The sequence below is a fragment of the Xenopus laevis genome, chromosome 1L (assembly GCF_017654675.1).
Source record: "Xenopus laevis strain J_2021 chromosome 1L, Xenopus_laevis_v10.1, whole genome shotgun sequence".
Lineage (NCBI taxonomy): Eukaryota > Metazoa > Chordata > Amphibia > Anura > Pipidae > Xenopus > Xenopus laevis.
In genome coordinates, this window is record NC_054371.1 from 44,350,671 (window position 1) to 44,608,587 (window position 257,917).

At 39.6% G+C, this 257,917-nt stretch overlaps 4 protein-coding genes across 10 annotated transcripts; 3 read left to right on the plus strand and 1 right to left on the minus strand.

Moving 5' to 3' along the window:
• Window positions 1-4,989: 4,989 nt before the first annotated feature.
• Window positions 4,990-60,852, plus strand: slc7a2.1.L (solute carrier family 7 (cationic amino acid transporter, y+ system), member 2, gene 1 L homeolog). Of its 7 annotated transcripts, none has more exons than XM_041589035.1 (13): window positions 5,014-5,089; window positions 28,746-28,798; window positions 35,484-35,874; window positions 36,195-36,350; window positions 42,299-42,464; window positions 42,998-43,134; window positions 44,160-44,382; window positions 48,014-48,153; window positions 54,721-54,823; window positions 55,527-55,732; window positions 56,589-56,755; window positions 58,285-58,393; window positions 59,713-60,852. In XM_041589035.1, the coding sequence occupies exons 3-13, from the start codon at window positions 35,499-35,501 to the stop codon at window positions 59,901-59,903; spliced, it is 1,974 nt and encodes a 657-aa protein (XP_041444969.1). In that variant the 5' UTR covers window positions 5,014-5,089; window positions 28,746-28,798; window positions 35,484-35,498; the 3' UTR covers window positions 59,904-60,852. The 7 variants fall into 7 exon arrangements, with proteins under 7 accessions (XP_041444973.1, XP_018085753.1, XP_041444969.1 ...); XM_018230256.2 differs by lacking the exon at window positions 48,014-48,153 and adding an exon at window positions 48,825-48,961; XM_041589037.1 differs by lacking the exon at window positions 5,014-5,089 and adding an exon at window positions 24,602-24,827.
• Window positions 60,853-67,926: 7,074 nt separating this feature from the next.
• On the plus strand, window positions 67,927-110,033 carry pdgfrl.L (platelet derived growth factor receptor like L homeolog). Its single transcript, NM_001091616.1, is given in 6 exon segments — window positions 67,927-68,051; window positions 76,829-77,120; window positions 100,886-101,037; window positions 105,579-105,872; window positions 106,069-106,208; window positions 109,485-110,033. Coding segments are annotated over 6 exon segments (1,122 nt in total). The 5' UTR covers window positions 67,927-67,996; the 3' UTR covers window positions 109,674-110,033.
• A 5,060-nt stretch (window positions 110,034-115,093) lies between these two features.
• On the minus strand, window positions 115,094-202,470 carry mtus1.L (microtubule associated scaffold protein 1 L homeolog; the record flags this gene model as incomplete). The annotated part of the gene is given in 14 exon segments (NM_001089273.1): window positions 115,094-115,491; window positions 117,409-117,506; window positions 118,343-118,459; window positions 119,823-119,921; window positions 120,003-120,076; window positions 120,460-120,565; window positions 120,960-121,174; window positions 133,312-133,378; window positions 146,912-147,120; window positions 170,612-170,716; window positions 171,320-171,460; window positions 178,837-179,013; window positions 189,392-189,587; window positions 200,211-202,470. Coding segments are annotated over 14 exon segments (4,017 nt in total). The 3' UTR covers window positions 115,094-115,274.
• Window positions 202,471-238,748: 36,278 nt separating this feature from the next.
• Window positions 238,749-242,812, plus strand: LOC108719598 (protein kinase C delta type). Its single transcript, XM_018268583.1, has 10 exons — window positions 238,749-238,767; window positions 239,484-239,557; window positions 239,851-240,009; window positions 240,098-240,189; window positions 240,313-240,375; window positions 240,514-240,652; window positions 240,748-240,939; window positions 241,794-241,922; window positions 242,158-242,163; window positions 242,672-242,812. The coding sequence occupies exons 1-10, from the start codon at window positions 238,749-238,751 to the stop codon at window positions 242,810-242,812; spliced, it is 1,014 nt and encodes a 337-aa protein (XP_018124072.1).
• Window positions 242,813-257,917: the final 15,105 nt, after the last annotated feature.

The following is a 257,917-nucleotide window of genomic DNA, read 5'->3' on the forward strand; positions in this document are numbered from 1 at the left end:
AGAATAATGTGTTTAATACACCATGTTTTTAGTTTATTCAGGATTTTATGAACCATGAGGGATTGAAAACTGGTGCTGAAAACAGCTTTTGGGTTGATGTGCAGGTGTTAGGGAAGAGGTTGAGTGGGTGAATGGAACTTTATCTATTTCCAGGTCAATGTACCAGAAACCTGATTGGCCAAGTTACTTAATAATCAATTATTTGGTGATCAGGTTGCTGCCAAGCAGGGACCTGGACACTTCATGGGTAGGCCTGTAGCCTCTAATAGCAAGACAGGACTGGTGTAAAACCCATCAGGTTTTAGTAGTATATAGCAGGGGTCTCCAACCTTTTTGACCCATGAGCCACATTCAGAAGTAAAAAAGTTTGGAAAGCAACATAATCATGCAAAAAAATGTTTCTGGGGATGCCAAAAAAGGGCTGTGATTGGCTATTGGTAGTCTTTATGTGGACTGGCAGCCTAAAAGAGACTGTTCGGTAGTACAAATGGTTTATATGCCCTTAAAACTTGCCTCCAAGCCAGGAATAAAAAAATAAGCATCTGCTTTGAGGCCACTGAGAGCAACATCCAAGGCATTGGTGAGCAACATGTTGCTTTGAGCCACAGGTTGGTGACCATTGGTCTTTAGGCTGAACTCATCCATTATAACCCAAAACCTAACAATTTTTTGTGCTTTGTAGCACTGAGGTCCAAGATTAGATTCCAGCCAAGATACTACTATCTGCAAAATTTTTTACATTTTCCCTATGAAAGTTCAGCAGAATGTTAGTACTATAAATATATATAGCGATGCGGCTCCTTAACAGTTCCTTACAAACAAAATTATACACACATATATATATATACATACAGTATATAAATACAAGAGGTCCTCTGCACTGCCATTGTCATTATATTTAAGACATTGAGACATTTTGTGCATCCAGGCCCTAATGTGGCCTGAAACGTTGGATGCACAAGTTTGAAAAATTAATATAAATGGTTCACTAACCTGGGAGTGAGGGTCCTTGTAAAACGTTATATATATATATAAATATATATATATATATATATATATATATATATATATATATATATATATATATATATATATATATTCCAATAAACAAAAGCACTCACAGCTCTTTCCAATAATTTACACTCACATCTATGCGTTTCAACCTGCGTTTAGTTTGTACATTTACCCCATCCCATTTTCACAGTTTCATTTGTTCTATTCTATGTGCTTTGGACTGAATAATAGAACAATAAGGGTAAGGTCACACTGGGCGATTTGGGGAGATTTAGTCACTTGTCGACTAATCACCTTGTCTTTGCAAGGCGACTTTGTAATACGAAGCAATGCGTGTGCAATTTTTTATTTTAGCCGGCGCAAGACAGCGGTAAGGCATTCGAGGAGATTGGTCGCCACAAAGACGAGGTGATTAGTTGTCAGGCAACTAAATCTCCCCAAATCGCCCAGTGCGACCTTACCCTTAAGGTGTCCATATATGCGCACTTTGTAAATCATCAAAGAATGATTTACACACCCAATGTTTCTGCTGTATGATGGTGCAATTTAGCTGTCTATGCACAAGTCTTTATCTCTGTCTTGTGAAACAAAGGATTGGATATACGGTAACTCGCTACATATGGGGCCAGCATTAGATAGCTAAGAGGGCAATTATAACAGACACAGCACAAACAATAGGTCACCAAGTAAGATAAACCTGTTAATTGTATCAACTAGAAGAAATGCTATTATAATAAAACTACCTTGAAGCATTGTAAATGGTCAGCATTAAAACAAAGCAGAGGCTTAACAGCCCAGACAAGCAGCAGCCAGTCCCATTCAGTCCCCTAAGTACAGAACCACTAGAAGGGATTGCTTAGTTAGCAAACCCACAATCAGTAATCAGAGTGAACAAAAGTAAATACTGAGGGGTGGTTTCTCAAGTGATGGTGGTGGCAGCAGCTGTCCCCTACCCACTTTATCAGTGCTTTGGCCTTCCAGAGCACCTTGCCTCACAGAATCTGATTTACTTACACTTGCCCACCTGGGTACTAGTGTCATAATGTATAACATGGTTAATGCCAGAAAAACAGTGAAAAAATCTGTGCAAAATAATTGGTAAATTTAACAAGTGTGTGTTTTCATTTATGTCATTTATTTATGGTTGTCTAGTCCGACCCTATTATTTTATACCACTACATACCTTGCGTAATCCATTCACATCAATGGGAGAAATTCAAGTGTCCCGTAAGTTCCCGGTGTGGAAAAAACACACAAAAAAAGAGAGGGCTGAAAGCTGTTTTTTCTCCTAGTATTTTCAAGCTGCCACTTGCTTTAACACTGGTTTTTTTTACAGAGGTACTCAATCAATGAATATCAATTTGCAGACATTTTTTATACGCTGTCATGCCTGGTGTTGTGTAGTAATAATGTGTGGGTTAGAAAAAACTCCCCCCACCCCATCCTAACCCACAAAACCTTAACCCACAAAATGTTGCCATTGCAGGACCCGCACTCAACCCGTAACCACATCTTCTCACTCTGGTTTTGCTTCCAATAAGGATTAATTATATCTTAGTTGGGATCAAGTACAAGGTACTGCTTTATTATTACAGAGAAAAGGGAACTCATTTTATTAAAATGTGGATTATTTGGATAAAATAGAGTCTATGGGAGATGGACTTTCCATAATTCCGATCTTTCAGATCCCAATCCTGTATATTTCAATGGGGCAACAGCATAATTAGCACTAGCAGTGATTAGGCACCCACTGGTACAGCGGAGCACTAGCATATGTCCAGTAACTATAGCACTAGCTTCCCCTAGGCATGTACTGGTAATAAGAACCTCAGTTAACTACCAATATTACAGTTACTGCCCATGGCTAGTGCTTCACAGTACCAATGGGTTCTTAAGCCCTTTTTTTTTTTTTTGAAAGCCCAATGTTGTGCTTTCTTAAAGTGATACTGACACTAAAAAATGAATTTTAGCATATGAATGTGCATTGATTGTTACCTATAGGTCATGTTGATCATTTTTTGCCGAGAGGTTTGTTTTTGTATATAATTGTTAGTTGAAGTTCCTAAGCCTGACTCTCTAACACTCTGACTTTGCCAACCTGACTGTCCCATCTCAGCCTGTTAGTTACAGTTTCTAATGCTAACGGACTCCTGCTGCACAAATATGGCAGCCCCCTCATACAGGAACATGGGGGATCAGACAGGTAATGTAAAAGCATCATGCAAATACTTTATGGCAAAGTTAGAAGTAGCTTGCAAAGCCAATATTATAATAGATGTAAAAAAAAGTTTAATTTCAGGTGTCAGTATCTCTTTAAGGCCCCCATACACGGGGCAATAAAAGCTGCAGACAGACCAAGTCAGCAGCTTATCGGCCTGTGTGTAGAGCCCCCCAACATGCTTTCCCGATCGATATCTGGCCGAAAGTCAGGCAGATGCCGATCGGGCAGGTTAGAAAATCCCATCTTTTGGATCTGACTGTTCGTTTGGCCTCTGTTTTGATCCAAATGTCGGGCCCTGGGCACACGATTGGATCAGCCCACTATCACCCACTTCAATGTGGGCATATTTAGGAGAGATCTGCTTGTTTGGCGACATTGCCAAACGAGTGGATCTCTACGTCTATGGCCAACAGTGCTTAAAAGTGCAACGTGTGGGTGCCCAAGTGAGTCCTACCAAAAGGCATGGGCTCCAAAATCCAGAATCCCCAGGCCAAAATACAACTAAAGGCAACAGAAACAACGATGGGCCATCTTCACCCGAAGGATAGTGTGAGCCCCAAGTCCCGACCCCCCCCCCCCCGGAAAAAAAGGCACAGGCAGGGGGCAAGGAACTTCAGACTTTCCTTAGACTTTTAGCTAGGGAGAGTCCCTATGTCCCTGGATTCCGCCGAAGCCTCCCCCAGGGCACCAAAAGCCTGGGGCAGAGCCCAAAAAGGACTACTACACCCCTGCAAAAGACTAAATGTATATCACACATAAAAAGACAAATAAGTGCTATAAATAAGTGCATACAAAAGTGGATACTTCAGCAGCGCTACACCTTACAGCTGGTTCTGGAACACTAGTATACAGCCGGTATATGTAACTGGAGCATTAACAACCCTTTACTTCTCATGTGAGACTGAGCCAGACTAATGAGTGAATTCTGGGAAATAGCCTGACCAGGATTAGTCCAGGATACTAGTCCAGGATACTAAGGCACACCTACACAAATTCTATGAAAGTTATAAAAGTCACCTTTAGTTATACATACATGGTGTCTATCAGCAATTGGCAAGGAGTTAACTGTGCATACTCGGATTAGAAGATGACAGTTTTTGCCTGTTAACTATGCATGCTGGGATTTGTGGTTCAACATTTTTCCATGTTGAGTTCACTGTTTATGCTAGGATTAGGATCACCATTTTTGTCTGTTGAGTTAACTATGCATGCTGGGATTTGAAGTTCACGATTTTATCGGTTTAGTTAACTGCGTTCTGGAATTAGTAGTTCACTATGTTTGTTGGTTTAGTTAACTATGCATGCTGGGATTTGAAGTTATCAATTCTATTGGTTTAGTTAACTGTGCATTCTGGAATTATTAGTTCACTGTTTTTGTCGGTTCAGTTAACGGTGCATGCTGGGGTTTGTTCACTCACTATACTTGTTAGTTGATGTGAATATGCATACTTGTCTGCTGAGTCACAATTTTTTGCTGAGAAAACTGTGAATGCTGAAGTTTATAATTCACAATTATGTCATTGACTGGATTTGCTGGGCATGCTGGGATTTATAGTTCTAAATTTTCAGCTGAGATATGAGTGCTACATCTGTGCCAAAAAAACCCGACACATAATGAAGTATATGGGCATTGGGAAGGCGTCTTCTTCTGGTGTGCTGATCACTGCCTCTTATTGGCTACTCTCAGTGTGACATTCCCCCTCCCAAAATGCTCCCACCCCAAAGTGTGCTGTCAGACACCCAATAGCCTGTGCTTGCCCAGAGCCTTATCTGCCTGCAAGTCTCCCCACTGCTCCCAGCACAGAGGGCAATACAGCACCAAGTCCCTGCACAGACTGGAACACAAGGCAAACAGTAAGTGGCATTACCCCCCTTTCCCCTCTGTTTTGTGGCTTCCTGACCCTCTGAAGCAGCACAAGGCGGCAGAGAAGGAGTGAGCTTACACTTTTGGAGGAGGTGTGTGCAAGTGAATGTCTGCAAACTCCTGCTTCCTCCCATTCGCTGAATTGCACGGTGTGAACCTGGTCTGTACACTTGTGGGGCGTGCCAAACCCCCTTGAGCTAATTTAGGGAGCACTAGGGTGCATTGCTTATTTTGGGGAAATTTCATTGTGTGCCAGTCTCACTTACATCTACTGAAAGCACATAGCTGAAAATATTATGTTCTTTTATATACCTGTATATGTGCAAACTGCAGCTGCGGCTCTCATGCTTGAGCTCTGAGGGCATGCTGGGAGTTGTAGGACAGTAACAGCTAAAGGGCCACTGATGCTCTTTGTAGCATCATGCTTGCTGGCATTTTTATCTGATTCATGGCAAACGGTTTATGTTTGCAACAAATTTGTGTGCAACAGTTGCAAGTTTAAAGAGGTGGAATGTGCAATTTCAAGCCTATCTTAGGGGTGTAAGGCTCTAGCGACCCTGCAGCTAGTTGGATTGCCTGCAATCATATATTAAACACCAGTATGTATTAGACCACTTTTGTAAGAGATGGAAGAAAACACAGTGGGGCTCATTTATAAACTTCGCACAGGGCAGAATGAAAATATTTGCCCTGCGCATGGTTATATTTATAAAGCTGGATAAGTGTGTGCAAACAGATTTGCAAATTTTTTTTCGCAAATGTCCATAAGAGCTTTTTAAATATTGCAAAAAATGCAAATTGCGAATAATCTCCATTTGAGTTACGCCACAAATTTGGTGGTGGAGAAAATATTCGCATAACAATTTCGCAAATTGCGAACTTAAGTTACTGTCAATGATATTTTCCTGCACAGCAACCTCGCAAACTTGCCGCACTCATGTAAACACCCTTCATATTTGCGAAAATGTATCCACAGTGTGAATTCACAAAAAAAATTGAAAGACGGGCACAGCAGTGCAATATTTCAGAAAAAAAAAGCATGGGCAATACAACCATTTGCGAATATATATGCGCAGCGTGAACTTTTTAATTGACCCCCAGTGATGGTACTTATACGTAGTTTAGCAAGAGCTGGAGGTCCACAGCTTGTGCATCTCTGTTCTACATGTATCTTATATAATAATGGGCTGCACCTAGCTACATCGTATACAGAATTGTTATGTATTATATATGGTGTGTGTGGTACTAAAACTCTCATGGATGGATCTTGTAAGTGGCAGGAATAGTAATGATTATTATGACTGTATGTTGCTCTCCCAGTTTTAATAACAATGGCTAAATATGATTTGGTTGCATGTATATGTAAAAAAGATACATAATTGCCAGATATAGGCAACAAATCATGATGCATCAGTATCGGATGTAGGTACCCAAGGCAACATTCAGGTAACAAAACAAATTTACCAAAGTAAAGTTGACTGCACTTTAATGTGTCTTTATTGCAGTAGGTGCATAAGTGGCCCAAATGAAGTTTGGCCAGGCCTTGCTTATAGCGCATCAATGCCTTGTAGCTACACATGACAAAACTAATCAGTACAGACATATTTAATGTATCATACTGACCAAGTACAACCCAATGATTCAGTGGGGCAGCAAACTGACACTAAGGGGCAGATTTATTAAGGGTCGAAGTGAAAATTCGAGTTTTCAAAATTTTTTTGGTCAAAACTCTCAAATTCGAATTGTGAATTATCCAAACTCGATTTGAGTTTCATTTTGAATTCAAATTCGAGATTCATCATACTCTAGCCCTAAAAGAACTCAAATTCGACTATTCGCCACTTAAAACCTGCCGAATAACTGTATAAGTCAATGGGAGAGGTAAGGGATCAAGTTTTTTCGGAGAAAAAAACCCGAATTGAGTTTTTAAGTTCGAATCGAGTTCAAATCGAATTTGATTCGAGTTTTCGGGTCGATTCAATTTGTCCTAGTTGAGAAAATTTGATTTTATTAATACATTTAGAGTTTATGGGAGTTTTAAAAAATTCGACCCTTGATAAATGTGCCTCTAAATATCAAGAAAGCAAAGATTAGCCCTGCAACAATGTGACTTCAATGCAAAGATTGTAATGATACATTCTGAAAACAATGAATTTTAAAACGTTTAGTGCTCTAAAGCAGCATAAAGAAGGTAGCAGCACAAAATAAGGAATTGGTTCCTTGCCTTGCAAAGACTAATCCCAAAATGAGTTTTAACTACATCAGGTTGAGAGTGTGTATATCCTATACACCATCCTAAATGGTTCAGGGGTAAATAAATATATGATTTATTTTCCTCAGTATTTAAAATAGATAAAGAAGCCAGAGTTACATGACTCTCTGTGTACTAGTAGTAGTAGTAGAAGTAGTAGTAGTAGTAGTAGTACAGTACGCTGAGCTCAAGCAGCTTATCAGTGGCTGACCCGGGGCATGGTACTCAAGTCAATGTGAACAAGACCCCAGGACTTGTGGAATACACTCATGACTACTTACAGAGCTTATTTAATTCTTAAAGAGGCCTATTTCTTCTTTTGTCTTCTTCTTTTGTCGGACTCTCATCTGGTTTGGTACCGGTGAATTGGAGGAAAGATTATAAAATTCTACTTTTTTCAAATGTTTTACCTGACAGTTATAGGATTCAAGTTTGACACATGTATTGTGGAACCTGTTGAAAGGTTTGAAAGGATAACTAAAGTTATAATCACTGGGAGGTGGAAAAATGATTTGCAACTCCCAGTGATTATAATTGCTTACCTGGTACCCCAATCCAGTGCTCCTGTTTGCTAAAAACTGCACCAAAACAGGGTATTTCTATAAAAGCTCCTCATCATGATCTACTTTGGTTTTTTCTTTTTCGCTTCATTCTGGGCTGGGCAGACGTGCACAGTAGAACAAAAGCCAAACTTAGATACAAAAAGCTGGTTTTAATTCCGCTTTGCTTGTGCCTGCCCGGGCTGGGGAAAAGAAGATAGAAGAGGAAGGAAGATCAGGTTGATTATCTTCTACAGAAGTAACACAGGCTGGCGTCATATTCGGCCCAGGGTATCAGGTAAGTGACTACAATCACTGGGGTTGCCTAACATTTGGCACCCCACACTGATTTTACTGTCCTGGAAAATGGTATTATAACTAGGAATCAGCTGGTTTTATTAAGTCAAACAAATATACTTGCTTTTTTATGATGTAGTTAGTAGGAAGTTGGACAATGCTATTGCAGAAGATTTTGCCAAGGCTTTTGATCCATTGCCAAATAAATAATTGGCTTTCTTTAATGTTGGTCTTGGTGGTGCTGTTGTATATGAATAAAGAACTGGCTAATAGATCTTATTCAGTGTGTAGTTGTCAATTGCACATTCTCTAACTGGACAGAGTTCTGCATTGGTTCCACTATTATTATTTAATCTGTTCATTAATTGATGAGGTCAAGAAAGCAATGAGTTCTGTAAATGCTGTCGACACTGCATCTATCTAGAATATGTCGTCCTTGTAAGGGGATATAGACTGACTGGCAATGTGGGCAGCTAAGTGGCTCATACAAGTTAAATAATAGATGGCTAGCAGTTGTCTAAGATACTGTTAAAGGGGGGAGAAGTTCCATGCCAAAAGTTAGGCACCCCTCAAGTGATCGCATTTACTTACTGGAATCCCGGACCAATGCACCTATCAGGAGAAAGTAAATGCGATCACTTGGGGGTGCCTAACTTTTGGCACCCCAAGTATAACAGGACTTTCCTTTTCCTTTAAAGAGAGAATGGGCACTATAAACATCTATATTGATGGAGTAGAATTCACTTTGCAATGTCCCAATAGCTGGTGTCAGATCATTTGACTTTTTGTTAATGAAGTATAATCCAATAGCGGGCTGTGGTAGATAATAGGGAATGTTGTCACCAGCTAGCCTGAGAGAGAATTAGGCTAGGGCCACATGACATGGATCTCAGCCTGCAAGACTTATACTTTGCATGCTTTCTATACAGCTTGTGGTGTTAGAGTTGTTACTGTTGTGTAATGGCTGCTGAACCTGCTAATAAAGCACTGTTATACTCTACTCATCCTCGGCTACCAAAACATAACACCGGCCAAGAATACACTGCCTTGCCTGCTGTGCTGCCTGCACCTGGAATTATTACCACTGTTTGGGTGTAGGCAGACGCAGCAGATTTTGGTGCTGAAATGCAACATTTTGTGGAGCAGTGGGGCAGACGATTCTCTGCCTGGGGAGAATCTGTGTTGTGTGGCTGTATCCTTACAGCTTAGACAATGATTAGATGCAAGCTGAGCCTATTGCAGGTGATAAGTACAGGGTTTCCTTGTGCCCAACATTGTAGCCTACTTTATCTTGCTCTGTTTTTTAAAATTTGTTACAGATTGCTGAGTGTAGCCATTTTCCCAGAAGCAATTGCTCTGTGCATGGGTGCAATTTATGATCCCTTAGCTGTAGGGATGGGCAAGATCAGACAGTCAAAAAAGTGACAGATGAGGCCCTGAGTATTGCATTTACAAGGTGGCAGTTGTGTAGAGTGTATCATAAAGGAATGCCTGAAGAGGAAACTTCAAGCAATTTTGGGAGACTGAAGAGACACATGAGTTTTACCACCAGTGATTCACATTATTCCTGGTGGGAATCAGATTTTATTTTAAATGTCAGGTTAGAGCGATGGAACACAAAGGAAAATCATTCAAAAAAAATTCAAAAGATGAACCACTGCAATGTTTCTCAGTTTTGTTTGAATTAAACACCCCAACTAGTCCTAATTCTGTCTATTTAATTCCTAAATATATGTAGCATGTAAAACAGAACTGTGTGTTTGTATTTATGTATCTGGAGGCTGAAGTACTGAAGTTTTGCCAAACAGCCAATAGCTCTCTTCCCACTATAGGTATTGCTGATAAATTTAGAAACATATTCATGCTGAAGATTTTTACTGGTGATGGGAATTTTGTGCACTTGCTATATGGAAAGTAAACAGCTAACACATATACATACTTCTTTCCCTACATTCCGTTGTGGAGGGATAAGGTATTTTACAAGTAAATCACGTTTTTCAGCTCATCCCTTTGGTAGCACGATGACAGCTTTAAGGATCTTATAGCAGAAAACAGGACACATGCTGGTGTTGTTTTTCGGATATGGATGTTCATTTGTTCTAAATGGTACTGGGCCTATTATCCAGAATACTCGGGACCTGGGGTTTTCTGCATAACAGATCGTTCTGTGATTTGGATCTTCATACCCTTACTCTACTAGAAATTAATTAAACATTAAATAAACCCAATAGGTTGGTTTTGCCTCCAATAAGGATTAATTATATTGTAGTTTAGATCAAGTGCTAGGTACTATTTTATTATTACAGATCATTCTTAAAAATTGGAATTATTTGTTTAAATGGAGTCAATGGGAGATGGCCTTCCCAAAATTTGGAGCTTTGTGGATAATGGGCTTCCCCACACAGACCTTACATTGCAGCCCAAATAAAGTAGTGTAAATATAGGCTTAGGGCAGGCAATGGCACACAGTGCGCTCGCTGGAGATTAAGCAGCAATTACTATTTCCAAGTGATAGACATTTAACCCACCAATGCACTGGCAGGGTCCAGGCGACTAACATTTTTTAATCTAAGTTTGAAGGAATGTTGCTAATACGATAATTGATCTGCAAAGCTGCTTAAACAATAGCACATGACAATCCCAGTTGGAATATCCTGAAAAGGCGATTGCTGGTTTCACACCGACCTCTTGAAATGAGGTTAGGAGGGCAGTTTCTGTTTAATGGCTTTTATTCCTGTGTAGAACCAACCTGTGAGGGACCACAACAACCTGTGAGGGACCACTGGTGAATGGGCAGCTGGACTTCAAAAGTGTTGTTTGATTCTGTGGAGATGTCACATTCATGGATATTGTTAGCTCTTCATCTTTACAGGATAGTTACTCTGTGTAAGGACCATCAAATGTATACTGACAGCAAACTCTGTATGTCATTCTTTTCTGCAGTGCAAACTAGAATATTGTATCGTTCATTATGTTTGACAAAGGGCTGCAGTTAGGGCAGACATGTTGCCTTTTATATTGGATTGGCTGTTTTTTTCAGATTTGGGTGCTCAATGAGACCCTTTAAGGACCCAAACAGAAGGTCCTTTAAAACCATATGTCTGCTTTGTAGCACACCTTAACTTAAGTTGCCTGAATCTTACATTGAAATTCAGGACACACAGGGAGCATTGCTTGGCACTCTGCAAAATGAATAAATATAGGTCATGCTCACATTCACTGCTTCCCATTCCCACACCCACTCAAGATCATAATATCGTAAATTTAAATGTGCTTTGCCCATATTTTGCCAGTGAGGTTTAATGGCTGTTAGGGGCCCAACGAACACATTTTCCTGCTCATTTGGTGTATATACCCAGGGAAATCCACCAGAAATATCAGCCAAACTCCACTGCTCCACTGTTCACATCCCGTGAACCTACAAAAAGTTGAGAGCAGTAGAGCATGTGCTCCATGTGCCCTTGCCCTAAATAGCTGGATATGTGAGTGGTTACTGAGAGCCTTATTTGACCCTACTTTTACATACCTCCCAACATTTTGGAAAGAAAGAGCGACAAAAATATTTGCTGCGCGAATCACGGTGAAGATTTCTTGACCAAACTCATTTTTGTGGCCACAACCCAAATTACCATGTTCATTTTAAAAAATTTGTCAGGTTATGAAAGTTTGTTAAATTGTTACAATTGTTTCTTTGCTTATCTTACATTGTTAAAAAAAGTATCTAAGTGCACCTGCCATGTATTCTGACTGGGCTCTCTCAGCCAAAAACCAATTGAGTTTTAGAAACATCGTATCTTTTTCTGGCTGTTCAGTGCAGGAGATTAAAGAGAAAGTCGGGACATTTCAGTAACAATCTGGAACTGCAGGTTGAACTGTCAAAATCAGGACTGTCCTGCGAAAAACAGGACAGTTGGGAGGTATGCTTTTAATGATATTATCTGACTCTACATTGATTTAAGGTTCAAATGAATGAAAATAGGCAAAGGATACAGGTGATCTCAGTATGTATGCAATATTGCATGGTATTGCAGCAGTCCCATATTAGCACACTATGCAGAAATGTTTAGTGGAGGTTGCTTGCTTTAACTACAGTGCAATCTGACATGACTTGCTATTGATTTATGCTGTGCAGCTGCAGCCTCTGGTCATAAATAGAGAGATATTATAAACTATGGCTGTTGAGGATTCACCCTGCCTTCACCCTTATCCAAATTGTTAAAAGCAATGAGTCAAAATATTGATGGTTATTTAGGATTTAAAGTCTTACCCAGATTATGATAATTATATTGGTATGTTGTAAAACAATAAACTTTTAAATACTGTCCATAGTGTGCTGATTATACAAGTCTGTGTTCTTTTGCCAAACTCCCTAGAATTTCTAAAATCCCCGAAATCTAGAAATTTTTTTTAAACAAAAAAGGACCATACCATTTTATCCCCTGAAATTAAAGGTAGACGTCCTAGGAAATCTACAAATTAAACTGGCTTCCTTAAAATCTAATTACGCATTAAGGGCAGAGACACATGCTCAGATTCAGGGAGATTAGTTGCTCAGCGACAAATCTCTTCTTCGGGGTGACTAATCTCCCCGTGGGGTGGCAATTGGTGCGCTTCATTTTCCGAAGTCGCCTGAAGTTGCCTCATCAGGAAAATCGGGCGGCTTTGGAAAACGAAGCGCTCCGAGTGCCACCATTCCGGCAATTTAAATTCTTGCCAGCGGGAGGCAGTCTGGGCAGATTAGTCGCCCCCGGAAGAAGAGGCATTTTATCGCCGGGCGACTAAATCTCCCTGAATCTGAGCGTGTGTCTCTGCCCTAACAACAATCTCCAGCTGCAATTAAATCATTATAATGCATCCTCTATGAGGAGAAGACTTTAGCCTTTCATAGAAAAGATGCTCTTCTTACAAGAGTCTGTGTTGTCTTTGCAGTGACAGTATAAATTATGCCCAATCAGCTCATTTGTATAGTTTTGCAATAAGTTTAGAAGCATAAAACTAATTTGTTTTTTTGTAGTTCACCTTTTTTCCTGTGGGCTGGGTTATAATCGTGTTTGTAAAACCATTTACACAGCTTCGCCTTGGAAGAATCAGCCAAGCATTGATTGTAAGGTTGGTTTAACATGTCAATTTACATGTGTTTGTTTTGGTGCCTTGTACCAGATGGCTTGCACTTAGTCTAGTGAAGCAAGTGGGAAACAGGCTGTATCTCTACTTAATATCAGCCAATGCAGCAATATTTTCCACACCATTGTGAGTAGGAGAGTCACCATTCGTTTTTTTTAAGCCTACTCCGGTGTTTTAGATTTAATCTACTGGGGGTCAGAAAATGCTGAAACTGCTGTGTTTGCATGCTTTTCTTATGTGCTTCATTTTTTCTATTTAATTTTACCCTCTCAAAAATTGGATTGTACCTATTTAGAATTTTTTTTTATTAGTCTTCACCAATAGTGACCACTTTCTTACTGAATTTGATCAAAAATGTGATTATAAATTCTCTTTCTTGTCCCGTACATAAACAGCAATATGATTATGTGCCAGCTGAGATGTACATGTCTAAACGATCTGTGGACAGTTTCCAATTGCAACACTTGCTTATCCCAAGGGAAATTCTGGGCATCAGATCCGCATTCTCAATTTTAGATTAGGAATGGGATTAGTCAGAGAGCAAATGGTGGAAGGGCATAAGCGAATGCTAGACTTGCAGTGTAGGCCTAAACTCAGGGGAGGTGGGCTTAGCTGAAACTAGCAGCAGGCTACATCTGAGTAGGTCACGTTGACGTTGGATGACTAAATTGATTCCAAGTAAAGCTGGCCATAGACGTAAAGATCCGAAGGATTCGTACAATTTTCGAGTCCCAATATTTTTCATCCCATGGAGATCGGTTGTTTGGTCGATCGGCCAGGTTAAAAGATTTCTGTCGGCTGCTGATTATATCTCTGCATGTATTGCCGATCGGACAATTTTCAGTAGGAGACTGTCACTAGTTTTTGTCGGACATAACATTTGTACGATTGCTGTAGGGGCAGAACATTGACTGATCTGTTCTTTTACTACTTTATTTGATTTGAACGATTGGATCTTTGCGTCTATGGCCATCTTAAGTCTATTCGTACAAGAACAAGCAGTGTTGGCCTATCTGAGCTTAACCTCATAACAACAAGAATGTAGGCCAACTCAACTTCACAGGAGCAAGCTGTGTGGTCCTACCAAAGTCTAACCTAACAGCAGCAGGTAACATAACAACTGGATGATTTAGTTGGGCCTAACTAAGCCTAATCTCTCATGAACGAGCAATGTGGGTCTAGCAGCCTAACTTATAACATATGGTGTATATATAATTGTAAACATAAATTAAGTGAATAATGACATACCTTATTCTTTTCTAAAGAACTCATCTGCGATTCATATTTACACTAATGTATGTGACTGCTGACATATATCTTACCCTATCTGAGGCATTTCCCACAGTTATTCAGAGTGTAGGAAGAGCATATGCTGATTTTCTCAAAAGCCTGTGTGTCATGAAATTCCCAAAGATTTCTATGGCTAGCAACAGAGTTTGAGACAGAAAATTGTTTTAGAATTAGAGCTGAAGAAGAATGCATTAGCCATAATTAAAAACCCCTCTCTTGTTAATGTGCTCAGAGCACTCTTCTAAGAACATTTGAAATGTATGTTTTTTTTCTACTTTTAAGGATATTAGCAGTTTTTAAATTTAAAAACTTAATGCAATTGAATCAACAGCACCACCTGCTGTTTATTTTGGCCAACTGGCATCAGTCAGCCTCAAATGCATTTCCTGAGAAAGAAATTTCAGAAGGCAAATTTTTAATCCCATATGGCATGGTTGTGCATGTGACCCCATAATGTAACATTAATGCTGCAATGCTTAACCCTTGTCATTAACACAGTAAGACTCCAGTGCTTATATCTTTTGAGTACATGAAAAACAAGTTGCTTTAACACATTTCCCTAATTTTAAATTCTCCCGAATTTTCTCCTGATCCCTTGAAAAAATGTAAATGGGGGTTCTGATGTATGTTTTAATAGCATCCATACTACAGACGTCGGACAAAACATTCTATAATTATCAGACCAGGGTTGTGTTCCATTTGTATATGCTGCAATTTTATCTGCTTTCCTCTAGTTTGCTGGCTTGATGCCCAATCAGAGAGTTTGTAAAGAACCTGGTTATGGACTGACAAGAACCTATAGTCAAATCTGTGTATCTGTTGCTGCAATTAATGAATAATGTTAAAGGAGACAAGAAGTCACCCCAGTAAGTTTTGGTATTTTGTTAAAATCAGTCAAAAGAAGCTATTTTGCAACATAGATTTCTTTTTTTCGCTACTATCCAAAATATATAGCAGCCAGTGCTTCTGGTACTGTGGTTGGCAGCTGATCTGTCTTTTCTGTGTATCGGAAGCCAATTAGAAGTAAGTACCATTATGGGACCAATTATCTAGAATGCTGAGGTTTTCCAGATAAGGGATTTTTTTTAAGGGCAGGTTCATTAAAAACTCTAAAAGCCCAAAATCCAAAAATACACCAACTAAAACCTGTTGAGGTCATGTAGAAGTCAATGGCAGAAGTCCCTTGAACCATTTCAAGATGTTTTTAGCCTTCATGATATTCTGCATTCTTTCCTCTGGTCTGCGCTCAAAAACTCGATCACTTTATTTCAGTTTTTACAGTTTTTTACATTTGGATTTTTTCATAAATAAGCAAATGTTTGCATTGTGAGTTTATTTGAGGTAGTAAATACCTCACAAACCTCACAAACTCGAAATTTGATAAATAACCCCCTACATGAACTAAAAAATTATTTAAACATATTTAAACAAACCCAATAGGATTGCATTGCCTCCAGTAAGGATTAATTATATCTTAGTTAGCATCAAGTACAAGGTACTGTTTTTATTATTACAAAGAAAAAGGAAATCATTTTTTTTCAAAATTATAATTACTTGTTTAAAATAGAGTCTATGGGGCAGATTCACCAAAGGACGAAGCAGCTAACGTTAGCGACAATTCACCAGCGTTGCTACCCACAGGGACATCGCCAATTTACTAACAGGAGCAGATGCCAGTTCGCACTTTATCGCAAGGTGACTTTACGCTCTGGCGAAAGGCCGTTACTCCACAAATTCAGTAAAGTGCGGATTTTACTGAATGCCTCAGATCAGGCGAAGTGCTAAAAAAAAGATAGATCTTCCTCAATCTACTGTCACTTACATCATATCCTGTGAGCCGATACTGCATTAAAGTTCCAAAAATGCTGGCGACTTTTCCTTTTTTTGAAGCGGGATTGCCTGCAAAAGTCCTAACAAACTTTTTGTGGGTAATCGGTTTTCTCCAGACATTTCATAACATATGGAACATTTTACAGTGGGCTCATTATATTAACTCTCTTGTCTTTATTAAGGTTCCCTGGACATTTGTAATAAAAAGTGGTAACTTCAAGCATTTGCACCAACATTTATAATAAAGACGTCCATACAACTTTAAATTACCCGCCCTATGCAAATCGACCTAAGCGCAAGATCACTAGTGAATTTTCGTTAGGCACAAACGAACGCTAGCGCATCTTCGCTAAGAAATGCTTGCACTGCCGAAGTAACACAAGCACCCAGGACAAAACTCTGCATATTAGTGAATTGGCGTAGTCGTAGCTAGCGAACTGGAGCGAGCTGTGCGAAGCTGACGCTGGCGAAAATTTGCCCGTTAGTGAATCTATCCCCAGGGGAGATGGCAGTACTGTAATAAAGAGTTTTCTGGATAAAGGATTTAGTATAACCAACCCATGTTTTGCTTTGTATGGCCATCTGGGCAGTGTCAGACTGGCCCACCGGGATATCAGGAAAACTCCCGGTGGGCCCTCTTGCTTCTAAACATCTGGCCTATTTCATGGTCATTCCCTATTTCTTTATGGGGAAACATGCTTAATAATGGGAGAATATTGTAATAAAGAGGTTGAGTGAGTAGAGGATGAATAATAGTTTGGAAAGGTCCACTGTCTGGTTTTCTGGTGGGCTCATGGTTTTAGGTTTTCTGGTGGGCCCAAGGTCTAAGGCTTTCTAGTGGGCCCCTGGCATTCCAGCCCGACACTGCATCTGAGTGCATAGGAAATCTCATGTACATTGCAATCAGTCACATTTATTGGAACCCTGAGTAGTATATTTTCATGTATTAGAAGTCTTTGAAAATTAGAATCATTTCAAATTCCTGGAATTTATTTTACTGGGTAATTTATAAATACGTTTGTGTGAGGTTCCGATTGCTATCTTGGATTCGGAAGCCCCCGTGTCGTGTTATAAGAACGTGTAATTATAAACATTTTCCTTTGTTTGAACTGTACTATTTCAGATTGGGAAGAACACACAGCACTTCCACTTCTGCCCCATTCATCCCTGTCCTATTGTACCTTGACTGGGATTCAAACAAAAATTCCTGAATAAATAAACACCCAGAATTTTGCATCTGAGGTGTCCCCGCTGTGTTGTATTTTTGGCCTGTTTAATGTTTTACAAATGAGTATATCCTTTTTGATGTTGGTCTTATCGGCACATTCAGCTATCTGTTTAACAAGTACTTGGAAGAACCTTTTTTTTCAGTACTTGGAAAACAAGAAGGATGCTCAGCAGTCTATCAGGCTAATAATGTCCACTATATTCTCTCATATATAGGAGATTACAGCTGTTATTGTTCCCCATTCTTTAGCCTCGGCCCTAATTAACAGCTTCCGAGGAGAAGAAAAACATTGCAGGAATTAATTTCAAGAAGGATGTCGGGAGTTCGAAGAAGTAGAGGAAATGGTCAATATAGACCATTGTTCTGGTTAATATTTTTGGCACTTTGTAGTTCACGCTACAATGCTGGTTCACGTGTCCTTATCTTAGTTTTCCTCCTAACCACTACTTGTCTTTTACTTCACCCAGAATGTTCCTTACAAGGGAAGCTATTTTCTCTCCAGCATTTGTAAGACCTTTGATTTATATCATGTCTGGGTTTCAGTCTGGCAGATAGTGAAGACTATTTAATAGCACTTAAATAGTTTGGACTTCTACACCTTATTCTTAATAATGGGATACTGACAAACCCATCTTTTCATTATGTATAATAACCTACATTATTGGGTTCCATTTTGTATATCACAGGTTGAATAGAGGTATGCACTAAATAAATATAAAGCTGGCCATAGATGTTGAGATTTTTAAAAGATCCGATCGTCATCGTGAGACCACGATTATCTTGGAACGATCGTACGATTGTACGAATTGTCCGTCAACTAAAAAGACCAATTTGCCAGGAAAACAAAGGGGAGCTGCCTGCTTGGCCCTGCAAACATAGATAGATTGCACTGGGACCGACGAAGATGTTCGATCGTTTGAATCCCACTAAACGCACGATAATTTCAAAGGATTGGTCGGACTTTGCTAAAATTGGTCGTTCGGCAAGAGAAATTTTTGCGTTTATGGGGATCTTAATGCGCAGGATTAGGAGGCATCATATAGTATTGCAGGTAGTTTAGTGCTGCCAGTCTGCTTTGCACAAGGATTTTCCTCCTCACAAGAGATAAGTGGCATCTATGATGAACAAATTTGTGCCTCAGTTTCAGAGGTAGAAAGTCAACCCACAATGCATTAGCAAAACCCTTCCATGTTTGACTGTATGGATGATGTGTATTTCTTTGTAGCCTTTTCAAATATTGTGCTTTATTTGATGTTTCTCTATATGCAGTCATATAGACTTCCTTGTTCTCCTACCATAGAGCCCACTTTCACTGAGTTTGCATTGAATGGCACGGGTTGTAAATGTTGAACCTTTTTTTCTGAAACGCAGCATATATTTTTGTGGCTGTTGGTTGGATTTCCTTTGACCAGGGCCGGACTGGGCTGGTGGGAACAAAAAACTCAATGGACCCTGGTCTTCATGGGTCCTGCCAACCCAGCCCTGCTCCCTGTGGCACTGCGGACATACCATGACCCCTCTCACTCTATTGCAAGTTAATGTAAAAGGTATGCAATGCGGCAGAGGTGAGCAACATGTAGCTGAGGTTGGAGCCCGGTCCATCCCAGTCCACCGCTGCCTTCGACCAATCCTTCTTTGGACTGTTCCATTATTATTTCTGTTGCCTCAACAATCACAGAGATTAGTTCCAGTACCATGGGCCTGAAACATCATTACAATGTGTGGTGGACACAGGAACATTAAGGTCCCTGGAGATTCATTTGTACCCTTGAGGTAGCCCATGCTTTCTTCCAATTTTTTTGTCTTCCCTCCTCAGTCAGTTTTCTACTTTTCCAACTTTTCTTCATATTCATCATGATGCACTCAGACAAAACAAGACAATTAAAGACAACTATTCCCAATTCCGAATGGCCAAATGCATGCTTCTTGCACACATTCAGGTAACTTACAATGTCTAAAATGTCCAGTCCATTTGGCCATTTCTGTGGTCAACTTGAATTTTTGCATTATAATAATTCTATTAAATACACCTGTGGTACCCATAGAGCCTTCTTACAACTGGATATCATAATGTGTGCTAGTTTTTTATTTTATTTTACAAGTAAACCTATTGAAATATTGTTCTTGATACATTTTTATGAAATCTTTGATTAATATGTACTTCATTCAGAATATGGCTGAATTATTTTGCTCAAAGAGATACAATGAGTCATCAATTGCTTCAATGAGCTGCACTGTGTGGCAGGCTGTCGGCAGGTGGCAGTTGGCCTGCTGTCTTTATGGGAGGAGTCACAGGGTAGTGGTTAGGGTTAGCTACCCTAAGCAGAGCCTGTCCCTTTTCTGAAAATTTGCTGCCGGTACTTAATAATCAGAAATACAGAATGAGCTCTCTTCATCTTCCCAGAAAGATGAGTGAGTTAGTTGGAAAATGCTATAGCACTTACTTGGGTGCTTTACTGTTAAGCTGTGTTATTCGTAATAGAATAAGTGATGCTCGACAGACTATTAATAGCATTGTGACGTGATATTAGCCTTGATGAATGTATACTAAGAATTGGTGATACTTAAGAACAAACTAGACAACTGAAAACATATTGTGGAAAATAGGGAGGAAAGGGAAAGGAATAGACATAGTGATACACCATATCCATCTCCTGCATAGGTGCAATTTTCTGGATCTAGCAAATTTCACCATGATTCTTCTTTTAACTCAGTCTGTTATCTCATTAGCTGATTACTAACAAACCACACTTCAGTCATTTCACAGCCAACAACATTGGCTAGTTATAAAGTGATGTGTATACCTTTCCCATACCATGTCTAGACTAGCCTGGACTTACTAAAGCTGATGGAAAGCTAACATCCAGACAAATTACTTCCATGATCATGAGTCAAACCATTCTAAAGATTTATCCAAATAATGCCAGTAGCCAGCTTATTTCCAGTTTAATACACCTCTTTAATCTCTCCGTCAACTCTCCTTTGAACTACTTTTGTACAGAATTGATCATCCTCTGAAGAGCGGCCACTTTATTGTTTTATAGTTTTAGGAAAGGCACAATATGTACACAATAGTATGTTCTGGTCAGTTCTTCCCAGCAATAATTAGGTTCAAGTCAATGCATCTCCACCATGTTAAATCCATCAGGCAGTGCAATTTCTCTTGCCTGTGGTCTCCAAGGCCTTAATATTATTATTAATTGTATTTATATACCGGAATACTAATACTAGACCTAACAATTTAAATATACAGACAAACATTTCAGAATCAATTCATATGTGTAGTTACAACTTGATCTTGTTATGCAACAATAGGTGGAGGACCCTGCTCAAAAGAGCTCTCAATCTAAGATAATTGGATGGTAAATAGATGTAATGCCAATAAAATTGTCTGTTTTAAGGAACCAGAAATATACATATATTTTAGCTAATCCATGCTTCCATTTATTCATAGGCACCTAAGGATAACAACACACGTATCAAAGCATATTACACATATTAATACATATTCTGGAAAAGTTTTTTTCATAGTGGTCAGCTGTTCCTAATTTTCTTGGGCAGCCCCTCTCCCCACTCTCCATCACTATTTCAGAGCTGACAAATGCTTTCTTTTACTTATTTCCCAATAGTCTTATTTTGATTATCATATGATAGGTGTTATTTCTTTCAGTACAGTTCTCATATGGGGTGATAAGTGTCCCTGCAAATGTTTTGTACTAGGGATGCCCCGAATCCAGGATTCGGTTCGGGATACGGCCAGGATTCGGCCTTTTTCACCAGGATTTGGATTCAGCTGAATCCTTCTGCCCGGCCGAACCGAATATATGCAAATTAGGGGTGGGGAGGGAAATCGCGTGACTTTTTGTCACAAAACAAGGACGTAAAAAATGTTTTCCCCTTCCCACCCCTAATTTGCATATGCAAATTAGGGCTTGGATTCGGTTCGGTATTCGGCCAAATCTTTCGCAAAGGATTCGGGGGTTCAGCCGAATCCAAAATAGTGGATTCGGTGCATCCCTATTTTGTACTCTATTTGTACTTTTTAAATAAAATATATGAATAAACTTGAGTGGATTCTATGCACACACTGTCTTATGTCTACACTTTGCCAGCCTGTAAAAATTAAGCTGAATTACAAAACCAACCATCTACCAAAAACTAAGGCTGGGCTCAGTAATAGAATAGGGTCACATGACCATGATTTTGAGGCAGTATTAATATTCTTTAAATTTAGAAAAAATTCAGATGCAGTTGCCTTCCTGTGAAGATAGAAAAGTTAAAATTGTAAATAAAAATGACTAACTTTATTCTAATTTTGCCAAATCAATTTCAGTACTGTATATGCCGATAGAAAATCTAGGCTATGGTGTTTGCACTCTGTGAGCCATAAATGTCTTTTGCATCATGGGTCTCTAAAACCAACCAAACGTTCACAGAAATGATGTATTAATGCAAGCATGCTTTGTTTTTAGAGATATGTGTTTAGGGAACATACGTCCCTTTTCCACTAGGTCACTCTGTACTTGCCTTGCTGCCAAATTCCAGTTGATCAAATAGGTTTTGACTGAGATTTTTAACCCCATAACTATAATTGAGAAGTAGGCTTGTCAAGTTTTTGTTGACTTGTAAGACCCACCCATTTATTAAAAAAATGCAAAAAATAGTCTTTTTACACTATATCATTGCCAACACACTATTGTGTGCAGTTCCCTGCAAGCTACCGCCATTTGAAGAATCCGTGGAAATAAGGCAGGTGTAAGGGCCGGCCAGGTGAGTTGGGAAAGAATGTTTTCTTGGGGACCATCCCTTTAGTTTCTATGAAGCTACCACTCTGGACAGAACATACAAGAACTAGTCAAGTTATATAGCAAGGAACAGTAAGGGCTAGGTAGGTTTCCAAAGGTTCTGCTCCACTAGGTTCAGAACTAACTAGAATAAGCCAGGCTGAATACATATGAATGCAAGAAAAGTGGATATGCAGAATGGGAAAAGGGAAAAAAAACAATTTCTGTTCTTTTGCTGACAAGAGCACGTCTCTGTTGCTAGTACATTTTAAATTGCGAACTTTTTTATTTTGTAATGCATTTTGTGCGTAACCAGATAAGAATGTTAAGTAAATGGCTCCTTGTTTGCTGTTGGAACATATTTATTGCCCAGATGTTGCAACCATCTGAATTTGTGACAAGAGGCACGGTTGGAGGAGCCAATCACATGAAGCCTAGTGGCTAGGGGAAAAAGTAATTTTTAAAGCAAATGTTGTGAAATTTGAATAAAAAAATGCCCCTTGCGTTATATGGCAAACACATCTGCCGGTAATTGCTATTAGTCTTTTGAATTGGAATAGCTGGGCAAGCAAGGCACAATATGCTGACTATATCTTTTCAGCAGGTGGGGGCGGTTGTGGGATATTGTTTAAATCTTGATTAAAAATCTTGATTTAAAAGAGTCTTTTCTGACTCATTTATTGACCTATAGAAATATATATATTTTATATGTTGGTGGTCCACTAGCAATTTAAATTTGTAGTTGTTTAGTCAAAAATGCATTTTGTTTCTTAATACAGGTATGGGACCTGTTATGCAGAACAGGACCTGGGGCTTTCCTGATAACGGATCTTTATGTAATTTGGATCTTCACATCTTAAGCCTACTAGAAAATCATGTAAACATTAAATAAACCCAATAGGCTGGTTCTGCTTCCAATAAGGATTAATTATATCTTAGTTTGGATCAAGTACAAGGAACTGTTTTATTATTAGAGAGAAAAAAAAGGAAATCATTTTAAAAAAATTGGATTATTGGAATAAAATGGAGTCTATGGAAGATGGCCTTTCCATAATTCGGATATTTCTGGATAATGGGTTTCCGGATAACGGGTTTCCGGATAACAGGTTCCCATACCTTTACAAAAAATTGTCTGCATTTTTTTCTTAATACAAAACATTGTAAGCAAGTTTCCATTACAAACATTCATTAATTATTTTAGTGGTTTTAACATTGTTTGCAAATGTAATTGCTATTGAAATCAGTCTCTGTACGTTTCTTGCTGGTGCTAAAAGAAACAACAAATACTCTGTTTGGTTGTAGTTACATTTTTTTAATAATTCAACCATTGCAAATATTAGGGGTCATTTTCAAAGCAGAAGGCCGTGTGCAAAGTGCAAAAGAAGGCATGCATTTGTATATTTACATCTTCACTTTTGTTTTTGTTTTTTTCTTTGGAAGGGCACTTGGGGCCCCTCCTTTCCTATGCATGTTCTTATATTACCCAGAGCCTCCCAGAGACGTGTATATTTATGGCTTGCTGATGCAGCTATGCAACTGATTCGGCTGCTGCTGTGTCCAAGCCCCCAATGTCTTTGGGCCCAAGGCAAATGCCTAGAAAATGTAGTACATTTCCTTGTTCTTTTCTTCTTCAGTGGATGTTGGTGACATTTTTTAATTAGCACTTGAGTCAAGCAGCTTCATCCATGGAAAAGCAGTCACAAGTGTGTTGAGTGTGCATAGGAATGTGTACCTTGTCTCGGCAACTCAGGCATGAAGTTACTAAGCACAAATGTGTGGTGAGGACCCCCCATCAATTGACTATGTGGGGGTACACCACATGCCTAAATGAATTTACAGTATTTACTTCTGTACCAATAAGAATAGCTATGAATTGTGAGAACGTGCCCTTATAGGTCTAACTTGTGACATACCGTACATATATATGTAAGGAATAACAAACTTTGTTGTTTAATATGAGGTTCTTGGAAGTCACCTAGGAATTCTGTTTTTGAAGATGCCTTAATCTATAAATCCATGTATAAAAAAATGCCAATCTGAATTACAAAGACGTGTGGACTGAAACACAGGAAATTATTGTCCCTATAGAGATACCAAGATAGATAAATGGAGCCACTGTGTAATATTGAATTGAAGTCATGTTTCCTGAGTCCCTCCCACTGGAGCACTGCAATAGTGGGAGTAGGGGGTTATATTCTGGAGAGTGAGCTGTGTCAGAGAAGCAGTGTGTCCAGTGGGCAGGACATTTGACTTTGGGAAAGGTCCCACAAGTAACTGTAGTAGATATTAATTTGCTTGCTAGTGCTTGAAGGCTGCTTGCTCACCAGACAAGTGAAGCCTGGACGAGTTTAGCCCTGCATAGGAAAAGACAAAGTAGATTTTTTGGTAAGTAATTTAGAATCTTTTAATTTTTTTTTTTAAAATGCATTTTTTTTTGGTAAGTAATATGTTCCTGGTAATGGACATAAAGTATCTGCTTTCTGACCTAGAGTGGTAGGATGTTACTAAACCTCTCATTTAAGTTATAAGCTTTAGCCTAGTTTTTGTGCATTATTCTCTTTGTGTAGTAAAGTGTTGTCAATATGTAATTACAATTTAATTGCAATAATAATAGGCTCCACTAATACCTTCTCGAAATTCTCAGTTTAATTCCACCAGGAGACTTATTACTCTGACTGATCTATCTATCTATCTATCTATCTATCTATCTATCTATCTATCTATCTATCTATCTATCTATCTATCTATCATCATCTTTCTTTCTTTCTTTCTTTCTTTCTTTCTTTCTTTCTTTCTTTCTTTCTTTCTTTCTTTCTTTCTTTCTAGATGTATGTACATATATACTGCACACTCTTTTATCCACTGAGTAATTAACATGGAAAAGGCATTTACAACAGTAATGGTACTTACAAGTCAGTCTGGCAGGAGACGTTTTTACCGGCAGGTATATCACTCATACAGAAGTTCCTGGAGCTTGCTTAGACCAAAGTCCATTCAAATGGATACTGGCTCTGCAGTTTTCCATAAAGAGATGCTTTAATTACAAATAATGTATTGTATTTGTACCTGGAAGCAATGTCTAATGTTTCATAAGATATGGCAGTAGTATATTGTATGTGAAACTGCAACCCTGTCCTGCTTTATGGCTAAGTGTCTAGCCATCTTCATAACAGCGCATTCAGACCACATATTCTATCTTAAACCCACTGTTTGCATCACTTCAGGATTCAGAGCCTGACTCAGCTCTGTGCCATTAACATAGTGCTGCTGTTGTCATTCACAACCAAAAGAGCCTCTCTCTGCAATGGGTAATGAAGATCAGAGATGATGCAGAGGGAAAAAAACTTCACATCTGTTTCAAAGTAATATTATTAAACCTATCATTTTTAGTAACAGGGTATTACTAAGTTATAGTGAAAAAAATGAAGGGCATATATAACTTTAAACATTACTAATCTTGATATATTGACATATCTCGAATAGTTGTACTATATTTTTAGTATTGTACTATATTTTACTGACTGTGCTCATTTATCTAATAGTACATTTTCTAAAGTAGCCATTTTTTTCTCATTGTGATTATCATATATAACTTATATTAAAAATTTACTCATGTTTTGGATAATTTCCCGGCATCTCACTAGTGAAAAAGGTTGAAGGACAAGTTTAGTTTACTTAATTTTAACATGTGCTGTCCTCCTCTTTGATTGCAGCATAGGTAATTGTTAACTAGAACCTGCTCTCTGCTTTTCTAACTTTCATGTGATTTTATCACAACCCATGACATACACTCGTGCTAGTACTATCAGGTGATTTCACTGGGGATGGAGGGTGATTTAAGGTGGACTCCCCCCACTTGTTTGGGACAAATACCAGAAAAAGTCTGGAAATTTAACAACCATTTCTCTTAGTTGTCTCTGTCATAAGCAGTCTGATCCCTATTGTCTTTGTTAGATAAAATTCCAAGACACAAGTTAATTAAAGGTAAAATATATTCTGTTCTGTTATGGGTGTAATCATTGCACTTGTGTAGGAAATATATTATCCCTGAAATTTCAGTTTCACAATTTGTTTAGCTTTTCTGTACATCTCTACTCTTTTCCTGGAAGTCCTTCCAATCTTTCTCCCCCCCCCATGCATCTGTCCCCATTTCCCACCCTAAGTGTATTTACCCTCATCATTAAGTCCTTCCTGAGGTGCATCTGTCTCCATGTCCCGACCTCATCTGTGTTCCTTTGCCCCATATCTCTCCCCATTCTGAGCTTCATTTGTGCCACATTCTATGCACTGAATATGGCCTATCTCCCTTTTTCCTAGGTGCATTGGTCCCTCCCCAAATCATCCCATAGACATATTTGTCTCCATCTCCATTCTCCTTTCTTTAAATGCATTTTACCATCTTCCCCTTCCTAATTACATTTGTCCTTTCTCCCTTCCCTCCTTAGATACATTTGTCCCAACCAACTTCTTCCCTAGATGCATTCATTCCATATTTCTCTCCTCACTTGGGTACATTTGTCCCATCTCTGTGCATTTGAAAACCACAGACGAATGCATTTACAGATATTTTGAAGACCACTAAATTTGTTTAATGTTTATTGGAATGTTACTTAGATGTACAGTTTCTTTCATTACATAGTAACATAGTAAATTAGGTTGATAAAAAGACACACGTCCATCAAGTTCAACCTTTTAACTTTTTTTTAACCTGCCTAACTGCCAGTTGATCCAGAGTAAGGCAAAAAAAAACTCCATCTGAAGCCTCTCTAATTTGCCTCAGAGGGGAAAAATATCCTTCCTGACTCCAAAATGGCAATCGGACCAGTCCCTGGATCAACTTGAACTATGAGCTATCTCCCATAATCCTGTATTCCCTCACTTGCTAAAAAGCCATCCAACATCTTCTTAAAGCTATCTAATGTATCAGCCTGTACAACTGATTCAGGGAGAGAATTCCACATCTTCACAGCTCTCACTGTAAAAAAGAAACCAGAAGGTTTAGCATTAACTGCCAATGACATGAGTCTAAATTATTGACAAGACAATTTACATAGTGCTGATGTCAATTCTACAGTACTGGCCTTCATTTAAAGAAACAGGTACCAGGTGTTTATAGGAAACGCACTTTCCCAAGCAAAGTAATTCATCTTTACCAGAACAACATCAGATCTGCTACTCAGTAGGCACTGAGTTCTTTCCATTGGGTGCAGGAGGGAGATGCCATCACACTGAACAAGTTATCAATAGTTTTTAGTCAGCTTGCATCTCTATCCTTGACATAAGAATTACATGACAGATAGAAGGAGACCATCAGCACCAAACTTGTTCAACAGAAGGCTCTTTCTTTCAACTTTGGCCCTACACCTCTAAGGTACATGTGGGCACAGAAAACATATAACCAGTTGTATTATATTGCTGTAACAATATGGTTCCAAAGAATCTGATTCTTAAAAAGTGGAATCACTTTAAATGGAGACATTACAGAAATGGCAAACCCCACCTTTAATAAGCTGAAGCTGATGCCACATCCCTGGAGTAATGCCAGCATCACATCACTTCATCATGGCACAACTTTCTGCCAATACAATGGATATATTTTACACTTTCATTGTTATGAAATATAGAATATATCTTGCCCATAATGCCATTGCCCTAGATTCTATGTTTGATCTCTGCAGTATATTTGGCACTGCAAAGCAGAGAGCTGGCTGCCCACACAGAACAAGTTCAAAGTGTTTTTTTTATGTACTTTAAACTGGATAGGTCCATTGGTGTTTAATTCTCATGATTAGCCTATTAATTTAGGATTGCAGAACAGATTTTACGTTTTACATTAGCTTGTTTTTAATGATCAGCAGAAAATGATGTATTTCACTCTTCTGTTATGTTTCTTTTTCACATTTTACAATTTTCCTTCAAGAGCCACTCATTCTTTATATCACCCATTTTACAGGCAGGTATATTACAGCTGCCTCAACAGTAGGAGCAGCTTCAGAGGGAAACAGCATGGCTCACTGTCTTATCACTGTGACTGTTCGGTAGGGCAGACAGGACATTTGTCGTGACCCACAGAATTAGAGGTGCCCCTTGTAACATTTTGATGATAATGCATTTTCCTGTGATTATATTGCCTAATCAGAACTTTAAAAATCATAAATCTTTGTCATTAAGAAAAGAAATTGATAAAAATATACCAGGTTGAGTATGTGAAATTCCGAGCACACTTTGGGAGATTTCCAGTAGGTGATATGGATTCCATTTTGGCAGATCTCCTGCGTTAATCTGTCCTGGTGTCACCCACAGATCACAGTCGGAGGAACTGGGAACAGAGTGATCTCTCTCTACCCAACACGAAGGTACTAGCATTATGTACATACTGGAAATGTCACTGGGCTTACTCAAAAGAGAGGGAATAGTGTTCTTAATAGATATACTTTGGAGTCAAGAACATGAAATTGTGAAATAAGGAGATTGGTCTTCTCTTAAGAGATATGATATGGGTAGAAATTAATATTAAAAATCTGCCCTGTTGTGCCCACACTGCCAGAGGCAAAACGGCTCATTCTTTCACATATTCTGGAATTCGCCAATGTATTTATTAAATATATTTTTGTAGCTAGCAAAGTCAAACATAAACTCCCTTCTATGCTGTCTATTACAGTACTGTGGATATTTATAATGTCAAGGATAAACGAGGCATTGCCATGCTAGAAAAGTGGCTACCAAGCCAAATTACAAATAGTATGGGGTTCTTGGTTGACTTTAGCAGTGGTGGCCAGATGTGTAAGTGTGCGGGGCATCATGGGCATCTGGTGGAAGAAAAGCACAAGTATTTTTTGCCAATAGTGCCTCAGATAATACTGTATATTTTGTTAAAGGATCCTGGAAAATAAGTCAGGGTTGCTTCGTAGGGCCTGGGGGTCATATATGTTTCAGTTTACCATTGCCCTAAATTCATTACAGCCCAGACAGATTCTACTTTATGTGATCAGTACAAATAACATAATTTAGATTCTCTGTGAGTTCAAGGCCAATTTGTTGTCATATTTCTGTGTCCATCTTGTCATTCTCAACAGTACAGCAGCTGCCAAATGACTAGTAATTCAATTTACAAATATACACCCTGTAGTGAAGGTTAGTATTTGGACCTGCCTTAATGAACTTCATAATATAGGCTCAGAATTGTATTCAGCTCCGACACTTATGTGGACAAATTTAATAGGAATGTTTTTCCAATCTTAGTAGATATTTCTAGTGGTATTGCCAGCAATAAAACTGGTTTCCCATTTGCTACAGACAACCAGAGGCAAGTTTGGCATAATTTGACTGACTTGTAACAACTGCCACATGAAGAAAATAGTAACACCCCACCAACAACAACAACACTGTATAAGCCAGAATGGAAAGTATACTGATAGCAGCATGCCATTTATTATAAGCACAACAGATATGGCATGTGATCTATGTTTATACTATCTCACATTGGAAAATGCAGAGTCATTGTGGCAGAAGAGGAGGGTAAGACTAAATCATACCAGTGATTGTTTAAAAAAACAAATTAATTGTTCATTTTTTCCCATAGTCAGATCACATTATGTCAGCATTGACTAGTTATTGGGCTTGCACTCGATGTCCAGTTAGTATTTATGTTAAACACCAAGGACAACTAAATGTGCTATTTAGGGCTTAATAAATTATTAACCTCCAGTGACACTACAGAGAAAAAATTCTGGGCCTCCATTTCCCAGAATAAAGTTGTCCTGTATTGATCGGCTAAAAGGCTTCACTTTTGCTCCACAAAGAGTCAGTCTGCTTTAATGGTGAATTACTAACCTTTTTATGTTTCGTTTCATTGCTCTGAGACTGCTAATGTTCTTGTTTTCCTTGAATGTATGTATATCTTGTAAAATATATTAATATAAAGTTCTGCGGCTGCTTTGTGTTTTATGAATGTTCACATTCACAAGACTGATTGATTGTGCCCTAAAAGTGAACAATTCTAAAAATGTCAATAGTTGCACTGGAACAGTGTTAAGGTAAAGGGTTATTTTTATTTACTAATGTTTATGTGAAAATATTTTATTATGTACCCTAATTCGTTTTTTTTCATATGCCATAATGAAATAATTCATTGTTCTTCCTCCAATTGTGCTGCCATAAAGCCTGTAGACTTGGTTAATCGAAATCTTCTTGGTGGCCGTTAATCTCATTGTGGCATAGAACTAGATAGTGATTTGTTCTCTAGGAAGAGTATGCTTTTGACCTGGAGATTCTGCTCTAATGAGTCGTATACCATGTGATACAGATGCCCTGTAAAACATGTCAGGTGGATGATGAAAATGAAGGGTTTCTGAAGACAGAGAAGGTTTGGATTTAAAACGTCTATACGTCGACAATATATTTTAGGAAAGAACAAACATAGTATAAAGAAGGATTGGTCCTTGAGTCTCTGATGTCAGTCAGCTATCAGAGAAGGTGACAAATTGACACTGCCTTTATAAGGAATGTGGATTCTCACTTCTTCCCTAAATATTGTACCTCAAACTTTTTTTTTTCCGCAAGGGTTTTGGATTAGGATCAGACACATCTCAGATTCTTTGTATATGAATGGGAAACCTGCAGGCTATTGAACATTTTGTTTTAGTAAAGGTGGAAGTCAGTGTTTTCTGCTTTTTGCATTTCCTGGTAGCTTTGTGCACAAAAAATGCCTGCTGGGCTAACATCCTTTTCAGAACCTTTGTATTTCCTATACAATTTTCTTTTGTATATAATGGTTAGTTGACTTTGTAACTGGAACATATGCTGTTAACTACTATTAACCACCCTCTTCAAGAACTATATTGATATTTATTTTTTCTGCGTAGTAAGTCTCCGTTACATTAGTCCTCCTGCAGAAATGGTGGATGCAATTAGTAACAATAACAAGAGCTTTTTAGCCTTTCCATTGGTTACCTGGGAATGCTCTTGGTTTAATATAAGTAGTAACAATATCCATGGCTCTGCTGACCTTATACATCCCATCCAGTTTGATCTCTATCATAATGCTCCTGCTTAACAGTATTATATTTGGTAATATGATTGATTTTGTATAGGCCTTAAAAACTCTGCAGGTGAAGCAGCAGTTACTGACATAGATAATGTTGGGACTGTAGGAGGGTGGCAGGTACAACCATATTGTTAACTATTTGTAACCGTGTTTTGAGTTAAGGGGGGCCTGAAGAATCTGAAAATCTGAGCATCTACAGTGTGATTTTGGTGGTTACTGGAATTGATTATACAACAATTGTATGATTATGATAAAACAAGAGGAGTATCTCTAAAATGACATGTGTTCTTTCTAAATCACAACCAAGAAATTGTAGCTCAATTTAGCTACGTCCTGGTCTTACATAAAGCTTTTCCCCTTTTCATTTCTGAGCTCTTCCTCTCTTGACTTCTCTTGACCGTGAAATGATCAAAGAGGTGCATGCTTCTGCACATGTCTGATTTCCATTGGAGCAGGAGGTAGCAAGCATGCATAGTAGACACCTCTGTGATTGTGATTTGAGTGGCCTTTATTATATCTTATAGGTGATGGCACTAGCTTCTTAGTATACATTTACTCTTTTACTTTTTATGTTTCCTAAGTGATAACACTTAGCTAGAACTTCATTTTTCTCGTTTCACCAGTATGTCAAGTGAATGCAATGATGTTTTAAATAGAACGAATACATAGTTGTATTATAAGCATTAACCATCAGTCATGTATTGCCACGCCGAACAAGTGCGATTCACATATATTTCAGAGTTTCTCAATATAGATTAAAGCTGAAGTGGTAGGACATTGCTAGCATAGTTCTTGATCAAGCAGGGCAACATGATTTTACCCAAATGTTTCCTTGACTCTGTTGCGATAAAAACCGTTCCATACATCTGATGGCAGAGGCAATAACAGAGAAACAAGGCTTCACTTAATATGAAGAAACAATGTCTGGTCTATAGATTCAGCTTTGGGACAGGTTGTTTATAGTGAGGCTGGCTGTGTGCCACTGACTTGCCCTTTGGCCTTTACAATAGAGCATATTATAACGAATCAAAGGGGCCTGCAATTGCAAAGACATTTTCAATAAGTTATTTATTCTTTCACAGTGAAATGTTGAAAATCACCATCAATGCTTTCTTTAAAAACCCAGAATCTGCCATTTGGGGCATAAGAGCAAAAAGAGAGCATTTATCAACATAATTTTAGAGTAGGGGTCCCCAACCTATTTTGCAAGTGAGCACCATTCAGATGTAAAAGGAGTTAGGGAGCAACACAAGCATAAAAATGTTCCTGGGGGTGCCAAATAAGTGCTGTGATTAGCCATTTAGTAGCCCCTATACAGACTGGCAGCCTACAGGAGGCTCTACTTGGCAGTAGACCGGGTTTTTATGAAACCAAAACTTACCTTTAAGCCAGGAAATCAAAAAAAAACACCTGCTTTGAGGCCAATGGGAGCAACATTCAACGGATTGGTGAGCAACATGTTGCTTACGAGCCACTGGTTGGGGACCACAGTTCTAGATGCACCAAATCCAGAATTCGGTTTGGGATTCAGCCAGGTTTCGGCCTTTTTCAGCGGGGTTCAGATTCGGCCGGGCAGAACCAAATCTGAATCCTAGTTTGCATAGGCAAATTAGGGGTAGGGAGGCAAATCGCGTGACTTTTTGTCACAAAACATGGAAGTAAAAAATGTTTTCCCCTTCCCATCATTAATTTGCATAATCAAATTAGGATTCGGTTTGGTATGCGGGCGAATCGTTTTCAAAGGATTCAGGGGTTTACCGAATCCAAAATAGTGGATTCAGTGCATGCCTAGTTCTAGAGCTAAACATCTGAAAAATTAGTTCCTTTTTCCTGCCATGTTGTATTACTAGAATCCATGTGTCTCTATATCAACAATATCTTTATATAGACCATTGGTAGGCATAACCACAACCATGGGCCTTGCTTGTGTTTGGTCCCTTTTCATGTCTTTTAAGCTGCTTATAAAAAGTGTACTGTCGATAAAATGGTTTCCCTCTGGATCTGTGTCTAGGGTCTGATGAAGGTGTATGTGTGCATGAACTGGAATTATCTGGGTATGCTTCTGTTCCTACTTTTTAGCTGCCTGATATATGACAAGCAAAAGCAGATGCATATGTAGATGCCCTATGGCTGCTTTTTACTTAATGCCAACTGTTTACAATAATTTTTCTGAGTAAGAATTGAGAACATTTAGTTTAAGATAAATCCCAGATCCACCATGATTTGTTAAGGTCATCTTTATGAAGTAAAGATGTGTGGTGCCCCATGATGTTGGTTTGTTATTAGAGCACACAAACTACTGACTGTTTTGTGTTGTGCAATAAGCACACAAAAAAACTGGAGATGATGAGGGAATTAGTGAAAATATTTGTGTTGCTCATATTGACCTGAAGAGGTATAGCTAATTGCCCAAACACTTCTTCTAAACAGCCTAGGCTTTCATGCTAGATTGCTGTTAGGTTTATGGCTTATTTTTCCATGCAAGCTGGCCAATAACAGAGTGGACACTGTGGGTGTAGTGTTGTCATGTGCCAAACACTGAGAAGTATAAACAAACAGTGCCCAAGATTGCAACCATACCGCAGAAGGACTATTGTTGGGCAGTAACTACATTAGATTATTTTCATGAGTTTGGGTAATTTTGCTGAGAAGGGATTTATTGATAAGTAAAAGAAAACACATATTTTGATGGTAGCTTTCCTTATAAAGACGCAGCTGGGAGTAGCCCTATTTTTTGGCAAGGTTTGTAGTTGTATTTTATAAGACACACAGAGCATTGTTATTTATGTGGTTATTTTAGCCCTATCCTTAGCCATTTCTTATGACTAAAATAGTAAGTAGATAATGTACTAGTGGATAACAGGTCATACCTGCCTATCTCTAATTCACTAGGAAAAGATTTTGATTTGATCCATACAAATCTCTTTTGGCAAAATGTACCATCATGTTTTTACATCAAGCAATGTATTTTATGTACATGAATAAACTGCTCTTTGTGTATGGCTAAGTAGGTAGAAAACTGCCCTAGGGGTGTGACACAAGCCTGCCTACCCATCTGTATTTTTGTACTACTTGCTTTTTTATGTTTTGGCTGTTACATTGCTTGGTGTAAAGCATATGGTTGTTGGCACAGAGTCATGCTTAAAAAGCAGCTAAACCCCTTGAAACTATCAGCTTATTTGTAAACTAGGGGTGGTGGTATATCAGTCCAGGAGCTAGACTGGAGCTAAGCACCATGTTTGACTATGCTCTGGAGAAGGGTCTGGCATACAGGAGAAGCGCTGAACCCATAATGAAGAAGGGCTCTGATCTGAAACCAGGGTTCTGAAATAGTGCCTCTTTCTGTTCCTTTAAGATGTTGAAATGTTTATATATATTTTAGTTTTAAGAAACAGGTGATTCTATGAAACCTTTTTTTTTTTGCATGAAGAAATATTACAAAATTCTTTCACTGTATTTTTCACTTTCACTATATTGTATGCCTTCCCCTTTTTTGTATTAAATGATTTCCATTTGAAGCCTTATTCACAGATTTTAGACAAAGAAATGAGCAGCTTTTTCTTTCACATTAATGTATGTATGAGAACAGGATGAGGGATTTTTTGTCATAAAGATGAAAAGGAAAAGGAACTTGTAGATGCAAGGTCCATATAAGAAAGTCCCCACAAAAAGAAAAGACACCATATTTATTAGACAGAGCTGTAGCTGTTTATTTACAGAAAATTATAGCATTTAAATTTTCACAACTTTTATTTATTGAAAATTCGGGTGACTTTGCACCACCTAGGTTTTACCAGTGACTACTTTGTTACTAAGCCTCGGTCATTTCTGGAAGAGTAGATGGTCCTACCAACTGATATTTACAGTATGTTCTTTTTCACTGCAAGGCTTGAGCAGCAGAAAAATAACATTGGGGAACATTTGTTGGGGAAAACCAAAACATTCACAAACAATAAATACTGTACTTACAGGTGAACTTGGTCTTATTTTTTTAGAGTGAAGACGCAACCATGGTTCCCTGCGGACCAGCTTTGACGTTTGCCCGATGTATACTTCGAAGGAAAATTGTAACTCTGGACAGTCTTGAGGACTCAAAGTTATGTCGCTGTCTTTCAACTGTAGATCTCGTTGCTCTGGGAGTAGGGAGCACCCTTGGAGCTGGAGTATATGTCCTTGCAGGAGAAGTGGCCAAAGGAAATTCCGGACCTAGTATTATAATTTCTTTTCTTATTGCTGCTTTAGCCTCTGTAATGGCTGGACTTTGCTATGCTGAATTTGGAGCCCGTGTGCCAAAGACTGGATCAGCATATTTGTATACATATGTCACTGTTGGAGAACTGTGGGCTTTTATAACTGGTTGGAACCTCATCTTGTCCTATGTAATAGGTAAAGTGCCAGTAAATAAATATATATACAGTATATATATATATATATAGTTCTTGAGAACAAAGAACTGGTTGATCCTTTTACAGTATTCATAAAGCTGTGGCTCATCCTAAATGCTTCTCATAATTTTAGGGAAATTTGATATGAATAGGAAATAACCCAATTAGCGGGCACTTGTAGCGACAAACCTCAGTGTTTCCCTTAGGGAAAAACCATCCTCCCAAGAATCCGCAAACACAGTCAAAACTATAATAATTGGCCTTTTTATTGTTTATGCTGTGCTTTTAAACATTTTATTTATTTTGATATTCCATTTTAAGGTACATCAAGTGTAGCAAGAGCCTGGAGTGGCACATTTGATGAACTTCTGGGGAAGCGAATTGGTCAGTTCTTCAGTACCTACTTCAGGATGAATTCACCGGGACTGGCTGAATATCCAGACATCTTTGCAGTTTTCTTAATTCTCCTTTTATCTGGTAAGGATACTAGCCCTACAGCTGTTGGCTCACAAATTCCTTAACAATTTGTTGCTGTCAATGGACTTTGGGTGTATAATAGCAACTACAAGTGCGAAATGTGTTCTCCTCCTGGATTGATGCAGATCATTTCATATATGTTTCTTTATTACTTTGCCTATTTGTTAGGAAGCAGGAATTGCCTTAGTGAGTACCAATTACTCATCAAGCAGGTCCATTAATAAAAGAAGATGTAACGATGATGTGTAAAATGGAATCAGTTACATTCATATCTGTTTTATTATACCAGGGCCAATGACTGATCATTAAATGCATACGTTTGGATCTCACTCACTAGTTTACACCTGGTTCTATTCTCCATTTCCTTCTATTTTCCTTACACTAAGGGTAATGGCAATTTATTATTCAAAAAAATTTGTTGACAAAATCGGCGACAATTCTAATTGCACGATTTTTTTGAATGTGGCGCTCAATCATACTTTTACTGATTATCGTATGAAAACCAGTTCAGATCTCGATGTCAAGAAACATCTTAAATTTTTGAAAGGACATCTGCCATTGACTTTGGGGTATAATAAATCTCTAAAAATGTGAGTTTTTTTTCCCTAAAAATATGAGTTTTTCCTCTCGACCAGACCATAATTCGACCGTAAAAATTTTAATAAATAGGCCCATAAAAGTCACAGCCCATGTGCATGTGGCCCTCAGAAGGACATTATTCTCTTATTGACTGTAATGTTGCAATTGCTGGGCCTGTACTACCTGTGGTTTCATTCATTTGCTTTGTGTTCAGTGATAATGGAGAGGTGTAACAGCAAATACTTGATCTTATGGAAAGTGAGTTCTCATACGAGCAATATCCTAGCAATTTCATCCTGGCCATAAACGTGAAAGGCAACCTTTAGCCTTGTAGTTGAAGCATGGTGTTTACTATAGAAGTCGGCATGTCACAAGCAAATTCTAAACAAACACTCAGTGCAGTGGGCGTGTAGACTTAACCTTTTACTCACATGACCTGCTGTACATGGCGCTTTATCTTTGAAGGAGAAACATTCCTGAATTGTACGGCATACCTGTGGGAGGGATTACAAATCACTCATGTTTAGCCTTCAAGCTTCGCTTTTGTATGACATGCTACAACATTTACTCATTTCTATGGTGTTAAGGAGGAGGAGGAGTCTGTAATATATAACTGCCTGTTCTGCTTTTTGCCTGAGCACCTCAGCCACTCCGTATATTGCTCAAGAGGTGGTGTAGTATCCTATAAATATTTATATATCCAAAGAGAGAGCAAAACTGCATTTCTGTTGTTGCCAGGCAAGCATAAAAATCAACAATAAGTAAGTGAAGTTTCCTAAACATACACTAACATGCCATTGGCTTAGTGCTAGTGCTTAGTGTTTTGGCAACAACCCAATGACTCAGGTCTTATGGCATTAAAGGAGATGTTCACCCTTTGCAAAGTACTACCATACTGGTACCACTTTGCTTGCAAAAGAAGCACTTTTCCAAGTACAGGTATGGCACCTCCGGAAACCGTTATCCAGAAAGCTCAGGATTACAAAAAGCCTGTCTACCATAGACTCTATTTTATCCAGATAATCCAAATTTTTTTTTAAATGATTTCCTTTTTCTCTGTAATAAAAAAAAGTACCTTGTACTTGTCCAAACTAAAGTACAGGTATGGGACCTGTTATCCTGCTCGGGAACAGGTCTTTTCTGGATAACAGATCGTTCTGTGATTTGGATCTTCATACACTAAGGGGCACATTTACTAAGGGTCGATTATCGAGGGTTAATTAACCCTCGAAGTTAAATCCTTCGAATATCGAATTCGAAGCATTTTGCACAAATACTTTGATCGATCGATCAACGTAAAAATCGTGGGATCGAACGATTAAATCCTTCGAATCGAACGATTCGAAGGATTTTAATCAATCGATCCAACGATTTTTCTTCGATCAGAAAAAGCTTAGAAAACTAGATTGTTTGATTATAAAGGAGTCTATGGGAGACATCCTTTCCGTAATTCGGGTTTGAGGATAACGGATCCCAATACCTGTATAATTAATGCTTAATGAAATCAAAACCAGCCTATTGGGTGTATATAATGTTTACATGATTTTTTAGTAGACTTAAGGTATGAAGATCCAAAAAATGGAAAGATCCATTATCCAGAAAACCCCAGGTCCTGAGCATTCTGGATAACAGGTCCCATACCTGTACAGTTGTTTATGAAAAAAATCGCTCATTCCCCTGATATTCAGATTTATAAGATTTTAGTTCAACTGATGTCAGGGATAAGCGCAGAGCAGAAATTGACAGCGGGTAGAATGTTTGACTGACTTGAAGGGGCAAATTTACTTAAGTTTGATATTCGACTGTCGAAGTTAAATCCTTCGATTTCGAATATCGAAGTCGAAGGATTTAGCACTATTCGTTCGATTGAAGGATTTTAATCCATCGATCGAACGATTTTTGTTCGACCAAAAAAAGCTACCAAAGCCTATGGGGACCTTCGACTATCGAATGGTTGGATAGTCGAACGATTTTTAGTTCGAAACGTTCGATTCGAAGTCGTAGTCGTAGGTCGATGTAGCCAATTCGATGGTCGAAATAGCCAAAAAAAACATTCGAAAATTCGAAGTTTTTTGTTATTCTATTCCTTCACTCAAGCTTAGTAAATGGGCACGAAGTGTCACTGTACACAACTGATTTTTTGGTAAACGATTGCAATTGGAAAATCGCTTTTTATGCAGAGCACTTTGCAAAATCAAACATCATCTTTAAGAGCTGCAGTCATGTCAACAGCTGGGACTAGTTTCCTGACACAAATCAGTGTGTATAAATTGATAAACAATACAATAAAAATACATTAAAAAGTAAATAATAAATACAAATAATGTATTTATTATTTTATTTATATATTTAAGCACCTGTAGTGTTAATAAAATAAGCACTGGAGATGCTTTCCTTTTGGCCTTTTGTGCACGATCTTCGAAACTATGAAACTGAATTTTTGTTCAGCCTAAGATTTTAATGCTTAGTATTGGTATAACTCCCTTGTGCCTTTTTAGCCATGTTAGTGTAGCTATGGGCTTGCAAAAGTTCTCTTCATATCATTTGATATGTATGTAGTTGTGCAGCAGTGGTTATTATTAAATACATACACACGTAACCTAGGCATGAAATATATAGTAAATAAATACCCCCTATTGTAAAATATAATGATATTATAAGTCACTAAGGAGTTCCATGACATGGAACTCCAAGGTTACTTCTAATATCCTCATATTTTCTTTATTTATTATAATACACAAGTTTTAGTAAGTCATGTGACAAACATGACATCACTACTCACTGTTTCTAACTGATGACATCACTAGATATTCATGGCTTTTGTGTATAATATAGTTATAAAATAACCCTTTGTGTGTATGCACTACATGTACAGGTATGGGATCCCTTATCCAGAAAGCTCCGGGAAGACAGTCTCCCGTAGACTCCATTTTAATCAAATAATTCCGATTTTTAAAATTGATTTCCATTTTCTCTGTAATACAGAAACAGTACCGTGTACTTGATCCAAACTTTAATAATGATTAATCATTATTGGAGGCAAACAAATCCTATTGGGTTTATTTCATGTTTTAATTTAATTTTAAGTAGACAATATATGGAGATCTAAATTACAGACAAATCCCTTATCTGGAAAAAAAACCCAGATACTGAGCATTCTGGATAACAGGTCCCATACCTGTATGCACCTGCTTACTCCAATTTTTTAATGGGAACAGCACAAATACTGGTTGCACTGACTTGGGCTTATGTCTGGGTAATGTCAGTGTAATGTCTTTCTGATGGGTAACTTAACAAGCCCGAGATTGTCTTTAAAGATTGTGCCTGGATGTAATAATCACATTATTATAATTATTTGCTGGATGAATTTCAGATCCAGCATGTGACTGCAGTGGGAATAAGAAGCGGTCTCATTTATATGATGGGCACTTTGATATCCAATGATCTTGTTAATTGAGCTTAATTGACATAACAGTAAAATAGTCACAAATCTTCTAATAATGAGCAACGTGATTATGCTGGGGTCATTACGTGGAATAGGAAGTTTGCATGATTATAATGGATGGCAAAATTAGTGTGACTTAAAATGACGGTCATTGTACTGTGCTAGACCTATAGGCATGTTATATTGGCACTGAAATGGAAGGTTTCCAGGAGTAGGAAAAAGTTACCCCAATATGAGTTACCCCAATTCTTCAAAATTGCCTTTTTAAGACAGACAAAGAGATCCACTCATTGCCGTTTAATAGAATGTGTGCCCGATGCAAGTGGGTCTTATTAACACGATTAGTATAGGTATCGGCTTTCTCATCTGGAAGCCTGATATCCAGAATATCCCAAATTATTAAAAAGCTAGTCCAATTTAAGCAAATCATTCTCTTGTTTAATTCTATCCCTTTTCTGTGTTATAAAAACAGTACATTGTACTTGATGGGAAGTAAGCTGCCTGAATCCATATTGATGACAATCTTCCTGGTTTTATTTCATTTTTAAATCTTTTTAAGTAGTTATGGAAATCCAAATTATGGGGAAAAACCTGTAGAACCCAGGTCCCAAGTATTCCAGATAATACATGCTATAACTATAGTAGAAAGCTGTGGCACCTGCACAGGGAGCCCTAATAGTGAGGAATGAAGCCTGTTTCTAACCAGATACAACTGCAGCTAATCTTCTTGTGTGACATTAGCCTAAGGGCAACAGCAAATAGCATTGTACGTTGCAGGGCGAGCCTCTGTTTTTCCAAGTTATGTTTATAGATAGCAATCTGCGGTGAGTAGAGGCGTATGCTTTGCTATTAAGGGGGTGGGATATCCCCTTATTTAACAAGATTGCAATGAATAGGGCTTGTGCTGAACATATTTTTTGCCTATTTTAATCAGCCAAAAAATGTTTTTATCAGGTCTTGAACAGGGCAAACATGGAAATTGAAGGTATACCATGTTTAACCAGGTTTGGTTCTTGTGAGCAGTGCAGTAACTACAATACAGCAGACCCCACTGGGAGGTCACAGTCCATGTTGTCTGCTGAATTGTAGTCACCCCTCCCTAGCCCCTCTCCTACCTTAACCTTCACCTCCTGACGAAAACTAGTACTGATGGGCAAGCAGCAAGCGGCCTATGGGAGATAGCTGTCAGGAGAGTCCAATCCCCTGAAGTTATTTTTTAGGGGTGCTGCCACTTTCAAGTTGCACCACTACTTGCAAAGTAGGTTAAAGCACTAATAAGTAAGTCATTATTCAGGGAGATTATGGGTCAGGGCACACAGGCAGATTCGGGGAGATTAGTCACCCGGCGACAAATCTCCTCATCTTCGGGGCGACTAATCTTCCCGAACTACCTCCCCTGCCTTCCCGCCAGCTAAAATGTAAATCGCCGGCGGGATGGCACTCGGAGCGAATCGTTTTCCGAAGTTTCCTCATCAGGCAACTTTGGGCAACTTCAATTAAAAAATGCTCCGAGTGCCATCCTGCTGGGTGACTAATCTCCCGAATCTGCCTGTGTGCCCTGACCCTGAAGGTATACCAGCAATCTAATCACTTACATCACCTTGTAAGTAGCTTCAATTTACCTTCAGTTTCCCTGTTTGTCCAGTTTAGCTCAAGATAACATTCACCTATATTTCTGATATGTAATGGAACAATGTTACAGCACTATTTATTTTCAAAAGTAATTGCAGCTGTAGAGCATTTATACAAATTCCCAGGTTTATATCAGCAAAGGCAAAAAATTTATTTAGGAAATATGATCCCTACTGTATATTTTTTAATTTTGGGACTCATTAGAAAGATTATGAAAATATAAAAAAATATAAAATACATTTGAATATCCAAGTTTTACTACATATAATGGTTTTCAATGATTTCTTTTTAGGCCTGCTCTCTTTCGGAGTAAAGGAATCGGCGTGGGTGAACAAAGTGTTCACAGCGGTGAATGTTCTGGTGCTCGTGTTCGTTATGATCGCTGGATTTGTGAAAGGCGACCTGCAAAACTGGAAGATCACAGAATCCTTCCTACAAAACATCTCTGCTACAGACGAGTAATATACCTACACATTTCATGTTTGTGGGTTACTGGCCATCATTCAGAATACGGGTGGGAGGCTAAAGAATCAAATGCAGAACAGGCCACTTATTCTATGTCTATAGATATCATGGATTAGTTACTGTATTGAAACTCTGCTTCCCAGCTTTGCCTATTGTTTTAATATGTATATAGGGGCCTGATTTATAAAAGTATTTAAAAAAAGCATTTAATTCTGAAAAAAAAACATTTGTCAGGAAATGTCCACATATTTGTAATTTTTTCCTAGTCATGTTTTCATAAGGGGTGCATTTGTAAATGGTGAGAATCTCCTCTAGCAGAGAATGATACCTATGGGAATTTTTCCAGACAATTCAAATATTTTCCCTGGTGATAAAATGTTGAATGAAAGTAATATTTTTTTTTTTTACAAACTTTTCACCTCTTATACATTACAAGAGATAGAATCAATAAAAAATGGTATGTATGGAGCGCATATAATATGGAAGATTAAAAGGACAATTCTGCCGTATGCCCTTTCACTTGTAGAAACGCTGTATCCTATGCTAATGTGACAAGCTTATATGGAGCTGGAGGCTTTATGCCATATGGGCTGACAGGGATGCTGGCTGGCGCTGCTACATGCTTCTACGCCTTTGTTGGATTCGATTGCATTGCTACAACCGGTAAGAACTAGTGAGCTGACTGCCTTATAAATAGAAGGGGAAGACCTGATAGGGCTATTGAATGAAGCAACTGAAATTCCAGCTCAGCTTAACGATTGGGCCAAGAGCTATGCTTGCCTTTTTTATGCAGCATGGGTTCAATTTAGTCTATAACTAAGAAAGTCAAATCCAGTATATTTGACTTCCCCTTTTCTTTACAAACTTTCTTTTTCTCTTATATTATATTATTTTGGAGCATTTAAATGCAAGTAGAAGGGCCATGATATATTATGTACATTTTTTATACCATATTCTTTCTCATAGCAATAAGAGAAAGGGAAAGCTAGACAAGGACATTAAAATGGAAGGAAGCAAGGACCAAACTCTTCCTTGGGGCCCAGACCCCCAAAACAGTGAAGGGTCAAATCTGTTTCCAAAGATACTCTTCTGGGTTTGGAACAGTCCTGTTGTCTTGGAATTCACCCTCCTGACACTTGCTTATGTAGAGTCCGTGTTGTTTCGTAGCTGCCGGAGGTCCATGTAGATAAAGGCTGTTTTTGCTGTGTAATGGTGTAATATTTTTGGTGAGTTTTTGAAAGGGGACCTGTCACCATAAGAAATGATTCCAAATTATTTTCTATTGGATTTAACAAGCAAACTAAATTTTACTTGTACTATATACATTTTTTAAATCTTGTTTTCTTCTGTCTTGGATATTCGCAATCACAGCAACAACCATTTTGAAAACTGTTATTCATGCAAGCTTTTAATTATCCCAAAATCGTGTTTATGTGCCCAGGGTTGGACTGGAGCAGTGGGGGCCCACCTGGGCTGCGACACCAACAGCCCTCCTAGCAGTCTCCGGAGGCCCCCTCCCGACTTCCAAAACTCTGTGCCCCCGTGCGAGCATGCTTAAACAGTTTACTTTGGGACACTTTGCACTTGCATTTGGCCTCTAACGTGTTAAACTTTTAAAGACTTATTAAGTTCTTTTTACAACTGGTCCTGTACATGGTCAAGCTGAAGACTGAGGTTCTCTTTTGCAGGGGAAGAAGTCCGAAATCCACAGAGAGCAATACCCATCGGGATCGTCGCCTCTCTATTAATATGTTTTATGGCATATTTTGGAGTGTCAGCTGCACTGACTCTTATGATGCCATACTACAAGTTAGATGAGAAAAGCCCGCTTCCCGTAGCATTTGAGTATGTTGGATGGGGCCCTGCAAAATACGTTGTGGCTGTAGGCTCTCTCTGTGCTCTCTCTACAAGGTAAAAGTCACATTCATAATGGTGTTAATGTGAATTCAGAATCCTTGGTTTAAAAGCAGGATGCAACATGGACAAACCTGGCTTATAACAAAATGAATTTAATTTTATTGTCTGTCTTTTTTTTTATTGTAAATGTTATGCTAAAATGACAGATTTCAACTGTGACTGATCGGAATTTTCTAAAATAGAATATTTTTGTGTGTTGTACTGGTGATGGTGCATTGGTTTTGGAGCTATCCTAACTCTGCTTTGTCAACTTTTCTTCTATATATATTGCCTAAATCCAATATTCAGTCTTTATTAACCCTGGTCCTGGAGATAACAAGGATATCTTATTGCCTTACTACCACTGCCCATTGTATGCACATGCTGTTATACCATGCCTTGGAACTATAAGGATTGTTAGTATATACTTGCTGTTATACCATGCCTTGGTACTTCAAGGATTGTGAGTATATACTTTCTATTTGTACATTGCTTTGCCCATACACAGTGTTGTGCTGTTGGCACACTGCCTTTGCTGCAAATACCCACAGCATGTTCATGTTACAATGGGGTTAATATTCCTTGGCATTACCCCCTAGCCACATATATAATAAATATAAATCCCTGTTTAGTTATTGTAGCTTAAATGGCTACTCCCATGGCTACATAGTAGCATATATATATATATATATATATATATATATATATATATATATATATATATATATACTGTATATATACTTTTCATGTTTTGTTTGTACTGGCCCTGTTCCAGCAGAGCATTAGCAGAATCTATTGCCATGAATCTCTTTTGAGTCCTACAGAAAAACACACTTTTGTGCTGTAGCTGGCGAGGAACAGCTTTTTCTGATTTCTGAGCGTAGGAGCCAGTTTCAAAACTGGGAAAAAAATCTGATTTTATGATGATTTGAGTCACAAGTCTTGGCTCCATAACCAGAAATCTTGGGTGTGATTATTATTTTCGGCCAAATAGCACAGAATGTCCAAATGGGACGCTCCCAGCACTCCCAGGCGTAGAATCGTGCTAGAGTAATGAGCCAGCCATTGCATTTCAGAAAAAACTAACATAATAGGACATTATTTTCTTGGGCCAAATAAAGAAAGAATTGTAGCTGTAATAGGCAATGGAGAAACTACTATTGATGTGTCCCCTTTAATTCGCTGCTTGTTGCTTCACCAGAATTGCTTTTGTTTATGGTTATGCATACACCTGGAGGAACATTTAAAGAAGAAGTCAACATGAAATCATATAGGGAGTGTAATCAACACGGAGTTAGGGCTCTTACACACGGCCATTTTTTCCTGCGCTCCCCTGCTTTGCGATTTATTCCGTTCAGCCGCAGGGGAGCGCAGGAGTAGACACACTCAATTATTGTGAGGGGGTTCTACTCACACAGACGCATGTATGCGCCGAACGCAGGTGAAATGCAACATGCCCCACTTGCGTTTGACGCTTACATGCGTCTGTGCACAGCCCCATTCGTCTACTCCTGCGCTCCCCTGCGGCTGAACAGAGGAAAGCTCAATGCAGGGGAGTGCAGGAAAAAACATGCTTGATAAAGAGCCCTAAGTCTTGTATTTTCAGTTATTGCTATTATTTTTATGGTTGCCAGGATAACTAATCATCCATCTGAGCACTAGTTTGAGTGTCCGACTGGAAAGATTTAAGTAGAAATACAGATAATAATAAACTAGCAACACTGGGAATTTGACGTCACAATTAACATGCTTTCTGGTTGTGTGAGTGACCTAGGCTAGCACTCAGCTAACATTTTAATTACTAAGATTTGAAAAAGGCAAAATAGGCACATTATTTTATAATACACATATTAACACACACACAAAAGGGAAGACCCGTTGTAGAGTTTGTAGGTTGCTGACAGGTACAAATTACTAATTCAAAAGTGAACTTTTCCTTTAACCACATGTTCCTGCCACGTGCTGTGGGTAAAACGTGTAACCTGTATACCTGTATTGAAACTGTAAAGAAAATGCCTGTACAACTGTTAAAGGTGTTGTTCACCTTTGAGTCAACTTTAGGTATGATGTAGAGAGTGATATTCTGAGACAAATTGCAGTTGGTTTTCATTTTTTATTATTTGTGTTTTTTAAGTTATTTAGCTTTTTATTCAGCAGCTCTCCAGTTTGCAATTTTAGCAATCTGGTTGCTAGGGTCCAAGCAATCATGCATTGATTTGAATAAGAGACTGGAATATAAACAGGGAATGGTTTGAAAAGAAAGATGAGTAATAAAAAGTAGCAATAAATACATTTGTAGCCTTACAGAGCATTGTTTTTTTTAGATGGGATCATTTTAGTGACCCCCATTTGAAAAAGTTGGAAAGAGTCAGAGGAGGAAGGCAAATAATATAAAAAAAACTATAAAATATTAAATAATAATGAAAAACATTTCAAATGTTGCTTAGAATCAGACTTTCTATAACATATTAAAAGTTTAATTTAATGTGACCCACACTACCATCAAAAGAAAGTGTGTTTGCTTTTGCCTGAAAACCCATGTACACGGTTTACCAAACAAAGCACGGAATTTGTTTAGGGTAAGGGCACATGCTAAGAAACAGGGAGATTTAGTCACCGGCGACAAATCGCCTCTTCTTCGGGCGACTAATCTCCCAGAAAAGCCTTCCTATCGGCTCGAATCTAAATTGCTGGCAGGGTGGCACTCGGAGCTCTTCATTTTCCGAAGTCGCCCGAAGTTTCCTCATAAGGCAACTTCGAGCAACTTTGGAAAATGAAGCGATCCAAGTGCCACCTTGCCGACGATTTAAATTCTAGCCAGTGGGAAGGCGCTTTCTGGGAGATTAGTCGCCCGAAGAAGAGGCGATTTGTCGCCAGTTGACTAATCTCCCCTAATTTTAGCGTTTGCCCTTACCCTTAAATTCTGAAAAAGTGATAGCCACGTGCCTCCATGTTTCCTGGTACAAATAGGCCTTATCCTACCACCATTCATGCCATTCTAGTTCAGTCTTAGTTCTCTTAACCTAAGAACTAAGATTTTTGTTTTAGACCCAAAAAGCTTCCCCAGTAGAATCTATTTGTTTCAATTGCATTGTGTATGCAGTATCTAATGAGAGTAATAAATATTGCTTCAAAAAGGCTAGCAAGTCTAATATCCTCTATTTTCTTTAATATTTATATTAACTAAAAGCAACAGTAACCCTTTATTGTCTTTTATCATCCCAGGCTGCACAAATAACTAGTCACTTAGAATGTTTTGACTTGTAAGGAGGAAGAATGGAATTCAATCCCTTATGCAACTAAATAAAGCAAACGTACTTGCTATATTTTTTCAGTACTAATCTTATTTAGTAAACAATTGTTTCCTGTGTGAATGTTTTCAGGTGTCATTATGTACCAAAATAAAAAACAAACACTCTATTCTTTACACAAAATTTCCTTCTGAACTGGGGGCTAATCCTAGGTTTTATTTCTCCTGCCAAATACTAGGCTACTAGCCCTTTTATGCCTTTTTTTATTTCTGTAATCCCAAGATTAATTTGCTGTGGTGGTGTTCTGTTTAATTGTCAGTAATTTCTGTCTTTCCCGTGACACAATCTTGCATGACCGGTGTTTGCCTTCTTGCATGTGTTTGATTTTTATTCAGTCTTCTCGGATCCATATTCCCAATGCCTCGTGTAATCTATGCAATGGCCGAAGATGGTTTGCTTTTCAAATCTCTAGCTAAGATCAGTCCCAGGACGAAGACTCCGGTTATTGCCACACTGTCGTCCGGTGCCGTGGCAGGTGAGATTGTTATGGAGGAACGCACGAGTAGGAACCTCTTATGTAGAACGTGTACCTTTACCATGAATCAGAATTTTTTTCCCCTTCCTTTTTCATCCTATCAAGGCAATTTATTTTAAGGAATCTGTCATTTTAATATCTTTATCACTGCACTGTTATTGACCCCCATCCCAGTGGTCACAACTTTTATAAAACATTGATTACTATTGTTTTCAGCTGTTTAAGCCAAGGGACTGCAACCTGGGTGTCCAGAACTGTTTCTAAAGAACTCAAACCATTCTCCAACAGTCACTGGCTCTTGAGGAGATGCTGAGATTTGTTACAGATCTTCCATTTAGTTTTCTCTTAAAAAGACATTCTTTAATCTCATATATTACATGTCTCTGCCATGTATTAATACAAAGTATGCAAAGAAGCAACGTTGAAAGCAATTAATTATATATATAAATGTCTTTTTAAAGGGAAATTAATGGAAGAAAAACCTTTAAAGGGGAATATTTTCCCATATAAAACGTGTAAATAATATTGAAATTTTGGGTAAGGGAGTTAATAACAATAATAATAATTCCATTACTTATTCAGCCTTTCTTTGCTAACTGTTCATCCTAGATCCATCCATAGATTTTTCATTTCAACTTTTCACCTGAACATCCCTAATTTTTCTATTCTAGCCTGCTGGGCTCTATGTTTCCTCTCCCCCGAATTCTGTTTGCCATGGCACGAGACGGTTTACTCTTTAGATTTCTTTCCAACGTGAGTGCACGGCAGTCACCAGTCGCTGCCACATTGACCGCAGGGGTGATATCTGGTAAGATGAGAAAAACAGAACTTCTTGCAATTACCATCCGGATACTTGCATGAACGTTTGGTCGTTGGTTCTGTTTGGTGGTGGCTTCCTCTGCATGTAAGACTGGCGACTACTGCTGCCTTCATGTATATGTTAAAAGAAAATGTACGAATTATAGGAATCAAATACTTAAGAGGCCTATATTCTTCAAAGCAAGGTGTACAACAGTATTTTTTTTGAGTTTATCTAAAGGCAAGGATAAATGGGAAAATAATATTTAATAGTCTTCTTTTGGGATACCAACATCGATATGCTGATGTTGAGTTTTATAGAGCAACGTTCTTACTAATATTCAGTGTCAGCTACAGGCTGCCTTTCTAATATCACTCACTCCCCTAAAGCACTGCATATGGTATAAGATACAAACAGTTCAATTTTGTTTATTAATCAGTATGTTCGGGGGGGGATTATGTAATGGAAGCCTTAATAGCAGAACATACATGGATATGCGGAACTTCACATCTGAACATCACCACTATGAGAGATTTTTGGAGAGTCGTTAAGTGGGACTTAGGTGGAGCTAGCATTTAAAAGAAAAATGCCATATTACGTTTATAATTTTAATATTTTTATAGAGAAGTGCACAGAGTGATCCTTTATCTTATAATGCATATAGTCTTTGGTCAGGAGAAACTGATCCCATTAATAATATCCCACTAAGTGATGCATTCTTCCATGGTTCATTTGTCCAAGACTTGGTTTGTGTCCAAGGTCTTCTGTTGTACATGAGCCTTAACAAGCCACTTGATCTTCTTAGACATATGGCATTAGATTGTACATACACATTTTCCAGAATCAGCATTCGCTTTTCTAAAAACCTGTGGTGCCAGACCCAAGGAAAGGGTGTGAAATCCCAGTAATACAAATGTTTGTATTCCCATGTAATATTGAGCAGTGCTGATGTAATTGGACCCCAACAGTGTAGCACAGATTTATTATTATTATTCTATTATTCTATATTATTTTTGTGCACTTTTCTGCAAAAACTTGCTGTCTAAAATGTACAAAATACAAGAAGATACAAAGATAATTTCCCCTAAATCAATATAAACTCAAGAAAAAATGTTAATATTCCACTTTGAAGAATTTAGGCATAATAATGTTTGAAATATGTTGCAACTGCAGCTTCAAGATATGCATTAACATTTACATAATATAGATATATATATTTTATATATATATGTTATAAAATAATATAATGTTTCTTTACACAGACATATGTGATTTCACAAAAAGCAAACAATGATACTTGTACAAACCATTACCCAACCCTCTTAGGCTCACAGTGTCATGCAACCCTTCCCTCACTTTGTTCCATTGTGTTATGATGGATTTTGGAACTTAAAGTACCTCTGCACAGCGGATCTGTTCACCACCCACTATGGAAAGCAGAGGGACTTCAAGCCCTAGAATTCATCATTTCACAGCGGAACATGTTTAGGGAGGGATGCATGTGAGCCTAAGTGGGTTGGGAAATGGTTTGTATGCTTATTATAGTTGTCTTTCTGTAAAACCAGGTATGTACTGTATGTGGAAGAAATATATACATTTATATATATTTATTTTTGGAAGTTCAGATAGTATTTATGCATTTTTTTTTACTTAAGCCAACTGAATGATCTCATGGCAAATAAGAATGTATATTTTCCCTTTAAGCTTAGTTTGTTTATTGCACCATGCCCTGGCAAACGCAAGCTTTAATGTAACCTTTGTATATACCCTGAGTAGAATGTTAGGAAATATTTGCCCTTCATACACAGCCAACAACAAACTGCCCAAGACTGGTCTATCACCAAGGTGTAACTTGACCAGCACAAGGCCATAAATTACTATCACTGGACATGAGCCTTCTGACCTATATTTTTGCACATTACAGAAATGCAGAGAATGCAGGTCAAAACAGCTTGTGGTTTTCCAAGAGCAGTCAAGTCCTGAATGAAGGAAAAATAAATGATCTTGGGAAACAGTGGTTTGGTCAGTTAAACCATCACCATGCCCTGGATCCCAGGTTATAAACTGAACTCTGTGTTAGCATAACAAAAGATGGGGTAGCTCCACCAGGAGGGAATTTGGTAAAGATGAACTCCCCCTTTAAAAATATAGGTAAAAAAGAAAGTCACCTATTAAGCCTGAGACCGGTGCAAGTAATAAGTATTTCTATATCTGATCTCAGGCTATTTTGTCATCATTAAATTAAAATAATGTTTCCTAAACTCACCCCTGCGCAATCTACAGAATATGTCCAAAAATTCTCAATACTGTCACTCATCATTCTGATGCCGATTCATGTAATATCATTTTCTCTTTAACCCACGTACCAGGCCATTTCTCATTGTCACTTTACAGACACAAATCAAATGCACAAGTTGAAGCTGTAATTGCAATATCTGTGAATCCACTGGACTTTTTCTCTTTTTCATTTTAATGAAGTGATTGTAAAAAGATATGTGCGGTGTCACACCAGGCTGTTTATCTGTCCACCAGGGGAGAAAATGTCCAAAAACCCTGTGCCAACTGTCAGTGGGTTTAATGGAAACTGTCTGGCACTACAGGTATAGGATCAGTTATCTGGAAACCCGTTATCCAGAAAGCTCTGAATTACAGAATGCCTGTCTCCCATAGACTCCATTTTATCCAAATAATCCAACATTTTTAAAAATGATTTCCTTTTTCTCTGTAATAATAAAACAGTACCTTGTACTTGATCCCAACTAAGATATAATTAATCCAGAAAACCCCAGGTCCAGAGCATTCTGGATAACAGGTCCCATACCTGTACAGGTATGGGACCTGTTATCCAGAATGCTTGGGACCTGGGGTTTTCCGGATAACAGATCTTTCTGTAATTTGGGTCTTCACGCCTTAAGTCTACTAGAAATTCATTTAAACATTAAATAAACCCAATAGGCTGGTTTTGCTTCCAATAAGGATTAATTATATCTTAGTTGGGATCAAGTACAAGCTACTGTTTTATTATTACAGAGAAAAAGGAAATCATTTTTAAAAATGTGGATTATTTGGATAAAATGGAGTCTATGGGAGACAGCCATTCCGTAATTCGGACCTTTCTGGATATTGGGTTTCCGAATAAGGGATCCTATACCTGTACTAGTAAAGATGTTTTTTGCCTTAAAAGGCACATTTTGGCTTCTGGTGGAGAACCCACCTTGTGTATAAATTTGATTGGAATAATTAATTCAGCATGCTAATTTGCTAATTGGTATTTTAAAACAATTTAAAGAGTCAGTATCTAGCACTGCATTTGAACTACCTAACGGTGGTATCAGAACAATCACTTGGAACAAATGACTGAGAGAGCCCAGTGTATTCTATCTACAAACACAAATGATCTGAAGATTGATTATATTCCCGTATCTGTTCTTTTTGTGCCTGTCTGATTTCCAAACCATTCCCAAAAACTTGTGGCTGGGAAGTTTGATAAGTTCAGGAGGCAGAACAGTTTCTGTGCATGTTGTTCTTTTGAACCTCAGCAACGGGTAAGAGAAAAATGCTATTGAAAAATAATTTTAATTAACTGTTGGGTTTCTTTCGAACCTGTTCTCCAGCCAGTGACAATTCTGTAGTTTTTATTTATGGCAGATTATTCCCAGTAAATAAAAAAAATAGATTTTTTTCTTATAGCACAATGGAGTTGGAGGCGCTGCGATCACCGATCTTAACTCTGGATTGAATTGAATTGATTTGTATTACAGTATACTGTGTGAATATATGTGAAAATTACATTTTAGATATTAAATGGGAAGTTTATGTTAGAATTCATTTTTAGTATGATTTAGTTGTGAGCCAATAAGCAGTTGGCCTTCATTTTTTGTCTATTGTGGGTTTGGAATTGTTTGCCTTTCTATTCTGCCTGTCTTTAACCTGATGTTGAAAATGCAAACCCAGGCAAGGTTACATGGGTCGGTGAGTTTAGCTGAGACTGATACACTGTGTGGTGCCAGGTTCATGACATGATGTCAGCGTGACACAACACAGGCTCTGTATGATTAGCACCGCAGCACATTATTCCTCTGCAGAGCACTTTCTGGGTAAAGGTATGGGCATTTTAAAAGGGACTCGGCTACAAAACCAAACTATTTGCTGGCCGTTGGGTCCACATCTACATAGAAGATAATAAATAATAGAAGATAATAAATAGATAATAGAAGATAATAAAAGCTGTTTAGAAATAAACCATAAAATCTTTTTAGTACATAAGTGCTTTGCACACACATACAATTCTGTAAATTTTTACAGCATTTCTATGATATTCTATCCATTGCCTAGTAGTTTAAGATTATCTTTGATTCAACCCTGTGTTATTCCTTGTATCACCTACAGAACATTTTTTAAAATATATCAGTTATTCATATACTCACCTAAACTCATCATGTATTGTCTCCTCTTGATTCTTCCTTTCCATGTACCACACAATTCACTCCTCCTGAAAATTCTTTTCCTGGCTTCCATTGCCCTACAATTTGGGGCACATTTACTTAGCTCGAGTGAAGGATTAGAATAAAAAATACTTTGAATTTCGAAGTATTTTTTGGCTAATTTGACCATCGAATAGGCTACTACGACCTTCGACTAAAACTTCGAATCGAACGATTTGAACTAAAAATTGTTCGACTATTCGACCATTCAATAGTCGAAGTACTGTCTCTTTAAAAAAAAACTTTGACCATCTACTTCACCACCTAAAACCTACCGAGCACCAATGTTAGCCTATGGGGAAGGTCCCCATAGGCTTTCCTAGCAATTTCTGATCGAAGGAAAATCGTTCGATCGATGGATTAAAATCCTTCGAATCGTTTGATTTGAAGGGTTTAATCGTTCGATCGAATGATTTTTCCTTCGATCGAACGAATTGCGGTAAATCCTTCGACTTCGATATTCGAAGTCGAAGGATTTAACTTCGATGGTCGAATATGGAGGGTTAATTAACCCTCGATATTCGACATATAATAAATGTGTCCCTAAGGGTTTTTATTTTCAAAGGTTAAAGTTGTGAGGTTCTTTATACCTCTAACAAACTCACATCTCAAATGTTTTCCAATTTATGAAAAAAACTTGAATGGGAAAAACTGGGATCTGTGAAAATACTCAAATTAATTGAGTTTTCACCTTGAAAAAAATTAATCAAGTTTTTGGGCTAAAACCACAGAAAAAACACCTGAACATCATGAAGGCTAGAAACATCTTCAAATGGTTCAAGGGACGTCTGCCATTGACTTCTACGTGACCTCGACAGGTTTTAGCTGAAGTATTTTCAGATTTAAGCTATTTCCAGCTTCTGGGTATAATAAATCTTGAAAAGTACTAGTCTTTTCTTGCCAGAAAATTCAAGTTTTTACTGAAAACTACCCTCGAAAACTCAAATTTTTTGGGTAAAACGCAACTCGATCTTTAATTAATAAACCCGTAAATTTGCAATTTACTCAACATATATATTAAAGCTAAGAATAGTGTATCCTCCACATATTTTTTCATAATAAAATGATACCCAACTCCATATGCTTAAGAATTGTTTATAGAGAAGGAAGTAACAAAGGGCAAACATGTTGCAGTGCCAAGTCATTTTAACACCAATTCTGTAGTTTAAATTTACTTGCAAATAAAAACAACTATAGAATGTCACTGACTGGAGAAACACCTTCCCTGATTTATTTCAGTTTAGTAAATGCCCTAATTGTATTTTATTCCTTTTTCTTTTCTAGCTGTCATGGCATTTCTCTTTGATCTCAAGGCCCTCGTTGACATGATGTCCATTGGTACTCTTCTTGCATATTCACTGGTGGCTGCTTGTGTTCTTATCCTCAGGTATAAACAGATTTTATGTTAGAAGCACCTTTTCCCTTCTAGAATATGAGAAATGCCATTTTTTGCAGAAGACTTTGAGGACCCATTGAAAATGTCCACATGTTAATCTATGTGCTCTTGGTCCTTCCTTATTTTTGTCCCAAATAAATTCTTCCATTATAGCTCTCCATGGGACAAGTTTAAATGCAATTCAGTTCCCAAGAAACATCTTTCTTTTACTGTTGTAAAATAGAGGAAAAGGGGAAAAAAGCCCTCTGTTAAAACAATCTCCTCCCTTCCCCAAGATGCAGCCTGTTAGGCTTTTAGATAAGCTCATTATACAGAGGCTTCTCAGTGGACTGCTAACTTGTTTTTTTTGTGCCCATATGATCCAGAAAATTGAATGCAACTTTTTCAAGAAATAACAAAAAACATAGATACCCTTTTGCCTATTGTTTTAAGAAATATGGTCAGCACAAGCCATATTGATTGAACTCATGTTAAGAAAGCAGGTTTAATGTCCTTTTAAATATGAATTCCTAATTCCAAATGAACATAATCTGACTTCCAGCCTCAGTTTACTTGGAGGGATTTAGGATTCAGGGTATCTAGAAATCTCTAATTGCAGCTCTGGTTAATAGGCGTAGCAGTAGCACTCATCAAAATGCATCTTATTATTATTGTGTAGCTATTCATTTAAACCTTTTTTTTTTCCTTTTAAAAGATACCAACCTGGTTTAGGTTATGAGGTGCCTAAAAACGATGCTGAGAAAGAAATGCTGTCCTCCTCTGAAAGAGAATCAATGATGAACGAATCACAGATCAGCATCCTGCAAGATAAGAGCTCCAGCTTCCACAGGCTGATGAATCCACCTAGCGTGCCAACGGAACAGTCTGCCTCCTTTGTTAGCAGCCTAGTAGGATTGCTAGGTAACTTCTTATTGCTTCCTTTCCATCTGACTAGAGAAATTGTGATGAAATGATAACATGGGTTAGCATTATGAAATGATATCTCTTTCTCCAACTAGAAATTAGCTTTTTTTTTAGGGATGCACCAAATCCAGGGTTTAGGTTCGGGATTCGGCCAGGGTTCTGCCTTTTTTAGTAGGATTTGGATTCGGCCAAATCTTTCTTTTTATCACAAAACAAGGAAGTAAAAAATTATGCATATGCAAATTAGAATTCGGATTCGGTTCGGTATTCGGCCAAATCTTTCACTAAGGATTCGGGGGTTCGGGCGAATCCAAAATAGTGGATTCGGCGCATCCCTATTTTTTTATTAGAAGGGACCTAGTAGTTGACAGACATGTAATTAGATACAAAACCAGTTGTTTGGATTACTAGGTGTGGCTAACTTTTAGTATGTTATAGAATGGCCTACTCTTAGCAACTTTTCAACTGGTCTTCATTTTAATTTTGTGTCGTTCTTGAATTATTTGCCTTCTTCTTCTGACTCTTTCCAGTTTTGAAATGGGGGTCACTGACCCCAGAAGCCATAAAAAAAATCGATTTGTCTATATCGTTTCTTGGCTGTTGGGGCACTTATTCACAGGGTCATAATGGCCTATGAGTCATTTGAAAAAACACTGTCAGGAAGAAGCAAAAAAATAATTTTAATCTACAGGAGAAAATGTTTTTTTCCCCCCATTTGGTTCCCAAAATTGGGTCTGGTTTCTTCCCATTTAAAATTCTATTATTCCAGAAACCACAGACAGTGCTGCACAAATGATAGCTTTCCCCGTTTTCCTATTGATGGTCTGACATTTATCTGTGTTCTCTCCTGTAGCTTTCATCATTTGTGCACTGAGTGTTCTTACAACATATGGTGTCCAGGCGATTGCTGATATGGAGGTGTGGAGTCTCGCCCTGCTGGTTTTGTTTATTGTATTGATCTGCTTGATTGTGGCGATTATTTGGCGACAGCCTCAAAACAAGCACAAAATTTCTTTCATGGTAAGTGTGTTACAGCTGATTCTGACTTTAACAGGTAATGGCCATTTGTGTGGCAAAGATACAACCACATACAAGTGCACACAAGTTACCATATATATTTCAGATTGTTTTCCAGAAAAAAATGCAAATGGGAAGCTCATCATTTTTTTAAATTCCAAGATATTAAAGGTTACATGTACTGTTAAAAAGAGAATAAGAAAGAGAAAGAACTGACCCATGTATTTGCACCCTCCCATCAAAGCATGTCCACAAGCTCGTGATACCACTTGACCCTGCACACCATCTTCTGTTTTTCTCATCCCCAACTTCTTTTCTACGTGTACTGTTAACATGAATGAATTTTGTTACAGCAGCGCCATTTACTGGTCAGAAAATGAGTAGTCAAGGAAGTTGTCAGGAGAAAAAAAGAGGCTGCTCTGTTGTTCTTCTGCTTAGGAAAAAAATTTGAAAACTTTCTCATATCTTTCCTAACCAGAAAAACATCAAAATAGCCCTCTTTCTTTTTCTTTGACTACTTGGTGGTCAGAATAGTCAGTAAAATGACCAGCAGATGGCGATGTTGTAACATAATTCATTCATATTAACAGTACATGTATCCTTTAATACCTTGCAATTAAAAAAAAATGTATACAGATTGGAAAAGTGCTTAGAGTACCACTCTCATCAATTTTATATTCACTTATTTTTAAAGTTTATTTATCCTTAAGGCAGATGCTGAGACTGCCGCAAGGGATTGCTCAGAAACCTGAAAGTGACAATTCCACTGTTTTCCACTCTGAATGAATTGGAAATAGCTCCCCCAGCCCATGCCTAGCTTTTCAGTCTTTGCTGAACTTTTTCGGGGGAATGTAATAGAAGTCGGTAACGGAAAATGTGAAAAGTTTTGCCTTTACGCCAACAAATTTTGCGAACCCAGAAACTGTTTAGCCACCACTTTCGACAGTGGGAGACCGTTTGCGAATTTTATCGTTTGCGCCAATGCACAATAAATGTAATAACACTTCTTACTGAAAAAGTTCTATGTTTGCTCCCAAAGATTAGACACCTTCAAACAGTGTTGGACTGGGATGCCAGGGGCCCACCAGAAAACCTTAGACCGTGTGCCCATTTTCCAAACTATTATTCCCCCTCTCCTCACTCAACCTCTTTATTCTCCTATTATCTTTACTTACTATACTATATTCTTCCATTATTAAGCCCCTTAAATAAATAAGGAAAGACCATGAAATAGGCCAAAAGTTTAGCAGCATGAGGGCCTACTGACACCTGGGCCCACCAGGAGTTTTCTTGGTATCCCGGTGGGCCAGTCCGACACTGCCTTCAAGCACTTCTTAAGAGTGCGAAATTAACATTTTCAATGCAATAACAGTTTAAGGAACAATATTACATTGTGAGATGTGGATTTTTATTCTTATTGGTGCACATTGTTTTTATCTTTGCAACTTTCATTACATTCCCCCCTTTGTGTTTTTTATAGTTACAAAACTATAAGACATTAATCCCCCTCATTTGTTGTATTTTTGCTTCAGGTACCATTTCTACCAGTTCTTCCAGTTTTCAGCGTCTTGGTCAATGTTTATTTGATGGTGCAGTTGAGTGGTGACACGTGGATAAGATTTAGTATATGGATGGTGATCGGTAAGCACAGCTCTCTCATCTCTCTCATGTACCATCATTTGAATTCTTGTGTTTAGTTAGGCTTCTAAGCATTGCGATGCAGCGCAGTTCAGTGGAGCAGGTTGTAAAAACACATATTCAGTGCTGTATATAGGTCCTGTATATAGGCTCCAGTTTGGGGAAGTGATATCACACACGGCCGTGTGTGACCTAATTTCTGGTGATGTCATTTCCACTGGCGACATGCAAAAATGCACTCCTAACTCCTCACCCCTTTTCCAGCTTACTCAGAAGACTCCAGTGGCAGATGGGTACATTCTTTTTTCAACAAAAAAATGTAATTTGTTATATGGCTGCCGCCCTATGCACAGGCATTTGTGTGTCTATATATAAATACTTCTCAGCTTATACTGAATTAGTGGCATCATGTTAGAATTCTACTTATACTACTACTCTACCAAATATACACCCACTATACTTTGCTTTTAAAGGCCAAGTAAATAAAACATATTACGGTGCATTCATTATGGATGACATTGTCCAATGTGCAGGATGTCCTTATGGGCTCAAGAATCACAGAAGAGGGCATTGGGCAATGACTGAGGTAGCTGGGCATCTGACCTGGAGGACAATACATACAGATAAAGCCATTGGGATTTCACATTTTGTCGCATCATGTCCAGTAGTGATATGTGGGTCGGGTTTTCCCCAACTCGCACTCGACCCTAACCTGCTGACCCTAACCTAAACTCCCCCCACCCGTGCTGCCCCGCCGATGACGTCACAAAAAGGGGCGGGCGATAAGGTGCGAGTCTATAAAAAAAGGAAGTCAGAAGCCATCAGACTGGCAGTGCAAGGTGGCGGGTGGGGAGAGCAGGAAGAAGAGCTTAACCTGGACCCACCCACCATCCTGCAACCCGTGGGTATCGGGCCAGCCCGCACATGACAAATGTCCAGACACCATTTTTTTTGTGCTAAATCCTGCCTCTTGATGGTGTTAGAGTAGTGATGGGCGAATTTGTGGCATTTCGATTTGCCAAAAAATTCGCGAATTTCCCGGGAAAATGGCAAAACGGCGAAAAATTCTCGAAACAGTGCCGTCATCCAAAAAAAATGGACGCCGGTGGCAAATTGCGGGAATTCGCCGCAAATAAATAAATTCGCCCATCACTATGTTAGAGTGCAAATTTTCAGTACATTGCTTCTGAGGGATTATGACAGTTGCAATCTAGCATCTAGAGGCAGAATTTATCACTAAAAAGGACACTGCAGCAAAATGTGAAATCCCAACTGTACATTACATATGTTCCAACACTGTCCCATCATTTTTGTTTTTGAAGGTTTCTTGATATACTTTGCGTACGGCATTAGAAACAGCATGGAAGGAAAACCCAAGGCAGTTGAGGATGAAGAAGACGACGAGGATTCAGATGCCAGCCCTACCGAGGAAAAAACAGGGAAAGAAAATGAAGAAGAAAATGCCAAGGAAAGCGACCATTTTATTTTGCATGAAAGGACAAGCGAATGCTAATCGGAACTGTCTTTGGAAGATGCTTTTATGGCACGTCATTGAAGCAACAAACTGTCCCCGCTGTAGGATACGTATCTCATGCAGTTATATGAGCTGCTCACAAAAAAAATATGCTGGAGCAACTTCAAAATAGCAAGAAATGCCATTGTATGACTGACTCTGTGGTCACCCTTTGTGCAACTACTACAGTGTGTCCATAGGGAGGCGCTACACAAGCTATTGCTGCTAACCAACTTAACTAGTTCTTATGTAATCCCTTTTAACAACTCTTCTTTCCCTGCCACTCTAACATTTTCTGCCAAATCCAGACTTAGAGCCTAGGGGGATATTATTACTATATTTTATTATTTAGTGGTGTCATTTTCCATAGAGAATGTTCAATTACATCTGTCCATGACCCAGTGCAGCTCACTATCGGTGTGTTCACTACTAGAGGCACAAGCACTCACACAAAGGTTCATTTGATCAGTAGCCAATCAACCTACATGAATGTTTTTTGGTCTGTGAGAGGAAAGTGGAACACTTGGAAGAATCCAAACAGAGACAATATGTAAACTCCATTCTGGTAGTGGAAATCAAGCAGTGATTTATGTCCCCTCTCCTCCCCAGTCCTCAAACTGCCATTTGCAAGTTCTTGTTCAAGGATAAATACTTTGTAATTGTTATTATTGTAAAATGTCACACAAACACGCTACTTTTTATTCATACACAGGGTTTATTTAAGAACATAGATGCTTAATTGCACCATTGCCGGGAGCAGTAGCAACCAAATAGTAGGTCATTTTTAAAAGGTGGGAAAATTGAGAAAAAATGTAAACAAAGGATTTATTATATATCTTATGGGAAGCTGCAATAGTGCACTTTTGCAGGTATGTTAATAAATTAGCCCCAATGTATTCTATAGGGCAATGATCCCCAACCAGTGGCTCGTGAGCAACACGTTACTCTCAGTTGACCTCAAAGCAGGTGCTTCTTTTTGAATTCCTTGCTTGGAGGCAAGTATTACATACATAAAAACAGTTGTCCTGCCAAACAGAGTCTCCTGTAGGCTACTAGTCCACATAGGGGCTAACAAATAGCCAAAAACAGCCCTTATTTGGCACTCCCAGGAATTTTTTTCATGCTTGTGTTGCTCCCCAACAACAATTTTTTTATTTGAATGTCGTTCACGGATAAAAAAGTTTGGGGATGGAACCCCTCCTGTAAATCTAAACGTTTAAGCTGAACGGGTGATCAGAATGCCGGCCACAAATTTGTAAGGTGCTGCTCTTCTTGTGATGGAAATAAGAAGGAAATCCTACAATGGAATAATAGTTTCAGTTGGATCTACAGAAACTATGCTGACACCTAATTAAAAAAGATCACAATAAATCACAATTTGGTGATTTGTTTGATTTGTTGTAGGTTATCAATAGCTGGAGAACTCACAGGTCCACACATCTCTGACTTAGGCAAACATTCCTCATATTGCCAGTTTGACTTACGAAGAACCTGACAGTTGACAGAAAGGAGCGATAATAACTGCCCTCGCCAGCCCTCTTCTACTTTTCATCAACCTTGTCCTCTCCAGAGTAGTTCTGATGATCACTGTATTTTATAGATTTCAACAGCTGTACTAAAAAGCTAGATGAGAACTAAACTATTTAGCAAACATTTGGAAAATATGTATTCTTGTGTATTTAAATATATGTATAATATAATCCACTTAATGTTTTCTTCCCTAACTTATCCTACATGTTATTGCCCGCCCTGTGTGTCCTCAGCTACGCATTTCTTTCTATTCATTGAAATGGAATGGGGAAATCTGAAAGGGTTTTTGCTAATAATGTAGATTCTGTGCCTGATACCAATTGATACGTTTAAATGTCTTTGGGTTTGTGTCAGGAAAATGTTCTGTTCAGTCCAGTTTGTATGTCCAGAATTTCATCTATTTCCAGGGTTCCCAATCTGCAGCCAGAAGAGATAAGAGAGAGATAACAGGGAATGACCTTATCAAGAAGATACTCCCTGTGCATTGTGCGGGAAATGTCCCATCATAGATGTTTGTAAATATTTATTTATTGGTTGATCTCTGGCGTCATCGTGTGAGTAATATCAGCTAATTCATTGCAGGGAGATTAGAAGAGAACTGAATGTGAATCCAAATTGTTATTGAACTAAATGTGTTTTCTTTACAAGTCTTTCTGCAAAGCCATTCAATATTTCTGATATTTGCCTGGTACAAACAGCTAATGTTACCCCTTGGGAGGTTAAAGGCAATCTTCCCCCAGGCAGTAAAGTTCAGTAAAATTATTTTATTATGTGATTATTAGCCTTACGCATTTTGTGTTATACACACTTTGGGGCAGATTTACATAGGGTGCGAATATCGAGGGTTAATTAACCCTCGATATTCGACTGCCGAATGTAAATCCTTCAACTTCGAATATCGAAGTTGAAGGATTTAGCGCAAATAGTTTGATCGAACAATCAAACGAAAAATTGTTCGATCGAGCGATTAAATCGTTCGATTTGAAGGATTTTAATCCATCGATCGAACGATTTTTCTTCGACCTAAAAATTAATAGAAAGCCTATGGGGACCTTCCCCATAGTCTAACATGGCACCTCGGTAGGTTTTAGGTAGCGAAGTAGGGGGTCGAAGTTTTTTTTAAAGAGACAGTACTTCGACTATCGAATGGTCGAATAGTCGAACGATTTTTAGTTCGAATCATTCGTTTCGAAGTCGTAGTGGAAGGTCGAGGTAGCCAATTCGATGGTCGAAGTAGCCAAAATATAACATTTGAAATTCAAAGTTTTTTTAATTCTATTCCTTCACTCGAACTAAGTAAATGGGCCCCTTAGTCATAGGCTAATGATAAGGCTAATAATGACTTCATAAAATAATTTTACTGAACCAAATCTGAACCCTGTATACCTGAAAACTGAAAAACATCTGTGTGCACGCATCGAGTATTTCTGACCGGATTTTCCAGTGCAGAAGAAAGATTTGGTTCAGTATGAGGCCAAAACCGTACCCCTGGATCCCTAATACAAACAACATTCATCCTCTGTTTTTTAACTGAAAGCATGGAGCTGTGAAATCTGATATGCAACCGCCATACTTCTACAGTATATCAATATATTTTAGAGCATATCATCCACGTTTTGCAGGTCTTTAATACAGGGATAGCCTGTGGCTTCTCCTCTATACTCCATCCACCAGCACTGGCATTCACCTGTAGCCACACAGCAGAAATACTGTAATCCAGAGGCAGCACAATGCCCACTGATCATCTCTGTGCTGATTTATGAATGACGTCCTTCAGTAAGTGTGAAATATAACCCCATCACCCCCAGAATTATTCATTATTATTTTTAATTTTAACATGTATTTATAAAGCACCACAGCGACTATACAACAGAATTATTACTTCACACCTTTATACTGTGATTAGCAAATTTACTAGGAAAATGTACTGAGAGCAAACAATTTATTGAGAAAGAAAAATCTGTATTAGACGTGGGGCCCTCCAGCCATTGAGAGCATCACAATAGGAGCCTTTGCGTTGAAGGTAAAACATATAGTGCCTTTTTCTTGACTATTACCCTTTTTTTTTTAGACAAGGCGTGTCTTACCTGTCTTTTATTTTTTCCAGTGTAATGTGTACAGTATATATATATATATATATATATATATATATATATATATATATACACAATTAATATATAATGTTTCATTTATGTGTCAATGTTGGTGTATACACTGCTCGTAACATTCATGTTTTCAACATGATTGAAGACTCACATGTATTTCTATTATATAATCCCTAGTGGGGTTTTTACCATGGTTCCCACTTAATTGTGCAAAGAGCAGAGAGCGGCAACCTTCCACCCTCCAGCTGTGGCTGAACATCAACTCCCAGTATCATTGGTTCAGTCTTTGAAACAATGTTTATGCTGCCAGAAGGTGATAACTCAGGCACATTTGCAAAATATTTTCTTATAGGCCCTTCTGCATTCCTGGCAAGGCAGAGAGACAACCCAAGCAAAAAGACTGGCATCTGTGTTTTGGACGGGATGTAGAGTGCCCATCCAAGGAGACCTCACAACTAGAAATCACCAAAGCTGTTATGTAGGAAAAGACATATTAACATAATATAGATTTTCACAGGTGCAAAAATGTATGTGTTTTGCAAAAACGCTTGAATTAGTAGGTGTAATTGTTTCAGCCTTGATTATGGACCGTTAAAGGAGCAGCACAATGTTTGGCTGTGTTCAGCTGGCCTGCTTCTATATTCTACAGTTGCCCTTTAACCCATGTGATAAAGAGCCATGTATTCATGTAAATGAAAGGATATACAGCCATAGCTGCAAGTCTTCTCCAACCCACTACCCTTTGAATAAATCTCAGACAGAATTATAGTGTAATCTATCAGCATTACAACAAAAGGGATTCAAACTCAGCAATTGAGGTTTCTGGTCCCTTCGATGAAATGCAGATAAACCCGGGAACCCCTCGGTGCTTCATGGTGGGAATAATTACTGTCACAGTTGTTGCCACAATCTGTACCATTCAGTTGTTTCTGGCCTCTAACATTATCTACTGCATTTTTTTTGTATTGTGTCTTTGTGATATATGCTTCTTCTGTATTTTTTACAATAAATCAGACTATAAAAATGGCCGTCCTGCCGGATCTTTTTATTTTCCTCTTAAAAGTTTATAAAAATGTTATTGTCCTAAATAGGAATAAACTAGACCTACAGTATATCTGGTCCAAAAGGGGTCTATTTATCATTCTGTGTAAAAAGTGGAATGAAGTTTAACCAGTGATGTTGCTCATAGCAACCGTCAGATCTTTAGTATAATAAATAGGCCCCTTAATGTCCTTTATCAAGTTGCTACGGTACAGATTTTCCTGGGCACACTTTTACTGCACCCCCATTGAAAAGTTTTATAAAAAAAAAGTATATTGAGGAGTGTTGGAATTGTATATGCAGAAATGATAAACACATAGGACTGGGCAGTCCAGGAATGATGTTGACACGGGACTGGCAAGCTTAAATATATTTCAGTATAACATACAGTCCCTGTTTGTCAAAGGGGAGAGCATATTGATTTTAAAGCAGCTTTATTATATTAAAAATTGCAGTATTATGTTAATTTCTCTTCTCAACACTACATCCCTTTATCTTGCATGTTGTAGCCGGCAAGCCCTGAATGGCAAGTACAGCCAGCACTGGCATCCACAGGTTACTTATTGCTCCTTTCATGACTTGTTTGTTTATTAGTAAGGCTCATTAATGCAGGGCTAGAGAACTGGATATTAACTGGCAACTCATCAAATGACTTACTGTACCTGAACTGCTCGAGAAAGTCCTCCAGCTGTTCCATTCCAGCAAGAAGACTGCTTGTCATGTGGTTGTGGAATTAGCATTTTGTTTAAATACTGCACAGATCCTTTTCTTTTTAAGAAGATGTGTTTTTTCCCCATTCATCCTGAATGATGTTTACCTCTTAAAGGAGAACTAAAGCTTAACTAAAAAAGTAGCCATTATGTTTCGTGGTTCTAGATCAGCCCAAGGCAACCACAGCCCTTTAGCAGTAAAGATCTGTGTCTCCAAAGATGCCACAGTAGCTCCCCATCTTCTTTTCTGCTGATTCACTACACATGCTCTGTGCTGAACTTAGGGACTGACTCACAATATACAGTACACATAGAATATAAATGTCACCGTATAAGGCATCATTAGCATCAGCATTTAATCATCAGCCCTGTAGCATTAGCTTATATGACAGGCCAGCCTTATTTTCCGTTTGATGATTTGTGACAACCCCTAAGCTTAGCTTCTCAACATTTGCTCAAAGTATGCGCTCAAACACTACTAACAAAATCCAAGATGGAAAACAAATTTGTAAGGCTTGAATCATTACTACTATAGAGATGCTGAACCTGTAGGTAGGTTCAATAAGTTGCATAAATAAAATATGGTATTTCTATCCATATAAATTGTTAAGGTTTAGTTCTCCTTAAAAGGTGTCTCTTCAGCCAAAATCTCCTATGCTGCCTGCTGTTGACTTGGCCACCATCAACCAACACATGTCTGGTGAGAAATAATAGACCTGATTCAAATCAATGAGAAAACTTTATTTCAGCAGGAAGCATTTACTGGTTATCTGTATCCAAGAGAAAATCCCTTATGGATTGGTTGCTGCATCTGGAAAAAACTTTGTGCCTTTTATTAAAGGCTATGGGCACAGAAAGTGTAGAAATGCAGACAGAGAATTTCTGTACTGAATGCTCTGACAGCTTCAGTTTTAGTCTTGCCCAAGGGACTATTGATCCATGGACTGGTCCATCTTGGAGTCAGGAAGGCATTTTTCCCCCTCTGAGGCAAAATGGAGACTCTAAATTGGGTTTTTTTGCCTTCCTCTGGATCAACTGGCAGTTAGGTAGATTATATATAGACTTAAAAGGTTGAACTTGATGGACTTTTCAATCTAATTTACTATGTTACTATGTTATGTCTGGCTGGCCACATTGTCTCTTATCACCTCCCATAGCCCTTCTAGTTATTAGCACTTATGCACACAGGGGCCATGGTTTGTGATCAAGGGAATGTAGTGTGAGAAGTCTAGGGATATTGTCCGGTTTAGAATAAACAAGAACAACCTCTAAGTCTGTACAGAGGACAATGGCAAAAGTATGGTAACTTGTGCATTCCAATGTTCTAAGTAATATATATATATATATATGGCACTTAACCTTTATGTCTGCCTTCTTCCCTTTCCCAGGACCATTCATTCTAACCTATGTCACTGATACACCAAACTCATTATATAAAACATTGCAAAAGGGTCTCATGGGGTTCATCTCCAATGAAACTCTGGATCTGCTTATTGGTAAAACCTGCTCCACTCCTAGTTAAAATAGGTATATCCAGGTATGGGACCTGCAGTGTCTGGGACACTGGGACACCAGGGGCCCACCAAAAAACCTTACACCCGGGGGCCCACTCTCAGTACTATTTTCTTCCTCTCCTCACTCAACCTCTATTCTCCTGGTCTTGTTTCTTTTTCTTTCCTTTTTGTTAAGGAAATAAGGAATGGCCATGAAATAGGTCAAATGTTTAGAAGCAGGAGGACCCACTGACACCTGGGCCCACCGGGAGTTTTCCGGGTATCCCAGTGGGCCAGTCTGACACTGGGGACCTATTACCCAGAATTCTTGGGACTGGGGTTTTTCAGATAAGTGGTCTTTCTGTAATTTGGATCTACTAAAAAATCATGTATACATTCAATAAACCGAATAGGCTGGTTTTGCATCCAATAAGGATTAATTATATCTTATTGGGATCAAGTATAAGGAACTGTTTTATTATTACAGAAAAAAGGAAATTATTTTTAAAAATGTGAATTATTTTCTAAAAGTGGAGATGGCCTTCCAGAAATTCTGAGCATTTTGGATAACGGGTTTCCGGATAAGGAATCCCATGGTGGTTGAAGAAAACTCAAAATAGGATGTAGAATTTTACTAGCATGGAACCTTATCACCAGAGGCGGGCCAGCCCTAGGCAGGCCAGCCAGCCAGATCGCCCCCATCCCCGTCGCGCATGTAGCTGCTTTCGTGCGCATGCGCGGTAGTGGCATCGGATGTGCTGGTTTGGTATAGGCGGCGCAGAGTCACGGAAGGCGTTTGGGGAGATTGGTCGCCGCGAAAACGAGGCGATTAATCACCAGGCGACCAAATCTCCCCAAAACGCCCGGTGTGGCCTGACCCTAATGGTGTGTGAAAGTCATAATCACTGCTGATAATAAATGAGGATCTGATCCGTGGAGTTCAGAGCAGATAAAAGTCCATTTTTCTTCTAACCAGCAGAGAGCAGACATGTTTCACATATTTTTAAGATTTTTTTTCTTTCCATGTATTTCTTGAAACCTGATCCGTTAGAAGCTTGTCTTCATGCTTTTGGAAAATACAAATCAGCCGTCCACATTCCTAACAGCCTTTTTACCTCATCTTTATACTGACAGCAGCCAGAGACTCTGCTTTTTTCCTCCCTCGCTTTGTTTGGGCTGCAGACTGCATTGGGGACCCCCAGCCTACTGACAACATGAAATTCTGGTTCATTTTCAGCTTGATCCTTGTTCACGAAGCTCTACAAAATGGTGAGTTATTTTACCGAGTCTCCTGAATGTTGACTGTTTGGACACTTGTGAATAGAGCAGCTTTTGGTAGTCACCAGACTCAGCTACTGGGATAATCATCTTTCTCAGCAACCAAAAATAAATCCATGAAATCATAGGCAGGGAATGTGCTATCAAGTGTACACTTTGCTGGCGCTTTGCTGAGACTTATTCTGCAGTGAATTCATTCTGACAGTGAAAATGTTCACACTTAAGGGTGAGATTTACTAAGGGTAAAGAAGTCATGAAAAATCTGAAGTCTGATAAATTCACATGGGGAGAATCATTTGACAAAGGACCTTTTATCACTATTTCCCCAGGGGCACACCTAAACAAATCAATGCAATATAAATATGAAAGTCTAGTTTACTTTTATTAATTGGACTTCTTGCATACCATTGGGATAAAGAGAATGTACATTAGTGGGGAAATAATATAAACAAGTGATAGCTGCTGTTACACCTGTGCCTCTGCATGAGAATGAGAAGTTACTGATTAATATATGGAAGAAATGTACTCCTGTATTTCACAGCAAAATTATTACACTGCAAGTCCCATCATCCCGCTAAGGGCGCACATAACTGTACCTAAGGTAATTTATATTTTATTTCTTATCCTTTAAAGAACAGGACACTTTTACTCAGCTCTTTCCAGAGAGTGTTAAAGTAACATCCAAAAAATGTAAAAAAAAAAAAAAAGTCGTTAGTTTAGAAGGAAAAAAAAACACCAAGACCAATTATACTTTAAAATCACAAAGTCTTTATTAAGAAATAACTTACCATTTTCATTGTGCAACATGGTACAAATGAGTAATTGGTAGTAAGATACTAAAGGGTGGATTTCTGTGTATTTTTCTAATGCTGCAGGGCGTATAAAGTTCCTTCGGAGAGTCCAGGCAACTCTGTACAAGTGGAACTTTATCAATCCAACCACAACAGACAAAGCAGCAAGTGCACATTCTTACATAACTTTTAAAGGGATAATACACTGACCATTTAATGTTTCTCATAGCCTTTCTTGCTGATGACTGAGATATTCTGTGAAAAGCCTACTTATAAATGGGGTGTATTTTACCTTTAATGCCAAACTTACCTAAAATTGTTAGGATATTTGCAGAATAACTGTAGGACTAAACATTTAAAGCAGTGATCCCTAACCAGTGGCTCATGAGCAACATGTTGTTCACCAACCCCTTGGATGTTGCTCCCAGTGGCCTCACAGCAGGTCCTTATATTTTTTTAATTCTTGCTTTGGAGGCCAGTTATATTTGCATAAAAACCAGTTGTAAGGCCAAGCAAAGCCTCCTGTATGCTACCAGTCCTTATAGGGGCTACCAAATAGCCAATAGCCACGGTGCCATGGGTGTCCACAGAAAATTTTACGGGTGGGGGCAAGGAATCGCATAAATTACAATATTTTGGTTTCAGAATCTACAAAGCTATTCTATAATATATATTATTATATATATATATATATATATATATATATATATATATATATATATATATATATATATATATAAAATAACAATATAATTTATAAAGTAGTACAAATTGCATAATATAGCATTATCGTGTTACTTACTTACTGTCTATAATTTCAAGAGTATTTTTTTTTTAAACCCCAGCCCAGTAAGGTCCACGGGTGTCTGCTCTCTGGATTTACATTTTGACGTTTTGCTTTTTCACAAAGCTAGCCAGCATTATACCTACACACACAAGTTATTCTGCGCTAATGCAGCCATCTTTATTAGTCAAATCAGTACGTTTGGCATGTACCTTTAGCAAGGTGAGACAGTCCATCAGATAAATAGGCAGCTTGCTAGTCTGTGTATAATCAAAGCAGTGCCTTACATTCATGAGAAATAAAAATGTTCTTGTGGACAAACTGATTATTAATCACTTTTTTAAAGTAAAGACAGCAGGAAGACGTTTATGACAAATGTCCTTTACATTGGCTGCCAACAACCTACTTTCTAGGTGGTTGGCAAAGGGGTTAACATAATGTGTAGAATTTATGTTTAAATGTTCTGTTAGCTAAGGGAAAGCTGCATTACTACCAGAGTGGTGTTGTGGTTTAGGGCAGAGACACATGCTCCGATTCGGGGAATTTTAAATCGCCTCTTCTTTGGGGTGACTAATCTCCCAAACTGCCTCCTGACGGCTAGAATCTCCTTGTGAGGAAACTTCGGGCGACTTCGCAAAATGAAGCGCTGCGAGTGCATTGCCACAGGCAATTTTTCATTGAAGCAGGCGGAAGACACGAGGAAGCAGTTCAGGGAGATTAGTCGCCCCAAAGAAAGGTGATTAGTCGCCGGGCGACTAAATCAGAAATCAGTTGGAATATTGCTTTTGAGTTCTGCCTCCCCATGTCAGTAATTGCAAAGCCATTCTGAAAGACCACCTTCATCCCATGATAAAAGGGAGCTCCAACCATACTGTTGGTGTTGAAGGCATGAATTACAAATGTAGCTACATTTGTAGATCGAGTCTTCAACACCAATAAAAGGTATATAATATATTTATACCCACCTTTCACATATACTGACATTTTCATATTCATAGGGGCCGATTCACTAAATTCGAGTGAAGGATTCGAAGTAAAAAAACTTTGAATTTCGAAGTATTTTTTGGGCTACTTCGACCATCGAATGGGCTACTTCGACCTTCAACTTCGAATCGAAGGATTCAAACTAAAAAAATCGTTCGACTATTCGACCATTCGATAGTTGAAGTACTGTCTCTTTAAAAAAAACTTTGACCCCCCTAGTTCGCCAGCTAAAAGCTACCGAAGTCAATGTTAGCCTATGGGGAAGGTCCCCATAGGCTTTCCTAAGTTTTTTTGATCGAAGGATATTCCTTCGATCGTTGGATTAAAATCCTTCGAATCGTTCGATTCGAAGGATTTAATCGTTCGATCGAAGGAATAATCCTTCGATCGTACGATCGCAGTATTTGCGCTAAATTCTTCAACTTCGATATTCGAAGTCGAAGGATTTCAATTCCCAGTCGAATATCGATGGTTAATTAACCCTTGATATTCGACCCTTAATGAATCAGCCCCTAAGGTCGAATAGTCGAACGATTTTTAGTTCGAATCCTTCGATTCGAAGTCGTAGTCGAAGGTCGAAGTAGCCCATTCGATGGTCGAAGTAGCCCACAAAATACTTCGAAATACGAAGTTTTTTTACTTCGAATCATTCACTCGAATTTAGTGAATCGGCCCCTAGTATGAATCAGCCCCATAGTATTGGCAATTATGAGTATGAGCTGTAATGTGATTGGTCTCAGGGGCAGCAGTAAACTCACTGACCCATTATGAAGGCTAATCAGTGTCTCCCATGTCTAGAGAACTCCAAAGTAAAGGACAAATACAGTATGTATACCACCATGGTTTTCCCCTAGCTCACAATTAGCACTAAAAGATCAGAGTTGCCCCTATATTTGAGGTTAGGCCAATAGTTCTAATCGTGTTTGTTAAAAGGAGAAAGGTACCTTGCATAGCTCTATTTCCACACAGTAGGACTATCTATGTTCTGAAGTACAGAGGGTTGTAGGACCACTCCTTTTGGTATGTAAGTGCACACACTCTCAAAAATAGGATTTTTTTTTTGTAAAAAGTTTATGATCAGAACAATATATTTATTAAATATATTTAACTATATTTACATTTAAAGTGCTCCAAAAACGCCTCTATTTTTTCTGTGGTTTGCTGCGTGGAGTGTACAACTATTTTTACAAAAGGTGTGGATTGTATTCCCAGCATATATGTCCCTCCTCACCCTGCCAGTGGCGCCTGGTCTGTATCCACCACCAACTCTGCAAGTCAGAGATCCAATGAGAACTATAAATATAGATTTGATAAAAAGATGTAAATTTCCAGAAGTTTTTAGATTCAGTTACATTTTCCTATTAGAACATAGAAACGCAGTTGTCACATAAAAATATGTTTTTCTGCGCCAGTATTTCCTATTCTGGTGGCATAATGCAAGTTAGGACATCAATTTTTAAAGTCTATACAAGACCACAGATGCTTTTTTCCCTCTATACGTCTCATTTTTGTTTGCCCTTGGGATTGCTGTGTTTTTTTTAACCACCACCATTCAGTGTTTAAATTGGAGGTAATGAACCTTGACTGTCAGACTGTGACCCAGCACTTTGACTCATGGGTTTTAAAGACACCAGTTGGTGTGAACATACACCATTCTCTAGTATATTTTTGATTTTCCAAAATTCTTGCAGATACTCAAATCTGGCCATTTAGTAATGTTGCCCTTTGCTTATTATAAATGGAGTAGATCACTTACAAAATTATTTTCTTTGTATGATATAGACAATTCTAAAACAGTTCACAATAGGTCTATTGTAAACTGTAATGTAAACTGCCATCTGGTTATTAGGGCTAAATTACCAAGCAGCAGTTTGAAAGTCAGAGTGGAGGATGAATATAATCCGTAAAACACAAGGATAATGATACCAGATAACATTTTCAGTTGCATGCCAAAAAGAAAGCTAACAAATAATTTTAAAAAACTATATTCAAACAAAATATTAAGGACTGTTAGAAAGTTGAGAAGAACAGGTCCAGCCATAAGATACTAAGAGTGTGCACAATATAGGAGAATGAATAAAAGTTTTTTAAATTAAAATAATAAACATTTTTGTAGGGGCCGGGATGTACAGCAAGAACCCCCCCCCACGCTCACAATATTCAAAATGTTTCTCATATACGTAGTGACAAACTGATGTCAGTTGACCAAGGTAAATAGTTGTGACAAGTTTTTGCCACTGTGGGGATTTGTATCGTAAGTCCGTGGGAAATCCAGTCTTATGGTATTTTTTACAGTGAGAGCTGTGAAGTTGTAAAATTCTCTCCCTGAAGAAGTTGTAGGATTCACTCCCTGAACTGGTTGTATTGGCAGATACATTAGTTTAAAAAAAAAGGTGGAACCCGTTGCAGCAAGTGGAAGAAACACAAGGTGATTGAAATTAACACTCGAAGTGGGGTGTTTACTAAAACTCGACTTTCTGTCATTTTTTTAATACAACAAAGTCAACCTAACTCCAAAGTGTAACTCATTTATCAAGTAATCAGCTTGAAAAAGTTCAGGAAGTCTAAAAAAAAAACATCTGCAAATTCTGAGTGTACAACTTTTCAGAATTTGGCGCCCAAGTCATACATTTATTAAAGGCCAAATTTATCTCAATATTTTCTGAAAAAAACTCAGACCAAATCCGCATGGATTTTTACTCCTTATTTATTGAAACACTTTTCAGAAAATTGTGTTTGCAGGAAAAAACATGAAAAACCGTGATAAAAAATGAATCATATGAATTTTTCGGATTTTCCACCCATAAATTCTGTTTTTTTTTCTGATTTTTGCTAGAAAACTCAAAATCTTTGGATTATTGCACGAAACCCAGTGCAGATCAAAACCTCTTTGGGACTTCTCCCATTGACTTATATGCAACATCGACAGGTCTGAGATGCTGGATTTTTTTTGGGGTATAATAAATTCCCGAATTTTTTTTGCACTAAAAATTTGGATTTTATGCCAAAAAAATATGTTTCAGGTTTCTGGCATTCAGAGTTTAGTAAATAACCCCCCTAATTGCTGCACCTAACTACATTTTAAAGGGTCCAATACTCAATTTTTAAACTTTTTGTCTACATTGCACATTGCAATTTCTTCCTTTTTATCTGTTTGGTATGTATCTTCTCTAACTTAATTACATTTTTACAAATCGTATTCCTTTATTTATAGTTACTAAATGATAACCAAGTAACAAGACTGTGGATTGGTTTAATACCACCCAATTCTGCTATTCATTAACATTTTTATCCATGTGACATATGGTTGTCACATATGGCAAACACAAACCCCAGGGGAGGTTGGATCGTTGTCTAGGCATGTTCTCCTGCCTATTACAATCACCTTTAGCTTTGGATCCGGCCCTCAGCTACTCAGGTGCCACCAGGATTTACTCCATGAGAATCCAGTAACTCCCACAGGGGCAGTTAAGTGAGCCAAACATATACTGCAGCAAAGAAGCCGGTAAGGACAGAGCTGGACTTAGCCAGACAGGTTGAGTCAGAACAGATAAAAGCCATAAAATCGTATGAAACAAGCCGGGGTCAAAACCCAGGAGTCAACACAAGGGACAGGACCAGTGAAGGAGGAAACAGGGAATAGCAGTAGCAGGAATCACCACCTGCCACCTGTCTGGTTTTCACCTGCCCGGTTTTTGGGAAGCTTGTCCAGGTTAAAAATTGTCTGGACAAGGTCGGACTGAACCAGGAAAAAAATTTGGTGGGCTCCGCTAACCCAGACCCCCTACCTATCTGAGACCTGACTGCCTACAGACCTCCCCCCTGACCCTGATCATGAGTGCAAGGAGAGAAGGTGGGAGGTTGCTGGATTGGTTGCCCCCAGTCCAGTATCTGGATTTCCAAATTAGGTTGCAAATTAAGTTTTGCTGATTGCCACATCATAACCTCATCCCTGACATTCTAGAGATGCCATAAAACATCACCTACTCTGCTCCAGACAACATCTGTTCCGCCCTGCCCAGAGTTCCCCACCACAAAAAGTGGCAAATCTAGGGAACTTGCTTGACCAACTGTACAACAAGCAGTGAGTGACTGGGGCTTTTATAGGCAGACTGATGGCTACCACTGAGCACCTGTGGCCAGATTAACAACAGCTGAACAAGCCAAGCCTACTTCAAAATGCAAGGATGCCAAAGATAGTGAACAAGGATGGAGTTGTCTGCTTATAAAGAGTAGAAGTATAACAAACTGCTTAGAACCTGCCCTCTAACAATATGATAATATAAAATAATTTTAAGCAACCTTTATGATAGTAAAGAGAAGTTTAATCTCCAGCTCGGTTGTACCACAGACATACATTTTACAGTTTTAGCCATGCTAGAAAATATGTGCTGGCTTGGTTAGTGCCAGATGTCTATGCTGAGCTATGGAGATCCAACAAAAATCTCAGAAACTCTAGTTTCCACAGTAAATCTGGTTTCTATTTCCTAGTGTCTTTGGTAGGGTTTGTGTTAGCAATTTAATAAGCATCACACCCATGCATGAGAATTCAGACAGTTGCTTGTCTGCAAAACTAGAAAGGACTGTTAATCGTGGATTCGATCTGTTTGTGCCTGGAAAAAATGTACGGAATACTTTAGAATGAAAAGAATTTTTGCTGCATTCCACAGGTTTTTTTCTTACTATACTTTTAATATGACTTACTGTATGTAGTGAACTGTTATGAATGTCCCATAATTGATCATTTTTGTTCAAGAGCTATAGGTATTTTGGGCTCACCTCTTTATATTTATTTTTCTGTATATTATTTTATCTTCTTTTTTGTAATAAATGTATTTAATTTTTCAAATCGGGTGTGCTATCCATTACTCTTAATATTTGTAAATTCAGTCTGGAGACCCTTATGGGGAGTCACCTATGGATTAGCACCCTGTAGTTGAATTTAAGGGTGTGCGACTTCTCTCCTTATTCTCTATAGGTGTTTTGATCTTAGGAAATGCAGCAAATATTAAATAGTATTATGAGTGACCTGTTACCATAAAGAACATTTTGTAAGGAAAGAGAATGCTCCCTGCTGATGTCATGTGTCATAATATTCATCCACTTGGAATTCAAAGTTTTTGCTGAAGTATGAGAGTCCTTCCACACAACATCAAGTCCACATCATCCACAGTGCAATGGCTTAGCAGAACGGAGCGTACAGACTGTCAAGACTTATTGAAGAGTGATTACTTAACTGTACTTTACTTAACTTGTTTTGTTTTATATGTATGTTTAAAAAAAATAAATAAAAAAGGAAGATGTCATAATATCACTCCACTAAGCACATGGATATGTTGTTTAATGTAGTTCCAGGACAAGGAAGTAAAGCAGACTAAACAGATCTGTGTCTCTGTGTGCTGATTGCAATACACATAAAAACAAAACAATATACCATGTAGCTGGAAATGAAAGCCTACCTGAGTTTCATTACACGGGCAGAGATTAGACAGACATAATGAGAGACTATTGTGTGTTTGTGTCGATTTGAGGAGTAGTCAGATAATCAGCCTTGTGCTCCACTACAGAGGTACAGCTCAGGTAACATGATAATTGTGCTCTACAATTAGCGTGTTGAGCTTGCTTAGTGTAGTGATACAGACTCATGCTTCTCTTTGAAAGGACTACTGTGTGTAGTTTTGGTTTTTAATTTTTTTTTCTGTCTACAGTATGTTAGTTTGCTTCTATTTCACAGCTGGTCATGGGACTGAATTAGATCATAACTCCCAACATTTTGGAAATAATAAGAGGGACAAAAAAGTTGCAGTGCGGCTAATTTTTGCCATTTTTTGTGGCCACACCCCCTAATTACCATGCTCATTTTACAAAATTTGTCAGGTTATGAAAGTTTGAACATATTTCTGTGTTTTTTTTCAGTTATTACAATTTTGCTAATGAAAGTGATTTGCCCTTTAAGCTGTGAGTCTAACTTCTCCCAAGAGACCTGTTATCTTACATTGTTACAATTACTTATTTGCTTATCTCAAAATTGTTACAAAAGTTGAAGTATGAATTAGATAGCGCATGAGTTGTAACAGGTTCCTATTTTCTTTGTGAATTTCATGTTTAAATGTTTATTATCGTAACCAAATATATAACATATTTATACATCTCTATGAAATGTTGTCATTTCATATGTGGTATTTATTTATATTGGATCTTTCTCTTAGTTTTGAGCCAACCAGCTGCCAAGGGTAAACATCCCAAAGAACCAGGGGAAAATAAAATCAAACCGGCCATAAAAAAAGTTAAACCTAAAGTTACCAAGCTGAAGGAGTCAACGGAAACAGTGGCAAAAGTGCACTCTATTCTGACTCAAGTAATGGACAAAGGACGATTCCAAAAGCCACCCGCCATGCTGAGTATGAGTGCTGGTCAGAGTATGGAATTGAGATGCAAAGGAGAGAAGATCTTGTGGAGTTATCCTGCATATCTGGATACATACAGGGACTCTAGGCTCAGGTATGATAATTATCATGATTTCATCTTTAATTCAACATAATGTATCGTTTATTCTCAAATGTTTCTACCGATTGTAATTTTGTACCATGAATGAGGACCTAATAATTCTCAAGGCAGAAATAATTTCTCTTTCTTTTAAGTCATTTGCTTTTATATTCTTTCTGTCTTCCATATGATATTTATTCTTTTCCTTTCCTATCATTTGCTCTTTCTATTGATTTTCCAGTTCGCCATTTAAGCCCCATGCGGGTGCCCAGTAACAGAGTCCTTAATAATGAAAAACAGATTTAAAGCCAAAATAAAAATAACATAATTAAAACAAACCAAAACAAATAAGTTATTGTTTGCAGTTATTTATAAAATAGCAGTAGGTAGAGATGGTGCCTATAGTAACAGTGGACAATAGCCTCTGAGAAGGAACTGTGACATAGCAGGTATAGTAGGGAGAGATGGTGCCTATAGTAACAGTGGGATAAGAGTTTCTGGGAAGGAACTGTACCACAGCAGGTATAGTAGGGAGAGATGGTGCCTATAGTAACAGTGGGATAATAGTCTCTGGGAAGGGACTGTGGCTGTGGGATAGCAGGTATAGTAGGGAGATGGTGTCTATAGTAACAGTGGGATAAGAGTTTCTGGGAAGGGACTGTAGCATAGCAGGTATAGTAGGGAGAGATGGTGCCTATAGTAACAGTGGGATAATAGTCTCTGGGAAAGGACTGTGGCTGTGGGATAGCAGGTATAGTAGGGAGAGATGGTCTCTATAGTAACAGTGGGATAATAGTCTCTGGGAAGGGACTGTGGCAGTGGGATAGCAGGTATAGTAGGGAGAGATGGTGCCTATAATAACAGTGGGATAATAGTCTCTGGGAAGGGAGTGTGACTGTGGAATATCAGGTATAGTAGGGAGAGATGGTGCATATAGTAACAGTGGAGATAATAGTCTCTGGGAAGGGAGTGTAACTGTGGGATAGCAGGTGTAAAAGGGCACATTGGTGCAAAAGGCAGTTGGGCAGAACCATCTACAGAAGGATTGTGTTGTGTAGATGGTACAGTACCTCTTGGTGACCATTGAAATGCAACTCCAATAACTATAATTTGATGAATCCCTGTCCTTTACTGTGGTTAGAAGTAGATAGAGAATGTAGCAACATAAAGAAAGGGATACTGTTAGTTGACACTTTGCAAAGAGAAGCAGAGTAACCTAAAGAGAACATGTAGATCTCCCACTGAGTCTCTGCTCGGGTCACAATATAATTTAGTTATATTCACAGAAACTGGAATGCTGGGTGGGGAATATATTTCTCTATTTTCAAATACTGTTCCTTAATGGATATGCGGAATAGTCTGGTTTTCCACATGCAATTTTAGATCTTCACATTTCTGACATTCCATTCGGTCACGGCGTTCCTCAGTCAATCTTTCCTTGTATTGAATGTAACTTTATTCTTAGGAAGCCTGTGTTTTCAAGGTGGTTTTCTATCTCCGGATCTAACACTGGGTCAGCATGTCAGTGCAAAAATGACATACACTGGCGACAGGGAATAGTTCCTTGCAGGTTCTGGTGCCTGAATTGCTCCAGAAATGGACCTCCACCCAAGAAAAACTTCAGTATATGTCTTTATTGTGCTCCTTGGCAGTTCACTAAAAGCCTCATGGCACAGAAGCATTGAGTCTCACTGAGTGTCCCTGCAGTATGTTCCTTTTCTTTCTCACCTGCATGATTACTGGATACAATTATATTCTTCTGGTGAGGGCAGGTCACTGTGAGTCAGGGCTGACTTATACAGCCTACCTGACTTTGCAACTGTTTAGGCATCTCCAGACACTTCTATTATGGTGTGAATTCCTCATACCTCCCAACATTTTGTAAATAGAAAGAGGAACAAAAAGATTTGCTGCGCAGAACGCATCGATTATATTTTGACCACGCCAATTTTTGTGGTCACACCCCCAAATTACCATGTTTATTTCCAACATTTGGCAGGTTCTGAAAGTTTACAAGCAAACGTACATCCAGCACTCAAAACTTGTTTCTCTTGTCCGTCTAACTCACTCCCACCAGTCCAAATACATTGTTAACGGTAAATTCTGTAACCGCTCACCATTCAGATCTCATGGTTCGGATGAACCCTGCCCTGAACCCAACGCTTATGGTCTCAACAGTGGTCTCTGAGTAAGTACGTAGTTACGAAACGCGTCAGACCTTGGACACTGTTTTAATCAGATGTGTTAATAAAGATGGGTGATTTATATGCTAAACTAAGTGATTCTTGAGTCCTGGAGAGGCTACATTGTATGATTTCTTGAAGGTTATGAAAGTTTGAACACATTTCTGTGGTTTTTATGTGTTTTACAATGAAGGCGAATTGCCCTTTAAGCTGCAAGTTGTAGTTTCCTCAAGAGACCTGCTTATCTTAAATTATTACAATTGTTTCTTTGTTTATCTTAAATTGTTACAAAAGTATCTAAGTGCACCTGCCATGTATTCTGGGTGTTTTGCCAAAAGCCAATTAAGTTAGAAACTTGTATCTTTTTCTGTGCTGTTCAGTGCAGGAGATCGAAGAGAAATTCGAGACATTTCAGTAACAATCAGGGACTGCGGGTTGTGATGTCAACATCAGGACTGTCCTATGAAAAACGGGCAGTTGGGAGGTATGATCCCTTTATAGACCTGTCAAGGAGGCACTAATATGTAAGTTTGGCCCTCTGTTGCAGCCTGTGGCTACCAGTGCTTTCTAGTGATGTGCGGGCCAGCCCTTATACCTGCGGGTCGGGTTGGGTTCGGGCAGACCTCACACCTCCGGCTCTGGTTGAGCTCTTCTTTCTGCTCTCCCCACCCGCCTCCTTACACTGCAGGCTTCTGACTTCCAGCTTCCTCTTTTATAGACACACCCTCCCCTTTTGTGATGTCATCAGCCAGGCTGGTCGTGTGGGTCTATAAATGGAACCCGGAAGTCGCGGGCAGGCGCAGTGGAGGGAGGGCGGTTTAGGGTTGGGTGTAGGTCTGGTAAACACCGACCCGCACATTACTAGTGCTTTCTAACTTGCTTCAGCCTCCTGCCCACCACTCATGAATAAGGTGCTGCTAAATGGAGGAAGTGCGGTATTCACAGCTCATGTGTAAGGTAAAGCAAAGAAGCCTGAGCAGGGTGTAAGTGTTCCAAAAACATGGCAGTTTGCAGTCCTTTTTGCTTTTTTTTGCTTTTTTTTGCTTTTTCCACCCTGCCCCACCCTTTAAAGGAGAAGGAAAGCTACGGAGGCATTTTATTGTCAATAGATTAGCTGCAATAGTGCAAGCTAGAATGTTTATTCTGTAGAATGTTTTACCATACCTGAGTAAAAAGCTCTAGAAACTCTGTTTGTTTAGGATAGGAGCTGCAGTATTAACATGGTGTGACATCACTTCCTGTCTGAGTCTCTCCCTGCTCTGGGCTCAGATTACAGTAGAGAAGGGAGGGGTGGGGGAGAGGAGCAAACTGAGCATGCTCTTGCCCAGGGCAATGAGGTTTAAGCTGAAGGCAGGAAGTCTGATACAGAAGCCCATGTATAAACAATAGAAGGAAAGAAATGTAGTGTTTCTTTTGACAGGGGACTCAGATCAGCACTACTTTTGGGGTTTACTGGTATATTTTGATGGACCTTTCTGATAAGGCTTACTTAGTTTTAACCTTTCCTTCTCCTTTAATTTTCATGGTACTGCCACATGGGTCAACTTTTTTTTGCCACAAATGAAACTTTTTCCTCTACAGAGTTGCTGTATATTTTGTCATTTGACGAAACCCTTTGCACTAAAAGTTTTACTTGTGGTCAGATGGGTTTTATTCATTGCACACTGCAAATCTCCAGCACAAAGATCTGCATCACGTAGAAGTGGAACCAGTGGCATGGTGGAATTGGTTAAAAAAACAAGGCATTTTATGCTATTTTAGAAAAAAAATATTTTAAACTAGTGCTCTTTTATTGGTGTGAATTTCAGAATGTAGCCAATGTATAGTATCAATAATTCTGTCAGTTTTCGCCCTTTAGTTTGTGGCTTTTTTTGATCTTTATTTTAATATTAAGTTCTGGGTTGAAGATTTGATTTTTTTACTATTCGGGCTGGCACTTTCCCAAGCATATATTTAAAAAAAGCCTCCAAAATATAAATAAAAGGAATAGACCTGCTCCGAATATAGAAAGGGCTTTGTGAAGGAATGTGCTTTTCTGCTGCCAGCACGTTCCAGAAAGCAGGCAGGCCAAGGTAGGAATCTGGGCAGTCTTTATTAGATTACACTGATTTATTTTTTGGAATACACTTTCCATTTACACAGTCTGTTAGGAATGCTTTTATAGTATTCGTCTGCTGGAGGCTCCACGGACACTTTGTAGAGGACAGGTGGACACAGAGCTATTTGCCCTGCATACAGAACCATTGTTTGAGAAGTACTAGATCTGCTCTACTGTCAGCGTTGTACATTATTCAGATGACAATGGCAAAATACATTGCATTGAAGTAACACACATATCACGCATGAATTAGCTTTTATTCATAGAAGTGCAGAAACTGCTCTTTGATTGGACAGAAGCTTTAACTTTAAATATTCTGAACCCTAACCACCTGGAGTGCAGTTTCTATGCAAAGAGAAGTTTGAATTCAAAAGCTTGCAGAACTGGACATTTGCAGTCTGGACAATTTGTGGCCACGAAATGAAGGCCCTTGTATCAGCCATGGGGTAGGTGCCTCAAACTTGGAAATCAGACCTATGCAGGGTAGATTAGAGGGTAGATTAGTACTAGTAGCAAGGTTATATTGGTTGGAGATTTGGATATTGCTTCTGCCTGCACCTCCTCTGTCAAAATTTCACCTCAAAACTACTGACTGCAAAATGACCAGTAGCCAGTACAGGTATGGGATCAGTTATCTGGAAACCCATTATCCAGAGAGATCCGAAAGGCTGTCTCCCATAATCCAAATTTTTAAAAATTATTTCCTTTTTTCTGTAATAATAAAACAGTACTTTGTACTTGATCCAAACTAATATATAATTAATCCTTACAAGAAACTAAACAGACCTGCTGGGTTTATTTAATGTTTACATGATTTTGTAGTAGACTTAGCTCATGAAGAACCAAATTACGGAAAGATCTGTCATCTGGAAAATCCCATGTTTTGAGCATTCTGGATAACAGGCACTGTAACTACCCACCTTCATTATATTCACAGAGTGGCCTTGAATGGTTTTAATGAGTTAAATGCCACCTATGATCTGCTTTAAAGTAATTTTTTTGTGAAAAAGCAGCTGTTGCAGAATATATATATATATATATATATATATATATATATATATATATATATATATATATATATATATATATATATATATATATATATATATATATATATATGCTGCACACCTTGACTGAGTAAAAGACATGGGTGCTCATGCAAAAAGTAGTAATAAATGGTTTGTCAGTAGTGATGGCACTTACACAATTTCACACAACTCCAAGTAAGTTTCAAAAAGGTTTATTGATCCGACGTTTTGGTCCCACACAAGGACCTTCGTTGAGAAAGCCACTCTTACATATATATATACATTATATATATATGTAATATATATATATATATATATCACGTTCCAATGAGTATCTGCACTCCAATGCACTCTGGTATAGCTTCTCCAGCTGGGGTGCACGGTTAAAATATATGCATTTAAATTCTCTGAAGAACCAGCACTCCCATATATATAAAAATATCAGTTTTTATTTCTGTTACGTAACAGAAATAAAAACTGATATTCTGTTACGTAACAGAAATAAAAACTGATATTTTTATATACGGGAGTGCTGGTTGTTCAGAGAATTTAAATATGTATATATATTCAGGTAAGGGACTTGTTGAGTCATACATTGCCTGTAAAAATTGAAGTTGTAATTCTTAAAATGGTATCCTTGAATATGAAGACCAAATCGAAATTGTCACATTTTTGTAGGGAAAATAATTTTAATTATATACATCCCACTTCCACAGTACTATCAAGTAATTGTAAACTTTTCTGTAGTAAAGGTGTCAAATAATTGGAATAAAATGTATAATCCTGATATAGACTTGACTCACAATGTTTCAGCTAGCTACATTTGCTACAATTTCCCCTTTGTGTGTAAAGGAAAAGACATCTTTGGAACATATGTATTGCATCTGCCAAAACAGCCTCTCTAGGTAACAAATTCCACATGTCCAGCTCCCAATTATTAAAAAAGTTCCAGGGTATTATCCAAACCTTTTTTCCTTTAAAGCCGCACTTTCTAATTTGCTCTTGAAATCAGATCATTAGGTAAGTATGGGTTGTCAAGAGGAGACTCTTCTTAAAGGAATTGTTCAGTGTAAAAATAAAAACTGTGTAAATAGATAGGCTGTGCAAAATAAAAAATGTTTCTTATATAGTTAGTTAGCCAAAAATGTAATGTATAAAGGCTGGAGTGACTGTATGTGTAACATAATAGCCAGAACACTACTTCCTGCTTTTCAGCTGTCTTGGTTCCCACTGATTGGTTACCAGGCAGTAACCAATCAGTGACTTGAGGAGGGTCACATGGGTCATATATGTTGCTTTTGAATCTGAGCTGAAAGCTGAGGATCAATTGCAAACGCACTGAGCAAGAGCTGACAAGCAGGAAGTTGTGTTCTGGCTATTATGTTAGACACCCAGTCACTCCAGCCTTTATACATTACATTGTTGGCTAACTTACTATATTACAAACATTTTTTAATTTGCACAGCCTATCTATTTTTACACTGAACTGAACCTTTAAGGGAAGAGCAGCCTGAGGCAAAATGGGTTTGGATTGACTCTCGTATTGATATAAATAGGATAGTCCAACATTTAGTCCTTCACATCTTGATGAACAACAACTCCAGGTTTTATTTCAACCCTCTACCCTTTGAGTAGAAAAAACACTCCTAGAAATATTTACTGTCACCATAGTGCCCACCTATTTCTGTCTTGCTCGTCTATAGTTGCTCTCCTTGACTCTTCCTATCCCTTTTGTACCTTATGATTTTGCCAAAATACATATCTAAATGGACAAGGTAAACTTGACATTTCTTAGCTTACTCTTTCCATTCTAAATAAGCATAATGGGAGGGGTGGCAGTCTGACGATCATTAAAATTGAGATTTGAGATTGAATGCTTATTTGCTGTCTTGGAAGTGCAGGGAACTACAATACAGTAAATTGGCAGACTTGAACTCAAAAAGTGTAAAGACTTCTTCCCTATACTTCTTTACAAAAGTCTGTACTTTATGGCTTTGACAAAAAGTAGATTCTACACAAGAGTTGCCTAGACAACAGCTTGAGAATGTTGACTTTATATGGCCCTTAACATTACTAAAGATTATATTTATATAAAGATTCTAGTTTCCAGGTTGAGCTTGTAGAAGTCATAACCATTGTCAGCCAATTGTACCTTATTTTGCTATTTGTCCTGTGAATGCTTTAAATTAAACCTTTAAAGTAAACCTGCTTAGGGATAAAATTAAAAACCTTTCTGAAATCTTTCCTAAGCAGAAGAACATTAGAGAAGCCTGTTTCTTTCTCCTGACAACTTCCTTGACTACTTGGTGGTCAGACTGGTGGGAAAATTACCAGCAGGTGGTGCTGTTGTCACCAAATTCATTCATATTAAAAGTACATGTATCCTTGGATATCTTGGAATAAAAACAAAATAAATAATGAATGTAAATTAAAACAGTGCTTAAAAAAGCACTCCCGTTACTTGTATAATTGCAATCAAGTGTCACTGTTTTACTTGCCCACCTGCTTTCACGACAGGAGGGGAAGAAATCATGCTAAAATTCAGGCTAAAATTCCTGTAGCCTGGCTATAAGCAGGAGCAGAAAGAGTCAAGGACATTGAGTAGTAAAAGGGATGTTAAGGCTTCAGAAAACATGTTTGATGCCTCCCAAAAATTTTGTGAAGGGGTAAAGTGTTCGGATTATATTGTCAGCCCATCTCTCATTTCCATTATTTTGTCATTTCATACAGGTATACTCTCACTACCCTAGGTCAACTAGAGTTTCCCATGTAGCTCTATCAAGCACTTCCTTATGGAGGATGTTTAGCTGTGAGACTATGGATGTATTAATATGTGGCCTTGCAGCTGATGCTGGACCCAACCCAGCTTTGCACACTTTTAAAGTTCCATGTCTGGATTCTGCTTCTACCCCGACATAGACGATTGCTTGTTATATCAAACACTGCACAACATTGGCCTCCCACCTGGTGCACATCTAGAACTATAGGTTACCTTGATCTGGGCATTGATCTTCCTCCAGTATCAGTTAGTATCTTATCATTTGCTTGGTTAATAAAGGAGCATCCAGAAATTACAACAAAAATAGCTAGCGTAGTCTAATGATCCACTGACTTTCCAACCTTTCTTACCAGTAAGCCACATTCAAATGGAAAAAGAGTTGGGGAGCAGCACAAATGTGAAAAAAAGTCCCTATGTGGACTGGCAGTTTACTAGAGGCATTCTTTGGTTTTTATGCAACCATAACTTGCCTCCAAGCCTGGAATTCAAAAATAATCACCTGATTTGAGGCCACTAGGAGGAACATCCAAGGGGCTGGTGAGCAACTGGTTGTGGATCTCTAGATTAAATGGATACTATCCCTAAAACAAACTAAAAAACTACAGTTTTCTTCCCAGAATTGCAGGACAATAATGGCTTCCAAAGAAGTAGTGGACATTCATTTGTTGCACAGCAGTGTTTTCTTATTCAATCTGTGTGAAAACTTCTAGTGCTGTGATATGTGAAACAGTGTCAGCATGTGATTTGTTAGGGGGTTGTGTGGCTGCAAGATGTATAGGAATCCCTGAAAGTATCGTCTACACAAGGAGGTGTTAATACCAGGACTTCCTTATGTCTTGCCCACCTTGTACATTGCAACATAAAATTATATTTTTACAGATCTATCTCAAACTCTATTCTGCTTCCACTTTGTATGTTCCTTTAACCCCAGTTTTACTTATTCTGGCATCTAATCAGCTTTTAAAAAGGTTACTGATGACTATTCCTTTTAATTGCTGCTGCTGCTCTGCAATCTGTCCTTTTCCATTTGTCCTGTTGTACTGTCAGTATCCCTTTATGTTTGGTGAGATGATAGTTTTGTTTTTTTTATGACAGAACTGCCCTTGCCCTGAGTATTTGCATTTGCGGAATACACAAAGTTCTGCTGCCACCTATTGCCAGATGTAGTTATTGCAGCATAGTATCTGTGGGGTTTATTTAACACCAACAATTAGCAAAGCCAATAATGGATTGTGAGCTGTCATTGAAAAAAAGAATAACCATAACATTATTTATTGCCTGTAATTAGTAAAACTACACATAGAATGTATTTTGTCAATGCCACCCAGTGCACTAGTGTAAGGCCTATAACTCTTGTCTAAATAAACCCTTGTTTTTGAAGTATTGGCCCTAGAACAAAGTGGCCACAGACTAGTGGTTGTGCTATCATTATTAGATGATTATTGCCTGGAGAATCATTTCCAAGCAGCTATTGTCTGACAAACCCCAGGGGGGTGAATTTTGGGTACAGACCTCCATACATAAGTAGTGCTATATAAATGCATACACCTTTTTTGGGGCTAATTAAAAAACAGTTTTCTTAAAACACCCAAGACAGATAATTGCCTTAAAGCAGTTGTGTAGACTCCTATACATTATGTTTTGCTAAAGGCCAACAAAAAGCATGGGCTTGAGGAACCCTAATATCATGAATGTCCTTGTCCTCTAATTTTGTTTAAGGCAGAATTCCAGTATATACTGTATCCCATCCAATATCTTACATCCCTTCTATTTGTTAGTGAATCATGGCCCCATGGAATACTCAGCACTGACTGGAAGTGCTCTACCTAGGCTCCAATTAAAAGGTTCCCATTTAGTTGGTAACAGTTGTGATATTTAGTCTTTATTGAAAAAAAACAATTAAATCTGCTAAAATAATAAGGGAGAATTGACATTATTTCCCCTGAATAAATCTAAAAGCCTCACATTTGAATGGCAATTAGGATGAATATGTATTTGCTGTCCCAAATACTCTTAAAACTATGACCAAATGACTGTTATATGTTCCTGTATCTGTATTATTTTCATGAGATTAGTGGGGCCCTGTCCAAAGGTTGGACCTAATGGAGTATTGGACAGAGGTCTGGCTAGTATTTTACCAGCCTGGCATGTAAAGATTATGTTTTATGTTGTTATTATTCCGGAAGAAATATAAAAATATAGGAAGGCTGTTATTTTTTTTACAGAAAATCTGCCAACCTCTCCACTCCAGGCTGAGTCGGCAGCTTATTGGCCTATGTCTGCACCCTTGTGATATTCTGCCCAATCAATATCATTGACAGGCCCCATTATTATTTATTGATTTTCCCAGGGGCCATTGGTGGCCAACTGGTCAATTCAGGTAAAGACTGTTCATTGGGTGACCTTGACATATGCATACATCTCACTGTCTGTACCAAGCTTTACAGTAATGAAATCAAAACATTTTTTTGGTTGCTATGGCTTACCCTGAGGGCCTCATGACAAAATCTAATTCATTTAGATGCATAATGCTTGGCTGCACATAAATCAGTTCAGTCTGCAGCATGCATCTAAATAAATTGCTAATTAGCCATGCTGGCATATGTGTTCAGTTTTAAAGGGGTGATGTGGCAGCCCTAATTTGGGCCTCTGTGCACTTGAAATGCCAGGGCCTATCTGGAATCCAAATCTGCCGAACACCAACATGATTTGGCATTCTAAGCTGGATCCGTTATCCAGAAACCTGTTATCCAGAAAGCTTCAACTTACGGAAAGAGAGCAGGTAAAGAATAGTGATACTTTGCTCTTGGGCAACTCTGCAAATCAGCCCATAATGAATGCACTAAACCAGCGGTCCCCAAGAATGGCTCGTGCTCCTCGTGGCCTAAAAATAGGTGCTTATTTTTTAATTACTGGCTTGTAGGCAAGTTTTGGTTGAATAAAAAACAGGTGTACTACCAAAATGAGCCTCCTGTAGACTGACAGTCCATATAGGGGCTACCAAATAACCAATCACAACCCTTATTCAGCACCCCACGAACATTTTTCATGCTTGCTTTGCTCCCCAATTCCTTTTAAAGGAGAAGGAAACCCTAAAAATGAATAGGACTAAAAATGCCATCTTTTATATACTGAACTTATTGCACCAGCCTAAAGCTGCACATAAATTAGTTAAAGCTGGCCATAGACATGCAGATATGATCTATGAATATTTGTTTCGTACAATCATATTTTCATGTTTCGGCCATGTGTGGAGTATCTACTGACGGCTACCAATAATATCTCTCGGCCATGTTTGGAGTGTTCAGACATTTTTCGTCCAATGACGATCGGTCGTTCAGTTGATCGGACAGGTTAGAAAATTTCTGTATTGCCGATCTGACGATATCAGAGGGAGACTGTCACCAGCTTTGTCGGACATAAACTTTCGTACGATTGCTGTCAGGGGCAGAACATCGGCTGATCTGTTCTTTTACTACTTTATTTCATCTGAAAGGTTAGTGGCAGGTCAGGAGTTTGGGACGTCCAATATTGCAGGTATATCTTCACGTCTATGGCCAGCTTAAGGGCTCTTACACACAAGCTGTTTTACCTGCGCTCCCCTGAGTTTCTTTCTCAGGGGCGTAGACGCACTCAATTATTGTGATGGAGCTTACATGTGTCTGTGTGAGTACAGCCCCTTCACAATAATTGACTGCGTCTACTCCTGTGCTCCCCTGCGGCTGAACAGAAGAAAGCACAATGCAGGGGAGTGCAGGAAAAACTGCCCGTGTGTAAGAGCCCTTAGGGCTCTTACTCACGAGCGTTTTTACCTGCGCTCCCCTGCGTTCTGTTTTTCTGCGTTCAGCCGCAGGGGAGCGCAGGAATAGACGCATTACATTTTTTCCAATAGGGCTGTACTCACACAGGCGCGTGTAGGCGCCGAACGCAGGAAAAATGCAGCATGTTGCGTCTAAACCTGCGTTTGTCGCCTACACGTGCCTGTGTGAGTACAGCCCCATTGGAAAAAATTAGAGCCCTTAGTCTGTATCATGCATCTAAATTAATTGCTAATTAGCAAGCAAGCTGTGGATTCCATATGTGTTTGGTTTTTAAGGGGTGAGGTGGCAACCATACTCCTGTCTCTCTTTCAAAGCACTGGTCGGTTGCTAGATTTGAATCAAACGAGAGAGAGAGATGCTCAACAAAATACTAATTACATTTAAATAATGCAAATAAAAAATGAAAACCAATTGCAAACTGTCTTTGAATATCACTCTTCATATTATACTAAAAGTTAATGTGAAGGTGAACAAGCAACCCGTTTAATCACTGTGTGGTTGCCACTTAACCACTATTTTACTGCAGATGTTATCATTAGGGAATAGAGATGTCGCGAACTGTTCGCCGGCGAACTTGTTCGCGCGAACATCGGGTGTTCGCGCTCGCCGGAAGTTCGCGAACGTCGCGCGACGTTCGCCATTTTGGGTTCGCCATTGTTGGCGCTTTTTTTTGCCCTCTCACCCCAGACCAGCAGGTACATGGCAGCCAATCAGGAAGCTCTCCCCTGGACCACTCCCCTTCCCTATAAAACCGAAGCCCTGCAGCGTTTTTTCACTCTGCCTGTGTGTGCTGAAGAGATAGTGTAGGGAGAGAGCTGCTGCCTGTTAGTGATTTCAGGGACAGTTGAAAGTTTGCTGGCTAGTAATCGTTTTGATACTGCTCTGTTATTGGAGGGACAGAAGTCTGCAGGGGTTTGAGGGACATTTAAGCTTAGGTAGCTTTGCTGGCTAGTAATCTACCTTCTACTGCAGTGCTCTGTATGTAGCTGCAGTGGGCAGCTGTCCTGCTTCTGATCTCATCTGCTGACTGCTGCAATAACAGTAGTCCTTGTAAGGACTGCTTTTATTTATTTTTTTGTTGTTTTACTACTACTACTACTACTACTACTATAAGAGCCCAGTGCTATTAGTCTAGCAGTGTTGGGGAGTGGGACTGGTGTGCTAATCTGCTGCTCCTAGTAGTTCAGCAGCACCAACTTTAATTTTTTTTTTTAATATTCATTTTTTTTTTATTTTACTTTTTTTTATTTTACTACCGCTGTAGTAGTGTATAAGTTGACCTTTTAGGCATTATTTGCCCTGTAGGCATTATTTGCACACTGTTTTCTTCAACCCGCCATCGAGCTGTGTGACCTTGTTCACATTCTGTCTAAATATCCATAATATTACCGTCTCCAGAAAAAACACCGGAGTCACTTTTTTCAAGCAGCCATAATATATTTTACGTAATCCGTATCCACCGCTGTAGTAGTGTATACGTTGGCCTTGTAGGCATTATTTGCACACTGTTTTCTTCAACCCGCCATCGAGCTGTGTGACCTTGTTCCCATTCTGTCTAAATATCCATAATATTACCGTCTCCAGAAAAAACACCGGAGTCACTTTTTTCAAGCAGCATTCATATATTTTACGTAATCCGTATCCACCGCTGTAGTAGTGTATACGTTGGCCTTGTAGGCATTATTTGCACACTGTTTTCTTCAACCCGCCATCGAGCTGTGTGACCTTGTTCCCATTCTGTCTAAATATCCATAATATTACCGTCTCCAGAAAAACACCGGAGTCACTTTTTTCAAGCAGCATTCATATATTTTACGTAATCCGTATCCACCGCTGTAGTAGTGTATACGTTGGCCTTGTAGGCATTATTTGCACACTGTTTTCTTCAACCCGCCATCGAGCTGTGTGACCTTGTTCCCATTCTTTCTAAATATCCATAATATTACCGTCTCCAGAAAAAACACCGGAGTCACTTTTTTCAAGCAGCATTCATATATTTTACGTAATCCGTATCCACCGCTGTAGTAGTGTATACGTTGGCCTTGTAGGCATTATTTGCACAGTGTTTTCTTCAACCCGCCATCGAGCTGTGTGAGCTTGTTCACATTTTGTCTAAATATTGATAATATTATCGTCTCTAGAAAAACCACTTGAGTTACTTTTTTTCAAGCAGCATTCATATATTTTACGTAATCCGTATCCACCGCTGTAGTAGTGTATACGTTGACCTTGTAGGCATTATTTGCACACTGTTTTCTTCAACCCGCCATCGAGCTGTGTGACCTTGTTCACATTTTGTCTAAATATTGATAATATTATCGTCTCTAGAAAAACCACTTGAGTTACTTTTTTTCAAGCAGCATTCATATATTTTACGTAATCCGTATCCACCGCTGTAGTAGTGTATACGTTGACCTTGTAGGCATTATTTGCACACTGTTTTCTTCAACCCGCCATCGAGCTGTGTGACCTTGTTCCCATTCTGTCTAAATATCCATAATATTACCGTCTCCAGAAAAAACACCGGAGTCACTTTTTTCAAGCAGCATTCATATATTTTACGTAATCCGTATCCACCGCTGTAGTAGTGTATACGTTGGCCTTGTAGGCATTATTTGCACACTGTTTTCTTCAACCCGCCATCGAGCTGTGTGACCTTGTTCCCATTCTGTCTAAATATCCATAATATTACCGTCTCCAGAAAAAACACCGGAGTCACTTTTTTCAAGCAGCATTCATATATTTTACGTAATCCGTATCCACCGCTGTAGTAGTGTATACGTTGGCCTTGTAGGCATTATTTGCACAGTGTTTTCTTCAACCCGCCATCGAGCTGTGTGAGCTTGTTCACATTTTGTCTAAATATTGATAATATTATCGTCTCTAGAAAAACCACTTGAGTTACTTTTTTTCAAGCAGCATTCATATATTTTACATAATCCGTATCCACCGCTGTAGTAGTGTATACGTTGACCTTGTAGGCATTATTTGCACACTGTTTTCTTCAACCCGCCATCGAGCTGTGTGACCTTGTTCACATTTTGTCTAAATATTGATAATATTATCGTCTCTAGAAAAACCACTTGAGTTACTTTTTTTCAAGCAGCATTCATATATTTTACGTAATCCGTATCCACCGCTGTAGTAGTGTATACGTTGACCTTGTAGGCATTATTTGCACACTGTTTTCTTCAACCCGCCATCGAGCTGTGTGACCTTGTTCACATTTTGTCTAAATATTGATAATATTATCGTCTCTAGAAAAACCACTTGAGTTACTTTTTTTCAAGCAGCATTCATATATTTTACGTAATCCGTATCCACCGCTGTAGTAGTGTATACGTTGACCTTGTAGGCATTATTTGCACACTGTTTTCTTCAACCCGCCATCGAGCTGTGTGACCTTGTTCACATTTTGTCTAAATATTGATAATATTATCGTCTCTAGAAAAACCACTTGAGTTACTTTTTTTCAAGCAGCATTCATATATTTTACGTAATCCGTATCCACCGCTGTAGTAGTGTATACGTTGACCTTGTAGGCATTATTTGCACACTGTTTTCTTCAACCCGCCATCGAGCTGTGTGACCTTGTTCACATTTTGTCTAAATATTGATAATATTATCGTCTCTAGAAAAACCACTTGAGTTACTTTTTTTCAAGCAGCATTCATATATTTTACGTAATCCGTATCCACCGCTGTAGTAGTGTATACGTTGACTTTGTAGGCATTATTTGCACAGTGTTTTCTTCAACCCGCCATCTAGCTGTGTGTATTATCGTTTCCAGAAAAACCAACTGAGTTTTTGTTGTTGTTGTTGTTTTTTTAAAAATAATGCCAGGCAAAGGCAGGCCGCCACGCAGAGGCCGTGCTAGGGGCCGTGCTGCTATGCAATCCTGTGGCCCTAGCAAATTGCCCAGTTTTAAAAAGCCAATGACCCTGAACTCCCAAAATGCTGAAGAGGTAGTTGACTGGCTTACACAGCACACCCCATCCTCTACCGTTTCTAACTTTACCACAACATCCTCCTCATCCTCCACTGCTATGGCCACCCCACGTAACACTTCCTCCACCACCGGTGCCCCTTCTTCACTGGGGTCAGAGGAGTTATTTTCCAATGAGTTTCTTGAACTGAGTAATGCGCAACCATTATTGCCAGAAGAAGATGAAGGAGATGAGGACCTTACACCAGATTTAATTCTGGCAGAGAACACGATAGAGATGGACATAATGAGTGATGAGGAGGAGGTCCCGCTGCTGCTTCCTTCTGTGATGTGTCAGAAGAAATTGATGCATCTGAGGAGAATGATGATGAGGAGATTGATGTTTTGTGGGTGCCTAGTAGAAGAGAGCAAGAGGAGGGTAGTTCAGATGGAGAGACGGAGAGTCAGAGAGGCAGTAGGAGAATAAGACTTAGAAGAAGCAGGGAGGACAGCCCGCAGGGATCAGCAGGGCAACAACATGTATCGGCACCTGTGTTCAGCCGGCCAACGCACCCGCCATTGCCGCCAATACCGCCAACTCCGCCAACTTCTACTGTTACCGCCAGATCGCACACTTCCAAAAAGTCAGCAGTGTGGGATTTTTTTAATGTGTGTGCCTCTGACAAAAGCATTGTAATTTGCAATGAGTGCAGTCAGAAACTGAGCCTTGGTAAGCCCAACAGCCACATAGGTACAACTTCTATGCGAAGGCACATGAGCGGCAAGCACAAAGCACTTTGGAGCAACACCTCAAAGGCAACAGGCAAACTAAAAGCCACACTCCTTCTGGTCCAGCATCTTACTGCTCTACCTCTGCTCTCCTTGACCCGTCTGAACCACCCTCCACTCCGCCTTCCACCTTGACCACCTGTTCCCATTCCCAGTCATCTGCCACCAGCCAAGTTTCTGTGAAGGCCATGTTTGAGCGTAAGAAGCCAATGTCTGACTGTCACCCCCTTGCCCGGCGTCTGACAGCTGGCTTGTCTGCACTCTTAGCCCGCCAGCTTTTACCATACCAGCTGGTGGACTCTGAGGCCTTCCGCAAATTTGTAGCAATTGGGACACCGCAGTGGAAGGTACCCAGCCGCAATTTTTTTTCTAAAAAGGGAATACCACACCTGTACCAACATGTGCAGAGCCAAGTTACCGCATCTCTGTCACTTAGTGTTGGGCCAAAGGTCCATATGACTACTGACGCATGGTCCTCCAAGCATGGTCAGGGCAGGTATGTCACCTACACTGCCCACTGGGTGAACTTGGTAATGGCTGGGAAGCAGGGAATGGGTAGCTCAACAACAACAGTGGAGTTGGTGTCACCGCCACGGATTGCACGCGGTTCTGCCACCACCTCTACTCCTCCATCGCTCTCTACCTCGTCTTCTTCTTCTTCTTACTCTGCTGCTGGGTCCTCCTTCTCCTCCTCCACACCTGTGCACCCCCAGCTCCCCCTAGGCTATTCGACGTGCCAGGTACGCCGTTGTCACGCTGTCTTGGGGATGACGTGCCTGGAAAGCAAAAACCATACCGGATCTGTACTCCTGTCATCTCTGCAGTCACAGGCCGATCGGTGGCTGACCCCACACCAACTGCAGATCGGAAAAGTGGTGTGTGACAATGGAAGCAATCTGTTGGCAGCGTTGAGACTAGGCAATTTAACACATGTGCCCTGCATGGCACATGTGTTAAATTTAATAGTCCAACGTTTTGTCTCCAAGTACCCAGGATTCCAGGACGTTCTCACCCAGTCCAGAAAGGTGTCGGCCCATTTCAGACGTTCCTACACAGCCATGGCACGCCTTGCTGACATTCAGCAGCGCTACAACATGCCAGTCAGGCGTTTGATTTCTGACAGCCAGACTCGCTGGAATTCAACGCTCCTTATGTTGGAACGTCTGCTGCAACAACAAAGGGCCGTCAACGAGTACCTTTTTGAACTGGGTGGTAGGACTGGATCTGCACAGCTGGGGATTTTTTTCCCCCGTTACTGGGTGCTTATGCGCGATGCCTGCAGGCTCATGCGACCTTTTGAAGAGGTGACAAATATGGTCAGTCGCACCGAAGGCACCATCAGCGACCTAATACCCTTCGCTTTCTTCCTGGAGCGTGCCGTGCGACGAGTGACAGATGAGGCTGTAGACCAGCGTGACGAGGAGCTGGAAGCGCACGATTTCTGGTCGGAATCACCAGAACGAACCCAGGCACCTGCTGCAACGCAGGGAGAGGTGCCAGAAGTGGAGTCAGAGGAGGAAGGTGGCTTTGTGGAGGAGGAGGAGGAGGACCAACAGGAGCAGGCTTCCCAGGGGGCTAGTGGTGACCTTTTGGGGACCCCTGGTCTTGTACGTGGCTGGGGGGAGGAGACCGTGGATGATGCAGTCCTTGATAATGAGGAAGCGGAGATGGATAGCTCTGCATCCAACCTTGTGAGAATGGGGTCTTTCATGCTGTCATGCCTGTTGAAGGACCCCCGTATCAAGAGGCTTAAGGAGAAGGACCTGTACTGGGTCGCAACGCTACTAGACCCTCGGTACAAGCATAAAGTGTCAGAAATGTTACCAACATACCACAAGTCCGAAAAGATGCGGCATTTACAAACCAGCCTGCAAAACATGTTGTACAATGCTTTTAAGGGTGATGTCACTTCAGGAACTCATCAACATTCCAGGGGCAGAGGTGCCAGTAATCCTGCCACGAGCACACCTGCAAGGACAAAGCCCTTTGGCCAGTCTGTAACGTCAGACATGCAAATGTTTTTCTGTCCAAGGCAGCGCCACAACCCTTCTGGATCCACCCTCAAAGAACGCCTCGACCGGCAGGTAGCGGACTACCTGGCATTAACTGCAGATATCGACACTCTGAGGAGCGATGAACCCCTGGACTACTGGGTGCGCAGGCTTGATCTGTGGCCAGAGCTGTCACAATTTGCCATGAACCTCTTGTCTTGCCCAGCCTCAAGTGTGCTCTCAGAAAGGACCTTCAGTGCAGCAGGAGGGATTGTAACTGAGAAGAGAACTCGCCTAGGTCACAAAAGTGTCGATTACCTGACCTTTATTAAAATGAATGAGGGGTGGATCTCGGAGGGTTACTGCACGCCGGAAGACTTGTTCTGACTTCTATGCAGCTGTCCTTCTCTTCAAGCCTCATGACTCCACACACAGCTGTCCTTTAGCGTCCTCCTCCTCCTCCGCCACCGTTACAAACTAGGGTGCAAACCCTACTGGTTTAATTTTTTCTGGCCTCTGTGCTTCAGTGGCTGCAACCCAAAAAAACTGGGCAAACAATGTCTACAAGGTCAACGTATGGCAAAAAATGACTATTTTCAGCATTTATATGGCATATTTTTCTGGCAACTGTGCTTCAGTGGCTGCATCCAAAAAATGCATATTTTCTGCATTTATATGGCATAATTTTTCTGGCCTCTGTGCTTCAGTGGCTGCAACCAAAAAAATGCATATTTTCTGCATTTATATGGCATAATTTTTCTGGCCTCTGTGCTTCAGTGGCTGCAACCAAAAAATTTATATTTTCAGCATTTATATGGCATAATTTTTCTGGCAACTGTGCTTCAGTGGCTGCGACCAAAAAAATGACTATTTTCAGCATTTATATGGCATATTTTTTCTGGCCTCTGTGCTTCAGTGGCTGCGGCCAAAAAAACTGGGCAAACAATGCCTACAAGGTCAACGACGTTGACCTTGTAGGCATTGTTTGCCCAGTTTTTTTGGCCGCAGCCACTGAAGCACAGAGGCCAGAAAAAATATACCATATAAATGCTGAAATAGTCATTTTTGCCATACGTTGACTCAACGTATATGGCAAAAAATGACTATTTTCAGCATTTATATGGCATATTTTTTCTGGCAACTGTGCTTCAGTGGCTGCGACCAAAAAAATGCATATTTTCTGCATTTATATGGCATAATTTTTCTGGCCTCTGTGCTTCAGTGGCTGCAACCAAAAAAATTTATATTTTCAGCATTTATATGGCATAATTTTTCTGTCAACTGTGCTTCAGTGGCTGCGACCAAAAAATGCATGTTTTCTGCATTTATATGGCATAATTTTTCTGGCCTCTGTGCTTCAGTGGCTGCAACCAAAAAAGTTTATATTTTCAGCATTTATATGGCATAATTTTTTCTGTCAACTGTGCTTCAGTGGCTGCGACCAAAAAAATGCATATTTTCTGCATTTATATGGCATAATTTTTCTGGCCTCTGTGCTTCAGTGGCTGCAACCAAAAAAATTTATATTTTCAGCATTTATATGGCATAATTTTTCTGGCAACTGTGCTTCAGTGGCTGCGTCCAAAAAAACTGGGCAAACAATGTCTACAAGGTCAACGTATGGCGAAAAATGACTATTTTCAGCATTTATATGGCATATTTTTTCTGGCAACTGTGCTTCAGTGGCTGCGTCCAAAAAAACTGGGCAAACAATGCCTACAAGGTCAACGTATGGCAGTTGTTTAAAGAGAACAGTAGATTACTAGCCAGCAAAGCTACCTAAGCTAAAATGTCCCCTCAAATCCCTGCAGACTTCTGTCCCTCCAATACAGAGCAGTATCAAGCAGATTACTAGCCAGCAAACTTACTATCATCTGTCCCCTGAAATCACTAACAGCTCTCCCCCCTACACTATCTCTTCCAAGCACACACAGGCAGATTTTTCAGATACATTTTTGCCCTTGATCCCCCTCTGGCATGCCACTGTCCAGGTCGTTGCACCCTTTAAACAACTTTAAAATCATTTTTCTGGCCAGAAATGTCTTTTCTAGATGTTAAAGTTCGCCTTCCCATTGAAGTCTATGGGGTTCGCGAACCGTTCGCGAACCGCTCGCGTTTTTGCGCAAGTTCGCGAATATGTTCGCGAACTTTTTTTCCGACGTTCGCTACATCCCTATTAGGGAAGAAAGAGCCAAATATAGGAAAGTCAGTATTTTTTTCCCAGAAAGGGGGCAGCCCTATGTGGTTGTGGCACATGAACAGATAATTCTAATGTTTTAAGCAAATACACAAATATATACTTACTAACTAACAAAAAGTACAACTGTAGCTTGTAATAATCTAACAGCCTGAAGTTGGGTAGTCCAAACCCTTTATTAGGGCTCTTACAAACGGCGGTTTTTCCTGCGCTCCCCTGGGTTGCGCCTGAGTTTTCAGCCGCAGGGGAGCGCAGTAGTAGACGCACTCAATTATTGTGAAGGGGGCTGTACTCACACAGACGCATGTAAGCACCAATTGCTGGTGGGACGCAGCATGTTGCATTTCACCTGCGTTCAGCGCATACATGCGTCTGTGTGAGTACAGCCCCCTTCACAATAACTGAATGCGTCTACAACTGCAGGGGAGCGCAGGAAAAACCGCCCGTATGTAAGAGCCCTTAGACAGCAATGAAATGTAATGCCGGTCTTTTGCTTTGTCACTACTGCAATGAGATCACTAGGTGGCAGAATGTGAAAGACAGTGATGACAGAATATACAGTAAATAGGCAATGACTACATTTTCATCATTCATCTGGGGGGGTTTGTGGGTAACATCAGTAAATGTCTCTGAGCAGAGCACACAAACTAATGAGATTAATATATGCTCTTTGTGTCCAACAGTCATTAATGCATTTATATCGTTTTGTTAAAAGACATGCAGTAAAACCACTACTGAGGACTCGTCATCTGCAGATAAAAGCCATTTACTAAATGACATCAGTTGTTTCTATTTAGTAATATGTAAAATTAATTTTGTTAATCTAATCTTTATTACAGTAAAATATCTGTTTTGCGGCAGTGATTCCTTAGCGCTCTAGAAATACTGTATTTTATGGAAATGTAATACTCACTGATAGAAAAGGGTGTCTCATTCTAGGCTTTCCTTTTAAACCCCTTCATTGTAGTTCTCAGAGTATTCCCTCATAAATGGCTCTGACAGCATTAACCTTCTATACTTTATTGGCAGACATACACTTTTGCAACTGATAATTTCCAAATCAAAAACATATGTACCCAGTCCAATAATGTAACTAATATTTAGGCCTAAAAATGCACCATATGCTCCTTTTAAACAAATGCACTGTATACTAAATGTGAGGCCTTACCAAGGATCTATAAAGAGGCAAAATGATACACGCTGATGCCCACCATTAGACTCTAATAGTGTCCCACTGTGTAGACACACGTCCGATTGTAATGATAAAACACAAGTGTATGTAAATCTGGACTCTTGCATTTCATAGCTAAAATAAATTGGACAGTAAGAAAAAAAGGAGATTAGGCCCTGTGTGTTCTTCTTAGTGTAGTTCCACTTTAGTATTCCAGGTGCTCAGCCATTAGCGTTCCCACTGAAATAATTTTAGCTCAAAGGACAGAAAGGCTAAAAGAAGGTGGTTTATTCCAACAACACCTGCTGCATTTCGGGAGTAACTCCCTTAATCATAGGCTATTATTAAGGGAGTTACTCCCCAAACCCCTCAAGTGTTGTTGGTCAGTGACCTGTTGGAATAAACCATTTTCTTTTAACCGGAGTGCCGCCTTTCTGTCCTTTGAGCTAAAATTAATTGGGTGTGCCTGCACCTGAACTGACAAAGTGGTTCTGGGCACATAGCTGGTGATTTACCAACTTCGCCTGCGTTTTTCTGCAGGTTCAGCCCTGTGTTACATTAGTAGGGTTCCCACCTGGCCGTTATTTGACAGCATACCTCACAACTGTCCGGTTTTCTGCTGAACAGTCTCAATTTTGACATCTCACCCGGCAGACCTGGGTTTCTTACTGAAATGTCCTAACTTTCTCTTTGATCTCCTGCACTAATGCCAGAAAAAGATACACATTTAAGATAAGCAAAGATACAATTGTAACAATTTAAGATAAGCAGGTATCTTGGAGGAACTGAGACTAACAGCTTAAAGGGCAATTCACTTTGATTAGCAAAACTGTTATAACACATAAAACATTGCACTAAAACTCCCAGAAATGTGTTCAAACTTTCCTAACCTGCCAAATTTTGTAAAATGCACATGGTAATTAGGGGGTGTGGTCATAAATGGGCGTGGTCAATTGTTTTCCCGCTGCTAACAACTTTTTGTCACTCTTTCCATTTTTTGAATGTTGGGAGGTATGCAGTAAAGCACCACCTAGAGCTGACACTGGAATCACTAACTCATCTCCCTTTTCTTTACACTCTTGGCTGTTGATCTCCCCTTCTAGCCACAGGCCTGCTCATTTCCTCTCCTAGTACACTCATTTCCCTACCCAGTTTCCCCTAACATATTCCTGCCCCTTCCACCTTTTTCCTGCTTAACTCACCTGTTTGTCCCCAACATGTCATAGCTCCTCCTCCAAGTGATATCACGGCCCATTCTGAAGACCGGTATTGGATAAGAGGAAAAGGGGGCAACCCTGTGCATTAGCCCAAGCCTTACTGTAATCAGTGGCATAAGTAGAAGTTAAAAAATAGAGATTTTGATTCAAATGTATTCAGTTAAAGTCCTAAGTGGCTATGGGTGTCTGTGTTACACCTTAAGCATAATAGCCAAACACAAAGTACAGGAGATCGACCAGCAGTAATGAATAAAGTGCAAGTGTTTTTATTGGCACATGTTTCAGGGAAAGCCCTTTATCTGTTACACAGTTTATTCATTTGTGTTTGGAGCTGCTTCACTTCCTGTAATTGGTTTTATGGCTTTTATAACTAGAAGTGACTGGTCCCCCCAAGGAAGTATTTAAGTACACCCCCAAATCCTGGGCAAGCTGATGTGCTCTATGTTAGGCTGCTGAGTGTATGTGATGCTGTGAGTGGAGTAGTCAGAGGGTCATTCCAGGACAGTCCTGCTCATAGTGTTGCACATGGAATCGTCCCTGCGGAAGTCTCACAACTGATCTGTGCTGTGTTTTCTCTCCAGCATTAAACAACATGACAGATACGGGCAGCTGATCCTTATGAACGTCTCTGCAGCCGACACTGGGGAGTTTGCTTGTTGGGCCCAGGTCTGTGACAGTCACGGCTGCAGGAAGGACCAGTCCAAGGCTGGATCCACTTATGTGTTTTTCACAGGTAATGTGCTGGCTACAATTCACTCACTCACATTATCTACTAAATGCAGCTTTATTTTATTATCAACACCCCTATGAGTTACATTTTCCAACAAGCAATCTGTACTTACACAGGCTACCTGTTAAACTCCGGCTGGGGGCTGCCACTAGAAACACTATCCAAGTCATGGGTTAATTGTAAAGCACAACTGGATCTAAATGGTAATGGGCAACTAGAACAGTGTTCTTCCAACATTGGCAACCAACTTTAACCAACCTCCCTTTGCCTAGGGCTGGACACGATTCTTCTTTACATTACTAAACATTTATATTCCTACAAACGATGACACCTACGGGTCAAATTAATAGTTATAGTGAGGAGATGACATACTGTATTTTATGTGGTTAAAACTATGTGGGCACCTATTCTAATTACTGGAATTAGCTATTTAATCCACACCCATTACTGCCAACACAACACAAGTCCTATTACAAGATATAATGAAATTCTTGACAATTCTATGCTTCCTACTTTGTAGCAACAGTTTGGGGAAGACCCATTCCTGTTTCAGTAGGATAATAACCCCATGCACAAAGCAAGGTCCATATAGAATGGAAGAACATGATTGGCCTGCACAGATCCCTGACCTCAACCCAACTGACACCTGTACTGGGATGTCACCTCAACCCCAACATCAGTGCCCAACCTCTTATACAGGGGTGTAACTACAGAGGAAGCAGGACCTGCATCTTAAGGGGGCCCAGGAGGACCTTATTCCTACATGTTTTCAATAAAAAAAACTGGTAAAACAAGTCAACCTCTACTCATTTTGGGAACCTGCAAAACTATTTTTTGTGGAGCCCAGTAAAATCTACTAATGCCACTGCTCATATATGGATAGAAGCAAATCTCACAAACATCTAGTGGAAAGTCTTTACATAATATTGCAATAAATCCCAATAGCATAGACGTAGAGGCACAGTTACTAAAACTCAAATTAATCACAGTCAATTCGTATCTTACGATTGATGCGCTGAAAACTCAATTTTATCGAGTGTTCACAGCGAAAACTCTACTTTTTCGGTTTATCAAATGAAAACCCCAAATTTTTCGGATTATGATGAAACAACTTCTCTCTGTTCTCCAAAGTGCCAGGTGACTGGTCAGAGAGCAGGACTAGCTCTTGTGCACTGCCCGTGGTTGTGCTCAGTTCTAACAGAAAGGAGATTTATGAATCCACTTAAATGATCCCATGAATGGTGCATGCTATCAGGGCCGGATTTACATAGTGGGCACCCCTAGGCCCACTACCGTTCGTCACCCCTGTCCCCTCCAGGGGGACTGGAGCAATGGGGATTGCGCATGGGAAATTAAAAAAATTATCGTATCTCCAGCGCATCCCCAGTGTTATAAAACCAATGTGGGTGTGGTTGGGCAGTATGCCGCCCCCCTAAAATCCTGCCGCCCTAGGCCCGGGCCTAGGTGGCCTTTCCACAAATCCGGGCCTGCATGCTATACTTAGCAACACTCACATTTCTTTTAAATAACTGTTGAGTGTGAACCTGTATGTGCAGTGAAGCCTTCGGGAATTCCCAGTGAGACCTTGTGCATTTTGAGCAGAGAAAGATCGGCTGACTTTGCACACGACATTCAGAGGTCAGAGAGAGAGAGACAGGCATTGAGTTTGGCTGACCTTTTCCTTTATCCATTACAAAAGAAAATACATGCACAAAGAGCAGTGTAGTACAAACATCCATAACTGTTTCTCAAGTGAATAGAAAGTAACAATGAAATGCAAATAATGCCACTTTTATTATAGAATAATACAGTATTATATGCCTTTGTCTGGGGCCCAGAGCCACAAGCTAGCCAGCACCACCCTTCTTGCAAGGGAATTTATTCAGGCACTTGTATTGACATAGTGTGGCTTATGTTAGTACCTGGCCTGGCATTACCCAAGCTTGGCACAGTGGCCACATTGTTTAGTACTAATGTCAGAAGTTATCACACACTGTCCCCTCCCATCCAGCACAGCAATAAATAGTTGTCAAATTATATCAGAAAGCATCAAGTTTCATAAAGACAGAAACTGTCATTATTTACCCCTGCTTTTTTATCATTCATTTTTATTTTGTATACAAGCAATAACAGAAAGATCCATTATCCAGAAACCCCCAGGTCCCAAGCAACCTGGATAACAGGTCCCATACCTGTACTGATTCTCCTACTGGAGCTACTCATCTGTAAAATACGCACTGACCTGGGAATTTAGCTTTCCGTGTCCTTTAACCATAGTTTTTTCATGCAAGTGAAAATGGTTCTTTTTTAGTACAGGTTTGGAACCTGTTATCCAGAATATTTGGATCTGGGGCTTCCTGGATAATGGATGTTTCTGTAATTTGGATCTTAATACCTTAAGTCTACTAGGAAACCATCCAAACATTAAATAAACCCAATAGGCTAATTTTGCTTCCAATAAGGAAGATCAAGTACAAAGTACTGTTTTATTATTACAGACGAAAAGGAAATTATTGTTGAAAATTTGGATTATTTGGATAAAATGGAGTCTATGGGAGATGGCCTTTCCATTATTCGGAGCTTTCTTGATAAAAGGTTCCAGATAATGCATCCTATACCTGTAATACATTGGTTAGACTCATACATTAGTCATACTGGTTCTACATTGTATTTATGCTTTCCAGAAATGCCATTTATAGAGTAATAAAACCCCACTGACATCAACACTGTGATTTCATTTTGTGTTATAGGACTGAGCCCTCTCTATAATGTATAGACTGGAGCTCTTATAGAACTGCTTGCTCTGTCTCAGCTGCTGTTTCTCACTATATTTATGGCTTATAAAAATAGCAGTCCCACTGCAGCAGGGTTTAGGTAATGCACTTACTGGAAATCACAGGGGCAGGAAAAGATTACACAGAACACATTTCCTGAACTTAGACTAGAGCTGTGGCCCTGCCATTGTTCAAACGTGGCCGGTATGGCTTACAGAAGCTCTAAACCTACTAATAATATAATGAGGATGATTTAGTATCAGGAAGGGCTATGAGCACATTAGAGGAGTCACACAATGTTCTTTAGTGTTTACAGGAAAACTCAGTTCTATCATGTAGAACAACCTATCATGCTCTTCTAAACCAAAATACTGTCATGGAAAAGCTTTGTCTTTTTTGAAAAGGAATGGCACCTCTTTCCCCACCCCAAATAAAGATCTTCCTTCATACGGACTCATTTACTTATGCCCTGGAGAACTAAGAGGTGCCCATTTCCCCCAATAGTCCAATGTTGGTATCTCTAGGTACAACTAGAAGCATTACTTGTGCAGCAGTGATCCCCAACCAGTGGATTATGAGCAACATGTTGCTCACAGCCCCTTTAGCCGCCATTAGAAATCACGGGGCCCCGTACAACAAAATTTTCTGGGCCTGCCCAATCCCAACCCCACCCCCATACCAGATCCCATCCAAGTTATAAAAAACTATTATAAGTTAGAAAAAAACTGTAATGCCCAAGGCCCCCCATAAAAGTTTAAACAAAAAACATTGTTGGTCAGGGCCCCCCTACAAGTTAAAAAAAACAATAGGCGACCAGAACCAGACCAAAAACATTGGTGGTCAGGGCCCCCCTACAAGTTAAAAAAATATCTTCAGCTCCCAGTGGTCCACCTTCTGCAACAATCACAGCTTCTTCTAACAAGGTCAGTAGTGGAGGCGACTTCAGTATCTTCTGCACTGTCCTTGGGGAACCAGACCAAAAACATTGATGGCCAGGGCTATCCTACAAATTAAAAAAAAAATAACTGGTGACCAGGGCCCCCATAAAAGTTTTTTTTAAAAAAAAAAAAAACATTGGCGCCAGGGCCCCCATAAAAGTTTTTAAAAAATCATTGGTGGTCAGGGCCCCCCATAAGTTAAAAAAAACGTTGGTGCCAGGACCCCCATAAAATTAAAAAAAAAACACATTGGCACCAGGCCCCCCATTACAAGTTAAAAAGAAACATTGGGACACCAGAGAATACTTTGGTGGCAGGGGCCTATAGAGTATTAAAATAATACATTGGTGGCCAGGGGTTTAATATAAAAAAAAACACATTGGTGTTCAGTAGAATTGAACTCGTGGCTTTAGGACTTCAACTTCAGCTCCTTTTATAGCTTCGGGTCTTTTTGCGACTACAGGACTTCAACTTCAGCTCCTTTTTCTTGCTTGCTTTGCTCCCCAACTCTTTTTACATCTCACAGGTAAAAAAAAGTTCGGGGACCCCTGGCATATTGCATGTAGATCAGATAATTACTGATAGATCCCCATTTATGATTATTTATACACTTCAACGTAAGTATCACTGAAATGAGGATCTCCATTAATCTCTTGAGCAGATCTTAAGTACAGGAAATACTTCTTGGCTCAGTGGGTGAAGGGCTGGCAAGAAGTAGGGTTTCTCCTGCCCATATCCAAGTCAGGTTTTCTAATCAATGCATAGAATGACAAAAACTGCCTCACAGATTTGTTTTTAGAAGTTTAAACGTTTTTCTTTTCATTTGTTGTAGATAAAGGAGAGCTATTTGTTCCCTCTTCCAGCTATTTTGAGATCATCTACCTTCATCCAGACAGACCTACAGTTATTCCTTGTAGGGTAACTGTCCCTTCAGCCAAAGTCACGCTCCATAGAGAGTTCCCGGCCGAGGAGCTCAAAGTTGATGGAACCAATGTCATTTATGATGTGAAAAAAGGCTTTGTCTACCAGCATCCCCATTCCAACCAGAGTGGTGTTGTATATTGCCGGGCAGAAGCCAGAGGAGCACCACAGATTTCCATCAAATACCAGTTACTCTATGTGGAAGGTAAGTGAAAAGGGTATTTTTGGCTCAGTACATAAAAACAAAGCAGCAATACATTCTTATATGCTGGTGGCCCTCCAATATAAAAAACAATATTACTTTATTAGTATACGTGACTTTGAGGTTAGCAATAAAGTAACAAATTTAGTTAGTAAAAACAGCAATGGCCTCCACAACTCATTTTGTTTCATATCTTCAGTTCCCAGTGGTCCACCTTCTGCAACAATCACAGCTTCTTCTAACAAGGTCAGAAGTGGAGGCGACTTCAGTATCTTCTGCACTGTCCTTGGGGAACCAGACGTAGAAGTAGAATTTACATGGATTTACCCAGGCCAAGAAGTAAGATTATCCTCAGAATGAATAAACTTTATGTTCCTCACTTCATGTTGTTTTCGGTGACTTGAGTGTTTATGTAGGTTGACCAGTGGTCTCTTCTCATTATAAAGGAGAATACTTTCAAGCGCAAAATCACATGATCTCATGAGGTTGAACCCCCCCCCCCCATATATACCTTTATCCCAGAGATCTGTAGGACTTTTCAGCATTTGGATATTCCTCGCCTGGCTCAACTTCAGGAATGAGGCCTTTCATTAGAACTTATTGTTTTACACAGCACTAGGCTTAAAAATGGGTGTAGAAATGTGCTAATTCTTCTTTCCAAAGAACGCCTTCTCTGAAAAACCCAATATTGGAATATGAATTCTAATATCAGGGGTTTTCTAGAGAAGTGTGCCCATTCTTTCCAAAGAACCCCTTCTCTGGAAACCCCAATATTAGAATATAAATTCAGACCAATTTGAATCCTGCAAAACACATTCAGCCAGATCCTGAAGCAATCCTATAGTATACAATACAATATATAGAGTATCTTTTTCCAAGGGTTCTGTCCCCTGGAAAAACCATAGTATATACATCATGTAAACATTATATTTACTTTACTGTTCAACGGTTATGGGATCTACTATCTGGAATGCTCATGGTTCATATGTTCAAACACAAATGTGTTTTCATAAAGCACTTAAATGTTAAATAAATCTAATCCTGCTTATTCATATTCTAATCCGGCACACCCAAAGGAGCCCTGGCATGAAAGAGAAACCTTTCCATTACTGGGCTTTCACCTATTGTGACACGTCTTCCTATTGAAAATGTTTTCAACGCAAGAGAAAGTTACGTTAAAAGACACGAGGAGCTTGAAGGGAAACGTGTACAATAAGCTTCACATTGTCTGTTTGTGTTGGCAAACAGAAAAATTATTATCGTTCTTTGCAGGCAACGGGGAGCTGAACTAACACTGAACTGCACGGCCTCCAGCGTCATTGTTCATTGAGAATTTGCAGCCTGTGGTCAGAACACTCTCGATAAGATATCAGAGTTTCAGATACTATTGAATAAAAGCAAATAACCAGCGCTCATTTGGTCTTCCCCCAAGATGAAAGCTTAACTTGATAGGGAAAAAGAATGGAAATGTACTCTATATTTCAGTTTTAGAACTTAAGTTATTTTCTAAAGAGAATATAAACCCTACCATAACTCAATGTAACATTATTCAGTGTTTTTCGGAGCACTTTTGCAAGTGATATTATTTTTAAATTTCATATTAGAGGATTTTACCCTGCCGATATCATGAAAGTGTAAAATATTGGGTGGAGAACCTCTTTAAAGTTTGTCCGATTGAAGATTTACAATCAGAAGTAAAGGCAGCTTTGTAATGTGGTTTGTTAAGGGCTGTAGAGAAGACCCTGCAGAACTCTTTCAACTCTCAGAGGCACATTCTGGTGTTGATTTCCGTGTACACTTTGATAGGGATTGTCTGGAAGTGCCAAGGAACCTTCATTAACAGGAAGCATTAGTCCTGCCTTTAATAGGAGGGAAATTACTCACTTGCCACTTGGGGATTAGATAGATATGTCAGGACAGCTGCTCCAGATGTAAGGGGGAAAGTCTGCCAAATGTTTCTTATAATTATCCCCTTTAACAGGAGGTTTTCGTGCAACTAAATGCCAGTCTACCAGTGAGTGCATGGGAGCAGATTAATCAGCATTCAAAAAATGTGGTTTGTTGCTTTGTTGTTAAGATAGGTATGTGGAGGGTGAGAATTTTGGCTGGAGCAACGGATGAAAACAACAGTAATAATTCATCTCTAGTAAGATGGAAATGTATGCTCCCTGCATTTCAAGGCTAATTTAAGTAGCTGAATGCAGGATTTGCACCAGGATTCGGCTAAATACTAGCACTTTTTGCAGGATTCAGAGAAGCCTAAATTCTAAAGGGGAGATGTAATAATTTTTGAGATTTTTGAGATTCAAGAGAAAAAAAATTGTGATTAAAGTCAACCAGAAGGGCCTTGTATAATGAGGATTATGTTCTTAAAGTAGAGAAGCTTACGTGGTTGCTGGGGTTATCATTTTAATCTAGGAGGCGAGGAAAAGCTTATATAAAGAGTTAGACTTTGCAAAGCCAAGATAGGAAAGTACATGGGTACCTATGACAAGGCTTGAAATAGGAGATGAGGTTTTTTTCAGGAAAAAAATCTTGGCATTGCAAAAGCTCTCTCTTCATCTAGAGAAACCCATGGTTATAGGGGTTCCCTTAGTTTTTATCTAGAAGGTGAGAAAGAGCTTTACTGTAGAGAGAGATCGTGCAAAACCAACAGATGAAGGGAAAGTAGAAGTGTGCCTGGGACAAGTCTTTCAACTCTAATTCAAATAGGAAGGGCAGACGATGAAGGCTCATTTATAGAAAATCATGACATTGCAGTTGGATGAAGGCCAGGAGAAGCCAGTGTTAGGCTAAGGCCACACTAGGCGATAGCGCCGCGATTTGACTCACGGCGACTTTTCGCCGCAACTTTTAAGCCGCAATCGCTGGGGAAACTTTTGCGCTGGCGTCTATGGGGAATCGCGAAAAATCGCCAGCGTAAAAACACACGCGGCGATCTTTTTTCTATTGTCGCTCGAAATCGCCTAGCGAGGCAATTTCGAGCGACAGTAGAGAAAAGATCGCCACGTGTGTTTTTACGCTGGCGATTTTTCGCGATTCCCCATAGACACCAGCGCAAAAGTTTCCCCAGCGATTGCGGCTTAAAAGTCGCGGCGAAAAGTCGCCGCGAGTCAAATCGCGGCGCTATCGCCTAGTGTGGCCTTAGCCTTATAGAGGCCAGAAATGGAGGAGGATGGGATGATTAGTTGTGTCAAAAAAGTATTGTTAATAGCTTTAGAAAAGAGAAATCGTGTTTATTTAATCCAGGCGCAGGCAACCTACGGTTATGGAGCTTCATCCTGCTTGCTGCAGCTCGGTATTTCGTTGTCTATACAGCCCTCACACCTGCTGGCGGCTTCTTGAGTGTGCGACCGACCACGGTAAGCTAATAGCTAATAGGTAGCTTACCGCAGTCACACACTCAGGAATTGTTGTATTCTGTTGTTGTAACAGTTACAATTAAAAAAAGGTTAAAACTTTTTAAAAGTTTATACGCTGTGTCATGTTTTGCGGCTCCAGACTATTTTTCTTTAGTGGAAGAGGGGCAAAATGGGTCTTTTGATAGTAAAGTTTGCTGACCCCTGATTTAATCAAACCCTTCGACTCATTTTTGCAATACGTGTCTTTACACAGTATGGAAGACCGGTTGGCATTCAAGACTCCTGGAGACTCGTGAACAGAGGCATTGGACACACCACCAGAATCTCAAAGAGTATCATTTCAGTGGAAGATTTTGAAACGATTGATGCTGGTTACTATATTTGCAAAGCTCAGAACCTGCGAGGACAGACAACACTAGCGACAAGAGTAGACAGAGGCTAAATAAACTTGTACCTACTATGCTTTCATGGCAAAGCTCAACAGACGGATTCCTAGCGGCCAAGCTCCACTGATCTCCCACACCTCCAATTCCCATAGCAGCAGCAGAACACCAGTGTTTTCCAAGCAGACCCACATGCACAGCGGATTACATAGAACTCTCCACATGGAAACATGTTGGGCTGAGAAGATAAGAGTGCTTCTTCACTGGAGTGCACTCAGTAGCCGCTTGCGTTTACGTTGGCAAGAATTTCCCATAATGGAATGCTTAAAATTAAGAAAAGTTTTACTTTTCTTGTCAAATACTTTATGATTAAAATGTATTTCATTTAACCATGTTACATATTAAAAAGGCAAAATGTAGGTTTTTTGTATAGTCTTATTTAATGACAAGTGAAGACCTGCCTGTGAGACTATTATTCTGGTTTTCTTTATAAAAGAGCAACATATTCTGCAGCATTATACTCACAATATATATGTATACAATACACTGAAGCAGAGGAACAATGCATTGATGAAAGCCTCTAACACTTCTCCTACTCAAGGAACATTAAAGGAGAAGCAAACTGAAAAGAAAAAAAAAACCATACCCTACATAGACCTCCCTCCCTCCTTCCCCCAGCCTAAGTGGTCCCCCGGGCAAATGCCCCTAACTCTTTACTTACCCCTTAGTACAGATTCAGGTATTGGAGTCACAGGAGCCATCTTTAGCCACTTTGGTAATGTTCAGAATGAGACTGGCGCATCAGCAATTTTCGTGAGTTTTGGCGCATGCGCAGTCGTGTCGCATAAAAATACTCCAACTGCGCATGCGCCGCTCCTCTGGTTCCGAAGAGAAGATGGCGCCAGTGAACTCCGCTGGACAGAATCTGCATGGAGGGGGTAAGTAAAGACTTAGGGGCATTTGCCCAGGGTAACACTTACACTGGGGGATGGGGGGTCTATGTAGGGTAGGGTTTTTTTAACTTCTGGGTTTGCTTCTCCTTTAAAGCGGTGGTTCACCTTTCAGTTAACTTTTAGTATGTTATAGAACGGCCAGTTCCAAGCAATTATTCAATAGGCCTTCGTCGTTTTTTTTATATAGTTTTTGAATTATTTACCTTCTTCTGACTCTTTCCAGCTTTTAAATGGGGTCACTGACCCCATCTAGCTACACATGTATTATTGCTTCTTTTTATTATTCGTCTTTCTATTCAAGCCTCTCCTATTCATATTCCTGTCTCTTATTCAAATCAATGCATGGTTGCTAGTGTAATTTGGGCCTTAGCAACCAGCAAAAAGCTAAATAACTCAAAACCACAAATAATAAAAATGAAAACCAATTGCAAATTGTTAGTCCTTATGGATTTACGTAAAACAAAATGTCATTTATCATACCAGCTAATTATGGAAGGTCATTGGTTAGTCAGACGTTTTATTTCTTTAAAAGGCAATCATACCATGAACAAAAAAAGCTGTTAGTCATAAGCAGGTACCGGGGCACCCACAGTGGCTTTTAGTTGAGGGTTACCATTAGAGGAAGGTACAGCACCAGAACTTGTTTATTCTTCTTTTCTCCACTACACCAGCAGAGACGCCAGTTCCCCAGATTAGTAACCCGAGAGTAGGCAGTTTGTATACCTCTTCTTTATTTGCAATGACTTAGTAGCCAGAGGGTAGGGGCACCACAAAAGGTTTTTTTTCTTTTTATAACCTCCCAATGCTATTTTTGGTTACAGGGGTTCTTAGCTGATGAGTTGTTGCTAAAAAGGTAAATTTGCTAATAAGAGAACATTCCAAATACTTGGGGGCAGATTTATCAAAAGTCGAGGTGAATATTCGAATTTAAAAAAAATTTAATTTAGTTATTTTTGTGTACTTCGAATAATCCAAATTCGATTCAAATAAAAATGAGAAAAATAGAATTTCGAAATTTATCATGTACTGTTTTTCAGCCATTCGCCATCTAAAAACCTGCCGATTTGCCATTTTAGCCTACGGGGGACCTCCTAGAACCTATTCGGAGTCAATTGGTGGACTTTGCAATATCTAAGTTTTTTTGTTGGGAAAAACTTAGATTCGAATTCGATCGAATGCACTATTACTTTGATCTGTTCGATTAGAATTGGAATGAATACAGACCTATTCATTCGAAAACAGACCTATTCGACCAAAAAAAAAAAAAAAAAAACTGACTTCATTTCGGTTGGTCTTTTTGAATTTCAACGTTTTTAAAATTCGACCCTTGATAAATCTGCCCCTTGGTATACAAGGTAATTTTAAGTGAAATTAAGTGCTTACATTTTACAGGAAAAAACAAAACTATGATGCAATGTGCACAAAAGCTTGATAAATAGGAGAATTTTGTCTTAAAGCTACAGTATATGGACCCCAAGTATCCTTTCTACAAGGTACAGGCGAAATGCCTTGCTCTTAAGCAAATTTGCAGCACCACTTCTACATATTTTATATCCCAGAAACACGTTTACAAGCCAAACTGTGCTCCAGAGGAGTAGTCCAGCCAAGAGGGAAGTGCACGGCTAATTTTGAGCACCTAGTATTTGTGAGTTTCATGATTAAAAAAGCAACTTATGTCCTAGTATTCTACAGAGACCCATCATAGAAATGAAGGCTAACCGCTCCTTTTGGAAAAACGCGCTGGTTAAATTAAGAATGAGGGATTTTCATTACCCAGAAGCAGTACTGCCAACACGCCTAATGGAAGCAGGTTTTGTTTTGTTTTTTGATTGTCCAGCACTTATTCCGTTCGTACTTTTTATATTCTGATTTTTTTTCACTTGTAATTTTCCAAAAAAACTCAGAATTTGGAAGTTTTAATTTTTTTTTTTTTTGGATTGTCAAGCACTTTTTTTCCCAAGTTCATAGTTTTTATATTCAGATCTTTAATAACCTACTGTATTAGTCAGTCCTGTTCGTGTTCTCCATTAATTCCCTTAGAAAATAAAAGGTATTAAAGAAGAAGATACTTGACATAATTTAGAAGTGTTAAGTGTTGTAAAGTGGCAATCCACAAGACAGAATTAGAAAAGGAGTAACTGATTGCTTCACATGCAAAGACTGACACATTTTTTAGTTAAAGGGATACTGTCATGGGAAAACATGTTTTTTTACCAAATGCAGCAGTTAATAGTGCTGCTCCAGCAGAATTCTGCACTGAAATCCATTTTTCAAAAGAGCAAACAGTTTTTTTTATATTTAATTTTGAAATCTGACATGAGGCTAGACATATTGTCAGTTTCCCAGCTGCCCCTGGTCATGTGACTTGTGCTCTGATAAACTTCAATCACTCTTTACTACAAGGTGGAGCGATATCATCCCCCCCCAGCAATCTAACAACAGAACAATGGGAAGGTAACCAGATAGCAGCTCCCTAACACAAGATAACAGCTGCCTGGTAGATCTAAGAACAACACTCAATAGTAAAAACCCATGTCTCACTGAGACTGATTCAGTTACATTAAGTAGGAGAAATAACAGCCTGCCATTCCTAAAGGGAAGTAGTAGTTCCATCCTAAAGGGCAGGCACAAGCCACATGACTGGGGGCAGCTGGGAAATTGACAAAATGTCTAGCCCCATGTCAGATTTCAAAATTGAATATAAAAAAATCTGTTTGCTCTTTTAAGAAATGGATTTCAGTGCAGAATTCTGCTGGAGCAGCACAATTAGCTGATCTGTTTTGAAAAAAAAACATGTTTTCCCATGACCGTATCCCTTTAAAGATTGGGTTGGATGCATTTTCAAACGAAAAAATTCAATGTTATTGACACTCAAGGAACTAATCCAATTGCCCTATTAGAATTAAACCCTGGTTAACCTAAGGTTGTGTAAAGGATTGGGAGGATTTAATTTGACAAAAGCATGAACATGATGGATGTGTATCTTTTTCATCCTTAATTACCATTGAAGTATAGATCTATATTAGGGTTTTACAACCCATGGCCTTCTAAGGGGCCACATAATTCTTTGTCTTAGACACTACCACTATAATGTATCATGGCCAATACTCTCCTATTAGGTTAAGTAAAGAACACACTGGCAATTGCCACTCACTGCATGAAGTAAATTATTGCACCAATAAATTTATTTTCTCATTACATGTCAGAATATATTTTCATCATTACAAACCAAGCAACTACAGCTTTATAATTTCTTTTATACATCCATATTTTTCTCTAAGCTACAAACATTTGAATGACTCAATTGAAAATGACAGGGAATAAAAAAAAAAAAAGAAAAAACCCACAACATTTGACTCTTCTGTGCCCACATTTACCATTTATACTTCAGTGCCTTAGATAATCTTATGATAAACAAGACAATGCAACGACAATGCCGGAAACGGGTTGATGAACTCAAGGCAATAAAATCTGTAACAATTTATGTTCAAACACAATTCTTTGGAAATATTTTTCTGAACGTGAAATTAACCAAGATGAAAAAAAAACAATCAAAAAAGAAAAAAAAAAAAAACACTCCATGGATTTTGCATCACTGGGTTCAAGAAGAGAACATTTAAATTAAAGGCAGTAAATATCTGTGCTGCCAAAGCTACAGAACTAATAGTTCTGCTAGAGGTGATGGGAGTCACAACTCCCTGACAGGTGCAGCACCAAATGCTGCATAATCCTGGCCTAAGAATGATCCGAGTATAGGCCTGACAGCACTGTGGGCTTCTGCTGCATCCAGGTTGCCTTTCTTGGCTTATGGAAGATGTACTTAAGTTTGTGTGGATTGTGTTCTGATCTCAAACTAACCACAGCACTGCAATAATTACTGGAATTCAGCTGCATTCATAGTACAGATAAAGAGCAAAATGAACGTAAAAACCCCCAAGTAAACAAGAGCGCCATTTTGCATAGTCCAAAATAATGGATCCTTGCTGGGAAAAAAAAGTCCTTGTTGTAGAAAGTATGAGAAGCGTTGGTTAGGAATTTGATGTAAGCAGGAACACTCTGCTTAATTCATTAAAGCAAAGAGAGAGAGCTTGAGTAAGGAAACCCTTGGAATATTGTTGTAGTGTTAAAACCAGTCATTCTGAGACCCTGAAGTGGCGACTAACAGGAACGGCAGTCTTACGTTTGTTCTACGTTTCAATTTAAAAAGGGAGTTCAATCTGAAATAACTTTATTGTCCTTTAGAAGAAAGAAGGCAGCATGAAGCACACATCATAAAACATCCGTTACATATACATCACACTCACCCTGTCATAAAGGAAGGGGGAGGGGGGGGACAATACTACAGGTGAAAATTTATATAAAGTTTGTGATCTTTTATCTACAAACCCTGAGCTTTTTCCCCTCTATTATACTTGCTGTAGGTGAAAAAAGGCAAAATGCAAGAACAGATAAGATGTATCTTGCTAGGTAAGTGCTTTGTGCAACAAAGTTTTTTTTTTTTTGTTTTTCATTTTAGTTTTTAAGAATAAATGTCTTTCTTTAAAGGAGGATCATCGCCCCTTTTATTTCCAGTAACCTTTACCCATATCCCAAATTCCAGTCATCGTTACGTAGCTAATATAGCCTTGACTTCAATGCTTAGTGTCCAGATAAATCCCAGAACTCTCCTGAAATGTCTGTCTGAAGTGTTTATCCGTTGGAAAAGTGTCATCTGGGAGACACCGTCGGACTTGAGAAAGATCCTGAATTCCGTGAAGGATGAAAGGGAATTCCAGGTGAGGATGGGGATAGCTTTTTGGGGCTGCATAGGTCGCCATTGTGAAGTTTCCACAGAAGCTCTTCATTTTCCATTGACAGTCGTTTGTTGGCTTTGGATTCTTTCTCCAGAGATCGCTGCAGCACCTCCTGCTCAGTAGAAAGTTGCCTGCAGGAACAATGAGTGCCTTGTATCAATATAATTCATTTAGTGCAATCTTTACCCTGTGTTCTACGCATACATAGGTAGTTAAAGAGATTCCCTTCAGTAGCATCAACTTTTTCCTACAGTTCTGCGTTGCTTAAAAAAAAAAAGAAAATAGTTATCCCACAGCAGGACTGAAAGTATGTTGTGCACTATCTGCAACTCCTTATAGAGCAATATTTAATGCTAAATAACGTTAACCTATGGAATTTGATAAGCAGGACTTCATGATAGTTGTGTCATCCCTTTTATTTGCCTCCAGGCCTTTTAAGATGTGTAGACCCCATTAAATGACTACTTTTTAAAGAAATTATATTTCAAAGCCCTTGTTCTAGCTGGCTGGACATGATCCCTTAAGATACAGTAAAGCAAAGATTCCATGCTGAAATGTGGAAAGATGCTCTTAGTCTGGTACCCAAACTGTGCATCTCAGTAAGAGACTCGTTTACCCAAATCAATAGGTCCTACATCAACTGGGCAGCCTGTAGAATAAAGGTGGTCTTGGTCTTGCACCCTTTTAACTCTTGCCAGTGTTTTCATATTGAGAACTTCTGGAGTGACATTGAATTTTGCAGAGGAGAAGCTTGCTCCCCCAAATATGAAATCACCCACACCTTGTCTTCTGGTTATAGAGGAATATCTTAAAGGGGGCCCGTCACCCAGACACAAAAAGCTGTATAATAAAAGTCCTTTTCAAATTAAACATTAAATCCAATTTCTATTTTTTATTAAAGTGTTCATAGCTGTTGTAAACTCAATTAAACATCTCAGCTGTCAATCATATATTGTCTGCCCCTCCTCTATGCCATGGGCATAGAGGCGGGGCAGACAATTACTTTCCATTCAGCACTTCCTAGAAATCGCTGCTCTCCCCACATTCCCCCGGTCTCTTCACCATTTAATTGTGTAACCAGTACATGGGGATGGACATCAGGTTGTCCATTCTGGTGCACAAACAACATTCTGAGATGATACAAGGCTTGTGTTAACAACAGTGTCCACAAAATGGCTCCTGCCTGCTTGTTATAATTATGAATTCCCAGACTGGAGCAAACAAGATTCAAATAATGTATACAGTGTAATTAAAGTTTATTTTGCTTGACTGATGTGATAAAATAGGATTATGAATAATTTTTTTTGGGCGACGGGTCCCCTTTAACAAGTAGTAATAATAATAATAATATCAATAATGCCCCTGCGCAAAAAGCAAGCTTCGTACAAGATGGAATTGCTAACATGCAAGTTAGAAAACTGGCCCGACCAAAGCCCTGACCTTAACTCATATGAACCTCTGTGGTATGAACTGGAACAGCTAAACATAATCCACACATGATCAGTTCCAACCTCATTAATACCAGTGGTGCAAGTAGATGTTACTGGGCCCCACAGCAAATTAAATTTTTAGGGCCCCCAACATATACAGAGGTTGTCCTGTTTTACAAATATATGTTGAAAAATACTCATTAATAAGAGCCTTCTGGGGCCGTTATACCTCCCCGCCTCCCCTAAATCTTCAGGGTCTGCTTCCTCTGTTGATGGCAACACCCATCAACACTGTTCCAGCATCTAGTGAAAATCCTTCCCAGAATAGTAGAAGCCAAGGGAGGGCCAACTTCACATGGGCAACTTTATTTTCAGAATAAGATGGACAGGTAGGTGTCTGGATACTTTTGGCCATATAGTGTACTGTAGGTATATCTGGTAAATTCTCATGAAGAGCAAACATTTTACTGCCAATAAATTTTTTTTTAATGCTAGTTTGTTTCAACGGTCACCAGACTACGTGCACTTCTCTTTAACGTGACCTATGAATTGTTGAAGGAATCCAGGATAACAAAAGAGGAACGGCAGCATTTGTTTATAATGGGAAAAGGAGTTTACCGTGACAAAGCTACATGATTCACCATACGCGCTTTCAGATCCTCATTCTCTTGCTGGCATTTGTTCAGTCTTTCCACAAGGGTTGTATTGGTTTCCACCTTAACAAAAGAATAGTCTATATTTAATGACCACATTGGAAACAACAAATAGCTAGGTTTCACTATAAAAAGAGAATGTTTGAGCCTCTCTACATCAGGAGAGAGAAAAGAAACAAAAACAGTTTTTTAAAGAACATTTGAACTTTCCAATACTGGCTACTGTAACTGGCCAAAAGAATGTTTACGCCAAGCTGTATTGCAAAAGAATCTTATAAGAGAATTCAAAACAGCATGTAGTAGAACTGGTTATTTGCCTGCTAAATCCTTATATTGGAATCAGATGGTTTATATACAACATGAAACCTATATCAGAAGCTCCCTGTGAGCCGAGACCAGCTAATAAGCATCAGCAGATCACATGCAGCCAATAACTGGGAGAATACAGAATAAAGATGTTGCAAAAACACACAGATCAACCATTGTCCTCCCAATAGAGCTCATTCCCATGACCATCTAACATGGTCACATAAACTGATGGTCACAAAAAGGCCAGTCGACTTCATGTATGTGATCCACCCAGGTCAGATGGCTAAGCCACAAAGAAGCCCAAGCTGCCTTTTACTAAAGAATGTGTTCTAGATCAGGAGTCCAACCTATTTTACCTGTAAACCACACTCAAATGTAAAGGTATTTGGGGAGCAACACAAGACGAAAAAGTTCCTGGCATGCCAAATAAAGACTGTGATTGGCTATGTATCCAGGAATTCGAAAATAAAACCTGCTTAGAGGTCAAGGAGAGCAACATCCATTGTGTTGCTTGTGAGCCACTGGTTGGGGTTCACTGTTGTAGATGACTAGAAGCTTGTACAGGCCTAGCAAAATGTAGGCAAACTTACCAGCTTCTCTACTTGCATGAGCTTCTTATCTTGTTGGTGTAACTTCTCATTTTTAATTTCTAACACTGCTTTTAGGCTCTCCAGCTCCTGCTCCAGATACATGACTTGAGGATTCTTCTGTAAAGGGAGGAAGAGTTCAGACACATCACGACAATGACAAACACATGAAGCAGACATTCAATGCAAAGCCTGTATTGCTCCCGGCAGTAGGGTGTATGCTGGAATGCCCTCACCGCTGCACTAATGTAATTAGATGATAGAGTGCCCCTGACAGCAATGTCTGAGCTCATACACTGTGCAGGCTGCAGACTGACATCAATACTATAATTCATCTAATTGCACAATAAAAGAAAATATAGAGGAAAAAAAGAACTTAAAATCTAAGAACTAGTCACAAAAAAAAAAGATAAAAAATAAGTTCAGTGTGCAAAATTAACACTACTGCTAATATAAATTATTTCTGCCCCCATCTTGGTACTGGAAAAAAGGTTCATGGGACAAGGGTAGAAAATGCATATCCCTAAGGGGTAAGAAGTAATTAGCCACTCTGCCATATATGCTTACCTTGCAGGGGTCATTAATTACATACAGACAAGGACACAGAGGGGGAACACTCATTGTTATTAATGAAAGAATAATTTGTTGCTAGTGTTCAATAGCCCGCTGGGCATAACACACACATATATATACAGAGAAATGCTGAAGCACACCACGCTTTCTGAAACAATAACTTATTTATTAGATCAACGTTTTGGTCCTCACAGGAACCCAAGGTGATAACGGTCCCCGTGAGGACTGAAACGTCGATCTAATAAATAAGTTGTTTCAGAAATCCTGGTGTGCTTCAGCATTTTTCCATTTTTCTATGGATATATAGCTATAGATATATATATATATATACACACACACATACACACACACGCACCATCGAAATATAGCATATAAACATAGACGGCAAACAAAATATTAGTGTTCTCTAGCGCTTATTCTGTTGCCAGTCAGAGGAGGTATTACTGCATCACTTAAAGGGGAACATTACACAAACAGATTTTTGCATAATGAAATAAGTCATAATTCAAAGCAATTTTCCATTATGCATTATTTATGCAGTCTTGTTCTGTTCTCTGGCTCTCCCTCTTGAAGCAACATAGTCAACAACGCTTTAAAGTTTCACGAATCAGATGTGCGGATAATGTAAACAGACAGATATTGCTTTCAATAGCACGGTTTAAAGAAAATCTAATTCAAGGAGAACTATAATAAGTGCTCTGAATAGACAATCAGGTGAATCATTTTAATTTCTTGGTGTCGCTGCCCCACACCAAACACTATAATAAATGTATTAACGCTGCCACCTAAGCCTCTGGCGCTGGGTAAAAGTAGTTCTGAAACTCTTGCCTTCCAAGTAAAAAAGTGATAATCTGCTCATGATTTCTTGTTGTGAATAGCCTTGGACTGGGTGCAATGAGGAGCTACTTGCCTGGACAGATTTTTCTTTGGTTAATTTTCTTTGTTCTTCCTCATACTTAAGCTTCTCCTTCAAAGATTCATTCACGTCTTTAAGCTCAAGTATCTTTTTCTGGAGGTGAGAAGAGTAGGTTGTTATTTTATTTGTCACGCTGAAGGTCAATGCTCTCATAAATAAAATGTCAACACTTGCCTCTACTTCTGCTTGCTTTTCTTTAAATGAATCCTCCAATATCTTATTTTCTTTATCCTTGGCATCTTTTAGTTCTAAGGAGCAAAAATATTAAAGGGTAATAGACAGTGAATTTATCTACATGCACCGGCGGTTTAAAGACTAGTGTTAAGCTTATCTTTGACTTTCAACATCTGGTCTGGGCCTCCCTTTGAGCTCCAGTATGTGGCCAATCCTCCCCTTTATCTCATAAGAAAGTTTTTTCAGCCATAGTTCACGAATGTCTAGGACAGCAAATTTGCGATCATCCCAATGCTCACATTTGACATTTTAACTGCTCTTTCAGAATTGTACCCAAAACTTAACTTGCAAGAGCTCGTTGCCTCTAGCCAATGCTAGGGGAAACAGTATCACAGTTTGAGAATCACAGTCCTTTGCTGATCACGATCATAAACTTCTAATTTGCTTCTGAACATACCTGTTAATGATTTTTCATAGTCTTCCTTGAGTGTATGTATTGTTTCTATTTGACTAGTCTCTGCCTGCAGCCTGTAGGCTTCATGTGTAGTATTTAGGTCATCAACCTAGGAGAGCAAGCAAGCAACAATGTTTTAATTTTTGTACATTGTTATGGCAGATAAAGCCCAAAATGTTTAATTCACTGGGTTGTAAGAGCTGTACCGGTGTCAATTACATAAAAGGAACTACCAAACCACCACAAAAAATAGCAGTCTACAGCCTTCCTGTGAGGTCTCAAATCTCCTTGGGTAAAGACAGTTGACCAGTTTTTGTCTGATTAAGGGGTATAAAACACCTCCGTTCCACATAAATCGATACATAAAGGTGTTTTACATTAAAATGTTCACCTGCAGCATGCAGAGTCATTTGTGGGAAGAGAGGTAGCTTAATCAGACACATTTCAGGTCCAGGCTATGTGTAATACCACAAGGGACGCAATTTTGTGTCATTAACACTCACCTTTTCTTGGAGTTCATTCTTGTATTTCTCCGCTTCCTCAATAAATATGCTCTGCAGTTTCTCACACTCTCCTGTGTAGAACTGTTTTAGCTTCTCCTCAAGATCGGAGAGCTCCGCATGGTGTTCTTCTTTTACTTTCTGTAGGATACCCTCATATGCTTTCAGCAGTTCATTCTTCTCTTTTTCCAATCTCTCACATGTACTGCTTGCACACACTGCAAAACAGCAAACAAACACTCAAGTAAATTGTTAACAACACAAATTAGTCACAACAAGTTACATTACCGACAAGCTTCAATAGCTTGTTCTACCTACAGAGTGATTAAGACCATCCAACAATGGGAGTTGACAATGCTTTGATCATTTCGGACTTCCCGAACTAATGCTGGGCAAAAAGAGTGAATATCCTACATAACTAGAAATTGACTCACTGGGGATGAAGTGATGACCACATGCAGTATATGCACCACATAAACGTGGTCATCAATTGGCGCAATTCTTTATTTAGGCTTATCACTTTACTGTGATTGTCCCACAGGGAGATTAGCCAAATTCTGGGGCCTATGCAGAGGACGAGTACAATTTGGTCTGTCTGAAAAATGTGTGTAGCATTTGATCATTAGCTTCTCAGTGGAACACGCCACATTAGCCAAGGATAAGGTCACTTGATTGGCCTGGGAGTCTTAAATATTTATTAAAGATTTCAGCTTAGACTGGATGCACTAACTGTAACTCTTGTTTGTTTTAACCTGTATATTCCACCCCAGAGGTTATTCTTCAATCACCTGCTCAGAGGCCAGGGAATCTTGCTTGCGAGGAAGTTCCCATGTTAGGTTGCAGTAGCAACAACTACATGAACCAACATGCAATGTTAATACCATGTATTCCCAACACTAGCAATGATGGCAACCAGGTACAGAACACGTCATGTGGCATTATACTCATTTCATACAGCAATGCTAATTTAATGGAATGAAGCAAACACATGAAACATTTTATATAATATTTAGTGAGAGCGGAGGGCTTGCAGTATATGCATGTCTGTACTTGTCAGGTTTAAATCAAATGTCTGTAATTAGAACACAACATACAATTGCACGGAATTAAAATGTATTTTATTTCCTGGTATTTTAAGGTAAAACCTACATATGTTCTATGACAAATGAAAAAATCAATTTCATCACACTACATAAATCTGTAATAAAAAAAATGAAGAAGAAGACCGTTGCTTTGAATAAAACTTAATCTATCCGAGATGGTACAGTATATGAGAAATAATATTTAAGGGGTCTGGTATTTAAAATAAGGTTTAAAAAATTCCTCTTTTCAGACGTTGGCATTAGATAATGGAAATACTGATGAACCTCAGCCCTGGGAAGCACAACTCATATAATATCATTGAATCAATATGTGCACTGTTTACGGATTGGTGCATAGATCAGTCTTGCGTCAAGAATATACAACGTGTCATGACCAATACCCATGAAATGAGCTGTGAATATCACACACTTGAAAAACAGATAATTAAAGCTAACTCTAAACCAGTTGGCAATAGTAGAAATATGTTTTCCAATACGTAATAACAAAAGAAATTAAATACCTACTACAAGTATTGCCAGGGTGTTAAAACGGTTTATTTATGTCTATATACACAGTGTAATGTGGTGAAATCTATTCGCTTTTGCGGGGGGACCTAATTTTGAAGAAGAAAAAACAAAACAAAACTTATGACTACTGCATTTTCTAATATTTTGTGGCTGCTGTTTAAGTTACAGCACTGTCAAGGCTGACTTTCTAGCTAACTTACAAGGCAGGACTTTCCAACTTTAAAAGTATCTGGGCCAAACAGTCACTCCAAACAATTCCTACGGCACACAGACTGCGCAAGAGCTCCACGGAGCTTTATGGATGATTTCTTACTATAATCAGGCCCCTGAACATGTAGTATTGTAAGTAATTGATCCACTATATGAAAACAGTTGGAAGAAAACGTGTCATAGGAAAACTGCCAAAACACTTATCTCCTCAAGAAAGATTCATCTTTGACATCCCACTGAAATCCTGTTGAGACAAGTCTCCTATATGAAAGTCACACGTAGGATTACATGAAGAGTCAGGCAACAGAGACCAAAGAAAGATTTACAGTGCACCAGGAGTGGCCAGCGGGTATAGCTTTTGTTAATCCCATGACATTACTCCAGGATATAACATTCAAAGAATCATTTTGGGGATTTCCTTTATAATTATATATATCTGTGAAAGTTGGGCGGAAATGTGTGTGTGTGTGTGTGTGTGTGTGTGTGTGTGTGTGTGTGTGTGTGTGTGTGTGTGTGTGTGTGTGTGTGTGTGTGTGTGTGTGTGTGTGTGTGTGTGTGTGTGTGTGTGTGTGTGTGTGTGTGTGTGTGTGTGTGTGTGTGTGTGTGTGTGTGTGTGTGTGTGTGTGTGTGTGTGTGTGTGTGTGTGTGTGTGTATATATATTTATTTTTTTATAGGAAACTACAAATAAGTAATTGTATTAGTATAGAGATGCATCATGATACTGATATGAGAGTGCAGCCACCTGCAAACCAATACAATGCTACTGTACAGGATTTGCAACCTTGAAAGCCGACCATTGCTAATATTGATTTCCAACTGATCATTTACAAATTGTGCTCCAAAACAGATCATTTAAATCCAGATGGCATATTAAAAGTTATTATACCTGAAAAGAACATAACCTCTAACATATGAAACTGAACAATGTTAAGATTTACGTGTTGGTCCAGTGATTTTTATTCCATTCCTGTAATAATACATTTTTTTAAAGAAGAAAGAAGGCCATACCCAGACTGATTGCCCAACACTTTGTTCACAAACAATGAAGCTAAGAATAGTGCCGTCTGTTAGAACTGCCTGCCAATGGGCCCCACATGGAGCAACAGCTTGCCGTGTATAGCAGTGACTTTACTATAAGTAACGGCACCTGCAAACAATTTGATTTGCTTAACAAGATCTGCATGGCCTACTGTTCCACCTCCATAGAACACACTGATAAACTGATTGCACCCAAATAAATGCCAGCTTCAACAACCTCTAGGGATTTAAAGCCTACCATCTCTGTGGTAGAAGGATCAGGTGTAAGGATGAAGCACCACTAAATTTTAAAAAAAGGAAACCAGAATGCTGTACCAGATCCATGATGATCTGCACATACATAACCAGCACACACTTGCTGTCCACCAAGCACTTGGTGTCACCTGTATGTACCAGACCTGCTGCAGTAGTATAGGGGAATATGTATTATAGTATGGGGGGGGGGTAAGTATTACGGATATTATGGAGAAATTACAGTAGACTAACCACATGGAATGTTCAGCTAGAGGAGAAATCCATAGATCACCGTTAGATAAAATAGGCTACTGCAGTACTACTCAATATATTGGGATCTTATACAGAGAACTGTACATGCAAAACCCTTAGGAAACATTTACAGAAACCCATTCAGTGGCAGCCCATGCAAATAATTAATGGTGCAGTTGTTCGGTCAGTCAAGGAAAGCAATAGATACCCTTATTTGCATTAGTCAGGCCTGATCTCATTCGACTCCACAGCCTGGACTTTGTCATGGAAAAATTCTCCTAATTATCTTGTTTGTCTATTAATCTTCATTAATGAATTTTACCCATTAGACAAATCAGAGGTAGTGCACTAATGGCACACGCATTTGGCAAAAGGATGCACTTTGCTTTTTAACACTTTCCCACTTTAATAAGCAGCACATCTGCCAATACAAAATGTGGATAAAAAAAAAAAAACCAAGGTAAAAAAATTTATAGACAGCAAACACAGCCTCATTATGGGCAGAGTTTAAATATAATGCAGTAAATAGAACCTTTAAAAATCTTAAACACTGGGAATTCTGTAGGGCACGAGTAGAGCAATTAAGTGGGCAATGTACTTAACTACAGCGTTTCTCACTAAATTATCTTTTGCTAGTAAAACTGTGCAGTAGGATGACAGGGGATCCAACAAATTAATTTTTTCACAGCTCAAAAGGTCACCAGAATACACCCTGTGTTATAAACGTTACCATTGGTATAAATATAGAACATGGTCTTGGAATCTGAGAGGACAGATTACAGTTTGTAAACTTGCCCAGGGTCTGCTTCACAACTCGACACGCACCAACACCTACACTGGAGGCAAGAACCAACTCCAACATTGCCTTGCAGTGGGGTTTGGCTCAATGCCCCCTTTCTAACACTCCATATCACTTACGGATCTCATTGCTACTGAACACTTGCCTACTATATCATTTCCAAGGCTTTACATAATATTCAGGCACATTTGCTACCATATTCCTTATTTGGGCAGGTATCCTCAAAGAAAGAATCAAATGTGCAGGAGGGAAATGATCCGAGAAGAAAGAAAACTGATGTTTATCTGTGTAGTTTATAGGGCCCTCTTTGACTCCTGTCATGATAAGTGTTTGCTATGGAATAAGTTTGCCTTTTCTAAACACGTAATGATAAAACTTAATGTGATTTAACAGTTAGGGTCAGAGCCCACAGGCAGAGTTGTCATCCGCCGCCTAATTTCCCCCGAAATGCCTTCCTCTGACTTACGTCAGCTTGCCAGCGGCAAGACACTGAGCGTATCGTTTTCCGAAGTCGCCCGAAGTTTCCTCGTGAGGCAACTTCAGAAAAGGAATTGCGCTTAGTGCCATCCCACCGGCGATTTACATTTTAACCAGTGGGAAGGCAGTTTGGGGAGATTAGTCGCCCCAAAGAAGAGGAGATTTATCGTTGGGAGACTAATCTCCCCGAATTTGCCTGTGTGCCCTGACCCTAAAACTTAAATTTATTTCACAGTGCAACTATTACAACGGAGGGTTCCCTTTATGGCAGAAGGCCAATAGCTTATGAACCCTTTTCCCCAGCCATAAAGCAAGCGTTGTAAATTAATGATCCCTGGACACCTTTAATTTTAAGGCATTACTAGTTATATCTGTGACTTGCCCTGGCTCTGAAAAGTTTCTGCATGCAAGAGCTAACATTTAGATGAAAGGTTTGGATGAAAGGTTACAATTATCACAATTCGGGCACTTTGCAGCAACCAACAATTACACAGCTGAAAAGTTTCCCATCAGTGCAATACAGACAAGCACTGTCCGTGCAACAGAGGTCTCACTACTGACTGGGCTTTTAGCAGTGTCTATCAGCATGTCTGTCCTGTGCTCAAAGCCCCGATCAGTACCCTTGTTTTGGTCTCCAATATAAGAGAAGTAAATTGGTTATTTTATTGATGTTTGTACAATGGAGAGATATTTCACTATACGTTCAAATGGGACCACATATTAAAGCAGACATATCAATTAGTCGGAGGCTGTGGAAGAGTTCTACTGGACCCCATAGCAAAATCATTTTAGGGCACATTTAAGCTCTAAAGACATTTTAACATACAAAAGAAGTGGACCTTTGCCTGATTTGAATGAGTCAAATGATTAGATCTTACTACAGGCATTTGGGGACCTGTGGTCCTTGTCCAATGGCATTACCTAGGTGGCCAGACAGGCCATCAGAAAAGTCTTAGAAACAAAACATGGGCCAGTAAAAGCTGCCGACTTAGCCCCTCATTTACTTTTATATTTGTGCTTGATAAAATAGGTTTGCAAAAGTGTATCCACACTGTAGCGTAAGCTGCACCACCACTCTCACTGACATATATAACTATATGTAGCAAGATGCACCTGTTAGATTGCAGCCCAACTGGTCTGAGTACACCTGAACCTACATTTGTGTTGGAAAGCTCCATCCCACCCTGTGCTGGGAGGCTCCATCCCACCCTGTGCTGGGAGGCTCCATCCCACCCTGTGCTGGGAGGCTCCATCCCACCCTGTGCTGGGAGGCTCCATCCCACCCTGTGCTTAGTGCACCAGTAATAATTTAGAATACTCACTGAAGTCAAAGATCCAAATCAGTACTAAAAGCATTAGAAGGCTAGAGGCCTCTCCTAGGAGACAAGGAATTTAAAACCAATCAATGGATACTAATGTGCTCTGCCCCCAAACGGGACCTAAAATTAAGGCTGAGAGCATAATCAATAGTTTAGCTATTCTTGGCCAAACCCATAATGATATGAAACATAAGCAAGAGAAGTATCATAATGTTAAACGGTTTCCATTACTTAAAAAGCATACTGTATTCCCACCCACGTCATCATTAGGTCTCCAAGCTTTGCTGTTAAGCATATCATTCTCACTGAGCCATGATGCCTCATTCACACATCTGGTGGGCCAGGTTAGTTAATTCCATACCTCTGCCCATTACCCATCAGCTGTTTGTGACACCTAAAACTGAAACGAGAGGCAGGGTTTTTTTTTTTTGAGAAGATGGTTAACCAGTATTTACTAGCACAGGTCTGGGAGTGTTCTACTGTGCAGAAAGAGGTTTGGGGATGGGCTGGGTCATCTTACAATAAATTTCATGCATAGACGTGTGTAACAATGGATCAGAACCAATTGCTTTGGCATAGTTCAGAGGAACAAACGCCCAGACAGAGAAAAGTATACTTATATCCAACAAAATGGTGGCAATGGTCCCTTCTCTAGTCTCATATGACACTTCTAGAGATTATCCATTCTACTAAGGATAGTAACTAAAATTGGGCACCCATGGATTGCTTTCTTCCCCGTTTAGACGGTGCTATTCACTTAATTTCCAGCAAGATCAGTAGCCCTGCATCTCTAGCCCTGACACCACTGTGGATTTCTTGTCCAAACCAGATTATACTTAATTTCTATATTCCTTACCTAATGCTTTACCCCTGCTGACCAGCAGCAGGAAAGGAAAGTCTAAATCTTAACAATAATGATGGATAACAAAGGCCCCAGGTTATAAAAAAAAACAAAAAAAAAAAAAAAACCTAGTCCCTTAGGGTAAGGGCACACTGGGTGATTCGGGGAGATTTAGTCGCCTGGTGACTAATCGCCTTGACTTTGCGTCAACCAATCCCCCCGCATGCCTTCGCTCACTCTGCGCTGAAAAATGAAAAATCGCCGGCGCTAATCACAGGCGGCGATTCGTTTTCCGAAATTGCTTCACGAGGAAACTTCGGGCGACTTTGGAAAACGAATTGCCGCGTGTGCCCTTAAAAATAGCTAAATGTTGACTGCAGATTCACATAGATACCCAAATAGATAAACCAAATTACATTAAAAAGGCAATTTATAAAAAAAAAATAGGCAATAAAGCCCAGATGATAATACACAACCTACAAAAAAAAGTTAATTTAAAGACAAGTTCCTATGTACTCTTACCAAGGTATATTAAGCAACATATACTTTTTTTTTTTTTTTAACATAGAATTATGTAGTGTATGTACATTATATGTTATACTAATGATCCTGGGCAAGAGCCTTTATTTGATACATGCAGTGTATATTGCTGCCCAGGCATGATCACGGATAGCAGCAAGGAATCCCAGACTTTGCTATGTCCTTGGCACATTTATATGGCACCACAAGGAGCCTGTAAAAGTTCCTTTGCAACTAAAATAATGGTGAATAAAGAAGTGTAATCTATTTAAGGAAGATCTGTGTTAATCTTGGCTACTTCTGTTCTTGAAGAAAGGCCAAACGCCTGATAGCCACATGACGGTGCCAACATCCAAGTGACCTGATGTAAGGTCAGGCATTGTGACCCAAGCTAACAGAGCAGATCCTAGAGAAGTCACAGGCTCCCTATTTACATGAACAGGGCTAGGCCAGAGATTTACCATCACAATTCCACTGCTGGAAAGATATAAATAGTGAATTAGGGTCTGGCCACACAGGCAGATTGGGGGAGGTTAGTTGCCAGGTGAAAAATCTCCTCTTCTTCGCGGCGACTAATCTCCCTGATCTGCCTTCCGCTGGATGAAATGTAAATCGCCTGGGGTAGGCACTCGGAGCACTTCCCTTTTCCATAGTCGCCCGAAGTTTCCTCATGAGGCTATTACGGGCAACTTCGGAAAACAAAGCGCTCTGTGTGTGCCTGCCCCCAGACGATTTTCATTTTAGCTGGCGGAAGGCAGGGGAAGGCAGATTGGGAGATTAGTCGCCAGGTGAAATGGCCAGTGTGGCCAGACCCTAAAGGAAACCGAGTACAGTGGTAGATAAAGCAGTTCAAATGAACTACCTTCGACCTAGACAAAGAGTATTTACAAAATATCATTAGAGATAGAGAACTACAGAACGGTGTAAGGAAGCCCAGACGTTTTTAATTTAAAGGCTATATAAACCTTCATAAAACCAGCCCTGCATATGAACCTACCATTTAAATTGAAATCTGTTTTAAATTCTATTTTAGACAAATGCAAGGCAGAACAGAAATATAGTGATACACGGTGACAAAAGCTTCTGTTGCAACTAGGGTAGCCACCTTTTCTGGAAATAAATACCGGCCTTCCTATATTCTTGCCGTAAAATACCGGCCAGGCGGCAACCCTAGTTGCAACACTTGGAGCTATAGAAAATTATTTAGAGGTCTGCATGTTGCTCAGTGTTGGACTGGCCCACAGGGACACCAGGAAAACTCCCTGTGGGCCCAGGTGCCAGTGGGCCCTTCTGCTTCAAAAAATTTGGCACATTTCATGGCCATTACCTATTTCTATGAGAACAAACAGACTAAATAGATTGAATAATAGATTATAGTATGTAAGGAAAAGAGACTAGCAGAACAGAGGTTGAGTGAGGAGAGGAATTATAATAATACTGAGAGTAGGCCCCTGATCTAAGGTCTTTTGGTGGGCCCCTGGCCTAGGGTTTTTAGGTGGGCCCCTGGTGTCCCAGTCCGACACTGCTTGTCACTCACCCCTGAGAGTCCTAAAAAAGGGAAATAGATAAATATTTGAAATATAGCGATAATGACTGGCAATGTGCGACACCGGGCAATTTCCATTCTGGTTAAAGAGAAGCTTACTGTGCAACTGATTCTATAACCCATATTCTCCAGCTGTAAAACACGTTACAGTCGAGATAATTCATATATTCACATTCCTGTTCAAAGTGAACATGAAATTCTTCTCTCAAACCAAGACCCCCCATGGAAGAGCAAACAGCCTATAACTGGAATGTGATTCTCTTGGAAAGCAAACTATTGTTCCTACATAACCAAGTGCTATGAAGCAAGGTCATTACAAGGCCAGCAGGCTCTAAAAGTAAATACCAACACTGTGATAAGGTAAGTGCTGAACCACTTGCATCCTTCAAATGTGTATTTAAAGCAGCTGGGACACTTCAAAAGCAGATAAAGTGCCCCTCCCCACCCGGTCTCCCAGGAATGAGGGCACTACATGATTTAGTGCAGGAACCTTCAACCTGCTGCAGCTCTAGCTATTGATGAGCAATAAGCGTTGCTCTATGATGAAAAACCTGGGGTCCCAGATTATGTGTCCACTCAAATATTCAGGTTACAATTGGGCACTTGCTTGCTCATAGTTGTAGTAATTAAAGGGGGTGTTCCTCTTCCAAAGACTTTTTTTCAGTTCGATTGTTTTTAGATTATTCACCAGAAATAGACTTTTTTCAATTACTTTCCATTTTTAATATTTTACAGTTTTTCCAAAATCGAATTTTGAATTGTAATGTCCTGTCTGAGGTGTTTCAGTCTGGCAGCTCAGTAATTCAGGTGCAGACTCTAAAGGGTAAGGGCACACCTCGAGATTCAGGGAGATTTAATCTCCCCAAACTGCTTCCCCGTGTCTTCCGCCGGCTTTAATGAAAAAAACGCCTGCGCCAATGCACTCGTGGCGCTTCGATTTCCTCACGAGTAAACTTCGGCGACTTCAGAAATCGAAGAGCCACAAGTGCATTGGCGCAGGCGTTTTTTTCATTAAAGCTGGCGGAAGACACGGGGAAGCAGTTCGGGGAGATAAGTCGATCCCAAAGAAGAGGCGATTAGTTGCCGGGCAACAAATCTCCCGAATCTCCAGGTGTGCCCTTACCCTTAACAACAATTTTGCAACATTTAGTTGATACATTTCTCAGCAGCATCTCTAGAGTATTAGCAACTATTGTATCAATTCTAACAGCTGCCTGAAATGAAACTCATGGATTCCGCTCAGCAGGGACAAAGATAATAAATGTATCAACCAAATGTATCAATTTAGAAAAGCTTACAGGGTCAGCAACCCTCCCAGAGCGGCGGAGGTGAAAAATATAAACTTTTCACTTATTAGTATATATCAGGGATGTTCACTGTTTGTGAAACTTCAGCTCTCACTACCTAACACTATACTGAAAATTGTAGTGCAATAGCCAGAGGGCTTTACCATCTTGACTGGGAGACCTAGTTTCCTTCTTAGGCCAGAGATCCTCTATGAGTTGACATAAGAACAAGAATGGCAAGAGCATTCGGGGCTTTTGCTGAATGGACAGAACAATCAGATGGCTCGGTCATTGGGATAAGGATACATTCTGCACCAATTATCCATGTTCTTCCATAAAATGTTTGTGTTATTGAGGATAATGTTTTGGGGCCGTCCCTAAAGCATCAAATGTTGATGTTGTGAAATAAAAAAAACAAAAAAAAAAACAAGGTTTAACATTAGGGCCTATGTGTATTTCTGATTACTTTTATTTTTTTTTTTTTGCATACACGTTAAAGAGGGCTGCAGCAGCTGCCCAAGAGGAAGTTCACACATCAATCACAGAGATGATACAATGGTTTTATGAGCAGCCTTGGAGCAAATTTGATTTTCAGGGCAATCTGCTTGCCTGAATGTGAACAGAGCATAAGCATCATGTTCTCATCTGAGCTAGAGAAGGGCGTGGGGAGGCAGCCACTTATTCCTTATGCTGAAATAAAAAGCATCTGGTACTGAATCCAACTATGCAGCTATGAAAAGTACTGGAAAACAAAACCCGATGCCGTTTGCTTTCTATTATAATCAATAGCAATCATGACAAGTGAATGGCACGTGAGCACCATCATTCCTTATAACTTTACCCACCCATGTTTCCAGCTGATAACCTTGCCTTTATTATGCCACACTCTTAGGAAATCCAGGTAATTTCTCAGCTTTCCTCCTAGAAGTCACTAATATCAAACTCAGGCTGTGACATGATCCTATATATAACTCTGCAGGGCTATGTATCGGGTTATGTTAAGGCACAGTAAGTTCAAACCTGTAAAACTGCTCTCCATCTGCCACTTGTTCCAGGGGGGTTACACTTGCTTTTTCTTAGCACGGCTTGATTCTTAAACCAGGTTATTCTCCATTGTACCAGGCACAACTCTAAGAATTCTAGGAATGAGCTGGGAGTGTATATATTATCCAATACAGAATAGACACGTTGAAAGATCCCCAATAGTTGGCGTCTTCCTAACCAGAATTATCTGGCCCAGTGATGTCACCAAACGAGCGGATCTTTGAGTCTATGGTCAACTTTAATTTACAGGAACTTTGCAAAGGTAATTTTTCCAGAATGAATATTGATAGTGTGTTAAGGGTGCAACGGTTATTGGCTGCTTTGGCTAACAGGAACATGCAACACCCTGCCCGGTAATGGAAAACACATCCATGCACCTTTAAAATTACCATTTTAAAAATAAGGGCCGTCCCCTGGGATCGTAGGATTCACGGTGCACACGAACAAACCAAATATGTTAGGTCACATGAGCCAATTAACAGACAAAGTTCTTTTGCTTCCCACACTTCTTCCTGTTACAGTTAGAGCTGTAGTATTTCTTGTCAGGTGATCTCTGAGGCAGCACACAGACCATCATGAAATGGTTCAAGGCAAGAGATGTAAAAGGACAATATTTACTTTAAAAAAAAATACTTTTAAAATATATATACCAGTTTGGGAAGATTCTTGAATATGTCACTTAATACCATATAAACTGTTCCTTAATATTCATTTTGGGGGTAAAGTTTTCCTTTAATCTCAGCAGGCCACAAACATGTTTGGTTCTAAAGACAAACATTAAAGGCAAACTGTAGAGAAACTATGAAACCTACCAGCTTACTAATGATATGAACTAACCAGTTAGGGCAGATTCCTTTTGATATCATTTTAACAAGCAGTACAAGACATTGCTGAGCGTTGACTTGTGAGTAGTATCACTAGGGAAGCTTGGCTGAATCTGATGGTATTTGTCCAGGCCCGGCTCCCCGAGGCTGCGCTGTAAGCCTCAAACAGATAACTGCCAGGAATTGGATGAACTCAGGGTCAGCTAACAGGCTTTAGAGAAATTCTGCCTTAAGGGAAAAGTGACTAACAAGCAAGACTGTCTTCTGAAAATTCCCAGCCTGGGTAAGCAGGTCTTCAATTAACCATGAGCGTGCCAGAAGGTTACACAACGAAACAACAAACTTGTATCCTTACCCAAATCCCCTCGTAAATTGAGAAGTTCTTGAGATAGGGCTTTGCGTTTCTTAAGGGTCTCTTCACGCTGTGGGAACACAAAAGGAGAGGAGGTTAATACAGTCTTTAAAATGTAAAATTTGCTTTATTTTCAGTGCTGGGTTGATAGCAATGACCATTTGTGTTGTAGGATGTGATGTTCTGCTTGAGAAATTTCAGCTGTAGTAAAACTACAGCTCTCAACCTTAGGCTCGCTGGGGATGCTGGGAGTTGTATTTGAACAGCCTAAGGTGCTCCCAAACAGAACTCCTAGCTCAGAATTTAGCAGCTATATATTTGATATGTAGTACAGGTATATACAGTGTTTGGCCAGAATTGTTTCATTTGGACTAATAACTGAAAACAATGCAACATGCATTGTAGAGAAGAACAACTTTTATCTATTCCCTGCTGCAAGCAATGCAACCTGGTACTTACAAATGAGATTATATATATATAGCAATGACCAATTTCTGTGTAGCCAAGTACTTGGTTTTAAAGGAATGAACGGTGGTTGTGGTGAGCCAGCTAGAGTGCTACAAGTTGTACACGTGTGCTACTAAACACCACGACTGATCTTTCGTATGGATTTCAGAATGTACAGGCATGAGACAATAAGAATGCTATTCCTTTCAAACACAAAAAATGACAGTTTCTGAATAACAATCCCATGCACTCTGTAGCTGTGAGGAATCCTTATTTCACGACATGACACTAAAAGGAACTTTCAGCCCGTGCAGCTGAGTGTATGGCTTGCATAAGAGCAAACAGGTTGCTAACATATGGGGGGAAAACAAACAATAAAAATGCGGACGGATGATTTATTCCAAGGCAGAAAGCTCAAAGAGATGCAATAAAGTCATGGAAATGTGTTAAATTAAAGCCTTTGGGCTGATGCCAATACAAACTGCAGAGCAATCTGGTGCCAAGTGGTCATTCTTCCCTACCCACAATAATACCCGCACCTTTACATGTGTGCTAGCCTTTCTCTGCTCTCCTGCTTGCCCTTGCACTGCCCACTCACTCCCCATCCCAGCAGCAATTCCTATTCGCATAATTGAACAGACACAGAACCTTAATTCCATTAGATCGGCAGGGACAGGCCAGTGTGCATGGTATAAACAAAAACATGGACTGATTTTACTGCATTGGGCTGCATTTGCTGATGTATAAACACCCAAGCCTGCATTTTAAGCTTTCCTACGGCATAAAGAGGAGAGGGTTCAAATCAAATAGGAAAATACGCTCAGAAAGCAGAATATGAACAGTCTCACCGCGTATAGTAAATATCCTGCTCGAGACAATCCTAGATGCACACAGTATTGTGAAAAGTAGCTCAAGTAACTGCTCCCTGCACCGATCTTCTCCGTGCAAGCGTCCTACCCTGGCTCGCTGGCTTTGCTGCATAAAAGCAACTATTCCACGACAAAAGAAAAAAACGAAAAGGGATAAGAAAAAAAGCTCAAAGCACTTTAATTACCCTGGTGGCGGTGCATGGAGAGTAAAGGCACATTTTGCTGCTGGAGCAGCCCATTTCCCAGCCTCACGGGTGTATTCCCAAGGCAGACAATCCAGGTGGGGAGGCTGCAGCCACATTTAAAGAGCCGCTGAGAGGAGTTCCATAGGACACTGCCTGCTCTCTCGCTTACTCTACTCTTTCTACTGATCCCTCCCAGCACATACTGCAGTCCCTACTTCTGGCACTGGCAGCCAGTGATTACTTCAAGCCACAACCCCTTTGGAATATGAAAAGAAGAGAGGTAGACATCAGCCTGATCGATGGCCACTTACTCAAATATCAGCTGGGAGGCAAGGAGGAGGGGGCTGACCTCAGTGCTGAGAGACACTTATATTTAGCCGGCAAGGCACAGCTCCCAGTTAAAAGCAGACTTACTCGCCACTTACAGTTCAGGGCTTCATTTGCACAAAATGTGTGGAGTGGGATACTGCCGCCTGACGGGCACATTTATTTACATTCTAAAAGCTTTCCCAGTACTCATTCACATGGCTGAGAAGTGGCGTGTATTCATTTTATAGTTACACTGGGGCTCTGAATGCTAGGACTGCCTCCTCACATGTAGCTGGGGTTTTCACACTCGTGTGTTCACTATTCATTCTAGGTACAATTATCTCTCTCTTTCTTGCTTCATAAAATTTGCTCCAACCTTCTGTGTAATAATGATATTTTATGACTTGAAATCGGTATCAGCCCTTGCTACTCCATCAAAAACTCCCAGCAACTGATGTTGCAGATTCAACTCATATACATCAGGCTCCCAACCTGCATCCCTCAGTCTGTCGCCAAGCTACAACTCCCAGTAACAACCAACAGCGGAGAGGTCAGTGGGTTACTGGGAGTTGTAGCAGGAATGCTGTAAGCTGGACATACATCAGTTAATAGTGCTGCTCCAGCAGAATTCTGCACTGAAATCTGACATGGGGGCTAGACATATTGTTAGTTTCCCAGCTGCCCCCAGTCATGTGACTTGTGAAATTTTATATTGTAGAGTGAATTATTTGCAGTGTAAACAGTGTAATTTAGAAATAAAAACTACACAGAAACCTTTTTTTTTCAGTCTATACACCCATTTTTTTTGGTCCTCTGAAAGACTTAAAATGGGGATCTGCTGTAATTTATTTCTGAACAATGGGCCACCCTCCTTCCTGTTCCCCAGACTTTCTCTATATTAAGGTACAATATGCCTAAAGTACTGATTAGTCTTTGAACCCTGAACTTACAAAGCAGAATATGATTCTGCATCATGGCCCTGAATGTGAATAGTTTCTTCCCCGCAATATTCCATTGGCAGTATTGATGTGTATTTATTGGGCACAATCTAACACATGGTTACATAACACACCATGTTAGTCTCCTGCACACCAGCAACATAATATTTCTAATAATCAGATTGGCAGATATTTGAACATTTTTCTGAGAGTCGGAAATGATCCGACTCAATATAGTGCAGAACACAGAACTTTGTGATGTAAATTTCTGGTAGGTCATTACTAATTCATCCATCTCTGGCTATCGATGTAGCCCCCTAACTACATCCTGTAACAGGAGACTGAGGACTCGTCTATCCTGCACTAGTGTAACACAACACCTTGTAAGATGCCAGTACACACAGCATATATATATATATATATATATATATATATATATATACATACAGAAGCAGAGAAAGCCGCACATTTGTATACAAAACACGCCTTTGCACAAGGCAACTGACAGCGACGTGTGCACCACAACCAACAAATATTTGTTAAATCAGTCAGGAGCAAAGGTTATTGATATGCAACAATAACCCTATTCACATAAATATGGTAATCTCATTGCTTACAGAAGGGCAGATACAGACTTAAACATGCACTAATTGTAAAAAGAATTTATTTACATGGACTTAATTGCAATAGACACAGTCAGATAATGGCACGGGTTTGTTTGTTTATTTACATGAGTCGGAGCCACCACAGATCCTCTGCAGAGCTAAACATGGCTGCCCCTTTGTCTCCATAGAAGATAGCTTGCAAAGTAAAAGTGCCACACCCTCAAGACATTCAAGCTGGTCTCACTGGTTTTACTAACTCCAGTTCAGAGAGTAACACTGATAACAGACCTCACCCATAGACTCCAGTGAAACAGTGCCCTCTGGTGACCAAGGAAAATGCCTTGTTTTGCCAAGGAGTAACTCTGCCTATTTTATTTTTAAGACCACCCCACATTTATTTCCAGAAACATCCGTTTGATTGGTCAAGCATAAAATGTTAATGGATGTAAGTAATTATCCCATGAAAAAGAAAGTAATAAAAACAAAGCACTTATTGATTGCTAAAAGAGGCCCCCAATAAGACAACTACCTTAATTGTATGAACGGATATGAACAACTGGATGTGCCTGTGTAATAAGCTCATGTCTATGTAATGGGCAGGAACAGAGAAACCATATCCAGAGCCGGGGGAGTTATAATGACTGGTGTAGGATAAGAGCAGGGTATATAAATGATGCTTCAGTGCAAGTGGCAACCAAGGCCGGACAATGGATTATGGAATCAACCTGTCACCCCAGTTCTGGGGCCCTAAATATCTGACAAAATATCAGAGAGCTGCTTCCATATGCACTGTCAAGTTTTGCAACTAGGGACTGTCCCTGAATAATATATCATGGGCAGTATCACAATTTAGTTATAAGCACATGCCTACACAAAGAGATAAGAAGCTGATCTGGCAGATTACCTGCCTCATAGAAAAACGCATGGATCTAGCAAGATACAAAATAGCAGCTACTAATCTCACACTCAAATTGAGAGCAACAATTTTAACAACAATGGTGTAGCAGCAGCAAATTGCAACTGCCCCAGCATTAATAGAAGCCGAATAATAGGGAGGGTTTGAGAATCCAATGGCCTGACCTTAACTGTCCTTGCAAAAACCACTCCCAACTAATATATTTCATCATTGATCCTCAGGTCTTAAATTATTTGAATTGTGACAGCCTCTACTAGGCAACGTCAGTCTGCTGTGTAAGGGCAGCCCAGAAGCTTTCAAATAGATCTCCCTTCCAGCGCAGCAACCCAAACAGAAATACATCAACAACCTGCATGAACAGTGTGCAGCTGGGTCTGACTTTTACCACTTACATTGCAAGCAAGTCCTAACAGCAAACTAGCCTGATGCTAAAAAAAAAAAAATTAAAAACATTCCAGTACCTTTAAAAAATACCAATGTATCTACAACTGATATGTTATAAAGGCGTGACTGAGCCAACATTTAGAAGATCTTGCATTGATATTCCCAATGCCACAAAAGTACTGCTCAGAGAAAGACAAGATGAGGAAAATACAAAGACTCCTACAGTTCCATGTGGGAATCTCTGGTTTATGGTTAGGGTTGCCACCTTTTCCAGAAATAAATACAGGCTTTCCTATATATTTATCTTTTTTCCCTATTAATAACATTGGGTGCAACCATCATTTTTACCGGCCAGGCTGGTAAAATACCGGCCAGGTGGCAAACCTATTTATGGTGCATGGGGAGATTATCTACATAATACACAGAGGTCCGTTATTTAGGGAGAGAACTACTTTCCATCTTGACGTTGTAGCTTGGATGCTGGGGTGGCATATTGGGATGCCATGGGGGATTGGATAACAAAGAATACAGTTATGGCAGCTGGAATGGAAATAAAGCCATAACGGGGTTGTTGTCCACCTTTGGGTTAACTTAGTATGATTTAAGGAGTGATATTCTGAGAATTTGCAATTGGTTTTTATATTGTGATTTTTTAATTATTTAGCTTTTTATTCAGCAGCTCTCCAGTTTGCAATTTCAACAGTGTGGTTGCTAGGGTCCAAACTACCCTAGCAACCATGCATAGATTTGAATAATAGTCTGGTACAAGAATAGGGAGACCCTGAACAGTAAGCAGAGTAATCATTTTTAACATACCAAAAGTTAACTGAAAGTTGAAGCACCCCATTAAAAGGAGAACGAAAGTGCAGCAAAGAATTAGCCTGGAAATGTTATACCTTGTGTTTTTTGGCTGATGTACCAGCCTAAGACCTACACAGAAGATCTGTGCCCCTAAAGACACACTGCTGTTTCACTGCACACATGTTCAGGGCTGTTGACAGTTAGTGAGCGACTCATAATATGCAATATAAAATGCACTATGCAAGGCTGATTAATAATTCACATCACATTTTATACAGCAGCATATAAACCTATGGAATCTACCAGGGCTGGAACTAGGGATAGGCAGAATAGGCACCTGCCTAGGGTGCAACGATATATGGGTGCTGGGCAGGTACCTGTTAACGTATCTTTTGCAAACCCCTAGTTTCACTGCCCTTTCACTGCCCCTAGTGTCACTCCTCCCTCCTTCTGGGTTGGGACAGTGTGTTTAGTATATAAAATACAGCACAAATGGAATCAGAACACAGACTCAATAGCACTAGATCTAGCACAGGTAACATGGTAAGTTAGATTGAAAAAAGACACACGTCCATCAAGTGCAACCTTTGATTTCTATGTTAGCCTCCCTAACTGGCAGTTGATCCAGAGGAAGGAAAAAAAACCAATCTGAAGCCTTTCCAATTTGCCTCAGAGGGGGAAAAATCCTTCCCGACTCCAAAATGGCAATCGGATACTATGAACTATCATCCATAACCCTGTATTCCCTCACTTGTTAAAAAGCCATCCAACCCCTTCTTAAAGCTATCTAATGTATCAGCCTGTACAACTGATTCAGGGAGAGAATTCCACATCCTCACAGCTCTCACTGTAAAAAACCCCTTCTGAATATTTAGGTGGAACCTCTTTTCTTCTAATCAGAATGGGTGACCTTGTGTCAGCTGGAAAGACCTACTGGTAAATAAAGCATTAGAGAGATCATTATATGATCCCCTTATATATTTATACATACTGTAGTTATAGCATTTCCAATTTGGCCAGTCTTTCCTCATAGCTAAGATTTTCAATACCTTTTACCAGCTAAGTTTCCCTTCTCTGGACTGTCTCCAATTCAATAATGTCCTGTTTGAGTGATGGAGACCAAAACTGTACGGCATATTCTAGATGGGGCCTTACAAGTGCTCTATACAGTGGAAGAATGACCCCCTCCTCCCGTGACTCTATGCCCCTTTTAATACAGCTCAAGACCTTATTTGCCCTTGATGCTGCTGACTGGCATTGCTTGCTACAGCCAAGTTTATCATCTACAAGGACTCCAAGGTCCTTTTCCATAATGGATTTGCCTAGTGCAGTCCCATTAAGAGTATAAGTGGCTTGTCTCTATTATAAGAAAATAACACAATGTAATGGTTTGGTCTCCTTGTAAATCAAAAAAAGGGAACACAAAGCAGAACATTATGCATTTAAACTATTGTCTGAATTCCCTGTGACATTCACAATTTCTTGTGAGTTTGTGCCATACTGGGAGTGCCAAAGTGTCAATGGCTTTGTATGTTCCATATGTAGGGTTGACACCTGGTCAGTATTTGAACAGCCTGGCCAGTAAAAATGATGGTTGATCCCAATGTTATTAATAGGGAAAAAAGTGAAGTATTTCCAGAAAAGGTGGCACCCTTATCCATATGTATAGTAGATGCAATAGTTAACATTAAAATAAACAATGCATTTGTTGTAGAGATAATCACAAGGGATGGAAACAGAAAGGTCACACTGGCTGATGTAGGAAACAAAAGCCATGCATGATTACTCATATGACAGTTTCTCTTTGTAATGGAAGGAGCCTGGCAGGATTTCTGCCACTCTAGGCCAATCTGACATCCCTTTGTAAGGAGAATATTTACCAGGCCCCTAGACAGACACATAAAGTGAACACCTAATCCAGCTGATAAGGAAACCATGTTTATTTAGCATTTCTGTGGTCAAGAAAATACATGGGAAAGTGTGATAAAGGCAGGAGGACATTCTTCCAGTGCAAGGCGATAATGGCACCATTCTAACTAGTGCTGACAGCGGGAACTGAAGAATGAGGACACCAGAGTCTTAACAGGCCTCACTTTACATATATAGCTTATCAGGAACAGGGAATTTTATGTTGCCTTCTCACACAAAGGACCAGTAACAGAACATGGGACAAGCGTGGGTGTTTTATTACCCTAGAGATTTCAAACTCAGTTGGAGTGATATCTACCCCCTCCCTTTACCCCCAGCAGCCCATCAGCAGAACAATTGGAAGGTACCAGCTCCCTGGTACATATAAGAACAGCACTCAATAGTAAAAATCCATGTCCCAGCACAACCCCATTCAGTTACATTGAGTAGGAGAAACAACAGCCTGCCACAAAGCAGTTTCATAGTGCAGCAATGGCTCTTTCTGAAAGCACATAACCAGGCAAAAATGAACTGAGATGGATGCCTACACGACAATATTACAACTAAAAAAAAATACACTTGTTCGTTAGGAATAAAATTTTACACGGTAGAGTGAATTCTTTTCAGTATAAACAGTGTAATTTTGAAATGAATTTTACATTTTTGAAATTTTGAAATTTAAAATTTTGGGTCAAAATAACCAATTATACACCTGACGGCTGCTGAAGTGGTTGCCCTTTCAGAAGCATGTGAGCAGAAACGTGGGGAAGAGTGTGGTGTAACAAGTTCCAGAGGCAGAGAGCAGCTGCACTGACGGGGAAAGGATTCCAGCATTTATTAACAAATCAATTGGTGCACGCATGCCGGGGAACGCCAAATTCCGAGGGAAAACAATGCTCGTACTGTCAGCATATGTTTACATGTTAACGTCACATTGGTACAGCATGAGTAGAAAGTTACAGGACTGTACATTTTAAGGAGTTAAAGCAGAGAATTTTGAGCAGTTTTAGATGCTGTTTCCCATGAGATATCATCCACATGAACGTGCCAGCCAAGGCTGATATTCTAACTGTTATTCTAACAGGACTACAAGCTACAGCCCTGAGATTATAGCCCAGTCCTCGACTACAACAATGGTATTCCTTGACATAGCACATGTTGGAGAACAGCGCCACCCGGTGGGTCTTATAGACGTCTCCCAAGTTTATAATAGTGATGCAGCAAATGACCCAGCTCTGTGTTGGTCTGCTGATCAGGTTGTAAACAGAAAATCACCTAGGCAGAAATCTCCACAATTCATTCTTGTCACAACAAGGTTCACATGAAGATACGGTAGATCTGCATGAAGACAATACAAAGTGCAGTGCTCTGAGCACAATTGACTTTTCTAGCCAAGGTTCCTTTAGTTTTATCCGGAGTAAGAACAATACACGGACCTCTAGTGTGATTAAACACTAGCACATGAGCCATGTAAACAAAACATTTAATACTTTCACTGTTCCAGGAAATACACACCCATCAGCAAATATAATGCGCACAGGACGATATTTGCCCACAGATGGGAGAGCTCCAGCTTTTCTTACAGACTTGTTATTTTGTCGCATCAAGGCATGGAAAACGTAGAACGTTCCAAGAACTGGACACAATAGAGTTGACTTGAGACCAGTGACTAAAGGTTTACTAAAAACATATAGACACAACACTGTACTAGGATGGTAGAACAAGCACATATATTAGCAGTCTGAAACTACTCCACCCTGAAAATAAATGTAGACTTTCTTAGTATATTCTATAAATAGAAATCTTCCAAGTCTTGATAAAAAACTGCAAACGTAAATAAAGATTCCAACTGTAGGGTGTACAGGGTCCTCTGTTTATAATCAGCAAACACATGCAGAACATTAAGGGTCAGGACACACGCTCAGATTCGAGGAGATTAGTCGCCCGGCGACAAATCTCCTCTTCTTCAGGGTGACTAATCTCCCTGAACTGCCTCTCGGAAAATTAAGCGATCAAGTGCCATCCCACCGGCGATTTAAATTCTAGCCGCGGGAGGCAGTTTGGGGAGATTAGTCGCCCACGAAGAAGAGGAGATGTTGCCGGGGGACTAAGCTCCCCAAATCTGAGCAAGTGCCCTGACCCTAAGCCACAAAAGAATCTTTGTTAGGGTTACCAGATAATGTGGAAATTTAGTGACATGGGTAGAGAATCCAGCTACAAGGGCTGCACTTGTTGCATTTTAATTCATTAGAGGTGCCCCTGATCTGGTAACCTTGATCTTTGTGCACTTTGAGGACGTAGTATGGGGTCTGCATTGCGAGTGTAGTACCATCCATAAATAAAAAGTAGCAATAATAATAAATGTGTAGCCTTACAGGGCATTTTTCTCTTAGATGGAGTCAGTGACCCCCATTTGAACACTGGAAAAAGTCAGAAGGCGGCGGCAAATACTAGAAAAAATTAAAACCAATTGAAACATTGCTTAAGTGGCCTCGGTACGGACGTGTACACAGCGGTTTTTGGGAAAGCAAATTATTCTGAATAATTAAAGGAACAGTAACACCCAAAAAGTGTTTTAAAGATATGACAATATAAGGCACTGTTGCCCTGCACTGGTGTGCTTGCTTCAAAAACACTACTATAGTTTATATAAACAAGCTGATGTACAGGATACACAGTAGATAACAGAAGTTCTGAAGAATCACATTGTATACTACAGAGCTTATCTGTTATCTGCTGTGTATCCTGTGCCTTTTCTCCTTTTTCAGTTTGAATGGCTGCCCCATGTCTACGCAGTAGCTTGTTTATATAAACTATTTCAGAGCTTCTATAGCAAACACACCAGTTTTACCAGAGCAGCAAGACACATTATATAACTTAAAAAAAGACTTTCCCTTTTTTGTGTTACTGCTCCTTTAACTGCAGAAAGGGGCAAGAAAGTGTTTCTAGCCTAGGACTGTGTATTAGGACACGGGGCTAATAAAGGGTATATTTCCCTATAAAACAATTCCTAATAAAAAGCACAGAATGAAAGGGAAATTGCTGCTAATGAATCACATAAAACCCATCTGATTCTCTCTCTCTCTCTCTATTGCAACAAAGGAAAGATTCAGTTCAGCTCAACCCTTCCAGAACCCACTACAGGTATGGGACCCGTTATCTAGACTGTTTGAGACCTGGGGTTTTCCAGATAACTCACCTTTCTGTAATTTGGATCTTCATATCTTAAATCTACTAGAAAATCATTTAAACATTAAACACAATAGGCTGGGTTTCCTTCCAATATGGATTAATTATATCTGATTGGATCAAGTACAAGGTACTGTTTTATTATTATAGAGAAAAATTTAAAAAAAAAAAAATGTCTATGGGTACCTTTCCACAATTCAGAGCTTTCTGGTAAACCTGTTACCAGATAACAGATCCCATACCTGTACCAGTTTTTCCAGTAAGTGAAAGGCAATTTAGAGTGGAATGTAAAACATTTTTGAATAAACATTGAGTAGAATTGTATCTGTATTGGTAAAATGCAAAATTCGTGGCCCAAGGAAGTAACTGCTGGACCAAGTTGACAGCTTTAGTGTAGAGCTCATTTAAGCATTGCAGCAGATTCATACAGATGTTCAACAGCAATAGTTTGCCATAGAGAAAAAAATGAATGTATGATGTGAAGATATTTTATTTACTTATTTATGAGCAGCTTCTTTTATAGTGTAAGAGCAGCTCCACTAAACGCAGACATAAAGCTCTGTTTTTACCAGATCAGTCCCTGGGCTCAGGACACTGGGTTCTTTGGAAGAAGCTTGTGCATTTGGTAAGAGCATAAAACAGCCCTTGTATTTAAAAGGAGACAACCCCATTAATAAGATATTTTAATGGCAAATGTTACTATCTACACAGCTCAGTGTTCTTATTTCTTGACATACTGCTTCAACTCTTTACAACCATTGGAGCAGCAAAATTCTCTTGAAAGGACAAGGAATCCCAGTTTTTTCTGATTTGATCATTTGATTTGTCTCATTCCCCCCATTCAATTGCTAACTTTTTTTTTTTTTTTTAAATTGTGTAAAGTCTATAATCTTTCAGTGCTCTTTCTTTTCATTAGAAGAAATGGCGTCCACCATTTTGGACCGGACCGCTTTACCATGCGCTCCACCTTGTTGTTTTGTGTGAACTTTCCCTGCGCGTATCAGTGGGTGTATACCTTTCTGGGTGGCTGCCAATCAGATAGCTAGGATATCTTTTTTCACCAAAGGCAATGAAGATCTGATGTGCAAGCGGCCAAGTCTTGGTCTTGAGAGGAGTGTACTGAATTCTGGGTAATGCTCGCTCTATACTTGAAGCCTTTGGTAACTTGTTTCCTATGCATCTTTTACACAGAGGCACGTTGTTGTACCGAAGTAAGCCTTTCCCTGCACTCTGTTTTATATTTAGTCTTTCCTTGTCCTTTGAAGTTCAGGAAGTGTGCTTGGCAAGCAGCCTATTACAATTGTGAACACAGTTAATGGGAGGGGATTCTTTAAACGTGGCAGGCTACAGGGAAAAAAAAGGTGGGCAGGGTACAAGGAGTGAATGGAAACCCCAGGGACAACATTCTACTGTGGTTGAGGGAGCAAATGCCAAAACAAGAACACTGAGGGCCCCACAGTGCTGCTTCTGCCTCGTTCTAAGTGAAAATTTGACTAAAACATCACTTTACTAGGCCAGTAAAAAGATACTACTAAACGGAGCTTAATTTGCTTATTCTTTAAACTGAATATTCTGCTTTTTTAGCGAGAAGAGGCAAACTCGGGCCTCAAAGCAAGATGCGACAGTAGGGCCCTAACACAAGACAATTGTTTTGGATACCCCTTTCCTTTTCAACTCCAACAAAACCCCAATATTGCTGCACTATCTAGAAAAATGTTTGAAAGCAAAGCACCACCACCTCACCCTACTATACCTCCTGTCCCACAGCCACATTACCTGGCCCAGAGCCCATTATCCCCACTGCTACTATAGGCACCATCTCTCCCTACTATACCTGCTATCCCACAGCCCCTTCCCAGAGACTATTATCCCACTGTTACTATAGGCACCATCTCTCCCTACTATACCCGCTATCCCACAGCCTCTTCCAAGATACTATTATGCCCACTACTATACACACACTTTGCCTATTATACCGGCTTTCTCAGTCACTGTCACTTCTCAACAGCTGTTATAAGTACTGCCTTCACAGTTAAGAGGTAAGATTGTGGGAAACTGAGCTTTCCCACACTTTCCAGTCATTAATGATTTTGCTCTGTGGAGCCCATGGCACTGAAACATGCTTGGGCCTCCCTAAAACAGCTTTGACTTATATCCTGTCATCACAAATACTTGTATTATTTTGCATTTAAATTTATTGAATAGTATTTCTCTTCTGCAGCACAGCCCATATTTTTGACGATTGAGGCCTTTGATTTCAAACACTACAAAATAAACAACAGGAATGTTTTCATAATCCCTTTGAAGAAAATGTAAGCTGTCAACCACTTTGTTTAAACAACCTTATATTGGTATAGAGCAGTGCCACAGAAAGAGAGGAGGAGGAACTATTTTTGGAATCAGCAGTTTAGAATTCTGTAGATCTGATACTCTCCTCTTTGTGCACGTTTGTTTCCCTAAAGGTCCCCATAGACGCAAAGATTCTTCTTTGGTGAACTACAGATTTCAGTGCAGTCCGACCAATCCGTCAAATTATCGTGCGGTTAGTGGGATTCGAACGATCATACATTTTACGATTTTTCTGTAAGAAAATTGATCGGCCAGCTTTAAAAATCTTTATCGGTCCCCGTGCAATCTATCCATGTCTGCAGGGCCAAGCAGGCAGCTACTCTTCAGTTTTGCTGGCAATATCGGCTGAAACGGTTTTTTTAGTTGATGGACACATCGTACATTTAAAACGATCATTTTGAGATAATCGTGGTCTCACAATAACGATGGGATCTTGTAAAAATCTTTACATCTATGGCCAGCTTCAGAAAATGTTTCTCCTAATGCTTCCAATGTAGGTTTGCTTTCCTGCTCTTCAGAACACATCATTTATGTTCTGGTTCAACCAGATAACAGGCAATTAAGATGGAAAAGTTCTTATTTCCGTAACAGAATTATTAGAAAATATACCTCCATTTTTTCAGATGAGAGTATTTAGTTGGGCTTATGTAAAAAAGGTGCATAAAAACGATGACCCAATGAATGAAGGTGAGATTGTATCTACCTGGTTTATGAGTTGTTGGACCACCACAGTCAGTGCCTCGAACCTTTGGTTACTGCTGCTGAGGAGATTTTTCAGGTTCTCTATAACCCCTCGCTGCTGTTCACACGCAGCTTTGCACTTTGTTAATTCAATTGATTTAGGATCAACCGGAGGCGTCTGTGCTTGTGTAACTGGACCTCTTGGGCTGGTCTTCTGCTTATTTTTTTCAACTTTAAAAGAAAGAAAAGACTATTAAAACCATGCAAACTTTTAGCATATACCATGCAGTTCCCCAATTATTGATGTTTAAAGGGATATGTGCCCCCTTTTATAAAACCACTTGTTTTTTTACACAAGATTAAGGCCTATGACAGCAATAGCCTATGAATCTGTATACATTTCAAAATCCACCCTATTTGAGCAGACAGGCTGCGGAAACCACGCGTTTCATAGGCCTAAAGGCACCGGCAAATGAAGTGATTCCAGGCGCTCACTGTTTTGAGTGTTTGGTAGCTTTGCTGGCAGGTGCTAAATGTCTGGAATAACTTCCCATTTATCTCAATGGTAATCACCTGAACGCACGCTTGAAAATGATGTTCACATTTTTGATTGACAATGAACTGAAACGTAAGAGAAAGTTATTCTGTGTTGGGTTGCCAAGCAGCAAGCTACTAAACTGTCAGACAGAATTGCTGCCCTTTGTGGTTACCTTATAGGTTCTGATTCCATTTGTATAGTTATGTACAATGCATCTGTTTACACTGTGTGAATTAGACCTCCATAGCTAAAGGTGGCCATAGACGTAACAAGTACGATCTGGAAAAGATCTTTCCAAGAAAGATCGTTCGTGTAGAGCTGAATCGTCAGATATACACATAGAAACAATAGAATTGAAGATTCGGCACGAACAATGGCTGATGTTTAGATGCCTTCAAAGGCACCCGATCAAAAATTTCCGTCAAAGCCCGATCGACAAGCAGACCGATATCCAAGTCTTCAGGCAATATCGGCCGGCTCTTTTCCCAACATACACAAACCGAATATCGTCCGAAAATTTGTTACGTACCATATTATCTGTGCATCTATGGCCACCTTTACACAGTCACTGTGACAAGCCACATACATTCCAGATAACAGTATGCAAAATGCTTGAGCCATTCAGATACAAGGTAGTGCTTTTTTTTCGTGAGTACATTAAAATGATTATATAAAGCAAGAGAAGCTTGTGTGAATTACCAAAAAGGAAAAAAAAATTGTCAGGCAAGTACCAGAAAATACATTCTCCCATGCAAGCAGAACAGAAAACTCAGTTTCCCAATACACTGTTACACAATATTTCATTTTGTTTGCAGGCAAAACAAAATATTCTGAAGAGCGTATTCCTTTGTGGTAATACTATAATAAAAGATAGTGCATGTGTCTTGTACAGCAGCATACCAAAGTTATATTTGCACAGATATTCCACTTTATTGTACTTTGTAGTCTGACTACACCTAAACACCTTGGAACTTGGCGTAGCAGAGCTAGCTATAAAATCCAGTAGGTATGGGACCTGTTATCCAGAATGCACGGGACCTGGGGTTTTCTAGAGAACAGAATTATATCTTAGTTTGGATCAAGTACAAGGTACTGATTTTTTTTTTTTTTTTATTACAGAGAAAAAGGAAAATATTTTGAAACATTTGGATTATTTGTTATTAAAACAGAGTCGATGAGAGATTGCCATCCTTTAATTCAGAGCTTTCTGGATAATGGATCCCATACCTGTAGTTATTAAGACTAGGTTACATGGGTAATCCTTGAGGATTGCACAAAAACTACTGCAAGAGAAGGATGGAAGGAAATATTATCAAGACTGCTAAACAAAGCTGCCATACATTTCCTCTTGCTGGCAATACAAACCCTTACGACAAATATAGAATATAATACACACACTTTATCTTTGGTTATATGTTATCGTTAGCTCTCCTTAGGGATAACAGAGCAGTATTGGCCATGGCTTATCTTTATCATAAAATCAGATCAAGTCATAGCTGAGCAGGAGGCCACCCTGAAAATAAACAAAAGCTAGAAATTTGCACCTGACACGCATGGGATTGCTTAAATCAACTGCACAACCACTGAGCTAAGCACAAGTTCAGAACTGTAAATGAGAAAAGATAATGTCTTAAGTCTAGAGAAATGACGGGGACTATAGAGTGCAGGAAATGGCTGGTCAATATGAAGAGGCAATACTAGCGGTTCTAAACCACAGAACTAGGGTGATGGGTTTTTGTGTGTCCCCATGTTTTGTGGAATGCACTGCCGGGTGATGTTGTGATGGCCGTTTCAGTTAATGCCTTTAAGAATGCCTTGGATGATTTTTTGGACAGACATAATACCAAAGTCTATTGTGATACTAAGCTCTATAGTTAGTATAGGTATGGGTATATAGAATTTAATTAAAAGTAGGGAGGGGTGTGTGTATGGATGCTGGGTTTTCATTTGGAGGAGTTGAACTTGATGGACTGTCTTTTTTCAGCCCAAGTTAACTAACTAACTATGTTTACTCCCACTACCCACACTAGCAGGTTAATTAGATTCTTCTGCATCTCCACTGGGCCAGGGACTGATGGAAACCATTTTCAGTCTCTGAAGAATTTGCAATCACATGAGAGCAATATAATTATAGTACTGCCAAGAATGTGTATTTCTCCCCTTTACATACATCTCGCTATAGCAGTATGGGTATGGGACCTGGAGTTTTACTGATAATGGATCTTTCTGTAATTTGGATCTTCATACCTTGAGACTACTATAAAATCATGTAAACATTAAATAAACCCAATTGGCTGGTTTTGCCTCCAATAAGTATTAATTCTATCTTAGTTGGGATCAAGTACAAGCTACTGTTTTATTAATACAGAGAAAAAGGAGATCAATTTTAAAAATGTGGCTATTTTTGGATTATTTGGATACAATGGAGTCTATAGGAGATGTGCTTTGTGGAATTCAAAACTTTCTGGATAACAGGTTTCATACCCTACAGACACCCTATTGTAAGCAATATATCCAACAGGACAGAGCTGGACAAGGCAACCTCTTCTGCCCTCTGTAACCAACTGCCAACTCTCTTCAGTCCCTATGAATAAGAAGAGAAGAAAGCGCTCGGACCCAGTCTGTGCTAGCCACTAAGTATCGGCTGCAGAAAATAACCCAGTCACATCAGAGCTTGCATTCCTATTCAGGTATCATAAGGTTAATCACAAAAACAGTGGAATAATGGCAACACAAACTAAGGACTAAGATGGCTGTAGTTAAACTGTTCATAATGATATTTTAGCTGTATAAAAAGAATGTCTAATAATCCCTAGTAAAGAGCAAAGAGCTCATTTGTGTGCTAGTTACAGATTTATATTGCCATCAAAATGTTTTACTTATAATTCATTCACACGATGATCAGTACTCAAGAGCTCTGGAAGCCCTATCCCTGGTTTATATGACTGATTCAGCACATTATACTGCCTACCTCCATTTTCAAATCAGTTACAGATTAAGTGGCCCGACAGCAAAACAATATTGCACGTGTATTTTATTCCTGGCCGTTTACTGCCCTCTTGAGCTCTCTCTCTTGTACATTTAGGGTAAGGCCAGACGAGGAGATTCGGGGAGATTTTGTCGCCTGGAGACAGGCAACTTTGGGCAACAGGCAACTTTGGGCGACTATTGAAAACGCATTGCCATGTGTGCATTAGCGCAGGCGCTGTAGCCTATGGGGAAAAGACGATGAGGCAGTTGGGGGAGATAGTCGCGCAAAAGACATGGCGATAAGTAGTCAGGCGACAAAATCTCCCCGAATCTCCTCGTCTGGCCTTACCCTTACATTTAGCAAGCACATTATTCTAAACACAACTCCACACAATCTATCACATTACCTGAATGTACCAATAGACTGTCTAAACTTTGCCCACATCTAACAAATCACATGTGCACTTTCAAACAGTTAATCAGTTAAACTGGTAGTTCTCCTTTAAGTTAACTTTTAGTATGTTATAGAATGCCTAATTTTAAGACACTTTTCAATTGGGCATTTTTTCTTTTCTATAGTTTTTTAATTATTTGCCTTCTTCTGATGCTTTCTAATGGGGGTCACTGGCCCCATCTAAGGCTAACAAGTGTATTTTATTGCTTCTGTCTATTACTCCTTTTACTATTCAGGTCCTCGCCTATTCATATCCCAGCCTCTTATTCAAATCAATACATGGTAACTAGGGTAATTTGGACCCTAGCAACCAGATTGCTGAAATTACCAACTGCAAAGCTGCTGAATAAAAGGCTAAATAACAAAAACCAGAAATAATAAAAAATTAAAAACAATTGCAAATTGTATCAGAAAATCACCCTCTACATCATACAAAAAAATGATTTAAAGGTGAACAACCCTTTTAAGTCTTACCTGCTTATTGGTTTCTATGGATTACTAGGCAAGTGAACTCTAGCAAACCATTAATTACAGTACTCCTTATGTTTGTCCAGTGAAGGAAATCAAAGACTTTAGAAATTACTTGGTTAAATCACTGTCCAGGGTGCAAAAAGTCTACATTTCAGTCCAGATTTAGGGCTCACAAATAGTGCATGTACACAAAGACAACATACTACTGATATATACATACTACTACCTAGGCTTGACCTAAAATGGCCCAGGTGTTTCAGCTGGAAATAGTGGGAGGTATGACCTTCCTTAAAATACACAGTTTGAGAGTGACAAAATTAACAGGCAGATACATTACAAATGTCTCCATTACCCACGCCCCTTGTGCTGCTGATACAAGTAAAATACACATTTAAGATTATATTCTTAAACTGGCTGTTGGAGGAAGAAGCAAACCTTGACCGCCATTAATTTACTGAACCAACATTCAGACCTAATCACTTAATAAAACAGTAGCTTCTACTTGATCCAAACTAAAATAATTAATACTTATTGGAAGCAAAACTAACCTATTGGGGTTGTTTAATGTTTACATGATTTTCTAGTAGACTTAACTTAAGGTATTAAGATCTCCGGGATTACAAATATCTCACTAAAAAATAAATAAATAAAATCAACAAAACAAAGGTTAAACTTTCCCAATACTCTGACAAGATAGAGCTCCCAGGATCAATCACTGGCATTAGTTTTACCATAAGACTGGATTTAAAAATAACCTCAAACTTCCCTTTGCCCTCTATCAACAGACAGATTCGCAATCAAGTGTCAGACAAAAATAAACTTGAAATCTTTCTTATGCCTTTTGGACAGAGCAGGACACTAGAGGTCGCAACTCCAAATTCTCATTCACATGCTGGATTGTTTTGTTCCGCATTCTACACTGTGACAGCAACTGGCCATTGCATCAACAGTACATCAATGAACACAAGTGCTGGGCCACTGGCGGACCCTATCTGCATAGCCTGACTCCTAAACATTAACACTGAAACAATACTACATCAGAAGCAAACACATACTACACGTATGGGCAGGGCCGCCATTAGAAATCACGGGGCACCGTACAACAAAATTTTTGGGGCCCCCTGGGCCCCGCCCACACTGACGACCAAGCTCCGCCCCATATCCCGCCCACATCGCAGTTAAAAGACCACACAGACATCAACGCTAAAAAAGTAACCCCCCCCACACAAGTTGTAAAAAGCTATTGATGGTCAGGGCCCCTTATAAAAAAAATTGGGGCCCCAAAAAAAAAAAAATTAAAATTTTTTTTTTTTAAAAACATTGGTGGCAGGGGCCCCCTGTTAAAAAAAACTTGGGGCCCCAACAAAAAAAAAATGTAAAAAAAACTAAAAAAAAAAAAAAACATTGGCGGCAGGGGCCCCCTTATAAGTTAAAAACAAATTGGGGCCCCAAAAACAAAAGTTTTAAAAAAAAGATTGGTGGCAGGGGCCTATAGAATATTAAAATAATACATTGGTGGCCAGGGGATTAAAAAAAAAAAAAAACACAAACTGGTGTTCAGTAGAATTGAACTCATGGCTTCAGTACTTCAACTTCGCCTCCTTTCGTGACTTCGGGTCTTTTCACCGCTTCAGGACTTCGGCTTCGGCTGTTTTCGTGACTTCGGGTCTTTGCGCTGCTTCAGGACTTCGGCTTCGGCTGTTTTCGTGACTTCGGGTCTTTTCGGCGCTTCGTGACTTCGGCTTTTTCCGTGACTTCGGGTCTTTTCGTCGCATCGGCTTCGGCTTTTCGGCACTTCCGCATTCGGCACTGAAGAGGCAAGACGTACGGCTCGGGCGCTCGTAAGGGGGGCCCGGATCTTCAAAAAAATGCAGCGCTGCCGGGCCCCCCTTCATGCCCGGGCCCGGTACGCTTGTCCCCCCTGTCCCCCCCTGATGGCGGCCCTGCGTATGGGAGCAGTTATCCGGAAACCAATTATCTAGAAAGCTCCGAATTACCGAAATGGTGTCTCCCATTGACAAAATTTGGATTATTTGGACAAATTTTTTTATTTTTTCTCTGCAGTAATAAAACAGAACCTTGTACTTGATCCAAACTAAGATATAATTAATCCTTATTGGAAGCAAAACCAGCATATTGGGGTTATTTAATGTTTATATGATTTTCTAGTTTTAAGGAATGAAAATCCTAATTACAGAAGGTTCCCTTATCTGGAAAACCCCCTGTCCCAAGCATTCTGGATAACAGGTCCCATGCCTGTACAATAAGAATCTAGTCAGATTACTTGGGTACAGGTTATTTAAAGGCAATGTGCCTACAACAAAGCAAATTCTATTGACCTCCCTTCTAACAGAGATCATCAGCAAATGCTACAATAAAAATGTTGAGTTTGTTAGGGTTGTCAGTCCAAGGTTTCCAACTTGGAGGCTCTCCCTAGGCTTTCCTGTATGATTTCTAAATCCTTATTTTTCAATATTCTGCCTATTCACTGACCGTAGAAACAAAATAAAACAAAAAATGTATATTAATGGCTTAATGAACGGCTTTGGTTCCAGGCACTCTGATTTCCAATTCTGACTCACGTCCTAGCAAGTAGATAGCAGATGAGAATATAAGCCTGAGAGGCACAGAACAAGAAATGAAAACATTTAAAAAAAATAAATAAAAAAATAAAGACTAACTGCAAATGGTCTTAGAATAGAGATGCACAAATTATACTTAAATGTCATTACTCTGAAAGCATACTGGGATTAAAGGGGTAGTCACTTTTAATATGATTAAGATACTGATATATTGATACAATGTGTAATTAGTCTTAATTTTTTTGTGATTTCTCAGTTATTTGGCTTTCTTGTTCAGCAGCTCTCCATTTGTTAATTTTGCAGGTTATTTTCTGGTGGCAAGGGTCTTTTTTTTCCCCCTAACAACCAGGCATAAGCTTGAGTGAGAGATGGGAATGTTAACAGTGGGATAAAAAAGAAACCATAATAATAAAATTGTGGCCTCACAGATCAATAGTTTTTGGCTGCGGTGGTCAGTGTCCCCCATTTGAAAGCTGGTAAATGACAGAAAAGGAATGCAAATACAAAAAATATATATATAAAAAAAATAATGAAAATTGGAAAATTGCTAGGAATAGGGCATTCTATAACATACTAATGTTAGTAATTTTAATAATTACTTAGCTGCAATCCCAAATCACTTACTTGCCGCAGATGCAGTGTGCAAAGTACACTTAAACATAATCATGTTTTTTTTTTATCTATGATGCAGAATTTTTTCCCAAAAATGTCAGCTTAATTGCAGTGGATGCAAAAAAAAATGTTTGTTCCCTGCAGAAGCTGAACTTTAACTCTTTAGACACAGAAAACACCTCCCCACCGTAGGCAGATGGTGGCAAATACAATGCGACACTGACTGCTAGCATAATCTTGGAGGAAAGGTTTTATGGAAAATGCAGACTTTAATTAGTAGAGAGAATTAAGAATGACAAAGTAACCTGCACCTGCTCCCTTTCCAATTTCAGACCTTGCCACTGGAGGGACACAGAGGCTGGGAAGTGTCCGCAACAATAGAAAGTGAAAGGCGTAACAGATGGTTCATCAATCTGAGCACCACGCCGGAGTGAAAATAGAAATTAAAGCAGCAGCTGGAGCAAAAACAATAGGTTTTATAAATACTTGGTAAAAATATCTCAGTAGTTAAACAGTAAAAAATGGATCGGCATAGGCTATCCATTTACCTAGTTTTTATTTTTACCCTGAACTATTCCTTTAAAGTTATTTGTAAATACAGTTGCTATTGGAAGTAGTATTTGCTCCAATGTTTGTTCACTGCATTCCGGAAACAATGTAGCAGAAGGTAGCCAATTAAAAGAAAACAGCTTTGCGCTACACGATTTCATTTAGAAATAATTTTATAACCACTGGAGAGGTTTAAAGGAGACATTTTGTGTAGAAATTAAGAACATACCTGTGCTTTTTACTCATTTAGATATAGAAGAATTGTATTTAAAAAAATAAATAGTCTTTAAGGCTGATTTATTGAATATTTCTGCAAAGACCCTTCTCTTCCACTTCCTGCTCCCTGAATTCCCAGGTTGTGCAGGGGAGCCAGCGGCACTCGGTTCACTGCACTGTAGGTCAGGAACCAATCAGCAACTAGCAGGACCTGATAGGAAACTGAAGCATGTCTTTGCTTGTGTGACTGCAGGGCTGTGATTGGCCATCGCCCTCCTACTGTGCTTCTGGCAGGGACCGTTAGGAGATGCCCACCTCTCATTTGAAAAAGGGACAGGGACCAGAGAACATCTTTAGGGAGCTCTAACAAAGGGGCTATTTTTAAAGACAATATTATTTTTTAGCACCATGTAAAAGTATTTCAAAGTTTTTTCAATTATCCTGTGTCTCCTTTAATAGATGCATTTTGAATTCGGTCACCTTATTATATGGTGTCACGTGCCTTAGTTACAGCCTCAATGACATGAGTGGCAGGCAGTAACAAGCCTTCCTCTATTCACTGGCAGCTTCCCTTGCAACTACTTGTATACAGATTCTGACTTGCTGATCTACAGGTGCAGACACAAAGACGCATCACAGGCAAAATGATAAGCAAACATCCATACTATCTATTTTAATCCTTAGCAAATAAGCACCGACTATGGTTTTCATGAAGAGCAGTCAACAGCTTCACAGCTCACGGCAGAACAACAGAAGATGTGTATAGTAGAGCTGGGACTGATTCAGTGGCAGGACGCTGTGTCGGGCTTTACTGAAAGAGAAATCCGGAGCCGTTGTTGCTTGTTTTAGTGTTAACCAAAACCCTACCCCAAGGAGAGTTAGCGGAAACTGATTAGTAATATATTAGTCTTTTAATGTTTGACCAAGGTTTCTAACGTAGAACTTGCCTTTGGTCTTACATATCTAGGTGTTGACATAAACTGCTTGGTTAACAAGATTCTCTTCCAGTTTTGCTTGGCCACGCTGATTATCTGCAGGTTACTCAGCCAAAGAAAATACATGTCCTGCATATTTCACGTATTATATTCCTTCAGAGAAAAAAAAATGCAAACAACATCAAACCGATTTCATTTTCTTTGCTCAAATCCAGCTGTGTAACAGTTCTTCTCTTTCTGCATCATTTGAAATCCTGGCAGGGAAGGAGGGATTAAACACTGATGTTACAAATTGTAACAACTACACCACAGCTTACAGACAGCATGCAGGAACTACATAACCCACAATGCATTGCACTATGATGTTCCTTTCCTTATTGAAATCACGTGTGCAGGGAATTGTGGGGTTTGGAGGATGCAGGCTAAGGACAGATGGCTGCTGACATAAAGCAACAGTAGTCAGCCAGCTTAGTAAAGTAGTCAGACATCAGCAGGAAATCAGGGTGCTAGGTTTAGGGTACTGTCCAAAACCATTAAAAATCATAAAAAGTCTGCATTATTTTTAGTTGGTGTATTGCAAAGTTGCTTGAAATTAGGTTTACTTTTCAAAAAGCTTAAGTTATGTTTGTGTGGAGTTCCCCTTTAATATGGCAGCAATATCCCGAATGCAAGTCTTCTTGTATGAGCACATACAAGGGATTAGTGTCTTCCACAGCAATGCGGAATACTAATTTCTTGTCCCCCCCAGCAAGACCCCTGGACCCAGCAGTCCGTGGGGTCTGCTTCCTCTATAGTTACGCCGTAGCTTGCAATTCGGCAGCAAGGATAATTCAATATCATTACAGAACGAGCCATCATTAAAAGTTAAATGGAGATATTATGCAAAGTATGCACACTGCACACGTGGAGTCATTTGAGCTTTGGCAATTAGCAAATTGATGTAAAGTACAAATATTTTATGACAGTTGCTTGAGGCACTGAATATTACATATTTGCCAGCAATTCTTCAGGGGCCGAGAGCAAAGAAAAAGTTACTTTGCTTCTTTCAAGCTAAGGGATTCCCTCACAGCAGCAGAGTTCCACTAATGGGGCAGTATTCAACATAAGTTCAATGACTAGGTCTGAACATACATCTTGCCTACTTGTTCAATCTTGATAAATCAATGGTTTTTGTTATTTCTTGAGCTAAACAGGGCAAACAGGGAGACTGAGACTACATCATGATTGGTCCTTGTGAGCCTCAAGAGGAAACTTCGGGCGACTTCGGAAAACGAAGAGATCCGAATGTCATCCCACCGACGATTTACATTCTAGCTGGCGGGAGGCAGTTCGGGAAGATTAGTCACACCGAAGAAGAGGATATTTGTTGCCGGGCGACTAATCTCCCTGAATCTGAGTGTGTGCCCTGACCCTTAAAATTCCAGGATTTCAACATTCTAGGCTACAATTACCAGATCAGCAAACATTTAAAGGCCATCAGCTAGAAATATGTCAGCAGTTTATTAGGCATTGTATGGGGCCCTCTGACCAGCGTCCCCGATCAATATCTGACTGAAAGTTGGCGAGATGTCGATCGGGCAGGGTTAAAAATCCTGCTGGATCAAGGACCGCATTGGATTGTTGATGCAGTCCTTGATATGACCGCCCGTAGGCTCAAGGTGGGCATATCGGAGAGCGATCCGCTCGAAAAAAAAGTATTTTGCTTCCCATTGCTTATCTAATGCATAACATACACCAAAAAATCCTTTTCCAGAAAGTTCTTGGAATCCACTCATTAAAGTGCAAACTCATTGAAATGTGATTTAGCAAGGACCAATGCCCATACAATTTCATTTTGACAACAAAGCTCTTTGTCTCCACAAGATTGATTTGGCATCTATGGCAAAAGCACAGCCTATCCTGACCTCCTGCACACTCTTGATTTAGAGCCAACAGATTGTGTGTGGCTGGAAGTAAGAAAAGGGTTAGATGAAAATCGGAGGAATAAATTGCCAAGGGCGTGCCTACTAAGATCTGTGGAATTCTCCAGTAGGAACTCGCATCTCTTTTAAACCTCTTGTTGAAACTAGTTGAAAGATTTATTTTCTGTGGGATATAAATAGTAAGGAGAGTATAAACAAATCCACACAGTGTATGTTAGGCACCTTATTCATATGTAGCTTCCCGTTACAGGTACAGAATCACTAAATGATCATTCCAGTAATAGAACCCCATCCATGTATTTGAAACAAACCCCAAGCCATCAATAATTATGGGGCAGGGAAGCATTGCAAGGTTTTGTAGACCTATTGGACTAGGTACATTTGTTTAAAGCAACGGTTGCCATTTTGCTCCTGCATGTAGATGTTAAAGGCCCAGCCTACCTAGAAATACATATTAGAGACATACCGGTGTTGCTGCAACAACCAACTGGATCTTCATTTATATACAACATTTTTTGAAGCAATCTAATTGTGGTAAATGCAACAGTGCTGCTCCAGCAGAATTCTGCACCAAAATACATTTTTTCAAAAGAGCAAAAACAAGGTTATATTTAATTTTGAAATCTGATATGGGGCTAGACATGTCAGTTTCCTAAGTGCCCTCAGTCATGTGACTTTTACTGTGATAAACTTGAGCCACTCTTTCCCCCCAGCAGGCAATAAACCACACAATGGGAAGGTAACTAGATAACAGCTCCCTGGTAAATATAATAGAACTCAATAGTAAAAATCCGAGTCCCACAGCGACTCCTAAGTTACATTGAGTAGGCGATACAATAGTCTGCCTGAAAGCAGTTCCATCATGAAGTTAGGCTTTTTCTGAAAGCACATGACAAGGCAAAATGACCCAAGAAGGCCGCGTACACACCAATATTACAACTAAAAAATATACATTTATTGGTTGAGGAATAAACTCATATAGTAGAGTGAATTATTTGCAGTGAAAACAGTATAATTTATAAATATAAACTACACCATAAAAATCATGAATCCCTTTAAAGGGGATGTTCACATTCACTGGAGAAAATGGGAAGAAATAAAGCAATTGAAAAAAAAAGTCTATTTCTGGTGAACAATGTAAAAATAACATGTTTGGAAGGTGAACAACCCTCTTTAACTAGTCAAATATCATGTTTTATATATATATATATATATATATATATATATATATATATATATATATATATATATATATATATATATATATATATATATATATAATTTTTTGCATATAGTGGAAGTTCAAACAGAGAGATGCATTAGAACCACAGAACCAGAGATACGGTGCCTCAATTGATTCCTTTTTTATCTGCAATGTGGCAATTTTGATCAGAATTACATTTGCCCCACATCAACTGTGTTAAGAGCAGATATATGGAATCCTCACAACAAGGAACCAAGCTTGCGGGATCTCCATAACCCTACATAGCCACCCAATAGATGAACTGGGCTTGTAGGATATAAAGATAGGTTTCTATTCCTCTACGTTCAGATGATCACTTTCAAAATATTTATATTGTTTGATTTATAATTATCATAAAAGGTCTCCCACTGTGTACAATTAGCATTGATTTATAAAGTTTTTGTTTAGGTTTTCTGTTGCCATTAATGGAAGTTGAAAGTAATTCCCACAGTCCCACTGAGTGTATAGGAAACGATTCAAACTCATGTCAGTTATTACTGGGAAGAGATCAACTCTAAAAAAAACAAACTATTCCCTGAACCCTATGAAGTCCACTTGTACTCAAATAAATGACTCAAATTCTAATACTGCTAAAACCAGAGCAGGGTTGGACTCAAGGGCAGCCAAAAGCAGTGGATGGGGCAAAGGGCACAGGCGGATTATGTCAATTACAATATGTTTATTCTCTGGACTCCAGTGAGAGCAGTTAGGTTGAGATCTGGGGCAGACTGGAAACATTACTATTCTGAATATTCAGGTTAGTAGAATAATGCGGTGGGGGGGAGGGGAATAATTTCAGTAAAATAACAATATTTTCATGCCAGTGTAAGGTGGCTTTAACAAAATAAATATACACCATGTCTCAAAAAAAAAAAACAAAAAAAAAAACCATGTGCAAAATGGCACTTGTCACTTGCACGTGACCCCCTTATTTGTCAGATACTACATAACACTTATAAGTAGTCAATAAAGGAAAAGGGTGTAGTGAATTACATCATTTAAAAAGTATTAGTTTCTTTGTAAATCGTATACATATTTGATATAATTGCTATAGGGATATAGGCAGAATTCAGCAATGGCCATACCTATTTTTTTTTTCAGGAAGCCAATTAAATATTTAATTTGCTAGCTTGAGCCTTGAGGTGGCTCCACAGCTATCAACCTATGTGTCCCCAAGCTGCCCCACAGAATGTAGTGACATTTTCTCTTACAGAACATTAGAGTGAGTGAACAAAATTCCAAACACATGTGTTGTAAAGCTGGATCCCCAACTTAAATTGGGTCCCCTGAGAAAAAGCTTAAGAAACTGGATGAGACATAAGGAAAGCAGAATGGAGGAGGGGGACGGACGCATGAAATATCAGAACACAAAGGGCCAACCCACACACTGCAGCTAAATGCAGAGCACGTAGACAATGACAGGGGGAAAGATGCGCTGCTGTCAGTTTACATGACAGGCCTTTCACTAGTTGTTAAAAAGGCAGAGAGAAAAAGAAGGGTAATTGTGGGTAAGCATGCAATTCCTTCCTGCTTATGTGTTCCTATATATAAATTCTCAAAACAAACATGAGAGTACAAAAACATTTCTAAGAGTGTAATATGGTACAAAAACCAGCAAATGATGAGCCATTACACATAACAGCAAGGCACTGAACCAACACCACCGTCCAATTCCTCCTGATTCTTTTGCGAATTCTAGATTCCATTCTGAATAGTTGCCACAGGAAAAGCATATCAGAAGAGTGAGGTAACATTAAGCAGGGATGAGAACATTTTCCCACATACAGGCTGCTTACAGTAATGTGTGTGCACGCAAGGTTTCATAGGCCGTGCAAAGCTACAATAAGCCTGGAAGCAATTCTGCAGGGCAATGCGGTTCTAGAGCACTCCAGGGAATACTAAAGCGGTGGATTTGGAGGGGGCGGGGTGGAGTCTAATCTAAAGGTACACAAGGGTGAAATTTGCCAAAATCATCTACCCAAGGGAGCACTTGGCTGATACAACGAGAAGAGATATTCAAGTGCAAATATTGTTTTCATCAAGATGCTCAGCCATTCCGTTAAGAGCTCACGATTCCTAGCCAACATTTGTAATCATCTATAAGGGTACGAGATTCATTATCAAGAATGCTCTGGACCTCTGGATTTCCAGACAAGGAATCTTTCCATAATTTGCTTCATCATACTTTAAGTGTAATGAGAAATACTTAAAACATGGAATAAACTCCACAGGACTGTTTGCCGCCAGTATGGATTCATGCAGATAAGTTAGGATCACGTACATGTACAGGATCAGTTATCTGGAAACCAGTTATCTAGAAAGCTCTGAATTACAGAATGGCCATCTCCGATAGACTCCATTTTATCCAAAAAAATCAACATTTTAAAAAATGATTTCATTTTTCTCTGCACCTTGTACTTGATCCAATCTAAGATAGAAGTAATCCTTATTGGAAGCAAACCAGCCTGTTGGGTTTATTTAATGTTTACACAAATTTCTAGAAGACAATGCATGAAGATCCAAATTATGGAAAAATCTATTATATGGAAAACACCAGGTCTTGAGCATTCTGGATAACAGGTCCCATACCTATACAATATATATGTTTTATTATTACTGAGAAAAAGGAAGTCATTATTTAAGATGGGGTCTATTGGAGATGGATATAGCACCCTATCACTGTGCATTAATTCCTTTATTGAGCCAGATTTGCCACACAAAATGCAGAACAAAATTTCAGGGGTCTACACCTCCCTTCATCTGATGAATTATTTTAGCAGTTTAAGAGGGAGACTAAGAAATTATAAGGCTATTATTTAAGATGGGGTCTATTGGAGATGGATATAGCACCCTATCACTGTGCATTAATTCCTTTATTGAGCCAGATTTGCCACACAAAATGCAGAACAAAATTTCAGGGGTCTACACCTCCCTTCATCTGATGAATTATTTTAGCAGTTTAAGAGGGAGACTAAGAAATTATAAGGCTAGTGGCATATGGGCAGTTCGTATTGCTCCGGTATTTCTTGATGAACAAAACACTTCCCCTCGAACGTGAAGGGAAATGTACCTTCTTCGACAATACATCTCAATATTTTAGAGCTCCCTTCATATTTACAATATAAATGGAACTATACTTTACAAATCAATTGGTGCTATACTAGGATACGGATATTTGCCCCAAATTATATCTTGATTCAGTGCACTCCCTGCAGTTAAAACAGAGTGTAAGATGCTGTCAAACTTCATTAAAAAGAAAAATATTTGCATTTGGATTATTTGGACCGAGACTGTGATTTACAGTTAACAATATGTAATTATGGGTAATTATTCAATAAGCAAGGAAAGGGGCTATGACACAGACTCTTGTTATATACCATGAAAACACCAAAACCATGGAAACAACCAAGCTCTTCAGGAGTTATTTAAGTCGCTATTGTTCTCATTAGCAATGTTATAAATATAGGCATCCTGTCTATCTGCTGTGCAACACCAAGGAGCAAGGTTTCCTGTGTTGGGATTTCCGGTCATACTACACCCATCTAACGATAGGGTGAATTTGAGCTGTGCTAGGAGGCAGAGCTTCATATTACTATGATAAACTGTTTGGCCAAAGGAGAACATAGGCCTTTGGAGTATTACTACACACAGACTAAAATAAACAAGCCAAATCGGAAGTTCTGGAATGTCTCCAGATGATCGTTTAAGGGCTATGTTTTAGATTTGTAGTGGAATTAGTCGGACATACAAAATTATATTGGTCACAAAAGAGTACCAAATCTGTTATGCAAGGAATAAACATTAAAAATGAACGAACGGTTACAGTAAACATTCTGTATGATGTTGAACATGACGATATCCTGCCCACAACTTCACATGTGAGTTGTGGGTCGAAAACGGTGTTTGGCCTTTGTATTCAAACTGAAATTCATCTAACTGGTTGCCAGAGCCAGAGAATGCCAACAAGCTCAGATACTACCAGAATACTATTGATTCTGTGACACCTGTCAATTATACTAGCCCAAGGAGATGGTGTATAACATTAAAGCAAAAGGCAGAAGATACAACTGAGGTGACAATAAGCATAAGGTCACTGTGACTTTTGTTGTAGACAGTCCATATACTCTGGCTGCAGTGTATGACTAAAAGTCCTGTGTGGAAAACGTTTGTTCCATGCAACATGAAGGGAGCTCCTAAGCCCTGACTATTCCCTGAGGCTCAACTCTACCACCAAAGTACAAAGCTATAATTCTGGAACTGAAAACTCAGGACAAGTAAGTAGTTATAGAATTTAGGATGGCCAAAGCAATGAACAGGGGCATGTTAAGCAGCAATGGTTGAAGAAAAGGCAGAAAAATATAGCAAGAAACAGACAAAGGCTAAGGTAGGAAGCATTCAGATGGGATCTCAAAGCAGCACAAGCATAAATCCAAAGCTCCAAAAGGAAATTTAGGATGGACAGAAAGTTAATTTAAGACATTGGAGAGCAACTATGGCATTATCAAGATATGGTATTAAGGTATTATAATGTTGATGAAGAACACTTTTGTATTACCAACTGTGAGATAACTGCAGACACATCCCCCATTCCCCCAGTGTCCACGGTGAAATTAAGCATGAAAACCAATATCAACGTTCTGCTACTGGGTGTATTTGGGAAAACCCTATTACTTTGATTCAGTGACTGCAGGTGCCTTGGTGAGTTTATACCTGTCATGTATCTATAACCAAGTCATTGCATTGCTCTGTTTATTTCAATCCAGTGTATTTTAATCTTGCAAAGGATATTTTGGTGGTGATATTAATATCTACCGTTCTACTGCCAGTTTCAGATTAGACCAAGTATCACAGTGCCAAGAGGCATGTCTTCATTTATATTTATCAGTGAGTTTCATACATTACCTATCCAGAGTAAACAAAACATTGTAAATATAGCTAGCGCATAATGGTATAAGCAATGTGTAATTCTCTGGTCCTATAATACATATAGCTGAAGGGAACTTTTGTTGATGCATAAAAGGTTGTAGCACCGGTGGCAATATGATTACACGCACCCAAGCGTTAACATTCCTAAGTGAATTTAATACAGGGACTGGCACTCTCTAGAATATAAAAGGGGACTTACAATCGTTTCTGTAGCCACAGGAGAACAGATTCAGGACTATAAGATTCAGGACTATAATATCTTAATCTAGGATGATTGGGAAATGAATACACATAAATTAGGAGGGTGGCAAGAGGGAAAATTGAGGTGAAATGAGGAGCCCTAATCATCAGTTCTTACTGACTGCTGGCATGAAATATTAATGGGAAAAAAATAATTCATCCAGAAGACTGGCTTTCCATTAAAGAATCCTAGCCTTTTGAGCAGTCTGTAAACACACAAACAACCAACCATGGCCTTTGATGCTTATAATAATAATGTGCTCATTCACACAGCCAAGAAGAGATTTGTGTGCCTCGTAAGGTAAGAAATGTGCCACTGCCCACCATGTTAATAAATCACAGTCCCAGCGCTTCAAGGGATTAGATTTCTAGCTGGATTAAATAGTAATGTTTGCACTAACAGGTCACAACATGTAACATGAGGACGACCGTTACCAATTTATATTGCTTTGTGTCATTTCCCCATATTTATGGCCATCTGTAATCACCTGCAAATACCTTAATAAGCAATACAAACACTGTACTGATTATTGTGAAATGTTAATTTTTAGTATATGACATCTATCACTCAGAAATGGGATGTTATACACGTTACACACCGACAAATATTATACACAAGCACATATTTATACACACACAAGCCTACACACATTTTTGCCTGTGTGTGATAAATATATATATATATATATATATATCCCAGACACCTAGCCTGGCATGTATCAGCTGGAGAAGTAAACAAGATGTCCCCCTGCTATTATTGGAAGATGGGAGCGTGCAGACGACAGAGCCCCTGTGTAGAAGTGCACTAACCTGTGTGGAATATAACTGGGCTTTTCCTGTATCCAGAAGGCAGCCGCAGATTCCGGAGCAAGCCACTGGCTGTCAGCCGTACACGCATATTGGATAAGGAGAATTTGGGAGACCATAACATGTCTTCAGAAGCAGTGGGTAGATTTCACGCAAGAAACTGCCTCCATATACTACCACATGCTATATTTTTAGCTCTCCGCTGATGATCCTGGGCCAAGCAGAACACGGGAGGCAGAAGGAAGCAATTGAAAGAGGCGGCTCATTCCATCATCCTCGCTACCAGGGACACACACAACAAATCTCAGAAAGCAGAAATCCTGTATGCAAATGTGGCCAGAAGCAGCAGCAGCAGCAGCAGTAGTAGTAGTGCTCCCCCCTCCACAACCAGATGTTGCAGAAACAAAGCGGGGCCCTTAGAATGAGCCCTCCTCCTTCTCCCACAGCAGCAAACACAGGCAGCAGCAGCCGCTGAATTACATCACACAATGTCCATGCATAACAATCTATTATGTAGGGCTGGTTTACCCCTTTCACAGCCTATCATGCATTCCTTTCAGGAAATTCTATGTACGTACATGAACACAGACACAGCGCAAGGCATGAAATCATTTACATACAAACGTACAGAAATGGGTGTGATGCTATAATGGTACGAGAGGCAGCAAAGCTGAAAAGTCAGTGCTGGTGGGAGATGCAATGTCTGTGCCACCACCAGGAGATGTGATTTAAACATAGGAGGGGAGAAAGTGGGTGGCAAAAAAAAAAAAAAAAGGCAAGCTCAGCATCCAATAGTATGTTGCCCATCGTTCATCACAGAGCTACACAGACAATGACTTTAATAATCCTGCGGGCTGACATAAATGTGATCCTTGAGAGCAGAATGCAGGGAATCAAAATGGTGGACTTGGTCCCACAGGAATTTTTTTCCTCCCTGTTCTGTGACCATTCAGTGGGGGGAAAGACAAGCTGCAACTTAAGAAATGCTAAATATTTTTGATGTTTGTTGTTGTCTGTTTGGAACTGTCCCTAATCATAATACAGAAGAAGTAGTGATTTGCACGCATCGTCTATGGTTTTTGGTCAGTTTTTGGCGCCGCTGCAGCAGGAAAGTGCAGATTTTATAACTTGCCATCTTTCTAGAAATTAATTTTAATATGTGCAATTAGACAAAAAAACAAAAACGCTTTTAACCCCTTAAATTTACCAGCATAAGGTTTGCCACAAATCTAAGCGTGTTCAAAATTCATAAAAGAAAAAACTCCTTAATATATTTACAGTTAGCCCATAAATATTTGGACAGACAACTTTTTTTTCTAATTTTGGTTCTGTACATTACCACAATGAATTTTGAATGAAACAACTCAGATGCAGTTGAACTGCAGACTTTCAGCTTTAATTCAGTGGGTTGAACAAAAAGATTGCATAAAAATGTGAGGAACTAAAATCTTTTTTAACACCATCACTTCATTTCAGGGGCTCAAAAGTAATTGGACAAATTAAAAAACTGAATATAACACGTTCATTTCTAATACTTGGTTGAAAACCCTTTGCTGGCAATGACAGCCTGAAGTCTTGAACTCATGGACATCACCAGATTCTGGTTTCCTCCTTTTTAATGCTCTGCCAGGCCTTTAATGCCCAAATAAAAGCCCAACAAATTCAGTCTATTATATTCCCTCCAGTCTAGACATGGCTGCATTTACTTGTGTTACAGTTCCAGTCCCACAAGCAGGGGCCTTTCTTATTCAAACGAGTTACACCTGCTGAACTGTAGCAAGCTTGGCCACCCTTAAATGCCAAACTATTTCCAGCCCCAGACGTAAAAGCCTATAAGCCCACACCCTATAGGGAAGGTGCCTTGACTTTATCCCTTTTAAAAAGCAACTCTCTGAATCACTAAACCTCTCACTTAATTGTGGCCCCAAGCATTTATTTTTCTGCTTTTAGAATAGTCTACAATGGATGGAGCTTGTTTCAGTCTGCTCTCACTGGCGTGGCATGACATGTACCCACATACCTCCGCTCATGTTCTTGCTACTCCTAAACTCACTGTCTCTCTCACTACATACGCATTAATACATTCATCACTATATATGCAACTAAAGGTATGAGATCTATTATAAGCAGTGCTCAGATACTGCTCTCCTAACTACCCTGTTGCTTGGTTGTGCTTACAACCAGCAGAACAGCAATGCAGTAGGTGCAAGCACCCAGAGGTGGGCACCACAGGGGATAATGTACTATGCAAGGGCATTGGTCAAGAGCAAATACAAAGACTGCTGGATATATGGTTCCAGGATTGGGAATAGCAGAGCTAAGGGCTGGCCTTTAGAGATCTAAGACAAAAACAAACTACAACTTTCCAGAATTCTATCTAGATATTTTCCCAACAAGAATTTAGCAGCTCTGTGTTTTTGGCTTAAATTATTTACGATCTCTGTGGCAGGTTTGCTATTGACGTCTATACACATACCAATAAAATTGCACAGATCAAGGTTTCTTATGATTTAGCTATGTCCATGCTGGCCAGATAATCTCAACTTTAAAATGGATTTCCTTTTTCTCTGTGATAATAAAACAGTAGCTTGTACTTGATCTCAACTAAGATATAATTAATCTTTATTTGAGGCAAAACCAGCCTATTGGGTTTATTTAATGTTTACATGATTTTCTAGTAGACAAGGTATGAAGATCCAAATAACGGAACAATCAGTTATCCGAAAAGCCCCAGGTCCCAAGCATTCTGGATACCTGTACTATGGATATTGGTTGGTACAGGGCTGAAGTAATCTGCCGTTAGTCAGTGTATGGTACAGGTATAGGATCCCTTATCCGGAAACCCGATATCCAGAAAGCTCCGAATAGACTCCATTTTATCCAAATTTTTAAAAATGGTTTCCTTTTTCTCTGTAATAATAAAACAGTAGCTTGTACTTGATCCCAACTAAGATATAATGAATCCTTATTAGAAGCAAAACAAGCCTATTGGGTTTATTTAATGTTTAAATGAATTTCTAGTAGACTTAAGGCATGAAGACCGAAATTACGGAAATATCCGTTATCCGGAAAACCCCAGATCCCGAGCATTCTGGATAACAGGTCCCATACCTGTACATCAGCAGGTGAGGAGGAGGTGCAGAAAAGCGACCAAACCTAAGTAGAAATGTTACTCAAGATTTGGACGACCGCTCTTTTTACTCAGAGACATTGCGAGTCAGACAGGACACTTATTAGTGATGCGCTGGATGCTTGTTTGTCAGTATGTTCCCCTTTATACTAGAATCCATACCCTACAAGACAGCATTTGCTTGGTCCTCAGACATAACTGAGCAGCACTGTGATATCTATAAACACACAAAAAACTGCATCCAGCGAGATTATAAACAAGATAAAAGAAAATCTCTGCCTTCTGAGCATCATTTTAGACCTTCAAATAATTCTAATACAAATGTGGTTATTGCTATAAAGATTAATATTTTTTTTATTACTATTAAAACAAAAAATCGCATCACCAACAAAAACTAGTCAGTTACTATTGGCGTGGGCTTGTTACAGGATGCACAGTGACATTTCCAAAGTTCATAGAAGAATGGCCTTGCAATGCTAGAGAGTACAATAAGATCCATTTACAAAAGCTGAGAGACATAATACGGCCATTCATGAAACCCTGCGTCTCTGTGTTTGCAGTCCATGTGCTTCATTTATTCTTACCTTTTGCCAATACGACTAATATAGGAAGTAATGTAGATTATGATCAATAAGAAATTAAACAATTCTGGCCACTGTAAGCAGAGGTGTAAAAGTGTTTGATTTCTAGCACAATTGCAACAAAATGTGAAATTCTCTGCAAGATGAGCTATAATGTTCTGGATATGCTTCTAAAAGCAGAGGGTACCTTTTGTAAATTCCATAGGCCTAGAAGTTAACTACCAATCTCTCCTCCTCATAGTTTAAGTAGGCGACAAGGCCCATTGCAGTTTGTGGTGAGGTGATGCAACTTATTGACCTAACTGATCTTGTATTCTTAATACACACCACATAACTAAACCAGAGTACTGTAGACTATGGTCAGAAACTGAGGTATACAAAAAGCCTCTATATATGGGCATCTCTACACAAGCCTTATTTAAAGGAGAGGGACAGATCTAATCACTGGGGGGTGTCAAAATGTTAGGCACCCCCAGTGATTATAGTTGCTAACCCAAGACCCTGGGTAAGGGCTCCTGCTACCTGAGAACTGCATTTTCTGTACGAGTGTATGAATGTTACCGTCATCTTCTATATGTTCTGGCCCAGATAAGCATGCGTAGTAGAGTGAAAACATGAACTTTAAAGCAAAAAAAAAAAAAAATGGCTTTTCACTGTACTGCCCATGTGCACCTGCCCTAGGGACACAGCGAAGATGAAGCAGAAAATTCCTGCATGGTGCTCCTATAGAAGTACCCCACACCTGTGTTTTGAGGGGACAGGCGTCTCAGGTAAGTGATTGTAAATCACAGCTTAACAAACAGTAAATGCATTTAAGCCCTCATCGCAATACATTTTTTATAAACACTAATTGAAGTTGATTAGTTTGGGCCCTCCAGTATTGGCAGGGTCTGCTTCCTCCATTTGTTACACCCCTGGGTGGAGCCCTGCACAGTGCCCCTAAATCTGCATGCCACTACTACTTAGTCATCTCATCAAAGTCACAGCATCTGCTGTAAATAACACTAACACCTTTGACTACAGGGCAAGAACTAAAGAGCCGCTTCTGTTGCTGTGTAGATGATTCCGTGAGAATGCAAATCCCTCAAGGCCTTGGGCTGTGAAGAGTCTACACCATTAATTCCTTTTGGACCAGTGTAACTTCCCATGTAGTGAGTAGCATGAGGAGCAGTTTATTTGTAGTGTGTAGGATTAGTGGAATGAGCAATATATTTAATATCTCCTCTTTATGCCTTGCAACACCATACAGTGGATAATAATAGTTACTATTTCCACATGCCAGCTAATAATCAGTGAAGGCAGGTTGTGTTGAACCAATCAGTCACTTATGCTGTTTGCATCACCAATAGCTATTCATTTTCCGTGGGGGGAAAAAATGGTTGCAGCAACCTTATTGATCCAATTGTGTTGTCAGTATAGCTTTGAACATATAGATACTGTTAATACACTTACTGTGTCTGCAAGTGCAAGAAAGAAGCAAGAAAATTGTCTTGAGCCACAGCACACTTTGCATTAATAAGATGGCCAAAACAAGCTGTTTCCTTACCATTCTGAAGAGATCTTGCTTCTAGCTTCTTTGTTAAAGATAATGCTGGCCCAGATGATCTTGGCAAAGTTGGGATAATGGAAGGGCTTTTCTTAGTACCTGTAACTAGAATAACAGTCCATTATTTTGAAGAGTACTAAACTACTTTTTCTTTTAGACTGAAAATAGACTTTTGGTTTAGCCAGTGGTGTAACAAAGTCTTGCAAAGACACCATGCAATAAAAACAAAATAAATTCGGAGGGGCCCAGTGCACTGCAGCTCCAGCCCAGCACTCCCTCCCTCCAGCCATCCAGTTGCGTTCCTGCTCTCCCATCATTCAAACTAGTACCCTGCTGTAAACTATAAAAATACTAGAAGCCAAAACATGCCCTGTGCCTTTACATTGTAACTTAACAGCGCAGTGACTTTGAATACCTTTACATTTTAATATGGGGGGGGGTCAATTATATAGTGAATAAAGTACCCCCTCTTGTAAAACATAAGGATATTATAAGTTACCGAGGAGTTTCATGACCAGATTTTGGCCTGTTTTTATTTATTTATTTATATTTTTCCTTTTTGGGCCAAAATGTGCCATTTATGTGCACGCTGATGTAAATTAGATGATGGTCAATACATCTTGTACGACAAGGCCCTACAAATTACATGAAAAAAAAAACGGTGGGAAAAGTTGGTACTATGGGCTAGATATTTTCCTTCATAATTACCTGTCTGAGTTACTTTGAGGGACTGAGATCTGCCCCTTGGAATGGAAGACTTTGCGGTTAGGGCTCCAGAAGCAGAGTTTGGTCGTATACATTTTGCAGTAGGAATATCCTCAGTTTTGATACTGCTAGTAGTGGTTGTAGCTGCGGAGAGGGAAAACAACAGAGGATCAAGAGATGTTAACTTATGTGAAAATAAATGATTTAATCCCCTCTCATCTGCAGCAGCTAACTTGCAGCTATGCAATATGCAAACCCACAGACCAGCATTATTCAGCATCAACTCTTAACTTTGCTTCTTCATAACCAACAAAGAAACCTATGGAAAGCCATGGACTACCATAATGGAAATTTTTCAAAACCAAATATCCGAACAGTGAGCAAACAAAGTGAACGCTTATAAATAAGAACATTTATTTCAGAATTGGATAAGCTGGAGGTTAGGAAAGAGATCAGCTTTCCACTGAACTAACCAGAGTTCCACAGTGTGCCTTTATTCTATAGACTTTAGTCATTAAATAAAATATTCCTACGTTTAGATGATATTGAATTCAATACTCCTCTAACCCCATAACCATTGATTGAACGGAAAGGATCAAGCTATACCATTTAGTCCAATTGGCCCAATCTGTGAGGGTTATGGGAATTGGAACCCATTCTCATGCCCTTCTGGCAGTGCCTTGGCTACAGTAAGTAGCACTGTCACCATTGTGTACTGGTGTCCGACATGCTGTGCGGTATATACACATTCAATACGGTATATATACATACATTCAAACAATCATTACCGTTATATCATAGTTTAAGTGAGAGTATGAGTGTGTGTTACTGTATATTTAGTTACCCTTAATGTCCACCCCTGCAGAGCAGCAAGGAAAGCAGATTAGGCTTAAAACACATGTTGCACTTTCAATCAAGAACAATAGTTAAAATATCATGTAAGTACCGGTAACCTTCTCCCAGCCTGCCTTATGCATTCATTTGTCTAACTCACCCAAGAACCCTTCTAGTTGAACTGGAAACTGCTTTGAACGGAAAGTGGAGCAGTCACAGGTCTGATCCAACAAGCAGTCCACCCAGGGGCTACACATAGAGCCTGAGCACATTCTCAGATCTGCTGCCAGTGTACTTCAGTGAATACCTGGCAGGTCATACAATGACAGTGGGGGGCAAAATGATTGGAGAGCCCTCCCACTAACTCACTACAGAAATATCAGGTCACACTACCCTGAGAAATTTCTCTCCTTCCCTCCCTCACACAGACACACACACAGCAAGCAGAGGATTGACAGCCATTCTGGCCAACCAGTGAGTGCACACTGTAACAAGTTACAGGCAGAGAGAACCCTCAATCAAGTGCAGGCATGACTGTTTACTTTTAGACAAAGGGTGCACGGGTCTCCCCTGGTAACCACAGGACAGGAGACTAAGACGGACCACCTTTGACTCAGTCTAGGACATCCGGGGCTTCCTTTAATGGTTGGATGTGGCATTGATACAGTGGGAACTTTATATGGTACAATACACCCTAATAGGCATGGGCAGCTACATGGCTGAGAAGTGCAGCAACAAACATTGCATATACACATCAATGTAAAGAAACCAGACTAAAGAGGTGGTTCACCTAACTTTTAGTATGTTATATAGAATTCACAATTCTAAGAGACTTTTCAAATGGTAATTTTTTTTTTTTAATATGCCTTATTCTGACTCTTTCCAACTTTCAAATGGGGGGTCACTGACCCTAACTAATGAGCAAATGATTTGCAAGGCTACAAATGTATTGTTATTACAACTTTTTATTACTCATCTTTCTATTTAAACCCTCTCCTATTCAGCAAACTGCTGAATAAAAAGCTAAAAAACTCAAAAACCTCAAATAAAAAATTAAAACCAATTGCAAATTGTCTCAGACAATCACTCTCTACACTACTTCATATTAAAAGTTTATTTAAAGCTACAAGGGAGAGAAGCATTTGTGTAGATAAACTACAACAAACATTGCATACACAAACCAGATTAATAACCAGACCACTAGCCTGCATTTGGTCATCTTTACACATCGCCATGAAGTGTTTATCCACAGATGTGTATAAGATACAGCCCCATATGCTGTGCTTAGAAACTGTAAAGAAGACCCTGTGGCTAAACTACCACACGAGATAATATAATAAAGGCACATGGCTCCATGTCTAGTAAATCATAGCAACCGATCACTTGGCTGCTTTCAAACAACTCCACTGAATGTTACCCATTGGTCAGTGTGGTTTAGTAGACCAGAACCAAACATTACATTACCCCAATAGTCTCTAGTTGCAACCTATATAAAGGTGGCCATACACAGTGATCCACTTGTTTGGGGATTTCACCAAATGAACGGATCTCTGCCCGATATGCCCACCTTGAGGTGGGGGATATTGGACTGAACCAATCGTGGGCCCTAGGGCCCATCGATTGGATCATAACAGGCAGTCAGATCGCATCATCGAACAGATGCAGTTCGCAATCAGACGGGATTTTTACCCTGCCCAATCGACATGTGGTCGACTCTCGCCCAGATATCGATTGGGGAAGCCCATCGGAGGGCCAATAAGGTGCTGACCGTCTGTCAGCAGCTTTTATTGGCCTGTGTATGGCCAGTTTAAAGGAAAACTATACCACACGAACAATGTAGGTCTCTATAAAAAGATATTGCATAAAACAGCTCATGTGTAAAACCCTGCTTCATGTAAATAAACCATTTTCATAATAATATACTTTTTTAGTAGTATGTGCCATTGGGTTATCATAAATAGAAAATAAGGGCCGCCTCTTGGGATCGTATGATTCACAGTGCACACAAACATACCAAACAAATCATACATGTTAGGTCACATTGCCATTTTAAAAAATAAGGGCCGCCGCCTGGGATCGTATGATTCACAGTGCACACAAACATACCAAACAAATCATACATGTTAGGTCACATGAGCCAATTAACAGACAGAGTGCTGTCCTTTGCTTCCACACTTCTTCCTGTTACAGTTAGGATAATAGTATTTCTGGTCAGGTGATCTCTGATGCAGCACCGAGACCATCACGAAATGGTGGTTCAAGGCAAGAGATGTAAAAGTGAAATATTTACTTATATAGACCAGTTTTGGTAAGATTCTTTAATATGCCACTTCATTTGATATAAACTTATCTGTTGCTTAAATATTCATTTTTTGGAGTATAGTTTTCCTTTACGGCTAGCAAATTTCACTCTATCCCAAATTAATATACAAAAAAAAGCTTAGCTCCTGACTATTCCAATAACATTAACCCTTCCCTTACAGTACTATTAATATGGCACATGGGGCAAATTTGGCAGTGTCAGTACCTATCTTACAATATGCTTTCTTTTCTCTCTTCCAGTATTATTTATTGAAGTCACTTAAAGCATGAGCAAGTCGTTAAATGGTTTGTTACAGAAGAAAATTTACTGCACAAACTTAACACTTCAAGCATGAAACTGAAGGGACTAGAAGAGTTTTAAGTTTGTGTATAAAAATGTGTGTGTGTATACATGTGGGGAAAGCATTGTAGCCAAGCCTTGAATTGGAACCTTTGAGCATTAGCAGCACTCAACTTTGGCTGTATCCATACAAGCACATTAAAGTACATTAGTGGTTCCTTGTGTATTCTGACCACATTTTAAGTGGGGGGGGGGATTCAGCACATTACGCACACACACATACTGCTGGTGCAGTAACAAAGCCATGCGTTTAACACGCATCAATAACTGCATGCTGCATCATTCTGCTCCCAAGACAAGCATAAGTTGCTGTGCCAGCAGTGCATTTGTAATGAACATTAATTATACCCTACTACCCAATAACACACATTTTGGGACTGCATTTCTCCATGTTAATGCAGTTACATTGAACACAGTGTTTTAAAAGTATGCACAATCTGTATATTGGCATTTGCATAAGTGGGGTTGCCATTCTGCTTGCTTCAGATAAAATTTAAATTTAAATTGGCAAGTGTAAAATCACCATGCATTTAAAATGCAGATGGTGTAACTCCTGGTTACTTGAGCGAAACAATGTTAGGCACCAGAACAAACATGCAGAGATAATGTTCTATGCAGACAATAAGCTATAGGCTAATAAAGTAAGAGGAACCTCTGCATATTGAAGGGCATTATTGTCGCTTTGTAGAATGAATGTACCAGATGATTTACATATAGAAATTCCTGTGCTGGCCAGTCTTTTTTTTTTTAGGTCAATGAATTGACTTAATATTGATTGTAAGCTATGTTGGCTGCAGTTCATGAATATGCAGGAATAAACCAACAACCCAATCAGAGTACTAGAAATGTACAAGCATTTGTAGGAATAATGCAAATATGATTGGCTTGGTCCAACAACAAGCGGCTCTACTGAATCAGCCGTCAAACTTAGATAAAAAGGATCATTTAAAAATGTATTTGGAACAATTACAAGGTTACCAAGCCTGGGGACGATTTACTCTGTATTGTTATTATAGCAATTTTTCTACAAGTTTTTTAATTTGGTTACTACTGTACCTTTGGCTGTGAATATCAGGGACCCATGCATTAATAAGGATATAATAATGATCATATTTTTTATATAGCGGTAGCAAGTTACACAGCACCTAACAAATTTGTTTGTCCATATAGAATATGCTATACTCATAGGATGTACTAAACAATAACTTGAATGTTGATCACTTTCCCACTGAAATGAATGAAAAAGAGCTGCCCATGCCAAGGGGATTCAAACAGTAAAAGATTTCAGATTTACCCTACGAGTAGTGGCAATCCTTAAACAGTAGGGATGCACGAATGCAGGATTCGGTTCGGGATTCGGCCTTTTTCAGCAGGATTTTGGCCGAACGGAATCATAATTTGCATATGCAAATTAGGGTCTGGGAGGGAAATTCCATGACTTTGTCACAAAAGGAAGTAAAAGATGTTTTTACCTTCCCACCCCTAATTTGCATACACAAATTAGGATTTGGTATTCGGACGAATCTTTCGCGAAGGATTCGGCCGGATCCAAAATAGTGGATTCGGTGCATCCATAGTAAACAGTGCAGAAAATCTAATAGAAACTGCAGCATATAGACAAAGCATGGCATGGAAACCTAGGAACACTGCATCTAAATTTCTCAACATTGCCTCTGAAAAGAATTAGGGTTAAGAATGATATTGGGAAACAAAATAAAGTAGAAAATTACCTACTTTTCCAAGGGACCGAGGCCAACAGAAGAATTATGGAAAAGCTACAGGATCCAACCATTAGCAAGGTCAGTAAGGTAGCAGAATAGAGTGTTACAGGCTCAGTCAGCAGGGATACAGTGGAATTGCTGGAAAGCTGTAATGGGAATGCAGCCTCCGTGCAACTGCGGTGTCCGCCTGGTGCTGTCATTTACAAGAAAGGATCACGGCAAGATGAAAGACAGAAAGGCTTCAGCCATGTCCCTCCTTCAGTGCTGCTCCTGTCAGCTCTCCATGAATTAGTGCAGAACGTAATTGCTCTGAGTGATGGGCAGGACAGATTAATCCAGCCTGGAAATCTAACTGGGAAAGGCGGCATTGGGTAGGCTGCATAATCTTGGCCACGTGTTTGACACAAAGCTTTGTGTAAAAAAGCAAGTTATGGCTAATATAGTAGCGGTTTTGTTCTTAACCACAGAAAATGAAACAATAAATACATTGATGCAGTTTCAAAGTTTCTGGTCTTAGGGACACCAGCAAGAGAAAGCACATTAATAGGAGAAAATATAGTATACTGAATACACCAATAAAATATGCAGAGTTATCTTTTCAAAGGACTAATTTTATGTTAATGACTTATACATTGCTGTGATCACCACCATCCACGTGGGTATGACCTCATAAAGGGGTTGCTCACCTTTGAGTTGAATTTTAGTATCATGTAAGGAGTGATATTCTGATACAATTCTGGTTTTTGAGTTCTTTAGCTTTTTATTCAGCAGCTCTCCAGTTTGCAGTGTCAGCAATCTGGTAGCTAGGGTCCAAATTACCCTATGAACCATGCATTGATTTGAATGAGAATATGGAATATTAATAGGGGAGGGTCAGAACAGAAAGATGAACAATAACAATAAATGTGTAGCTTTAGAGAGAATTTGTTTTAAGAGGGGTCAGTGACCCCTCTTTGAAAGCTAGAAAGAGTCAGGAGAAGACGGCATATAATTCATAAACTATAAAGAATAATGAAGACCAATTGAAAATTTGCTTAGACTTGGCCATTCTATAACATACTAAAGGTGAAGGTGAACCACCCCTTTAAGGCAAAAAATGTCAATGTTAAGCAGTGATGATTAAGGGTGGAAGCACCCAAAACTCGTCAGACGAAGCATGCCCAGTGTTTTTTAATGCCGACAAATAAGATACAAGCTTTCAAAGTCATCTGGAGTTGCTGTACTCCGTTTTTCTCTTTTCAATGTTAAGCAGGGAACCTGGTCAAGTTGGGCTCCCTGGTCAAGTCATTTATATATCATTTTCAAAGAGCATTTTGACCATAATTAGCCTTTAAAAATCACTTAAAGGAAAACTATACCTCCAAACAATGTGGGTCTCTATAAAAAGATATTACATAAAACAGCTCATGTGTAAAACCCTGCTTTATGTAAATAAACCATTTTCATAACTATATACTTTTTTAGTAGCATGTGCCATTGGGTAATCCTAAATAGAAAATGACCATTTTAAAAAATAAGGGCAACCCCTCACTGTGCACACAAACAAACCATACAGGTTAGATTACATGAGCCAAATAACAGACAGAGTTCTGTCTTTTGCTTCCACACTTTCTGTTACAGTTAGAGCTGCAGTATTTTTGGTCAGGTGATCTTTGAGGCAGCACACAGACCATCACAAAATGGTGGTTCAAGGCAAGAGATGTAAAAGGAAAATATTTACTTAAATATATATACCAGTTTGGTAAGATTCTTTAATATAAACTATGTGTTGGTTAAATATTCATTTTGGGGGTAAAGTTTTCCTTTACGAGTGGTGACAGATGGACCAGGTTTTGTTTTCCACTGCAGACAAAAAAAAAAGTCCTTTTTCCCCATCACCCTTAAATACGAACTACAACCAGATATCTCCTGAATGCTACAATGGAGGGAGAAAGGGGATGGCAGAATAAGGAAGTAGTAAGTAACTAAGTGCGCTCCTATACAAATTAATCACTAACGAGCTAGAAGAATATAAATAACCAGGCCTGAGGGATATGGTGTGACGTAATTACTGCATTCTGAAAATCAGAGAGTATAGAAGTGCTTCAAAAACAGAAGGAAAAAACAAAGTTATGGATAGAGTTCCAGTTTAGAACATTTGAGATCAGTGCTATCCGACCACCCAGCTAGCCAACAATAAATACAGCCTCTTTGTAAATCAATAGTGCATGGTGTGATTTGTGAAAAGTGTTTAACATGGGGCATGTGTCATGCAGTACACGCAGTGTGCCCGTTACCTGTGACAAAGTAAACACACTACTTACACCTAGTGCTCAAATTGCTCAGCTCGCTCTGCGTACTGCACACAGAAGAGACACTAGCTGTTCTCTGGAGCGTGGTTCCTCTACAGGGTAGTCTGGTTCTAGGTAAGGATCCCGTCCCATTCGCTGCTGAAGCTTTTACAGAAATAGGCCTTCCCTTGGGAGAATTTAATCCCCCCTCTAGCAAAAAATAAAGAGATTTTAGATTTCTTTAGAACAACGCATGTTAACCCAAAACAAATTATAAGAAGCTCACGGCAGCAATATTAAATCCACTACACATTTACTTTTATCCATGTCTTAAGGGAGTAATTAATAAAGGAACTCGGCTTTAATATAGTTTGAGAAAGATGTTTCAAAAGGAAGAACATGCATTTGGTTATTTATAAGAAGCATAGCATGTTTAGCTGCACACATTTTCAGAAAAAAACCACACACACACACACACACACACACACACACACACTGAAAGTTGTGCCTGCCTTTCTGCAGACTATTTCCACTAGTATACAGGGCAGGTGTGGGAACACTCCAAGGCTAATTTAAAGTGTTGCAGACTTTTTACCATATTTTACCAGTCACTCATTCTCAGTGCACACCATTTAAAACTAGGTCATGTTAAACAAATTGTAAAGAACACAAGTAAAAACAGTTGGGGCAAACAGCAACAAAACAACAGTATGGTTCAAATCATGCAATTATAGTGGTTTCCAAAGGGGAAAAATTTAATTTCTGATGGCAAACCTTTGCCAGCCACCCAACCATTTCAAGTCACAGGGGGAATCCTTCTGTCCACTCCACTTCTCTTCTAGTTGGCTCCCATTTGCTGTGACAAATTCTCTTATCACCGTGCCGGACAATTTTATTTAATATATCCTAAAGAACAGCAAATTAGTTTGACTTTGAATAAGTAATTGCATTCTCAAAAAGAGGAAATGGCATTGTATTTTAGGAAAATATTTAGAAAGCTAAAGGCCAAAAAACATTTTTTTTGTATTAATCTGTTAAAGCCCAGGCTGTACATATTTGTGGAATTGTTCAAGCAGGAAAATGACTAAATAGGTTAGATATTTTGGAATAACTAAACCTGCCAGACACAAATATTGCTGGTTACCCAACATTACTCATACATCCTCTTTACTATCTATTTATTAGAAATTACTATCCATTTTGGAAAGCTTTCATGCTCCTTTACCAATGTGGGAAACACCAGTTAATGTGGTGTCCATTTACATAAAGGGGCAGTATACCACTTTGCCCAATGTGAGTTCAGTGAATAGGGCTACTGCTGAACATATCTTTGCATACTGTTTTAAGAAAAATCTGTGCTTTTTTATATATATATATATATATATATATATATATATATATATATATATATATATATATATATATATATATATATATATATATATATATATATATATATATATATATATAATATAATATATAATATAACAAACAAGGGAAAGTTGTGCTCACCACTATTTTTTAAAACCATTAGGCGGGGGTGCAATGAGGCTGTGACCACAAAATACATATAGTCAAATACAAGAGTCCTCTGCACTCAACCCATTATCAATATATTTAAGACAGCGACATTTTGTGCATACTGCTACTAAAAAATGCCTTACCCTTTAAACAAAACTGGGATTGTTTGTCCATATATTGCAATATATTTAAGCTGGCCAACTACGTCAAAGTCATCCCATATCTGGCCAGTCCTATGCTCAATTTCATCTGATTCATTAAGAATTCTATTGCTTCATTATACATTTTACAAAGGGACTTGGTTTTACCTGCAACTTAACTTGCTGCTTTCAAAGTAAACCTCCATACTTGGCTGCCCTTTTATTAGACACCAGTGGGATCACCTGACTATATATATATATATATATATATATATATATATTTATTTATTTATGGAGTTTAACAGTGGAAATATAAAAACTTAATATAGTTTGTTTCCCAATTCCTGGCTCTTACTTGCAAAGTGTAATATATTACAGCACTCTTTAAAGGGTGGTGCCACACGTGAAGATTCCCCAGCAACAAATCTTCTCTACCGTGACCGAATGATCTTCCCGAAATGCTTTCCCACCGTCAAGAATACAAATCGCCGGCTGGATGGCATACTAATCGCTTCGGTTTTCCAAAGTCGCCTAAAGTTTCCTCGTGAGGCATTTGGGGGAGATTAGTCGCTGCAGAACGAAGATTTGTCTCTGGACAACTAATCTCCCAGTCTGCCACCACCCTTATTGTCTTCCATGGACACTTGACCCCTGTACCTCTTTGGTTCACTTTGCAAACTTGACTTGGTGGTATTGGCATATACACCACTGCCTTCTAGCAGAGAGCAAAATGGGTCCAGTCGAGCAGACCTGTAACCAACGCACAATTTCACCTTGGTATGCCCCTACCCTGACCCGGCCACAACCCAACTCACACCAGCAATGGATTAACTAACCATCCAAGTCAGGGTTCTGCAAAACTGGAAGTAACATTATGCTGGAGGCAGATCAGGAGGCTGAGGATATAATCACATTACTTTTAGGGAAAACATCTGCATCTTAGCTGGGTTTCCAAGCAAAGTACTAGCAGAGCAGCAGCACAGTCAAGGAATTGGGGACTTCCTGCCCAAAACCCCACCAATTTGCAGGTTCTCCACGAGTACCAGCAGGTACCCAGTCTAATGCAGGACTCTACCGTCTAGATGTGAGTGCAGACTGGATTTCATCATGGAAACACTAAAGTATGGATTTTCAGTATAAAATATGCTCTGTATGTGCACTAGCAAGTTGGCAGGGCATACACAAGGTGTGGAAGGCAGTGGATTGGCTTATCTCCACTGTATATACACCAGCAGAAAAACACATTCCTAAATGTTTAGCACATAAACTTTGCTTCAAATGTTATGTGCCACATGCACCTGTTAAAACAAACTTCTAGCATACTCCCAACAACTGAAGGCTCGTAGGAAATGAAGGTAGCACATAAATAATGAAGGATAATGCAGTTATTTCTTTACCAAAAAACAAGCAGTTTTTAACCTACAATAAAACTGATCGATCAATTCTAAACATAAATCGCACACAAAATACAAGCAAAAATTAAAATATAGATTCCATTTAGCTTTTAAACCCTTAAAGGTAAATGCAGAACAGCACACCTGAGATAATTCAGCATCGGTCCAGCAAAAAGTGCAAGCTACAAGATTTACCTGCTTGAAAAAAAGAAAGTATTTATAGAGTATAAAATAAATATATATAAATAAATAAATCACCTGAGCGCTTGGCAGTGGGCTGAACATGGAGGCGGAAGTGGATTGGCCATAGCACAGTGGGTCGTCTGTAGGAAGGACTCTTGAATGTCAGCATTAGTACTTCAGGCCCATTAACTACAAGGCGTGTTGTGCCAAGAGCAGAAGCTAATGGTGCGGGCAATGACTAGATGGACCTGTGGACAATCTTCCCCAAGTTATCTCTGCCAGCCTCTTGATATTATCAGGTTGGTCTGTCTTGTTACTCTTGCCCAATTGCTAATTGTTCCTAATCTGCAGCCGGGTGATATTTATTCTACCTCAGTCTCATCCCACTACTAGTAAGTGTGCATTTTTTTTTAATGTCTATTTATTGCCTCCTCACCAAGACAACAAAGTCATGAGAGCAGCTGTAAGCTCTTGGGACTGGCAGTGGGAGAGGTCCAATAACACGTGCATGTATCCAGCTGCCATGGGAACAGTTTTCAATTAATCCTTACAACTGCGAAAACTTGATATAAAATGTGGATTATTTTACGCGATCTTTGCAAGGGCCGCAAGCAACAGTGGGATTTCTTTATTAAAACAAATCAACAGTAAAATGATTGTGTCACAGTTATGCAGGTGTTTTAAGGTTTGCAATTCAGAACAATGCAAAGGTATTTTCAGACACTTTAATGGCCGTGCAGGTGACAGTGTCCCATATGTGCTTACTCTTCGGGTGTCTCCTGTAGTTAAAATACTACTCCCAGCTCTAAATCTACTCAGCTGACCATCTAAGATTGTAAAATTCCAGAACAGGACACAGCAGCTGTAGAATAGGGTTGCCACCTGACCGGTATTTTACCGGCACGACCGGTATTTTACCGGCACGGCCGGTAAAAACTATGGTTGATCCCAATGTTATTAATATAGAAAAATAATATATAGGAAGGCCGGTTATTTTTTTCTGGAAAAGGTGGCAACCCTACTGTAGAGTGATGACGAACATACAGTTAAATGGCTGCAGGACTAAACTATTGAATGACTGTGTAAACCATATACCATCCTTTACATGAAACTTATTTCAGTAGATCATTTTTTTTCTTTACTATTTTTGACTCTAAATGTGCGAGTGCTGCACATATGGCCACTAGAGGGTGACAAAGCTACACAACCATTGTCCTGCCCTCATACGTTTGGCAGTTACAGTATATGCCTCATGCATTCCGATCATTTACTTAATGGTTAGTGGCTTGGGTTTAGGGTGATACATGTTTGAATTAGGTGATTTGCAGCTTCCCAAGGGAATTAAGGTTTAGGGTTGGGCCTTTAGGACAGATGTTTAAGGTTGGTTAGTGGTTAAGGGAGTAGAGTAAGTAAGTAGTGTGTAAGCTTTTCCATATGTATAAGAAAATTCTGCTACAGAAGATAGTGAGATGGATTTGTACAGATGGTATTGCTGTGCCGGTATTACTCAGTCCACTTTGCATAACCACTTTTACCGCACCAAAATCGAACACACCTCACTTTCTACATTTCCAGCTTCCCACCTCCCTTCTGCCTTGATTTTATATTGCATTTTTGGGTTATATTAGCAGTGAAGTGGCCAGTGTACAGTAATATTTTAATAAGGCAACATACAAACATATCCGTGATTTTCATGACTAGCACAATGGGTCTGAGGGGAGACCCTACACATCTGCCTGCTTCTTTGTTTTCTATTTTCATAAAATACCCTATAGGATGATCTTCAACTACAGGTATGGGACCTGTTATCCAGAATGCTCAGGACCTGGGGCTTTCCAAATAATGGATCTTTCTGTAATTTGGGTTTCATACCTTAAATTAAGAAATTGATTTAAACATTTAATAAACCTAACAGGCTGGTTTTGCCTCCAATAAGGATTAATTATATCCTAGTTTGGATCAAGTACAAGCTACTGCTTTATTATTACAGAGAAACTGGTCACTCTTTTTTAAAATGTGGATTATTAGATAAAATGGAGTTTATGAGAGACAGCCTTTCCATAATTTGGAGCTTTGCGGATAACGGGTTTCCGTTATCTGATCCCATACCTGTACTAGATTTTAAAGCACATGAAGCCAGGGGAGAAAGATTTAACTGCTCTGCAAAATAATGGTCACTAGATGTCCCTCTCTTCCATCTTTTTAAGTTAGACAAGAACAAGAAATCTGACAAAAGAAAAATGAATTTGCTGTAATCTATGAAACTGGTCCAAATGAAACTTAAGACTCTCTGCAGGAACATTCAAGCATAATTTACTCCAGCTAATACAAACAGTATGGAGGTTGTCAAGTCCATGTTCTGTATAAATAATAAATCTGGAGAGATGGTGTGTGTGTTCTGTGAATAGATAGATATGCTGTATATTTAGAGGGATGTGACCTATGTATCCCAGGTACCTGTTCATTAATTGGTACAACCATTTTGGCTGACCTTGAGTAAATGTGGCCAGAGATGCACAGATATTGTATGAAAAAATTTTCGTATTATATTCGGTGTGTGTATGGTGGAAGAGGAGGCGACCGATATCGGCAGATAGCTAGCCCGAAAATTTTGTTTGGGCAGCTTTGAAGGCAGCTGAACATTGGCCATCTGTTGCTCAAGTATTCATTTTGGGGGGTATAGTTTTCCTTTACCTCAATTGCCCAAAGCTGGCAATACATGGGCAGATGTAATCTGTTCTTTGGGACCTTCAGACAGATTTGGCAGTTTATCTGCCCACATATAGGGAGCTGGGATCACCCGACTGGTATTAAACCAGATATTGATCAGACAGGTTTGATTTCCCTGTCAGATTGGGGACAGAAATGACTAATTTATGCAGTCCTCAAAACTAGGGCCAACAATTAGATAAAAGCCCAATATCGAAATATCCACTCATATGTGTATGGCCACCTTTAGGCAAAGAAACCATATTCTTTTTCTGTATGCCCATTATAGCATACATCTGTCTAATACACTAACTGGCACACAAAGAGTGAAAATACTCTTATAAGCAGTTCTGCATTTTACATGAATGCTTTTTTGTTTTCAAAATATTAACAGCACCACCTGCTGGTCATTTAGTCTGGCTGTTTACAGGCAGCTGAAATTAATTCCCTGAGAAAAGAAATGGCTTGTGATGTTGCTCTGCTTAGAAAGGATGTGAGAAACATCTGACGACTCTTCTTTGCTCAGTAAACACAGCATCATCACACAATTCTTAATGTAAATGACAAATATGCGTATAAGAGCTCTCTAAGTAGTTATGCATTGATTGTTTTAAAGGTTTTACATTACCTTAAAATGAATACCTTAAAGAGAAGGATCGAGGTGGCAGAGCCCATGAGTGTACAGGCACTGGAATAGAAACAAATAAACTGGGCTATTCTTGTGCCAATAAATAGTGGCGTGAGTCAGAACACACAAGGCAGGAGGAGACTAACTGGCTCAAATGCCCAGCACCAAATTCCTTTCCATCTTACTAGGACACACAATGCTTATAAAACAAGGGTGTTCCAGGCAAGCCAGGTACAATAAAGTATAACAACTAAATATTTTAATAGAATAGATCACCATCATCAGTTGCTTACTACTAAAGCAGGGGGAGCATATTGTATTAAAAAAATAGATGGCTTGTGATACTTTACCTGTAGGTTTCTAATGATAGCTTTGAGCCCCTATATTTCTAATGGTATCTCTGAGCCCCGAGGATTGTAGCGGTAGCTCTGAGCTCAGTGAGCCCCTAGGTTTCTAATGTTAGCTCTGCGCCCCAAGGTTTCTAATGTTAGCTCTGCGCCCCAAGGTTTCTAATGGTAGCTCTGCGCCCCAAGGTTTCTAATGGTAGCTCTGAGCCCCAAGGTTTCTAATGGTAGCTCTGAGCCCCAAGGTTTCTAATGGTAGCTCTGAGCCCCAAGGTTTCTAATGGTAGCTCTGAGCCCCAAGGTTTCTAATGGTAGCTCTGAGCCCCAAGGTTTCTAATGGTAGCTCTGAGCCCCAAGGTTTCTAATGGTAGCTCTGAGCCCCAAGGTTTCTAATGGTAGCTCTGAGCCCCAAGGTTTCTAATGGTAGCTCTGAGCCCAAAGTTTCTAATGGTAGCTCTGAGCCCCAAAGTTTCTAATGGTAGCTCTGAGCCCCAAAGTTTCTAATGGTAGCTCTGAGCCCCAAAGTTTCTAATGGTAGCTCTGAGCCCCAAAGTTTCTAATGGTAGCTCTGAGCTCCAAAGTTTCTAATGGCAGCTCCGAGCCCCTTGGTGTCTAATGGTAGCTCTGCGCCCCAAGGTTTCTAATGGTAGCTCTGCGCCCCAAGGTTTCTAATGGTAGCTCTGCGCCCCAAGGTTTCTAATGGTAGCTCTGAGCCCCAAGGTTTCTAATGGTAGCTCTGAGCCCCAAGGTTTCTAATGGTAGCTCTGAGCCCCAAGGTTTCTAATGGTAGCTCTGAGCCCCAAGGTTTCTAATGGTAGCTCTGAGCCCCAAAGTTTCTAATGGTAGCTCTGAGCCCCAAAGTTTCTAATGGTAGCTCTGAGCCCCAAAGTTTCTAATGGTAGCTCTGAGCCCCAAAGTTTCTAATGGTAGCTCTGAGCCCCAAAGTTTCTAATGGTAGCTCTGAGCTCCAAAGTTTCTAATGGCAGCTCCGAGCCCCTTGGTGTCTAATGGTAGCTCTGCGCCCCAAGGTTTCTAATGGCAGCTCTGAGCCCCAAGGTTTCTAATGGTAGCTCTGCGCCCCAAGGTTTCTAATGGTAGCTCTGAGCCCCAAGGTTTCTAATGGTAGCTCTGAGCCCCAAGGTTTCTAATGGTAGCTCTGAGCCCCAAGGTTTCTAATGGTAGCTCTGAGCCCCTAGGTTTCTAATGGTAGCTCTGAGCCCCAAAGTTTCTAATGGTAGCTCTGAGCCCCAAAGTTTCTAATGGTAGCTCTGAGCCCCAAAGTTTCTAATGGTAGCTCTGAGCCCCAAAGTTTCTAATGGTAGCTCTGAGCCCCAAGGTTTCTAATGGTAGCTCTGAGCCCCAAGGTTTCTAATGGTAGCTCTGAGCCCCAAGGTTTCTAATGGTAGCTCTGAGCCCCAAGGTTTCTAATGGTAGCTCTGAGCCCCAAGGTTTCTAATGGTAGCTCTGAGCCCCAAGGTTTCTAATGGTAGCTCTGAGCCCCAAGGTTTCTAATGGTAGCTCTGAGCCCCAAAGTTTCTAATGGTAGCTCTGAGCCCCAAAGTTTCTAATGGTAGCTCTGAGCCCCAAAGTTTCTAATGGTAGCTCTGAGCCCCAAAGTTTCTAATGGTAGCTCTGAGCCCCAAAGTTTCTAATGGTAGCTCTGAGCCCCAAAGTTTCTAATGGTAGCTCTGAGCTCCAAAGTTTCTAATGGCAGCTCCGAGCCCCTTGGTGTCTAATGGTAGCTCTGCGCCCCAAGGTTTCTAATGGTAGCTCTGCGCCCCAAGGTTTCTAATGGTAGCTCTGAGCCCCAAGGTTTCTAATGGTAGCTCTGAGCCCCAAGGTTTCTAATGGTAGCTCTGAGCCCCAAGGTTTCTAATGGTAGCTCTGAGCCCCAAAGGTTTCTAATGGTAGCTCTGAGCCCCAAAGTTTCTAATGGTAGCTCTGAGCCCCAAAGTTTCTAATGGTAGCTCTGAGCCCCAAAGTTTCTAATGGTAGCTCTGAGCCCCAAAGTTTCTAATGGTAGCTCTGAGCTCCAAAGTTTCTAATGGCAGCTCCGAGCCCCTTGGTGTCTAATGGTAGCTCTGAGCCCCAAGATTTCTAATAGTAGCTCTGAGCCCCAAGGTTTCTAATGGTAGCTCTGAGCCCCAAAGTTTCTAATGGTAGCTCTGAGCCCCAAAGTTTCTAATGGTAGCTCTGAGCCCCAAAGTTTCTAATGGTAGCTCTGAGCCCCAAAGTTTCTAATGGTAGCTCTGAGCCCCAAAGTTTCTAATGGTAGCTCTGAGCTCCAAAGTTTCTAATGGCAGCTCCGAGCCCCTTGGTGTCTAATGGTAGCTCTGAGCCCCAAGATTTCTAATAGTAGCTCTGAGCCCCAAGGTTTCTAATGGTAGCTCTGAGCCCCAAGGTTTCTAATGGTAGCTCCGAGCCCCTTGGTGTCTAATGTTAGCTCTAAGCTCCAAGGTTTCTAATGGTAGCTCTGAGCCCCAAGATTTGTAATGGTAGCTCTGAGCCCCAAGATTTCTAATGGTAGCTCTGAGCCCCAAGATTTATAATGGTAGCTCTGAGCCCCAAGATTTCTAATGGTAGCTCTGAGCCCCAAGATTTCTAATGGTAGCTCTGAGCCCCAAGATTTCTAATGGTAGCTCTGAGCCCCAAGGTTTCTAATGGTAGCTCTGAGCCCCAAGATTTCTAATGGTAGCTCTTAGCCCCAGTGAGTCCCTAGGTTTCTAATGGTAGCTCTTAAACAGTTTAGCAGTTGTCTGCATATTTGGATTTAATAATCACTGTAGAATGCATATAGTAAAAACATACTGCTTTAATAACTGCATAATGACGTGTTATAAAGGTATGTCACTGGGTATCCCTGACACTGCCCCAATATCCCAGATATCGCTCTCTACCTATGAATTGAGCAGAGGTGTCTTGTGTCAGGACAGTGGTGTGTTGTGTCCTCCCTTACTGGCCCCAATATCTGTCTTTCACTGCTAAGGGCACCCCAAGGGGGCCAATGTCCCAGTTTGTTATGGGAAGGAGACTGGAAACATTAACATCTCTTTGTACTAGAGTTTACCAAACTGCTACAGAACTAATATATAAAAGGAAAATAGAAGCATGTGTACAGAGATGAATTTAAAATCTATTTCAAGAGTATTTCTCACCCATTAGACACTAGCACATCAACGTACAAGATGTATAGGCTAATAACCTTGAACAGCATGTTTCAAATAAACAGGAAGGAATTATGAAGCACTAAATCAGCATATACTGTAGCTGTCACAATATGAAAGATTACACTTCGCTGCTGCATAATTGATCACTGTGCGACACACCCACCACACACACAAAAAGGGCCAATGTGTAAACAATTCTTTGTTATTGATTGGGCAGTCAATCACTAACCCAGAGGGAAAAAAGTCACATCACTGGGGCAAAGAAGCAAAAAAGGAAATCATTTTTTAAAATTAATATTATCTGGATAAAATGGAGTCTATGGGAGATGGACTTTTCGTAATTCAGAGCTTTCTAGATCAAGGGTTTCCGGATAACTGATCGCATACCTGTACTACAAATGATAATTCTAAATGCCCCCTCATCATTGGACCGCTGATGGAAATTCGGAACCACAAGACAAATGCAGAGACTGGGTAGAATACGGTAAAACAGATGCCTTACCAACAGTTACTTGCGGCTTCTCCCGGGGAGGAGAGGACACTCGGATGGTCAGGATGTTTTTGCCCAGGCTTCCTCGCCTCTGTACAGTTGTCTGTACTCGTCCCTTGGCAGGCTGAGAGGCTACATTCTTGATACCAAGTATTAACTCCTTGTGTAGATTTCTGCTGCTTGGAATTGCCAACTTAGTAGGCAAAGGCTGAAAAATGAAAAAAGAAAGGGGTTGGGGTGACAGTTATTATCAAGTCAAAGCTTAAAGTAACAGTTTAAATGTAAAAATAAAAAAACTAGGTAAATAGCTGTGCAAAACTAAAAAAACTTTCTAATATAGTTAGCCAAAAATGTAATGTATAAAGGCTGGAGTGACTGGATGTCTGATATAATAGCCAGAACACTACTTCCTGCTTTGCAGCTCTCTAACTCTGAGTTAAGGTGGCCATACACGGATAGATCCGCTCGTTTGGCGATGTCGCCAAACGAGCGGATCTCCCTCCGATATGCCCACTTTGAGGTGGGCAATATCGGGCTGATCCGATCGTGGGCCCTAGGGCCCAACGATCGGATCCTAGCGTTCGCCAAACGGGCGGTCGGATCGCGGGACCGCATCAACGAACAGATGCGGCCGCGATCCGACGGGATTTTTAACCCCATCCGATCGAGATCTGGCCGACTTTCGGCCAGATCTCGATCGGGGAAGCCCGTCAGGGGCCCCCATACACGGGCCAATAAGCTGCCGACTCGGTCTGTCGGCAGCTTTTATCGGCCCGTGTATGGCCACCTTTAGTCAGTGGGGCTCATTTATCAACACTGGTCAAATTTGCCCATGGGCAGTTACCTATAGCAACCAATTTGTGATAGCTTTTTGAAGCCAGCTGCAAGTAGAACAACGAATGCAGCAATTTGATTGGTTGCCATGGGTTACTGCCCATGGGCAAATTTGACAAGTGTTGATAAAGGACCCCAACTTTAAGGGGGGGTCACATAGGATATAACTGTTCAGTAAGTTTACAATTCATCCTTAGCATGCAGGTCAGATTTAAAAGCAACAGTTATGACCCATGTGCCCCCCTCAAGTCACTGATTGGTTACTGCCTGGTAACCAATCAGTGGAACCCAAGAGAGCTGCAAAGCAGGAAGTAGTGTTCTGGCTATGATGTTAGACATCCAGTCACTCCAGCCTTTATACATTACATTTAAAAAAAAAAAAACTAAATAACTAACTATATTAGAAACTAACTAACTATATTAGAAACATTTTTTATTTACTTAGTTTTTATTTTTACACTGTTGCATAATCCTTTATAATTGTGTTTGAACAATTCCTTTAACAAAGAACCCCCCTTTAACCCCAAATCGCTAAAATACATATGGTGACCAGCTAAACAGTTGCCGGCTTACAAGTGCACTGCATGGCTGCTTAGGAACAAGTGCAGCCTTAATCCATACTATCTGGAAGAATCATGGCTTCATCCCAGAGGTGCAACTGGAAAACACTGAACCAAACCGATAAATTAACATTTTACCTAAAAACTGTACCAAAATAGCAATCGCAGATGTTTTGGGGCTGGCCTTTCCTGGCTCCCTTTTCCAGCCAGAAACAGTGGAACACTTGCTGCTGATGAAGTTAACAGATTGCAGTGCCAGAGAACAATTGACAAAAGAGTGGACGCATTTGTAGAGAGAACCTGGACATCCATGGACTAATTGATTCTTTAAACCATTAACAGAGACACCAGATTAGAACAGACCTCTGAACAAAAACAAGCCGTTTTCAGGGGTGTAACTAGTATAGAGGAAGCTGAACAGCAGCTGCCGTGGAGCCCCGTGCAGACTTACATTGGGGCCCTAACTATAAGGGCAGGGGCACACGGACGGATTCGGGAAGATTTAGTCGCCTGGCGACTAATCGCCTCTTCTTCGGGGCAACAATCTCCCATGAACTGAATTTCCGCCTGCTAAAATGAAAAGTCGCCTGCAGCAATGCACTCGCGGCACTTCCATTTCCGAAGTTTCCTTGTGAAGCAACTTTGGAAATCAAAGCACCGCAGGTGCCATAGCGCTGGCGTTTTCTTATTATAGCCGGGAAGGCAGTTTGTCGCCCCGAAGAAGAGGCGATTAGTCACCAGGTGACTAAATCTCCCCAAATCTGCCAGTGTGCCCCTTCCCTAAGCAGGCGAACTTCTGAAACTTACACCACTGGAAGTTAGCATGGAATGTCTACTCCATTATCCTTTCTAAAATACTCATCACTTTCACACTACTGACCATCAGAAACTGAACCAGCATGGCACTTTTTTTGGTTTTACAAGAAATGATTGCATTTATAAACGGACTATAGAAAAGAAAATTAAGGAAAAATTAAAATAAAGCTAAGCATAAACGTTCAAAACAAAAGTTTGCTGGTAGGTCTATCATAACGTGACCTCATAAAAATCAAGCTTGGCTCTAACAAGGAATGTAATGTAAAGGAAAGACACTGAACAGGGATCAAACGCCAACATTTGTTTAATTGGGAAATATAGCATAAATGAAAAAAAATAATATTGAAGGCAATAATGAATTTAGAGAGCAGGTTTCACTCTGGGCTAAAAATTATCCTTACTGTAAAAATGGCCTCATTATTGGAGCTCCCCATAGATTTACTATGGCCCCTGTCTGTGATTGAAGACAGGCTTCAGTTCCCTATCAGGTCAGCCTAGCTGCAGGATTGGTTCCTATCCTAGTGTGCAGTGTGCCGAGTACCGATGGTTCCCCTGCACAGCCTGGGAAAGGAGGCAGCAATAAAGCAGCCCGAAATTAATTTATTTTTAATGAATCAGCCCGAAATTAATGTGTTTTTTTTTAAGAACGTGCCTTCTATATTTAAAAGAGTATAAACCAATTCTTTATTTTTTAATACAATATGTTCCTTTTAGCCTCAAATGCAATTCTGGGCCTATTTCAAAGGACCACACATTGGCAACATTCGGTGTATTGTGGAGTCTCCAAAATCCACACTGTGGTTTCATTTAAAGATTACAAAATTCTAATATCCTGGAACAGCGTTGGACTGGGTGTCCAGGGCTCACCCGAACTGCAAGCAAAGCCCCCCGTGTTTCACCTGAACTCACAGCAAGAGGGAGCGGTGGGGGAACTGGAAATAAAGAAGCTTCTTGCTTATGGATCATTTTTGATCATCAGCTGTCCTCCGGGATGACTGCCATTCCATGAACTGCTGAAACGATCCAACCTATTCCAAGTAAATTTTTGCTTCAACAGGCCTAAATTAGGAATAATTGGCTTTAGAGAAATAACGCATACATATATTTTTCATGAAAGGACGTGTTGTTCCCACATTCACATATTGATCCCTGTCCAACTGTAATTGTACTGCAGGGATGTGTATGAGTTTTAAAGGCAATTTAGGTCAGAGTAAAATGTTGATAACAGTGCAGACATGTCTCTTATTACATAATTGAAGGGTACGGAAAGTGAGTAATGAGAAACTAAGATTTACTAACTTGCCTAATCTGAAGCTTACACATGTAGAAATGTTTATAGTCCTAGACTGCTTATCTAGGATCGTTGCCACTTAGAAGCGGGGCATCAAAGGATTTTAATAACCCACCATACAAGCAATATTAGCCATTAGGACTTAGGGGTGGTTCACCTTTAAGTTAACATATAGTATGTTATAGAATGGCCAATTCTAAGCAACTTGTCTTTATTATTGATTTTTTATTGTTTTGGAATTATTTGCCTTCTTCTGACTCTTTCCAGCTTTCAAATGGGTCACTGACCCCATCTAAAAAACAAATGCTGTGTTAGGCTACAAATGTATTGTTACTTTTTATTACTCCTCTTTCTATTCGGGCCTCTCCTATTTATAGGAGACCATAGCAACCAGATTGCTGAAATTACAAACTGGAGAACTGCTGAATAAAAAGCTAAATAAATCAAAAACAACAAATAAAAAATGAAAACCAACAGCACATGGTCTCAGAAAATCACTCTACAATCTACATCATACTAAAAGTTAATTTAAAGGTGAACAACCCCTTTAACACACAGGGCATTTTGTCCACCAGTGGTCAAAGCAACTAAAATATCCTGTTGCCATTTCTGATTTCCACCTGTCATTTCCCTGTGCAGATCAGTTTTGGACAACAGGGTTAACATCACACCAGAAGAACTGTTGCCACACAGTGCAAGTACGTTACCAGCAAAACTTTCAAGACTCGTGACCAATGTCCCTACCAAAGGAGATGAAAGACAAAATGTGCAATGTATAGGTGCTAGTTTTCCATAAATAACAAGCATTCGCTTTTTATTCATAAACATAGAGAACGTAAATGTGTAGCCAGGGTTTACATGATGCAGTGTTTCCAAATAAACTGCAAGCATTACATGTACACTAGGCTTGGACGAACTTGACTAGTTTCGCTTCGCCAAAAATAAACAAACCATAATAAACACAATCTACTAAAGGGATCCTGTCATGGGAAAAAAATGTTTTTCAAAACGAATCAGTTAATAGTGCTGCTCCAGCAGAATTCTGCACTGAAATCCATTTCTCAAAAGAGCAAACAGATTTTTTTATATTCAATTTTGAAATCTGACATGGGGCTAGACATATTGTCAGTTTCCCAGCTGCCCCAAGTCATGTGACTTGTGCCTGCACTTTAGGAGAGAAATGCTTTCTGGCAGGCTGCTGTTTTTCCTTCTCAATGTAACTGAATGTGTCTCAGTGGGACATGGGTTTTTACTATTGAGTGTTGTTCTTAGATCTACCAGGCAGCTGTTATCTTGTGTTAGGGAGCTGTAATCTGGTTACCTTCCCATTGTTCTTTTGTTTGGCTGCTGGGGGGAAAAGGGAGGGGGGTGATATCACTCCAACTTGCAGTACAGCAGTAAAGAGTGATTGAAGTTTATCAGAGCACAAGTCACATGACTTGGGGCAGCTGGGAAATTGACAATATGTCTAGCCCCATGTCAGATTTCAAAATGGAATATAAAAAAAATCTGTTTTCTCTTTTGAGAAATGGATTTCAGTGCAGAATTCTGCTGGAGCAGCACTATTAACTGATTCATTTTGAAAAATTTTTTTTTTCCCATGACAGTATCCCTTTAAATGACAACTATGCAACAGTAGCAAGTTGATACAGGTATGGGATCTGTTATGCAGAAATACACTATCCAGAAAGCTACGAATTACAAAAAGGCAAGTCTCCCATAGACTCCATTTTATCCAAAGAATGTAAATTTTTTCAAAATGGTTTCTTTTTTCTCTGTAATTATAATAAAGTACCTTCTACTTGATCAAAATAAATAATATAATTAATCCTAATTGGAAGTAAACCAACGTATTGGGTTTATTTAATGTTTAATTGATTTTCTAGTAGTTTTAAAGGTATGAAGATCCAAGTTACAGAAAGATCAGTTATCCAGAAAACCCCAGGACCCAAGCATTCTAAATAACGGGTTCCATACCTGTACTATAAATGTACATTTCCATAACCATCCTTGGAGACTCAACACTAACACCTTCATAGGCAGCCTCCCTATGGATAAGTTTGAAAGGCAAATTTAGTTCATGAAGACTTGCATTTAGCATTTTTTATATAATGGAAATAATGCAAAGATGGGACTCCGCTATTTATATTAGCTGGTAGCAATGCAAGACCATGACAAAGAGCAGGATACTTTAATTACCAGATGTTCTCTCATCACTACATGGCTCTATTGCAGCAGCAATTTCCCATTGAAAAATCAATAGGAGTAGATCTGCTCTGCAAAGATAGATCCCCCCAACACAGGACATTTATCAAATTCCAGCACATAATGGACAACTAATGGATAAAGAAGTAGCGTAAGCATAAAGTCAACCCACAGCACCACAGAGATTTGGGGCTACTTATAGCCAGCAGATAAGGTAGGGAAAGTGACAGAGAGCCTGCATAAGCAAGATACCCATCATACCACATTTTTTTTTTCTTTGTTATAAACCAATCATGGTCTTGGAGAGTTTGCACAATCAATAACATGGAGAGATAGCTAAATACCTAAGCACATAGGTATGATATTAAATATCATTGCTTTAGACATACATATTATTGCACCAACCAAGTAAACAAATGGCCTGGATGCTGCCAAGTCTCCATGCAGACCTACACACACCCAGAAACAATGAGAGGATTAATCCCAATTGAATTATTTTTCCAAGAGACACACAAATCATATTCAACTTTACAATTGCCGTGTTTTGTGCAGCAAATATCCAATGAGGATGCTCCAACACCCACCTACCCTATCAAGCAGGTAGTGGTGTGAACAGCAGATCACAAGATGACTAGGGGATGGTCAAAATGGCTGAACCCAGAAAGAAAAAATACAGAATGGTAAATTCTTCCACACTACAATTGTCAGAGTGTACCATAGAATCCATCATTCTAAATAAATGGCAGCAAACCATTTCTCATCAATATCCAATATACCGTATATACTCGTGTATAAGCCGACCCGTGTATAAGCCGAGGTACCTCATTTTACCAACAAAAACTGGGAAAACGTAGACTCGCGTATAAGCCTAGACACAACTAAGACCCTTTATGCTACAATCACTACAGCGCAAACGAAATCACTGAAAATTTGTCCCCCCCCCCAGTGGATTTATATTACAGATATTTTTCAGCTGAGACAAAATATACTTTCCACTAGCAATTATACACACATAGACACACGTATACTTTACACACACACTCTTCCCACAAAATAATCACACACACATACTATACACACAAACTCCCCACACATATACTATATACACACACAAACTCTCTACCCACACCATCATACACTATATACCGTACACACACTCCCCACACAATAATGACAAGGCTGATAACATACCGGTATGTTAATGCAGAGCTGAGAAAGTTTCTAATACCGGTAGTTGTTTGTGTCGGACACAGACTGCCAGGGGCTGCTGAGGTCGCTCTCCCCGACTCTCCGGCTCCTCCTCCCCCATTGGCCGGAAGGTGAGACCCGGCGGCAGCAGCTGGAGACGAGGGAAGAGCCGCGGAGAGACACAGACGCTCCCGGCGGAAGTGGAGAGAGCTGCGCAGATATGGCTCGGAGCAGAGAGAGGTGAGGCGGCCGGGAGCACAAGGCAGAGGCGGCCGGGCATCGGGTGTAAATTGCGGGGAAACGCGAGGGGGGCGTCCGGCTGCTGCTCGAGCTGTGGGGCTTCCAGGGACTCGGGCTGAGGACTCGGGGGTGGCGCCTCCTGAAATTTACCGGTGAGGCAGCCTTCCTACCGTATTTCATCTAGAAGAGGTACCCGCGTATAAGCCGAGGTCAATTTTTTCAGCACTTTTTGGGTGCTGAAAAACTCGGCTTATACGCGAGTATATACGGTAAGTAATTCTAAAACAACTGGACTTGCCGAGTAATCACTGAAGAAGTTTCACTACACATCCGAGCAGCTTCTTCAGTTCAACTGGATGAGTAGTGAAACGTCTTCAATGATTACTCAGCAAGTCCAGTTGTTTTAGAATTACTTATATTAGATATACCATGACCTGGATGAATGAAAATCTTCAGTCACATTTTTCATCAAGAATGGCCTAATTCTTTTCTAAGATACAATTTTCCTGCAATCTCCCATAATGAGCATCTTCGGGTGATTTTTAAATCAGTAAAACAAGGTTACCCACAAGCAGACTGCTGTACTGATACACAGAGCGGAACATTTTAAAGTGATGTGGCTAGGCTGTGAGGGGTCAAAGAATACCAACAAAATGCAGCAGTGGCTAATGGTAAATAAATGGCAAACTACATTTAACTGGCATATATTTTATCAATGGTCGAGACCCAAAACTTAGTCCCCATGATCCCTTTTGATGCAGTGGCATATCTTTCTGGAATAGGCATGAATAATTAAAACGTAATGTTAAGTAAATCCAAAACAAGCTCTTGCATCCAGAAGGTGAACTGCAGATTTAGAAACTGTAGTAAAGTGTTAATTTGTGCACAAATTGGGCAGTTTTTGGCTGTCCACAAATATATTACATGTACCAATCACACTCTATACAGTTACCAAGTGGTTCTACACAAATTGCAAAAGTTATTTTAAAAAGGCTTGAAAACAAACCAGATGTACTTGGCACTGGCAGGCATTATTGGGGTGAAACTATCGGTCTCTCCCATTTCCAAGAAATTGAGAGAGCTTTCTAGCAAACAAAAGTACAATATGAAACAATGTCAAGAGGCTCGGTATACATCAGGAAGAACAAGTGGTGACTATTAAATTGATTATTAAGCAAAAGTCCAGTTCACTCACGAAGCTTGCACTCTCAAGTGAATTTTATTTAGGGCTTAGATTTTTTTTTTACATTGGCCCTAGCAAATGCGGTTTGATATCGGCAATAAAAGGTCCACCAGTAAATGTCCATCAGTTGACAAACCCATTGAATACCAGCAACCTCTTTGCTGCCAATACACAGTCTCATGCAAGTTACAGTATTCCTTCCATACATCTGAGGTTTCCCCTTCATGTCTTGATCTGGCCGGGCAAACCCAACCCTACCCAATGGCATGATAGATTGCCAGACCATTTAGAAGTCTGTAGGGATGATGGAAGAGCCCCACATTGGATAAGATGTATCTCTTACAGGAAAATATCCAGGTAAGAGGAAAAGCAAATTGGCACAGACCCTGCATGGATATTTATGGAGCAGTGTAACCTATACAACTCTGCCAAGGAGACCTTGGGCATCCCATACACAGTGGAAATGTAATAAGCAAGATTAGTATATAAAGAAGCACAATAAACCTTTTGTTAATCATATTTTGTTCCTCTGTTTAATACTTATATGCCAAAAGATAGCTTTCATTGGAAAACAAACATCTCCTCAATATTGTGTGTACAGTGAAGAACAAGCAGTGTGTATGAACTGAAATCGCTATTTAGTAGTGCTCACACGTTGCCTAATGGAAGCTTCCCTCATAGCCTCATTATCTGCTCATATAAGTTACACCCATTCCCTGACAGTTCCCATTTAACATACATCAACATGCCGCCCTAAGAATAGACATTAAAGATGAGAAATTCAAAAGTGCCACAATGCTTTTCTTTAACGCTACTAGTCAAAATAGGTTACACTACAGGCACAGACCACCAATCTGAGGATTCTGCCAAATGCCAGATGTACGGATGAAGTTCCATAGACTATTTATTGGGCCTGTAGTGGAGCAATTGGGATCTCTCTGCACCAGATATGCCAGGGCCTGTTCAAGGGTGGGCATCTAAACGATCTGGTTTGTAATTTCAGTTTCTACACACAGACCTGTGGCTCCCATAACCCTGTACTACACCTCATTTTCATCACATGCGTTTGCTTCTCATGCATTAAAACAAAAGAACTGTTTTGCTGCAGTGACACGCTGTCTTGCTAGCTAAACCCTGACTGACAACTGCATTTTTCAAAGATGAAAACAAAAATCACAAACTTGACTTTAGAATTAAAACAATTTAGTCATTGCAATAACCCTTCCCTTTGTTAAATACACAGCATTAAGACCTAATAGCTGCAATAATGCATAAAACCTGTGACTTTTAGTTTGCTAAATAGCCCCAGGAATGACCTGCCATTTAACTTCTTATTTACCTCCCATCCAGCTAAACATGGAGCTGTACATGCACCCAAAACAAGTTACAATTTACATTCTATGCATTGCAAACTAATGTTAAAAGGTCACATATAAGGCTGCAAAACCGGCCCTTCCATAAACTTTATGCAAATACCCTTAGGGTACGTATTGTAAACCCACGACTTTATCTATGTGCAGTACACCTCTCTACATTCCCTGGTATGTAAAATGTGCACTCTTTTGCACTTTCAAGATTAAAGTTCCATATTGTACCTAGGCCATGGCCTTTTATCACATTCCATAGCTAATCCATATTAGCATGTGACAGATAATATGGCAGTTCTAGTTTGGGCGACTTTTCCTGTTTTTTTGTTGCTTTCATTAATGAAAAGAAAAACTCTCACTAGAAGTGGTTCTCAGAGTTGACACTTTCTATTACTGGTACATAGTAAAACATCCCACACAGAATAATAAACTGCAGCTTGGAAGTTCTCTTAGTAAAACAGTTGGCAAGCCCAGGCAGGTGGTGGTGGAGAACTACAACTTCCAAGATCATCCAAACAATTGTTAAAGGATACCTGGAGATTCAGTCCAGCAGCTGTTATCTGCTGCAGAACCCTTGGCTATTAATATAATATGCCTTTTGGTTTTGCATAAGCCTTACAACAAATGCACTAAGTGGATATGGTGCAGTATGAATGCATTAGTACATTACTTTTATACTAAATCCAGGAAAGTTTCAAAGCTGAATAGTTATGGGATCTATCATCCAGAAAACCAGTATCCAAAAACTTCCACAATACAGAAGTGCCTTTTTCAGTCATGTATTAGGACAATTTACCAATTTCCTTTTTCTAATAATAATAATAATAATAATAAATAGCAGCATGTAGGGAAAGTTTCTCCAAATTACATTAGACCTTTAGGTCCCAAAGCATTCCAGATAATATATGCTGTATTTACAAGAGCATTATATACAAACATCAGAACTGAGAAAATATTGCACCTGGGGATTTACACCTAAGCAACAAACCTTCCCATTACTTCCCGGGCAATATACACAAGAAGACCAACACACACACACACACACACACGTGTAATCGTGCATGCTGAGTTAAACAAACCTACCCCGTTTACACTTGAACTAGTATAATAAACAAGAGTCTGAAACTCAAGATACCAAAACACTTACCACTATGTTGGCCAAGATATCCATATCTGCAGATACAGTGCCTTCCTTTGCTTCCTTAAGTGATTGTGCTTTGTCAAAATGAGGTTGAATAATTCCTTTCTGCTCAATTTTGTTTGGTCCCATAAGCCTCACATTCGGTGCACTGGGCTTTGCAGAAGTCCTTGCCTTTTCGCTCTTGTTTTCTGTCACTCTGGAGCCTGCCGTGCAAGTTAAGGCAGCGGCAGCAGAGCCAGAGGAGCGTGTTGAATTTGAAGAACTCGCTCTCTCAGTCTCATTTTGAGTGTGCTTTAAAGCAGCAGCTCTGGGAACCTTACCTAAAGCATGTTTTGAATGGGTTGGGACATGTGCAGAATGGGTTGGGAAGAGCTGCTTAGTAATTGGTTGCTTCTGAGATTTAGCAATAGCTGCTTCTGTTTTCATGTCTTGGTTTATCACAGATCTTTTTTGAACAGTTTTGACAGCAGAGGACAATGGTCGTGGAGACTGGGCAGGTGAAGATGCATTAGATAATGATGGAGGTGATCTAGGAGATGTTTTAGAGGCATATGGATTACTGTCCTTTGCCTGTAAGGATGGTCTAGTTAACACTTTTGCTTTGACATTTTTAAAACTGGGTTTAGGAAAGCTTATAACTTCATTTTTCTTGGCTTTGCCAACTACAGAACCTACTGCAGGTTTCTTATTTGTTGGTTTTGTTACTATATTGCTGTCAGAGCTATGTCTCAATCCTTCTAGGTCGTACTTAATAGCGTCAAGATTCTGCTGGAGCTCGTTGTTTTCTGTGATGCTCTCCAGCACTGGGACAGAGAAGGTCATATTTTTGGATTCAGGCAATGGAGTGGAAGTGAAGGCTTTAGACCCAATTCCTGAATTTGGGCTAGAAATTATAAATGTATCTTCACAGTTTTGCCCTGATAAGTTACTCAACAAATCCTTTAACTCTGAACTGGAGGAATCAGGTCTAGCAGGGGACTCTAAGGAATGTGCTTCACCATGACTTTCTTTGTTTTTAATAGTGTTTTTATCTTTAATTAGATTTGAGGCAAGTTCTTCCGGGGCCACCGCAGGGACAGAACCTGAAACAAATTCCTCCAGAGATGCCCCAGGGGCAGAATCTTCTTTTCCAACATTGCTACTTAATCTAAGGTTTGGAAGGTGTGATTCAACAGTTTTATCCATCACCCTACGAGCATCCACTTCTAGCATCACTTCACTGGTTTCACTTGTAAATACGCTGTGCTCAGAAGTGAGAGAGAGTTTACTCTGTGGCGTCTCTGTGGAATCTTTTTGATGAGGCACTTCAAGATAATCCAGGTCTCTTAAGGAAAGTTCAGCACCCTGACAAAAACCGTCAATATTGTCTGTCTTTTTTACAGACCCTGTAAACACATCAATTGAACTATTGGGTAACGCTGAACCTTCTAGTATAGAAGCGCTAAGGGGCTTCTCAGAACCACTTAAAACCAAACTATCCTCTCTCATACACTTTTCATCACTGAAGTCCAACGACAAAGTGAAAATGCCAAAGCTTGAATTGTGGTCATATTTGTGATCAGTTGTGCTTATATCTACCAGATTATTTGCCTCATTCCTACACAGTTTATCAGCATCACCAAAGAATGCCTGAACAGTCCATTTGGGCTCCATTTTGCACAAATAGTCTGTGGATTCCTGTACACAGAGAGACTGCTCAGCAATCTTGTTGTATGCACTGCCCCTATCTGTGATAGCACCAAGACCTTTATGGATTTCATCAGATGCCGAAGTTTGGATTGGTATAGAGGGAGGACATAAAGTGTCTTGCATTTTATTACAGAGCTCATTGTTAATATAATCAACCGTTTCATCTTCTTCCCCAGGGTTTTCATGCAAAAGGCTGGAATTAACAGTTTTACATCCCTTATCAGCTTTTAGATTAAAGGTGTCACAATGTCCTGCTGCATTACCTATATAGTCCAAAGTGCTGTCCAGCTCCAAGGCATTGGGGCTCTGCAATAAATAATGTTTGTTGATCTCATTGTCACTCTGCTGGTCCAAAATGGAATGGTCGATTACCCCAGGACCCTGGTCATTAACATTTGCATTCCATTCATATTTTGGGCACCTGGCAATATTCTTACTTTCAGAATTATTCCCATTGTTATCATCCAAAGTGCTCTGAAAACGATTCTCTGTAGTTGCTGTTTGCACACTCATCCTGGTACCTTTCCAGCTTTCATTACTTTTTTCATGACATTCTACTCTCAAGATAAGGTTGCTCAATGGCAAATGTTCAGTGCAGGAAAGCTCCAGTCAGGCATCTGCAAATCCACTTGCTTGTTACACTCTATAAAACAAATGTAGAAATTGCAATTAAACCAACATCATCACGTTTCTTTCATTTAGTAGTAAAAAAAAAAAAATGTAAATATGAGCAGCTAAAGGTCTAGTAATGCTGGGGTGCGTTTTAATTGGCAGTCAGTGTGTAGGACAAGGGTGTCCAAAAGGTAGATCAGGATCTACCAGTAGACCTGTAGCTTGTGAACAGTACATCTCAAGACACGGTCAACAGATGCTAAGGTTACATAAGAAATAGTTATTTGTTAAATATAGCAATATATATTCTCATAAATATTTAAGTAATATTTTCCATGGAACTGAATTGTAACAATGCTTTAGCAAAGTATGGGCACTCCTGGTGTAGGAGATGCAGGACGGACAACAGCACTACAAGAATGACAGCAGTGGACCATAGCATGAAAGCTAACCAATGCACCTGCAATAGAAAAGATGAAGGTACCTTATGTTTGCTTTGACATTGCCCCCAACCCACCATGGGTATGGACCATCATGTAATCTCCTTGAGATAGGCTTGACAGAAAACCCATTAGCACAAAAGTCATGGACTAGCACTAATTTAGACAGCATGATTCTGTGTACCATACAATAATGAGAGCTAAGCATTCAAATCAGTGCCATTTGACCATTAATGCGATTGCATGCAGCAAAACGCTTGAATCCAATGTATCACAAAGGGAATGACATTCATGTATGTAGAGCATATAAATGGCCTAGAAGAGCTAGAATAGAGATCAACTCTTGGGACCCTCCAACAGCGGACATCTCTGATCAAGAAGGATCTAGGACACATTGCAACAAAGCAGTTCATCCAGTACCTTCAGTCTGCTGTAAGAGAAATATTAGTAGGTATAGGTTTTAGAGTGTGGACCCCCGTAGTGAAACATGACCTACCATTTCAGTAGCTATCTGTCTTTGCTGTCAGCCCTTCTGTGATGCTTGGGAACTATTTTTAAAAAGAACTGTTAAAAGATGAACATAAATTATATACCGTTTAAAAGGGCTTTCCTTTGCTTCTCCAAAAAGTGTTTCTAAATACAGTACTTCTGGATTATGCTTAACAAATATAATGGGGTTTTAAGGACAAGCAGGACTAAAACGGTCTTTATGAAACCCATTAGCATGTTAAATGGGACTGTTGTGGGCAAATTTTTTGATTACTTTAAGTGCAAAAATGAAAGCAACTATCTGATTGGTTGTTACAAACAACTAGACTAATGCAGAGGGCAATGCCATTCTGGAGTCACTTTGGTCATTAAAAATGATCCCAAAAATCTCTAAATATGCAGTTAAAGGGGGAAGTAAACTGAAAAGTAAAATTTCAGTTACTGAAAGAAATAATCCGAAGGAACCTTCTAATGTCAATCCAATTTTTTATTTTAGGGTTTTATTTGTAAATGTAATTAAAACCCATTATGTTTGTTGGAGACTGTTTCTAGAAACTATGAAGCCTTGCTAATAGCATATACTAAACCTGTAACAGTCTTCCGTTTATCACAAGTTTAACATTTTTTTGGTGCTTAAAATATTTGTATTTAAAGGGATACTGTCATGGGAAAAACATTTTTTTGCAAAATGAACCAGTTAATAGTGCTGCTCCAGCAGAATTCTGCACTGAAATCCATTTCTCAAAAGAGCAAACAGATTTTTTTATATTCAATTTTGAAATCTGACATGGGGCTAGACATTTTGTCAATTTCCCAGCTGCCCCTGGTCATGTGACTTGTGCCTGCACTTTTGGAGAGAAATGCTTTCTGGCAGGCTGCTGTTTTTCCTTCTCAATGTAACTGAACGTGTCTCAGTGGGACATGGGTTTTTACTATTGAGTGCTGTTCTTAGATCTACCAGGCAGCTGTTATCTTGTGTTAGGGAGCTGTTATCTGGTTACCTTCCCATTGTTCTTTTGTTTGGCTGCTGGGGGGAAAAACAGGGGGGTGATATCACTCCAACTTGCAGTACAGCAGTAAAGAGTTATTGAAGTTTATGAGAGCACAAGTCACATGACTTGGGGCAGCTTGGAAATTGACAATATGTCTAGCCCCATGTCAGATTTCAAAATTGAATATAAAAAAAAAATCTGTTTGCTCTTTTGAGAAATGGATTTCAGTGCAGAATTTTACTGGAGCAGCACTATTAACCGATTAATTTTGAAACTTTTTTTTTCCCATGACAGTATCCCTTTAAGGATTTGCAATTCTTACTTCATAGGAGTTAACCAGCTGGCTTCTTCTAAATTATTTCAAAAGTCAAAACCCCAAGGGCAGAGGACAGAAAGGGACACAAAAATAATGATTAAGAACACTTTTTCAGTAATTACTTTAAAACCGTTACGAATGTACTGCTTATTTAAAAAAAAAAATTCTACTTAGGGGGGTTCAGTTCCCTTAAAGGTAGCATTTACAATGAATAAATGCGACATCACAGGATGCAGGGTACTTGCATACAGTATTATGTAGCATATATAGCATTATGACTCAATGTCTGCTCCTTCTAGAACCTGGAAGAGTTCAGCTCACATAGGATAGGCTTACTTAAAAGGATAAGACTGCAGGCCATGGGAAGCACTGCAGTCTATAAAGAGACTAAAGTAGGTAATATTTTTCCAGGGCTCTAAGGTGGTCTGTGTTGCAATTACCTATGCAGAAATAATAGGCCTGCAGAAGGAAAGAAACTCGTTTCTAACCAGCTACTAATTTCCTTGCATGTTTAGGCATTTGCTTGTCTAAGCACATGAGTCACTGCAATTAGCCAAATACTGATTAACTCAAAACAAGAAAATCCGAACATCTGATTTGTGTGCAGCCACCCAAGCACGGGGTCGAAAAATACCATTCTAGGTCACTGGCTTTCCATCTTTGAGGGGACGTTTGGCTTTTCATCCATTTCTTTACAAACACCACTGTACCCTCACCTACATTTCTCAGAAGATCACTTTCCCTTCCCAACAATACTCACTTTTGGCTGAAAACGGTTATACCATCCTACCCGTAGACTACAGTTGTATGCGAGTACAGTCTAAAAATATAGAGAGACTTGTGAGCGAATCACACAGTACTCAACCACCAGTGGAAACTCACAGGGCTAAAAAATTTGTAATCTTTCTGTTTAAGTGCAAAATGTACAGAAATTAACATATCAAAACATGATGCTATTAAAATGCATCATTTCTAAAACAACCTTTCTCCTGGTTTGAAATGTACACATACTAATACGCATACTAATAATACAAGATATAACTGTCCATCGGAACTATATACAGGTATGGGATCAGTAATCTGGAACCAGTTATCTAGAACGCTCTGAATTACTGAAAGGTTGTCTCCCATGACTCCATTTTATCTAAATAATCCAAATTTTTATAAATCGATTAAAAAACGATTTCCTTTTTCTCTGTAATAATTTAACTGCACCTTGTAATCCAGACTAAAGGTGACCATAGACGTAGAGAGCGCATCTCTCCCCTATGCACACATTGAATTGGGCGATCATAATGGATCTGATACGGGCGATCATAATGGATCTGATACGGGCAGTCAGATCCGGGACTGCATACACACATAGATACGGCCGCGATCCGATGGGATTTTTTCACCTGCCCGATCGAGGGAGCCCATCAGATGTCCCCTCACATGGGCCAATAAGCTGCTGACTCGGTCTGTCTGCAGTTTTTGTCGGACCATGTATGTGGGCCATATGACATAATTAACCCTTATTGAAGGCAAAACAATCCTACGGAGTTTACCGAGTTTCATTTGAGTTTAAATCTTATTTTAGTAGACTTGAGATTTGAATATCCAAATTACAGTAAGATCTGTTTATCCAGAATGCTCGGGACCTGAGGTTTTACGTATAACAGGTCCCGTACCTGTACAAACGTTAGCAAATAGCTCAGAGTCACAATACAGGACACTACCAGTTCTGATATTTGCCAGAAATTACTGTTTACAGGAGAGCCTGGTAAAAAACAATCTAATTTTTGGGGTAAATGAAAATATTTTCTTGCAGAAGTACAGAAACACTCTTGCAGTTCTGGGGTCCTGAGTTTGATTCCAACTTGGGCACTATCTGCAAGGAGTTTGTATGTTTTTCCTCTCTCTGTGGGGGGCCAGGCCTGGACTGAGATTAAAAATAAGACCTAGCATTTCAAGTACACAAAGGTCTAAACAGTCCCCCACTAGCCCACTAAATAGTGACTGTCTGTGGCATCTTACAGCAGCTCCTCTGGCATTTGACAGAAACCACAGATTGACAGTCTAGGCCTGGTGGGGGTTCTCAGTTTTCTCCAACACTCCATGCAGGTTTTCACCTGATAAAACTGATCGTACTGTGTGTGTGTATGTCACAGGGGCTTTAGATTGTAAGCCCTACTAGGTCAGGGTCTGATGTGATTAATGAATAATCTCTATAAGCACACTGACTATAAAATACAATGATATGCACCAAGGCTAAGCTTAAAAGGGACAGTTTACCTTTAAGTATGATGCAGACAGTGAGATTGAAGAAACTATGCAACTGATAGTTTTTATTCTTTGTGGTTTTTTGAATTTGTATGTTTTTTTTTTAGCAGCTTTTCCAGTTGGAACTTTAGAAGCCATCTAGTTGCTATGGTTCAATTTACCCTAGCAACCAGGCCATCATTTTGTGATACAAGACTGAAAGATAAATAAGACAGGGCCTAAACAGAAGATTAAAAAGCAAAAAGTAACAAAAATAAAACAACATCCCAGAGAATGACTATTGGCTGCCTGGGTCAGTGACCCCCCAACCACACAGCATTTTAAAGTGCAAGCGGGAGGGAAAAAAATGCAAAGAAAAAGGCAAATAATTTTTTTTATAGTTTTATAAACGAGTTAAGACAAAAGAAACCACTGACAAAAATAGGATAGTATTATATACTAAAAGGTATGTTAAACTAGCCTTTTAATAAACAGTATGCATCCTGCTTAGTGGGATTAATCAAGGCTTCTTTTAGATCGTAAGCTTTTTGGGTTGGTGCTTTATAAATTCATGATACGAATAATGTTTGCTAAGGAGCAGGCTATGTGAACTAAAAGTTAAAGTACAAACACTTGCCCAGGAATCAATGAAATCACTGAATTGCGTGATATCAACTGCTCAGCTACAAATCTTTCCCATAGATTTACCCTGCAGCTCAGACTTACAAGGAAGTCTCCTGAAAAAGCATATGCGTTCACAGAAATATTTACTTACAAATCTATGCAAAGTAAAAAAAAAAAAAAAAAAAAATGAAGACAGACAGTCTGCATAAAGCTCTATAATGTGGTTATAATATTCCACTACCTAAATCCTGTGGGTAGAAATTAGAAGGCAAATTCATAACCTGCACAAAGCTCCACATTCAGAATTCCAGAATGACTCAACTGAAACATGTGGTTTGCAGTTAGTTTCTCCAGATCTGGCTGGTCTATAGAAACAGGGACAAGGAACTGAAGCCAGTGCCATGAGGCAAACTAATCAGTTACATTAAGGAAAAATATACTCATTGCCTTTAGACTGTTTATATAGAAGTATTTCCATTTTTCCAAGGTGAAGGATACAACCTCCAGAGGTTGAATATTGCGGTCTTGAAAAATATTTGAAAAAGGTTTTTTTATTGCTTTTATCCCTTACTAACAAATAGAAATTCACATTTGGAATTCGTTACAGTCAGATGGTGTGATACCCCAAGCACCTAAGGGATTTTTTATAGGCAATGTAGATGAAATGTAAAAATACCAATTAACCTCAGTTACCCCCTAGATTCCCCCTCCCTTGCATTTGTATTAAAATGAGCTTGAGGCAGAATCAGAGGCAGTGCAATGGTAGTGCAATGGAGCACAATACACAAATGAATAAACAAAATGATGATAAATGGTATGAAGGCTTGCTGTTCTACTCTTATTTTAGGGATGCACCGAATGCACAATTTTGGATTGGGCCGAACCCCCAAATCCTTTCTGAAAGATTCGGCCCGAACACCGAACCCGAATTAGCATATGCAAATCAGTGAGAGAGCAAGCGGCTAAACTTTTTTTTTTACTTCCTTGTTTTTTTTGACAAAAAGTCACATGATTTTAAGGATTCAGTTTAGACCAGGCACAAGGATTCTGTTGAATCTGAATCCTGCTGAAAATGTCCAAATCCTGGCCAAATACCAAACCGAATCCTGGATTTGGTGCATCCCTAGCTTATTTAGACATAATTGATACATGCTGGTTTTAGGGTAGGACTATACAGATGTTTTTGGCGCGATCCGACAAGACGCCAGCGTCAAATCGCATGCGACGGAAATAAGGTAAAGAGATAGAAATGTCGGATGAAGTCGCATCGTTGATCCGACGCGGCACAACTGTCTGATGCAGACGCAGCGTCTGCATCCGACAGTCGTGGTGCGTCGGATTAGCGCTGCTACTTCATCCGACAATGCATTCACTTACCTTATTTCCTTCGCATGAGATTCAACGCCGGCGTTTTGTCGCATTGCGTTGGATCGCGCCATAAACGTCCGTATAGTCCTACCCTTAAACCAGCATGTATGTTTTGCCGCATCCTATTTATTCTGTGCCTGTAAAGCAGCAGTATATAAAGCCATAAAATATCAAGTTGACCATGATTAGAGTTCTAACAATTTTCAGTGTAGATATAAATCAGCATGTATGCCTTATGTAAAAATATACTTATATACTGACTCAAAGGGAAGTATTTTAGCTACTATCAGGTGGCCAACCACGCAAAGATCATCTTGTTTATTGAAGTCACATACAACAAGCGATCTCTCCCCTATACGTTCACCTTAATATCGGGCACTAGGGCCCAATGATCAGATCACAATGACAGGAATGCAGGAGGTCAGCACAAGGACCACAAAAAAAGAACAGAAATGGTGCTCGATCCAATGCGATTTTAAAACATAGCTGATCTACATCGGCCCAATACTTGGCCAGATATCAGTCAAGAAGCCCATCAGAGAGCCCCACACACTAGTCCATAAGCTGCCGACTTGGCCTCTCTGCAAATTTTTTTTGCAAAATTGGCCTGTGAATGGCCACCTTAAAGGAGAACTAAAGCTTAACTTAAGAAGTAGCTAGAAATTTTGTACATCAGGGGTGCCCAAAAGGTAGATCAGGATCTACCAGTAGACCTTTCAGTAGATCTCAAGACACTGTCCACAAACTGCTTTTCTAAATCACCCTCCTGTTTCAGGTTTTTCTTTCAGATATTTATTATGTTATGGTTAGAGAATAAATAGTTGTTTTATAAATATAGCAATATACACTTTCTTATAAATCAATATTTAAGTAATATTTTCCATGGAACAGAATGCCAACAATGCTATTATGGATGTAGATCATAAAAGGACATCACTAAAAGTAGACCTCGCATTAGTAAAGTATGGACACTCCTGTTGTACATTATGTTTTGAGCTTCTATACCAGCTCAAGCAAAGCACAGCCCTTTAGCTGTAAAGATCTGTGTCTCCAAAGATGCCCCAGTAGCTCCCCATCTTCTTTTCTTCCGATTCTCTGCACATGCTCTGTGCTGCTGTCACTGACTGAGCTTAGGGACCAACTCAAAACATAAGGCTCACTAACAATATAAGACTGATTAGTAATTAATACATATAAATCAGAAATTACTAATCAGCCTTGTAGCATCATCTTATATTACAGAGAAACTTAATTTTCTTCTTGATAATTTGTGGCAACCCCTAATCTTAGCTTCTCAACAGCTGATCAGAGCCCACTGAGCATGCAAGGGTCGCAGACACTTTCCAAAATGGTGACCCCCCCTGTTACAAGTTTGAAGTTCTGTATCATTGATGCTATTGACAAGCTGAAACTTTAAGCTGGTGCCGTAAGAGCAGTATATATAAAAATGCCATTTTGGCCATATTCATTTTTTTAGTTCTCCTTTAAGTACAGTATAGTCCCTTTCTATAGAATGACAAAGCCTATTTTGACAGTTAAACTGCATTTAATAAGTAATCATAGCTTCAATACGGATATAAAAGAGATGGCATTTGGAATTAGAAGTATAGCATTCATTACGCTTGGTGCCTGGGGATTTCTGGATAAGGGGTCTTCTTATAATGTGTAGTGTTCTTTGTGCTTAATGCTAACCAAGCTAAATGTCTTTAAAAAAGTTTTTTTTTTTTTAAGAATTCCTGGATAATAGAATCCACATCTGTACTTTTAAGAAAACAGATCACGTTAAATAATGAAAGGATTGTTACACTGCCAGCAAAATTTACAAGATTCTTTAATGACTTATAGAATAAATTACGGCGTGGGAGAAATGGTTCGTTTGTTTAGCACTATTTGCTAAATCTGTAGCTAGTTTCAAAGCTGCACCATAAGGCAAGCACATACACAGAATATGCTACATGCTTTTAATAAAGGTTTTTATCCAAGGATGTATATCTATTCTAAGCGCCATGTGTTTTGAACATATAATAACTAGATGAAAAACATTTTTTTCTGCTCTCCACTACTGCTGTGGGCACAAACCCTTAGGGCAGAATAAAATAATGAACACAAGTACTGCTGTGTAATGGACTTTGGTGGGTAGAACTTTTAGTCATACAGTGCCACATTGAAACACTTTATAAACTGTCCATTTATAATAAAATCTGACATAATCAAGGCTCATTTATTTAAGCTGTATTTTAAAGAGCACAAATTGAGTAAGGTTGTGCGGCAATAGTAGGCAGTTTCATTATGGATAACGGCGGTGCAGTCTAATCCCATGATGCACGGATGCCCCAAGGCAAAAGGAAGACCTGCTTCTGCAATTAGAATGTTACTATAAAACAGGCCATTTCACCAATTGTTTCTGTGCACAAGAAATATTTTTCCTATTCACTTTACCATTAAAAAAAAAAAAAAAAAAAAAAAAAAAAAAAAGGATTTCTATGGAGACTGCACATACTCTAACAAAGTCTATTTCACAGGACACATCAGTGGAGGCTTTTTACAATGTCATCCTTTTTCATAACTATAATTTAACCTTGACACGGAGCATTGATATGAGAGAACAAAGGAAAAGATCAAAAAAGAAAAAATAATACTTGAGACAAAACATTTCTAAGTTTTAAGGCCAGACGAGGAGATTCGGGGAGATTGTCGCCTGGCGACTTATCGCCACGTCTTTTGCGCGACTATCTCCCCGAACTGCCTCAGCGTTTTTTCCACATAGGCTACAGCACAAAATCACCTGCGCTAATGCACACGCAGCGATGCGTTTTCAATAGTCGCCCAAAGTTGCCTCAGTGGTTAATATTATAAATCACATGTTCCATGACTTGTATAAAGCACTCGGCCTTGTGCCTTACATGCGACCATACAGTGAATTGCCTTATATTTTATAATAGGAGGTACTTTGTTTACTATATTAAACAGTGTGTAGTAAGACCATCTGTTTTACTTGTTATGCCTAATGATGTCAACTGCATCATAGAACATGTGTATTATATTGGATATAAAATCCATTCTAAACTGCAGCATGGAATTACACTGTATTGGTATCTACAGAGACTTCTGGAACATGATCACAACCAAACATACAAGAAGCTCCATTATCTTTTCGAGCTGTAAGAATGGGATCTAACAGTCTTTGTAATCCCAACCTTCATGAATGATTCATTCATACCCTAGATATTTGAGAACATACCGCACCACTATTGTGTATGGGCCAAGAATTAAAACAAAGGACAAAACCTAACAGAGTACATAAGCTGCTGCTGCATATCCCCTTTCTACAATAACACACACAAAGTGCAAAAGTATAGCAATGTAATGACTGCAGGTGCGTTCCATCATCCATAAATCAAGAACCCCCCCCCAAAAAATAAATTCCACTCTACAGTGCTTAAAAGAATGTACACTATTTTTTATGTGACGATAAATGGCCTATTTTAATATAAATGTGCAGAATTCACCTTCTGCCCCACTTTCCTGGTCAAGAAAAAGGATGAAATTGAGCCAATTACATTTTTTTTTTATTTTAACCTTTAGTATTTTGTAGACAGTGATATATGAAGGAAATACATCTGCAATAGTCTTTATTATTGGGTGGATTTTTAATAATATAACTATTTGTTTAGCAGCTCCCCGGTTTGGAATGTTAGCATCTGGGTGCTAGGGTCCAATTTACCCTAGTAATCAGGCAGTGATTTGGATGAGAAACTGAAGATGAAATGGTGAGGGCATGAAGAATGACATACATCATAAAAATTAACAATATAATTGCAGCCTCATAGCGTAATGATCTGTCCTATTTAAAAGTTGGAAAGAGGTAGATGATGAAGGCAAATTACTGAGATATCAAAAATCAGAACTGATTTTTAGTACAATGTAGAGAGTGATATTCTGAGACAATTTGCAATTGGTTTTCATTTCTTATTGTTTATGGTTTTTGAGTTATTTAGCATCTATGCAGTTTGTAATTTTAGCCATTGGGTTGCTAGGGTCCAAATTACCCTAGCAACCATGCACGGACATGAGACTGGAATATAAACAGGAGAGGCCTGAATAGTTAGACAAGTAATAAAAAGTAGCAACAACAATAAATTTGTAGCCTTAGAGGACTTGATTTTTAGATGGGGTCAGTGATCTCCATTTGAAAGCTAGAGAGCTGGAAGAAAGCAGCAAACAAGAAAAAGCTATAAACAAGAAAAAAATGAAGGCCAATGGAAAAGTTGCTTACAATTAGCCATTCTAACACATACTCAAAGTTAACTTAAAGTCAACCACCACTTTATGGGCTTTTACACACAACATTTTTAGTGGGCCTCTCCCTCTATTCTACTTAACTGTAAACTTGGTTCTAAACGCCCATGAGTAACAAATAGGCAGAGTATCTGTGAACTAATTAGCTGATGCATTTAGGTGCCCTCAGGTGCAAGCACATCTAAACACATCATATAACTAATTTGAATATACTCTGCTTGTACTCGTGGGCGTTTAGGGCTTTTACCTGCGATCCCGTGTTCCGGTTTCATGCGCTCGGCCCCAGGGGAGAGCAGGAGTAGACGCACTGAATTCTTTTCAATATGGCTGTACTCACACAGACGCATGTAAGCACCGAACACAGGGAAAATGCAACATGCCGAGTCCCAACCTGTGTTCGGTGCTTACATGCGTCTGTGTGAGTACAGCCACATTGAAAAGAATTCAGGTCGTCTACTCCTGCTCTCCACTGTGGCTGAGCGCATGAAACCGGAATGCAGGGGAGCGCAGGTAAAAACGCTCGTCTGTAAGAGCCCTTAGGATTAGGGGAGCTCAACGCAGGGGAGCGCAGGAGTAGATGCACTTAATTGTAGTGAAGGGGGCTGTACTCACACAGACGCATGTAAGCTTAGCCAAATGCAGGTGGGAAGCAGCATGTTGCATTTCACCTGCGTTCGGCACATACATGCGTCTGTGAGTACAGCCCACTTCACAGCAATTAAGTGCGTCTACTCCTGCGTTCCCCTGCAGCTGAACGGAAGAAAGCGCAACGCAGGGGAGGACTGGAAAAACCGCCCGTGTGTAAGAGCCCTTAGAAACTGCATTTTAGTTCAGTTGAGTTTCATTGCATTCGTTTTGCACTTGACATGTTCATGAGACAACAGGGTTGCTTTTAGAACTCACAAAAAATGCATACAAACATAATACATTTCTTTTTAGGCGATTCGCCTGCATTTTTTTTTTTTTTTTTTTAAATGCACAAGAAACACATGTAAGAGCCCTAACAGTAGGCATGCAGACTCCTAACATGACAACTCTGAGCAAATAGGCAGAGCACAACTTTCAAGATCTGTTACCACACAGAGTTAAAGGTGGCCATAGACTCAAAGAACCGCTTGTTTGGCGACATCGCCAAACGAGCGGATCTTTCCCCGATATGCCACTAACAGCATGGCTATATCGGGGGTAATTAGAACGTTCGGCCGTATGGGCGAACGATCGAATTACGATGCGCCAAGGGGCTCAGACGGGTCGGTCAGGTAAAAATCAAACCTTCCTGATCGATATCGTGGCCAGATATCGATCGGGAAGACCCGTTGGAAGCCCCCATACACGGGCAGATAAGCTGTCAAATCGGTCCAAACGACCGATATCGGCAGCTTTATCTGCCTGTGTATGGCCACCTTTAGTCTGAATAATTCATTAACCCAGGTGCTTTGGGCTCAGTTACTCTGGATGAATTCCCTATTGAAGACATTGAATCTAAGCCACAGATCTATGTCCGTTTAGTGTAACGTCTGTACTGCACAAGCCCTATACAGCTCTACAAAGCTATAAAGCAACTAAACATTAAATCTGCACTTCACAAGCCCTACACAACTCAAGCCAGGGACTAAATCTGCACTTCATTAAGCATGTTGAATAGCTTTCAGGGAACACCCTTGGCATTTTGGGATAAGGAGGTGGTCTGGAAGAGAAATCCATTATACTTGGAAAAGATTTCTTAAAAACAACCCTACTTGCGAGCAAGAGCTTATGACAATGAACAGACTTGGTCGAATCAAATTTGCTTATTTATCTTGTTCACAGATTCACTGGTTATGGCCAAACTCAAGTATGATGATTGCTATCCTACGGGCTACATTTCACTCAAGTTTTCCTTTAAAGGGGTGGTTCATCTGCAAGTTAACTTTTATTAAGTTAAAGAATGACCAATTCTAAGCAACTGTTGAATTATCATAAATGACCATTATTTATTTTTTTATAATTTTCTTAATTATTTACCTTCTTCTGACTTTCCAATTTGCAAATGGGGGTCACTAAACCCATCTAAAAACAAAGGCTACACCTTTATTGATATTGGTACTTATTAGGGCTCTTACTCATGAGCGTTTTTACCTGCGCTCCCCTGCGTTCTGTTTTTCGGCGTTCAGCCGCAGGGGAGCGCAGGAATAGACGCTTTTAATTTTTTCAAATGGGGCTGTACTCACATAGGCGCATGTAGGCGCCGAACGCAGGAAAAATGCAGCATGTTGCGTCTCAACCTGCGTTCGGCGCCTACATGCGCCTGTGTGAGTACAGCCCCATTTGAAAAAAATGAAATGCGTCTATTCCTGCGCTCCCCTGCGGCTGAACGCCGAAAAACGGAACACAGGGGAGCGCAGGTAAAAACGCTCATGAGTAAGAGCCCTTACTCATCTTTCAATTCAGCCCCTCTCCCATTCATATTCCAGTCTCTTATTCAAATCAGTACATGGTTGCTAGGGTAATTTGGGCCACAGCAACCAGATTGCTGAAATTGCAAACTAAAGAGCTACTGAATACAAACCTAAAAAACTCAAAAACCACAACCACAAATGATAAAAAATGAAAACCAATTACAAATTGTCTACAAATAACACTCTCTACGTCATACTCAAAGTTAATTTAAAAGTGAACAACCCCTTAACAGATAAGGCCCATTATCCAGAAAGCTCTAAATTATGGGAAGGCAATTTCTCTTAAAGATGTATCGCTAGTTATCCGACTGGCTTTCTCAATTCAGAAGTCTATGTCATACTAAAAGTTAATTTTAAGGTTAACAACCACTTTAAAGCCTACAACTAGGTTCAACATGAAAAGAGGAGTGCTGTTCCATGCACACTGGTTACACACAGTAAAGCCAATTTCAAAGTTAAACACAGAAATAAAATTGCAATAGGCACTAATATCCACGCAAGTGCCTAAAAAGGGCATCAGAAAACTTTAAGGAGAGCAGGTGGCACTAAGGGAGCCCGCATCCCTATTTGCACACAGACCCCCTCCTCTACCCCTTCAGCCTAAGAACAGTTACCCTTTATCTACAGAATTTGTGATGGCACTAAGCAGAGAGTTTGTCTCTACGCAGGTGGAGCCAAGACCTAAGCCAATTACTTGCTATTGGAGCCAGCTGGAAAGGGGTTAGAAAAAACCTTCAGTTTACTACATTGGCACACAGTTAAAAGATAAAGCAGATGTATATTTCAACTTCACAGCTATTCACCAATCACAAGGGCTCTCGTACTGCACATTCCAGTGAGTGGTGACAGGCCCCAGAGTGTGTGGCTTGAGGACTATAATAGAACAGGGGCAAACAGGCTACACAGTGAGCTATTCAAGTCCCACTACAAATAATCCAGGCTGCATTATGTACCCAGAGAACTAAAAAAACAATAAAAACTTACAAACTTATTCTCCGGGTACATAACGCAGCCTGGATAATTGTAAGTTTCAATTTCCCTTTATTGTGAGCAAGATTTAGAAAGAATAAATAAATTAAACCCACTAAAAATAATTTATGAGGAAACTAGAAATGGCAAGTTAAATCTTGATGTAAACACACAAGTCCTCCCCAGTTTACTAGACTACGCTTGTTTACACTGGGACATGCAAGAACGAGACGGTTTTTCCTACTTCTAAAAATAAGAAGCTGGATTAAGCTGTAGAAGGGAATGCCCACTTCCTTTAGTCATAATGCTTTTTGCATGCCGTCTGCAGATAAAAAGCTATAGGAAGTCGTTTACAGTATATGTAATGACAAATGGCTGGCAGACACTTTATATTACTCTATATTACCAGCGGGCGGTGATAGGTTAGGAGAGGATGCTGGGAGATGTAGTTCATAACAGATGGATGGAACCAGAGTCTTTATATAAAGTGCCTTTGTCTTTCACTTAGCCATCCCTAAGTGGAACATCAACCTAGTCCAACTTGAGGAGCTCCATATGCTGAAACTACAACCCCCAAAATTGGAGTTGTAGTAAAACAGCTGCTGGAGGCACACAAACTGTACTGAAATAATGATAAAATATAAAGATAAATAACTTACCCCAATGACTTTCAAAGGACAAAATATGTAAGGGGAAGGTTTCTGGTAAATATTAGGCTGCTGCCGCTGTGCTATTTGAGTGAAAGAGGCTCTTTATTGTGTGCCTGGGAATCAGATCCAGAAAGGTACGATTACAGTTCAAGTACTTCTTTTCCAGACTGCAGAGGAATTTCCTGCAGAGCCGATGCTGCTGCCAGCGTTAGTCATGGCCACTATGAATCCACCATGGCTTCTCCAGCCCGGATCAAGGTCCACTAGATGTGTGGGGCACAGTGGCCACCAGCTGAGCCTATCCGTGTGTGAATAAAGGGGGAGGGACGGGGGCGGCCACAGTCATAACAGCATTTCCAGTTGCCTGGCAATTGCACTGAGAAGGGACTGATGAATGAGGAAAAGGGATCAGGAAGATGACAGCGCTCCGATACCTCTTGTTCCAGTTTCTTTTCACAGATCACAGTGGCTTCAGCTTACGAGTCAACGGTGTCTAATTATAATCTCCCCTGTACGGTCTTGCACACTAAGCATTTTTCCCCGTGCGCTTACCACCCACATTTCTAGCCAGCACTTGGCACAGAAAGCAGGTTATTATGAAACGGGAAGCGTATGAAATAGGAGCCACACGGGGCAGCGCCACTGCTCAACTTCACTGCAGCAAACTGCCAGAACAGGCAGCACACAATAGCAACTTGGGCACCACAATTCCATCTTGCCCATCATAGCCTAGTTTCTCTTCAGACCATTTCAGGTGTGTGAAAGCCATAGTGATACATACAGAACCCTATGCATAAGAAATGGCTATTTCTGTCAAAATAGCGACATGATTTTGCTTGCATGCATTTCTAGGGGCTTTTGGCACAAAATATCTGGCAAATGTATGGGATCTAAGCCCTAATATCTAGGAGCCTGGCTTTTTCAGATAAAGGGTCTTTCTATAATGTAAAACACTACATTAGAATCTTTGAGGAGGTGGTATTTCCAGGGTCCCCTTAGGAATAATCTTAATGGGAGAGTTTGTCAGATTGACAAAACACATCCGACAAGTTGTATGTAGTCGCGTCGGTCACAACATACATGGGACATTTTTTTTTTTTTCATTGAAATTCAACTGACTTGCACCAAGGTGGCCATAGATCTAACTACTATCTTTCCTGCAACCATTGTTTTAAATACAGACTTGTCAGAGCTAAATCAGATAGATATAGATGTAAAAACAATAGAATTCTACCTGCATCTGATGATTCAGCAGTAACAATGTCCAATGTTCTGCCTCCTAAATTTTCTGGGAAGCTCGATCAAAGTCTTATGCCGATATCAGTCAGCTCGCCTCCCGCCATACACGCACTGAATACCATGTTTCGTACAATATTATTGGGGCATCTATGCAATGTCGGATTGGTCCACTGGGATACCAGGAAAACTGCCGGTGGGCCCTTTTCCTTCTAAATATTTGGCCAATTTCATGGACATTCCCTATTTCTTTATGAGAAAAAAATGAGTTGTAATGGAAGAATAAGTAGATACTGTATAAAAGACTGGGAGCATAGAGAGGTTGAGTGAGGAGAGAAGGAATAAGTTTGTAAAGTGGGCCCATGGTCTAAGGTTTTCTGGTGGGCCCCTGGCATCCCAGTCCGACACTGCATTCATGCAAAAATTCGCTCATCACAAATGGCCACCTTAAATCACTCACTAATGCATTTATAGAGATTGTGCTACTGAGTGACAACCATTTATACACAAATTCAGTGCAGAGCATGATATGCTGTGAGATTTGATGCAAAATGCTGCATCCTGTAGAACATGGAGATTTGCATCCATTTTTTGCGGTTTGCATGTTGCAATTGCATTCATAAACAAGCTGCTAAACAGGTCCTTTAGGGCCTTCATGTAAAGCCTAGAACTGGTAGTGAAAGGGGTATAATGTCATACATTATCAGAAGAAGACTGATCAATAAATAAGATGGTGTAAGTGATGAGAGCAGAATAAAGAAGTGCCTAACTACACATGCCAAGTTTGCAGGCTGTGTGTGAGCACATGCCGCTCTATAAGACTTACACAGAAGCAGAAAACATTCAGGCAAATGGCAAATTCCTTCCCCTGGATGCAACAATAGCCTGACTCATTTGATACCCTACCCAACTGACTCACAGGGAGAGGTGGCTAGGTAGGTTCATTAGGAGAAGACATGAGGCACAGAAAAGAGTGCCTAAAGAAGAATGAATGGTATGGGGACGGAGCAGGGTGGTGAACATAAGCATAGGAGTATGGATGAAGGAGAGACTGCTGTCAAAAATCATTACGCCCTATTCCTAGAGAGCTCCTCTTCAGGCATTAGCCTGACAGGCGCCCTGCTACACAGAATAATGCCACTATGAAAAATTACCCAACTAAACACCATGTTTGGTCATGCCCTTTTATACCAGAAACAAACACACGGAAATCTTGTTTTTTTTCACCAGCGTTTTCCAGACAGCAGAAAAGTACCTGAATATGATCACGTAGCCCGTCACTTACTTATAAATTACATTTTCTTATCACTATTAATAACTGGCAGATTGTGACTAAAAACCAAACATTTCTGCAGAACAACACTCTAATTCTGCTATACCAACTGAAAAATGCTCTGTGCCTCTAGGTTAAAGCTCTAGTTATTACATAAAACTCTATATGCTCTCATAGGGAGTGTCCTCCTTAAAACTTTAACCTCTTGTCACAGCAACTGGGTCAAGGAGAGATGGTGTTAAAACTACAGTTCATTTTACGCACCTAAGCATCATATGAGCTATACTTCCCCTTTAAAGGTAATCTAAATTCTTCCTGTTCCAGACCAATTTGTTTCATTATGGAGGAGGGGAAGGAAATAATTTCTTCCAGATTCCAAATATTGCTTAGTGGAAGAGCCAAGGCTGAGGGAAATATGTAGTAATCTTTCTACCTCTCACAGGTAAAGAAAAATCGGAGTAGGGGGAAGAACTGACTTCTGCAACTTTGTTTCAGAATCAAAAGTGCAAAGAACTCAGAGGGATAAACAAACACTGCTTTCAGTTACAATTATATTTGACATGAAACTGCTACATTTATTTACATTTTATTTATAATCTAAAAACCACAGCCTTGTTATTTAGGTTTATTGCAAAGTTTTAGAATTTCCTTTATTATGCAAAGAAAAAAAAGTTTCTGGATAGTCACTTTAAAATCATCATCATCATTTATTTATATAGCGCTGTCAAGATACGCAGTGCTTTAAAATAGTTACACAGGACAAACGGACAAGTTTATTTGAGTACAGTGTACCCTCATGTGAGTTTGACACAGTCATCATGTAATGTTTTGCCACAACCTGCTTCTCTAGTTACTAAAGTGCAAATGAACGGAGTTGCACATGACACACATTCCGGCTGCTCTGAAAAGCATAAGGGAATGGTCAAGAGCGGTGGGGAGGCAGAGGGTGCCTGAGTGAAAAAAGAAATACTGGGCACTTATGGTTAGCATTGCTCCAAGGAGTTTGTATGTTTTTCCCCATGTCTAAATGGGCTTCCTCCCATATTCCATAAACATGTAAACTGGCTATTTGGCACCTGATAAAACTGACCATAGTGTAAATGTGATAGGGACCTTAGATTGTAAGCTCCACTGGGGCAGGGACTAATGTGAATGATGTATAATCTCTATAAGAGTATGTCGGGCTGTATAAATAAAGCACAATAAAAAAAACATTAATTCACGGAAAATTCATACCTTTCTGAGGCAGTTACCAGAGTAGCATAATAGAAAGCAGGGACATGAGAAAGTAAATATTACATACCTAGAAGGGAATCAGGTTGTACAATCATTGCACAAGATAAGGAATAATAAACAAGGGGTGGGGAGAGCTGCATGTGTCACAGAGTAAAGTTCGGCAGCCCCAGGAGGAACAGAGAGGAGGAGCAGTCGCTGAGCATTATTTGAAAAATCATTTCCAACTAAAACTGACACACGGCAATCAATACAACTAAGCACATTGGATTGTCCCAAGAGGGATTAGAAAAACCACAAAAAATAAATTAAAGAATAATAAGGTCATTGACAAATGTTGCATGTTATGTCATACATAACATGCAACTCTATAGAATATAATGGTGCTTTATAAATACTTGTTACAAATTTACATGGTTTCGACTGGCCTACTGGAGAATATCTGGTGGACCCAGCCCCTATGGGGCTGCAACATACAAGCCAATCCAGGACCCAGAGTGCTTTTTTGACAGCTTTAGGAAACCATGAGCCACACATACACCCTGCAACAGAAGCATGAAGGGTTATGGCAACATTCCACACAGAGCAGAGAACGGTTAAGGGAGAGGCTCATAAAGCATTGGAGCCAAGAATAGTCAAACAATGCGTATAAAGAAAAGCTGTAACATAGTAACAGGCAGGACACGTTGCCATATTTACTACAGCACACACGTGGCTTTGGATGGAAAAGTCTAGAGCACAAACAGAGCACTGACCAGTCAGATCACACAGCCGTCCTTACAACAGCTGTCTGTACACTTTCTGAAGTCAAATGTTTTCCTGGGTATTTTTCAAAGTGAGCCCTATTATAAGTATTCCCTTTAACCTTTCAAATGACACCATTATTGGAGCTCCCCATGGATCCGCTCTGGTCCATCTGTGCATTAAAATGAGTAGCGAGTACAGTAGAAAATGGGTATCCAACCACAGTTCTGCCTTCGGAGAGGGAAAAGATGACCTACAGTTTCCTCTCAGGTTCACTAGTTTTCCTACACATCCTGGGAAACGCTAGTTTGGTGCCAGCAAAGTTGTTAGTTTTCACTTTAAAGAAATATTTAAAAAAAAGTGTATTTTAAATAAACCATTTACAATGACAATTACTTGTATTCTTGACATTATATGCACCGCTTAAAGGAGAACGAAACCCTAAAAATGAATATGCCTGAAAATGACATTTTATATATTAAACTTATTGCACCAGCCTAAAGTTTTGTGCCAGAGTCCTAGTTAAAAACAGGTTCCAAAACCTTCCCTAAAACACAGTCCAGATTCGGCCATGATCTATGAAAGCGACCCACTAACCTTCCAGGAAATCCGTTTTCTCCTGTAAAAATGACTACTATACAGGGTTCTGCCCAAACAAATATCACCAGTTATTTACAGGGAAAAGAATTAGTCTCTGCGGTACCCACATGGGTAATTTTCAATACAGAGATTCCAAAGTAATCTGTTGGCCTTTCCTAAATAAGCTCACAGATGCCAAGTAAATTAATAAGAACATCACAGTCCAGATTCGGCCATGAATCCATTCCCCTATCTATGAAAGCGACCCACTAACCTTCCAGCAAATCGGTTTTCTCCTGTAAAAATGACTACTATTCAGGGTTCTGTCCAAACAAATATCACCAGTTAGTTACAGGGAAAAGAATTGGTCTCAGCGGTACCCCACATGGTTAATTTTCAATACAGATTCCAAAGTAATCTGTTGGCCTTTCCTAAATAAGCTCACAGATGCTAAGTAAATCAATAAGAACATTAAGAAATAAAAGGGGTGAAAAAAATTTGAGTGAAAAGTGTGGTGTGAAGCTTAAAAATATAAATTACATTGTGGTTGTGGGAATCTTAAAAATATAAATTACAATCTACAGCAATGAAGCTTACTCAATGACACCCTTTCTGTCTCAATGTTAGTCTGCAGTCAAATGAAAGCATTTCATTGTTTACTATTTAAATATACCCTAAGGCCTTTACCTGTGACTGTTGCGTTGTGTGAAAGGTTCCATATCCCGATAGAAGGTAATGAACATAGAATTAAATTTCCACAAGTGCTTAGTGTTATTCATGTGCTTATTGGGCTTATCAAAATGTTCTTAGTAAGTCAAAATGTGACCACTGCAGCTTTGAGCTGAGGATATGACTCTTCTGTTGATTTACAGTACCAGATAGCAGCTCCATATACAGCAAGCCCATGTATAACATATGCAATCTCTATATAAATCCTCTTTTAAGCATTGTAAGGATGCCCAGTAATAAAGGTGGCCATAGACGTTACGATATTTCTCTCCCCAACAACCAATTTTCGTGCGATCCTACATATCCGTGAAATTATCGTGAGGTTATTGGGCACGGAACGATCGTGCATCCAAGGATTCTTCTTCCGACATCGCTCAGAAAAACGGTCAGGTTAAAAAAAATGTCACCGCTCAGAATGGAATTTATCCATCGTCCAATTGTTTGCAGGACGATGCAGGCAGCTACCCACAGTTTTCCTTGCTTCAACTACACAACATACAAGGCATTCTATCACTGCCAAAGCTTACACTTAATTTACAAAACACTAACAGTGCAGACACTTCTGCAGGTTACATCTACCCTATAGAACTTTGTTAAAGTTTGTGTGAGGCATAGATCTAGGTGGCAATGCAAGTGTTAATGAACACCCAATAACACTTGAATTACCACCTAAATCTAGGCCTGAGATTCTAATTGGCCGCAGGTTTGTCCTAGACCTGTTCAATATTAGGACATAAAGCAAGATGTTGCAAAAAGGGCTCACACCAAAGGGAACCAAACTTAACCTGACAATACCACCATCTTGAGCAGTACAAGGCAGTAATGAAACATTTGCACCTGAGGCCGAGGGGTACTAGTCACATTACTGGCTACACCCAGAGGCATTCTGCAGCCTCTATTGAAACTATTTTCTTATTATAGCACTTTACTATGTCAATATGGTGTTTCTCTTGTGTCAAACAACTTTTCCCAACTCTACTTTTTCAAGGCCCTTGGTTAATAAACAACCAAGATTTTACGTGTGTCGCCTCTTGAACTGGATTAGTGCAGTTTAAAATTAATTTAAAAAACCCACATAAACAGAAACATTATGTACATACTGTACCAGGGAAATGGCTTTGAAACAGGTTTTTCAGGTCACTAAAAAAAAGGTCACTTTAACAGGCAAGAGTAAATTGTAAAAAATACTTTCAGAAAATATATTGAGAAAAAAGTGGCAAGAAAAAAAAAGAAGAAAAACATGTAAACACTTGCAGACAAACATTTGTAAAAGGGACTATGGTGCAGCATATACATATAGTCTGTCTATATTCCTGTTCCGGAGTAGAAATCTCAAGAACAGCAATAATCTGAATCACAGCTATGGGCTACCATAAATATTTCCCTCTGCATTTTGACAGGCCTCTTGCCTTACCAATACATTCCTATGGTACAGGGCAACAACAAAAAATGAGGGCATGAGGAGGCAAGCTTGGAAAAAGACTGGAGGCAAAATAAACACATGCAAGTATGTCAAAAAAAAAAAAAAAAAAACACGATAAACTAAATTTTTGGTTACATACCTAAAACTTGTTCTTTGACTGTATAACCTCACAAAAGATTGAAATGGTTTGTGCCATATGTATCACAAATACATACAATTAGAACGCCTGACACCAGATTTCAGCATGTATTTAAAAAAAAAAATAGCACATGCATCGGCACCCATGCATATTACTGGCAGCAAACCAGTCAGTCAGTCTTCCCCATCTGGAACCGAGCCATCACATAACTTCTCCCTGCTGCGTCAGCACAAATGCCTTTCAGTTTCTTGGTGGCATGTTGTGGGTGCCTTGAGGCTTCTGAATGGAAGCTGAATATATGGGCTGGTTTGCAAACACGTTATGGCATGCAGTCTCAGAAAACCAAATCTATATAGAAACTTTTGCTTACAAAATCCCTGAATTTGTGTACCTGGTGACAGCTATCCCAATATTGTCTTTAAGTCATATGTTGTTTTAAACCTTTCACTGCCAGCCAATTTCACATATTTGTGTTTGCGGACAGCCAATTTTTGAGCATTGTGTGCTCTTTCACTTTAAAGACATTTCCTCAGAAAACAATTATGTCCTCTATAAGAACATATGACCCAATGCCTAAAAACTAAATTTTTAATAGAAAAATATCTACATTTTTTTCGTTATATGCCCAAAAATACAACTTTCGTCCAAACACATCAGTAACAAATATCTATAAAATTATGGAGATGTATGACTTGTAAAGATCAAAGTTCTTTGAATATAGAATTACAATTAAAATCTGCATTTGTTTGTCTCTTTCTGCACTTTTGTTTCTAGGGATGAAACGAATCTACTATTTCTACTTTGCGCAAGATTCGACCAAATACTGTACCCTAATTTGCATACGCAAATTAGGGATGGGAAAGGGAAACTTTTTTTACTTCCTTGTTTTGTGACAAAAAGGCACGCAATTTCCCCTCCCCACCTCTAATTTACATATTCAAATTAGGATTCGGTTTGGTCGGGCAGAAGGATTTCTGCTGAAATAGGCCGAATCCCGAACCAAATCTGACTCTTGAAAAAATATAGCAGAAATCAGATCTACTCCAGCCATGTCTCCAAGTCCCACAATGCCTTTGTAGCAGTAGAGATAATAGCATGGGACAGACAGATTCTGCTTGCAATAGCAATTACATTTACAAACAGTTCTTAAGACCAATACCAATGTCTATTAAATGCAAATTGCAAAGTTATATTTTCTTCTGTTAGGCAAAATATATTTTTGATTTACAAATCCCCTTAAGATTTTTAGCAGTGTACAGGTACCTTCAGGAAACGGAATCAGGAAGTGTAAAGGCACTTCCAACACCAAGAACAATCCCAATGTAGACTCAGTGGCAATAATAAACAGTGTAAAAGTACCTCCAGGTCAAGGCGCAACACCTATGTAAACAAATAGTGCTATCAGTATAAAATGAACAAAAAGGTAAAAAAAAAGTAAAACAGGCCCTTTAAAAAAAAAAAAAAAAAAAGTGTCAGTGAAGTGTCAGAATAAATGAAAACAAAAACAATTTACAAGATTTTATTAAACACCAGAAGAGCACAAGTGCAGTGAGGCTAGGGCCAGACAATCCTTACAATCCACTGCCCTGCTGCTCCCTCTCTCTTTATAACCGGTCAGTTTTTGGTGAAAATGCAAAGTGTCGCATTTTGGTTCCGAAACCCACCGTTGCCTGCCCCTGTGCAGAATAGCAGACCCGGGTGCAGACAGAGCAGGAGCAGAACAGCAGTGGGGCAGCGGATTCAGTTTCTCCACAGGCCGAGACCAGACATTGCCTTGCCCAGGCCTTAAAGGTTCTATGAAAGTCTATAAATACGGTCCCACACAAGATCACAGCCTTGATTATAACCATGTTTGTTCAGCTATTTGTCAGTCAATGTGAAACAGAACTCTATTGTCCAACAGATTAAAAGCTAAACGCGATTTCAGAGCAAAACTTTCACCAGTATAGTTGGGCACACACAAGTCATTTCAGATAATGTCATTCTCTGTGCACAGAGGCACTTCTGAGTATAGTATCCCACAATCCCGAGAATCGGCAACAAATAATATGGGGTTGTTCACTTTTGAGTTTACCGTAGTTAGAATGATTTAGAGTGTGATATTCTGAGACAATTTGCAATTGGTTTACATTTTTTATTGTTTGTAGTTTGAGTTATTTAGCTTTTTATTAAGCAGCTCTTCAGTTTGCAATTTCAGCAGGCTGGTAGTTAGGGTCCAAATTACCCTAGCAACCATGCACTGGTTTGAATAAGACTGAAATATGAATAGGAGAGGGCCTGAATAGAAAGAAGAGTCCTAAAAAGTATCAATTACTATATATCGGTAGCCTTACTGAGCATTTGTTTTGTCCCTCATTTAAAAGCTGGAAAGAGTCCGAAAAAAAAGGCAAATTAAAAAAAAAGCTATAAAGGAAGAAATAACCAAATGAAAAGTTGTTTATAGTTGGTCATAATATAACATACTAAAAAGTTTTGTTAAAGGTGAACCCCCCTCTAACTGCCCTTTTTGGATATTCTGTGAAGAGGACTTCAACCTAAACAATCAGACCCCACCCTACCATGGTGCCAGACTAAAATAATTATACATTAACCTCTAAGCATTCCTTCCAGAAAATAGAAAAATAAAATATGAAAATATATGACCTGCCAACATAAGGGCAGTGGATGATGGGGAGATCTGTCAGCCAGGATTATTTTTATGCGACTGGGGCCAACAAATCTTCAGAACATGCCTCTCCATTTGAAATAATGGAAATCACTGGCGGTATGGCCAACATGTCGCTAAATTGCCCATAGTTTCTTCCAGAGGCAAGTTCGGGTGATTTAGCGACATATTGGTCATAAAGCCAGTGATTTCAGTTATTTCAAATGGAGAGGCATGTTCTGGAGATTTGTTGGCCCCAGTCTCTCATAAATAGTCGTGGGTGAAAACTCTTCTCATCGGCCACGGCTATTAATCAATTGAAAAAAATATTGTAACTGTCAGCATTGGTGCTGACAGTTACAGCTGTTTGTCACAACACTGGAAACCAAAGACTCACTATGTAGTAGAGTTTGGAACAGTGTAGAAAGAAATGGATGAAATAAATAATTCTACAGGGGATCTCATTTATGGGGACAGTTGCACTATCATGCTTCCCCAGGACATCAGTTTCCTATGGGGCAAATTTTATTTACTACATATAACGATGTTCTGCATATTCACACGACATAAGGCTCAACTGCTCACTGTGTGCAGTATCTTGGCACGGGGCGTAAAACAAATTCCTGAGGCTGCTTACAAACTACTGAACCAAAAAATATCAATCATATAGTTGCACAACAGAAGAAAACAAAGCCACTGCCTTCTTCTATTTATTTCCAGGATGGTCAATGCTTGTGACCCTACAGCCACTACACCCGCTACAGCCACTACAGAACCGCAACTACTGCAGGAAAAAGGCATCTGTGTCCTAGGATTCCCATGCTCATAAGATAATGTCATTCTGTTATAGTAATATGTTGATTTAATTAAAACATTGGCACACACCACATGAAACATAAATTACAGAAAACTTGCTTGCCATAGATGTAAAGATTTTCAAAAGATCCGATCATCATCGTGAAACCACGATTATCTCGAAATGATCATACGAATTGTCCATCAACTAAAAAGACCATTTGCCAGGAAAACAAAGGGGAGCTGCCTGCTTGGCCCTGCAAACATAAGATAGATTGCACTGGGACTGAGAAAGATTTTTTAACCTGGCCGATTTTTTTTTTTTTTTTATAGTTTTTGAGTTATTTTCCTTCTTCTTCAGACTATGTTTAGCATTCAAATAGGGGTCACTGACCCTAGCTAAAAAAAACACTCTGTAAAATCACAAATTTATTGTTATAGGCCCTATCCTATTGAGAAATTGCAAACTGGAGAGAGCTGCCGTATTAAAAGCTAAATAACTCGAAAACCACAAATCTTTAAAAATGAAAACCTATTGCAATTTGCCTTGGAATTTTAATCTCTACATTATATTAAGAGTTAATTTAAAGGTGCACAACCCCTTTAAAGATGCTATAGTAGGAGGGCCATACATTGGAGTAAAGCATATGTCAGCACATATTCTTTCTACTCATGTCACTTAAGCTGGCCATAAACAAAAAGCTCTGATCGTACGAATTGAGGATTTGTATGATTTTCGAACCGTGTGGAGAGTTCCGACATTTTTCATATGGTGGAGATCGGTTGTTTGGTCGAACGGACAAGTTAGAACATTTGTCGGCTGCCGATAATATCGATCGTACGATTTTCAGTGGGAGACTGTCACTAGCTTTGTCGGACATAACTTTCGTACGATTGCTGTCAGGGGCAGAACATGATCTGTTCTTTAACTACTTTATTTGATCTGACTGGTAAGACTTTGATCTGAATGGTTAGTGGCAGGTCGGAAGATGGGGAAGTCCGATCGGATCTTTGCATCTATGGCCAGCTTTAGCCTGTGATACAAGAACGCAGACATCGCTCTATACAAGGGGAGGTGGCTCGAAACACAAAAAAAAAAAAATGCACACAACTTTATTCCAGCTGCTTGACAGTTTACCTAATCTGTGGAGCTCAAGGTATTTCATTTAAGTAGATTCTTCAGCTGTCAGTTCATGTCTAGTAGTAGGGCTGAAGGGAGGGGCTGAAAGATTATCTGTACAGAGGCAATCCCCCAGCATGACCTCTAGTTAAGTGTTACACCGGTTAGAGTAATGCATATTGTAACCAACAAGACCCGTCCCCTGTTTTTTAGAATGCATGGGATGTATAATTAGAAAGATTTACTTAACAATCACTCAAGTTACTCTGGGAATAGCACTGCACAGCTACTTAAAGGAACAGTAACACCAAAAAATAAAAGTGCTTTAAAGTAATGAAAATATCATGTACTGTTGCCCTGCACTGGTAAAACTGATCTGTTTGCTTCAGAAACACTACTATAGTTCATATTAACAAGTTGCTATGGAGCAATGGCGGAAATTGAAAAATGGCTATATGGCACAGGTTAACTAATGGATAACAGATAACACCATTAGACAGACAGAGCTTATTTGTTATCTACTGTGTAACCTGAGCCTTTTCTCCTTTGAATGGCTGCCCCCATGGCTACATAGCATCTTATTTATATAAACAATAGTAGTGTTTCTTAAGCTAACACAGGTGTTTTACCAGTGCAGGGCAACAGTACATTATATTTTCATTACTTTAAAACACTTTTCTTTTTTGATGTTACTGTTCCTTTAAGGTATACCCTATGGCAGGGGTCCCCAACCTTTTTTACCCGTGAGCCACATTCAAATGTAAAAAGAGATGGAGAGCAACACAAGCACGAAAAAGTCCCTTGCGGTGCCAAATAAGGGCTGTGATTGGCTATTTGGTAGCCCCTATGTGGACTGGCAGCCTACAGGAGGCTCTACTTGGCACTATACTTGGTTTTTATGCAATTAAAACTTGCTTCCAAGCCCAGAATTCAAAAACAAGCATCTGCTTTGAGGCCACTGAGAGCAACATCCAAGGGGTTGAAGAGCAACATGTTGCTCACGAGCTACTGGTTGGGGATCACTGCCCTATGGCCTCAGCCTGCTTACAGTTTCTGCACAATAATAGATTATAGATATATATGCATAGCTGCTAGCAGGGGGAATCTGCACCAACAGCCTAAATATTTTTATGGACAGTGTCAATTTACATGCAGTAAATAGTGTTATATTAAAGGGACAGACACTAGAGTAATACCAGGAGCAGCTTAAAGGGGTAGTTCATCTTTAAATCAACTTTTAGTATCATGTAGACATTGAGGCAATTCACAGCAGTTTTTTTTTTATTCTTTTAAGTTTTTCGTTTTTTTAGCTTTGTGTAAAACAACTCTCCAGTTTGGTATTAAGCAGCTATCCAGTTGCTAGGCTCTTATTTACGATAGCAACCAGGAGATTGCATAAAAGACTCGAAAATGAATAGAACTAAATAAGAAGTAAAAATTAAGAACAATATAACTGTAGCCTCACGGTTTTTCAGTTATTTAGTGACCCCCCACACCATTTGAAAACTAGAAAGATGCAGAAGAGGAAGGCTTAGAAATAATTTTAAAAAAAAACTAATAAAATAAAAAGAATAGGGCAAACTATAGCTTTCAAAAAGTTGACATAAAGATGACCAACTAGTTGCTGTGCTATATTGTCACTGTAAGGTTTATATTTGTATTACCTTTATTACAATGTAAACACACAGACATTGTGACACATTACTTAGTTTGTCTTTTGCTGCGGTTAGAATTATTTGCCTCGGTAATCTGACTCTGTACCTAATGCTGGGGGGCCAGCATCACTCAGCAACCACAAAACATTCACTTTCAGCCTGTATATTAATGCTTAAAAGAACAGTAACACCAAAAACTGCAAGCATATCAAAGTAATTAAAATATAATGTACACTTGCTCTGCACTGGTAAAACTGGTCTGTTTGCTTCAGAAAGACTTCTACTGATTCATTCTCTCTCTCTCTCTCGAACAAAAATGTTAAATAAATCAGGAACCACAGTGGGGGGGGGGGGGGGGGAAAAAACATCCCACCAGCAAATTACTTTACATTATCACTGTCTACATTACACCATTTTGTCACTTTATAGTGAACAATGACTGCTGGTGCTAGATTTGCAACTTGTAGTTTGGCAGCCGTTAAGCAACAGGTTGGGCATCAAAAAAATGTAACCTGCAATATTTCTGCACTGCGTAAGCTGCTTTAACTCCAGACCCATGTAATACATTGCTAAGCACAATTCAGTGTTCTTCTCTGACCTGTGGGGCCAAGTGATCTGTATGGGCATGACACAGCTTGCTTAAGGCTGGTGTAGCCTGGTTAAAGAAAAATAGATTACAATGCCCTTGATAAAAGGTCTTCTGCTGATAAATTATTAATGAGAATATTGATTATTCGCTGCATGAATCTTGCTCCTAGAGTAGCACTACTAATGAAATCTACATATTAACTGTGTGCTATGTCTGCAAAATGCTAAAGCTCACTGTAATACAGCCTTCAGGAAACTATAGATATGGGATCAGTTATCCAGAAACCCATTCTCCAGAAAGCTCTGAATTACGGGAACACCATCTCCCATAGACTAGACAGGAATGGAAAGCTAAAGAGAACTGGGCTCAGTGGTTAGTACTGCCGGGTCCCGAGTTTAATTCTGACCTACGAGGAGTTGGTATGTCATCTGCTTATCTACAAGGCTTTACCCCCCATACTCCAAAAACATGCAGCCAGGTTATTCGGCTCCTGATTAAACTAACCCATGTTGTGAATAGGGATGGGTGAATTTTTTCGCCTTGTTTCGCGCAAAAAAATGATGCCCATAGACTTGTATGGCGTTGTGCGTCAAAATAAAAAGACGCGGGTCAAATTTTTTGCTGCGCGACAAAATTTTTTAGATGACTTTAATTGGCGTCAGCGACAATTCACCGGTGTCAAATTTTTGGCGAAACAGGTAAAATTCACCCATCCCTAGTTGTGAATGCTACATGAAGCAGGATTTCTTTAACAGAATTAGGGATGCACCGAATCCACTTTTTTGGATTCGGCCTAACCCCCGTAGCCTTCACGAATGATTCGGCCGAATACCATATGCAAATTAGGGGTGGGAAGGGGAAAACATTTTTACTTCCTTGTTTTCTGACAAAAAGTCATGCAATTTCCCTCCCCGCCCCTAATTTGCATATGCAAATTAGGATTCGGTTCGGCTGGGCAGAAGGATTCGGCCGAATCCGAATCCTGCTGAAAAGGCCAAATCCTGAACCAAATCCTGGATTCGGTGCATCCCTAAACAGAATACAAATACAGAATATATACAAAATTAGGCTGAAAGATTTTAGAAACAAGAGGGTGGCCATCCCAGTCCCACAGAGCTTGCAATCTAACAAATAATTGAGCCAATACAGTATTTGTTGCAGGGTTATAGCTACAAAGTCGATCTGCTGTTCAACCACTATGTTGTACAGAAAGAAAAGAAAAACAATCAGCATCTGATTTATACATCTAACACAATCCCTCTGATATGAAGGGTTAAGCAGCACTTTCCGCTAACATCTGGGGCAGCAATTACCAGCATTTCCATCAGCAGCCCCAAGCCTCAGGAGAAAAGGCACACGGCTATACAAAAGAAAAGAATCCAATACTTCTCTGTGATACATAACTACAAAAACATTCAGTTACTTAGCACTACTATCCAACGATGCCCGGTGTCTCACCCGTGCTGTACTGGTATAGACTGGAATTTAATATATAACTTACACAGCACCACTACTTTATACTGTGCTAGTATAATAAAGAACTCTTTCTCAGTTATACAGCAACTGTGCCAGAGAACTTTCCAATCCTTTACACGTATAAGCAAAAGAACACAACATTCTCAGCAGTTCCGTCTTAACAGGGTCCAACCTGGGTCAGTGCACATGTCTCTACTCAAAAGTGAACAAGCCCTTTATGAGACAGTTATTAGCAAAGTTTAGTATGATGCAGGGAGTGATATTCTGAGACAAATTGCAATTGATTTTCATTTTTTTTATTATTTGTGGTTTTTACGTTTTTTTCGTCGGAAAAGAAAGATGATAAAAAGTAGCAATAACAATAAATTTGTAGATTTCAGAGTATTTGTTTTTAGATGAGTCAGTGACCCCCTTTTCAAAGCTAAAGAGAGTCCGGAGAAGAAGGCAATTCATTTATAAACTATTAAAAATAAATTATGAAGACCAATTGAAAAGTTGCTTAGAACAGACCATTCTATAACATAATACAACTTAACCTGAAGGTGAAGCACCCCTTTAAAAGCAGCACCTGAAGGTGGAGAGGGCAGGGGGACCACCTACAGCTCAGCAACTTTGTGGCACCTGCTATCAGTGTTACCCCCCCTATTTAAGTTTATGGTGAAACCGTCCTATGTCATAAAAAATATAGGGACATTGCAACGTCTACGGTGTTCCGCCGACTTTTAACCCTGTCCACTCACTCCCTGCTGTCATTGCCTTTACTACCCACAAAGGGTTGATAAATCACAAATGGACCAATTAACAATTGCCCCCCAAAGAAGCACAATAATAATGCTTTATAATCATGTCTTTTATTCAGCCTATACCGACACACTTGCAGGTTAATCCTGGTTGGTACTATGTAGGTCTGCAGGAGATACGTGTAAAGGTACGGGATCCGTTATCCGGAAAGGTCTGAATTACAGAAAGGCTGTCTCCCATAGACTCCATTTTATCCAAATAAACCAGATTTTTAAAAATGATTTCCTTTTTGTCTGTAATAATAAAAAGAACCTTTTACTTGGTCCCAACTAAGATACAAGTAATCCTTACTGGAGGCAATTGGGTTTATTTAATGTTTAAATGATTTTCTCCTAGACTTAAGGTATTAAGATCCATTATTCAGAAAGTCCCAGGTCCCTAATATTCTGGATAACAGGTTAATACCAGTATTTAGCATATTCGCCGTCCCACACGCAGCACAGTGAAGGTGCACCATAGCCAAAACAAGCATTTAAGTATATTCAAATATAAAGAAACATTGCTGTCTAATAAAGTCTGCTATATTATATAAGAGGTTGCCTACAGCACTGAAATGAAAGGGACTGCAGGTAGAGTCGAAATGAAAGTACTGCATCAGAACTTACCACTATCTGCTCCACTGGCAAAGGACAACTACACCCCCTCCAAATGAGAGGAGCAGCAGTAGCCTGAGATTGTCATTGTCTGCATCACAATAGCACAGACTGGAGCAGGGAGCAGAGGAGGTACAATAATTAAAGCATGGTGGAACATACCAGCCGGGTGGGGGGAGCAGATTCACGCAGGACAAAGCCAAACTATAAAAGATAAATATGCTAAAGAAATGCTCCAAAATATACATTAGATCAGGGGAATTTAACCAACATAACACGTATATTGTATATACACGAGCAGCACAGCATAGCATGCCAATGAGGGTCACAGGGCTCATAATTAAAACACATGAAGCAATTAACGTGCCACCTGGGCTGCCCTAAGTGAATTCTGTAAATTGATCGGCTGATTATTTCCAACACTTGTATCTATTTGCCCAGAATTTCTAGGTTATGGTTTTTTAAATATCCCCTTTATTTACTGCAGCCAACAAAGCATTGCTTTGCCTCGGAATATAGCAATATGATAATGGGAATTAAATGAGGGGCAGGGAAGAATGCAATACACAAGCATCTACACACTACTAGGGGATGTCCAGCCTGCAGATCTACAGTTCACACCAATTACTGGGGGATAGAAGGGAGTTGTAGGCTGGAAGGATAGCCAGAAGCTTTAGTAAATTTAGAATGAATGCTCAAGTACTACCAAGTCATTGGCTCAGTAAGGAGCAATATACGCATTTTAAGCGTTTGGCATTTAGTCGTAGAGAGACTGCATTTTCATGGGATGGTATGTCCCACTGGTATAGGATAGTATCATGGGATGGTATGTCCCACTGGTATTATGGGATAGTATCATGGGATGGTATGTCCCACTGGTATAGGATAGTATCATGGGATGGTATGTCCCACTGGTATTATGGGATAGTATCATGGGATGGTATGTCCCACTGGTATGGGATAGTATCATGGGATGGTATGTCCCACAGGATGAAGGAATGGGCTGTGGGCATGTGAGGCTGCAGTAGCTGCAATGCAGGCAGTGGGAGTCTGGCAGGGAGGGGAATACACTGACAAGGTCAGGCAATAGCAGTAGAAGCTCCGCGCAATGCACCTGCCTGGTCCCGGCGTTCCCTGCAGCCGTAGGTCAGTTGCACGTGTGTTGTGCTGAGCTCAGCTTCCTGCCGATCCGCTCTCCTGCACAGGCCGCCTGTGGGGGCAGCTCCCTTATATCACTTCTCTCCCGAGCGCAGTGGCGCCCCCCTCCTCACACTCGGCGCTGTGCAGCCCCTCACTTACCACTTGCTTCTCTCTCTTCCCTCTGGCGTGTAGCAATATACTCACTCCTCTTTATCTTACTATTCACAGCCACATCCAGTATGAGAGACGCTGCCTCATCACACCCCCCACTGACAGCTTGTACTGCACTGCTAGCGGCCCCTATACAAATCCCTCCATTCTCCCATGATGCTTAGCTGCAACTGCAGAGTCCAACCCCCGCACCTGTGTGTTTTTCACTAACATTTTCTCTGGAAAATAATCACACTATGGTTTGTAATGTACTCCTGGAGCTGAATAAAGAACCTTTTTGTTTTTGCCAAACAAGTGCAGAAATTCCTTCATGCTGTATACTCTTACTAACACCTGGGTATCAACAAGGTTAATGGTGTGCACCACTACATGATCCAGTATATATTTATATATATCTTATCCAAGGTGTTTTCTACAATTTAGCACCAGCATTAACAACATTTACACCAATTTTGACGGCCAACATGACTAGTGTAACCAGCAAACATGAGAGCCCATTGGGAAAGAATGAATAAATATTCATTGTATGAGTAGTAACCTCATTGGCCATAGTTACATTCAATAATGGATTGATAAACTGCTAATAATTACTCTAATACTTTAAAACTATTCATTAGTTGCATCTGGTCCAGTGGTGTAACTTGTAAGTGGGCTGCCCCACAAACAAATTCTTTTGGGGGAGGCTGCTGTGTGAAAAGTCTATACCCTGCCATTTGTTCTGGCTGTCCATGCAATGCCACCGCCATTTCTTGTGCAGCGTTATTATTTGTACCTTTAGCCATACAGCTTTTTTTTTCAATATTTTTTCCTGACTATAGGAATACCAACATTTTCAAAATAAAAAGGGGGACTAAAAATTTTATTTGACTACGCCCATTTTTGTGGCCACATCCCCTAATTACCATGTTCATTTTACAAAATTTGGCAGGTTATGAAAAACATATTTCTGTGTTTTTTTTCAGTTATTACAGTTTTGATCACGAAGGTGAATTGCCCTTTAAGCTGTGCGTCTAACTTCTCCCAAGGGACCTGTTATCTTATATTGTTACAATTACTTATTTGCTTCTCTTTTTTTGGCTGTTCAGTGCAGAGAAAAAAGGGACTTTCCAGTACAAATGAGGGACTGCGGGTTGAGCTGTCAAAAGAGGGACTGTCCCTGTAAAAACATGACAGTTGGGAGGTATGACCTGGTCCCCTTCAATCCTTTTGTAATCTGGAAAAGCTAATACTTAATAGTTATACTTCAGGTAATTCCTTCAACTGTAAGCCCATAAAATTATTCTCTTCTATGGTATTCAAGGAACCTCGCAGAAACCACCTTAGAGCATGCAATGCTCAGTACCAATTTTATATAAAATATAATATGCTGTCAGAAGTTACTTTTGGTTTATTCTGTTTTTCTTTTTTTAATCAGCCCTTCAACCAGATAGAGACAGGAGTGATTCTATCTTTATTCTTCTCTCTTTCTCTTCATTTTTCTTCTCCACACAAATACATAAATGTTACTACTTATTTCCCTTAATATGTTGAAACTCAAATAAAAACGATTGATAAGAGAAGTAAGGGGCCTAATTGTACACCTTTAGGGGTATATTTATCAAAAAGTGAAGTTAGCGATTACCACAGTCCTCTAGAGTAAAATTCCGCCTCTCTCCATTTATTTCTATGTGATTTTTATAAGAGTACGGTATTTATCAATAGGTGAAAGAATACACCGTTCAAAATCCCATAGAAACAAATGGAGAGAGGCGTTATTTCACTCTAGTGGACTGTGGCGATTTCTAACTTCACTCTTTGATAAATATAGCCCTATGTGGTCTATCACTTGGGCCTGGGCCTTTGTCAATGACCCACACATTAGTTCCTGTGCAACCCTCCAGTCTGCATATAGTTACTACTAATTCTCCATGTGGCACAAAGAGTTTATATGCTGAGTCTTAAATGTATGTGTTCACCTCTCCCTGTAAAGAAGTGACCTTTTGTTTTCTAATCTAGAAGATGAATGCGTTATTCCTTGCTAAACCCATGCAGTCTTGGGCACTGGTAGCAGTGGGTGGGATTTCAACTTCATCCTCATAAAACTGCAGACATATGACATTAATGTAAAAATATGGTCTGCACCAAATTTTCTTTTCTTTTTTTTGTGCTTCCAATAAATTTAATCCAAATTTAAAATTGCTGTTTGGTTTTTACCAGCCCAGTGACCTGGCAGCAGTTAATGAATCAGAATGGAAGGTGAATAGTAGAGGCCTGAACAGAAAAATAAGTAATTAAAAATAATAATAATAATAATAACAGTGACCCAGAAAACCAGGAGATTCCCATTTATAATTTTTCTTTCAAATAAAACATACCTTATCTTTAATGGTTTCATGATTGGTATAAGCTGCCGTGAATAAATCGAATAAATTAAAATACATATATACTGACCTAGGACAGCTGGTACTGGATCTTGCTACTCAACACACTTAGCTGTCAGAGTAAGTAGAGTGAATACTAAAAGAGTGCAGGTATTTCTGATGGTTACAAATGCAGCATTCACACATACATTTCTTTACAGAGATTTCATACAAATCCTTTATGAAGTTATATGAAGTAGGCAAATTTGCTCTTTTACCCGCAATACCCCCTGCTACACACACACACACACATGGCACATCACCAACTTCAAAATCTGATTGAAGAGAAACTCACAATTAAGGGTAATTTCCTTACAAACCAGCCTCTCACCTCATACTCTTAACCCCCTAATTGCTCAAGATGGCTCCAACCAGAAACCATTGCAGGTCCATGTGTAACTGTGTCTGCCCTGTAGTAACTGTTGAGCTGTGCCCCTGCGCTGCTGCAATGGTATCTTCCAGCATGAACCCAAGGTGATGATGTCACCCAAGTGGCCAACTGTCTTTTGATGAGACTTTTGATGAGAGAGGAGTGTTGGAGAGAGACCTGCGAGTTTTTTTTGCTTTCAAAGCGAATACTGAGCTTGAAATTTCGGAGATTTTGTACCTGAGCCCTCTAGGAGTGGGAGAGAAGGAGACAGAGGAGCATTAAGAAGAAAGGATCATCGTCAAGAGAAGATGGAGAAGAGACAACGAGGTAAAGGGACATCCCTATTGGGAAATGCTGTTTAACTGTCACTTGCCCCTGTTGTGTTGCCACTATTTACTTTTTGGGGATTTTTATATTTATTGTTTGTTGTCTTGCTGAGATGTGGATTAGTTTGGCTGCTATTTTGTATGTGGAACCAAATGTTATTATCTAGCAGGGATCCCCCCTCATCTTTTAGGCACAATGTTATCCATGTTACCTGCAGATGTTACAGTATGTAGGAAATAATGATTTCTAATTGAATACTCACTACTGTATGTGCATCTGATTACATGATATATTTAAGAAATGGGGATCTTTAACGGGAAAGATTGGATAAACATTTACTGTATTTACCATTAACTAATTGTAATTTATTTGGAATATATTGGTGGATTCATTTTTTCATATATATTAATATACCAGAGAATACTTATAAATATTTATTCCAAGTCCAACTGCCAAAAATAACATCAGCAATAAATATAAAATCTGATTGGTTGCTATTGACAACTAGGCTTGTGCAATTTAGCACCTATGTTAATAAATCACCTCTACTGTGTTAATGCACGATCCCAATAGTCTCATCATAATGTTCCTTAGTTGGCCTATGTCATGGAAGCAATGGGTGGCTTCACTTACTAGAAGTGCTTTGCTATGTATTGTTTATCAGGCCTAATGGGTCCAAAGCTGAGTTTTACAGAATTACTCCTTTTTCCCCACAGGACCTCGAATTAGCCCACTGGATGTCCACAACTACGACTTCCATTCCATTCTCGGGCAAGGAGGATTCGGCAAAGTGAGTGACTGGATTCTTTATTATTAGATACATTTTTTTTGTAACTGCTAAAAAAGTGATTGCAAATATATGGAATTATACAATATGTGTTTTATAGAGATACTGTATTCTGCAACTGACATGATTAAATAACATTTTATGTAATCTTTATTATGATTTTTAAATGTTATTTTACTTAATATATTTGTAAGTCTCCTAGAAGTCTAGTCAGTGCTCTGATCTTTCAATGTAATAAGTGTAATGACTGGCAGTGAAAAAACCTTTAATACTCATTTCTTTGTGAATTTTATCAGGTTATGTTGGCTTCACTTGCCAACAGGAAAGTGGCCATGAAGGTGATAAAGAAGACTCCTGAGTGCAATTACAACAGCATCAGGATAGAGGCCAGTGTGCTCATGATGCTTCATGATAACCCATTCCTGTGCCAAGGTTATGCGGCTTTTCAAACTGAGGTACAAAACCGAGACAATATTGCCATTTATTCAGTTTGTACCATTGTTTCCAATGTTTTAATCTCTTTCCATTTGTCTGTATAACCAGCATCATGCTTTCCTGGTGATGGACTACCTCAGTGGAGGAAGCCTTGCATGTCACCTGGATTACTACGGGAGCCTGGAGCTAGACACAGTGCTGTAAGTCATATGGGGGGATTTTAGGAAAAATAAAATGTTTGTTTTTGAAGAGAAGAGATACATATAAGTGAATATGTTATTAATTACTTTATGCTTTGTTTACATTTTATATTTCTTTAAAAGTTTCCAATTAGCAGAGATGGTGTGCGGCCTGGAGTTCCTGCACAACAGCGGCATTGTTCATAGGTCAGTATAATTCTACTTCTCCTCATCTACATAATGTTTCTATTGGGTTATATTTTTGGGTTGTATTTTGATCACTTTTACATTGCACGTATCTGTATGACTGATTTACCTAAATTCTCTTCTTTTTCTATATTACAGAGATCTCAAGCCTGACAACATCCTGCTGGACCAAGACGGCCATGTTAAAATATGTGACTTTGGCCTGGCAGTTCCAAATGTGTTTGGTGACAAGACCATCGGCGGCAGGGCAGGGACACTGGGGTACATGGCTCCAGAGGTGAGCAGTGCAGTTTCAGTACATTTATCATAGGGAGAGTTCTTTCAGAGCATTTTAATGTTTGGTATTGATTTTGTTGTATTCATGTTTTCAAGGTCCTGCAAAGGCAGAGATACAATGCTGCAGTGGATTGGTGGGCACTTGGAATAATCATCTGTCAAATGGCTTCTGGGGACTCCCCTTTTTATGAAGGCAACAACAGGGAGAAAATCATAAACTCTACTATCAATGATGAACCCAGGATTCCTCGTTGGCTGAATGAAAATCTGAAGGATCTTCTGAAAAAAGTAAGTGTGAGCAGTGGGATGGAGTAACAGGTTGTGTTCAATATTGAATCCCACAGTAATTCATTAATTCCTATATTATTACTTATTCCCCATCTCTATTGCTTATTAGGTGGCTCATCTTTGCATTAGAATCTAGGGAGCTCAAAAACTCAAAGTATTTTTTATTCTAATCCTTCACTCGAACTTAGTAAATGTGCCCCTATGTATTTCTTGCAAGTAACATGTCCACATTGCAATGATTTCTTGAAGAAATACATAGGGGCACATTTACTAAGTTCGAGTGAAGGATTAGAATAAAAAATACTTTGAATTTCAAAGTATTTTTTTGGCTACTTCGACCTTCGACTACGACTTCGAATCGAACGATTCGAACTAAAAATCGTCAATGTTAGCCTATGGGGAAGGTCCCCATAGGCTTTCCTAGCTTTTTTTGATCGAAGGAAAATCGTTCGATCGATGTATTAAAATCCTTCAAATCCCTCGATATTCGACCATTAGTAAATGTGCCCCATACTGTTGAGTTATTAAGCTTTTTATTCAGCAGTTCTCCAGATTGCATGTTTAGCAATCTGGTTGCTAGGACCAAAATTACCCTAGTAACCATGCACTTATTTGAATAAAAGACTGGAATATGAATAAGAGAGGGCCTGAATAAAATGATGAGTAAAAAAAGTAACTATAATAATAATAAATGTGTATATCTGAAAGTCGGAAAAAGAGTCAGAATAAGGCAAATAATTGAAATATTACAAAAAAAAATGAAAGCCAATTGAAAAGTTGCTTATAATTAGTCATTCTATATCATACTAAATGTTGACCACCCCTTTAAATAATTTTGCTTTTTTTCCCTTTAGCTCCTGGAAAAAGATCCAAATCAGCGCCTTGGAGCTCATGGAAATATAAAACACCACCCATACTTCTCTTCTATCGACTGGGTGGAGCTGGAAAAGAAAAACTTACCACCCCCTTTTCAGCTAAGAGCAGTAAGTACATGGTTGCTAAATTTTAATTAAATAGAAATATAGCCTTGGATTGATATCATTACATGTTGGCATATTCTGTATCATCTTGGCTAAAATATTTTTTCCTCTTTTCTCCTGCAGCCTCCAATCGAGCATATCGTGCCAACTGAGAAAAATCCTCTGTCCTTCCTGTTGTAGGACCTTATACCATGTATATAGTTATTAAACATTTATATTAACATTTTTCTTCCTACAGGTACAGGTAAGTTGTCATTAACTATTAGTTATCATTACAGTTAATTGTTTGAAGTGAATGGTGTGTGAGTGTGTGAGTGAATGTGAGATATGAAAGGCCAAGGGTGTAACAAGAGGGCAAGGGGGTCTAATATTCAATCTGCTTTGCCTTCATACACATGTCTGTTGAACCCATACCCTGATATTAATGCTTATAGTCAATATTCATCCATGCAGGAAGGGTTTTTTTCCCCATTCAATGGGTTTTTTTACCTTCCTGCAGATGAACAGATAAAGTTTATTAAGAATGAATTGAGCAAAGGGTAAACTTCATAGACACGAGTAAGCCTCACTATTTCCTTATGATATTATTTATTGACTGTTACTATATTATTAGGCCCCTGAGGAATGTTACACCCGGAGTGAATGGTCAGTAACAGGGTTGAAGCCTTGACGTGGCGTTACTGCTCACATGCGTAAACATGTGCTAATTCAACCAATTATGAGATGGTGTGTATGGTATTGTTGCATTATAGGTCACCCACATGATACCAGATGATCTGTTCAAGAAATCAGCTCAAGAAAAGTGCTGCTTAAGTCTACCTGTTGCCCACGCACCAGTCCCAGCAAAAGGAATGGGGGAGTGTAAATACCAAGAAGCTTCGTGGAAGGTCTAAGTGAGAGACTTGTTGCCAATAGTCCTCTTCTGTCATAGGAAATTGGTTCCCAAACTGTGTGTCTGGATTATTACATACATTTTATGAAAAAATCAGTAATTACCCAATATAATATACAAAATGCTGATACAAAATTAATATACAGGTATGGGATCTGTTATCTAGAAACCCATTATCAAGAAAAGTCCGAATTACGCAAAAGCTGTCTCCCATAGACTCCATTTTATTCAAATAATAAAGATTTTTAAAAATGATTTCCTTTTTCTCTGGTATAATAAAACAGTACATTGTATCCAAACTAAGATGCAATTTATCCTTACTGGAAGCAAAACCAGCCTATTGGGTCTATTTAATGTTTACATGATTTTCTAGTAGACTTAAGGTATGGAGATCCAAATTATGAACCCCGGGTCCCGAGAAATCTGAATAATAGGTCCCCTACCTGTGCAAGTGTTGTAGAAATGAAAACACTCAAACTTACACAAATAATAAAGGTGTAAAATAAATATGTCATATACATATACATTTATTACATTTTATCACTTTCAATGGCTTCTGGTTGCTATCAAATGCGTCCCTAACAACGACAAAGGTCAGACTGTTGCCACTCAACCATATGGAAGCCGCATAGGCACTGCTAATATCTAAACTTTGTAAAGAATTTAGGAATGTCAAATATTAATATGTTGCAGATAATAATCCTTTTAGATTGTAAACTCTCGTGGTAGGGGCCCTCTGTCCCTCATGTATTGGTCAGTATTTGTTTGATGTACATAACCTACTATAGTACAGTGCTGCAGAATATGTTACTGCTTTATAAATACATAATAATAATAATCTACAAATATATTCAGCATTACAAGGTGCCTTCATTATTCATTTTTTATAGTTTTTTAAGAACAAGATTGCTAAATGACAAACTGGAGAGCTGGTGAATAAAAAGCTAAATAATTCAAAAAGCACAAATAATATAAAATGAAAACCAATTACAAGTTGTTTCAAAACATCATACTAATAGTTAACTCAAAGCTGTACAGCCCCTTTAAAATAAGAAAGCAAAGATCCAATTGCTTACATTCCATACCTGTACTAGTCCTCTTGCCATTAGGGCTTCCCATTGGAGTTAATGAGGAGGAGCAGTGGGCTTCTCAGCTGGCAAAAGTACCACATGGGTGCTAAGTGTAACACTAAGAAGAAAACAGAAAACTCCATCACCCACGGTATAAACACACAGGCCTTGAGCCAATAACCAATAACACAGGTGCACTCTACATTCATAACTAGCCGCCACAGCTTGTGGCTCCTTGGCTATGGGCTTTGGCACCTATGCTGCTAAGTGTGAGCCACAATGCTGAAGATTTGCTGAGACCTAGTGAAAAGCATAGAGGAAAGAATATAGTAACCATATTATTCATTTAAAAGAGTTCTTAGGCTAGAATAAGTGAGAAATAATCCAAACTGCCTCGGAGGCACCCCACTTACTGTAATGGGTTATCACTGCAGGTGCAGGTTTTCACCCCAAAAGGAAGGGAAGGGATTAGAAGAGATCGCCAATTGGACCAGAATGATGGACCAGCTGCTCTTCCTCCTGAATGGACCACAGTGATCCCACCCCAGTACTGACATCCAGATGCCTTTATCCTCCGGCATCCACTTGCTGTGGCTTTATGGAACACTACTGGCCCAATTAAGTTGCCACTACTGAGTGGCAAAAAGCCAAAAGCAAGAGATGATGTTTTGAGTGCAGTGGTTCCCACCGATAAGACTAAATAAAGCAGGTAACAGTGACATTTAAATAAGTACATATTATATATTGTGGTAGAGTGCCCAAGGAAATGTGTAAAAAGGAGTGTTTTGCCTTTAATTTCTCCCCAATAGAAGATGAAAGTTGCAGGGGAGATGTTACTAAACAGGGAATGGTTTATCTGTGTAAAGGATGTTGCTGTCTGGCCCTGGAAGCTGTAGTGTTCTGGAAGGAACAGGCAAGCCAGACAATCCATTCCAGTGGTTCAGTTCAGATATTGGAGCAGCAAGGCTGTCCTGTGTAAAGGTATTTAATTGTATTGAGAGTGTTAGGAAGGTGTCTCAGAGCAGGGCTAGGGTTGCCACCTGGCCGGTATTTTACCGGCCTGGACGGTAAAAATTATGGTTGATCCCAATGTTATGAATAGGGAAAAAAGATAAATATATAGGAAGGCCGGTATTTTTTTCCAGAAAAGATGGCAACCCTTAGCAGGGCACAGAGTAGGAAGGTTAATTGTCTGTGTGAGGAACTCCCAGAAGGGCTGGGGTGCTGCCTGTCACTATAAGGAGCAGAGGGAGACGTGAGCTGGTGACTGAGAGTCTAAAGTGATTGAGGTGCTGCCAGAAGGTGAGACAGACCAGAGGCTGGTGAGATAATATCCCAGGAGGGGAGAGTCAGAAAGGCTGAGTGATAAGCAGGGCCGGAACTAGGGGTAGGCAGAGTAGGCACGTGCCTAGGGCGCAAAGCTGGGGGGGCGCCAGGCACGCACCTCCTCTGTCACCTACCCCCGACTCTTTGTGGTTTTTACATCTTCTTGCGCTCCTGCGCATGCGCGCGAATGCATTTCTCGGCAATTTCCGCATGCGCACATTCGCACCAATTCACGCATGCGCAGAAGCGCAAAAGAAGTAAAAACCACCGCTTTTCTTGCGCATGCGAGCGCCACCTTGCGCATGCGCACTTGGGCCGGGCTTGGGCCGGCTTGCCTTGGGCGCCTGTGCGCGGCTGGGCCCTGCCTGAATTTACCAGAATTAACAGATCCCATACCTGTACACAGAGGCCCACACCAGCCCAAATAAATAGTGAGTGTCTACAGCATCATACAGCAGCCCCTCTGGCAAATGCCAGAACTCACAGATTGTCAGTCTGGGCCTGCTTCACACCCTCTACTGTTTATTGTATTCTGGCTGTTCAGTGCAGGAGATCAAAGAGAAAGCAGGGATATTTCAGTAAGATACCCAGGAGGACTGCGGGTTGAACTGTCAAAATCGAGACTGTCCTGTGAAAAATGGGAGTGTTGGGAGGTATGGGCACGGCTAATATCTCAACATTGCAATTAGCTGTTACACTCATGTACAATTTGCAGCATTAATGGACAATGAGATTTGAACAAACTTTAGTAAACAGATGCCCATGACTGGTTCTCTACAAAGGGTGCTGCTTGACCTTGCTTTCACAATGCAGCCCTTAGTAATCTGCTCGGTCAGCTGTTTGTTTGTTCTGGGAGATCCAAAGCTTTGATGGGTGCTATTTGGTTGAATACCACAGGTGTCATATCAGAATTTACAGCGACCACAGTGATGACCAACTAATTGTGAAGCTTTATTGTTGATTATGTTTGTTTATGTTCTACTCTTCCCCCTTATCAGCTTCCAGTAAAAACTGCCTATACAATTGAAGATCTGCTCTTTTGCTGAGGTTGCCAAATACACAGATCAATCCCTAATATGGGTTCCTTGTGCTAGGTGATATCGGCCTGATCCAATTGTTTGGCTGGAACCATTGGATCATAGGAGGTACCTATTTAGTATCAGTATCGGACTGGGGTTCGGTACGACACCAGGACTGCCACCTCACAGGCCCCCATACCCTCTCATAGCCCCTGCCCCAGTATCAGATTTAGCAACAGATTTAGCCCCCAGCACCCCCACCCACGTGTACCTTATACTTATCTGCTGCCATCTGGGAGGTCTAGGGGGAGCGACATCAGTTTTTTGTGGGGAGCATGTCTGGGTCGGTGGGGCCCACTGTTGTTTTCCTGGTGTCCTGCTAAAGGTGTGCAGGACCATCACAAGAGGGCCACATTACATTGGTGGCCAGTAGTTTAATAAAATTAAAAAAAAACACACATTGGTGTTCAGTAGAACTGAACTTGTGGTTTCAGGACTTCAACTTCAGCTCTTTTCGTGACTTTGGTCTTTTTGCGGCTTCGGGCTTGAAGTTCAACTCCTTTTATGACTTCAGGTATTTTCGCGGCTTTGGGGCTTAAAGTTCGGCTCTTTTCGTGACTTCGGGACATTTCATGGCTTCAGGACTTCAAGTTCGGCTCTTTGGGACTTCGGCTGTTCTGGACTTTGGTAGGTGTGGGAAGGCTTCGGCGCTGTCCCCCTTAAGGCCCTGGCCCGTACAGTAGTACCCCCTGTGACGCCCTGATGGCGGCCCTGTGCACATGTGATCATCTAAAACAGAGTTACCAGATTAATTAAAATATTCTGGAATGCCTCTAATAAATTGCATGCTGTAGGGCTGCACTGAGCACATTTAAATTAAATTGCAATCAATGCAGCCCTTCTAGCTGTATTTTTAGAAGTGTTCCTGAATGCTCAAGTAGTCTGATGACCCTAATCTAAAACCTAAAAGGGGGGAAAATGTTTACAGAATTCTTAACCATTGTCTAACTGATATTTCCTTTAGTATTTATATTTAGTGCAGTCTAGTGGTTTGGGCTGTGGTAAGTTTCACTGGAAAGCATCACACAAACACATACACAATGATCCTCTGTGACATGACAGGCTTTACATATTTGTTACTTGGCACCCAGGTCACAGACCCGGGTTTGTGGATTACACTAATAGTAGTTTAGAAGGACCTGAACTTCTTTTAGTGTATGTATGTATACGTATGTTTGAATAAAGAAGTTTTTGATTCTCAATACAAGGAGTGCGGGTCCTTCTAAGCTACTTTATATTCCAATTTGACCCTGCACCCACAAAGAAGTGAAGACCGGTTTGAGTGCGGACACCAGCACAAATTATATATATATATTTCTACTACAAGAAGAAACAGTGCATATGTTGTGTAAACTTCTTTGGGAATTTTCCATTGTGCTAAAGCCGGTATTTATCTACAAAAACCAGTTAACCCAAGACCTCTATTTACCTTGTCATACAACAAAGGCTTTATTTAGAGAACTTAATATTGGTATCTTGCCATTTGCTAGCCGGTCATGCCACTTGGAAGGGATTTCCCTTTTTTCTTCTTTGAAAGAAGAGCTCCTGCTGAGTCCTTTTAATCCACCTGAGAGCTGCATTTCCACTTATTCAGCCCAGCTCTGAGGGAGGCTCTGTTTACTGGCCTGAGAGTATCAGTGGAACGAGACTCAGCAGAGCTACAGAGAGCCAAATATTATTGCTCTGATATTATATACAGGTATGGGATAGGATGTGCTGCAAATTAATTAAACATTACATAAACTCAATAGTATTGTTTTGCCTACAATATAGGTTCATACCATTAACTGCAAGCTCTTTTATAATTACAGAGAAAAGAGAAAAACGTTTAAAAATTATTTGCTTACAGTACTATGGGTAATGGCCTTCCTGTAATTCGGAGCTTATGGGATATAGGGTTTCTAGGCCCCATATCTGTACTAGCAGTTTTGTTTTATTATGATCATTTACTGGTCTAATTATATCAAAAAGCATGAAACTGAGGATTTTTAGGAGAAAAATGTTCCTTTGAATCTGCAGTTAGCCAAATGTCTTTAATGGGGTTGTTCACCTTTCAGTTAACATTTAGTAGAGAGCGATATTCTAATACCATTTGATATTAGTTTTTATTTTTTAGCATTTGTGCTTTCTGATTTATTTAGCTTTTTTATTCAGTAGCTCACTAGTAGGCCATTTCAGCAATCTGGCTTCTAGGGTCCAAATTACCCTAGCAACCATGCACTAATATGAATTAGAGACTGGAATATGAATAGGAGAGGCCTAAATAGAAAGATGAGGATTTTTATTATTATTTGCATATGCAAATTAGGATTTGGATTCGGTCCAATATTCGGCTGTATATTTCACAAAGGATTCGGGGGTTTGGCCAAATACTGGATTCTGCCCTAGCATAAAGACATCCCAGCTTTCCTATATTCAACAGGCTAGCATACATTTTAAAGCACTGCCCCCAGGCTTTTTGTACCTTTTCGTTATGATGCGTGTCTGACCGTTGACTGAACTCTTTCAGTGCTAAAATTCATGATGAGAGTTGGATAGCGGTGAGGTTGGGCAGCTAAAGCTACATCCAGCAAGCTTATTGGATACACAACTATCAGTTCTCCTATGTACCTGCAATCTAATGCACAATGATATCTCTACCTAAAAACACTCCTATATTATATTATCCCCAGTGACGATAGCAAATTACAATGTCCCTCTTTGTTTTTAGTATTATCACTCTGTAAGGCATGCGTATAATCCATTATAAATATCCTTTTAGTCCTTTTAGTTAATCCCCTTGAAGACTGAATTCATTTTCCTTGAAACAATGCGGAAGTGGTTTTACAGTTCATTACTTTGGCCTTTTTTCTTTCTTATAAAACCTGAGTTACAAAACCCTTTTGTGTATGTGATATACAGTAACATACATCAGCCACTGTGTTCTGATGAGAATCTAACTTTTAACATTTCTTAAAGCGGGCCTGTCACCCAGACATAAAAAGCTTTGGGACTGTATAATAAAAGTCTTTTTCAAATTAAACATGAAACTCAAATTATTTTCATAATTAAGATATCCATACCTGTTAAAAAATGTATTTAAAAATCTTATCTGTCAATCACATATTGCCTGCTCCGCTTCTATGCAAGCTACAGATCATTCCAAGTACTTAGGTGAAGAATATTATCCAGAATTATGGTGTTCACTCATATGGTCATTGATAAATGTCTAAGTGTGGCATTGAATCCAATTCGGGTTTAGGATTTGGCCAGGATTCGGCCTTTTTCAACAGGATTCGAATCAGACGAATCCTTGTACCTGGCTGAACTGAATCCGAATTTTAATATGCAAATTCAGGGTGGGAAGGGAAATCATGTGACTTTTTGTCACAAAACAAGGAAGTAAAAATAGTTTTCCCATTTTCCCATTTTTTCCTTTCCCATTCCTAATTTGCATATGCAAATTAGGATTTGGATTCGATCCGATATTCCGATATTTGGCTGTATATTTCACAAAGGATTGGGTTTGGCCAAATCCCAAATGGTGGACATACGTAAATGTTTAGAAAATAAAGTCAAAATAAGCCAAACTGGCCAATTTAATTGTGGCATACATGCTCACCTTTAAAGGAAACTACACCACCTTTTTTGAAGTTGCATAGACACTAAACATCTAAACTTCCAAAAATAAATATAAATGTACAGTTTTTAGCACAGACATATCTGATCCCACAAATTAAAAGGATACCATGATAGTGCTTGTAGGAACCATTCTCCATCCCACTAAAGGTGGCCATAGACGTGCAGATTTACCTTCACATCGGATGAACGATTGTTCAGTGCCATCTCCCGACCTGCCACTAACCATTCAGATCAAATAAAGTAGTAAAAGAACAGATAAGACAATGTTCTGCCCCTGACAGCAATCGTACGAAAGTTATGTCCGACAAAAGCTGGTGACAGTCTCCCACTGATATTGTCAGATCAGCAACACATGCAGAGATATTATCGGTAGCCAACAAAAATTTTCTAACCTGTCCGATCGTTTGAACAACTGATCGCCATGGCACGAAAAATATCGGGACACTCCACACATGGCCTGAAAATTGCACGAATCAAAGATTCGTACGATCACATCTTTGCGTCTATGGCCAGCTTTAGACTCATAGGGGTAAATTTATTAAAGAGTGAAGTTCCGCCACTAGAGTGAAATTCCGCAGCTCACAATTCATTTCTATGGGATTTTGAAAGGCATGTTTGTCAATGGGTGAAAGTGAAAGTTCACCCTTTTATAAATACGCCTTTAAAAATACCATAGAAATTAATGGAAAGTGGCAGAATTTCACTCTAGTGGCGGAACTTCACTATTAACTTCACGCTTTGATAAATATACCCCATAGTGTAATAAGTCACAGTTTATCACGTGAAAACTCTATTGAAGTCTATGGGAAAAAAACTGGAACTGAATTTGGAGCAAAGTTTTTCCTCCTCCATTGAAACTTGTCCATGAGTTTTCTCACGTGATAAACCATGAGATATGTATGGGCTTAGTTTGATAATAACTCTGTCTTATAAATGTTAAGGAATGAGGAAAACATTGTTTTCTTTTAAAATACCCTTTATAGTTCTGTTATTGGTCCTTCTGTTTGCAATAAATAATAAATACATCACATCAAAATGGATCACTGCACCCCCTTTGGATTACATTAGTGCTGCCTAATTGATCTGCTGAAAACTATACAACGAAATATATACTGCATTAAATATTAAATACTCCTCTTTCAGTTCAGCACGGGGAGCAGCCAGCCAGCAAAGCAGGCATTTGTGCTATAATGAACATTACTAATTTAATGATTTAATCCTTTGCTGTCTACATGGTGACTATAATTTCTTTGCATTGCTGCAAAATATGCTTACTAATACTGAATTCATATTATTATTGTATTCATTATTATTATAATCACATATTTATAAAGTGCCAATATACACCAAAGTTGTGCAATAGAAGGTGCAGAAGTCTGGGGTGGCTTTGTGGGTGGCTTTGACACAGATAGAGATATTCCCCCTGCATTGTCAAAGAATGACTAGAGAGTGAGAGACCCCCCATGTACTGTTACTGACAGAGGGGGCCCAAAGGCATGGTTTATGAGTCAATAACGAGGTGGGAATTGAGTAGATCATAAGTGTGAGTTTAGCCTAATTAGGATGTGGCTGGGGTGAATCAGGGCCTTGCTAACTTAGTGGTATGGGGCCCTGTACTGATGGTGGCCCTAACAGGGAAGCTACTTATACTGCACAATGTTCTCTATAAGTCAACTAATATGAACTGTTACATTGTACGGGACAATTTGTTAATAAATAGATATGATCTGGCTAAGAACTACTGGTTCTGTGAGCTACACATACTGGTATAGCCAGGGGTTTACTTGCCCTTGGTTTGAATAGAAAAGGGGGATGGTGGTCAGTATGAATTTCAGTCCAATTCCTTTACGGTTGCTTTGTGCTGCAACTGCTACATGCGATCCTAAATTGAAGAAGTAAAAGGAACTCCAGAAGAATTACTGCAAATAAACTTTAATTCGTGTTTGGATTGCCCTTGGTTTGCCTTTTCCACTGAAACGAGTTCATCATTGATGCAAAAAACCCTATAATATCATAGACACCCTACAGTGCTATTTGTAATGAAAGTAAAGACGCTGTTGTCAGTGTCTGTCTCATTCACTGGGTGATGGACAAGTCTGATTTTAACCAGGGGTTAAGGATCTCTCTACAGAAAACTGTTTACGCCAGTGAAATTGAGCCACTAGTGAAATAAAATCCTTTGCTATTCTCTAGATTCCCCTGTAACTTACAAAATGTAGCCTGATCCGACATTATTAAATATTAACAGTGTTGTTCCATAAAACATTGCTGTTTCACCTGACATAAAAAGTACTGTGACTTCAATGTACCATTGGTCCTACATATCTCCCAACTGTCCCGTCTTATGCAGGACAGTCCCGATTTTGACAGCTTAAATTGCAGTCCCAGGTTTGTTACTGAAATGTCCAGACTTTCTCTTTGATCTTCTGCACTGAACAGCCAGAAAAATATACAAAGTTTTTAACTTAGTTGGCTTTTGGCAGAGAGCCCAGAAATGTGTTCAAACTTTCATAACCTGCCAAATTTTGTAAAATGGACATGGTAATTAGGGGGATGAGTGTGGTCAAAACAATTCCGCTGCACTCCGTGCGGCAAATCTTTTTGTCCCTCTTATTGTATTGTATTGTTGTGCAGGGGCAATAACTGCCTGTATTGTATAGGCTATGACTAGAGACTTGCTTTTAAACAGAGGTGTCAGGGGATGCTTTTAAACACACCTTTAGGGTGAGGGCACACTTGGAGATTCGGGGAGATTTAGTTGCCCGGCAGACGGAAGACACGGGGAAGCAGTTCAGGAAGATTAGTCGCCCCAATGAAGAGGTGATTAGTCGCCGGGCGACTAAACCTTTCCGAATCTCCAGGTGTCCCCTTACCCTTACTGTAAATTTTAAATATACTTAAATACTGCCACCTGATTTTATTTTACACAGGAAATAACAGATGTTTTTAAAGCACTGTGGCCATGTTTGATTTGTTGTCGTTATCCACTAAGATTTATTTTCACAGACCCGGCTGTTCTGATACAGCCTTTGTTATATCTGACTATTTAAATGCAGAAAGGGCCTTACTTATAAATAGAGAGTGCCTATGTAAATAAGAATTCTTTGGTGCCAGGAGTTCTATTAATCAGATTTCATTGAATTTCCATTTGCTTTGCTGCTTCATCCAGCGTTTCCATTATTTGAAATGCTTTTGGTGCCTATTATGGGTTACCTGGAGCCTGCAGGTGCTTTGTGCCCAAGGAGATAAGGCAGAAGGTCAGGTTCACAGGTCATAACCCATTGCCTTGTAGTGTAAGTCTTCAAAGACAGCAACAACACTGGTTCTGCAACTGTAGCAGATTAGTCCTCCCTGAGAGTAGTTAGAGTGCAAGTCTCCCATGCAGCATATATTGGCCTCTTGTTTTGCTTGGCATTGCAATATTTTCCTTGTCTTGTTTTTCTACCTGTGTTCAAAGCAAAATTTTATCTTCTCAGCACTGAGTAAATTTAATTTAGATTTTTGGCAGCCTACTAGTGACATGAACTTATTACAGCATGCCACCTGGTGGTGACTTTTAGTATTATTCTACTCAGCAAACGTAAGGGTGTAGTCTGTGGTTTCTCTGTGGTAAGGCAACAATGTAAAGCCACAGTGAAACACTCTGTGGCTAAAAGCTGGTTTAAAGATATGAATTATTGGATGATGTAGTCCTTTCGTTGTTTAGTTTGGTTCAACTTCAGAGTTAGGCATCGCCAGACCTAGTGACTTTCACAATATAAAGAATAGACTCTGGAGAACCAATTGCTGATTAGTGATTCATTTATTCAAAACCAGTGCACGACATGTTTCGGGCCCAGTGGCCCTTCCTCAAGCACCTGAGGAGGGGCCACTGGGCCCGAAACATGTCGTGCACTGGTTTTGAATAAATGAATCACTAATCAGCAATTGGTTCTCCAGAGTCTATTCTTTATATTGTAAAAGCTGGTTTAGTAACTAAATAAGCAGTATATTGTTAGACTGTATAGACTGATAAACTGCATGGCATGTGATAGGACGTCTGGACAAATAAATGCAGGCTCTGTAATGTCCAAAATGTTTGTATTGCTGAGAGATAAATGGTCAGTTTAATAATGCCTAATATAACATGATCATAAATAATTTCTGCACAGGAGCAACTAGAGACTGATGTTTTCCAGTGTAAAATGTGGGCTTGGGTTCCCTATAAACTCCCATGAACTTCAAATACCATCAGTATGTTTCTGCCTCTATCCATGTTCATGCCACAAGGTATACCACCAGCATCCTAGTATCTTCTGCTATGATAAGCCCAGTGCCTGGTATGAAGGCTCTGCACCCTCACAGTGCAATGTATGTATGTATATATGTATGAATAACTTTATTTTTAAAGCGCTGTTAAGGAGTCGCAGAGCTTCACAGTGCATAAAAGTGCTATGTGGTATGAGACATAGTGGGAAGGAGGTCCCTGCCCTGTAGAGCTTACAGTCTAAATCAGGGGTGTCCAAACTTATGCAACGGGGGCCAGATTTGGTGAGGTGAATATGTGTGGGGGCCGACCATTCAGCCTGACTTGTGATCAGGATCATTCAGTCTTGGAGATGGACATGTACACGGCGTTTGGTAAGTGTAGAGGTGGAGTCTATTTGGACTTATTCTCTGCGCCTCATTTAAACAAGGAATCGCGAAGCCACAGCAGTATTATTTGGCCACATGATTAGTGAAATGATCATCTATACTGCTGCCTGTGTGGTGAAGGTGTTAGCAATAGACACGTACTGGCACCTAGTGACGCACCGCTCTCGCATACATCTTCATTTTACTGTACTGGCACGTCAGTATGTTTATTGCACCTTCAGCCCTAAAGAAGTATGTGAGAGTGGCGCGTCACTACATGCCAATACGTGTCTATTGCGAACACCTTCAGCACACAGGCAGCAGTATAGCCCAAGTGAAAGATAATTTCACTAATGTGCCCAAATATTACTGTTATGGCTACGCAATTCCTGATTGCACTCAGGGTCGGACTGAGGGGCCAGGGGCCCACCGGGACTACTGTCCAGGGCCCCCCTCCGACCCCCCCGCCCCCTACTGTGACGCACCGAGAGTGCGCACATGAAGGCGCGGACCTGTGTGAAGACCTGTGTTTGGTGCCAAGCGCATGCACAGAAAGCGCTGCGCGGCGCCTAAGAAGAACTTTTTCCCGAAGATCTGAAGAGGGGTCTGGCCCGGCGGGGGCCCATTAAGGGTTGGGGCCCACCGGGTATTTTCCCGGGCCAGTCCGACACTGATTGCACTATGCTGGCGGGCCACATTATTATTAATTTCATGACGGAGGCTGAGGGCCAGTGTAAATTTGAAAATGGGCCGCAATTGGCCCGCGGGCCAGGCTTTGGACATGCCTGGTCTAAGTGGATGGGAGGCTAACATACAGGCACATATTGGAGATAAAAGAGTGCACAAAGTAAAGCATAGTCAGTAGGCACAGGACTAGGCTAATGTTCTAGTGATCCATAAGGTAGACTCTTAGTTTTTTCTTGAAGAGATTGTGAGAGATGGTTCCTTACGGAGAAATTCAGGGATGGAATTCCAGAGGTAAGGAGCAGCAAGATAGAAAGGTTTGAGATGAGAAGTGGCAGTCCATGTGGATAGTGTGATGAGAAGACGAGCAGGATCATATAGTGAGACAAGAGAAGAAATGTAGTGAGGAGCAGAGTAGTGAAGGGCTTTGAATGTTAGTAGAAGGGTTTTATATGCTATTCTTTGCCTAACAGGCAACCATGCAAGGGATTTTAGTTGGGGTTGAGCACGTTCCCTTTTAGGAGAGAGCAGAAGGATCCTAGTAGCAGAGTTCAAGATTGATTGGAGAGGAGAGAGATGGGAGTCAGGAAGACTAGTTAGGAGGAGATTGCAATAGTCTAAACGGGATAAGATAAGGGCATGGATTAGTGTTTTGGTTGTTGTTTGTGAAAGAAACTGGTGTATTTTGGCGATATTGGGGAGGAAGAAGCACACTCTGGCGAAGGGGCGAAACTACACAAAATCTTTCGCCAGAGTTTACTTCGCCAGGTCAGACGAAGCGAAGTGCAATAGAGTAGATAGGAGTTTGAAAAAAAAAAGGTGAACATTTTTCTAAGTCCCCAAAAAACACTGGCGTTTTTTTCCTTTTTAAAGGGTGATAGGCTGAATAAGATTGAAAAAAAATTTCAGGGTGTCCACCTTCCCCCTACATTTGATAACATATGGCACCCCCAGCGGTTAGTGAGGGGGTGTCTAAATATATCTGAATGTCATCGGCATACAGGTGGCATTTAAGGACAAATGAAGATATAAGGAAGAAATGTACCAGCACAAGAGAGCAGATAAAAGCGGGATAAACCCTTGCTCTTCTTCAAGTTTTGCAAAGGGATGTGTCCACAAAACTTACATTCCTACCATAAACACACCACACATAAATACACCACTTCCATCTGCTCTGAACTCTTTTAAAGGAGAAACAAACCCGTACTAGAAAAAACCCTACCCCGCTACCCTGAGTAGACCAACCTCCCTCCTCCCCCACAGCCTAACTACCCCCTGGGCAAATGCCCCTAATTTTTTACTTACCCCTCTGTGCAGATCTGGCCTCTGTAGTTCATGGGCGCCACCTTCTTTTTCGGCGCATGCACAGCTGGAGTAAATTTCTGGTCCCGAACAACTGCTCATGCGCCGAAAGTCCCGAAAATTTCAAAACATTTCGGAAATTTTCATGGCTTTCGGCGCATGCGCAGTCATTTGTGACCGTGTGTGTTATATATGTTGTTTCTTAACTATTTACTGCACAGTACTTTTTGGGAAAGCCTCCCATACATGTTTGTGCCTGTCTAATCGAATCTGGAAATGCCAGGTACATCACAGAACATTCACATCATTCCATTGCCATTCCAGCTACTGCTTTATCTTATTAGTTATACCTAATGAGGTGTCAGCTGACCCAATGCTTGTTGCTTATTAAACAGGTATAAATGCTTCATAAGCTTATACGTTAACATTAGCAAGAGCAATAAACCAAGTAACTAATAACCTATTATCTTGTGTCACAGGCCTCTTGTTCCAGGGACCATCATCTACATGTGGATAAACAATTGCACTGATCCAGTTGCAAGCTAAATAATCTTTTGCAATAGAAATTAATTTGTCTGATAATCTCACTGCACAGGCCAAAAGGGCTCATTATCCAATCAGAATGAGCGCTTTGAGTGATCATGATTTAATGCAACTGCATCAGAGTTTGCTCAAAGCATTTGTGTTTTCATTAAACTGCCAGTTTAAAACACACAAGTGAGAGTCTAAAGCTGGTCATAGATGCAAAGATACAATTAGACGAAACAACCTTTCGTACAATTTTGGACCATGTGTAGATTGTCCAGACATTATTCGTACCATGGCAATCAGTCGTCAGTTGATCGGACAGGTTAATAGATTTATATTGGCTACCAATTATAATTCTGCATGTATTGCCTATCTGACGATATCAATAGGAGACTGTACTACTTTGTCGTATGATTGCTGTCTGTCAATTAATGGGCCAAACATTGTATGATTTGATCTCTTTACTACTTTATATTAATTTGAACGTTTAGTTGCAAGTCGGAAGATTTGAACGGACGCTCGTTCAATCCACGTCTATGGCCAGCTTAAAGGAGAAGGAAACCCTGTAGAAAAAAACCCCGTACCACCCACCCTAGTAGACCCCCCCCCCGGGAAATGCCCCATACTTTATACTTAGCCCTCGTCGCAGGGTCCTTGGTCAGCTGACTGGGAGATCGGCAATCTCTGTCAATTTCGGCGCATGCGGAGTTATCGAAACACGGCAAATTGGTCCAACTGCGCATGTGCCAACATATCGATCTCCCAGTCAGCTTACCGCGGACCCGGAAGATGGATGCTGTGAAGTCCGCTGCCAGGATGTGCGACGAGGGGTAAGTATAAAGTATGGGGCATTTCCCTGGGAGGGGGAGGGGCAGTTAGCCT

Bases quoted from the DNA above. Each gene is read 5' to 3' on its own strand.
- slc7a2.1.L (XM_041589039.1), top strand. From the start codon at position 35,499: ATGGTTCCCTGCGGACCAGCTTTGACGTTTGCCCGATGTATACTTCGA. The intron at 35,875-36,194 runs GTAAAGTGCCAG...TTCCATTTTAAG, and splicing joins CATCTTGTCCTATGTAATAG to GTACATCAAGTGTAGCAAGA. The intron at 36,351-42,298 runs GTAAGGATACTA...ATTTCTTTTTAG, and splicing joins CTTAATTCTCCTTTTATCTG to GCCTGCTCTCTTTCGGAGTA.
- LOC108719598 (XM_018268583.1), top strand. The intron at 239,558-239,850 runs GTGAGTGACTGG...GAATTTTATCAG, and splicing joins GGCAAGGAGGATTCGGCAAA to GTTATGTTGGCTTCACTTGC. The intron at 240,190-240,312 runs GTAAGTCATATG...TTTCTTTAAAAG, and splicing joins CTGGAGCTAGACACAGTGCT to TTTCCAATTAGCAGAGATGG.